Source organism: Pseudophryne corroboree, chromosome 1 (genome assembly GCF_028390025.1).
Source record: "Pseudophryne corroboree isolate aPseCor3 chromosome 1, aPseCor3.hap2, whole genome shotgun sequence".
Lineage (NCBI taxonomy): Eukaryota > Metazoa > Chordata > Amphibia > Anura > Myobatrachidae > Pseudophryne > Pseudophryne corroboree.
Genome location: NC_086444.1, coordinates 362,721,264 through 363,009,621, shown reverse-complemented (window position 1 = coordinate 363,009,621; position 288,358 = coordinate 362,721,264). Strand labels below are relative to the sequence as shown.

Genomic DNA, 288,358 nt, shown 5'->3' with positions numbered 1-288,358 from the left:
CTAGATAAATAAGTAGAATATTGCTATTTAGTGTGCAGTAAGTAGCACATCTAGCTGCAGTATATACCAACACTGGACACATCGTCAATATATGCATCAAAGGTTTACAGTTTAAGTGTGGATGTCAAATGTAAGCTAGCCATACTGGATTCCACCAGAAGCAGACAGAGCAATTTAACAGGATATGCTTCAGTTATGTTTCAGTTGATAAGACTGTGTCGGTTTGGTCATATGGTAGATATTAGTTACCTGCTACCCACTGACAGCTACATCTGAACATGAACAGGTTGCATTTATTGCAGTCATAATAGAATACAATAAACTAACTCTACAGTATAAAATACTGAAAAGGTATTTGTAGAGATACGTGCATAATAAAACTAAACTAAACAGTTTTCTGCTAAATACTAGGGTGTTTTTTTCAGTTTTTTGTTTGGTTTTTTTTTTACAATATAGTCCCAATTTGCACAGCTACATCCCTTCAAAAATAAGAATTTACTTACCGATAATTCTATTTCTCGGAGTCCGTAGTGGATGCTGGGGTTCCTGAAAGGACCATGGGGAATAGCGGCTCCGCAGGAGACAGGGCACAAAAAGTAAAGCTTTAGGATCAGGTGGTGTGCACTGGCTCCTCCCCCTATGACCCTCCTCCAAGCCTCAGTTAGGTACTGTGCCCGGACGAGCGTACACAATAAGGAAGGATTTATGAATCCCGGGTAAGACTCATACCAGCCACACCAATCACACTGTACAACCTGTGATCTGAACCCAGTTAACAGTATGATAACAGCGGAGCCTCTGAAAAGATGGCTCACAACAATAATAACCCGATTTTTGTAACTATGTACAAGTAATGCAGATAATCCGCACTTGGGATGGGCGCCCAGCATCCACTACGGACTCCGAGAAATAGAATTATCGGTAAGTAAATTCTTATTTTCTCTATCGTCCTAGTGGATGCTGGGGTTCCTGAAAGGACCATGGGGATTATACCAAAGCTCCCAAACGGGCGGGAGAGTGCGGATGACTCTGCAGCACCGAATGAGAGAACTCCAGGTCCTCCTTAGCCAGGATATCAAATTTGTAGGATTTTACAAACGTGTTTGCCCCTGACTAAATAGCCGCTCGGCAAAGTTGTAAAGCCGAGACCCCTCGGGCAGCCGCCCAAGATGAGCCCACCTTCCTTGTGGAATGGGCATTTACATATTTTGGCTGTGGCAGGCCTGCCACAGAATGTGCAAGCTGAATTGTATTACACATCCAACTAGCAAAAGTCTGCTTAAAAGCAAGAGCACCCAGTTTGTTGGGTGCATACAGGATAACAGCAAGTCAGTTTTCCTGACTCCAGCCGTCCTGGAACCTATATTTTCAGGGCCCTGACCACATCTAGCAACTTGGAGTCCTCCAAGTCCCTAGTAGGCGCAAGACACCACAATAAGCTGGTTCAGGTGAAACACTGACACCACCTTAGGGAGAGAACTGGGGACGAGTCCGCAGCTCTGCCCTGTCCGAATGGACAAACAGATATGGGCTTTTTTGAGAAAAAAACCACCAATTTGACACTCGCCTGGTCCAGGCCAGGTCCAAGAGCATGTTCACTTTTCATGTGAGATGCTTCAAATCCACAGATTTGACTGGTTTTAAACCAATGTGTTTTGAGGAATCCCAGAACTACGTTGAGATCCCACAGTGCCACTGGAGGCACAAAAGGGGGTTGTATATGCAATACTCCCTTGACAAACTTCTGGACTTCAGGAACTGAAGCCACTTCTTTCTGGAAGAAAAATCGACAGGGCCGAAATTTGAACCTTAATGGACCCCAATTTGAGGCCCATAGACACTCCTGTTTGCAAGAAATGCAGGAATCGACCGAGTTGAAATTTCTTCGTGGGGCCTTCCTGGCCTCACACCACGCAACATATTTTCGCCACATGTGGTGATAATGTTGTGCGGTCACCTCCTTTCTGGCTTTGACCAGGGTAGGAATGACCTCTTCCTGAATGCCTTTTCCCTTAGGATCCGGCGTTCCACCGCCATGCCGTCAAACGCAGCTGCGGTAAGTCTTGGAACAGACATGGTACTTGCTGAAACAAGTCCCTTCTTAGCGGCAGAGGCCATAAGTCCTCTGTGAGCATCTCTTGAAGTTCCGGGTACCAAGTCCTTCTTGGCCAATCCGGAGCCATGAGTATAGTTCTTACTCCTCTACGTCTTATAATTCTCAGTACCTTAGGTATGAAAAGCAGAGGATGGAACACATACACCGACTGGTACACCCACGGTGTTACCAGAACGTCCACAGCTATTGCCTGAGGGTCTCTTAACCTGGCGCAATACCTGTCCCGTTTTTTGTTCAGACGGGACGCCATCATGTCCACCTTTGGTAATTCCCAACGGTTTACAATTATGTGGAAAACTTCCCCATGAAGTTCCCACTCTGCCGGGTGGAGGTCGTGCCTACTGAGGAAGTCTGCTTCCCAGTTTCCATTCCCGGAATGAAACACTGCTGACAGTGCTATCACATGATTTTCCGCCCAGCGAAAAGTCCTTGCAGTTTTTGCCACTGCCCTCCTGCTTCTTGTGCCGCCCTGTCTATTTACGTGGGCGACTGCCGTGATGTTTTATCCCACTGGATCAATACCGGCTGACCTTGAAGCAGAGGTCTTGCTAAGCTTAGAGCATTATAAATTTACCCTTAGCTATATTTATGTGGAGAAAAATCTCCAGACTTGATCACACTCCCTGGAAATTTTTTCCTTGTATGACTGCTCCCCAGCCTCTCGGGCTGGCCTCCGTGGTCACCAACATCCAAAACTGAATGCCGAATCTGCGGCCCTCTAGAAGATGAGCACTCTGTAACCACCACAGGAGAGACACCTTGTCCTTGGATATAGGGTTATCCGCTGATGCATCTGAAGATGCGATCCGGACCATTTGTCCAGCAGATCCCACTGAAAAGTTCTTGCATGAAATCTGCCGACTGGAATTGCTTCGAAGGAAGTCACCATTTTTTTTTACCATGGCCCTTGTGCAATGATGCACTGATTTTAGGAGGTTCCTGACTAGCTCGGATAACTCCCTGACTTTCTCTTCCGGGAGAAACACCTTTTTCTGGACTGTGTCCAGAATCATCCCTAAGCACAGGAGACTTGTTGTCGGGATCAGCTGCGATTTTGGAATCTTTAGAATCCACCCCTGCTGTTGTAACAGTATCCGAGATAGTGCTACTCCGACCTCCAACTGTTCCCTGGACTTTGCCCTTATCAGGAGATCGTCCAAGTAAGGGATAATTAAGACGCCTTTTCTTCGAAGAAGAACCATCATTTCGGCCATTACCTTGGTAAAGACCCGGGGTGCCGTAGACAATCCAAACGGCAGCGTCTGAAACTGATAGTGACAGTTCTGTACCACGAACCTGAGGTACCTTTAGTGATAAGGGCAAATTTGGGACATGGAGGTAAGCATCCCTGATGTCTCGGGACACCAGATAGTCCCCTTCTTCCCGGTTCGTTATCACTGCTCTGAGTGACTCCATCTTGATTTGAACCTTTGTAAGTGTTCAAATTTTTTTAGATTTAGAATAGGTCTCACCTAGCCTTCTGGCTTCAGTACCACAATATAGTGTGGAATAATACCCCTTTTTTGTAGGAGGGGTAATTTAATTATCACCTGCTGGGAATACAGCTCGTGAATTTTTCCCATACTGCCTCCTTGTCGGAGGGAGACCTTGGTAAAGCAGCCTTCAGGAGCCTGCGCAGGGGAAACGTCTCGACATTCCAAACTGTACCCCTGGGATACTACTTGTAGGATCCAGGGGTCCTGTACGGTCTCAGCGTCATGCTGAGAGCTTGTCAGAAGGGTTGGAACGCTTCTGTTCCTGGGAATGGGCTGCCTGCTGCAGTCTTCTTCCCTTTCCTCTATCCCTGGGCAGATATGACTCTTATAGGGACGAAAGGACTGAAGCTGAAAAGACAGTGTCTTTTTCTGCAGAGATGTGACTTAGGGTAAAAACGGTGGATTTTCCAGCAGTTGCCGTGGCCACCAGGTCCGATGGACCGACCCCAAATAACTCCTCTTCCTTTATACGGCAATACACCTTTGTGCCGTTTGGAATCTGCATCACCTGACCACTGTCGTGTCCATAAACATCTTCTGGCAGATATGGACATCGCACTTACTCTTGATGCCAGAGTGCAAATATCCCTCTGTGCATCTCGCATATATAGAAATACATCCTTTAAATGCTCTATAGTCAATAAAATACTGTCCCTGTCAAGGGTATCAATATTTTTAGTCAGGGAATCCGACCAAGCCACCCCAGCTCTGCACATCCAGGCTGAGGCGATCGCTGGTCGCAGTATAACACCAGTATGTGTGTATATACTTTTTATGATATTTTTCCAGCCTCCTGTCAGCTGGCTCCTTGAGGACGGCCCTATCTATAGACGGTACCGCCACTTGTTCTGATAAGCGTGTGAGCGCCTTATCCACCCTAAGGGGTGTTTCCCAACGCGCCCTAACTTCTGGCGGGAAAGGGTATACCGCCCATATTTTCTATCGGGGGGAACCCACGCATCATCACACACTTCATTTAATTTATCTGATTCAGGAAAAACTACGGTAGTTTTTTCACATCCCACATAATACCCTCTTTTGTGGTACTTGTAGTATCAGAAATATGTAACACCTCCTTCATTGCCCTTAACGTGTGGCCCTAATAAGGAATACGTTTGTTTATTCACCGTCGACACTGGATTCAGTGTCCCTGTCTGTGTCTGTGTCGACCGACTAAAGTAAACGGGCGTTTTAAAACCCCTGACGGTGTTTTTGAGACGTCTGGACCGGTACTAATTGTTTGTCGGCCGTCTCATGTCGTCAACCGACCTTGGCGCGTGTTGACAATATCACGTAATTCCCTAAATAAGCCATCCATTCCGGTGTCGACTCCCTAGAGAGTGACATCACCATTACAGGCAATTGCTCCGCCTCCTCACCAACATCGTCCTCATACATGTCGACACACACGTACCGACACACAGCACACACACAGGGAATGCTCTGATAGAGGACAGGACCTACTAGCCCTTTGGAGAGACAGAGGGAGAGTTTGCCAGCACACACCAAAAACGCTATAATTATATAGGGACAACCTTATATAAGTGTTTTCCCTTATAGCATCTTTTTTATATATTTCTAACGCCAAATTAGTGCCCCCCCTCTCTGTTTTAACCCTGTTTCTGTAGTGCAGTGCAGGGGAGAGCCTGGGAGCCTTCCCTCCAGCCTTTCTGTGAGGGAAAATGGCGCTGTGTGCTGAGGAGATAGGCCCCGCCCCTTTTTCGGCGGCCTCGTCTCCCGCTCTTAACGGATTCTGGCAGGGGTTAAATATCTCCATATAGCCCCCGGAGGCTATATGTGAGGTATTTTTAGCCAAAAAAAGGTTTTCATTTGCCTCCCAGGGCGCCCCCCTCCCAGCGCCCTGCACCCTCAGTGACTGCCGTGTGAAGTGTGCTGAGAGGAAAATGGCGCACAGCTGCAGTGCTGTGCGCTACCTTAAGAAGACTGAGGAGTCTTCTGCCGCCGATTCTGGACCTCTTCTCGTTTCAGCATCTGCAAGGGGGCCGGCGGCGAGGCTCCGGTGACCATCCAGGCTGTACCTGTGATCGTCCCTCTGGATCTAATGTCCAGTAGCCAAGAAGCCAATCCATCCTGCACGCAGGTGAGTTCACTTCTTCTCCCCTAAGTCCCTCGTTGCAGTGATCCTGTTGCCAGCAGGACTCACTGTAAAATAAAAAACCTAAGCTAAACTTTTCTAAGCAGCTCTTTAGGAGAGCCACCTAGATTGCACCCTTCTCGGCCGGGCACAAAAATCTAACTGAGGCTTGGAGGAGGGTCATAGGGGGAGGAGCCAGTGCACACCACCTGATCCTAAAGCTTTACTTTTTTGTGCCCTGTCTCCTGCGGAGCCGCTATTCCCCATGGTCCTTTCAGGAACCCCAGCATCCACTAGGACGATAGAGAAATTAGATAAACCAATGGTGATATACAAACTGTACAAGGTTTTTTTTTTGTATAATCAATATTTATTTCCAGCCACAAATATACCAAAACAGTAATCAACATTTAAAAGACACACGGATAAATAAGTAGTGGTGGGGGAAAGGGGAGATTAAATTAGGTGTATGAAGGTGGTGTGTCGAATTGAGTAATTGAGTATATAAAAGGTGTCTATTCATATAGATTGTTCAATTCGGAGAGGTAATTAACACATGGGACGATATTAAATTGTTATACCACGCCCGATCTCCTGTCTTAAGTGACGAGAGAACGTGCCCATAGAGTTCAGGTTTAGCCTTGTAAAGCAGCTAAACTCAACAAAAGAGCTGGGCGCGACTGTGAAAAGTGCTATTTGGGCGCCCAAACGGGTCACATTTCAGCTCTCCGCCTCTGGAGGGTGCGAGCTGGAATGCAGACGCCAGCAGCCATCGCGCCCAAATGGAGCTACAATTGAATAGCTTCGTTTGGGCATCATCTACTGGTTGCTAGTAGAAAAACATTTGAATTCCGCCTAAGGATTCATGTTGAAAAATTCTAAAGTTATGCAAGCATGTTGACCTCTCCTGGCATACTAATGAAAAATCCCTGTCCTCTGCGAAGTGGAGATCCCAACAAGATGTGCCGTGAGTAAATTATAGTGACATCTCAATCACCCCAGCCTCAAAGATTCATCTGGTGTACACTACCAAGAGATGATCTCCAGCCTCCGGAGAGGGGGCTAACCTGATTCACCTTATATATTCCAGAGTGCTAATGCCCCATTGAGCAGGTGGCTGATGAATTACGCTGCCAGAGTCCTACAGACATTGGAGTCTGTCTGCAAATCATCATCAGAGACCAGGCCTGTGCATTTGAAGCAGGCGACCTTGCACCTTCCGAACAGCCGAGGGACCCAGGTGAGGAGGCTGTTGCGCAGCTGGCATACTGCGAATCCGGACAACATGCTATCAATGAGGCATTTAAAGTCCCCTCTTGCAGCATACTGCCTACTCCTCCTTGCCTGGGCAGCACAGAAAGTCACGGAAGGCGCATCACATAGATCTCTTACAGATAATAAGATTTGGAGGAAGGGGGAACCTTGGCTGTAGCTCTCCCACCTTCACTACAGGGGTACCTCTTATACCACTTTCAGACAGCAATGCTGGGTCCCACTCGGGAACTGGAAACGGGTCTTTCCCGGGTGGGACCCGGCCTTGGACCATACACACCGCCGCCGGCATAGGGGAAGGGGGGGGTCCGGAGGCGGAGCTGGGAGATGACATGATCTCTGCGCTGCCTCTCCCAGTGAACGGGTACACACTGCGCCTGAATAACCCTTCTTATAACTCGGGTTGAATTACCTGGTCAGGCGACCCGGGAATTCATCTGTGGCCTATATCACTGCGCACAGCGACTGATGTCGACCTGGCAATATACCGGGTTATTTATGCGGTGTGAAAGGGGGTATGACTGGCCGGAATCAGTGAAGGGAGAGGAAAGAACAGTATTCACTGTTCTTCTAACCCACAAACCTCCTTATGCCATCCTATGAATCGTTCTCCTCATACTACTGTATGGGGAAGCGATATCTACACTAACCCGAGACAAAGCAGCAAAAAGCCCCGCTATCACCGATATAGGACTTTTCACTGCTACATAAATAGACCCTAAAGATAGCAACAGGTCTTCACTAATCTATTCCACCTCTACAGACAAAACTGATATTCAACAGATTCCTTCAGAAACAAACCATGTAGCAGTAAACACCAAGGGGTAGTGTGGCCGGAGAAACCCCACCTAGGCCACAGTTAATGGCAGCTGCTGCATGGAAGGGGTTAACTCTCTGTGTACGGGGCCATCTTGCTGAGTACAATGGGTGCTTGGAGCTGTTTTCACAAAGGCACTGGCGCTAGGCACCATTTTCAGATGTATACTCTGCGCTAGTCGCCGAGAGGGTTATAAATGTTCAAAATGTAATTCTGCTGCGGGGTACACTGGGCTCCACAGGGAATGACATTGGGGTGTAGAGTAGGATCTTGATCCGAGGCACCAACAGGCTAAAAGCTTTGACTGTTCCCAGATTGCATAGCGCCGCCTCCTCTATAACTCCACCTCCGTGCACAGGGGCTCAGTTTTGTAGTTGGTGCCATGCAGTGCAGGCATACAACAGGGGGGCTGATCCTGCAGCCCTGAGAAGAGCTTTTAAAGTGAAAAATGAAGACTTCAAAGGCTGCAGCAGAGGCACTGTAAATGTTAGATATCAGTCAGACATCTCCTGCTGTAGCTCCATCACCTCCTCCAGCGGCACTGTACACTCCCGCGCCCTGGTTGCTGGGTACCTACAGCGGAGGCTCCAGTCTCTCTCAAGTTAGTCACACACACCACTGCTGCTTTCCAGGATCGCGTGGCCGCACTCAGGGAAGAGATAAGTGGGTCCCCAAGACGGGACCCGCTGGAAATTGCGATCCCACGTGGCCGATGGGATGCGGGCCGTGGACACTGTGGTCGTACAGGCACACCACTAGACCACCAGGGCAAGGGCACAGGTCAGTTTTGACAAAAAAACAAACAAAAAATAAACATTTATTATATAGCCCACAGTACCCGGTGGTGAAGTCCAGCAGGGGGATAAGGCTTTGACCTGTAGCCCCTCCCCCAGCCCCAGGGCGCCATTTAGAGTAAATGTTCCCAACCTGGAGCTGCATATCTCTCTCCCTCACTCCCTGTCAGCGTTTGGGCGCCATTAGGACAAGCTGAGCTGATCCTGGGACTGTTTGGGCAAATCTTCCTCTGTAAAGCCGAATGCATGTCAGTGCTGTGCATTTCACAGGACACGTAAGTATTCTACATGTCTGCTGACAATGGGGGTAATTCCAAGTTGATCGCAGCAGGAATTTTGTTAAGAGTTGGGCAAAACAATGTGCACTGCATATAACACGTGCAGAGAGAGTTAGATTTGGGTGGGTTATTTTGTTTCTGTGCAGGATAAATACTGGCTGCTTTATTTTTACACTGCAAATTAGATTGCAGATTGAACTCACCACACCCAAATCTAACTCTCTCTGCACATGTTATATCTGTCTCCCCTGCAGTGCACATAGTTTTGCCCAACTGCTAACAAAATTCCTGCTGTGATCAACTTGGAATTACCCCCAATGTTAGATAAGAAAGAGTTCATTTAGTCAGGGTTATATAGTACAAGTACCCTGTGATATAAATCCAGTCTTTACTGTGCATTGTTATATCTATTGAGTGTATAGCTATACTTCGTACTACTCTGTATTGCTAGTCCATTGCAGTGTTACTGCATGTCATAATTTCTGCACTGTACAATGTGACTATGTGTGTGTGCATATAGCTGCTGTGTGACCTCCATTTCATGTATCTCACTCAGATTGCTATCCCTATATTCTATAACATGAGGTGGCTAGGTGCGTCAGGTTTATCATTTAATATAGGTATTTCACAGGATATACTCAGTGTGTATTTTTCTCTGTGATTTTTAGTCACCATATACCTCTTGAATTCCCTGTTTGTGCCGTTACATTGCACAGGGGGTTCTTGTCAGGTATTGTGCTGCTGTTATTGTAATGGGTTGCCTTGCATTGAGCTTTCGAATATGTCAGCTACAAAGGGCAATGGTGCTGGGGCTGATCCCACATTGCGTGGTGGTGACGCTGCAGACACATTTGAGACAAATATAGCAGCTGAGAGTTCAGGTTCTGGGGGTTCCTTGCCACCCAGTGGGATCGTAGCAACGGGGGTTCAAAATGACCCCCCTTGGGCTTCCTTCTCCACGCTACTGAATACGCTGGTATCTAGACTAAACGCCCCCAATGGAACCTCCTGTGCCGGTACAGTCGCTTATGGTTCCTGTGGTTAACCAGCCATGGGCAGATCAATTGTCTGCTCAGTTACAGCAATTGAACCAATCACTGACTACTCAGAAGTCTAACCCTCACCCGCCTAAGACCAAGGGGTCCTCTAAGCGGGCCATTACTTCCTCACAATCCACCAATGGGGGTCATTCCGAGTTGTTCGCTCGTTCTTTTTCATCACATCGCAGCGATTTTCCGCAAACTGCGCATGCGCAATGTTCGCACTGCGACTGCGCCAAGTAAATTTGCTAAGAAGTTTGGTATTTTACTCACGGCATTACAAGGTTTTTTCTTCGTTCTGCTGATCGTAGTGTGATTGACAGGAAGTGGGTGTTTCTGGGCGGAAACTGGCCGTTTTATGGGAGTGTGTGAACAAACGCTGCCGTTTCTGGGAAAAACGCGGGAGTGGCTGAAGAAACGGGGGAGTGTCTGGGCGAACGCTGGGTGCGTTTGTGACGTCAAACCAGGAACGACAAGCACTGAACTGATCGCACTGGAAGAGTAAGTCTCGAGCTACTCAGAAACTGCACATAAAAATCTTTTCGCAATATTGCGAATACTTCGTTCGCAATTTTGCTAAGCTAAGATTCACTCCCAGTAGGCGGCGGCTTAGCGTGTACAATGCTGCTAAAAGCAGCTTGCGAGCGAACAACTCGGAATGAGGGCCAATGTCCCAGACACCTCGTCTGATGAGGATGGTGTTTATACGGACCCCACAGATTCTGATCCTGATGCTTCTGATGGGGAATCTGTTTCACAGGTGGATGTTCCTGACCTGTGGAGGCTATCAGGCTTATTCTTCAAATTACTGATGACCCGGAGCCTGATGCTGCCCCTAAGAAACCGGACAGATTTAAACGTCAGGTGGTGGTTAAACAAGTTTTACCTCAGTCTGACCATTTAGTTGACATACGTCAGGAGTCCTGGGAAAATCCAGGAAAGAAATTCACACCTCATAAGAAGATGCTGACTCGCTATCCCCTCGCTGCAGAGCTAAGTAAAAATTGGGAGACACCCCCGCCAGTGGATTCGCAGGTGGCGCGGCTGGTGGTATCCTCAGCTCTGCCAGTAACTACCGTCACATCTCTGAAAGAACCTACGGATAAGCGTGTGGAGGGTTGTTTAAAGGCGATTTACACCATAGCGGGTGCTGCGCTTCGGCCCTCCATCGCAGCGACATGGGCTGCAGAGGCAATTGAAGCGTGGGCTCAGGAGTTGGAAGCTGAAATATCTTCCAACGCTTCTGATCATGCCAGACAATGCTTATCGTATATTGGGGGTAATTCTGAGTTGATCGCAGCAGCAAGTTTGTTAGCAGTTGGGCAAAACCATGTGCACTGCAGGTGTGGCAGATATAACATGTGCAGAGAGAGTTAGATTTGGGTGGGTTATTTTGTTTCTGTGCAGGGTAAATACTGGCTGCTTTATTTTTACACTGCAATTTAGATTTCAGTTTGAATACACCCCACCCAAATCTAACTCTCTATGCACATGTTATATCTGCCCCCCTGCAGTGCACATGGTTTTGCCCAACTGCTAACAAATTTGCTGCTGCGATCAACTCAGAATTAGGCCCATTGTCACAGCTTCTCATTACATTAAAGAGGCAGCTTCCGATGCCGGTATTATGGCGGCCAAGGCTTCTACTACATCCATACTGGCTCGCCGGATTCTATGGTTGCGGTCCTGGTCTGTGGATATGGAGTCTAAGAAAACCCTGGAGGTACTCCTTTTTAAAAGGGAGACATCCTTTTCGGAGAAGACCTCAACAAGATTGTGGCTGACTTAGCTTCTGCTAAAACAGCTTGTCTAGCTAGTACTGCTGCTTCGGTACCGAAGGCTAGGAGTGCTTCTTTTCGCTCCTTTCCTCCTTCAGGGAAAGCAAAGGGTCAGGCATATCCAAAACAGGCTCGCAATTCCAAACCCAATAAGCCCAAACGGGCCTGCCGCATGACGGGGCGCGCCTTCCTCTGGGGGATCCCAGGGTGGGGGGCCGACTTTTAGGGTATATCCAGGATTGTTTGAAGGCCACTTCCGATGCCTGGGTACGGGAAGTAGTCACTCGAGGTTACGCAGTATCCTTCAAAAATCGTACCCCTCATCGATTTTGCCCGACAGACGTCACTTCGGATCAGGTGAAGGCAAAAACTCTTCATTCGGTGGTACAGTCCCTCCTGGACACAGGAGTGTTAGTACAGGTGCTTCTGGCTCAAAGAGGCAAGGGGTACTATTCACCGCTGTTCCTAGTCCCAAAACCAAATGGGCCCTCCTGGCCCATTCTCAACCTCAAGTCCTTGAACAAATTTGTGAGGGTCTCCAAGTTTCATATGGAAACTCTTCGCTCTATTGTTCTGGCCTTATAACCTGGGGATTATATGGTCTCCCTGGACATACAGGATGCTTACCTGCATATTCCCATTGCAATGTCGCATTAGCAATACCTGAGGTTTGCGGTTGGCAAACTCCATTACCAATTTCGGACGTTACCTTTTGGTTTGACCACGGCTCCGTGAGTCTTCACCAAGGTCGCCATGACCTTGGTGAATACTCGCGGACCCGTGGTCAAACCAAAAGGTAACGTCCAAAATGAAGGCTGTACTCCACCGTCAAGGGATCAGGATCCAACAGTACCTGGACGACTTTTTGGTCTTGGCAAATTCCCCAGAATTCTCCTACGTCATCTGGATCTGACTATCCAGTTTCTGCAAGCCCACGGGTGGCTCATCAACTGGAAGAAGTCTTCACTGGTCCCTGCTCAGGGCATGGTGCACCTGAGGGTGTTGTTGGACACTCACAACCAGCGGTTGTTCTTGTCTCAGGAGAAAGTCCTGAAACTTCAGGACAGGATTCGATGCTTCCTATCTCGTCAGCAAGTGTAAATACATTCGGCAATGCAAATGCTAGGTCTCATGGTGTCGGCTATCGACATGGTGAGTACGCTCAATTCCATTCCCGCCCTCTGCAGAAGCTGATTATTATCAAGTGGGACTCACCGGATCAGGTCTCTTATGATCTCCTTGTCTCCGGAGGTCCGTCTGTCACTGTGCTGGTGGCTTCAGCACCGATTGAGCAGGGGTCGTCCCTTCTGGATCTCCTACTGGGTTCTTCTGGCGACGGATGCCAGTCTGAGATGTTGGGGCGCGGTGTTTGAGCAACACTCCTTTCAGGGTCGGTGAACCAAGGAGGAATCTCTTCTCCCGATAAACATTCTGGAATTGCGGGCAGTGTTCAACTCATTGAACTTGGCCCAGCATTTAATACAGAAAAGACCTGTTCATATCGGCAGTATTCATTCCGGGGGGTCCTAAACTTGGAAGCGGACTTTCTCGTCAGGACGTACACACAGGTGAGTGGAGCCTCCATCCAAAAGTGTTTCAACTCCTCATGGACAGGTGGGGCCTTCCAGATGTGGACCTGATGGCGTCTCGACACAATCACAAGGTTCCGGTCTTCGGAGCAAGGACAAGGGACCCTCAAGCAGCGTTTGTGGACGCACTGGCAATTCCATGGAACTTTGAGCTGCCGTACGTGTTCCCTCCGGTGTCACTCCTACCCAGAGTAATACGGAAGTTCAAGCAAGAAGGAGGAATCCTGCTTCTGATCACTCCCGTGTGGCCCAGACGGCAATGGTTCTCAGACCTTCAAGGTCTCTCGATAAAGCGTCCACTTCTACTTCCACAGCGCCCAGATCTCCTCATTCAGGGCACCTGTGTATATCAGGATTTAGCCCGGTTGGCTTTGACGGCGTGGCTCTTGAAGCTTCAGTCTTGAGGGCCAAAGGATTTTCTGAGGCGGTCATTCAAACCATGTTGAAGTCCCGGAAACCCGCTTCTGCTCGGATTTACCATAGGGTCTGGATTTATTACTTTTCTTGGTGCGCATCTAACAATCATGACGCTTACAAGTTAAGTACGGCCAAACTTTTGGCCTTTCTACAACAGGGCCTGTACTTGGGCCTTCGTCTGGCCTCCATCAAGGTTCAGCCTTGTCAGTTTGGTTCCAGAGAAAAATTGCGACTTTACCTGATGTGCATACGTTCACTCAGGGTGTGTTGCGAATTCAACCTCCCTATGTTCCGCCTGTGGCCCATTGAGATTTGTCGGTGGTTTTGGAGGCGTTGCAAGGATCTCCGTTTGAGCCTCTTGAACCTTAGGTGGCTCTCTCTTAAGGCGTGGTTTCTGCTGGCCATTGCCTCTGCTAGACGGGTGCCTAATTTGGGTACCTTGTCTTGTAGGTCACCATATCTGATTTTTCACCGTGATCGGGCGGTTCTTAGAACATGTCCCGGTTATTTGCCTAAGGTAGTGTCTTCTTTCCACCTTAAACAGATTGTGGTTCCGGCCTTTGCCTCTCCTGAATGGTCTTCCAAAGAGCGGTCTTTGGATGTGGTACGGGCTCTCCGTATCTACGTGAAGAGAACTGCCTCCATCAGGGAGTCTAATTCTCTCTTTGTTCTGTTTGGTTTTCACAAACGTGGCTGACCTGCTCACAAGCAGACCCTAGCCAGATGGATTAGAATAGTGTTTGCACATGCTTATGTACAGGCTGGCCTTCCAGCTCCTGCTACCATAAATGCCCATTTAACTCGGTCGTTTGGACCTTCTTGGGCGGACCGCCGTGGTGCAACCCTTGAACAATTGTACAATGTGGCTACGCGGTCCTCAGTGAACACGTTCATAAGGTTCTATGCCTTCGGTTCTTGTGCCCGCTACAGTGCATCCCCTCCCATAGGGAACTGCTTTAGGACATCCCCAATGTCATTCCCTGTGGAGTCCAGTGTACCCCGCAGCTGAAAATAAGCTTTATGGTAAGAACTTACCTTTGTTAAATCTCTTTCTGCGAGGTACACTGGGCTCCACAGGACGCCCACCCTGACGCACTTAGCTTCTTTGGGTTGGTCTGGCATTAGCTGCTGACACTTTCTCCTGTCGTGAGAGTGTGGTGTATGTGGCTACGAACAGTTGTCGTCTCTTTTGCCTGCTACTGCATTGGACTGGTTAACAAAAACTGAGCTACTGTGCACGGAGGCGGGGTTAGAGAGGAGGTGGCGCTATGGATTCTGGGAACAGTCAAAGCTTTTAGCCTGTTGGTGCCTCGGATCAAAATCCTACTCTACACCCCAATGTCATTCCCTGTGGAGCACAGTGTACCTTGCAGAAAGATTTAACAACAGTAAGTTCTTACCATAAATCTCGTTTTTTTGTGTGGTGCGCCGCAGCTCACCTTCGGACCTCTCCGGTGGCCGCGAAGGTGAAGGTAAACCCCTGGTGCGCTGCACCTGGGGAGAAGGGATGGCAGAAGTCGCTACAACGCTCCGTGTCAACCGCTGGGGTCCGGGAGCTCGACTCCCTGTGCGACTGGGGGTTGTTGTGGCTGAACGTTGGTGGGGATAGGGGGAAGCCAGCTACCCGTACCTCCAGCACTGGAGTCCCCCCAGTCCTCTCCCACAAAAACGGAATGCCTTCCCAAATAGCCCCCAAGCTGGGAGCTGCTGAAAGAATCAGCTTTCCAAACAGCTGAATGTTTTCCTGAGGCTCCATAGAGCTCCCCCTCAGTGGGCAGGGAATCTTGCCAGGGGATCTGGGATGCCCATCTCTGGAGTTCGGTTTCAGGCTAGAGAAGGTGAGTTGGGTCTCCTGGAAGAAGTTTTCGGAGGGAAACTTTTTTTTCCCCCTCAGACTGAAAGGCACAGGGGAGTGGCTAACTACGCAGGAAGGCAGCAGCCCAAAGGAATAACCACTCCCCACCGCCCATAGGGGAAAATAGTAACTGTGCAGGTGACCAAGGCATGCACAACACAGGCACGTGCAGTGATTGGTTGGAGAGAACAGAATATATACCATCTCACATTATTCTGCTGTGAACATCTTACTGTATGCCGTCCCCCCTGGCAACAGGGAAGTGTCTTTTTAAGACTACTGAGCAATAAACATCCTTGCCTCAAGATGACGATTGCCTTCCATCTTGCGATGCAGAGGAATGCCCAATAGCAGACCCATTCTCCAGCTGTCCAGGGTTCGAGCCTAGCGTCTCCAAGTTCTGCTTTTCGACACACTACCGTGCAGATGCCTTGTCAATGACCAGTGGGGTCAGCCAACACCAAGCACGTGTGGCAAAAGCATGACAACGTATACATAGCAGTAAGCGGTTATTCAGGTGCCGGCAGTATGAGCCTGAGCATAAACATGGCTCCAGGTGCCATGGGAATAAGGAGCCTGTTGGTGGCAGCATTGTACCCACCCACTGCGCAGTGGGTGGAGTCAGTAACAGGTGGTTACTGATGGTAAGCAGGATTCCCCTAAATGGCCAGGTCTCGTGTGACCCAAACCCATTCTGCGATCGCAGGACACAGAATGAGAGCAGGAAGGCGTCCAGTCACAGGCATATTTACTAAATGTCAATTTTAAACAAAATCAAATCAGTTAAAAAATCTATCTAAATCGATCTAAATCATATTAGTAAATGTGCGTTTCAGCCCCTGAAGCCTAACACTGAAAATTGATCTCAATCATCAATTTGAAATAGATAAAGATCAATTAAAATTGATCTTTACTGAGTAAACACCCTGGAGTCCATCATAACTATACAGTGATACATTCTCCATCTTCATGTAAATATCTATTCTGTGAAAACTAACTATATAATCAGAGGGGGAGGGGGGATACTAAATATTTTAAAGGTACATTTGAAATTGGTCTGATTTGTGTTCAAACTTTAAACGATTGTTCATCTGGTATGTACTCCTTTTGAAGTTGGCATATATACAACAGCCAGCAGAAAAACGACTGAATGTTCACAGCAGCAGCTATATTGTAAGAGATAGGGTGAAAAAACAATTACATTCGTGTTATTAAGTGACTACAGGGCAGCATCTGATTATGAAGAAACTAGAAGCACACTGCAAAACTCAGAGGTAGTCAAAGGTGCATGCTTCTTAAAGTTCCTAATACCCCTTTCAGACCGCTGACGTCTGTGCTGCTGTGTACCCACTGGCATTAAAATGACGCATTAAACAGGTGTGTATTGCATGACCGCCAGTCAGCATACAGACGCCAGCATCCCGCGAGCGCAACAAGCCCCTTGCGGGCTCAGTGGCGACCACAGTTCTAGTCCCACTCTATGGGTGTCGTGGACACCCACGTGTGGGAATAGTCCCTGTTGGTCAGCATACTGAGGGTGCGGGATGTAGGGGTAGGTAATGTAACCGGCGGTCTCCTGTCCGCCGGTCACATAACTACATCCCCATTAACCACTTAACTGGCATGGTCAGATCACATGCGACCGCAAAGCCCCACTGTGAACCCCAGTTTTTCACAAGGAGATCCGTTCTGGAGTTGTGCATACTAGAATATTTTAATATTTTTTAAAAATACAAAAAAACAGTGTTATGAATGGGTCTGAAGGGAAAAATCGTCAGTCAAGAGGTTAAACAAGTGTTACTAACACAAGTGAAAATAAAAGTTGCACCAAAGGAGACCATACATAATTGTTTTTAACTAGGATTGTATTATTTTGTGTGCATAATTATTAAATTCCAGTGTTTCTGATGCACATTAACAAAGTTGAAGAACTAGATTTATTTCAGCTTTAGGGGTATATGCAATTGCGGTCGAATTCCCGAAATTGTCGAATTTCGGGAATTTTTCGCCAAAAAAAAAAATCGTCAATGCAATTCAGTGCTTTCCGTCCAAAAAACGGACTTTCAAAATTCGACTTTTTGAAATTCGACTTTTGTCAAATTCGACTTTTCTGCAATGATTCAAGTGCTGCAATTCGACCAAAGTGTATTCAATTGAAGTTTGGAAATTCGACAACAGTGCTTTTAGACAGTAAATTCGACATTTTCAATCCGCCACACTTTGGTGGGTGAAACTAATAAAAAAAAATTAAAACATGTTTTTTTTGTGTTTTTTTTATTGATAATAGCATATCTATTTATATTAGAAGGGATTAGGTACTTGGGTTTGTCTTTTTGGGAGGCACAAGTATTATTTATATATTTTTTTAAATTATATATATATATATATATATATATATATATATATATATATATATTTACTTATTTTTTTATTTTTAGATGGAATGGTAAAATTCAGAAAAAAAATGGCGTGGGATACCCCCTCCAAAGCATAACCAGCCTCGGGCTCTTCGAGCTGGTCCTGGTTCTAAAAATGCGCGGGGGGGGGGGGGGATTGACAGGGGATCTCCCGTATTTTTAAAACCAGCACCGGGCTCTGCGCCTGGTGCAAAAAAAATAAGAATTTACTTACCGATAATTCTATTTCTCATAGTCCGTAGTGGATGCTGGGGACTCCGTAAGGACCATGGGGAATAGCGGCTCCGCAGGAGACTGGGCACAAAAGTAAAGCTTTAGGACTACCTGGTGTGCACTGGCTCCTCCCCCTATGACCCTCCTCCAAGCCTCAGTTAGGATACTGTGCCCGGACGAGCGTACACAATAAGGAAGGATTTTGAATCCCGGGTAAGACTCATACCAGCCACACCAATCACACCGTATAACTTGTGATCTAACCCCAGTTAACAGCATGATAACAGAGGAGCCTCTAGAAAAGATGGCTCACTACAGCAATAACCCGATTTTTTGGTAACAATAACTATGTACCAGTATTGCAGACAATCCGCACTTGGGATGGGCGCCCAGCATCCACTACGGACTACGAGAAATAGAATTATCGGTAAGTAAATTCTTATTTTCTCTGACGTCCTAGTGGATGCTGGGAACTCCGTAAGGACCATGGGGATTATACCAAAGCTCCCAAACGGGCGGGAGAGTGCGGATGACTCTGCAGCACCAAATGAGAGAACTCCAGGTCCTCCTCAGCCAGGGTATCAAATTTCCAGAATTTTACAAACGTATTTGCTCCTGACCAAGTAGCTGCTCGGCAAAGTTGTAAAGCCGAGACCCCTCGGGCAGCCGCCCAAGATGAGCCCACCTTCCTTGTGGAGTGGGCATTTACAGATTTTTGGCTGTGGCAGGCCTGCCACAGAATGTGCAAGCTGAATTGTACTACAAATCCAGCGAGCAATAGTCTGCTTAGAAGTAGGAGCACCCAGCTTGTTGGGTGCATACAGGATAAACAGCGAGTCAGATTTTCTGACTCCAGCCGTCCTGGAAACATATTTTCAGGGCCCTGACAACGTCTAGCAACTTGGAGTCCTCCAAGTCCCTAGTAGCCGCAGGCACCACAATAGGTTGGTTCAGGTGAAACCACCTTAGGGAGAAACTGAGGACGAGTCCTCAATTCCGCCCTATCCGAATGGAAAATCAGATAAGGGCTTTTACAGGATAAAGCCGCCAATTCTGACACGCGCCTGGCCTAGGCCAGGGCCAACAGCATGACCACTTTCCATGTGAGATATTTTAACTCCACAGATTTAAGTGGTTCAAACCAATGTGACTTTTGGAACCCAAAAACTACATTGAGATCCCAAGGTGCCACTGGAGGCACAAAAGGAGGCTGTATATACAGTACCCCTTTTACAAACGTCTGAACTTCAGGGACTGAAGCTAGTTCTTTTTGGAAGAAAATTGACAGGGCCGAAATTTGAACCTTAATGGACCCCAATTTCAGGCCCATAGACACTCCTGTTTGCAGGAAATGTAGGAATCGACCCAGTTGAAATTTCTCCGTCGGGCCTTACTGGCCTCGCCCCACGCAACATATTTTCGCCAAATGCGGTGATAATGTTTTGCGGTTACATCCTTCCTGGCTTTGATCAGGATAGGGATGACTTCATCCGGAATGCCTTTTTCCTTCAGGATCCGGCGTTCAACCGCCATGCCGTCAAACGCAGCTGCGGTAAGTCTTGGAACAGACAGGGTCCTTGCTGGAGCAGGTCCCTTCTTAAAGGTAGAGGCCACGGATCCTCCGTGAGCATCTCTTGAAGTTCCGGTTACCAAGTCCTTCTTGGCCAATCCGGAGCCACGAATATAGTGCTTACTCCTCTCCATCTTATAATTCTCAGTACCTTGGGTATGAGAGGCAGAGGATGGAACACATACACTGACCGGTACACCCACGGTGTTACCAGAGCGTCTACAGCTATTGCCTGAGGGTCCCTTGACCTGGCGCAATACCTGTCGAGTTTTTCCCAACGGTTTATAATCATGTGGAAGACTTCTGGGTGAAGTCCCCACTCTCCCGGGTGGAGGTCGTGTCTGCTGAGGAAGTCTGCTTCCCAGTTGTCCACTCCCGGAATGAATACTGCCGACAGTGCGATCACATGATTTTCCGCCCAGCGAAGAATCCTTGCAGCTTCTGCCATTGCCCTCCTGCTTCTTGTGCCACCCTGTCTGTTTACGTGGGTGATTGCCGTGATGTTGTCCGACTGGATCAACACCGGCTGACCTTGAAGCAGAGGTCTTGCTAAGCTTAGAGCATTGTAAATGGCCCTTAGCTTCAGGATATTTATGTGAAGTGATGTCTCCAGGCTTGACCATAAGCCCTGGAAATTCCTTCCCTGTGTGACTGCTCCCCAGCCTCGCAGGCTGGCATCCGTGGTCACCAGGACCCAGTCCTGAATGCCGAATCTGCGGCCCTCTAGAAGATGAGCACTCTACAACCACCACAGGAGGGACACCCTTGTCCTTGGTGACAGGGTTAACCGCTGATGCATCTGAAGATGCGACCCGGACCATTTGTCCAGCAGGTCCCACTGGAAAGTTCTTGCGTGGAATCTGCCGAATGGGATTGCTTCGTAGGAAGCCACCATTTTTCCCAGAACCCTTGTGCATTGATGCACTGAGACTTGGCTCGGTTTTAGGAGGTTCCTGACTAGCTCGGATAACTCCCTGGCTTTCTCCTCCGGGAGAAACACCTTTTTCTGGACTGTGTCCAGGATCATCCCTATGAACAGAAGACGAGTCGTCGGAACCAGCTGCGATTTTGGAATATTGAGAATCCAACCGTGCTGCCGCAACACTACCTGAGATAGTGCTACACCGACCTCCAACTGTTCTCTGGATCTTAACCTTATCAGGAGATCGTCCAAGTAAGGGATAACTAAAACTCCCTTCCTTCGAAGGAGTATCATCATTTCGGCCATTACCTTGGTAAAGACCCGGGGTGCCGTGGACCATCCAAACGGCAGCGTCTGAAACTGATAGTGACAGTTCTGTACCACAAACCTGAGGTACCCTTGGTGAGAAGGGTAAATTGGGACATGAAGGTAAGCATCCTTGATGTCCAGAGACACCATGTAGTCCCCTTCTTCCAGGTTCGCAATCACTGCTCTGAGTGACTCCATCTTGAATTTGAACTTCTGTATGCAAGTGTTCAAAGATTTTAGATTTAAAATCGGTCTCACCGAGCCGTCCGGCTTCGGTACCACAACAGTGTGGAATAATACCCCTTTCCCTGTTGCAGGAGGGGTACCATGATTATCATCTGCTGGGAATACAGCTTGTGAATGGCTTCCAAAACTGCCTCCCTGTCGGAGGGAGACGTCGGTAAAGCCGACTTTAGGAAACGGCGAGGGGGAGACGTCTCGAATTCCAATTTGTACCCCTGAGATACCACCTGAAGGATCCAGGGGTCTACTTGCGAGTGAGCCCACTGCGCGCTGAAATTCTTGAGACGGGCCCCCACCGTGCCTGAGTCCGCTTGTAAAGCCCCAGCGTCATGCTGAGGGCTTGGCAGAGGCGGGAGAGGGCTTCTGTTCCTGGGAACTGGCTGATTTCTGCAGCCTTTTTCCTCTTCCTCTGTCACGGGGCAGAAATGAGGAACCTTTTGCCCGCCTGCCCTTATGGGGCCGAAAGGACTGCGCCTGATAATACGGCGTCTTATTATGTTGAGAGGCGACCTGGGGTAAAAACGTGGATTTCCCAGCTGTTGCCGTGGCCACCAGGTCTGAAAGACCGACCCCAAATAACTCCTCCCCTTTATAAGGCAATACTTCCATATGCCGTTTGGAATCCGCATCACCTGACCACTGTCGTGTCCATAACCCTCTTCTGGCAGAAATGGACAACGCACTTACTCTTGATGCCAGTCGGCAAATATTCCGCTGTGCATCACGCATATATAGAAATGCATCTTTTAAATGCTCTATAGGCAATAATATACTGTCCCTATCTAGGGTATCAATATTCTCAGTCAGGGAATCCGACCACGCCAACCCAGCACTGCACATCCAGGCTGAGGCGATTGCTGGTCGCAGTATAACACCAGTATGTGTGTAAATACATTTTAGGATACCCTCCTGCTTTCTATCAGCAGGACCCTTAAGGGCGGCCATCTCAGGAGAGGGTAGAGCCCTTGTTTTTACAAGCGTGTGAGCGCTTTATCCACCCTAGGGTGTGTTTCCCAACGCACCCTAACCTCTGGCGGGAAAGGATATAATGCCAAAAACTTTTTAGAAATTATCAGTTTTTATCGGGGGAAACCCACGCTTCATCACACACCTCATTTAATTTCTCAGATTCAGGAAAACTACAGGCAGTTTTTCCTCACCGAACATAATACCCCTTTTGGTGGTACTCGTATTATCAGAAATGTGTAAAACATTTTTCATTGCCTCAATCATGTAACGTGTGGCCCTACTGGAAGTCACATTTGTCTCTTCACCGTCGACACTGGAGTCAGTATCCGTGTCGGCGTCTGTATCTGCCATCTGAGGTAACGGGCGCTTTAGAGTAGCCGGCTGTCTCATGTCAACCACTATCTTTTGTAAAGAGCTGACACTGTTAATTCCTTCCAACAGTTCATCCACTCAGGTGTCGACCCCCTAGGGGGTGACATCCCTATTACAGGCAATTTGCGCCGCCTCCACATCATTTTCCTCCTCATACATGTCGACACAAACGTACCGACACACAGCACACACACAGGGAATGCTCTGATAGAGGACAGGACCCCACTAGCCCTTTGGGGAGACAGAGGGAGAGTTTGCCAGCACACACCAGAGCGCTATATATATACAGGGATAACCTTATATAAGTGTTTTTCCCCTTATAGCTGCTGTATTGTTTATACTGCGCCTAATTAGTGCCCCCCTCTCTTTTTTTTAACCCTTTCTGTAGTGTAGTGACTGCAGGGGAGAGCCAGGGAGCTTCCCTCCAACGGAGCTGTGAGGGAAAATGGCGCCAGTGTGCTGAGGAGATAGGCTCCGCCCCTTTTTCGCTGACTTTTCTCCTGCTTTTTTATGGATTCTGGCAGGGGTTAAAATTCATCCATATAGCCCTGGGGGCTATATGTGATGTATTTTCGCCAGCCAAGGTGTTTTTATTGCTGCTCAGGGCGCCCCCCCCTAGCGCCCTGCACCCATCAGTGACCGAAGTGTGCTGAGGAGCAATGGCGCACAGCTGCAGTGCTGTGCGCTACCTTGGTGAAGACAGGATGTCTTCTGCCGACGATTTTCCGGACCTCTTCTTGCTTCTGGCTCTGTAAGGGGGCCGGCGGCGCGGCTCTGGGACCTATCCATGGCTGGGCCTGTGATCGGTCCCTCTGGAGCTAATGGTGTCCAGTAGCCTAAGAAGCCCAATCCACTCTGCACGCAGGTGAGTTCGCTTCTTCTCCCCTTAGTCCCTCGATGCAGTGAGCCTGTTGCCAGCAGGTCTCACTGAAAATAAAAAACCTAAAACTAAACTTTTCACTAAGCAGCTCAGGAGAGCCACCTAGTGTGCACCCTTCTCGTTCGGGCACAAAAATCTAACTGAGGCTTGGAGGAGGGTCATAGGGGGAGGAGCCAGTGCACACCAGGTAGTCCTAAAGCTTTACTTTTGTGCCCAGTCTCCTGCGGAGCCGCTATTCCCCATGGTCCTTACGGAGTCCCCAGCATCCACTAGGACGTCAGAGAAATACGGGGGACAAAAAGAGTAGGGGTCCCCCGTATTTTATACACCAGCATCGGGCTCCACTAGCTGGACAGATAATGCCACAGCCGGGGGTCACTTTTATACAGTGCCTTGCGGCCGTGGCATTAAATATCCAACTAGTCACCCCTGGCCGGGGTACCCTGGGGGAGTGGGGACCCCTTCAATCAAGGGGTCCCCCCCCCCAGCCACCCAAGGGCCAGGGGTGAAGCCAGAGGCTGTCCCCCCATCCAAGGGCTGCGGATGGGAGGCTGATAGCCTTGAGTAAAAATAAGAATTTACTTACCGATAATTCTATTTCTCATAGTCCGTAGTGGATGCTGGGGACTCCGTAAGGACCATGGGGAATAGCGGCTCCGCAGGAGATTGGGCACAAAGTAAAAAACTTTAGGACTACCTGGTGTGCACTGGCTCCTCCCCCTATGACCCTCCTCCAAGCCTCAGTTAGGATACTGTGCCCGGACGAGCGTACACAATAAGGAAGGATTTTGAATCCCGGGTAAGACTCATACCAGCCACACCAATCACACCGTACAACTTGTGATCTGAACCCAGTTAACAGCATGATAACAAAGGAGCCTCTGAAAAGATGGCTCACAACAATAATAACCCGATTTTTGTAACAATAACTATGTACAAGTATTGCAGACAATCCGCACTTGGGATGGGCGCCCAGCATCCACTACGGACTATGAGAAATAGAATTATCGGTAAGTAAATTCTTATTTTCTCTAACGTCCTAAGTGGATGCTGGGGACTCCGTAAGGACCATGGGGATTATACCAAAGCTCCCAAACGGGCGGGAGAGTGCGGATGACTCTGCAGCACCGAATGAGAGAACTCCAGGTCCTCCTCAGCCAGGGTATCAAATTTGTAGAATTTAGCAAACGTGTTTGCCCCTGACCAAGTAGCTGCTCGGCAAAGTTGTAAAGCCGAGACCCCTCGGGCAGCCGCCCAAGATGAGCCCACTTTCCGTGTGGAATGGGCTTTTACAGATTTTGGCTGTGGCAGGCCTGCCACAGAATGTGCAAGCTGAATTGTACTACAAATCCAACGAGCAATCGTCTGCTTAGAAGCAGGAGCACCCAGCTTGTTGGGTGCATACAGGATAAACAGCGAGTCAGATTTTCTGACTCCAGCCGTCCTGGAAACATATATTTTCAGGGCCCTGACTACGTCTAGCAACTTGGAGTCCTCCAAGTCCCTAGTAGCCGCAGGCACCACAATAGGCTGGTTTAAGTGAAATGCTGAAACCACCTTAGGAAGAAATTGAGGCCGAGTCCTCAATTCTGCCCTATCCGTATGAAAAATTAGGTAAGGGCTTTTATAGGATAAAGCCGCCAATTCTGATACACGCCTGGCTGAAGCCAGGGCTAACATCATTACCACTTTCCATGTGAGATATTTTAAGTCCACAGTGGTGAGTGGTTCAAACCAATGTGATTTTAGGAATCCCAAAACTACATTGAGATCCCAAGGTGCCACTGGAGGCACAAAAGGAGGCTGTATATGCAGTACCCCCTTGACAAACGTCTGAACTTCAGGAACTGAAGCTAGTTCTTTTTGGAAGAATATTGACAGGGCCGAAATTTGAACCTTAATGGACCCTAATTTTAGGCCCATAGACAGTCCTGCCTGCAGGAAATGCAGGAAACGACCCAGTTGAAATTCCTCTGTAGGGGCCTTCCTGGCCTCACACCACGCAACATATTTACGCCAAATACGGTGATAATGTTGCACAGTTACATCCTTCCTGGCTTTGATCAGGGTAGGGATGACTTCATCCGGAATGCCTTTTTCCTTCAGGATCCGGCGTTCAACCGCCATGCCGTCAAACGCAGCCGCGGTAAGTCTTGAAACAGACATGGTCCCTGCTGGAGCAGGTCCTTTCTTAGAGGTAGAGGCCACGGGTCTTCCGTGAGCATCTCTTGAAGTTCCGGGTACCAAGTCCTTCTTGGCCAATCCGGAGCCACGAGTATAGTCTTTACTCCTCTCCTTCTTATGATTCTCAATACCTTGGGTATGAGAGGCAGAGGAGGGAACACATACACTGATCGGTACACCCACGGTGTTACCAGAGCGTCCACAGCTATTGCCTGAGGGTCCCTTGACCTGGCGCAATATCTGTCCAGTTTTTTGTTGAGGCGGGACGCCATCATGTCCACCTTTGGTTTTTCCCCAACGGTTCACAATCATGTGGAAGACTTCTGGGTGAAGTCCCCACTCCCCCGGGTGGAGATCGTGTCTGCTGAGGAAGTCTGCTTCCCAGTTGTCCACTCCCGGAATGAACACTGCTGACAGTGCTATCACATGATTTTCCCCCCAGCGAAGAATCCTTGCAACTTCCGTCATTGCCCTCCTGCTTCTTGTGCCGCCCTGTCTGTTTACGTGGGCGACTGCCGTGATGTTGTCCGACTGGATCAACACCGACTGACCCTGAAGCAGAGGCCTTGCCTGACTTAGGGCATTGTAAATGGCCCTTAGTTCCAGGATATTTATGTGAAGTGACGTTTCCATGCTTGACCACAAGCCCTGGAAATTTCTTCCCTGTGTGACTGCTCCCCAGCCTCTCAGGCTGGCATCCGTGGTCACCAGGACCCAATCCTGAATGCCGAATCTGCGGCCCTCTAGGAGATGAGCACTCTGTAACCACCACAGGAGAGACACCCTTGTCCTTGGAGACAGGGTTATCCGCTGATGCAATTGAAGATGCGATCCAGACCATTTGTCCAGCAGATCCCACTGAAAAGTTCTTGCGTGGAATCTGCCGAATGGAATCGCTTCGTAAGAAGCCACCATCTTTCCCAGGACCTTTGTGCATTGATGCACTGACACCTGGCCTGGTCTTAGGAGGTTCCTGACTAGGTCGGATAACTCCCTGGCTTTCTCCTCCAGGAGAAACACCTTTTTCTGTACTGTGTCCAGAATCATCCCTAGGAACAGCAGACGTGTCGTCGGAATCAGCTGCGATTTTGGAATATTTAGAATCCAACCGTGCTGTCGTAGTACTATTTGAGATAGTGCTACTCCGACCTCTAACTGTTCTCTGGACCTTGCCCTTATCAGGAGATCGTCCAAGTAAGGGATAATTAAGACGCCTTTTCTTCGAAGAAGAATCATCATTTCGGCCATTACCTTGGTAAAGACCCGGGGTGCCTTGGACAATCCAAACGGCAGCGTCTGAAACTGATAATGACAGTTCTGTACCACAAACCTGAGGTACCCTTGGTGAGAAGGGCAAATTGGGACATGGAGGTAAGCATCCTTGATGTCCAGAGACACCATATAGTCCCCTTCTTCCAGGTTCGCTATCACTGCTCTGAGTGACTCCATCTTGAACTTGAACCTTCTTATGTAAGTGTTCAAGGATTTCAGATTTAAAATGGGTCTCACCGAGCCGTCCGGCTTCGGTACCACAAACAGCGTGGAATAATACCCCTTTCCCTGTTGTAGGAGGGGTACCTTGATTATCACCTGCTGGGAATACAGCTTGTGAATGGCTTCCAATATCGCCTCCCTGTCGGGGGGAGACGTTGGTAAAGCAGACTTCAGGAACCGGCGAGGGGGAGACGTCTCGAATTCCAATTTGTACCCCTGAGATACTACCTGCAGGATCCAGGGGTCCACTTGCGAGTGAGCCCACTGCGCGCTGAAAATCTTGAGACGGGCCCCCACCGTGCCTGAGTCCGCTTTTAAGGCCCCAGCGTCATGCTGAGGACTTGGCAGAAGCGGGGGAGGGCTTCTGTTCGTGGGAAGAGGCTGTCTGCTGCAGTCTTTTTCCCCTTCCTCTGCCCCGGGGCAGATATGAGTGGCCTTTTGCCCGCTTGCCCTTATGGGGACGAAAGGACTGAGCCTGAAAAGACGGTATCTTTTTCTGCTGCGAGGTGACTTGGGGTAGAAAGGTGGATTTCCCGGCCGTTGCCGTGGTCACCAAGTCCGACAGACCGACCCCAAATAACTCCTCCCCTTTATACGGCAATACTTCCATATGCCGTTTGGAATCCGCATCCCCTGACCACTGTCGCGTCCATAATCCTCTTCTGGCAGAAATGGACATCGCACTTACTCTTGATGCCAGAGTGCAAATATCCCTCTGTGCATCTTGCATATATAGAAACGCATCTTTTAAACGCTCTATAGTCAATAATATATTGTCCCTGTCCAAGGTATCAATATTTTCAGTCAGGGAATCCGACCAAGCCACCCCAGCACTGCACATCCAGGCTGAGGCGATTGCTGGTCGCAGTATAATACCAGTATGTGTGTATATACTTTTTAGGACATTTTCCAGCTTCCTATCAGCTGGTTCCTTGAGGGCGGCCGTATCAGGAGACGGTAACGCCACTTGTTTTGATAAGCGTGTGAGCGCCTTATCCACCCTAGGGGGTGTTTCCCAGCGCGCCCTAGCCTCTGGCGGGAAAGGGTATAATGCCAATAATTTTTTAGAAATTAGCAGTTTTTTATCGGGGGAAACCCACGCTTCATCACACACCTCATTTAATTCATCTGATTCAGGAAAAACTATTGGTAGTTTTTTCACACCCCACATAATACCCTTTTTTGTGGTACTTGTAGTATCAGAAATGTTCAAAACCTCCTTCATTGCCGTGATCATGTAACGTGTAGCCCTACTGGAAAATACATTTGTTTCTTCACCGTCGACACTGGAGTCAGTGTCCGTGTCTGTGTCTGTATCGACCTGATGTAACGGGCGCTTTAGAGCCCCTGACGGTGTTTGAGACGCCTGTATTAACTGATTATCCGGCTGTCTCATGTCGTCAACAGACTTTTGTAAAGTGCTGACACTATCACGTAATTCTTTCCATAAGATCATCCAGTCAGGTGTCGACTCCCTAGAGGGTGACATCACTAACACAGGCAATTGCTCCGCCTCCACACCATTTTCCTCCTCATACGTGTCGACACAACGTACCGACACACCGCACACACACAGGGAATGCTCTGATAGAGGACAGGACCCCACTAGCCCTTTGGGGAGACAGAGGGAGAGTTTGCCAGCACACACCAGAGCGCTATATATATATATATATATATATACAGGGATAACCTTATATAAGTGTTTTTCCCTAATATAGCTGCTGTATATCTTTATATGCCAATTTTATGCCCCCCCCCTCTCTTGTTTTACCCTGTTTCTGTAGTGCAGGACTGCAGGGGAGAGTCAGGGAGCCTTCCTCCAACGGAGCTGTGAGGAAAAAATGGCGCCAGTGTGCTGAGGAGATAGGCTCCGCCCCCTTTTCGGCGGCCTTTCTCCCGCTTTTTTATTGTAATTTAGGCAGGGGTTAAATACATCCATATAGCGCAGGAGCTATATGTGATGTATTTTTAGCCAAAAAAAGGTATTTCTATTGCGTCTCAGGGCGCCCCCCCCAGCGCCCTGCACCCTCAGTGACCGGAGTGTGAAGTGTGCTGAGAGCAATGGCGCATAACTGCGGTGCTGTGCGCTACCTTAATGAAGACAGGACGTCTTCTGCCGCCGATTTTCCGGACTCTTCAGTCTTCTGGCTCTGTAAGGGGGACGGCGGCGCGGCTCCGGGACCCATCCATGGCTGGGCCTGTGATCGTCCCTCTGGAGCTAATGTCCAGTAGCCTAAGAAGCCCAATCCACTCTGCACGCAGGTGAGTTCGCTTCTTCTCCCCTTAGTCCCTCGATGCAGTGAGCCTGTTGCCAGCAGGTCTCACTGAAAGTAAAAAACCTACTTTAAACTTTTTCTCTAAGCAGCTCAGGAGAGCCACCTAGATTGCACCCTTCTCGTTCGGGCACAAAATCTTAACTGAGGCTTGGAGGAGGGTCATAGGGGGAGGAGCCAGTGCACACCAGGTAGTCCTAAAGCTTTTTACTTTGTGCCCAGTCTCCTGCGGAGCCGCTATTCCCCATGGTCCTTACGGAGTCCCCAGCATCCACTTAGGACGTTAAAGAAATGACAGAATATTGTTTTTTCCAGTAGTACTACAAGTCCCAGCAAGCCTCCCCCGCAAGCTGGTACTTGGAGAACCACAAGTACCAGCATGCGGTAGAAAAACGGGCCCGCTGGTACCTGTAGTACTACTGGAAAAAAAATACCCAAATAAAAACAGGAGACACACACCGTGACAAGTACAACTTCATTACACACTGCCGACACACATACTTACCTATGTTGACACGAAGCAGTCGGTCCTCTTCTCCAAGTAGAATCCACGGGTACCTGAAAATAAAAGATAATTATACTCACCTCAATCCAGTGTCCAGATATAAATCCTCGTACTTGGCAAAACAAATAAACGAACACCCGTACCATGCCGGACTGAAAGGGGTCACATGTTGACACATGAGACCCCTTTCCACGAATGCAGACACCCCCGTGACAGCTGACACAGAAGTGTCTCTTCAGCCAATCAGCGAGTGCAACGTCCTTGCACTCTGCTGATTGGCTCTGTGTGCGTCTGACCTCAGACAGCGCATCGCAAAGCCTCTCCATTATATTCAATGGTGGGAACTTTGCGTCAGCGGTGAGGTGAGGTCACCCGCGGTCAGCCGCTGACCGCGGGTTAACCCCACCGCTACCCGCAAAGTTCCCACCATTGAAAGTAATGGAGAGGCTTTGCGATGCGCTGTCTGAGGTCACACGCGCACAGCCAATCAGGTGAGCGCCACGGAAGTAGCGCTTCCTGATTGGCTGAAGGGACCTCAGTGACAGGAGTCACGTGGTGTCCCGGCATTCGGGGAAAGGGGTCTGATGTGTAAACATGGGACCCCTTTCAGTCCGGCATGGTACGGGTGTTCGTTTTTGTTTTTTAACAAGTAAGTGGATTATCTCCCGGACACTGGATTGAGGTGAGTCTAATTTTTTTCACAGGTACCTCGGATCGTCGGAGACTGTGGCAGTCGGCGTGTCAACATAGGTAAGTATGTATGTGTGTCGGCAGTGTGTAATAAAGTTGTACTTGTCACGGTGTGTGTCTCCTGTTTTTATTTGGTATTTTTTTTCCAGTAGTACTACAAGTACCAGCGGGCCCGTTTTTCTCCTGCATGCTAGTACTTGTGGTTCTCCAAGTACCAGCTTGCGGGGGAGGCTTGCTGGGACTTGCAGTACTATTGGAAAAAACAATATTCTGTCATTTTACTCAAGGCTATCAGCCTCCCATCCGCAGCCCTTGGATGGGGGGGGGGGGGGACAGCCTCGGGCTTCACCCCTGGCCCTTGGGTGGCTGGGGGGGGGGACCCCTTGATTGAAGGGGTCCCCACTCCCCCAGGGTACCCCGGCCAGGGGTGACTAGTTGGATATTTAATGCCACGGCCGCAAGGCACTGTATAAAAGTGACCCCCGGCTGTGGCATTATCTGTCCAGCTGGTGGAGCCCAATGCTGGTGTAAAAAATACGGGGGACCCCTACTCTTTTTGTCCCCCGTATTTTTTGCACCAGCACCAGGCGCAGAGCCCGGTGCTGGTTTTAAAAATACGGGGGATCCCCTGTCAATATTTTCCCCGCATTTTTAGAACCAGGACCAGCTCGAAGAGCCCGAGGCTGGTTATGCTTTGGAGGGGGGACCCCACGCCATTTTTTTCCGGGTTTTTCCCGTTTTTTCCCGTTTTTTAAAATCGCGGCAAAATCCGGCAAATCGGCCGTTTTTCGCCCGCGGGACTGTCGAATCCGTTTTTCATTGAAGATGGTGAATTCCGGAAGCCACCTGCCGGAATTCACCTGTCGAATTGTGTCGAATTCAAAAACGGCGATAATTTGCCACGATTCGCCGCTAATTGCATATACTCCTTAGTGTAGTATGGGGTCAATTCAATTAGCCATGAGGATCGCGCACCCCCCCCCCCCCCTTTCCTGCTTCCCGACCTCACCCCGGACTGTGGATTATTGTATGCAGCTCTAAAGATGCACTTTTGCCGCAACAAGATTAGCGGCTAATTGCAATGACCCGTCTAAAGTCCTGTTTGACACCCAAACTGCTGACTTACACATTTCTTCTCGCAGTTCAGGAGGCTGTCAGAAGAAACGTCAGGGCGCATCTACAAAGCGTCTGAACAGAGCAACAATTGAATTGCTCCGTTTTGTGCCCCCTAGTGGTAGCCGCGGTGGAAAACTACTGAATTGGCCCCAGAGAGGGTTTGTTTGTTTTTTAAATTGTTAACCCATGTATATTCATATATTCGATTGGCGTAAACAAGATAACTTCAGGTTATTTATATAAAAAAAAAAAAAAAAAAACATTCTAAATGCTGGGGTGTAAATGTAGTTTGAAAGGCATTTCTGACCACTTATACACCCATAGTTACAGCCCTGGCTGTGTACAGAGGGACTGGGATTGAAATGTCGGCGGTCAGAATACCGGCCTGCAGCATCCTGATAATGAGAATCCTGACAGCAGATGGAAAGTATACTTACCTTCCCCCACTGGCCCCCTAACCCCAACCTTCTCTTCTAGCAGCCTAAACTTAACCTTTCCACCCCCACATCCTAAACCCCCACCCCCTGCAGCCTAAACCTAGCCCTCCAACCCCCCCGGCTTACCTCTCTGGTGGCCCGGCTGGTGACCCTATTCGGCTGGGATGCGCGACGCCGGGCTGGTGACCCTATTCGGTATGCCGGATTTGGCATTCAGAATAGTGGCAGTGTTCTGACTGCCAGAATCCCGACCGTTGGGATGCCCTGATATTTACATCAGGCAAGTATTGGGGCAATTCCACGTTTTGCCAATTTTTACTTCAACATGATCGGAATTGTCGACTTTTGATATGTCGGTTTTTGCTAATTCCCCCAAAAATTGGAAATTAGGGAATCACCGCTTAGATGTATGGTCTGACCACAAACTCAATAAACTATACCATTTGTCATGGTTGAGGTGGATTTATCTAATAAGGTATTTTTTTTATGATAACCTCTTTAATCAATTCAGTATAACTGCACAACCACTAATTTGTTGAGTTAAAAAATAAGAATTTACTCACCGGTAATTCTATTTCTCGTAGTCCGTAGTGGATGCTGGGTACTCCGTAAGGACCATGGGGAATAGACGGGCTCCGCAGGAGACAGGGCACTCTTAAAAGAAAGATTAGGTACTATATCTGGTGTGCACTGGCTCCTCCCTCTATGCCCCTCCTCCAGACCTCAGTTAAGGAAACTTGTACCCCGGAAGAGCTGACATTACTAGGAAAGGATTTGGAATCCAGGGTAAGACTCATACCAGCCACACCAATCACACTGTACAACTTGTGATAACCATATCCAGTTAACAGTATGAACAACAACTGAGCCTCAGTCAACAGATGGCTCAAAACAATAACCCATTAGGTAAGCAATAACTATATACATGTATTGCAGAGAGTCCGCACTTTGGGACGGGCTCCCAGCATCCACTACGGACTACGAGAAAAAGAATTCCGGTGAGTAAATTCTTATTTTCTCCGACGTCCTAGTGGATGCTGGGTACTCCGTAAGGACCATGGGGATTATACCAAAGCTCCCAAACGGGCGGGAGAGTGCGGACGACTCTGCAGCACCGAATGAGCAAAGGCAAGGTCCTCCTCAGCCAGGGTATCAAACTTGTAGAATTTAGCAAATGTGTTTGAACCCGACCAAGTAGCAGCTCGGCAAAGTTGTAAAGCCGAGACACCTCGGGCAGCCGCCAAAGAAGAGCCCACCTTCCTCGTGGAATGGGCTTTTACTGATTTAGGATGCGGCAATCCTGCCGCAGAATGAGCTTGCTGAATCGTGTTACAGATCCAGCGCGCAATAGTTTGCTTTGAAGCAGGAGCACCCAGCTTGTTGGGCGCATGCAGGATAAACAGCGAGTCAGTCTTCCTGACTCCAGCCGTCCTGGCTACATAGATTTTCAAAGCCCTGACTACATCTAGTAACTTGGAGTCCTCCAAGTCCCGAGTAGCCGCAGGCACCACAATAGGTTGGTTCAAATGAAACGCTGATACCACCTTAGGGAGAAATTGGGGACGAGTCCTCAATTCTGCCCTGTCCATATGGAAGATCAGATAAGGGCTTTTACACGACAAAGCCGCCAATTCTGACACACGCCTAGCCGAAGCTAAGGCCAATAGCATGACCACTTTCCACGTGAGATATTTTAGTTCCACGGTCTTAAGTGGCTCAAACCAGTGGGATTTCAGGAAATCCAACACAACGTTAAGATCCCAAGGTGCCACTGGAGGCACAAAAGGGGTCTGAATATGCAGCACTCCCTTAACAAACGTCTGAACTTCAGGTAGTGAAGCCAGTTCTTTTTGAAAGAAAATAGATAGGGCCGAAATCTGGACCTTTATGGATCCTAATTTTAGGCCCATAGTCACTCCTGACTGTAGGAAGTGCAGGAATCGACCCAGCTGGAATTCCTCTGTAGGGGCCGTCCTGGCCTCACACCAAGCAACATATTTTCGCCATATACGGTGATAATGTTGTGCTGTCACATCTTTCCTAGCCTTTATCAGCGTAGGAATCACTTCATCTGGAATACCCTTTTCCATTAGGATCCGGCGTTCAACCGCCATGCCGTCAAACGCAGCCGCGGTAAGTCTTGGAATAGACAGGGCCCCTGCTGTAACAGGTCCTGTCTGAGAGGCAGAGGCCATGGTTCCTCTGAGATCATTTCTTGTAGTTCTGGGTACCAAGTTCTTCTTTGCCAATCCGGAACGATGAGTATAGTTCTTACTCCTCTCTTTCTTACTATCCTCAGTACCTTGGGTATGAGAGGAAGAGGAGGGAACACAAACAGACTGGTACACCCACGGTGTCACTAGTGCGTCCACAGCTATCGCCTGAGGGTCTCTTGACCTGGCGCAATATTTTTTTAGCTTTTTGTTGAGGCGGGACGCCATCATGTCCACCTGTGGCCGTTCCCAACGGTTTACAATCTGCGTGAAGACTTCTGGATGAAGTCCCCACTCTCCCAGGTGGAGGTCGTGCCTGCTGAGGAAGTCTGCTTACCAGTTGTCCACTCCCAGAATGAACACTGCTGACAAAGCTAGCACGTGATTTTCCGCCCATCGGAGAATCCTTGTGGCTTCTGCCATCGCCATCCTGCTTCCTGTGCCGCCCTGGCGGTTAACATGGGCGACCGCCGTGATGTTGTCTGATTGAATCAGCACTGGTTGGTTTTGAAGCAGAGGCTCTGCTTGACAGGGCGTTGTAAATGGCCCTTAGTTCCAGTATATTTATGTGTAGTGAAGTCTCCTGACTTGACCACTGTCCTTGGAAGTTCCTTCCCTGAGTGACTGCCCCCCATCCTCGGAGGCTTGCGTCCGTGGTCACCAGGATCCAGTCCTGTATGCCGAATCTGCGGCCCTCGAGAAGATGAGCACTCTGCAGCCACCACAGCAGAGACACCCTGGCCCTTGGGGACAGGGTGATCAACCGATGCATCTGAAGATGCGATCCGGACCATTTGTCTAACAGATCCCACTGAAAGATCCTTGCATGGAACCTGCCGAAGGGAACTGCTTCGTAAGAAGCCACCATCTTTCCCAGGACTCGCGTGCAGTGATGCACCGACACCTGTTGTGGTTTCAGGAGGTCCCTGACCAGCGATGACAATTCCTGGGCCTTCTCCACCGGGAGAAACACCTTCTTCTGTTCTGTGTCCAGAATCATGCCCAGGAAGAGCAGACGCGTCGCAGGAATCAGCTGCGACTTTGGGATATTCAGAATCCAGCCGTGCTGTTGCAACACTTCCCGGGAAAGTGCTACGCTGACTAACAACTGCTCTCTGGACCTCGCCTTTATAAGGAGATCGTCCAAGTACGGGATAATTATAACTACCATCTTCCGAAGGAGTATCATCATTTCGGCCATTACCTTGGTAAATACCCTCGGTGCCGTGGACAGACCAAACGGCAACGTCTGGAATTGGTAATGACAGTCCTGTACCACAAACCTGAGGTACTCCTGGTGAGGTGGGTAAATGGGGACATGCAGATAAGCGTCCTTGATGTCCAGCGACACCATAAAATCCCCCTCTTCCAGGCTTGCAATAACCGCCCTGAGCGATTCCATTTTGAACTTGAACTTCCTTACATAAGTGTTCAAGGATTTTAAATTTAGAATGGGTCTCACCGAACCGTCCGGTTTCGGTACCACAAAGATTGTGGAATAGTAACCCCGTCCCTGTTGAAGGAGGGGAACCTTGATAATCACCTGCTGAAGGTACAGCTTGTGAATAGCCGCCAGCACTACCTCCCTTTCCCTGGGAGCCGCTGGCAATGCTGATTTGAGGTAACGGCGAGGGGGAGTCGCCTCGAACTCCAGCTTGTATCCCTGAGATACCACTTGTAGAACCCAGAGATCCACCTGTGAGCGAACCCACTGGTCGCTGAAGTTCCGGAGACGCGCCCCCACCGCACCCGGCTCCACCTGTGGAGCCCCAGCGTCATGCGGTGGACTTAGTGGAAGCAGGGGAGGATTTTTGTTCCTGGGAACTGGCTGTCTGGTGCAGCTTCTTTCCTCTACCCCTGCCTCTGGGCAGAAAGGATGCGCCTCTGACTCGCTTGCCTTTCTGAGGCCGAAAGGACTGTACTTGATAATACGGTGCTTTCTTAGGCTGTGAGGGAACCTGAGGTAAAAAAAAGTCGACTTCCCAGCTGTTGCTGTGGATACGAGGTCCGAGAGACCGTCCCCAAACAATTCCTCACCCTTATAAGGCAAAACCTCCATGTGCCTTTTAGAATCAGCATCACCTGTCCACTGCCGAGTCCATAATACTCTCCTGGCAGAAATGGACATTGCATTAATTCTAGATGCCAGCCGGCAAATGTCCCTCTGTGCATCCCTCATATACAAGACGACGTCCTTTATATGCTCTATGGTTAGCAAAATAGCATCCCTGTCGAGGGTATCAATGTTGTCTGACAAAGTATCAGACCATGCTGCTGCAGCACTACACATCCATGCTGAGGCAATAGCAGGTCTTAGTATAGTACCTGAGTGTGTATAAACAGACTTCAGGATAGCCTCCTGCTTCCTATCTGCAGGCTCCTTTAGGGCGGCCGTATCCTGAGACGGCAGTGCCACCCTTTTAGATAAGCGTGTGAGCGCCTTGTCCACCCTAGGGGATGTCTCCCAGCGTAACCTATCCGTTGGCGGGAAAGGGTACGCCATCAGTAACCTCTTAGAAACCACTAGTTACTGATCAGGGGAACACCACGCTTCCTCACACAATTCATTTAATTCATCAGATGGGGGAAAAGTCACTGGCTGCTTTTTCTCCCCAAACATAATACCCTTTTTAGTGGTAACTGGGTTAATGTCAGAAATGTGCAACACATTTTTCATTGCCGTAATCATGCATCGGATGGCCCTTGTGGACTGTACATTTGTCTCATCCTCGTCTACACTGGAGTCAGACTCCGTGTCGACATCTGTGTCTGCCATCTGAGCTAGCGGGCGTTTTTAAGCCCCTGATGGTCTCTGAGACGCCTGGGCAGGCGCGGGCTGAGATGCCGGCTGTCCGCCTCCACGTAGCCCTCCTCCTCAAACATGTCGACACAGCCGTACCGACACACCGCACACACACAGGGAATGCTCTGACTGAGGACAGGACCCCACAAAGTCCTTTGGGGAGACAGAGAGAGAGTATGCCAGCACACACCACAGCGCTATATAACACAGGGATATCCACTATACTGAGTGATTTTTCCCAATAGCTGCTAATACACAAATTGCGCCTAAATTTATGTGCCCCCCCTCTCTTTTTTACCCTAGTCGTACTGGATACTGCAGGGGAGAGCCTGGGGAGCGTCCTTCCAGCGGAGCTGTGAAGAGAAAATGGCGCTGGCTGTGCTGAGGAAGATAGCACCGCCCCCTCAGCGGCGGGCTTCTCCCGCTTTTTATAATGTTAATGGTGGGGGGTTTTGCACATATACAGTGTTATACACTGTATTATGTGCTAATTTATGCCAAAAGGTAAACTAATTGCTGCCCAGGGCGCCCCCCCCCCCAGCGCCCTGCACCCAACAGTGACCGGAGTGTGTGGTGTGCTATGGGAGCAATGGCGCACAGCTGCAGTGGTGTGCGCTACCTTAATGAAGACAGGAGTCTTCAGCCGCCGTTTTTCATCTTTATCTTCCGTCTTCTGGCTCTGCAAGGGGGACGGCGGCGCGGCTCCGGGAACGGACGATCGAAGTCGGGCCCTGTGTTCGATCCCTCTGGAGCTAATGGTGTCCAGTAGCCTTAGAAGCACAAGCTAGCTGCAAGCAGGTAGGTTTGCTTCTCTCCCCTCAGTCCCTCGTAGCAGTGAGTCTGTTGCCAGCAGATCTCACTGAAAATAAATAACCTAACAAATACTTTCTTTTCTAGTGAACTCAGGAGAGCCCACTAGGTGCATCCAGCTCTGGCCGGGCACAGATGCTAACTGAGGTCTGGAGGAGGGGCATAGAGGGAGGAGCCAGTGCACACCCGATATAGTACCTAATCTTTCTTTTAAGAGTGCCCAGTCTCCTGCGGAGCCCGTCTATTCCCCATGGTCCTTACGGAGTACCCAGCATCCACTAGGACGTCAGAGAAAAACAGATTAAGATTTTTTCTAGGGGTTAAAGAAAACATATAAACCACCATCTAATGCAGAATTACTTATATTTAATAACCACTTATATTTCAAAATGTTTTCACAATATTTCATTCAAATACAGTTGAGTATCCCATATCCAAATATTCCGAAATACAGACTTTTTTGAGTGAGATAGTGAAACCTTTGTTTTCTGATGGCTCAATGTACACAAAGATATTAAAAAATATTGTATTAAATGACCTTCAGGCTGTGTGTATAAGGTGTATATGAAACATAAATGAATTGTGTGAATGTAGACACACTTTGTTTAATGCACAAAGTTATTAAAAATATTGGCTAAAATGACCTTCAGGCTGTGTGTATAAGGTGTATATGTAACATAAATGCATTCTGTGCTTAGACTTAGGTCCCATCACCTTGATATCTCATTATGGTATGCGATTATTCCAAAATACGGAAAAATCCCATATCCAGGATGGGATCCGGTCTGAAGATCGACAGTGTCTAGGTCGACAAGGTTTAGGTCGACCACTATAGGTCGACAGTCACTAGGTCGACATGGATGGAAGGTCGACAGGGTTTCTAGGTCGACATGTGATAGGTCGACAGGTCTAAAGGTCGACATGAGTTTTTCACATTTTTTTTTTTTCATACTTAACGATCCACGTGGACTACGATTGGAACGGTAAAGTGTGCCGAGCGAAGCGGTAGCGGAGCGAAGGCACCATGCCCGAAGCATGGCGAGCGAAGCAAGCAATGCGAGGAGACACGGTGCACTAATTTGGGATCCCGGTCACTTTACGAAGAAAACGACACCAAAAAAAAAAAAAAATCCTCATGTTGACCTTTAGACCTGTCGACCTAGCACATGTCGACCTAGAAACACTGTCGACCTTCCATCCATGTCGACCTAGTGACTGTCGACCTACAGTGGTCGACCTAAACATTGTCGACCTAGACACTGTCGATAAAACGAACCACACCCATCCAAAATACCTCTGGTCCCAAGCATTTTGGATAAGGGATACTCAACTTGTATATGCCAGGTATACATGGACAACAAAGTATATCTACTATCAATCTACTCACTACCAAAACTATAAACATGCTCACCTGATTGCAGTCTTGCCAGAGCTACTTGAGGACCTGAAATTTAAAATTTAAAAACACTTACCAAGCTAGATATAATCTAATTGAGCACATTGAAGAAAAGAAACTGTATGAGGAGGAGGTACGTTAACATAATGTATTGTCAAGAGGGGTCCTTTCCAAAACGTACCATACACACGAGAACAAAAATATAACAGATTTAAAAAGTACTATAAAAAGGTTTCGAAAATATTTAATTCTCTAATTAATAAAGGTACCTTGAGGATAGATGTTAAAAATTGGACAATGTAATTATACTGTATGTCCCAGAAATTGCTACCAGATACTAGAGTCCATGGGTTATTCACTATATATCTATGAAACACTAATTATTTTGTGATAAGTTGTGTAACACTGATCTCTGCTGTTCATATTCTAACAAGGTTATGCGTTTATAATCACTAATGACCTGATTTAGAGTTAGGAGCACATAAAAAGGGACCATGGCAAAACCATGCTGCAGGTGGGGCAGGTTCTTACTGTGCAGAGAAATGTCCTAGGTTCATTTTAAATTTCAGTGTAAAAGGTGTCTGATACTTGTTACGTGAATGCAAAAACAGTCAGTATTTTCACCAGAACACATCATGTTATGTTCCATGAGCAAACGGCTCCTTCTTTTTGCTCTTCACTGCGAATAACAGTGTTAGGGGCGAGATCCCGACAGGTCTGGCCAGTGTTTTGAAGTGACAATCATTTAAAAAACAAAACCAGCCTGGTTTTCGTTTTAAATGGTTGCCACTTCAAAACACTGGACAGACTTGCCACAATCTCGCTAATGACTGCACGTTGCAGGCTATTACATTTGCGCAAGCGTATGAGGGCCAGACACCATTTACAGTTATCTAACAGTCTATTTAACTTTCTGAGAAGCGGGCAACTAGATGGACAGCCCTGATTTAATTTATACAATATTTCAGTAGGCTCTTTGACAAGTTCCCACGGCTACCACTAGGAGGGCGCAAAACGGAGCAAATCAATTGTTGCTCCATTTAGATGTCCAGCAGCTGCAGGGATGACATTTCTTCTTGCAGCCTCCTCAGGTGCGAGAAGAAATGTGCACCAAGTCAGCACTTTGGGCGTCCGAACAGTAGTCTATTTACTAAGCCTTGGGAGGGTAGGAATCAATTACCTTCTGCAATTGTGTTGCCAGGGCCCTAATAAGCCGGCTATTCAATTAGCCCTAATAAGCTGGTATTCAAGTTAGACAGTTTTTAGGTCAACAGTCAAAAGTCCAATAGGATCAAAAGTCAGACCAAAAAAAAAAAAAATTATTTTGTGTTTTTAAACATTTTTTTACCAAAATTTGTTAAGGTTTGTTCACTCGCCACGCACCATGAATATGTAATAGTTTGTGACATGGATAGTAAATGAAAAAAAAAAAAGTTGTAAAAGCACAAAAAAAAATACCCACATGTCCAGCCTTTTCTGCCTTTTGACCGTCGACCATATGTGTCGACCTAATGACTATCTTTTAGCTGTCTATCACCAGCCTCCCGTTTCAGGGAACCTGTGTGTTTTCAGAAGAAGTTTATTTCTTTTTTCGGGCAACTTAAGTGGATAGCCCGAAAAAAAATATCAGAAACATCTAGAAGAAGAAAAAAAAAAATCACCAAAAAAAGAGTCAGTTTTTCACTCCCACTGCTTCTTCGCACCTAACTGAACATCCCCCTTGGAGAGAGAAAGTTACAACCCACCAGCTCCTGTCATTTTTAAAACACACAGCCTGTAACATGGCAGTTAGTACCAGCCAGTCAGCTCCTTTCTCAGTCCACTTTCTCTCCCTCCAAGGCTTAGTACAGTGATGGCTAACCTTGACACTCCAGCTGTTTTTGAACTACCCATCCCAGCATGCCCTGCATCTGTTTTAGCATTGCCAAATAACAAAACTGTAGCAGGGCATGCTGGGATATGTAGTTCAACAACAGTTGGAGTGTCAAGGTTAGCCATCACTGGCTGAGTAGATAGACCCCATCATTACTTGAGGTTGACAACATTACAACTGCTATTCATTGGGCAAGATTACATTTTTTGCTCGCCAGCAGCCAGTATATGGCGCAAAATTGTTGCTCTGTTCGTATGTGATCAGCTGCCAGTGCCTGCATTTCAACTTGCACACCCGGGGGTGGCGAGCTGAAATGTGCCCGACCTCTCTGGACATGATATGCACAATAAAAAAGCACAATGGAATATCACACCCCTGATCTCCGCCCACTGCATTTTACATATGGATTATTGAATTATTTTTTTTATGTACCTTAATCCACTCCTGACTACCGATTCAAATTGATGCGAATGTGTCTATTCTTGCACAAGTAATATCTCCAATACCCGTTTTCCATTGCGACTATTCGGAAGCAGGATCAGGGACCTGGGACTTAGTACCGGGGTAGTTAGCATTTACACTGACCAAAATCCGAGGTTTTGCGCATTCACATGCAAAAACTTAGTATTTTGGGGTCAGTGAAAAAAATAGGATTTTACTTACCTACCGGTAAATCCTTTTCTCGTAGTCCGTAGAGGATGCTGGGGTCCACATTAGTACTATGGGGTATAGACGGGTCCCTTGGGAGCCATGGGCACTTTAAGAGTTTAATAGTTTGGGCTGGCCCCTCCTACCTGACTCAGTCTAGAAACTGTGCCCGAGGAGACGGACAACTCCGAGAGAAGGAATTCTCACAGATAGTGGTGGGATTCACACCAGCTCACATATACAAGGCAAACCAAACTAACGAGCTTGAATACTCAGCAACGGCTGAACAACATTACTTATCCAAGTAACAACACAGTATTAAACCAAGAACAAAACAGTACTGAAGTAACCACAGCAGGATAACGAAGCGTTGGGCGTGCGCTCAGCATCCTCTACGGACTACGAGAAAAGGATTTACCAGTAGGTAATTAAAATCCTATTTTCTCTAACATCCTAGATGATGCTGGGCTCCACATTAGTACCATGGGGATGTACCAAAGCTTCCAGAACGGGAGGGAGAGCGCGGAGGCTCCTGCAGAACTGATTGGCCTCTGAAGACCTAAAGTTTGCTCAAAGTATCAAACTTATAGAACTTAGCAAATGTGTTCGACCATGACCAAGTAGCCGCTCGGCAAAGGTGTAAAGCCGAGACACCCCGGGCAGCCGCCCAGGAGAACCCACCTTACGAGTAGAGTGGGCTTTAAATCGATTTTGGACACAGCAATCCTGCTGTAGAATACGCATGCTGGATAGTGAACCTGATCCAGCGAGAAATAGTCTGCTTAGAAGCAGAAGACCCAAGTTTCTTGGGATCATATAGGACAAACAGAGTCCGACTTTCTGTGACGAGCAGTTCTTGCCACATAGACCTTCAGAGCCCTTACAACATCCAAGGACTTTGATGTAATTGAGGAGTCAGTAGCCACTGGCACCACAATAGGTTGGTTGATATGAAAAGCAGACACAACCTTTGGAAGGAACTGAGGACGCGTCTGGAGCTCAGCTCTATCCACATGCAAGATTAGGTAGGGGCTTTTACAAGACAAAGCCCCCAATTCCGACACACGCCTAGCAGAAGCTAAGGCCAACAACGTGACAGCCTTCCACGTGAGAAACTTGACTTCAACCTCCTGTAAAGGCTCGAACCAATCCGATTGCAGGAACTGTAACACCATGTTAAGATCCCAGGGTGGCTGGATGTGCAGAACCCCTTTCAAGAAAGTCTGAACCTCAGGGAGGGAGGCCAGTTGTTTCTGGTAGAAAATGGATAAGGCCGAAATCTGGATCTTCAGGAATCCCAAACGCAGGCCCATATCCACACCTGCTTGCAGGAAGAGGAGAAACCCTCCAAGTTGAAACTCCACCGTAGGAAACGTCTTGGATTTTCCAAATGCGATGGTAATGTTTAGACGTTACCCCTTCTGAGCCTGTATCAGAGTAGGAATAACAGAGTTCGGAAAGCCTTTCCGAGCTAAGATCTGGCGTTCAACCACCATGCCGTCAAACGTAGCCGTGGCAAGCCTTGATAAGCAAAGGGCCCCTGTTGCAGAAGGTCCTCTCGAAGAGGAAGAGGCCTCAGATATTCCAGCAGTAATTCCAGAAGATCCGCGTACCAAGCCCTTCTTGGCCAGTCCGGAGCAATGAGGATAGCCTGAACTCTTGTTCTCTTTATGAGCTTTAGAACCCTTGAAATGAACGGAAGTAGGGGGCGTGGCCTGAGGCTGACTAGAGTGGCAGCACGAACAGGGAGCTCCGCAATCCCTGAGGAGAATTTTCCAGTTTTCCTCACCCTGTTCCCTAAAAGCCCCATAACCTCAGCCACTGCACTAACGAGGCCCCCTTACAGTGGTGGACTTGTGCTGCGGAGTCGGGAAGCCGGTATACCGGCTTCTGCGGATTGCGGCCTGCCCACCCACCTGAAGCCGGGGCCTCGATTTTGGACCGGCGCTGCTTACCGCGAGGGGCGTCTGCCCCTGGAGATCCTGAGGAGACTGCTGAGGGCCCCTGTCCTGGACCCCCGCGGCCAGACCCCCTCGCCTGGCTGCTGAGGTCGGCGGCACTGCAGGAGGAAGGAGAGCCCGGCTAGACGCGGGTGCGGGCGGCCCGGAGTCCCGGCGGTGGCCATCTTGGATCTCGGGATCCGGAGGGGGACGCGGAGGACGTGCGGCCCGGGGATCCCCCCTTCGATGAGGTGAGCCGCTCCCTTAGCCTAGTCTCCCAGCGGTGGTCCCCTCCTCTGAGGCCCAGCGCTTACTGCCCGCGGACGGCCGCCGCCAGCAGCCCTGATCTGGACGAAGGGCTGGACGCAGCTCCATCCCCCCCCCCCCTGTGAGCTCACCCTGGGACTGGCTCTATATCCTCCCTGTGACTGTGTGGATCTGCTCCACCTCAGTCACTTCTCTGGATCCCCTGCACATTCTTGTCTTCTGAAGCAGGGTAATATCGTACTGGCTCCCGGTCCCGTGTTCCCTGGCCCCACCAGACGCCGGAGACCCTCCTGAGGAGCACCAGCACAGTTCTCTCTCATCCCCCGGCTCCCTGCAGCCTGCGCCAGCAGCGGCCATTTTGTGGGCCTCCAAGACCGCAACCTCCTCTGCCTGCAATTACTTAAAGCTCACTGGGGCATACACTGGGGCCCACCCGAGGGCCGTCTTCATAGCTGTCCGCGGACCTCTCCCCCCGCCGAGGCCCGGCCGCGGTGCTACCCCGGTCACTGGCTGGTCCGTGCCCGGGCGCGTCCCCGTGGTCCCTGAACGGCGGAGATCATATACAGGGTCCCCCCCTCCTGCGACCTCTGATTACCTGCTTCCACTCCGGGGCCGGGTGGCCCCCCCCCTGCTCTCTTGAGCCTCCCTGGGCCGGCTCCGTCTGCCGGGCTCGGCTAATAACCACACCATGATGCCTCCTTAAAGCCCTCGATTTACCTTCCCTGGTCCTGAGCCTCACTGCGGGGGCGCCACCTCCATTTCCCACCCTGCTTCCCACCCACTCCCCCATGCCCTCAAGATGACCAGGTGCAACAAAAAATCTCAGGGGTCCGACCTCACACCATTCCTAACCAAAAAAAGCACCCCAGCCACGAACAGGCCTGATAATCCCGGGCCCTCCCAGGGTCCCTCCGAATTGGAGGCCGAAGATGACAATCTCACACGCCTCACCCGCAAGGACTTTCTCTCCCTCCTCAAGGAGATGCGGGACATCAAGTCCTCAGTCCAGGCTCTACACTCCCTGAAATCCGATATTGCCGACATCGGCTCCAGAACCGACCAACTTGAACGAAGGGTAGAGGAGGTGGTGTCGTTCCAACAAACGGTCGAGACCGATTTTCATCAACTCTGCCAAGATGTTGCCCACCTCCGGGAGGAGCATGAGGACCAGGACAATAGGGCAAGGAGAAATAACCTGAGGATCCGGGGTATCCCCGAGGAGGTCGAGCAGACTCATCTTGATCTCTACCTCAAACGCCTCTTCGCACACCTGTCGCCTGACACCCCTGAGGAACATCTCCTCCTGGACCGAGCGCATCGAGCCCTGCGGCCTCGCTCTCAGGACTCCTCCCAGCCCAGAGATGTCATTCTCCGACTACATTATTTCACTGCGAAGGAGGCCGTCATGAGGGAGGCCCGACGGCTGGGGTCTGTGACTTTCCAAAATACCCCGCTTCAGATTTTTCAGGACTTATCTCCGCTCACTCTAGCTAAACGCAGGGACTTCAAACCCATCACTTCCCTGCTCTCCCGTCACAACGTTAAGTACCGCTGGGGTTACCCTTTCCGTATCCTGGTGTGGCATCAAGGGAAGCTCCTCACGGCCAGAGATCAACCTGAGACCCAAACGCTCCTCTCCAGGTTGGGCATCCCCGCCGCCGACCAAGATGCTCATACTCAACGCCACCCACCACGGACACAGCGGGACTCAATCCAATCTCCTCGCTCTGAGTGGTTCACGGTGCCGTCTTCTGCGGCCCTCCAGGCTCCACCTCCAGTTCCCTGATGAACTTTCAGCTCTCTACGTTAATGCTTCCTACACAGAATTGGGGCGATCATTCCTGGTCGCATTCCCCCATCAGGGGAGCTGCGTTACCTTAGGTTCCCTGTAACCTGAACTCGTGACCCCTTAGTTGCTTTACAACTGCTTTGTTGTTGCCCCCTGTTTAAAAATGTTTAAAAGTTTAAATGCTTAAATGTCTGAATATCCAAATGTTACCCTGCTGCTATGCTACCATGCTGAAACCTGATCTATTCCTTTCCAACCCCCCCCCCCCCCCCTCCTCTCTCTTTTGCCCCTTGGGGCTGGTGCTCCTGCTATTTTCTCTTCCTGTCTTCTATCCAGCTTTCCCCCTCAGGTACCTCCAGGGGAGGCTTGCCTCCTGCCCTTTCCAGAGCGGCTCGTGATCCGCGTTCTGGGCCCCATGCCGCGCCCCCACAGGGCTTCGTGCCCTACCGCTGACCTAGGTGCTCCCCCGACACCTAGTACTCCTTCCCCTTGTCAGCTCCACCGGTCCTGGCCTCTACTGCCAGACGACCAACCACCCTCCCACCCCTCCCGGTCTTCTTCCCCTCCCCCCCCCCCTCTGACCACACTCTCTCTTGCCTCATATAACTCCGTTCGGTCTCCCTCTCCCCCCTCTCCACCTTCAATCACCTCCGCTCTTTCTAACCTGCCTACCTCGCTGTTACTTGCCCATGGGTCTCCGGGTACTCTCTCATAACGTGAAGGGCCTGAATAGCCCTCAAAAGAGAGGTAAGCTCTTTGCTTCCCTTAAACACCATATGGGCGATCTGATCTTCCTACAGGAGACTCACTTCGTGCATGACTCCCACCCTACCCTACAATGTAAGCCATACCCCGTTTCCTTTCATGCCTGCGACCACTTAGCCAAAAAGCGGGGAGTAGCGATTTTATTTGCCCGCCACCTCACCTTTGAACTCCTAGACTCTTATACCGACAAAGACTGCCGATTCCTTGTCCTGGTGGGGAAACTCAATAACAACCTGTGTAACCTGGTTAACGTTTACGCCCCTAACCAACGACAGGAACGGTTCTTTACAAGGTTAGATAATCTCCTTACTCGAGTCCGGCAGGGAGACCTCATACTTGCAGGGGACTTTAATTCCGTCCTGAACCCACAGATAGATCGCTCTACCTCCTCCCTTACTCCCTCCCCATCGGACTCCCTCCGCTCTAGATCCCTTCTCCGTCTCATGCGATCTCAACTCCTCTACGACTCCTGGAGGATAAAAGATTTCTCTGCCCCTCATAACTCCTACTCCCGCATTGATATGGTCTTGCTCAGTCATGACCTTGCCTTGAATCTCCGCGATGCCCATATTCACCCACTAATTCGGTCCGACCACGCCCCCATCTCCTGCGACCTAGCAGGTTTGGTTTCCCGCCCTCGCCCCATGACATGGCGCCTCAACGACTCCCTCCTTCACAACCCCGAGATAAGGTCCCATCTTCAGGACAAGATCTCAGATTACTTCACCCTAAATGATTCCCCCGATATCTCCAGGTCCACCCTCTGGCTGGCACACAAGGCTGTCCTTCGAGGACACCTCATCAGCCTAGCTTCAAAAGCTAAAAAGCAATCCCTCTCCCAATACAATAAGCTCTCCATTAAACTCCACGCACTTGAGACCCAACATAAGGCGTCCTCCGACCAGACGGTCTTGTCCGAACTTCGTACTATCAAGGCGGAATTTGATCTCCTTCTCACTACACGGGTGGCCAAGCGTCTTAAGTGGCTTCGCCAGTCCTTTTACGAGAGGGGTGACAAGGCGGACAAGATCCTGGCGGCACGACTCCGCTCCACGAGAGCCAAAACCAACATTGTTACTATCAGAAATTCTCTCAATCAACTTGTTCAGGACCCCATTGCCATTAGAGCCGCCTTCCAATCCTACTACGCGGACCTATACAATCTCCCCCACCCCCCCACCCCCACCGGGCTCTCCCCCCCATCCCGACCTGATCTCCGATTTTCTCTCTGCTTCTAAATTACCCAGACTCCCCCAGGACGCCATGGACGTTCTTAACAGTGAGATTACGGTGGAAGAAATCACCCAGACTATACTCATGCAAAAAATTGGCAAATCTCCGGGCCCGGACGGGTTCACGGCTCTCTACTACAAAAAATGTTCTGCCCTCCTCTCCCCCCACCTTCACTCCCTGTTCAATAGGATTGTCCAAGGCGACCCTTTTCCCCCTGAGATGCTAGAGGCTAGAATTGTGGTGATCCCCAAAGAAGGTAAGGATCCCCTTAACTGCGCTAGCTATCGCCCCATATCTCTCCTGAACTTAGACCTGAAAATCTTTGCTAAGATCCTGGCCAACCGCCTTAACCCATACCTCCCTTCCCTTGTTCACTACGACCAAGTGGGATTTATCCCGGGCCGCCAGGCGAGAGACAACACCAGACGTGCTATTGACCTTATACATATCTCGAACTCCAGGAGATCCCCCACTATCATGCTCTCCTTAGATGCCGAAAAAGCATTTGACCGGATCTCCTGGGGATTTCTGAGATCCGCCTTGGAGGCCTATGGCCTGTCCGGTGGCTTTCTCACTAGCATCCTAGCATTATACTCCACTCCCACTGCCACCGTCCTAATTAATGGTATCCCATCTGCCCCACTTAGTATTTCCAATGGCACACGTCAGGGCTGCCCCCTCTCCCCCTTAATATTTGCCCTCATCATAGAACCCCTTGCCTCTCAAATTAGAGCACATCCAGATATACACGGAATACAGGTAGGCCCCACAGATCCTAAAATCTCCCTCTTCGCAGATGACATTCTACTTTCCATTACCCAGCCGCTCATCTCACTCCCAAACCTATTCTCAGTTCTACAAGCCTATAGCCTTATATCAGGATACAAGATCAACTACTCCAAATCTGAGGCCATGATACTCCATATCCCCCAACATGAGGCTGAGTCCCTTCGCGCCAACTTTAATTTTAAATGGCAGCCCACGAAGATTAAATACTTAGGGATATACTTAACCCCTCGTTACGACTCCCTCTTTCGGGAAAACTTCCCACCCCTCCTTGCCAACACACTTGCCGACCTGACCTCTTGGAACAGTCTCTTCATCTCGTGGCTGTGCAGGATCATAGCAGTTAAAATGACCATAATCCCCAAATGGCTCTATCTTTTTCAGACCCTCCCAGTGGCGGTCCCGGCCTCCTTTCTCCGCACTATCCAACGAGCCCTTGTACGCTTTATTTGGAACCACAGACCTCCCCGCATTGCTGCCAACACTCTGAAAAGACCAACCTCCGCGGGAGGCAGAGGTCTTCCCGATGTCAAACTCTACTACCTAGCCTCCCATCTATCCCACATTGTCACTTCATATGCTCCTCCAGGATCGGTATCCTGGTTAGACATCGAGGCAGCCTTCATTGGCATCCCAGACCTGACCCCCTTACGGGGCCTCTCCTCCGCCTCCCGACCCCCAACCTCTAAACTTCTCCCCACCATTAAATTCAACCTTAAAACCTGGGACACCCTCTCTCTGAAGAGGGGTCTCACTACTACACCCTCACCCTTGACCCCCATCTGGCAAAATCCCATGTTTCCCTCGGGACTCTCGATTACGAGGTCCCGGATGTGGATAACACTGGGCCTCAAATTCCCAATCAACTTTGCCGATCAGGGCCAATGGTTGTCCCTACCTGTTCTCCAACAGAAAACCCCCTCACAACCACTTAATCCCTTTCAATTCCTACAAATACGCCATTTTCTAAGCTCTCTCCCCCCCACCGCCTTACTTCGTGTGCCCTCACTCCCTTTGAAAGCCTATGTATCAACTCCCATTCCTCCAAAGGCATAATCTCCCAACTTTACTCTCTCCTATTAGAATCCTCCCTTCCCCTTTCCCGGCCCCATGAACTCGCATGGGAACGGGACCTCGGGCCCCCACCAGAAACTGAAGACTGGGAGGACATGAGACTAGGGATTGCTAAATGTTCCACTGCCACAGCTTTTAAGGAAACGGCCTACAAAGTTTACTACCGCTGGTACTACACCCCCGACCGCCTTAACAAATTTTTCCCGTCTTCCTCTCCGGCTTGCTGGAGGAACTGTGGGGCTAGAGGCACTACGCTCCACACATGGTGGACCTGCCCGGTCATCGTGCCCTTCTGGGACCTAGTGCACTCCCTCCTCAACTCGCTCCTAGAATCCCCTGTGCTGAAAGATCCTTGGATCTCCTTACTGTGTTATCCCCCCCCCCCCTCCTCAATAAATTCTCCCAAAAGCTGACCTCACACATTCTAACGGCAGCAAAATCACTGATCGCCCTTAACTGGAAGAGCCCCTCCCCCACCTTCCCTACTGTCCCTTAAAACTAAAATTTGGCACATCGCCTCAATGGAAAAGATCACATACTACCTCCACGACCGGGGCCACATCTTCGAGCAGGTCTGGGCCCCCTGGCTCGCCGCCGAATGTAGTTAGCCATACCCCTCCTCCTGCTCCTGGCCCTCTCCGTAGACCCATGGGCAGCTCCTACCATCCCTCTCTCCGGCATACCTCTTTCTCCTACCTCCTCTCTTTCTCTATCTTCTCTTCTTCCTTTGTCTTGTCTGTTCTCGCCTCCTTCCCGATTCCCCTCCCTCCCCTTATTCTGATCTTGTTGTTCTCACGATATATATTATGTACAGACGCTACTGTGGTTCCCCCCCTCCCCTGTTCCTCTCCTCCTCCCCCCTCCCTCCTCCCCCTCGAACCCCATGTTCGAACTCTATTGTTCTTTCTACACCGATTACCCTGTTGTTTATTTGAAAATTTGTGGTCTATTCTGGACGCTGGCTATGTTGGCCGTCTGTCCCATGTACTCCTGTACTGTCTTCTCTATGTGCCTGACCACGTACAAATAAAGAATTTCCAAAAAAAGAAATGAACGGAAGTAGAGGGAACACGTACACTGACTTGAACACCCACGGAGTTACCAGAGCGTCCACTGCCAATGCTTGTGGGTCTCTCGACCTGGAACAGTACCTACCGCCGAAGCTTCTTGTTGAGACGGGAGGCCATCATGTCTATGTAAGGTACACCCCAAAGACTTGTCACCTCTGTGAACACCTCCGGATGGAAGTCCCATTCTCCTGGATGGAGATCGTGCCTGCTGAGGAAGTCCGCTTCCCAGTTGTCCACTCACAGAATGAAGATTGCCGACAGCGCCACTGCGTGCTTTTCTGCCCAGAGGAGGATTCTTGTCACTTCTGGCATTGCAGCTCTGCTCTTCGTTCCGCCCTGTCGGTTTATGTAGGCTACCGTCGTTACATTGTCCGACTGAACCTGAATGGCCTGATCTTTCAGAAGATGTGCCGCTTGTAGAAGACGGTTGTACACAGCTCTTAGTTCCAGAATGTTCATTGGAAGGATGGATTCCAGACAACCACCTTCCCTGGAAGTTTTCCCCTTGAGTGACTGCTCCCCAAACTCTGAGACTTGCATCCGTGGTTAGGAGGATCCAATTCTGAATCCCGAACCTGCGGCCCTCTAGAAGGTGAGGCAGTTGCAGCCACCATAGGAGTGAGATCCTACCATTCGGCGACAGACGAATCCTTTTGTGCATGTGTAGGCGAGAATCTCACCACTTGTCTAGGAGATCCAGTTGGAATGACCGTGCATGAAATCTTCTGTACTGTAGCGCCTCGTAGGAGGCAACCACCTTCCCCAGAAGGCGAATGCACTGATGAACCGATACCCGGGCAGGCTTCAAGATATCCCGGACCATCGATTGCATCACCAACGCTTTCTCCACCGGTAGAAAATACCCTCTGCACCTGCATGTCGAGGAACATCCCTAGGAAAGACAATCTCCTTGTTGGCTCCAAATGTGACTTTGAAAGGTTCAGGATCCATCCGTGATCCCTGAGCAGTCGTGTCGTGAGAGCAATGCTCTGTAACAACCTTTCCCTGGATGACGCTTTTATCAGCAGATCGTCCAGGTATGGAATTATATTCACTCCCTGCCTGCGGAGGAGAACCATCATCTCTGCCATTACCTTGGTGAACACTCTCAGTGCCGTGGATAGACCAAATGGCAGTGCCTAAAATTGAGAGAGACAGTCCAACAGCGCAAATCTGAGATAAGCCTGGTGTGGCAGCCAAATCGGAATGTGGAGGTACGCATCCTTGATATCCAGGGATACCAGGAACTTGCCCTCCTCCAGACCCGAGATCACTGCTCTCAGATTCCATTTTGAACTTGAATTCCTTCAGATAAGGGTTTAACGACTTCAGGTTCAAAATCGGTCTGACCGAACCATCCGGTTTCGGAACAACAAATAGGTTTGAATAGTAACCCTTGTTTTCCACTTTGATGGAACTGGAACAATGACATCCGACCTTTCCAATTTTTTAATAGCTTCCTGTAGGATAGCCCTTTCAGTCAGTAAAGCCGGCAAGCCTGACTTGAAGAATCTGTGAGGTGGGAGCTCTTGAAACTCCAGCCTGTACCCCTGGAAACTATATCCTGCACCCAGGGATTCAGGCCGGATGACACTCAGATGTGACTGAAACGTCTGAGTCTCACTCCCACCTGCTCGTTCTCCAGGCCGTGAGGATCACCGTCATGCTGAGGATTTGGAGGAAACCGATGCAGGATTCTGTTCCTGGGAACCTGCGGGTGCAAGTTTTTTGGATTGTGCCTGACCACCTCTGAAGAAAGTGGTAGGCGGCTTGGATTTCTTAGCTTTTGCGGCCCGAAAGGACTCCATTGAGGACGTAGAAAAGTGTTTCTTCGGTGTCTGAACAGCTGAGGGAAGAAAGGTTGACTTACCAACGGTTGCCGTGGAGATCCACTCATCCAATGCTACCCCAAATAGAGCCTGATATGTGAAGGGTAGGTTCTCCACACTTCTCCTGGATTCCGCGTCTGCCGTGCGAGTCCCCTGCATGCCGAGTCCCCTGCATGGAAGACGTCCTAGCATTCAGATGACCCAGGTCATTCATGGCCTCCACCATGAAACCCGCAGAATCCTGTATGTTACGTAAAAACAATTCAATGTCACTTCGATCCATAGAATCTAAGTCCTCTAGTAATGTGCCTGACCACTTTACTATGGCTTTAGAAATCCATGCACAGGCAATAGTGGGCCTTAACGCCACGCCTGATGCAGTGTATATGGATTTGAGCGTATTTTCAATCTTGCGGTCAGCCGGTTCTTTCAAAGCTGTAGACCCAGCGACAGGTAAAAACACCTTTTTAGACAGTCTAGATACAGAAGCGCCTACTATAGATGGGTTTTCCCACTTTTTCCTATCATCCTCAGGGAAAGGAAAAGCAAGAACCACCCTCTTTGGGATCTGTAATTTTTTCTCTGGGTATTCCCAGGATTTTTCAAATAATGCGTTTAATTCTTTAGATGCAGGGAAGGTCAAGGAGGCTTTCTTATTGTCTGTAAAGTAAGCCTCCTCTACCTGCTCAGGTGGTTTGTCAGTAATGTGTAATACATCCCTAATGGCCTCTATCATGAGCTGCACCCTTCTTGCCAGGGAAGCCTCACCCATCCCCCATCCCCCCCCCTGCATATCCGCATCACCGTCTGCCGTGTCAGAGTCGGGGACCGTGTCGACTTGCATAATCTGAGCAAGTGCACGTTTCTTTGGGTATATACACAAGGGGATTTTGAGCTAGTGGGAACAGAACCAGACAAAGCCTCCACAGATTGTTTTAAAACTTGTGATTCAGTCTCGTAGTGTGCAATCTTAGTAGAAATCTGGGAAATCATTCCCTTAATAGAAGCCACCCACTGGGGTTCGGATTCGGAAGGCTGAGACATAATATTAAATTCCTGAGTACATGGAATGGATTCCTCTGGTGAAGATACATAATCTGCAGCACAAGATAAAGAGTCCTTGGACATAGTAATGTGAGATTGTATACACACACACAGGAAAATGTCAGACACAGTTTTCCCCAAGTACCTTCAGAGAGACACAGAGATAATGGAGCCAGCACACACAGCGCCCCAGAAGACAGTTATAAAATAAGTGTCTGGCGCTGAATGTGCACCCTTAATAGACTACACAGTTGTAATGCACTCCCCCCTTCTATAACCCCCTGGCACCGCACAGGACGACTGGAGTTATGTGGAGGGTCAGCGTCCCCTGTCAGCGTTTGTGTGATTTCTGCAGGGAGAAAATAGCACTGGAGAGCTGCTGGATCTGCTCTGAGAAGCTCCGCCCCCAAAAATGGTGCGTCTTCCCGCAAGTTGCAATTTTTTATACTGTCCTGAGGAGTTATAACTAGCAGTAGTTCAGAGACCCTGATAGGATTAGTGACCAGTGTAAGGGTTTGTGCTGGCTCAGGGCGCCCCTCACAGCGCCGCACCGTAGCACCGCTGAGCCTCCAGAGAGCAGTTTCAGTACTGCGCTCCCACCCTGTTGCCGTCATACACACCAGCTCTCCGCTTGTCGGGTCACCGGTGACCTACTCACCACCGCAATCTTCTGGCTCTGTTAGGGGGTGGCGGCATGCTTCGGGAGTGAGCGGTCACCTCGGGGGTTAACGCTCATCATCCTCAGGAGCTTAATGTCCTGTCTGCGGAGATAGTGGCCATCAACCTCAGAGGGTTGGACACTACTTCCCCCTAAGTGCCACAAAGCAGGGAGGCTGTTGCCAGCAACCTCCCTGTGCCTAAACTCTATAAAAAAAAAAAAACACACTAGAAAAGCCACTAGGCGCTCCCCTAGCTGTGAACGGCTCCACCGGGCACATTTTCTAAACTTAGTCAGGTAGGAGGGGCATAGAGGGACAGTGATCGCAAAAACGCGCTATGGCACGTTTTTTTAAGACCTGGGACTCAAGTTTCTAAAGTGGGAGGGTCCCCGGGGACGCGCTCCTCATTAGCCTTGTATGATTGACTGATGCTGGTCCCGGGCTGAATGATATAAAGAGGAAGTGGAGCCAGTTTCCCTTCCTCTTTGGCGCCTGGCTGCTTGCGGCGGGTGAGTGAAGGCTAGTGCGGGTGGTGGATGGGTTAAGACAGGGGGGTTGCCACAGCGACTCGGGGGGGGGGATGCTGGTGATGTGCAGGGATCGGCGTCCTCCGTGATCTAGTGGGTAAAGCTGGGCTTAGTTACTGGGGCTTCCTGCGGTGCCGTCTGAGGGGGTGGCCGCGCTGCCGCTCTTGCTTTGAGGTGTTCAACTAAGCCCAGCTTTACCCACTAGGTCACGGAGGACGCCGATCCCTGCACGTGTGGTGGGTTCCCTGTCTGTGTCTGCTACGGCCCGGTGAAATATGCAGTGGCGGTATAGCTGCGGCCGCGATGCGCGTTAGTCACGGCCGTGTGACTGGGCTTGCTGAGGGGGCCGGGGTTCCCATGGTGCAGCCGTATGGTGGCGCGGGAGTGAGAAGCGGTGTATGTTTATTGCTGTGAGGGGTTCCCTGGCTGGCGTCTTCGGGTGGAGGGGGGCTGGGGTCGGCTGTGCCTCAGTGCTCTGCCTGGCGCAAGGTGTATAATAACGTGCTCTGCCTGGCGCAAGGTGTATAATAACGTGCTCCGCCTGGCGCAAGGTGTATAATAACGTGCTCCGCCTGGCGCAAGGTGTATAATAACGTGCTCCGCCTGGCGCAAGGTGTATAATAACGTGCTCCGCCTGGCGCAAGGTGTATAATAACGTGCTCCGCCTGGCGCAAGGTGTATAATAACGTGCTCTGCCTGGTGCAAGGTGTATAATAACGTGCTCTGCCTGGCGCAATGTGTATAATAACGTGCTCTGCCTGGCGCAATGTGTATAACGTGCTCTACCTGGCGAAGTGCATAGGAGGTTTTACCTGGTGCAATGTGTATAAGCGGCACTACTGTGTGGTGTGATGTGAATTGACACTATTATGTGGGCACGCCCCTTCCCCATTAAGCCACACCCATAAAATTTTGCAGCACGCCTTCGACGCACATTGCCTATACTTTGCGGTCTGGGATGTGGAACACCAATTCACTTTCTGCCTAAGGGCACCAAAATGTCTAGTTACAGCTCTGATGCAGGGTGTCCTGCATGCTACACAGCCCAGCAGCATTGTCACCCCAACCCCCCACCTTGCAACACTTTTGTAGTGTCCAAACAAGATTAAGATTTGAAAGAACCTTCATTCCGATGGAACCCAGAAAAAGACCGGTAGGACCCCGATTTTTTTAAAAAGTGAGGGGTCCTTGGGACCCACTTTTTTTTTGGCTCAGCGCGATCACTGGAGGGAGGAGCCAGCCCACACTATTAAACTCTTAAAAGTGCCCATGGCTCCCAAGGGTCCCGTCTATACCCAATGGTACTAAGGTGGACCCCTGCATCCTCTAGGACGTAAGAGAAAGGAGTATTATTAATAAAAGAAATAAGAAATCAGAGGTGTACCACACTGCTTAACAAACCTCTGAGCTTGTACTCTTTACTACACCAGTAGAAGGGTGGTCTTCAGTATGCCGACTGTCGGGATCCCGGCGCACAGTATACCGATTGAATAGCAGGGAAACATTTGAATATTGCCCAGGGTTGACACAACAGGAGGGGTAAAATAAGAATTTACTTACCGATAATTCTATTTCTCGTAGTCCGTAGTGGATGCTGGGGACTCCGTAAGGACCATGGGGAATAGCGGCTCCGCAGGAGACTGGGCACATCTAAAGAAAGCTTTAGGACTATCTGGTGTGCACTGGCTCCTCCCCCTATGACCCTCCTCCAAGCCTCAGTTAGGATACTGTGCCCGGACGAGCGTACACAATAAGGAAGGATTTTGAATCCCGGGTAAGACTCATACCAGCCACACCAATCACACTGTACAACTTGTGATCTGAACCCAGTTAACAGCATGATAACAGAGGAGCCTCTAGAAAAGATGGCTCACTACAGCAATAACCCGATTTTTTGGTAACAATAACTATGTACCAGTATTGCAGACAATCCGCACTTGGGATGGGCGCCCAGCATCCACTACGGACTACGAGAAATAGAATTATCGGTAAGTAAATTCTTATTTTCTCTAACGTCCTAAGTGGATGCTGGGGACTCCGTAAGGACCATGGGGATTATACCAAAAGCTCCCAAACGGGCGGGAGAGTGCGGATGACTCTGCAGCACCAATTGAGAGAACTCCAGGTCCTCCTCAGCCAGGGTATCAATTTTGTAGAATTTTTCAAACGTATTTGCTCCTGACCAAGTAGCTGCTCGGCAAAGTTGTAAAGCCGAGACCCCTCGGGCAGCCGCCCAAGATGAGCCCACCTTCCTTGTGGAGTGGGCATTTACAGATTTTTGGCAGTGGCAGGCCTGCCACAGAATGTGCAAGCTGAATTGTACTACAAATCCAGCGAGCAATAGTCTGCTTAGAAGCAGGAGCACCCAGCTTGTTGGGAGCATACAGGATAAACAGCGAGTCAGATTTTCTGACTCCAGCCGTCCTGGAAAACATATATTTTCAGGGCCCTGACAACGTTTAGCAACTTGGAGTCCTCCAAGTCCCTAGTAGCCGCAGGCACCACAATAGGTTGGTTCAGGTGAAACGCTGAAACCACCTTAGGGAGAAACTGAGGACGAGTCCTCAATTCCGCCCTGTCCGAATGGAAAATCAGATAAGGGCTTTTACAGGATAAAGCCGCCAATTCTGACACGCGCCTGGCCCAGGCCAGGGCCAACAGCATGACCACTTTCCATGTGAGATATTTTAACTCCACAGATTTAAGTGGTTCAAACCAATGTGACTTTTGGAACCCAAAAAACTACATTGAGATCCCAAAGTGCCACTGGAGGCACAAAAGGAGGCTGTATATGCAGTACCCCTTTTACAAACGTCTGAACTTCAGGGACTGAAGCTAGTTCTTTTTGGAAGAAAATTGACAGGGCCGAAATTTGAACCTTAATGGACCCCAATTTTAGGCCCATAGACACTCCTGTTTGCAGGAAATGTAGGAATCGACCCAGTTGAATTTCCTCCGTCGGGCCTTACTGGCCTCGCACCACGCAACATATTTTCGCCAAATGCGGTGATAATGTTTTGCGGTTACATCCTTCCTGGCTTTGATCAGGATAGGGATGACTTCATCCGGAATGCCTTTTTTCCTTCAGGATCCGGCGTTCAACCGCCATGCCGTCAAACGCAGCCGCGGTAAGTCTTGGAACAGACAGGGTCCTTGTTGGAGCAGGTCCCTTCTTAGAGGTAGAGGCCAAGGATCCTCCGTGAGCATCTCTTGAAGTTCCGGTTACCAAGTCCTTCTTGGCCAATCCGGAGCCACGAATATAGTGCTTACTCCTCTCCATCTTATCAATCTCAGTACCTTGGATATGAGAGGCCGAGGAGGGAACACATACACTGACTGGTACACCCACGGTGTTACCAGAGCGTCTACAGCTATTGCCTGAGGGTCCCTTGACCTGGCGCAATACCTGTCGAGTTTTTCCCAACGGTTTATAATCATGTGGAAGACTTCTGGGTGAAGTCCCCACTCTCCCGGGTGGAGGTCGTGCTGAGGAAGTCTGCTTCCCAGTTGTCCACTCCCGGAATGAATACTGCTGACAGTGCTATCACATGATTTTCCGCCCAGCGAAGAATCCTTGCAGCTTCTGCCATTGCCCTCCTGCTTCTTGTGCCACCCTGTCTGTTTACGTGGGTGACTGCCGTGATGTTGTCCGACTGGATCAACACCGGCTGACCTTGAAGCAGAGGTCTTGCTAAGCTTAGAGCATTGTAAATGGCCCTTAGCTTCAGGATATTTATGTGAAGTGATGTCTCCAGGCTTGACCATAAGCCCTGGATATTCCTTCCCTGTGTGACTGCTCCCCAGCCTCGCAGGCTGGCATCCGTGGTCACCAGGACCCAGTCCTGAATGCCGAATCTGCGGCCCTCTAGAAGATGAGCACTCTGCAACCACCACAGGAGGGACACCCTTGTCCTTGGTGACAGGGTTATCCGCTGATGCATCTGAAGATGCGACCCGGACCATTTGTCCAGCAGGTCCCACTGGAAAGTTCTTGCGTGGAATCTGCCGAATGGGATTGCTTCGTAGGAAGCCACCATTTTACCCAGAACCCTTGTGCATTGATGCACTGAGACTTGGCTCGGTTTTAGGAGGTTCCTGACTAGCTCGGATAACTCCCTGTCTTTCCCCTCCGGGAGAAACACCTTTTTCTGGACTGTGTCCAGGATCATCCCTAGGAACAGAAGACAAGTCGTCGGAACCAGCTGCGATTTTGGAATATTGAGAATCCAATCGTGCTGCCGCAACACTACCTGAGATAGTGCTACACCGACCTCCAACTGTTCCCTGGATCTTACCCTTATCAGGGAATCATCCAAGTAAGGGATAACTAAAATTCCGTTCCTTCGAAGGAATATCATCATTTCGGCCATTACCTTGGTAAAGACCCGGGGTGCCGTGGACCATCCATACGGCAGCGTCTGAACTGATAGTGACAGTTCTGTACCATAAACCTGAGGTACCCTTGGTGAGAAGGGTACATTTTGACATGAAGGTAAGCATCCTTGATGTCCCGAGACATCATGTAGTCCCCTTCTTCCAGGTTCGCAATCACTGCTCTGAGTGACTCAATCTTGAATTTGAACCTCTGTATGTAAGTGTTCAAAGATTTTAGATTTAGAATCGGTCTCACCGAGCCGTCCGGCTTCGGTACCACAACAGTGTGGAATAATACCCCGTTCCCTGTTGCAGGAGGGGTACCTTGATTATCACCTGCTGGGAATACAGCTTGTGAATGGCTTCCAAAACTGTCTCCCTGTCAGAAGAAGACATCGGTAAAGCCGACTTTAGGAAAACGGCGAGGGGGAGACGTCTCGAATTCTAATTTGTACCCCTGAGATATCACCTGAAGGATCCAGGGGTCTACTTGCGAGTGAGCCCACTGCGCGCTGAAATTCATTGAGACGGGCCCCCCACCGTGCCTGATTCTGCTTGTAAAGCCCCAGCGTCATACTGAGGGCTTGGCAGAGGCGGGAGAGGGTTTCTGTTCCTGGGAACTGGCTGATCTCTGCAGCCTTTTTTCTCTCCCTCTGTCACGGGGCAGAAATGAGGAACATTTTGCCCGCTTGTCCACGAAAAGACTGCGCCTGATAATACGGCGTCTTCTCATGTTGAGAGGCGACTTGGGGTACAAACGTGGATTTCCCAGCTGTTGCCGTGGCCACCAGGTCTGAAAGACCGACCCCAAATAACTCCTCCCCTTATTAAGGCAATACTTCCAAATGCCGTTTGGAATACGCATCACCTGACCACTGACGTGTCCATAACCCTCTACTGGTAGAAATGGACAACGCACTTAGACTTGATGCCAGTCGGCAAATATTCCGCTGTGCATCACGCATATATAGAAATGCATCTTTTAAATGCTCTATAGGCAAAAATATACTGTCCCTATCTAGGGTATCAATATTTTCAGTCAGGGAATCCGACCACGCCAACCCAGCACTGCACATCCAGGCTGAGGCGATTGCTGGTCGCAGTATAACACCAGTATGTGTGTAAATACATTTTAGGATACCCTCCTGCTTTCTATCAGCAGGATCCTTAAGGGCGGCCATCTCAGGAGAGGATAGAGCCCTTACAAGCGTGTGAGCGCTTTATCCACCCTAGGGGGTGTTTCCCAACGCACCCTAACCTCTGGCGGGAAAGGATATAATGCCAATAACATTTTAGAAATTATCAGTTGTTATCGGGGGAAAACCACGCATCATCACACACCTCATTTAATTTCTCAGATTCAGGAAAACTACAGGTAGTTTTTCCTCACCGAACATAATACCCCTTTTTGGTGGTACTCGTATTATCAGAAATGTGTAAAACATTTTTCATTGCCTCAATCATGTAACGTGTGGCCCTACTGGAAGTCACATTTGTCTCTTCACCGTCGACACTGGAGTCAGTATCCGTGTCGGCGTCTATATCTGCCATCTGAGGTAACGGGCGCTTTAGAGCCCCTGACGGCCTATGAGACGTCTGGACAGGCACAAGCTGAGTAGCCGGCTGTCTCATGTCAACCACTGTCTTTTATACAGAGCTGACACTGTCACGTAATTCCTTCCAACAGTTCATCCACTCAGGTGTCGACCCCCTAGGGGGTGACATCACTATTACAGGCAATCTGCTCCGTCTCCACATCATTTTTCTCCTCATACATGTCGACACAAACGTACCGACATACAGCACACACACAGGGAATGCTCTGATAGAGGACAGGACCCCACTAGCCCTTTGGGGAGACAGAGGGAGAGTTTGCCAGCACACACCAAAGCGCTATATATATACAGGGATAACCTTATATAAGTGTTTTTCCCCTTATAGCTGCTGTATTGTTAATACTGCGCCTAATTAGTGCCCCCCTCTCTTTTTTAACCCTTTCTGTAGTGTAGTGACTGCAGGGGAGAGCCAGGGGAGCTTCCCTTCAACTGAGCTGTGAGGGAAAATGGCGCCAGTGTGCTGAGGAGATAGGCTCCGCCCCTTTTTCGCTGACTTTTCTCCTGCTTTTTTATGGATTCTGGCAGGGGTTTAAATTCATCCATATAGCCCTGGGGGCTATATGTGATGTATTTTCGCCAGCCAAGGTGTTTTTATTGCTGCTCAGGGCGCCCCCCCCTAGCGCCCTGCACCCTCAGTGACCGAAGTGTGCTGAGGAGCAATGGCGCACAGCTGCAGTGCTGTGCGCTACCTTGGTGAAGACAGGATGTCTTCTGCCGCCGATTTTCCGGACCTCTTCTGTCTTCTGGCTCTGTAAGGGGGCCGGCGGCGCGGCTCTGGGACCCATCCATGGCTGGGCCTGTGATCGTCCCACTGGAGCTAATGTCCAGTAGCCTAAGAAGCCCAATCCACTCTGCACGCAGGTGAGTTCGCTTCTTCTCCCCTTAGTCCCTCGATGCAGTGAGCCTGTTGCCAGCAGGTCTCACTGAAAATACAAAACCTAAACTAAAACTTTCACTAAGAAGCTCAGGAGAGCCCCTAGTGTGCACCCTTCTCGTTCGGGCACAGAGATCTAACTGAGGCTTGGAGGAGGGTCATAGGGGAAGGAGCCAGTGCACACCAGATAGTCCTAAAGCTTTCTTTAGATGTGCCCAGTCTCCTGCGGAGCCGCTATTCCCCATGGTCCTTACGGAGTCCCCAGCATCCACTTAGGACGTTAGAGAAAACAAATGATTGATGATCTAGGTAGACTTTAGCAATGGTAAAGAACGTGGCAACTACAGATTAATCCTAAAAATACAAAATCATGCACTTGGATCTCAAAAACACAAAGGCTAAATATAGTATAAGGTTGTACTATAATGGAAATTCAAAGGAGGAAAGGGAATTACGAGTCACTATTTCAAGTGACTTAAAGGCAGGGAAGCAATACAAAAAAACAATGAGAAAGGCAAGTCAGATGTTTGGTTGCATACGGAGATGAATTAGTAGCAGGAAGAAAGAAATAATAATGCCACTGTATAGGTCATTGGTATGGCCTCATCTGGAATACTGTGACGGATATAAATATATTAGACTAGAGAGCACCCACAAAAAGGGCAAACAAAATGGTGCACGGCCTGCATCACAAAACTTACAAAAGATCATAACATATATAGTTTGGAGCAGAGAAGGGAAAGGGGAGGGGGGGGGGGGGGGGGGGGGGACATAATAAAACCCTTCATATAGTTGAAAGTTTCTAACTAAGTACAGGAGGAAAATATTCTTCAAAGGAAGACAAGTATTAGAACTTGAGGACATGCACTGACACTGGAGGGAGGTTCAGGAGACATTTAAGGAAAAATTACTTCACGGAAAGGGTAGTGGTAAGTGGAATAACCTCCCGTCAGAGGTGGTAGAGGTTAAGACAGTTTAGCAATTTAAACAAGCTTGGGATAGGTATGTGAATATCCTTACAAAGAACTAAGGGTGTGTACACACGGTGAGATCCTTGCTATGCCCGATTTTCACTTGCGATTTCCCTTGAACTCCCCAGAGCTCAGCACCACCGATTTTGACTAACTTTTCTTGAGATATGGACTATGTGTGCTTACGATTTTGGCTTATGTGAGATTTTGGCTTATGTGAGATGTCATTGACATGTGAGATGAACTAGATAGTACACCGATCTAGCAAGGATTGAATTGCCTGCACAGTCTATCTTTTCCTGCGATGCCGACCTGGCAGGACTGCGCATCGGGATTGAATCGGGATCGCAAGGTGACTTTCACCTTGCGATCTGCACTAACTTTTCTTGCGATTTTGACTATCTAGTCGAAATCGAAAGAAAATATCTCACCGTGTGTACACACCCTAAGGGGGAGATGTACGATTCCGGAACATATCGTACCGGTATGGCTCTTTCACTCTTTACCGAGGCGAAGCAGAAAACACTAGCACCGAGATGCAAGAACATCTTGGCTGCCGGAGAGGAGAAGTGAAAACTCTCCCCTCAGCACATCAGCCTAGTGCTGATGTGCTGTATCTTTCCCCTGGCCGGCTCCACTGGACATGTGTGAGATCTCGCTACTCTCACATGCAGACCGGGGCCAGCAAGTGCCACAGCCAGGGACAGAGCTGTCCCTGCTGTGGTAAATGGGAAATTACACCTGCAGCTGTCGGAATGGTCGATGCCACGGTTCATAAATTGCCCTACATATCGATCTTATAGACAGCACCGCCAGACACTGCCAGAGTCATACATGGGGAAGAAGTGGTATCCGTGCACATGACATGCTTTGATTGGGGCCCATGAATTAAAAATGGTTGAGGTTACCTAAAGGATAAAGAAATTTAAAAAAAGGGGGGCGGGGGAAGAAACTAGCTGGGCCAAGTGGGTTTTATCTGCTGTCAAATTCTATGTTACATACAGCTGATATGGAATATCAGAGTAAGAAAAATGTCAGACAGATTAAATTGCCAGGCAGTAAAAGTGGAGATGGATATTTGCATCAGCCACATTCTAGATGGAACTGTAGTTCTCAACTCCAGTCCTCAGGTACCCCCAAAAAGTCATGTTTTATGGATTTCTTTAATCATGTGCCGGTGAGATCATCTAATTTGCTGTGTCAGTAGTTATCCAACCTGTTTCCACAGATAAAAGTCCAGATAATAGGATGTGATGGGGGATCTTAAGCACTGGAGTTGAGAGCCACTGAGACTGAAAGTCACATGAGCAAAGCACACAATCTTATAGCGACTTGCAATTATTCTGCTGATTATGTACACAGATGAGCGGCTTGCTCCAGTTGCATTCCGGCTGGGACGCAGTGTGAGCAAATTCCAACTAAAGGCTCTGAATGAGCTCTGATTATTGCATTGTTCAGCCATGATTACTACATGAACATTTTACTATTTACTTTACATATTAAATAGAACACTGTCAGCAAGTCTAACAAAGAAGTCAACACTTTTCTTGAAATTAAACAAGAACTATATTTAGACAAGAAACCAAAATACATGTGCTTGTGCTCAGACAAGGCACCAAACAGTAATATACAAAGCGTTAATTTCTTAAGGACGGCTAAAGTGGGTTGCCCGCCTCCAGTCCTGCCTTGACATAATTGGCTTTTCCTGTCTCCATTGTAAAGTGGGTCAATTTGTACACTAAATCCTTGACAGCAGTAATTCTAGTTATTGTCGGATGGAAAATATTTCTACATGAATTTATTCAGTCAAGTGCCAGGTACAATTTACAAACTTCCCAATAGGTGACAATTGCTAGTGTTCTTTGTAATAAATCAGCATATTTTAACTAAATTTGGGATTCAGCATCCTGAAAAAATAAACAGTTCCCTTAGAGTTCATAAAATGTTGTGGAAAATATCTATATGGAATATTTACATTGTATGATAAATTAATTCACATAATTAGTGAAACGTAAAACGGCATAAATTATAGCTGTAGAAATCAACACTTAAAAATTGTAAAATGTCAAAGAACTTTGACCAAAAAAAAGTACACTTACAAAGGACATAGATACGTTTGACAACTTTACAGCAAATATACACTGACCAAACATATCCTAAAAAGATATTCAACACAAACATGGATGCAGTGTGTTTTTAAAACAATCGAAAACATTGGGGTCGATTCAATTCAGCAACAGTTGAATAGCGCCGGGAGTTAGCTCCCAGCGCTATTCAATACAGCAACAAGTGACACCAACTGTCGGGAATTCTTCTCTCACCCCCGGGGGATGAGAGAGGAAATCCGACAAAAGTGCTGCCTCGCTGCCGGCGCAAGGCTGATTCTGTCAGGAATCAGCATTGCGGCGGGGAGTTAAGTCGGGGAATGCCCGTTCTCCCGACAATTCAACCTGTTAAGTCCGCGAGAACGGGCCTTCGCCGACTTAACTTGAGCTCAGTTGAATAGCGACAGAAGCCAACTCCTGGCGCTATTCAACTGTCGCTGAATTTAATCGACTACTGGAGAGAGAAGAACTGACAAAACTCTATTATAAAAAAAACACAACTACTTCCACAAAAAAAAAAAAAAAAAAACAATGAACTGTAAATACCAACTGCCTTTCACCTATAACTGAGGGCTAATCTGCCATCCAAAGAAAAATGACTAGAGTGAAAAGACACAGCGAGGCAGAGCGCAAAGTGAACTGGGCATAAATGACTTAACAGTAGTGCACATGAAAATATGCATCACCATATAGGTCAGACACATATGTGCCTAATGGGATAGAAGTTGTAATGGTCAGCAGGTACTAGCATCTGCCCTATAATAGGTAGAGATTGCCTCGTAGCATGTGTGTACTGGAACGCATTTTCACACCTCTACGGAGATAAGGTTATGCCCCTTCCTGCCGCTCTAGACAGAATGCGGTTATTGTGTGCAAAATGCAAGGTTTGCACCACCACGTCTGCGCGCGCTCATTTTCTGAGAATGCATTGTGACAAAATACATAATAAAATCTAAATCAATGTCCATACACTCAAGTCTGCATTTACCTCTTTGGTCTCACTGGGGCAGATGTATTAACTTGGAGAAGGCATAAGGAAGTGATAAACCAGTGATATGTGCAAGGTGATAAAGGCACCAGCCAATCAGCTCCAATATGTAAATTAACAGTTAGGATCTGATTGGCTGGTGCCTTTATCACCATGCACATATCACTGGTTTATCACTTCCTTATCCCTTTTTCAGGTTAATACATCAGCCCCATTGTTCCCTAAATCACGTCTCCTGCATGAGTGAACAGCTGATATACACAGCAAATACAATATTTCTTAAAAAGGTAGTGAAAGCAATAACAATTTCAAATAACAGAACAAAAATAGAACACACTCTACAAAACCTTAGCTATAAGCAGAATTACTGTACAGTACCTAGAGATGAACCTATAAGTTTGGTTAGAAAAAAAAAAAAGTTCCTATCATCAAACTTGTCATAAATGGGGAAAGGTTTTAGGGTGTGTGCAGCAGCCAGGGCAATCGCAGTGTGTGCAGCAGGCAGGGCAGTTACAATGACCCTCATTCCGAGTTGACTGCTAGCTGCCGTTGTTCACTGCATAGCAATCAGTTAAAAAGACTGCAAAACTACGCATGCGTATGGGCCGCAATGCGCACGCACGGCGTACAGGTACAAAGTGCATCGTTGTTTTGCATTGCTTCTAGCGACGATTCCATTCACACAGCCAATCACAAGGAGATTGACAGGAAGAAGGCATTTATGGGTGTCAACTGACCGTTTTCTGGGAGTGTTTGGAAAAACGCAGGCGTTTGCAGGGCGGGTATCTGACGTCAATTACGGGACCTTCGTCGCAGCAATCATTGTACAGAATAAGTAACTACAGGGCTGGTCTTGTTTAGCACAAAATGTTTTTGTACCGCTCGGCTGCACAGGCGTTCACACTCTTGCAAAGCGAAAATACACTACCCCGTGGGCGGCGACTATGCGTTTGCACGGCTGCTAAAAGTAGCTAGCGAGCGATCAACTCGGAATAAGGGCCAATGTGCACAGCAGCCAGGGAACAGCCAGGGCAGTCGCAGTGGGTGCAGCAGCCAGGGCAGTCGCAGTGGGTGCAGCAGCCAGGGCTGGTACAATGTGTGCAGGTGGGGGAAGTTACAATGTGTGCAGCAGTCAGGGAACAGCCAGGGCAGTTACTGTGTGTGCAGCAACCAGGGCAGTTACAGCGCCCCGGATCTACGCGACAGTATGATGTATAGAGCGCTGATAGGGCCCCATAGTAATGTATGCTGGCATTTCCTTGGCATGTGACAGAGGCAGCATTTCCTACTGTCTGGCATGTAAGCACAGCCACCGGCACCGCCCCCCTGCCCGAGTCGTGCTGCTGGGACTGTGGGTACCGGGGGAGGCAGAGCAGGGACAGGAGCGGCAGGCAGGCCGGCGGCGTGATGCCGGCTCAGGGCTGCAGGCTGTGACCTTCTGCTGACAGTGAGCACCACGCAGACATCTGACTGACTGCACTGGGTGTATACTTCTCCCCTCCGCATCACTGCCTGAGAACCTCAGCCGGGACACCCGGGTCTTACCCCCCGCACGCCATTTTAAATGCCTATCAGCAGGCCTCGCCCTCCGGTGCACTCACCTGGCCGCAGCGGCTCGGTCAAAGTCAACACAAGCAGGAAGAGGAGGAGGAAGGTGCCGCTGTCCGGTTTGAGCACCATTTATCCTCCGTTCATCCTCCTGCCAGAGCAACGAAAACCGGACACTTGCCGGAGGGGTGGAGAGCGTAGGGAGCGCCGGTACCGGTGGCTAAAGATTTCCCGCCGTAACAACAGACAGGAATGCTAGGCTTCCTTTGTAGACCCACGTTCCCCCGTCTTGTTCGGTAACGGACACCGCACCGATGCACCTAGCTCCGATAACAAGATGGCGGCCTCCGTCACCTCACAACAAACAGAGCGCAGCCCAGCCAATCACAGTAGCACAGGGGCGTGCATTACGGTGTGTCACGTGACGCCGAGCCCGGACGCATCGCGCACCAATCACCGGAGACCGGGGGCGGGCATTACTTCCTTCTCCTGCGCGAGGGGGGTAGAGTCCCGCGGCGACGGGTTGCTTGCTATTGCCCTCTGGTGTAATCATAATCAGTGATTAGGTTGTTGCGGGCTCTGACTATACGCAGTGCCAGATTAAGGTCCTCATGGGCCTGGAGCTGTAATTTATGAAGGGCCTATTGCATACCCTCCAACATTTTACACTGAAAAATAGAGATGAGCGGGTTCGGTTTCTCTGAAACCGAACCCGCACGAACTTCATGTTTTTTTCACGGGTCCGAGCAGACTCGGATCCTCCCGCCTTGCTCGGTTAACCCGAGCGCGCCCGAACGTCATCATGACGCTGTCGGATTCTCGCGAGACTCGGATTCTATATAAGGAGCCGCGCGTCGCCGCCATTTTCACACGTGCATTGAGATTGATAGGGAGAGGACGTGGCTGGCGTCCTCTCCATTAGAAATTAGATTAGAAGAGAGAGAGAGATTGTGCAGAGTCAGACAGAGTTTACCACAGTGACCAGTGCAGTTGTTGTTAGTTAACTTTTATTTATTTTAATATATCCGTTCTCTGCTATATCCGTTCTCTGCCTGAAAAAAAACGATACACAGCAGCAGCCAGTCACACAGTGTGACTCAGTCTGTGTGCACTCAGCTCAGCCCAGTGTGCTGCACATCAATGTATAAAAGGCAAAGCTTATAATAATTGTGGGGGAGACTGGGGAGCACTGCAGGTTGTTATAGCAGGAGCCCCCAGGAGTACATAATATTATATTAATTTAAAATTAAACAGTGCACACTTTTGCTGCAGGAGTGCCACTGCCAGTGTGACTAGTGGTGACCAGTGCCTGACCACCAGTATAGTAGTATATTGTTGTATGTATTGTATACTATCTCTTTATCAACCAGTCTATATTAGCAGCAGACACAGTACAGTGCGGTAGTTCACGGCTGTGGCTACCTCTGTGTCGGCAGTCGGAACTCGGCAGGCAGTCCGTCCATCCATAATTGTATTACAATATATACCACCTAACCGTGGTATTTTTTTTTCTTTCTTTATACCGTCGTCATAGTGTCATACTAGTTGTTACGAGTATACTACTATCTCTTTATCAACCAGTGTACAGTGCGGTAGTTCACGGCTGTGGCTACCTCTGTGTCGGCAGTCGGCAGGCAGTCCGTCCATCCATAATTGTATTATTATTATAATATATACCACCTAACCGTGGTTTTTTTTTCATTCTTTATACCGTCATAGTGTCATACTAGTTGTTACGAGTATACTACTATCTCTTTATCAACCAGTGTACAGTGCGGTAGTTCACGGCTGTGGCTACCTCTGTGTCGGCAGTCGGCAGGCAGTCCGTCCATCCATAATTGTATTATTATTATAATATATACCACCTAACTGTGGTATTTTTTTTTCTTTCTTTATACCATCGTCATAGTGTCATACTAGTTGTTACGAGTATACTACTATCTCTTTATCAACCAGTGTACAGTGCGGTAGTTCACGGCTGTGGCTACCTCTGTGTCGGCAGTCGGCAGGCAGTCCGTCCATCCATAATTGTATTATTATTATAATATATACCACCTAACCGTGGTTTTTTTTTCATTCTTTATACCGTCGTCATAGTGTCATACTAGTTGTTACGAGTATACTACTATCTCTTTATCAACCAGTGTACAGTGCGGTAGTTCACGGCTGTGGCTACCTCTGTGTCGGAACTCGGCAGGCAGTCCGTCCATCCATAATTGTATTATTATTATAATATATACCACCTAACCGTGGTTTTTTTTTCATTCTTTATACCGTCGTCATAGTGTCATACTAGTTGTTACGAGTATACTACTATCTCTTTATCAACCAGTGTACAGTGCGGTAGTTCACGGCTGTGGCTACCTCTGTGTCGGCAGTCGGCAGGCAGTCCGTCCATCCATAATTGTATTATTATTATAATATATACCACCTAACCGTGGTTTTTTTTTCATTCTTTATACCGTCGTCATAGTGTCATACTAGTTGTTACGAGTATACTACTATCTCTTTATCAACCAGTGTACAGTGCGGTAGTTCACGGCTGTGGCTACCTCTGTGTCGGCAGTCGGCAGGCAGTCCGTCCATCCATAATTGTATTATTATTATAATATATACCACCTAACCATGGTTTTTTTTTCATTCTTTATACCGTCGTCATAGTGTCATACTAGTTGTTACGAGTATACTACTATCTCTTTATCAACCAGTGTACAGTGCGGTAGTTCACGGCTGTGGCTACCTCTGTGTCGGCAGTCGGCAGGCAGTCCGTCCATCCATAATTGTATTATTATTATAATATATACCACCTAACTGTGGTATTTTTTTTTCTTTCTTTATACCGTCGTCATAGTGTCATACTAGTTGTTACGAGTATACTACTATCTCTTTATCAACCAGTGTACAGTGCGGTAGTTCACGGCTGTGGCTACCTCTGTGTCGGCAGTCGGCAGGCAGTCCGTCCATCCATAATTGTATTATTATTATAATATATACCACCTAACCGTGGTTTTTTTTTCATTCTTTATACCGTCGTCATAGTGTCATACTAGTTGTTACGAGTATACTACTATCTCTTTATCAACCAGTGTACAGTGCGGTAGTTCACGGCTGTGGCTACCTCTGTGTCGGAACTCGGCAGGCAGTCCGTCCATCCATAATTGTATTATATACCACCTAACCGTGGTTTTTTTATACCACCTAACCGTGGCAGTCCGTCCATAATTGTATACTAGTATCCAATCCATCCATCTCCATTGTTTACCTGAGGTGCCTTTTAGTTCTGCCTATAAAATATGGAGAACAAAAAAGTTGAGGTTCCAAAATTAGGGAAAGATCAAGATCCACTTCCACCTCGTGCTGAAGCTGCTGCCACTAGTCATGGCCGAGACGATGAAATGCCAGCAACGTCGTCTGCCAAGGCCGATGCCCAATGTCATAGTACAGAGCATGTCAAATCCAAAACACCAAATATCAGAAAAAAAAGGACTCCAAAACCTAAAATAAAATTGTCGGAGGAGAAGCGTAAACTTGCCAATATGCCATTTACCACACGGAGTGGCAAGGAACGGCTGAGGCCCTGGCCTATGTTCATGGCTAGTGGTTCAGCTTCACATGAGGATGGAAGCACTCAGCCTCTCGCTAGAAAAATGAAAAGACTCAAGCTGGCAAAAGCAGCACAGCAAAGAACTGTGCATTCTTCGAAATCCCAAATCCGAATTCCGAGCCCACCCGCTGGCGGTGATGCAGGGCAGTCTGGAGCGACTGCTGATGCTGACATCTGGTCCGGACTGAAGGACCTGACAACCATTACGGACATGTCGTCTACTGTCACTGCATATGATTCTCTCACCATTGATAGAATGGTGGAGGATTATATGAGTGACCGCATCCAAGTAGGCACGTCACACAGTCCGTACTTATACTGGCAGGAAAAAGAGGCAATTTGGAGGCCCTTGCACAAACTGGCTTTATTCTACCTAAGTTGCCCTCCCACAAGTGTGTACTCCGAAAGAGTGTTTAGTGCCGCCGCTCACCTTGTCAGCAATCGGCGTACGAGGTTACATCCAGAAAATGTGGAGAAGATGATGTTCATTAAAATGAATTATAATCAATTCCTCCGCGGAGACATTGACCAGCAGCAATTGCCTCCACAAAGTACACAGGGAGCTGACATGGTGGATTCCAGTGGGGACGAATTGATAATCTGTGAGGAGGGGGATGTACACGGTGATATATCGGAGGATGATGATGAGGTGGACATCTTGCCTCTGTAGAGCCAGTTTGTGCAAGGAGAGATTAATTGCTTCTTTTTTGGTGGGGGTCCAAACCAACCCGTCATTTCAGTCACAGTCGTGTGGCAGACCCTGTCACTGAAATGATGGGTTGGTTAAAGTGTGCATGTCCTGTTTTGTTTATACAACATAAGGGTGGGTGGGAAGGGCCCAAGGACAATTCCATCTTGCACCTCTTTTTTCTTTTATTTTTCTTTGCGTCATGTGCTGTTTGGGGAGGGTTTTTTGGAAGGGACATCCTGCGTGACACTGCAGTGCCACTCCTAGATGGGCCCGGTGTTTGTGTCGGCCACTAGGGTCGCTTATCTTTCTCACACAGTCAGCTACCTCATTGCGCCTCTTTTTTTCTTTGCGTCATGTGCTGTTTGGGGAGGGTTTTTTGGAAGGGACATCCTGCGTGACACTGCAGTGCCACTCCTAGATGGGCCCGGTGTTTGTGTCGGCCACTAGGGTCGCTTATCTTTCTCACACAGTCAGCTACCTCATTGCGCCTCTTTTTTTCTTTGCGTCATGTGCTGTTTGGGGAGGGTTTTTTGGAAGGGACATCCTGCGTGACACTGCAGTGCCACTCCTAGATGGGCCCGGTGTTTGTGTCGGCCACTAGGGTCGCTTATCTTTCTCACACAGTCAGCTACCTCATTGCGCCTCTTTTTTTCTTTGCGTCATGTGCTGTTTGGGGAGGGTTTTTTGGAAGGGACATCCTGCGTGACACTGCAGTGCCACTCCTAGATGGGCCCGGTGTTTGTGTCGGCCACTAGGGTCGCTTATCTTTCTCACACAGTCAGCTACCTCATTGCGCCTCTTTTTTTCTTTGCGTCATGTGCTGTTTGGGGAGGGTTTTTTGGAAGGGACATCCTGCGTGACACTGCAGTGCCACTCCTAGATGGGCCAGGTGTTTGTGTCGGCCACTAGGGTCGCTAATCTTACTCACACAGCTACCTCATTGCGCCTCTTTTTTTCTTTGCGTCATGTGCTGTTTGGGGAGGGTTTTTTGGAAGGGACATCCTGCGTGACACTGCAGTGCCACTCCTAGATGGGCCCGGTGTTTGTGTCGGCCACTAGGGTCGCTTATCTTTCTCACACAGTCAGCTACCTCATTGCGCCTCTTTTTTTCTTTGCGTCATGTGCTGTTTGGGGAGGGTTTTTTGGAAGGGACATCCTGCGTGACACTGCAGTGCCACTCCTAGATGGGCCCGGTGTTTGTGTCGGCCACTAGGGTCGCTAATCTTACTCACACAGCTACCTCATTGCGCCTCTTTTTTTCTTTGCGTCATGTGCTGTTTGGGGAGGGTTTTTTGGAAGGGACATCCTGCGTGACACTGCAGTGCCACTCCTAGATGGGCCCGGTGTTTGTGTCGGCCACTAGGGTCGCTGAGCTTAGTCATCCAGCGACCTCGGTGCAAATTTTAGGACTAAAAATAATATTGTGAGGTGTAAGGTGTTCAGAATAGACTGAAAATGAGTGTTAATTATGGTTATTGAGGTTAATAATACTATGGGATCAAAATGACCCCCAAATTCAATGTTTTAAGATGTTTTTTAGGGTTTTTTGAAAAAACCACCCGAATCCAAAACACACCCGAATCCGACAAAAAAAATTCGGTGAGGTTTTGCCAAAACGCGGTCGAACCCAAAACACGGCCGCGGAACCGAACCCAAAACCAAAACACAAAACCCGAAAAATTTCAGGCGCTCATCTCTACTGAAAAATCGGTACAAACCCGAAAAAGGGGCGTGGCCGCGGGTAAAGGGGGCGTGGTCACGCCCCTTTTCCTATACTTTCAATGGAAGTTTGAAGAGCCAAAAATCGGTACAGACCATGAAAAAAAGGTACTGTACCTATTAAAAAGGTACAGTTGGAGGGTATGCTATTGTGCGCCGCTGCAGGGGGTGTGACTAGCGTGGTGGGGGTGTGACTACCGATATGGGTGTGTGTTGTGGCTAGCACCATGGAGGGCATTGCTACCCACCTACCTAACTATGGTTTATTTTTGTGCTGCGAGCTAACGTACCGGTATATACGGTATTTGGATTGTGGGAGGAAACCCACGCCAGTATGGGGAGAATATACAAACTCCACGCAGTTAGGGACATGGGTGGTCATTCCGAGTTGTTTGCTCGTTATTTTTTTCTCGCAACGGAGCGATTAGTCGCTAATGCGCATGCGCAATGTCCGCAGTGCGACTGCGCCAAGTAAATTTGCTATGCAGTTAGGTATTTTACTCACGGCATTACGAGGTTTTTTCTTCGTTCTGGTGATCGTAATGTGATTGACAGGAAGTGGGTGTTTCTGGGCGGAAACAGGCCGTTTTATGGGAGTGTGTGAAAAAACGCTGCCGTTTCTGGGAAAAACGCGGGAGTGGCTGGAGAAACGGAGGAGTGTCTGGGCGAACGCTGGGTGTGTTTGTGACTTCAAACCAGGAACGACAAGCACTGAACTGATCGCACTGGCAGAGTAAGTCTCAAGCTACTCAGAAACTGCACAGAGAAGTCTTTTCGCAATATTGCGAATCTTTCGTTCGCTATTTTGATAAGCTAAGATTCACTCCCAGTAGGCGGCGGCTTAGCGTGTGCAAAGCTGCTAAAAGCAGCTTGCGAGCGAACAACTCGGAATGAGGGCCATGGTGGGAATCAAACCCATGACCTTTGTGCTGTAAGGCAGTAAAGCTAACCATCACACCATCCGTAGACCTGTTAGTGGTGGCAGTCCAATCCACATGGAAATTTTTTTCCCCAGAACATTTACAAAAAGGTATCCGATGACTAAACTCATTAATGAGCATCATGTACTACTATGGTTTTTTTCTAATATGCATTTTCAGTTTCTTTTAACATGCCATGTAAAAAAAAAAAAAAAATATGCATTAAAGAATATGGTAAAAACCAGGATACAAAAAACAAAACAAAAACAGACAGAATATAATTTGAAGTTTCCAATTAGCTTAATTAGTCACACCCGCTCCCCACACACACTACATTACCCCTAACCCTGCACCCACTCCCCGTACACACTATACTACCCCTAACCCTGCACCCACTCCCCGTACACTACACTACCCCTAATCCTGCACCCGCTCGCCGTACACACTACACTACCCCTAATCCCGCACCAGCTCCCCATACACACTATACTACCCCTAACCCTGCACCCGCTCCCCGTACACACTACACTACCCCTAATCCTGCACCCGCTCCCCGTATACACTACACTAACCATACACCCTTTCCCCGCACACACTATACTACCGCTAACCCTGCACCCGCTCCCCGTTCACACTATACTACCCCTAACCCTGCACCCGCTCCCCGTACACACTATACTACCCCTAACCCTGCACCCGCTCCCCTTACACACTACACTACCCTTAATCCCGCACCCTCTCCCCATACACACTATACTACCCCTAACCCTGCACCCGCTCCCCGTACACACTACACTACCCCTAATCCTGCACCCGCTCCCCGTACACACTACACTAACCCTACACCCTTTCCCCGCACACACTATACTACCGCTAACCCTGCACCCGCTCCCCGTACACACTATACTACCCCTAACCCTGCACCCGCTCCCCTTACACACTACACTACCCCTAATCCCGCACCCTCTCCCCATACACACTATACTACCCCTAACCCTGCACCCGCTCCCCGTACACACTACACTACCCCTTATCCTGCACCCGCTCCCCGTTCACACTATACTACCCCTAACCCTGCACCCGCTCCCCGTACACACTATACTAACCCTGCACCCGCTCCCCTTACACACTACACTGCCCCTAATCCCGCACCCTCTCCCCATACACACTATACTACCCCTAACCCTGCACCCGCTCCCCGTACACACTACACTACCCCTAATCCTGCACCCGCTCCCCGTACACACTACACTACCCCTAACCCTACACCTTTTCCCCGCACACACTATACTACCGCTAACCCTGCACCCGCTCCCCGCACACACTACACTACCCTTAACCCTGCACCCGCTCCTCGTACACTATACTACCCCTAACCCTGCACCCGCTCCCCGTACACACTATACTAACCCTGCACCCGCTCCCCTTACACACTACACTACTGCCATATTTCAGCAGCAACGCCCAATCTCATCCGACCTTGGAAGCTAAGCGCTGATAAGCCTGATCAGTACCTAGTAGGGTGACCCCTTGGGAATATCAGGTGCAGTAAGATTGTGACCTCTGATCACAAACAGCAGAAGTGTTAGAGCAACTTCTGAACTTACCTATTCCTTATCCAACTTTCCCGCAAACCCTCTATTTATCTACATTTGGCTTTGCCCTTAGGCTTATTTATCAATGCTTTTGTGTATCTTTAATAATCATACTTTTCTCTTAAATGCTTTGTTATCTATAAGGATCTAGCCTTTTAGCAAACAGAATCTCTACCAGGTGATTACCCTTAGTCATTTGACATTTCAATTATGAACCTTTGGTGCCTCTCATCTATTCCCATGAGGTTTTTAGATTAGGTGCTTACCTACAATTATCACTGCGGTGATTATATGTACATATCATTTACCTCTACCCTAATTTTGAATTTTGATTAACTCAGGCACCTTAATAATATTAATCAATTTTTTTGTAATTTTTTATGTTTTTCAGTATATTTTTCACCACAGGTGCCCATAATTTTGTATCAGGCTTATCCTGATTTCTGTCAATACATATGTTTACTTTGTGTTCTTGAACAATTTTTTTGTATCAAACTCCTCATTACTTTTATTCATTACCAATTAAATGTTAAGTTTTAATAAACTTATTTCAAATTTCTAAGCGTGCCCCAACACAGAGTCTTTCTTTTTTCTTCTCTTTGCTTAAACACTACACTACCCCTAACCCTGCACCCACTCCCCGTACACACTATACTACCCTAACCCTGCACCCGCTCCCCTTACACACTACACTACCCCTAATCTCGCACCCGCTGCCCATACACACTATACTAACCCTGCACCCGCTCCCCGTACACACTACACTACCCCGAATCCTGCACCCGCTCCCCGTACCCACTACACTACCCCTAACCCTACACCCTTTCCCCGCACACACTATACTACCGCTAACCCTGCACCCGCTCCCCGTACACACTATACTACCCCTAACCCTGTACCCGTTCCCCGCACACAATACACTACCCCTAATCCGCTCCCCGCACACACTACACTACCCCTAATATCCTGCACCCGCTCCCCGCACATACTATACTAGCGCTAACCCTACACCCGCTCCCCGTACACACTACACTACCCCTAACCCCACACCTGCTCCCCGTACACACTATACTACCGCTAACCCTACACCCGCTCCCCACACACACTATACTACTGCTAACCCTGCACCCGCTCCCCGTACACATTACACTACCCCTAACCCTGCATCCGCTCCCCATACACACACTACCCATAATCCTGCTCCCGCTCCCCGTACACACTACACTACTCCTAACCCTGCACCCACTCCCTCCCTGTACACACTACACTACCCCTAATCCTGCACCCGCTCCCCGTACACACTACACTACCCCTAACCCTGCACCAGCTCCCCGTACACACTACCCCTAACTCTGCACCCGCTCCCCGTACACACTGCACTACACCTAACCCTGCACCAGCTCCCCGTACACACTACCCCTAACTCTGCACCCGCTTCCCACACACACTATACTACTGCTAACCCTGCACCCGCTCCCCGTACACACTATACTACCGCTAACTCTGCACCCGCTCCCCACACACACTATACTACTGCTAACCCTGCACCCGCTCCTCGTACACATTACACTACCCAAAATCCTACTCCCGCTCCCCGTACACACTACACTACCCCTAACCCTACACCTGCTCCCCGTACACACTATACTACCGCTAACCCTACACCCGCTCCCCACACACGCTATACTACTGCTAACCCTGCACCCGCTCCCCGTACACATTACACTACCCCTAACCCTGCATCCGCTCCCCATACACACTACACTACCCATAATCCTGCTCCCGCTCCCCGTACACACTACACTACCCCTAACCCTGCACCCACTCCCTGTACACACTACACTGCCCCTAATCCTGCACCCGCTCCCCGTACACACTACACTAGCCCTAACCCTGCACCACAGCTCCCCGTACACACTACCCCTAACTCTGCACCCGCTTCCCACACACACTATACTACTGCTAACCGTGCCCCCGCTTCCCGTACACACTATACTACCGCTAACTCTGCACCCGCTCCCCACACACACTATACTACTGCTAACCCTGCACCCGCTCCCCGTACACATTACACTACCCCTAACCCTGCATCCGCTCCCCGTACACACTACACTACCCATAATCCTACTCCCGCTCCCCGTACACTACACTACCGCTAACCCTGCACCCGCTCCCCGTACACACAACTCTACCCTTAATCCTGTACCAGCTCCCCGTACACACTACCCCTAACCCTGCACCCGCTCCCCGTACACACTACACCACTCCCTACCCTGCACCTGCTCCCCACACACACTACCCCTAACCCTGCTGGGGGCGTATTAATGAGCAATGGGGGCTTGGTCACCTATGTAATCTGTGAAGGCTGGGTCAGGGTGACAAGGCCGCTAGCAGGACGGTGGCTGTGTCACTAATATACTGTGCACAGTCAGAACCTCACTCCTGCTGCCACCGCCCCCCGCCACTTGCTGTTCAGTACACAGAGCCATAGCAAACAGTCCCCTTGTGTGATATGGCCGCCTATGCGCAGCAGCGCAAAGCCGTATCACAGATTGCGTATCTTTTAATTGTGTCCTACAGGGCTTCCGTAGCCCTGTAGGACACACAGTAAGAGAGCCCACATGGCTGCCGCCGCGCACACTGGACCACCTGTGCCCTTTTGCAATGGAGTAGGCTGCGTCCCGTGGCGATTGCACAGCCCAGGGGGCACCTGGCACTCTGCCCCTCTGGCCAGCCCGCCACTGGACTGGACTGAGGGTTCTAGGTGGGAGAGCATGGAGATGGGTGCAGTGGGCTGTTTGGGGAGGGAAGGCAGGGAGACACTGGGAAGGGGATCAGTAATGGTGGGGACACTGAGCTGGAGAAGGGGCTGAGACTGGATGGGTACACTGACCTGCTGCACCTGCGCATTCACGTTCACAACAGCCTCTTGAGCAGCTCTTCCTGCATCATCTGCCATCCTCGATTACCTCTGGGATCTGTTTCCTGGCAGTGGGTTCGGCTCACCGCACTGCCCACTCCATCTTTTTGTGACTGTGCCAGGACCCATCTTCATAAATGGGTTGACAGCATGGACATTTTGCTGTGAGAGGGTCCAACAACTTGCCCTCTTGTATACAAACAGGGGCTTCTTTACAGTGTGATGCGATGGGTGGGGGGACACCCCTCTTGTATATACAAAGGGGCAATTTGTAGAGGAGCCCTGGATTTACAGGGATTTTCCCCTTTAATCTGCTAGTGCTCTCATGGCAATGCCACGCACCTCCTCCCCCGCACTCTCACTTCCAGACCAAGTGTACCTCGGGACATTCCTCCTCCCGTCCCAGCTACAGAAATAAAACATCCTTACCCTTGGACGCCTGGTACCTGAATAGGTCCCGACATCATGGGCTGCAGCCGCGGATAGCATGTGCCGCTAGGCCACGCCCCCTTGTCATACTCCGCTGCCCTCCCGGTGACTGACAGATGACATCACCGGGAGGCGGAGCTTAAACGCACATCACTAGTACAGTGCAGGAGGGATACAGTGCGGGTGGGATACAATGTGGGATTGATACAGTGTGGGATGGATACAGTGCGGGTAGGACACAGTGTGGGTGGGAAAGAGTGCGGGTGGGATACAGTGTGGGATGGATACAGTGCAGGTAGGACACAGTGTGGGTGGGATACAGTGCAGATGGGATACAGTGAGGGATGGATACAGTGCGGGTGGGATACAGTGCGGGTATGACACAGTATGGGTGGGATACAGTGTGGGGTGGATACAGTGCGGGTCAGATACAGATGCTGTGTGGGACAAAGGGAAGCAATATGTGCTCAGGTCACACCAACTCCCCCGACGCACACATATTCACACCTGATTTAAATTGTAGAGCGTTATGCTATGCGTTGGTGGGCAGAGAGGGGAGGACGTTGGTCTCAGGCAGCGATTGGATAAGATTGCTGCCAGCGGTGAGAGACTGACTGCACTGCACGTCCTGCACTCCTTTTTAAAAACTGGGTCAAAAACTGCCTATCTCTGAATCTCTGATATCACATGCTTGTCTTCTTTTCTAATCTCTCAGAGTATCTTTCTTTACTTTTCTAACATACCTTAATCACCTACCTGTCTGTCTCAGGTGCATTACTGTTCCTCAACTGCACTCCTTCCTTACATTCCACCTTTCACTTTCCCTCCCATGTTACTTCTCTCTCTCTCTCTCTCTCTCTCTCTCTCTCTCTCTCTCTCTCTCTCTCTCTCTCTCTCTCTCTCTCTCTTACCTTTTCCTGCCTCTGCTCAGTAAAGTAGTGTGTTACATGGATGGATGGCAGCAGTGTCGAGTCCTGACCCCGCCCCCTGCACGATGTCATGCAGTGGGTGGGGCTTGCAGTATCAGGAAGTGCTGCACAGCCCACTGAGACCAGGGTTGATGCTAGATCCAAGTGGCCTAAGGGACCTTTTACCCTTGAAACGTCAGAAGGTCCCTTCTCCCACTCCGAAATAGAATCAACCCTGAGACCAGCCATAGCCACCGAGCACCAGCACAGGCTGCAGCATCAGGGATACTGGCTGCACGGGGTGCTGTTACCATACGCTGCCTGATCGGGGTTGAGCTCCGATCACGGCAGCCGGACCAGTGGAGGGGTAAGTGCAGGCCTCTGTGGGGACAACGCTATGCAGCCAGAGTTTTTTTTACTGTTAACACTGGCTGCATTGCATGAGATCCTGTAGGCCTATTTTCAATGGGGGGCCTGGAGCTGCAGCTCCATCCGCCCCATTGTTAATCCGGCCCTGACTATACCCGTGTAATGTAGAAGCATCTGTGTCCGCGCGTTACGTTCACGTTGTCCCCGATACCCATCCTCTCCAGTGACGTGCGGTGAGGTCAATGGCTGGGGAGGCACCAAGTGAAGCCTCATCCTCAGGTCCAGAATATAGGATGGGGGTGAATGGAGTGGGCTCCGGGCCTAATTCTGAGCTGATCGCAGCATCAAATTTGTTAGCAGTTGGGTAAAACCATAGCCCTCATTCCGAGTTGTTCGCTAAGCCGCCGCCTACTGGGAGTGAATCTTAGTATAGTAAAATTGCGAACGAAAGATTAGCAGAATTGCGGATAAACAGTTCTTAGCAGTTTCTGAGTAGCTCCACACTTACTCGGCATCTGCGATCAGTTCAGTCAGTTTCGTTCCTGGTTTGACGTCACAAACACACCCAGCGTTCGCCCAGACACTCCCCCGTTTCTCCAGCCACTCCCGCGTTTTTCCCAGAAACGGTAGCGTTTTTTCACACACACACATAAAACGGCCAGTTTCCGCCCAGAAACACCCACTTCCTGTCAATCACATTACGATCACCAGAACGAAGAAAAAACCTCGTAATGCCGTGAGTAAAATTCCTAACTGCATAGCAAATTTACTTGGCGCAGTCGCAGTGCGAACATTGCGCATGCGCAATCAGCGGAAAATCGCTGCGATGCGAAGAAAATTACCCAGCGAACAACTCGGAATGACCACCCATGTGCACTGCAGGTGGAGCAGATGTAACATGTGCACTGCATGTGGCCAGATGTAACATGTGCAGAGAGAGTTAGATTTGGGTGTGGCGTGTTCAAACTGAAATCTAAATTGCAGTGTAAAAATAAAGCAGTCAGTATTTACCCTGCACAGAAACAATATAACCCACCCAAATCTAACTCTCTCTGCAAATGTTATATCTGCCCCCCCTGCAGTGCACATGGTTTTGCCCAATTGCTAACAAACTTGCTGCTGCGATCAACTCAGAATTACCCCCTCCCAGAGGCCCTCACACATTGGAGTCCGGCTTGCAATCTAAATGGGAAAAAATGCTGCATCGTCTGAGTGGATGCAGTTAATTTCCCGAACGATGGGATCCCGTCGGTCGAAATACCGACACTGGAATCCCAACAGCAGGGGAAATGCTGTTGAAATCCCGACCAAAGGCCTGTATTCTTACGTGGGTGGTGGTCCACGCCACCACCTGAGGGGGAATATAATAGTGTGGCGAGCAAAGCAAAGCTCGCCACCGGGCCCAAAGCACAGCGAACCCGCAAGGGGATCACCACGCGCAGCTGCACTTGGCTCTGCCCCCAGTGGGAGGACGGGGGACCAGGGGCAAATGCAGGATTTTAAAAGGGGGGTTTCCATACTACCGGCACTGAAACCTCCTTCATGATCGCCCCGGTGCCTTCTCGTGCTGGATGCAAATGTAAAAGTTGGTAGAAAGGCGGCACTCAATAGGGACAGGAACAGCAGCGGAAAATTAAGAGACTAAGCCCTTAGATCAAGTTAACGTTTCAGTTGTATTTAACTTTCGGGGTTCTGACTAAAGTTAAACACAACTGAAACGTTAACTTGATCTAAGGGCTTAGTCTCTTCATTTTCCGCTGCTGTTCCTGTCCCTATTGAGTGCAGCCTTTCTACCAACTTGTATATATATATATATATATATATATGAGCAACAGAGAGAGAGCACACAGAACCAGAGCAGGGGGCAAAGAGAGAGAGAGAGAGAGAGAGAGAGAGAGAGAGAGATGGGAAGGGAGAAAGATAGCTGTGGGGAGGGAGAGAGAGAGACATGGAAAGGGAGAAAGAGAAAAAGAGACATCGGGGGAGGGAGACACATGGGAAGGGAGGAAGAGAAAGAAAGACATAGGGAGGGAGAGAGATACATGGTGAGAGAGTGAGATAGAAACACATGACAAGAGAGAGGAATTACGAGAGGGAGAGACAGTGAAAGAGAGAGACATGGCGAGAGTGAGAGAGACATGGCGAGAGAGAGAGACATGGCGAGAGTGAGAGAAACATGGCGAGAGAGAGACATGGCGAGAGTGAGAGAGACATGGCGAGAGTGAGAGAGACATGGCAAGAGTGAGAGAGACATGGTGAGAGCGAGAGTAGACATAGCGAGAGAGACATAGCAAGAGAGAGAGAGACATGGCGAGAGCGACATGGTAAGAGAGAGAGACATGGTGAGAGAGACAGGTTTATCAGCAGCAGAAAGACTGAGCACTCAGAGCTGTGAGATGCAGGGGAGAGCAGATACCTGGTGGTCTCTGTGTGGAGGGCGAGACGTTTCTCCTGCTAGACGCCCAGGCATGTGCCACAGCTTGGATGGGGTCCCGGCCGAGTCACCCATGTGCAGACAGCAATCCATCGGGGATGGTGGGCAAAGACCGGGTGGTCGAGTCACCTAACTGTAGGAGGCACAGTCCGTGGAGGAAGGGGGGGCAGTCCGGGGGGGGGGAGATCCTGTGCAGGATGGTGTGGGTGGAGCCTGCACGCATGTTGGTGCTAGTATTATAATAATTAACATATGCATCTGGGTGCTGGTGGGGTTTTGGGACTAGAACCCAGATGCATAAAGAGAGGCGTCTGTTATTTTATTTTACAGCAGACGCCTGTCCTCCTCATTTGCTTCGTACAGGGGGAATAAAAATGAAGAGAGGCGTCTGTTATAAAATAAAATACTAACTGGTGGCTAACACAACCTCACCCCCACCCATAAAGAAGCATCATATTTAGCAAGGGCACCATCAAACCAGTGACGTGCGGTGAGGTCACTGGTTGGGGAGGCACTGGCAGCTAAGAAGCCCTCCCCCTCCCCCACCTGAAAAAAAAAAAGTGTGGTCCCCCAACACACCAGTAAAACCAGCACTAGGCAGAACCAGCTAGGGGGAGTAATGCCATAGCAGGGGAGACACTCAGTGTGGGGTCCCCCTGCCATTACATTAATCTGCCCCCCAGCCAGTCAGCCCAGGGTTGGAATTACTCGGAAAGTGGGAACCCCAAAAAATAAAAATGGGGTCCCCCCTCCCGAGCAGTAACCAGCACTGGGCTGATAGCCCAGTGCTATGCCCCGCACCCCTGGTGGCGGTGGGTGCGGGGTTCATTGTGTGTTAATATTGTTCTTTACAGGTGGCCTACAGGTCCCAGCAAGCCTGCCCCAGCATGCTGGCACTTGGAGAACCACAAGTGCCAGCATGCCCGGACACAAAGGGCCTGCTGGCACCTGTAGTCCACCTGCAAAGAATAGTAATATTGTTCTTTACAGGTAGCCTACAGGTCCCAGCAAGCCTGCCCCAGCATGCTGGCACTTGGAGAACCACAAGTGCCAGCATGCCCGGACATAAAGTGCCCGCTGGCACCTGTAGTCCACCTGTAAAGAAAATATTAAAATAAAAACACCACACTATCTTGAAAATAAACTTTATTAAACTGGGTCTTCACCTGGGGGCGGCGGCCTTTAAGCTCTTTTGCGTGGCCGCCGCCTTCCCAGGGCTTCCGGCGTCTTCACCTGGGGGGGCGCCACCCCCCCAGGGCTTCCAGCGTCTTCACCTGGTGGGCGGCGGCTGCTAAGCTCTTTTGCATAGCCGCCGCCCAGCCAGGACTTCCGGCGTCTTCATTCTTCAGGAGCTCTTCACTGCTCCTCCTCCGCCGTCGGACTGACTCTCCTCCGCCTCGCGCTGACTTATATAAGTCAGCCGGCGGGGGCGAGGCGATGACGCGGCGAGCCGTGATTGGCTCGCAGCGGCCATCTTGAATTTCAAAAATGACGCTGAGGCGCCATTTTTGAAACTGGAACCGCTCCGCTGCCAAACTCTGCAGAATAAAGGTAATTTCCGCCGCCGCACCACCGCCGCAACACGCACCGCCGACGCTCGCTCCACCACCGCATCCCGCCGCCCGCACCATCGCCGCATCCCGCCGCCCGCACCTCCTCCCCCGCGTCGCCCACACAGTGATTGACAGCGGATCCAGGGACGGATCCGCTGGCCAATCACTGTGGCCTCACTGACAGGGACGTGCTTTCATAGGTTGAAAGCACGTCCCTGTATGAAAGCGGCACCACTAATGGTGCCGCTTTCCCAAATATTTTCAATGGGCTTTTACAGCCCAAGGCTAGTCCCCGCCCGTGCCCGCCCCCCGCTCCCCATACTTTCCGCAGTGACAACGGGAGGCACCACGATCGGTGCCTCCCAAATACATAGAGAGGGGAGAAATGTAAAGAATAATATAAAGAAGATACATATGACACAGAATATGTGTCATATGCATCTTCTTAGTATTATCTTAATCATTATGACAGGGGAGGCACTGCCTCCCCTGCCTCCCCTGACTGCACGTCCCTGCATCAAACCCCCCCCCCCCCCACCCCCTGCACTCACGCAGGTCAAGGAGCACAATATTATTATAACTGAACACCTGAATACCGCCACCCGCTCGCCCCTGGGGATATACTGCTGCAGGGCTGTGGGGAGTGAAGACAGTGCCGGCGCAGCTACCATCCACATTTCACCCCTCACGCCGCGGCCGCACCATGAGAGCCAACTGAGAGGAGCTGCTCCCCCTACATGGCAGCAGCAAGCCTCTCGCTTTCAGTGCTGTGTAACGGAGGCGGCTGCTGCGGCGAACGTACTAAATTACACTGGCTGCAGCTACTGTCGGGCTTCCCGGCCACCAGCAGCAGCGAGGGGAGGTAGAAGAAGTGCCGTAATTATTTTCATCCGTCTTGTCCCTCCGCTGCCTATGGGTGATTGGACCAGCGGATCCAGCACTGGATCCGCTGTCCAATCACATCTGCCTCGCTGACAGGGCATGGTGCCCCTGTCATCGAGGCACTTATACTAGTGCCGCTTTCCCTGCTATTTTCAATGGGCTTTTTCAGCCCAGAGTTTAGCCCCGCCCCCCGCTCTATCCCCGTTCCCAGTATCTACGGGAGGCACTGCTATCGGTGCCTCCCAATCTAATTAAATTTATTAAAATAATTAGAATAATTTAAAGAAGATACTTAGGACACAGAATATGTGTCATAAGTATCTTCTTTATATTATTCTAATCATTTATGCATGCTTGCCTACTTTTGAAAAAGCATTTCAGGGAGATTGTGAAAGTAACAACTAAAAGCGCCGACGCGTACTGCTACATCGGAGAGGCGTGTTATGAAAATGACTTACATCCAAATGTGAATGAGGCCCAAACTTAGTAATATATATTTGTTGAAGAAAAGACACTGATACTTTGCAGGATTTGTTTGTGTATTGTGTTTTACAAGAGGTTCCATATACTGAAAGACCCCTTTCACATCGCACAAATAACCCGGTACCGACACGGCATATTGCCGTGTCGAACCGGGTCAGTGTGCGATGTGAAAGCACACTGGGTGATTTAGCGGGTCGCCTGACCCGGTAAATCAACCCAGTAAAAAAGAAGGGTTTTACCCGGGTTGATTACCGGGTCAGGTGCGGTGTGAATGAGAGCCGTGTCGATGCGACACGGTTCCCATTCACAAGATAGGGAGAGGCGGCGCTGGAGATGAGCTCATCTCCCGACGCCGCCTCCACCCCCGCCCCTGCTGCTGCTGCGGCCTCCGTTGTCATGGCAACCGACCCGGTATATTGCCGGGTCGGGAAGCCTGCAACGGAGCGCAAATGCCGGATCCCACCCGGTAAGTACACATTTGCGGTGTGAATGCAGCATAAGTGGCCACAAGAAACCTTATTTAAAATGCATGTAGCCATAGGGATCTGTGCCTTATAACCAATGCAGGGAAACGGCACTGATGAATCCATTTGAATGTATTTATCTCTGATTTCTTTTTCCCCCCCAAGAATGTAACAGCTACATAATGTGGATAAGGTATAATCAGGGAGATTGCTGGACTATTCAGGGAGTCAGGGAGATTGCTGCTGTTTCAGGGAGTCTCCTGCAGAATGAGGGAGGGTAGGCAACTGTGCATTTATGGCAGGGGAGGCACTACCTCCCCTGACTGCACGTCCCTGATCCTCTCTCATATTAGCCTCAGGGCTTGCTGCGTCATTCCTGAATAGCTATTGCCATTTGGTTTTGCTTTGCAGCAATGATGTTTTAATTCCTGTCATTGTAGGCTGTTATCACTGAGATCACTGGCGTATCTATATTAGGTGCAGTGGGTCAGTGCAGGGCCGGATTAACAATGGGGCGGATGGAGCTGCAGCTCCAGGCCCCCTCTTCAAAATAGGCCCACAGGATCCCCTGCAGATGGAAACAGGAAAAAAATGTTTTCCTGTTCAGTAGCCGTCTGATGTCCCGCCCCCTTGAGATAAGGCACAAGCGCCGGCCAGCGTGCAAGACAGCAGCAGCTAGCAGCGGACTTGCCTGCCTGGAAGTCGGGTGACTTTCTCTGCCGAGGCCGGCTCCTGCTGCTTGCTGAATGTTAGGATTTTTCCTCTCAAAGGGGCGTGGTCACGGACCCGTGATTAGGCCACGCCCCCGACTGTGCCTGGTCTGTCTTTATGCACCCCTGCTTTCTTCTTCTGTGTCCCGCTTGCTCAGTAACGGGGTGGGTTGGGGGCGAGCAGTGTGTGTGTGTGCATACGTAGTATGGTGCCTGGAGGGGGTAGGCTGGCTTTGTGTGTATGGGGAGGGGGGAACAGGCTGTGTGTGTGTAGGGACGGGGGGGGGGGGGGGCAAGCTGTGTATGTGTGTGTGTGTAGGGACTGGGGAGGGGGACAGGCTGTGTATGTGTAGGGACTGGGGGGGGGGGTGAACAGAGTGTGTGTAGGGACTGGGGGGAACAGACTGTGTGTGTGTGTGTGTGTGTGTGTGTGTGTGTGTGTGTGTGTGTGTGTGTGTAGGGACTGGGGGAACAGGCTGTGTGTGTGTGTGTAGGGACTGGGGGAACAGGGTGTGTGTGTGTGTGTGTGTGTGTGTGTGTGTGTGTGTGTGTGTGTGTGTGTGTGTGTGTGTGTGTGTGTGTGTGTAGGGACTGGGGGGGAGGAACAGGCAGTGTATGTGTGTGTGTGTGTAGGGACTGGGGGGGACTGTGTGTGTATAGGGACTGGGGGAACATGTGTGTGTGTGTGTGTGTGTGTGTGTGTGTGTGTGTGTGTGTGTGTGTGTGTGTGTGTGTGTGTGTGTGTGTAGGGACTGGGGGGGAGGAACAGGCAGTGTATGTGTGTGTGTAGGGACTGGGGGGGACTGTGTGTGTATAGGGACTGGGGGGAACAGGCTGTGTATGTGTGTGTAGGGACGACAGGCTGTGTATGTGTGTGTGTGTGTGTGTGTGTGTGTGTGTGTGTGTGTGTGTGTGTGTGTATAGGGACTGGGGGGGGCAGGCTGTGTGTGTGTGTGTGTGTGTGTGTGTGTGTGTGTGTGTGTGTGTGTGTGTGTGTGTGTGTGTGTAGGGACTGGGGGGGAACAGGCTGTGTGTGTGTGTGTGTGTGTGTGTGTGTGTGTGTGTGTGTGTGTGTGTGTGTGTAGGGACTGGGGGGGAACAGGCTGTGTGTGTGTGTGTGTGTGTGTGTGTGTGTGTGTGTGTGTGTGTGTGTGTGTGTGTGTGTGTAGGGACTGGGGGGGAGGCAGGCTGCGTGTGTGTGTGTGTGTGTGTGTAGGGACTGGGGGGGGGGACAGGCTGTGTGTGTGTGTGTGTGTGTGTGTGTGTGTGTGTGTGTGTGTGTGTGTGTGTGTGTGTGTGTGTGTGTGTGTGTGTAGGGCATAGGTGCCGATTCCGTGGATGCTCGGGCCCGGTAGCACCCACGGAAAATGATGAGCATCCAGTGCCGGCGCTCAGGGCAGCAGGCCCAGGGCACCGTACCGCACGGACAGCACAGCGGCAGCAGCACACTACAGCCCTGGGAGCTGCCTGTATTCCCGGATGTGGCTCCCAATCCCCACTGCCCTGGAGCAAAGGTGACAGAGAATAGGCACGGACCAGTTAACATCCTAGGTGCGGATTGGCCAAGGCTCCTCACTGGGAAGATTTTGGCATTTGGCCCCGTCCCCCTGTTTGATCACTCTCGTTAGATGGACATTTACTACCTGCCGTCGGCTCTGCACCTCCTGCTATGGGATGGGAAACTGGAGGAAAATCCTGTAAATCTTCTGGGGGTATGTCTCAGCCGTTTACTAGGTACTGTGTAAGCAGTTGTGGGGTGCCATGTTGACTATGTTTATACAAATATGGGTTTTGTTATTAATGTGTACAGTCTTTTGTTGCAAGGCATATGTGAGACCCATAGTTGTTCTTGTTTAATTTTTCATTTCAATTTACCCTCCCTCTAAGCGTCCCTCCCTCTTAGCGTCCCTGCCCTCACCCTCCCTCCAACTCCCCCTCAGCGTCCCTGCCCTCACCCTTCCTATAACTCTCCCTCAGCGTCCCTGCCCTCACCTTCCTTGTAAGTCCCCCTTCAGAGCCCCTGCCCTCAGCCTCCCTCTAACTCCCCCTCAGCGTCCCTGCCCTCACCCTCCCTCCAACTCCCCCTCAGCGTCCCTGCACTCACCCTCCCTCCAACTCCCCCTCAGCGTCCCTGCACTCACCCTCCCTCCAACTCATCCTCAGCGTCCCTGCCCTCACCCTCCTTGTAACTCTCTCTCAGCGTTCCTGCCTTCACCCTCCCTGTAAGTCCCCATTCAGAGCCCCTGCCCTCAGCCTCCCTCTAACTCCCCCTCATCGTCACTGCCCTCACACTCAGCCGAAGAGGGGGGGGGGGGTTGATTTTGCCGGGTGTTGGATGTTGGATGCCACGCTTCAAGGTGCTGGCGCCGCTGTTTGTCATAGTGTGATAGGCGCAGCGGCAGCCGACAGAAACAGAGCAAGGAGAGCGCCTCTCCCATCCGGCGCCTCCCTGCTTTTGCAGACCCTGCTGAGCGGCTTGCACCAGGCCTGACAGCGTGTATATATAGGGGGTCATTCCGAGTTGTTCGCTCGCAAGCGGATTTTAGCAGATTTGCTCATGCTAAGCCGCCGCCTACTGGGAGTGAATCTTAGCATCTTAAAATTGCGAACGATGTATTCGCAATATTGCAATTACACACCTCGTAACAGTTTCTGAGTAGCTCCAGACTTACTCGGCATCTGCGATCATTTCACTGCTTGTCGTTCCTGGTTTGACGTCACAAACACACCCAGCGTTCGCCCAGACACTCCCCCGTTTCTCCGGCCACTCCTGCGTTTTTTCCGGAAATGGTAGCGTTTTTTCCCACACGCCCATAAAACGGCCTGTTTCCGCCCGGTAACACCCATTTCCTGTCAATCACATTACGATCGCCAGAACGATGAAAATGCCGTGAGTAAAAATCCTAACTGCATAGCAAATTTACTTGGCGCAGTCGCAGTGCGGACATTGCGCATGCGCATTAAGTGGAAAATCGCTGCGATGCGAAGATTTTTACCGAGCGAACAACTCGGAATGACCCCCATAGATAGATATAGATAGATATAGAGTGAGAGAGAGAGAAGAAAGAATGGAAGTGTACTACCACCAGAAAAATGTATAACCTGCATCACATGCTGTAGTAAAGGCTAGGGCATGGGTTTTCAACCTGCGGCCCTCCGGGTGCTGTGAAACTACACATCCCAGCATGCCCTGCCACAGTTTTGCTATTAAGGCATGCTAAAACTGAGGCAGGGCATGCTGGGATGTATAGTTCCACAGCAGCTGGAGGGCCGCAGGTTGAAGACCCATGGGCTAGGGTGTGGATCATAGGGTCGACCACACTTATATTGACCACTATTAGTAGACAGCGACTAGGTCGACACCCGAAATAGGTAGACGCGGTCATTAGGTCGACATGGAAAAAGGTCGACATGAGTTTTAATTAAAAAATTGCTATCGTTTTCTTCGTAAAGTGACCGGGAACCCCAGTTAGTGCACCGTGTCCCCTCGCATGGCTGACAAGGTGCCTCGCTCAGCTACCGCACGGGTTACTATTCCCAGTCGTAGTCCACGTGGATCGTAACATATGAAAAAGTTTAAAAAATAATTTAAAAAAACCCTCATGTCGACCTTTATCCATGTCGACCTAGTGACCATGTCGACCGAATGCACGTCGACCTAATTACTGTCAACCTAAGTGTGGCTGACGTACAGACCGGATACCGAAGGCTATGAATTATATATTCACCTAAAGTGTCAATGCTTTGATGCCGTTCTGGAACAATTTCAAGACCACCAACAATCACACAAGCCGCTCACAAAGCAGAAAGTACCGGCATTTACTTGTCGGCTTGAGATCGGCTGCACTAATTATCGGCAGTCTTGAAAATGGTCCGGAAGGGGACTGAAACATTGATGCCGACATTGTGAACATGTCAATATTCTGCAGAAGCTGACATAGTCCATGCTGACATTTCAAAAATGTTGACATCATAACTTCTGACATTGGAATTGTTGACATGCTGACTGCATCCCATAAATACAATACCACACTTTAGTGCACAAATCATTATACACAACACAGCTGCAGTGATGCGTCGCAACCAAAATGTTGCCTTTAAAATTAAAACGTGCCATACTCTGTAATCAGCAAATGTTATTCCGCGCCTCTGCTTACCTGCTACAGCACGCAGACACTAGGGGCATTTACTAAAGGTTCTAACAATGAAAAGTGGTGATGTTGCCCATAGCAACCAATCAGATTCTGACTATCATTTATCTGGGATGCATTAGAGAAACGATAGACAGAATTTGAATGGTTACTATGGGCAACATCACCAATTTTCATTTTTAGAACCTTTAGTAAATGAACCACTAGGACCCAGGATGGCTTTGACTCAGGCAAAGAACAATGGTGGTCATTCCAAGTTGTTTGCTAGCTGTTTTCGGTCGCAGCGCAGCGTTTAGTCAAAAAAGCGGCACTTCTGCTCATGTGTAAGTGCCGCAATGCGCATGTGCGACGTACTTTCACAACAGCCGATGTAGTTTCACACAAGGTCTAGCGACGCTTTTCAGTCGCACTACTGACCGCAGAGTGATTGACAGGAAGTGGGTGTTTCTGGGTGGTAACTGGGTGGTGTCTGACTGTTTTCGGGGAGTGTGTGGAAAAACGCAGGCGTGTCAGATACAAACGTAGGCGTGCCTGGGGTAACGCAGGCGTGGCTGGGCATACGCAGGGCGTGTTCGTGACGTCAAAACAGGAACTAAATAGTCTGAAGTGATCGCAAGCGCTGAGTAGGTCTGGAGCTGCTCAGAAACTGCACAATCTTTTTTTGTTGCTGCTCTGCGATCCTTTCGTTCGCACTTCTGCTAAGCTAATATACACTCCCAGAGGGCGGCGGCTTAGCATTTGCACGGCTGCTAAAAACTGCTAGCGAGCTAACAACTCGGAATGAGGGCCAATGTGTGGCGGGCCCTGCATGAGTCACAAACCCACTGTTGCTGGTCACAACCCCTGCGGCGGTACACAATAGGCCCTTCATAAATTTCAGCTCCAGGCCCATGTGGTCCTTAATCTGGCACTGGGTCAGTGCACACGGGCACCTGAGTCCAGAGGGGGCCAACACCACTATAAACACTTTTTTAATACTTACCCATACCCTCCAACTGTACCTTTTTGGCAAGTGCAGTACCTTTTTTATGGTCTGTACCGATTTTTGGCTCTTCAAACTTCCACACTATCAAATTCTTAAAGTGCCCATGGCTCCTAGTGGACACGTCTATAGCCCATGGTACTAAATGGACCCCAGTATCCTCTAGGACGTAAGAGAAATAATTAGCTCCACCTGTGGATCTTTTAAAATGGGCCAGTGAGTAATGAATACACCTGTGCTCCTGCTGGGTGACCTGGAAAACATGAACCGAGTTTGGAATCCACTGGTTTATCCACTCGCTACAAAATTTGTTACAGCAGAAACAATGAACAATTGTAATTACAATACAGAAGATTATCTATAAGGAACATTATTCTGAGGTTATTTCTATTAAGGTTTATGGTGTTTTGTTTTTTCTCATACGTCCTAGAGGATGCTGGGGATGCTTCAAGAACCATGGGGTATAGACGGGATCCGCAGGATACATGGGCACTTTAAGACTTTAAAAGGGGTGTGAACTGGCTCCTCCCTCTATGCCCCTCCTCCAGACTCCAGTTTGATTCTGTGCCCAGTGAGACTGGATGCACACTGAGGAGCTCTCCAGAGTTTCTCAGAAAAAAAGACTTTTTGTTAGGTTTATTATTTTCAGGGAGACCTGCTGGCAACAGGCTCCCTGCATCGTGGGACTGAGGGGAGAGAAGCAGACCTACTTCTGTGAGTTTAAGGGCTCTGCTTCTTAGGCTACTGGACACCATTAGCTCCAGAGGGTCTGATCGCTAGGTACGCCTAGATGCTCGTTCCCGAAGCCGCGCCGTCACCCCCCTTGCAGAGCCAGAAGTCAGAAGCCGGGTGAGTAGAAGAAGATCAGAAGACTTCAGTGACGGCAGAAGATTTCAGTGACGGCTTTTGAGGTACCCATACAAAACGGCACTGCAGGGTGCAGGGCGCAGGAAGGGCGCCCTGGGCAGCATAAAACCTCAGTAGCAACTGGCATAACAGCATACAATGCCTGGGCACTAAATACAGACCCCTGCCAGTATAAATATATAAAAATAAGCGGGACGGAAGCGCCCCATTAAGGCGGCGTGGCTTAGCCCTCACAGCTCTGACCAGCGCCATTTTCTCTTCACAGCTGCAGAGACGCTGAACCACCCTCACAACCCCCCTCAGGTGAGATGTATTGCCCAAAACTCCCTCTTGACCAAGTAACCCCGGCATGTCCAAAGTGCATCCCTCTGGCATTTGCAAAACTGCACATCCAATCATGCCCTGACAGCAATGCTTACGCTGCATCAGGGAATGTTTGGATGTGTAGTTTCTCAAGTGCCGGAGGGTTGCATTTGGGACAAAGGCTGATGTAACCTGCTTGTACCTTGTCTTTGGATGACACAAATACCCGGAACCTCATACTATTCTCTTCCACAGGTCTTGCGGAGTATCCTTCCCAAGTTGCGTGGATGTGAAGGGACACGACAGTTCCCCTGATGTACCATGGGCGACCTACTTGTGATGTGGACCTGAACCTCCGCCATGTAGCAGACAACCCCCCTCAGGTGAGATGTATTGCCCAAAACTCCCTCTTGACCAAGTAACCCCGGCATGTCCAAAGTGCATCCCTCCGGCATTTGCAAAACTGCACATCCAATCATGCCCTGACAGCAATGCTTACGCTGTGTCAGGGAATGTTTGGATGTGTAGTTTCTCAAGTGCCGGAGGGCTGCATTTGGGACAAAGGCCGCTGTAACCTGCTTGTGTCAAAGTGTTGCTTGTACCTTGTCTTTTCCATAGAAGGGTGACACTATTACCAATAGCTGGAACCTCATACTATTCTCTTCCACAGATCTTGCGGCGTATCCTTCCCAAATGGTGTGGATGTGAAGAGACATGACAGTTCCCCTGATGTACCAAGGCATGGGCGACCTACTTGTGATGTGGACCAGAACCTCCGACATTTAGCAGACAAACCCCCTCAGGTGAGATGTATTGCCCAAAACTCCCTCTTGACCAAGTAACCCCGGCATGTCCAAAGTGCATCCCTCCGGCATTTGCAAAACTGCACATCCAATCATGCCCTGACACCGATGCTTACGCTGCGTCAGGGAATGTTTGGATGTGTAGTTTCTCAAGTGTCGGAGGGCTGCATTTGGGACAAAGGCCGCTGTAACCTGCTTGTGTCAAAGTGTTGCTTGTACCTTGTCTTTTCCATAGAAGGGTGACACTATTACCAATAGCTGGAACCTCATACTATTCTCTTCCACAGGTCTTGCGGAGTATCCTTCCCAAGTTGCTTGAATCATCATGGATGAAAAGGGACACGACAGTTCTCCTGCTGTACCATGGGCGACCTAACACAATACCACTGCATCTCATATATTACATTTTATTTACTAATAATTTAAAGAAAAACCACACAAAACTTCTCATTTTAAAAATTTATTGAAGAAATATAATTGTATTTTATTTTGGAATAAAAAATGAAATGTAATAAAACAAAAAAAGTAGTGTTTGTTCTTCTTTACATTCTTTTCTTGTGTAGATATCTGTGGGGGAAAAAATCCATATTAAGTAAAGACACTAATGATGTCATGTTCATTCCTTTCCCAAGAACATTTGTGGAACCACACAATCCAGCATGACCCATTGATGGGCTGTGTGGTTCCACAAGGGCAGGCGGTCCAAAGTGGAATAGTGGTGTCAGTGGTCAGCACTTTGACACGCCTGCACTTGTGGAACCACACAGCCCAGCATGACCCATTGCTGGGCTGTGTGGTTCCACAAGGGCAGGCGGTCCAAAGTGGAATAGTGGTGTCAGTGGTCAGCACTTTGACACGCCTGCACTTGTGGAACCACACAGCCCAGCATGACCCATTGCTGGGCTGTGTGGTTCCACAAGGGAAGGCGGTCCAAAGTGGAATAGTGGTGTCAGTGGTCAGCACTTTGACACGCCTGCACTTGTGGAACCACACAGCCCAGCATGACCCATTGCTGGGCTTTGTGGTTCCACAAGGGCATGCGGTACAAAGTGGAATAGTGGTGTCAGTGGTCAGCACTTTGACACGCCTGCACTTGTGGAACCACACAGCCCAGCATGACCCATTGCTGGGCTGTGTGGTTCCACAAGGGCAGGCGGCCCAAAGTGGAATAGTGGTGTCAGTGGTCAGCACTTTGACATGCCTGCACTTGTGGAACCACACAGCCCAGCATGACCCATTGCTGGGCTGTGTGGTTCCACAAGGGCAGGCGGTCCAAAGTGGAATAGTGGTGTCAGTGGTCAGCACTTTGACACGCCTGCACTTGTGGAACCACACAGCCCAGCATGACCCATTGCTGGGCTGTGTGGTTCCACAAGGGCAGGCGGTCCAAAGTGGAATAGTGGTGTCAGTGGTCAGCACTTTGACACGCCTGCACTTGTGGAACCACACAGACCAGCATGACCCATTGCTGGGCTGTGTGGTTCCACGAGGGCAGGCGGTCCAAAGTTTCTTGAATATATACATTGAAACATGGCTTTACTCACCTTGGTACGCACAACACGAACTACGCCGTCCACTTCAATTTTCCACCCAATCCTATGAATAAGCCAAAAATAAACACTAGTGAATAGTAAATTCACACAACAGTGAAAGCCTATTGTACACCAATACAAAAAGGAGTTTTTTTGTAAAAAAAAAAAAAAGTGGTATCAGAATAGTTATTTGGCCCATCATACATGTAGCCACAAGGAGCTTTCATCCGTTACCACACGCGCCCGCATACATGCCCGCGCATGTATGCCTAGACATAAAGCTCCTTGGTAGTATCCGGTCGAGAGTGGGGGAGCCCAACACAAACATAACATTATTAAGAAAAAAAAAACTAATGGGAGGGGGGAGAAAGGGATACATGAAAAACATAAGAGTAAATAATAAAACAATACGACCGGGCTTATGGTGGTTGTCCGTCCGGATCCTCTTCTTCCTCCTGATGGGGTGTCGATGCCCTGGGCGGCTGGGGAGTGTGTTGACTTGGCCTCGATGGCTGTGCGGGTGTAGATGATGCGGTGGTGGAGGCATCTGGTGGGTGGGGTACATCCCTGTATATCCTTGGTACAGCTGTGACCGTCTATACCAGGATGGTGGTGGAGAAAGGGAAGGAGACGTCCGTGTGGCTTGTGATGGCGGAAGTGGTGGTTCACCAGCGTGTTGATGAGCTGGCTCTGGGAGCTTATCGTACATCATCTGCAGTGTGGTTGCGATGATCTGTTGGCTGGATGCCGAATGTCGTTGGCTCTCCGACATGTTGTCAACGCTGTGTGCCAGGCATGATGTGTTATCCACCAGCCGGTTGATGGATGTGGCCAGAACGTGAAGGATGTCCATAGTCTCCCTGTGATCTTCTCGTCTGGTCTTTTGCATTTCTGCCGTGCTGTCGGCATGAGCCTTTTGCATTTCAACCAGACCGTTTGCCATCTTCTCCATTATCTTCTCAATGGCGTCCAGTCTGGTTTCAACGACATTTGTGTAGGTATCCTGGCGGGCAGTCATCTCTGCTGCCAGGGTGTGTACCCTCTGAACATTTGAGGGATCCTGCCCTTCCTGTACGTCTGCCACCAATTGCATTTGTGCAGCTGAAAAGAAAATTAGAAATTGGTATACACATTCATACATTTGTTTGAAGGCTCACAATTCAATATTTACTCACACAGGGATGTAGAAACAGCGGGCTGCTGCACTTCCACCTCGTCGTCCGACGAATCCTGTATGAGATCCGGTCTGAAGAAGGAACAAATCCCCGACGCAAGCACCTCTGTTTGCAAAAGAAAAAAAAAATTAAAGTTAATAAACTATACAAAAATGGCGCCCCCCCCCAAAAAAAAAACAAAAAACAACAAACCTTCTCCATCCGGTGGTGCCGCTGCTCCAGGAGCTTCACTTGTCCTCAATTCTGGAGACTTTTCAAGGGTCTGGCTGGATACTTCTGCACGGCTGTCTTCAAACCCAAGAAAAGTCTCGTCCGTTAACCCTGTAGACTCAAACAGTTCGGGTGATGGGTCCACAAGGGTAGTGTCTTGTTGAGGCTCTTCGGTCACAGTCCCAGAGCACCTGGAGAGATGACGAGCTGGTGATGGCCTGCGCGCAGGAGATGTACTTTGGCGCCCAGCTGGTGGTGTGGTCGCCGACGGTGTCTGGCGCACAGGTGACATTCTGTGCGCTGATGTCTGGCGCACAGGTGATGGTCTGCGCGCTGACGATGTCTGGCGCGCTGACTATGTGTGGCGCGCAAGTGATGATCTGCGCGCTGCTGATGCTTGCTGCGCAGGTGATGGTCCGCGCGGCGCTGCCGATGTCCTGCGCGCAGGTGATGTCCTCTGGGCAGGCGTGTCTGGTGAAAAAGAACAAACACATTAGCAAATAAAAAAAATTAAAAAAACAAGATTAGTGCAGCTCATCTGAATGTATTCTTACCATCAGGCCTCCTTTTGGACTGCTTGTCTCCCGCCGTCTTCCGTCTTCTGGGCGGTTCTTCCTCCTCGGGAAAGCCAGCAGGACGGCTTGAGTCCACACCTCCGCGAACTCCTTGGACCATGGCAGGGTTCATGCGCCTTTTAATAACTTCCTCCCAGGGTAGCCACTTCAGATTGAGAGCCGGACCACCTCCCGTAGCTGTCTCATGTCGGCGCTGAATCCCCATCTTCTTCTTGGTCTGTCTGCGGCAATCACTGTACCGCTTCATGCAGTTTCTGGTGCTCTGGCGGTTTCCAGATACTGTCTGACTTGTCTCGCAATGGCATCCCAGATGTTTCGCTTGGTCTTAGCTGCTGTGGTCTGTGCCCTTGGTCCATACAGAACGTCGTAGGACCTGTCGACGCCATCCTCTAGGGCACAGTTTTCCGCCTCAGTGTATCTGGGTCCACGCGGCTTCTTCTGTCCTGCGTCTTCACCAGAGGCTTCCTCCTACGACTGATCCTCTGGCTGGCTTCTTGCCTTTAGGGATTAAAAAAAAACCAAGCATTTAATAAGATCGGTATGTACCTGTGAGTGTCAGTATCCCTGGCAGTGCGCAAAGATAACTGTAGGTGTGCATGGCAGTGCGCAAACTAGGGTGTTTCAAGTTGGATGCTATTGTGTCTGCAGGTGTTGTCAGTATTTACCTTTCTAGGCTTTTTCTTTTGCTTCTCCCTTTGGTCCCTTGACGACCACGGCTGTTCACTGGATGCCTGTTCGGTCGTATCCTCCTCCTGGGTCGGCTCCCACTCCTCATTGCTGTGCAGGGAAAGTTCTTCTGAGGGGTGGGGGGAAGGGGGGGATCGGGCCGCTTGTCCCTGGACATCTCTGTTGTAAAAAGAAAAAAAAATAATTTTACAAATTTAACATACATTACAAAATTACATGCAACCACACGTCATGCTGCTGGGACCCCAGTGCTCAAGCAGGACCAAACAACAACAAAAATTTAAAATTAGAAAAAAAACACAGCCAAACAAGCCAAAACCCCCGTACAAGCATCCCTGCACATGCTGGTGGTCAACCAGTGCTACAAAAGGAGCAAAAAACATGTTTTGGAAACAAACTACACCACATGTCGGCCACATGGCAGATACCGACACGGTCAAAGTCAGCCCAAACAAGCCAAAAAGTACCTCCAGCATGTGCAGGCATGCACCAGTGCTAAAATATGAGCGAAAAAACATGTTTTGGGAACAAACAACATCACATGTTGACCACATGTTGGATACCGACACACTCTAAAATCACCCCAAACAAGCCAAAAAGCATCCCTGCACATGCTGGAGGTCAACCAGTGCTAAACTAGGAGCAAAAAACATGTTTTGGAAACAAACTACACAACATGTCGGCCACATGGCAGAAACCGATACGGTCAAAGTCAGCCCAAACAAGCCAAAAAGTACCTCCAGCATGTGCAGGCATGCACCAGTGCTAAAATATGAGCAAAAAAACATGTTTTGGGAACAAACGACATCACATGTCGACCACATGTTGGATACCGACACACTCTAAAATCACCCCAAACAAGCCAAAAAGCATTCCTGCACATGCTGGAGGTACACCAATGCAAAAGCATGACCCAAAAAACACTTATGGAAAAAAAAAACGTGAAAAACTACCCCCAAACAAACAACTCCCAAAAAAATATTCAGCAATACAAGCAGGAGCTATATACACATACCTGCACACATATACATACCCCAAACACCCCAAAGCAACGCCACATGTACACCTCATGGCACCCCCCCCCTACTACACAAACACATACATGCAACACCAGACCACATGTGTACTTACCTACAAATGTAGAAATCGCTCCAAAAACGACTCTCCTCCGGGGTAACAGGTATCCTCCTGTCCGTCCTGGATTAAAGCCTGCTGGGTGTCCAAACGATACCACAGCAAACAACACCAATTTGCTAGCTCTGCAGCTCCTCCACTCCACTCTGCAGGTTCACAAAATGGCTGCTGAGCACGCAGCAAACAAGCCCTATAAAGGGATCAAAACGGAGGGAAGTCGAATCCAGGACGCCCACTACTCGACGATTGGTCCGTTATTCGACAAGGGGAGTGTCGAATGCGTTTTGTATTGCATATGTCGAATTCATGGCCCCGGGCGGAGGGTTTCGGCTGTCAAGTACAGTCGAATCCTAAAACGGACGAAAAAAAGACGCAATTCGGACAGAATTGCATATACCCCTAGATAAATCTGATCCTAAGAACCAGACATGGAGAAAATCCATGGAGGATGCATTGTCGCAAGCTCAGACGCCTTCGGGGTCACAGAAACGTGCATTTACCCAGATAGCAGATACAGATACCGACGCGGACTCTGATTCCAGTGTCGACTATAGTGATGCCAGATTGAATCCTAAACTGGCTAAGAGCATTCAGTACATGATTGTGGCTATAAAAGACGTATTACATATCACGTTGGACCCTGCTGTTCCTGATACAAGGGTCTGTATGTTTAAAGGAAAGAAACCTGAGGTAACATTTCCTCCCTCTCATGAACTGAACACTCTTTTTGAAAAGGCTTGGGAAAATCCTGACAAGAAGGTACAGGTACCCAAAAGAATTCCGGTGGCATATCCGTTCCCCTTTGGGGACAGGGAAAAGTGGGAGTCAACCCCCACGGTGGACAAAGCTCTATCGCGTCTGTCCAAAAAGGTAGTGCTTCCGTCTCCTGACACAGCAGCCCTAAAGGATCCTGCGGATCGTAAGCAGGAAAATACACTAAAATCCATTTATGTCACTACAGGTTCGCTGTTCAGGCCTGCCGTTGCATCGGCATGGGTGAGTAGCGCTATTAAAAAGTGGGCAGATAACTTGTCATCTGAGATAGATACCCTGGACAGGGATAGCAGGCTTTTGACTCTGGGTCATATCAGGGACGCTGCAGCCTATTTAAAAGAAGCTGCAAGGGCTATTGGCCTTTTGGGATCAAGGGCCAATGCCATGGCAGTCTCGGCTAGGAGGGCATTGTGGATTCATCAATGGAATGCTGATGCTGACTCTAAGAAGACTACGGCGTCTCTACCGTTTAACGGTAGTGTCTTGTTTGGTGATGGCCTCACTGACCTGGTATCTACGGCTACTGCGGGTAAGTCATCATTTTTAACTTATGTTCCTGCACAACAAAAGAAAATGCCCCACTATCAGATGCAGTCCTTTCGGCCCAATAAATATAAAAAAGGACGAGGGTCCTCCTTCCTTGCTACAAGAGGAAGGGGAAAAAGGTCACAGGCTGTGGCAAGTTCCCAAGAACAGAAGTCCTCTCCGGCTTCTACCAAATCCACCACATGACGCTGGGGCTCCTCTGTGGAAGTCTGCACCAGTGGGGGCACATCTCCAACTCTTCAGTCAAGTCTGGGTTCACTCGGCCCTGGATCCTTGGATATTAGAAATAGTAACCCAAGGGTACAAATTGGAGTTTCAAGACGTGCCCCCTCCCCGATTTTTCAAATCGGCCTTGCCAGCTTCTCTTCCAGAAAAGGAGGTAGTATGCGCTGCAATACTAAAGCTGTGTCAAAATCAAGTCATTGTCACAGTACCCCCGTCACAACAGGGGGAAGGCTTTTATTCGAGCCTGTTCGTGGTCCCGAAGCCGGATGGCTCAGTCAGACCGATTCTGAACCTAAAATCCCTCAATTTCTATCTAAACAAATTCAAATTCAAGATGGAATCTCTCCGAGCGGTGATCTCCAGTCTGGAGGAGGGGGATTTTATGGCGTTGGTTGACATAAAGGATGCCTACTTACACGTCCCCATATATCCTCCACATCAGGCTTACCTGAGGTTTGCTGTTCAGGATTCTCATTACCAATTTCAGACGTTGCCGTTTGGTCTGTCCACGGCTCCGAGGATTTTCACCAAGGTTATGGCGGAAATGATGGTTCTCCTGCGCAAGCAGGGTATCACAATTATCCTGTATTTGGACGATCTCCTCATAAAGGCGAGATCCAAGGAGCAATTGCTGAAAAACGTTGCTCTCTCACTGACGATTCTGCAACAACATGGTTGGCTCCTGAACTTGCCAAAATCACAGTTGGTTCCGACAACACGGCTGTCGTTCCTGGGTATGATTCTGGATACAGAATTACAGAGAGTTTTTCTTCCAGAGGAAAAAGCTCTGGAAATACAGAACATGGTGAAATGGATTCTGAAACCGGCAAGAGTGTCGATTCTTCAATGCACTCGGTTGCTGGGGCAGATGGTGGCGACCTACGAGGCCATTCAGTTTGGCAGGTTCCATGCCAGGGTGTTTCAGTGGGACCTATTGGACAAGTGGTCCGGGTCTCACCTCCACATGCACTGGAAAATAATCCTATCTTCCAGAACCTCCCTTCTGTGGTGGCTGCACAGTTCTCACCTTCTGGAGGGACGCAGGTTCGGGATTCAGGATTGAATCCTGGTGACCACAGATGCAAGCCTCCGAGGCTGGGGAGCAGTCACACAGGGGAAACATTTTCAGGGAAAATGGTCAAGCCAGGAAGCTTGTCTGCACATAAACATTCTGGAATTAAGGGCCATCTACAACGGCATTCTGCAAGCGGAACATCTTCTTCGTGGTCTGCCCGTCTTGATTCAGTCAGACAACATAACAGCAGTGGCGTACATAAACCGCTAGAGCGGAACAAAGAGCAGAGCGGCGATGACAGAGGCCACGAAAATTCTTCGCTGGGCGGAGAGACATGCAAGCGCTCTGTCAGCAATCTTCATTCCAGGAGTGGACGACTGAGAAGCAGACTTCCTCAGCAAACACGATCTCCATCCAGGAGAGTGGGGTCTTCGTCAAGAGGTCTTTGCAGAAGTGACAAGTCGTTGGGGAATTCCTCAAACAGACATGATGGCGTCTCACCTCAACAAGAAACTTCCGAGATATTGACCCTCAAGCAATAGCGGTGGACACCCTAGTGACACCGTGGATGTTTCTGTCAGTCTATGTGTTCCCTCCACTTCCACTCATTCCAAAGGTGATAAAGATTATATGAAGAACAAGGGTTCAGGCGATACTCATTGTTCTGGATTGGCCAAAGAGGGCCTGGTATCTAGATCTTCAGGAGTTGCTCATAGAAGATCCCTGCCCTCTTCCTCTACGGGAGGACCTGTTACAACAAGGACCGTGCGTGTATCAAGACTTACCGCGGCTGCGTTTGACGGCATGGCGGTTGAACGCCAAATCCTAGCCCGAAAGGGTATTCCCAGTGAAGTCATTCCCACACTTCTTCAGGCTAGAAAAGAAGTAACGGCAAAGCATTACCACCGTATTTGGAGGAAATATGTGTCTTGGTGTGAATCCAAGAAGGCTCCTATGGAGGATTTTCAGCTGGGGCGTTTGCTCCATTTTTTGCAAGCAGGTGTGGATGCGGGACTAAAGTTGGGCTCCATTAAAGTACAAATTTCGGCCTTATCAATCTTCTTTCAGAAAGAATTGGTCTCCCTTCCAGAAGTTCAGACCTTTGTGAAAGGCGTGCTGCACATCCAACCTCCATATGTGCCCCCTGTGGCACCGTGAGATATTAATGTGGTTTTGCAGTTCCTGCAATCTCATTGGTTTGAACCTTTACGTAAGGTTGAGTTAAAATTCCTTACTTGGAAAGTAGTCATGTTGTTGGCCTTGGCATCCGCAAGGCGGGTATCTGAATTGGCGGCTTTATCTCACAAAAGCCCCTATTTAATCTTCCATGCTGATAGAGCGGAGTTGAGAACTCGTCAGCAATTTCTGCCAAAAGTGGTTTCATCATTTCACTTAAACCAGCCTATTGTGGTGCCAGTGGCTACTGACACATTGGCGGATTCGAAGTCTCTCGATGTGGTCAGAGCTTTGAAAATCTATGTCGCCAGAATGGCTCAGCTTAGGAAAACAGAGGCTCTGTTTGTCCTGTGGGCTCCCAACAAGATTGGGGCTCCTGCTTCCAAGCAGACTACTGCACGCTGGATCTGTAATACGATTCAGCAGGCTCATTCTACGGCAGGATTGCCGTTACCGAAATCGGTGAAAGTCCATTCTACCAAAAAGGTGGGCTCATCCTGGGCGGCTGCCCGAGGGGTCTCGGCATTACAGCTTTGCCGAGCTGCTACTTGGTCCGGATCAAACACCTTTGCGAAGTTTTACAAGTTTGATACCCTGGCTGAGGAGGACCTCTTGTTTGGTCAATCGGTGCTGCAGAGTCATCCGCACTCTCCCGCCTGTTCTCGAGCTTTGGTATAAACCCCATGGTTCTTGAAGCATCCCCAGCATCCTCTAGGACGTATGAGAAAATAGGATTTTAATACCTACCGGTAAATCCTTTTCTCTTAGTCCGTAGAGGATGCTGGGCGCCCGTCCCAGTGCGGTCTGTATCTGCAGTTTGGTTATGGTTACACTCATGTTGAGTTAAGCTCAGTCAGTCTGTGGCTGATGTTGGTCATGCCGTTGCATACATTGTTGTTGAATGCCATGTTGTACGGCGTATTTGATGTGTGAGCTGGTACGTATCTCACCTTAGTTTTAAAAATAAGATTTTAAACCTACCGGTAAATCTATTTCTCCTAGTCCGTAGACGATGCTGGGGACTCCGTAAGGACCATGGGGTATAGACGGGCTCTGCAGGAGACATGGGCACCTAAAAAGAACTTTTCCTATGGGTGTGCACTGGCTCCTCCCTCTATACCCCTCCTCCAGACCTCAGTTAGAGAACTGTGCCCAGAGGAGATGGACAATACAAGGCAGGATTTAAAAATCCAAGGGCAAGATTCATACCAGCCCACACCAATCACACCATGTAACCTGGAACATACATAACCAGTTAACCGTATGAACAACAACAGTGACGGTCCAAGACCGACTCTAACTGTAACATAACCCTCATGTAAGCAACAACTATATACAAGTCTTGCAGAGTTTCCGCACTGGGACGGGCGCCCAGCATCCTCTACGGACTAGGAGAAATAGATTTATTGGTAGGTTTAAAATCTTATTTTCTCTTACGTCCTAGAGGATGCTGGGGACTCGGTAAGGACCATGGGGTTTATACCAAAGCTCCCAATCGGGCGGGAGAGTGCGAAAGACTCTGCAGCACCGACTGAGCAAAAGCTAGGTCCTCATCAGCCAGGGTATCAAACTTGTAGAATTTAGCAAAGGTGTTTGACCCCGACCAAGTCGCCGCACGGCAAAGCTGTAATGCCGAGACGCCTCGGGAAGCCGCCCAAGAAGAGCCCACCTTCCTAGTGGAATGGGCCTTAACCGAATGAGCCTGCTGAATCGTATTACAGATCCAGCGAGCAATAGTCTGCTTCGAAGCAGGTGCGCCAATCTTATTAGCAGCATACAGGACAAACAGTGCTTCTGTTTTCCTAAGTCTAGCCGTTCTGGCTACATAAATCTTCAAAGCCCTGACTACGTCCAGGGACCTGGAATCCTCCAAATCACTCGGAGCCACAGGCACCACGATAGGTTGGTTCAGATGGAATGAAGAAACCACCTTAGGCAAAAATTGAGGGCGTGTCCTCAATTCCGCTCTATCCACATGAAAAATCAAGTAGGGGCACTTGTGAGACAAGGCCGCCAATTCTGACACTCGCCTTGCCGATGCCAAGGCAACAACATGACCACCTTCCAGGTAAGAAATTTCAACTCAACCTTGTTAAGTGGTTCAAACCAGTGTGATTTTAGGAACTGCAACACCACGTTCAGGTCCCACCGTGCCACTGGAGGCACATAAGGAGGCTGGATGTGCAGCACTCCCTTTACAAACGTCTGGACTTCAGGAAGAGAAGCCATTTCCTTCTGAAAGAAACTCTAAAGGGCCGAAATTTGTACCTTAACAGAACCTCATTTCAGTCCCATATCTACTCCTGTCTGCAGGAAGTGGAGAAAACGCCCCAGATGAAAATCTTCCGTAGGCGCGTTCTTGGTTTCACACCAAGACACATACTTTCGCCAGATACGGTGATAATGTTTCACCGTCACCTCCTTCCTAGCCTTTATTAAAGTAGGGATGACCTCCTCCGGAATCCCCTTCTCCGCTAGGATTCGGCGTTCAACCGCCATGCCGTCAAACGTAACCGCGGTAAGTCTTGGAATATACAGGGCCCCTGTTGCAACAGGTCCTCCCTCAGAGGGAGAGGCCAGGGATTTCCTGTGAGCATCTCTTGAAGATCTGAGTACCAGGCCCTCCGAGGCCAGTCTGGAACAACGAGTATCGTCTGTACTCTTCTTCGCCTTATGATCCTCAACACTTTTGTGATGAGAGGAAGAGGAGGAAACACGTAGACCGAGTGGAACACCCACAGCGTTACCAGGGCGTCTACTGCTGCTGCCTGAGGGTCCAGAGACCTGGCACAATACCTCCGAAGCTTTTTGTTGAGGCGTAACGCCATCATGTCTATTTGAGGAATTCCCCAAAGACGTGTTATGTCTGCAAAGACTTCTTGATGAAGTCCCCACTCTCCTGGATGGAGATCGTGTCTGCTTCCCAGTTGTCCACTCCCGGAATGAAGACAGCCGACAGAGCACTTACGTGAGTTTCCGCCCAGCGAAGAATCCTTGTGGCTTCCGCCATCGCGACTCTGCTTCTTGTCCCGCCTTGGCGGTTCACATGAGCCACTGCTGTGACATTGTATAACAAACAAATTAGCAGCGCTAAACAATCAATAATTTAAATGTAAATTAAACAGAGCAATTCAATTGGTTGGAACATATGGAGATGAATGGACTGAAAATGGAAAGGTACCAAAAAATTTAATGGTATAAATAAAATAAAAATACACAACATGTACTAATACAATGAATTAAAAATAGATTTAAAATCAATAACCAGAATCACCAAGGGGCTACTGAGGTGAATGTCCGTTCCTTAATTAGTGTGGACTTCAGATGAATGAGATGAGAATAAACAATAGAACTGGTGGCACAGTCCTGATGGTGATAATTACCACAATGATTACCGCTGGAGGGAAGGAGTCCTCTGGATAGCGTCCCTTTATATGGGTAGAATCTCTGGGATCCTAAGTCCTCACCAGGTTGCGGAATCCTCAATGCTGAGTGGAAAAGTGATGTCACCAGTGGGCATAAGCTGTTTGCCCAGTCATCTGTAAATTATTGTCAAAGTCCACTAAAGGTCCGGATGTAGCCCATGCAGCTTCCAATAGACAAGGTGATCTGGAATAAAACCTGACGCGTTTCGCTGCAGAACCTGCAGCTTTTTCAAAGGTGATCTGGTCAGTCTAAAGGTTACTGTATTTATACCCTAAAATGGCTGCTAATTGGTCCGCACCTGTTCAGTCCATTCATCTCCAATTAATCGTTCCACTTCACAAAACATAGGTATATTATACTCTTAAGGCATTAAAATTTAAACTCTTTAATAATGAACAGTTAATTGCACATTATTATATATAAAGAGAAAAAGAAATTCATAATAATTTTCATATATACAAATCACATCCGGGTTACTATAAACCTTACAGTCACATGTCTGCCTTGACTTCAATATAGTGGTTTAGTTCCGGGTCAGTTAACAATGTTGCCTAGCAACCATAATAAACACCTTATCTTCTTTATCAATCTGTGATCTTTAATAAACATCCCCTCTGGATTGTATCTTACTTTAATTATTCACATTACTTGATTCTTATTTGTATTCTGTATTTAGGCAATTTGTACAATGTAATTATATCCGTGTGGATCATCTAATCAGTCCACACAGGAACATGTCACTTCCGGTCACGGAGAAAATCCCCGGTAAGAGTTCCGGTATCTATGGCAACAACTAGTTATTCGGCCCCCAAATCATGATCCCACCCCTGTCTCCCAGCACACATGAGCCAGTAGTACGGGGCACTACACGCGACGTCTGTTCGCGAGAAGTGACCGTGTCTGTGCCGCAGATACAGGCACAGAACACGTCACTTCCGGTCGCAGCAAAAATCCCCGGTCCGTGTCCAGGCAACCATAAACAAATAGCTGTCTGGCTCACGGACCGCACTGAGGGAATCCCCATCTCACAGCATGTATAATGCTGGAGAGGACACGAGGCACGTCACTTCCGGTTACGGAAGAAAGTCCCGGTCCGTGTCCAGGCAACCGTAAACACTTGGCTGTCTGGCTCACAGGCCGCACTGGAAACTCCTATCTCTTAGCGCATGTACCACTAGAGAGGGGGGAGAGGGAAGGAAGGGTTTTCTAGCACTTGATTTTATTGGTGTAATTGAGGATAGATTCTTTTAATGAAAAATACATCACACCTATTCTTAATAGTGCTACTTAATCCATATCTAGGCTACAGCATGGACATCCAATCTTTTTAGCTTTCAGACTGCGCTTGGCTTCACTCCCTCTCATAGAAAGGAAGAAGTCCATTCTAAAACATATAATCCATAATATATAACGGTATTCATGTTGAAACATATGATGCTGGTTCCTAATCTTATCTTCTATGTTTGTAATCCCTTTAGATATATCCCAGTATGACATACTAATAATCTTATTCTGGTTATTCTAACATAATAAACTTATATAATTTTTTAATGTTTTTATAATTTTAGTTTTAATAATTTTCCCAAAGATGTAGTTTGGAAAAAATACAGTTATTCTATATGTATCAATTCATCACAGTATATTACTATAAGGATATAATCCACATGTATATACTATGAGAATGCATAAATATCATATGGAAATAAATGATTCTATCAAAAAGGAATTGATGTTCTAAATTATCGTGTTCAATTCTACAGACTCATTAAGTCCATCTGGAAATATAGTGTTCATTTTGAACATCCATAGGGCCTCTTCTTTGCACAGCTTTTTATATCTATCACCTCCTCGTAAAGTTTTTGGAATATGTTCTATACCAAAAAGTTTTAGACCCGCTGGGTTCCCCTGATGGTATATGCTAAAGTGTTTTGATACACTATGTGTCTGTACTTTTTTAATGATATTTCTACGATGTTCCAAAAATCGCGTTTTTAGAGTACGTGTAGTGCGACCTATGTGTTTTTTATTACAGCTGCACCTAAGTAGGTAAATCACATAAGAGGTCTCACAGTTAATGAAGTGTTTAATTTCATAAAACTTTCCCGGATCATCTAGCTGGATCTTATGGATTTTATTTTGAATGAACTCACAAGTAATACATCTGTTTTTTCCACATTTATAGCATCCCTTCAGTTTATTTAACCAGTTGGCATTTTCAACACCTTTGTTGACACAAGGCATAGTTGGTTTTAAGTAACTTGGTGCTAACAAGTTTTTCAGGGATTGGTTCTTCTTAAAGATAAACCGTGGATTTTGTGGCAGAAAAGAGGAAAGATGGGTATCTTGTTTAAGTATATTGAAATTTTTGGAAACAATGTTCTTAATTTCAGAGTGACAATTATTATAGGTGGAAATAAAAGCCACTTCTTCTTGATTGAAATCAGCTTTTTTATCTTTTTTGGTAGAACATAACAATTGGCTCCTCTCATTTTCTAACTTCATCTAATGCATTTTTAAGGATTGGCTCTGGATAGCCTCTCAATGTAAAGGAGTCATACATCTGTTTTGCCTGTAATTCGAAGGAACTGTCTTCAGAGCAGTTCCTGCGAATACGCAAAAATTGGCTTTTGGGGATGCTCCTCTTCCAGGGCATATGGTGAGCACTTTTAAAGTGTAGGTAGGCATCAGTGCCGACCTCCTTAGAAAAATTCATGGTATGGATTTCTGATTCTTTTATCTCCAGGGAGATGTCTAAAAATGAAATAGACTGTGTCTGAAAGGAGTGAGTGAATACCAAATTATAATGATTAGAATTTAAGTGATCAACAAAATTTTGTGCTGAAATGGGGTCCCCATCCCAAATAATAAAAAGATCATCAATATAACGGCCATAGAAAACCAGGTTCGCGCCAAAGTCGCCCCCCCACACGAGTCGGTCTTCCACCTCACCCATGTAGAGGTTGGCATAACTCAATGCAAACCTGGTTCCCATGGCCGTCCCCATCACCTGTAAATAAAAAGTGTCTAGAAATAAAAAATAATTGTGTTGTAAAATGTAGGAAATTGAATATGTTATAAATGTTTGGTGTTTTTCAGTAAGATCCCCATCTATACATAGTCTATTTGATACAGTGCGGACACCCAATTCGTGTGGAATATTTTAATACAAGCTTTGGACATCGAGTGTGAGAAACGCATATGTCTCCCTCCACTCTATGTCCTTAATTAAGTTGAGAAAATGTGTCGTATCTTTAATATGTGACCTGAGTGTCAACACCCGTGGTTGTAAAAAAGAATCAACATAAAATGAAAGGTTGGACGTGAGAGAATCTATACCGGAAATAATGGGGCACCCAGGAGGTGACTTGAGGGATTTGTGTATTTTGAGAAGGTGATAGTAAATAGGAACTGTCGGGTGTGAACAAAATAAAAAATTGAATTCCCCCTGGAGATAATGTCTTCATTCATTGCCCTGGCGAGAAGGTCCCCAAGTTCTACAAGGGGCCGAATAACTAGTTGTTGCCATAGATACCGGAACTCTTACCGGAGATTTTCTCAGTGACCGGAAGTGACATGTTCCTGTGTGGACTGATTAGATGATCCACACGGATATAATTACATTGTACAAATTGCCTAAATACAGAATACAAATAAGAATCAAGTAATGTGAATAATTAAAGTAAGATACAATCCAGAGGGGATGTTTATTAAAGATCACAGATTGATAAAGAAGATAAGGTGTTTATTATGGTTGCTAGGCAACATTGTTAACTGACCCGGAACTAAACCACTATATTGAAGTCAAGGCAGACATGTGACTGCAAGGGTTATAGTAACCCGGATGTGATTTGTATATATGAAAATTATTATGAATTTCTTTTTCTCTTTATATATAATAATGTGCAATTAACTGTTCATTATTAAAGAGTTTACATTTTAATGCCTTAAGAGTATAATATACCTATGTTTTGTGAAGTGGAACGATTAATTGGAGATGAATGGACTGAACAGGTGCGGACCAATTAGCAGCCATTTTAGGGTATAAATACAGTAACCTTTAGACTGACCAGATCACCTTTGAAAAAGCTGCAGGTTCTGCAGCGAAATGCATCAGGTTTTATTCCAGATCACCTTGTCTATTGGAAGCTGCATGGGCTACATCCGGACCTTTAGTGGACTTTGACAATAATTTACAGATGACTGGGCAAACAGCTTATGCCCACTGGTGACATTACTTTTCTACTCAGCATTGAGGATTCCGCAATCTGGTGAGGACTTAGGATCCCAGAGATTCTACCCATATAAAGGGACGCTATCCAGAGGACTCCTTCCCTCCAGCGGTAATCATTGTGGTAATTATCACCATCAGGACTGTGCCACCAGTTCTATTGTTTATTCTCATCTCATTCATCTGAGGTCCACACTAATTAAGGAACGGACACTCACCTCAGTAGCCCCTTGGTGATTCTGGTTATTGATTTTAAATCTATTTTTAATTCATTGTATTGTGTTGTGTATTTTTATTTTATTTATACCATTACATTTTTTGGTACCTTTCCATTTTCAGTCCATTCATCTCCATATGTTCCAACCAATTGAATTGCTCTGTTTAATTTACATTTAAATTATTGATTGTTTAGCGCTGCTAATTTGTTTGTTATACAATGTTTCTATGTATACAGGACTGACTAGACCTGTTTGTTTAGCAGCTGCTTAAAATTAGCACAGCAGCCCTTCTTGCGCCCTGATTTAACCTTGGTTAAACCCCCCTTTTTTGCTTCCACACATAGTCTGCATTCGGGCAGCATGGGCTGTTTTTCTAAATTTTCTGATAGACACAATAGAAGGCAGTCATACTTTTCAAAATGGGAGAACCCTTTGGAAAATAAGTCGAATAATTGTGAAAGCCAATTGAGAGAGGACTTCTTAAAATTAGAAGACCTCTTGAAATCTGAGGCAAGGCACTGGTTGGATACTGTGAACATGCAAAAATACATTGACAAAAAGATTAACCCCAGAGGCCTCAGACTTTCAAAACCCTCCATCTTTCTTGATAACAGAGAATATCAAGATAAGTGGAATTCTCTACTAGATAAATGTTCCTTAAACCTTATGGAATTAGTAATAGATTTTAGAACTAATAAATAAGATTTTACTCACCGGTTAATCTATTTCTCGTAGTCCGTAGTGGATGCTGGGTACTCCGTAAGGACCATGGGGAATAGACGGGCTCCGCAGGAGACTGGGCACTCTAAAGAAAAGATTAGGTACTACATCTGGTGTGCACTGGCTCCTCCCTCTATGCTCCTCCTCCAGACCTCAGTTAGGGAAACTGTGCCCGGAAGAGCTGACATTACTAGGAAAGGATTTGGAATCCAGGGTAAGACTCATACCAGCCACACCAATCACACCGTACAACTTGTGATAATTATACCCAGTTAACAGTATGAACAACAACTGAGCCTCCTTAAACTGATGGCTCAGAACAAAAAACCCTATAGTTAAGCAATAACTATATACAAGTATTGCAGAATTCCGCACTTGGGACGGGCTCCCAGCATCCACTACGGACTACGAGAAATAGATTTACCAGTGAGTAAATTCTTATTTTCTCTGACGTCCTAGTGGATGCTGGGTACTTCGTAAGGACCATGGGGATTATACCAAAGCTCCCAAACGGGCGGGAGAGTGCGGATGACTCTGCAGCACCGAATGAGCAAACTCAAGGTCCTCCTCAGCCTGGGTATCAAACTTGTAGAATTTTGCAAACGTGCTTGATCCCGACCAGGTAGCAGCTCGGCAAAGTTGTAAAGCCGAGACCCCTCGGGCAGCCGCCCAAGAAGAGCCCACCTTCCTCGTGGAATGGGCTTTGACTGATTTAGGATGCGGCAGTCCAGCCACAGAATGTGCAAGTTGAATCGTGCAACAGATCCAGCGAGCAATAGTCTGCTTTGAAGCAGGAGCACCCAGCTTGTTGGGTGCATGCAGGATAAACAGCGAGTCAGTTTTTCTGACTCTAGCCGTCCTGGAAACATAGATTTTCAGGGCCCGGACTACATCCAGCAACTTGGACGCCTCCAAGTCCCGAGTAGCCGCAGGCACCACAATAGGTTGGTTCAAATGGAACGCTGATACCACCTTAGGGAGAAATTGGGGACGAGTCCTCAATTCTGCCCTGTCCATATGGAAGATCAGATAGGGGCTTTTGCATGACAAAGCCGCCAATTCTGACACACGCCTAGCCGAAGCCAAGGCCAAAAGCATGACCACTTTCCACGTGAGATATTTCAACTCCACGGTCTGAAGTGGCTCAAACCAATGTGATTTTAGGAAATCCAACACAACGTTGAGATCCCAAGGTGCCACTGGGGGCACAAAAGGGGGCTGAATATGCAGCACTCCCTTAACAAATGTCTGAACTTCAGGCAGTGAAGCCAGTTCTTTTTGGAAGAAAATAGACAGGGCCGAAATCTGGACTTTAATGGATCCCAATTTTAGGCCCATAGTCACTCCTGACTGTAGGAAGTGCAGAAATCGACCCAGCTGAAATTCTTCTGTTGGGGCCTTCATAGCCTCACACCAAGCAACATATTTTCGCCATATGCGGTGATAATGTTTTGCTGTCACATCCTTCCTAGCTTTTATCAGCGTAGGAATGACTTCAACCGGAATTCCCTTTTCCATCAGGATCCGGCGTTCAACCGCCATGCCGTCAAACGCAGCCGCGGTAAGTCTTGGAACAGACAGGGCCCCTGCTGTAGCAGGTCCTGTCTGAGAGGCAGAGGCCAAGGGTCCTCTGAGAGCATTTCTTGTAGTTCCGGGTACCAAGTCCTTCTTGGCCAATCCGGAACGATGAGTATAGTTCTTACTCCTCTCTTTCTTATTATCCTCAGTACCTTTGGTATGAGAGGAAGAGGAGGGAACACATAAACCGACTGGTACACCCACGGTGTCACTAGAGCGTCCACAGCTATCGCCTGAGGGTCCCTTGACCTGGCGCAATATCTTTTTAGCTTTTTGTTGAGGCGGGACGCCATCATGTCCACCTGTGGCCTTTCCCAACGATTTACAATCAGCTGGAAGACTTCTGGATGAAGTCCCCACTCTCCCGGGTGGAGGTTGTGCCTGCTGAGGAGGTCTGCTTCCCAGTTGTCCACTCCCGGAATGAACACTGCTGACAGTGCTATCACGTGATTTTCCGCCCATCGGAGAATCCTTGTGGCTTCTGCCATCGCCATCCTGCTTCTTGTGCCGCCCTGTCGGTTTACATGGGCGACCGCCGTGATGTTGTCTGACTGAATCAGCACAGGCTGGTTTTGAAGCAGGGGTCTTGCCTGACTTAGGGCATTGTAAATGGCCCTTAGTTCCAGAATATTTATGTGTAGGGAAGCTTCCTGACTCGACCATTGTCCTTGGAAGTTTCTTCCCTGAGTGACTGCCCCCCAACCTCGGAGGCTTGCATCCGTGGACACCAGGATCCAATCCTGTATGCCGAATCTGCGGCTCCCTCGAGAAGATGAGCACTCTGCAGCCACCACAGCAGAGACACCCTGGCCCTCGGGGACAGGGTGATCAGCCGATGCATCTGAAGATGCGATCCGGACCACTTGTCTAACAGATCCCACTGAAAGTTCCGTGCATGGAACCTGCCGAATGGAATTGCCTCGTAAGAAGCTACCATCTTTCCCAGGACTCGCGTGCAGTGATGCACCGACACCTGTTTTGGTTTTAGGAGGTCTCTGACCAGAGATGACAACTCCTTGGCCTTCTCCTCCGGCAGAAACACCTTCTTCCGTTCTGTGTCCAGAATCATACCCAGGAACAGCAGACGCGTCGTAGGAACCAGCTGCGACTTCGGGATATTCAGAATCCAGCCGTGCTGTTGTAGCACTTCCTGAGATAGTGCTACTCCGACCAACAACTGCTCCTTGGACCTCGCCTTTATAAGGAGATCGTCCAAGTACGGGATAATTATAACTCCCTTCTTTCGAAGGAATATCATCATTTCGGCCATTACTTTGGTAAATACCCTCGGTGCCGTGGACAGACCAAACGGCAACGTCTGGAATTGGTAATGGCAGTACTGTACCACAAAACGGAGGTACACCTGGTGAGGTGGGTAAATGGGGACATGTAGGTAAGCATCCTTGATGTCCAGTGATACCATGTAATCCCCCTCTTCCAGGCTTGCAATAACCGCCCTGAGCGATTCCATTTTGAACTTGAACTTCCTTATATGAGTGTTCAAGGATTTCAAATTTAGAATGGGTATCACCGAACCGTCTGGTTTCGGTGCCACAAACATTGTGGAATAGTAACCCCGTCCCTGTTGAAGGAGGGGAACTTTGATTATCACCTGCTGGAGGTACAGCTTGTGAATTGCCGCCAGTACTACCTCCCTGTCCTGGGGAGTAGCTGGCAAGGCTGATTTGAGGTAACGGCGAGGGGGAGACGTCTCGAATTCCAGCTTGTATCCCTGAGATACCACTTGTAGAACCCAGAGATCCACCTGTGAGCGAACCCACTGGTCGCTGAAGTTCCGGAGACGGGCCCCCACCGCACCTGGCTCCACATGTGGAGCCCCAGCGTCATGCGGTGGACTTAGTGGAAGCAGGGGATGATTTTTGTTCTTGGGAACTGGCTGTATGGTGCAGCTTTTTCCCTCTACCCCTGCCTCTGGGCAGAAAGGACGCGCCTTTAACCCGCTTGCCTTTCTGAGGCCGAAAGGACTGTACTTGATAATACGGTGCTTTCTTAGGCTGTGAGGGAACCTGAGGTAAAAAAGTCGACTTCCCAGCTGTTGCTGTGGATACGAGGTCTGAAAGACCGTCCCCAAACAATTCCTCACCCTTATAAGGCAAAATTTCCATGTGCCTTTTAGAATCAGCATCACCTGTCCACTGCCGAGTCCATAATACTCTCCTGGCAGAAATGGACATTGCATTAATTCTAGATGTCAGCCGGCAAATGTCCCTCTGTGCATCTCTCATATATAAGACTACGTCTTTAATATGCTCTATGGTTAGCAATATAGTGTCCCTGTCCAGGGAATCAATGTTATCAGACAGGGAATCAGACTACGCTGCTGCAGCACTACACATCCATGCTGAAGCAATAGCAGGTCTCAGTATAGTACCTGAGTGTGTATACACAGACTTCAGGATAGCCTCCTGCTTTCTATCTGCAGGCTCCTTTAAGGCGGCCGTATCCTGAGAAGGCAGTGCCACCTTTTTTGATAAGCGTGTGAGCGCCTTGTCCACCTTAGGGGATGTCTCCCAGCGTAACCTATCCGTTGGCGGGAAAGGGTACGCCATTAGTAACCGCTTAGAAATTACTCGTTTCTTATCTGGGGAACACCACGCTTCTTCACACAATTAATTTAACTCATCAGATGGGGGAAAAGTCACTGGCTGCTTTTTCTCCCCAAACATAATACCCTTTTTTGTGGTAACCGGGTTAATGTCAGAAATGTGCAACACATTTTTCATTGCCGTAATCATGCAACGGATGGCCCTAGTGGATTGTATATTTGTCTCATCCTCGTCGACACTGGAGTCAGACTCCGTGTCGACATCTGTGTCTGCCATCTGAGGTAGCGGGCGTTTTTGAGCCCCTGACGGCCTCTGAGATGCTTGGGCAGGCGCGGGCTGAGATGCCGGCTGTCCCAAAGCTGCGTCATCGTACCTTTTATGCAAGGAGTTGACACTGTCGGTTAATACCTTCCACATATCCATCCACTCAGGTGTCGGCCCCGCAGGGGGCGACATCACACTTATCGGCACCTGCTCCGCCTCCACGTAAGCGTCCTCATCAAACATGTCGACACAGCCGTACCGACACACCGCACACACACACAGGGAATGCTCTGACTGAGGACAGGACCCCACAAAGTCCTTTGGGGAGACAGAGAGAGAGTATGCCAGCACACACCAGAGCGCTATATAACAGAGGGATAGACACTATACACAAAGTGAATTTTCCCCCTATAGCTGCTTATATCACAATTTGCGCCTAAATTTATGTGCCCCCCCCCCCCCTCACTTTTTTACCCTTTCTGTAGTGTATACTGCAGGGGAGAGCCTGGGGAGCGTCCTTCCAGCGGAGCGGTGAAGAGAAAATGGCGCTGGCTGTGCTGAGGGAGATAGCCCCGCCCCTTCAACGGCGGGCTTCTCCCGCTTTTTATATCGTTAATGGCGGGGGTTTCTGCACATATACAGTGTTAAACACTGTATTATGTGCTTTTTATTGCCAAAAGGTATATTAATTGCAGCCCAGGGCGCCCCCCCCCCAGCGCCCTGCACCCACCAGTGACCGGAGCGCGTGGTGTGCTGTGGGAGCAATGGCGCACAGCTGCAGTGCTGTGCGCTACCTTATTGAAGACCGAAGTCTTCAGCCGCCGATTTCCTCCGGTTTCTTCCGTCTTCTGGCTCTGCAAGGGGGACGGCGGCGCGGCTCCGGGAACGGACGATCGAGGTCGGGCCCTGTGTTCGATCCCTCTGGAGCTAGTGGTGTCCAGTAGCCTAGAAGCACAAGCTAGCTGCAAGCATGTAGGTTTGCTTCTCTCCCCTAAGTCCCACGTAGCAGTGAGTCTGTTGCCAGCAGATCTCACTGAAAATAAAAAACCTAACAAATACTTTTCTTTCTAGGAAGCTCAGGAGAGCCGCTAGAGTGCATCCAGCTCTGGCCGGGCACAGATTCTAACTGAGGTCTGGAGGAGGGGCATAGAGGGAGGAGCCAGTGCACACCAGATGTAGTACCTAATCTTTTCTTTAGAGTGCCCAGTCTCCTGCGGAGCCCGTCTATTCCCCATGGTCCTTACGGAGTACCCAGCATCCACTAGGACGTCAGAGAAAATTAAGGATCATCGGAACAGAGATAGAAACTCTTAAACAAAAATTAGAACCTTACAGCCATACAGCTGAATTTAAAGAAAGAGATTTACCTACTACAGAAAGAGTGAATAAATTGGAACAGAAACTAAATGTAGAAAATTCCAAAGAGATATAGAAGACTACAATTCCAATAATGTGAGGAATTTTAGACAAAAAAACAGATAGAAGACCCCCTAAGAGGTTCGATACAGACAAATCTCAATACCATTTGAGGGCCCCCCAGAGGTTCCATCAACAGAATACTCCTAGAGACCGATCCCGCTATAGAAATAGACAGACTCTCCAATTTAGAGACACCACTGGTAATTCCCCAATAAGAAGAAATCCAGCTGAAAAAGAGGAATCTAGAACTACCGATAGAGATCCAGGTGCTAGACCTAAAACACATCTAGGAAATACATCACAACACGACACCCCCCTTTTTTTTAGAACAGCGCAAAAGGAGATTTCAGGACAGAGGCAGAGATCGACAGGGAGAACCATCAAAAAGGAGAAATATCAGCATAGAGGAATTAGAGGAAGAAGGAAGGAGGTATCAAAGAGATTGAAAAAAACTAGAAATAGTTCATCCCAAAATGCAGTTTTTAACTTATCTTCTAAAAAATTAACAGATAATGAAATGCGAGTACTTAACAAGGGTCTAAAATTTTCCCCTTCTGCACCACCAAACATTTTCAACCTTTTTGTCGAACTAAACCGGTTCGTGAGGACCATATGTCGAAAAAAATATTTCGCAAAACAAGCCCTTCAGAAAAATAAGGATGAATCTTGTCCCATAATTCTAGATACAGAGGATAAAGTGGCTCTGGAAGCCCTAACAGATCTTTTGGAGGAAGGTGACACTGGTTCGCCTCCACAAAAGATAATGTTATATGACATAAAACAAGAGAGGAATAGATTTAAAAAGAGGTCGGAGTTTTACCCCATAAAATCTAAAGGATCCAGTATAGATTCTTTCTATAAAACAATTTTGGGAGACTTTAAAAGCCTGTGTGCAAATTCCTGTAAGCTTGCAAAAAAAAAAAAAAAAACCTGAATAAATGGGAAAATCAAGCAATAAAGAAACTAATGAAGGATAGCTCCATAATTATCAAGCAAGCAGATAAGGGGGGGGGGGGGGGGGGGGGCTGGTAATACAGGATAAGACGGAATATATTAAGGAAGCTTCCAGGCAGCTAAGTAATGGGGAATTTTACAAAATTTTGACCCATGACCCTTCTCAGGCCTTTCTTGTAGAACTTGGGGACCTTCTCGCCAGGGCAATGAATGATGACATTATCTCCAGGGAGGAATACAATTTTTTATTTTGTTCACACCCGACAGTTCCTATTTACTATCACCTTCCCAAAATACACAAATCCCTCACGTCACCTCCTGGGCGCCCCATTATTTCCGGTATAGATTCTCTCACGTCCAACCTTTCATTTTATGCTGATTCTTTTTTACAACCACGGGTGTCGACACTCAGGTCACATATTAAAGATACAACACATTTTCTCAACTTAATTAAGGACATAGAGTGGAGGGAGACATATGCGTTTCTCACACTCGATGTCCAAAGCTTGTATTCAAATATTCCACACGAATTGGGTGTCCGCACTATATCAAACAGACTATGTATAGATGGGGATCTTACTGAAAAACACCAAACATTTATAACAGATTCAATTTCCTTCATTTTACAACACAATTATTTTTTATTTCTAGACACTTTTTATTTACAGGTGATGGGGACGGCCATGGGAACCAGGTTTGCGCCGAGTTACGCCAACCTCTACATGGGTGAGGTGGAAGACCGACTCGTGTGGGGAGGCGACTTCGGCGCGAACCTGGTTTTCTATGGCCGTTATATTGATGATCTTTTTATTATTTGGGATGGGGACCCCATTTCAGCACAAAATTTTGTTGATCACTTAAATTCTAATCATTATAATTTGGTATTCACTCACTCCTTTCAGACACAGTCTATTTCATTTTTAGACATCTCCCTGGAGATAAAAGAATCAAAAATCCATACCATGAATTTTTCTAAGGAGGTCGGCACTGATGCCTACCTACACTTTAAAAGTGCTCACCATATGCCCTGGAAGAGGAGCATCCCCAAAAGCCAATTTTTGCGTATTCGCAGGAACTGCTCTGAAGACAGTTCCTTCGAATTACAGGCAAAACAGATGTATGACTCCTTTACAATGAGAGGCTATCCAGAGCCAATCCTTAAAAATGCATTAGATGAAGTTAGAAAATTAGAGAGGAGCCAATTGTTATGTTCTACCAAAAAAGATAAAAAAGCCGACTTCAATCAAGAAGAAGTGGCTTTTATTTCCACCTATAATAATTGTCACTCTGAAATTAAGAACATTGTTTCCAAAAATTTCAATATACTTAAACAAGATACCCATCTTTCCTCTTTTCTGCCACAAAATCCACGGTTTATCTTTAAGAAGAACCAATCCCTGAAAACTTGTTAGCACCAAGTCACTTAAAACCAACTATGCCTTGTGTCAACAAAGGTGTTGAAAATGCCAACTGGTTAAATAAACTGAAGGGATGCTATAAATGTGGAAAAAACAGATGTATTACTTGTGAGTTCATTCAAAATAAAATCCATAAGATCCAGCTAGATGATCCGGGAAAGTTTTATGAAATTAAACACTTCATTAACTGTGAGACCTCTTATGTGATTTACCTACTTAGGTGCAGCTGTAATAAAAAACACATAGGTCGCACTACACATACTCTAAAAACGCGATTTTTAGAACATCGTAGAAATATCATAAAAAAAGTACAGACACATAGTGTATCAAACACTTTAGCATATACCATCAGGGGAACCCAGCGGGTCTAAAACTTTTTGGTATAGAACATATTCCAAAAACTTTACGAGGAGGTGATAGATATAAAAAGCTGTGCAAAGAAGAGGCCCTATGGATGTTCAAAATGAACACTATATTTCCAGATGGACTTAATGAGTCGGTAGAATTGAACACGATAATTTAGAACATCAATTCCTTTTTGATAGAATCATTTATTTCCATATGACATTTATGCATTCTCATAGTATATACATGTGGATTATATCCTTATGGTAATATACTGTGATGAATTGATTCATATAGAATAACTGTATTTTTCCAAACTACATCTTTGGGAAAATTATTAAAACTAAAATTGTAAAAAAATTATATAAATTTATTATGTTAGAATAACCAGAATAAGATTATTAGTATGTCATACTGGGATTTATCTAAAGGGATTACAAACATAGAATATAAAAATTAGGAACCAGCATCATATGTTTCAACATGAATACCGTTATATATTATGGATTATATGTTTTAGAATGGGCTTCTTCCTTTCTATGAGAGGGAGTGAAGCCAAGCGCAGTCTGAAAGCTAAAAAGATTGGATGTCCATGCTGTAGCCTAGATATGGATTAAGTAGCACTATTAGGAATAGGTGTGATGTATTTTTCATTAAAAGAATCTATCCTCAGTTACACCAATAAAATCAAGTGCTAGAAAACCCTTCCTTCCCTCTCCCCCCTCTCTAGTGGTACATGCGCTAAGAGATATTGGGTTTCCAGTGCGGCCCGTGAGCCAGACAGCCAAGTGTTTATGGTTGCCTGGACACGGACCGGGACTTTCTTCCGTAACTGGACTTTCTTCCGCCTCGTGTCCTCTCCAGCATTATACATGCTGTGAGATGGGGATTCCCTCAGTGCGGTCCGTGAGCCAGACAGCTATTTGTTTATGGCTGCCTGGACACGGACCGGGGATTTTTGCAGCGACCGGAAGTGACGTGTTCTGTGCCTGTATCTGCGGCACAGACATGGTCACTTCTCGCGAACAGACGTCGCGTGTTGTGCCCCGTACTCCCGGCTCGTGCGCTGGGAGACAGGGGTGGGATCATGATTTGGGGGCCGAATTACTAGTTGTTGCCATAGATACCGGAACGCTTACCGGGGATTTTCTCCGTGACCGGAAGTGACATGTTCCTGTGTGGACTAATTAGATGATCCACACAGATATAATTACATTGTACAAATTGCCTAAATACAGAATACAATTAAGAATCAAGTAATGTGAATAATTAAAGTAAGATACAATCCAGAGGGGATGTTTATTAAAGATCACAGATTGATAAAGAAGATAAGGTGTTTATTATGGTTGCTAGGCAACATTGTTAACTGACCCGGAACTAAACCACTATATTGAAGTCAAGGCAGACATAGTAACCCGGATGTGATTTGTATATATGAAAATTATTATGAATTTCTTTTTTTTAAATTCTTTATTTTTCATTTTGCAATATAGAAAATTTTCCAAATATGTCAACATACATATCAACAATAGAACGTAGACAGCATTCTCATATCTTATCAACTGTAGTTACAAAACATCAGTAAGTGGTTGCAAAAGGAGAGATTAACAGATCCATATATGTTATCTTAAACTGTGTAACGTTCGGCAGAAGTTACAGAATCTGAAATAAAAAGCAACCCCGTAACAATATCGCTTAGTGACACCGAATTTAAACAAGGTGTGGGGTAGTAGATATTTGGAAACAAACAAAGATAGGAGGACAAGGGGAAGAAGGGAAAAGGGAAGAGAAGAATGGGGGGGGGGGGGGGGGAGGAGTAAATAGGCCATAGACGTAAAACATTTACAGGGCAATGTGGGGGTCTTAACAACCTCCATCGTCAGTGTGTATTCAGGGTGCATAGTCAGCATAGGTCTTAGTTGTTTTAAAGTCAATCCAAAGAAACCAGGTTGCTAAATAGTCTGAGTATTTGTCTAAGGCGGCCGAATAAACATCCTCCATCTGCATGTAAAAGTCAATGCGTTGGAACCATTCCCATATTGTCGGTGGGTTAGTGGATCTCCAATGCACCGGGAGTACAGCTCTTGCCGCATTATTTAAGTGCTTAAGGAGGGATTTCTTGTAGCGGGAAAGGGGTATATCTGAATGTGATAATAGCCAAAAGTCCGGACCCGGTGGAACTGGGCCTCCCAAGATCTTTGTTGATAGATCCATAATTGTATTCCAAAATGGGGCAATTGACGGGCAGTCCCACCATATGTGGATCAGAGTACCAGTATCCCTACTACATCGCCAGCATAGGGGGGAAACTGAGGGATAAAATTTATGTAGAAGAAACGGGCATCTATACCATCTCGTCAGTAATTTGTATTGTGTTTCCACAACGTCCAGGCTAGTGGAACATTGTGCCATAACCCTGCAGTGTGTCCCCCAGTGGATCTTGATTCCCCGATGTATTAAGTCTTTATCCCAGGCGTCACAAAAAGAAGGGACAGTAGGAAAGGAACCCTGTTGAAGAATCTTGTAGACACCTGACACTACATGTGAGGGGGCTATCTCTTGGCTGCACATGGATTCAAAGGGAGTGAGAGCCTTATAAAGGTCTATCGCCTCTCTCTGTGAGGTAATAAAGTGGTGTACCTGGAGGTAGAACCAATAGTCTTTGGCGGGTATGTTGCCCGTTTTCTGTATTTCAGAGAACGTTTTGAGTTTGCCATGTGCAAGCAAGTGAATTACCCTAGTCACGCCCGCCCTCCCCCATCTATAAGCAATCTTATTAGACCTTCCCGGGGGGAATAGCGGATTATCGAAAATAGGCATAAGGGATTTTCGTTTAGACGAGAATCCCATCTTGTAGCGAAGCGTCCGCCATAAAGCTAAGGTGGGCCCCACAGTGGGATGTGTTGAACGACGAAATCTAGGATACCAGGGCACTGCCTGTAGGTTAAGATTGGTGGAAGAAGACTCCAGGTCAACCCACTGCTTCCTATGGGAAGTGGGGCGGGACCAGTCTACAACTCTATGTAGTAGTGTGGCATGGTAGTATGTAGTAATCATAGGTAGTTGTTGTCCGCCTTGAGATTTCAGCCTAGATAAATGGCTATGCTTGAACCTGGGTTTCCGGCCGCCCCAAATGAAATGGCTTATCGCCTTGTGTGCTTCAGCTAAGAATTGAGGGGGAAGTTTCAAAGGGACGGTTTGGAAAAGGTATAGCAACCTGGGGAGAATGTTCATCTTTACTATATTTATACGGCCCAGCCATGAGAACCTTTGCGTGAGCCAGTGCCTCATCTCCTGTCTCAGTTTGCGAAGTAGGGGGGTATGATTAATATTAGCTATAGTAGTGAGTGCCGATGGGATTTGAATTCCTAAATATGTAATATGGGATTTTTGCCATGTGAATTGGAATGATTGCGACAAGAGGGATGCCGTGGCAGGTGGGAGCGTGACATTCATTGCCATGGATTTCGAATAATTAATTTTAAAGTTTGACATGTCTCCGAACCGCGCAAATTCTTTCATAAGGTTGGGTAGTGAAATCAAAGGATTCGTTATGACCGCCAATAAGTCATCTGCAAAGAGTGCCAGACGATGGTCAGTTTTGCTCACCTGCAGGCCTGCAATGTTAGGGTTGCATCTGATCGTACGGGCCAGGGCCTCCATGCATAGAACAAAGATTAAGGGTGACAGCGGGCATCCCTGGCGTGTGCCGTTGGAGATTAATATGGGTTCAGAAGGACGCCGTTCACCCTAACCCGAGCCGACGGGGCCCTATATAATGAGAGAATCCTCTGCAGGAAAACATCTCCCAGACCCAAGCGCCGAAGCACTGCCTCCATAAAGTCCCAATCCACCCGATCAAAGGCCTTTTCTGCGTCTGTGGAAAGGAGCATGAGGGGAGTATCAGTTATCTGCGCGTGTGCTATCAGATCAATGACTCTAATAGTATTATCCCTTGCCTCTCTGCCCATAACAAAGCCGACCTGATCAGGGTGTATTATATCTGGCAGTAATGGTTTAAGGCGATTAGCCATGAGTTTTGCAAATAATTTAACATCTACATTTAATAGCGATATTGGCCTATAGCTAGAAGGGAGCGTCGGGTCCTTAGAATCTTTTGGGATGACAGTAATATGGGCGTTCACGGACTGGCTCGATAGAGGAGCCGCTGATGATATGGCATTGCAGGCCTGCAGGAGAAGGGGGCCGAGTTTATCCTGAAAGGCCTTACAGTATGTGACTGGAAAACCATCCGGTCCTGGGCTTTTACCGTTAGGAGACGACATTAGGGCGGCCTGCAGTTCTTCCCCAGTAAAAGGATCATCTAGGGCCCGGGCAATGTCCGTTGGGAGAGTCGGGAAAGTGATTTCATCCAAAAATTTCTGTATGTTATGTATGTGATCGTTGCGTGCAGTTAATGTCCGCGTAGAGGTCAGGTTGTACAAGGCTGAGTAATAATTATGGAAAATCTCCGCTATCTCTGTGTCAGAGGCCCGGGATATCCCGTCCGCACCCGTGAGTTTAGCTATGTACGTTAAGGATCTCTGAGCTCTAAGAGCACGTGCCAGAAGTTTACCGGGTTTGTTTCCCCATCTATGATATTTATGTCGGCATGTACGGAACGCCCTACGGGTACCGTCGCTGAGTAAAGTATTAAGAGCTTGCCTCGCTGTTTGGAGTTCAACAAAGGTGTCCGACGCCAGCGTGGACTTATGAGTCATTTCCAGTTTTTTTTATTTTCTCAAATAAGGCGTTTCTACACTCAACCTTCTGTTTTTTCAGGCGCGAGCCTAGTTGAATGCACTGGCCTCTAATCACACATTTATGTGCCTCCCACAGTGTAACCGGGGATACATCACCAGTCGCATTCAAAGAGATGTAGTCGTCTATTGCCTTCTCAATTTGGGCTCGGCAAACAGGGTCCCGCAGGAGTTGTTCATTGAACCGCCAGCGCCAGTGCCTGGGGGGGGGGATGTCGGAGAGAAAGTGTGAGCGTGATTGGGGCATGGTCTGACATTGTTATTTGGCCGATAGTTGCATCAATCAATAGATCCAGATGGGCATGGCTCACGCAGAGGCAATCAATCCGGGAATATTAGTTATGTGGGGGTGAGTAGAAAGTAAAATCTCTATCTGAAGGGTGCAGAAGACGCCAAGCGTCAACCAGTTGAAAATCATGTAGAACAGCTCTAAATCGTCTGGACTCTCTAAGAGTATTCCGTGGAGATCCAGAGGAGGAGTCCAAGCGGGGTTCAAGGACCCAATTAAGATCTCCTCCGACTACCGAAGTACCCATCAGGTTTTGCTCTATTAGTTCTAATGATTCCCTAAGAAACCGAGTTTGGCCTCGGTTAGGAAGGTAGAGATTTACAAAGGTGAATGTCTGATGGGCTATGGAGGCTCTAACTAGAATCCCCCTCCCATCACCTATCAACATTTCGGAGACATCCAGCAGTCTCAGATGCTTGGCAAAAAGAATGGCAACACCCCTAGCCTTCGCTCCAGAATAATCGTTAAAGTAACCATTAGGAAAATGACGAGAGCGAAGACCCGGGGATGCCCCCTGCTTGAAATGTGTTTCCTGTAAGAAAACAACCTCTGCTCCATCAGTATGTAAGGTGTGCATTAGGCCTGATCTCTTTTCAGGGATATTTAAACCCTTCACATTGTATGAAACTATTTTTAAGCTAGCCATATAGAAAAGAAAGCATGGGTCAAGTGACTGAACGATATACCTTGACTCCGACTCTGACACAGTGCCGCATCATAAATAGCCTGTGATCGGTAGTGGCACGGGAGGGGGGGGTCAGGTGGGTAAACACATGACGAAAGAGAGGAAGACATAGGTATTTCAACATTGAAAAAGAGAAGGAGAAACCAAAAAAGAAACATAGACAACAACATATAATAGCAGTCTCTGCATTGATAGCCATGGGTATAGGTTAAAGATCCCATGGTCTAAGAAATGTACAGCAGAGAGGGGGGTCCAAAGGGTGATACCGGGCTCAACAAATTTAGATAGTTAAGTAAAAGGGTATTTTAAAGGGATACATCATGGTCAGGGAGGAAATGGGCGGAGGAAAATCAAGCAACCACCTCCTCCCACCTCGCCACCTAATCCCACACAGCCCACAGGAAACCTCCCAGGTTAGTTACGTAAATAACTTCTAACACTAAGAGAGTAGTAGGTAATCTCTGGGCAATTGAAGCTCATACATTAAATAACCAGTAAAAAGAACAATGTGAGCATTCAGTGAGGTAACATAAAAAAAAGGATATTCCAATTTAGGATGGCACACGCAGTCATGAAATTTCAGATGTTCCTTCTGATCTGCCAGTCCGATTGCGTCGTCTGGGGGCGCCCACTTTTTTCCAAGGTTCCCTGCGGGGTAGTGCCGTAGTGGGAAGCTGCAGAGGGTCTGTCCAATTTGGCAGTGAGATTAACGGTAGACCCAGTGCAGTGCAGAATGATGGGACACCATCATAGTCCTCGAGAACGTATCGGTTCCCATCGCGGGGGACTTGGACGCTTAAAGGAAAGCCCCAGCGGAATCTGATATCTTTCTTCCGAAGAGCTTCCGTGAGGGGATGAAGAAGGCGTCTCTGCTGTAAGGTCACCCAGGAAAGGTCCTGGAAAATCTGTATGTGGTGGCAATTAAAATCTATGGTCGAGGCCTGTCTGGATTTCTGTAGGATAGTCTCTTTCACCTGAAAGTAATGTAGTCGGCAGATGACATCTCTAGGCCGCTCCGTGGGCGCTCCCCTCGGCCGTAGTGCCCGATGTGCTCTGTCAAACACTATTTGAGAACTGGGGTCGGCACCCAGAAGGCCATTGAATATTGTAGTCAATGCCGCAACCAAGCCCTGGGGCTGCACATCTTCGGGTAGGCCTTTGACCCTTAAATTATTCCGCCTGCCTCTGTTATCTATATCATCTAGTCTACGTCTCATATCGGAGGTGGTACGTGAGTATCGAGATACAAGATCGTGGAGGTCGGCGAGCTTGGAGTCCGTTTCATCTCTGTGATCTTCCAGGTCGACCACTCTGTTTGCTACTTGCGTGAGATCAGATTGGATGGTGGAGAGGCTCGCTTGTAGAGAATCATGAATTCTTTTTTCCATATTGGATAAATCTTGTTGAATGTCTTGGCGAGTCGGAAGAGAGCGTAGCTGTATGAGGACTGCCGCCATATCGGCAGAGTCTTTACTGGCAGGCCCTGCTTGGCGGTGTTTTGGAGAGGGCGGGGCCACTACATCCTCCATGATGGTTGACGGCAGGGAGTCAGTGAGAGGGGTGGAGGTGGTGGGGTCAGGGACGGGGGTGCCAAATAGAGTATGAAAGGCTGCAACTCGTGTGGTTGCGGATTTAGCTTTTGATGCGTTACCAGAGCGGCGCCGTCTTGTCATCTGTCTGAGTGAAGAGAACAGAGTCCAGAACAGGGCCCCGAGAAAGAAAACATTAGGACATATCCCAATTAGAAGTATAGCCCGCTATCCCCTCTGCGTGGTTTGGTCTTATTATAGCATAATATACGTCAGGCGAACACCTGTAAACACTGGAGTCAGCAGTGTGGCAGCATATAGAACCCTGTTGTTCATGTTCCGCTCCTGGGGTTCACATATCCCCAGTGGGGAGGCCGCGTTGGCACCGGCGGCCGTCAGGAATTAGTTGGAGGACGAGGGTCACAGAATCCACGACTCGGCCGGATCTTGCGTGACCTGGTTAAAGGTCGTGAGCGTCTGTGAGGTCGTCTCCCGATCCCGAGACTGTGGGGGCCAGCGGGTAGACTTCAGGTCAGGGGTTTAGGAGGGTGTCCCAGACCTCAAAGGATGCACCGACGTGGGGCGTCAGGTCCTCTACTGTCTGGGGAGCACCAGGGATGGCCGCCTCCTTGGAGTACCTCCGTCCGGAGGCCTCAAATGTTCCGCCCTCGCAAGCTGCGACCGCACATGAGGGGCCCAGGTGGTCAAGGGGTACAGAGAGGGGGGCACAGGTGCGTATGTCAGCAAAAAGGGGGGGCAAGCCCCGTCACCTATGCGCAGTTTCCCTTCCCGTCTGGAAGTATAACCAAAATTTAATCCCCAGCTCCTGCAGAGCGAGAGGGCCGCAACCCACAGAGCAGGCCTAAGCCTCCTCCCGATTCCGCAGCTCCCTCTCACCAATGCCCGAGCGTGGGGACAGGAGGATTGGGGCGTGTATGCTGGGGGGGGCGGAGAGCCCCGGAGGGAGCGAGAAAGGGGCACCTGCAGGGGCACAGGCCGAACCTTCGGGAGGACAGGGAGGGCACCTCTTACCTCCCGGCCGCCGGCTCCCGCCCCGGTTCACCAGGGACCCGCCGCGGGCGTCCTGACCGCCAGATGCTGTGGCGTTGTTGGAGAGAGCGCCGGGTGAAGTGCCGTGCGCCGCCGTCAGCCGCTCCGTGTCTCCCGAGTCCCTGCAAGATGGCGGCCGCCTTCGTTGCAGACACCGTCGTCCGGAGCTCCAGAGGCCGACCACGCCGGGTGTCCACGGGGGTATTCAGAGCAAGGTGGGTGTTCAGCAAGCCTCATACAGGGCTCCAGGATCGCCGGGGAGGGTGTCTGTATTTCAACGCGGCTCCAGGGGCACAGGGCAGGATCCGTGTGTACTCCAGGCCCCGGCTTCAGTCTGGGGGGAGGGCCGCAACCCGCAGGAGCGCTAAAAAGCACTCCCCGATTCCGCGGTGTCCCCCCAGGGCAATCCAAGCCGGTCTGAGGGCGGTAGAAGAGATAAATAGAAGTGGGTGGGTGAGCCCAAGAGGTATAAAACGGGCTCTAAGCAGGGTAATATGCAGGAGCTCACAGGCTGCACGTCCTTCTCCCTCAGCAGCCAGACCACGCCCCCTTATTATGAATTTCTTTTTCTCTTTATATATAATAATGTGCAATTAACTGTTCATTATTAAAGAGTTTACATTTTAATGCCTTAAGAGCATAATATACCTATGTTTTGTGAAGTGGAACGATTAATTGGAGATGAATGGACTGAACAGGTGCGGACCAATTAGCAGCCATTTTAGGGTATAAATACAGTAACCTTTAGACTGACCAGATCACCTTTGAAAAAGCTGCAGGTTCTGCAGCGAAACGCGTCATGTTTTATTACAGATCACCTTGTCTATTGGAAGCTGCATGGGCTACATCCGGACCTTTAGTGGACTTTGACAATAATTTACAGATGACTGGGCAAACAGCTTATGCCCACTGGTGACATCACTTTTCCACTCAGCATTGAGGATTCCGCAATCTTGTGAGGACTTAGGATCCCAGAGATTCTACCCATATAAAGGGACGCTATCCAGAGGACTCCTTCCCTCCAGCGGTAATCATTGTGGTAATTATCACCATCAGGACTGTGCCACCAGTTCTATTGTTTATTCTCATCTCATTCATCTGAAGTCCACACTAATTAAGGAACGGACACTCACCTCAGTAGCCCCTTGGTGATTCTGGTTATTGATTTTTAAATCTATTTTTAATTCATTGTGTTAGTACATGTTGTGTATTTTTATTTTATTTATACCATTACATTTTTTGGTACCTTTCCATTTTCAGTCTATTCATCTCCATATGTTCCAACCAATTGAATTGCTCTGTTTAATTAACATTTAAATTATTGATTGTTTAGCGCTGCTAATTTGTTTGTTATACGTTGTTTCTATGTATACAGGACTGACTAGACCTGTTTGTTTAGCAGCTGCTTAAAATTAGCACAGCAGCCCTTCTTGCGCCTAATTTTACCTTGGTTAAACCCCCCTTTACGGCTGTGACATTGTCTGATTGAATCAGAACTGGTAGGTTTCGAAGAAGACTCACCGCTTGTCGAAGGCCGTTGTATATGGCCCTGAGTTCCAACACATTGATGTGTAGACAGGACTCCTGGTCTGACCACAGTCCCTGAAAATTTCTTCCTTGGGTGACTGCTCTCCACCCTCGGAGGCTCGCGTGCGTGGTTACCAGGATCCAGTCCTGAATTCCGAACCTGCGACCCTCCAGCAGGTGAGCACTTTGCAGCCACCATAGGAGAGACACCCTGGCCCCTGGGGACAGAGTTATTTTCCGATCTAAGTGCAGATGCGACCCGGACCATTTGTCCAGAAGGTCCCATTGAAACGTCCTCGCATGGAACCTGCCGAAGGGGATGGCCTCGTAGGCCGCCACCATTTTTCCCAGAACTCGAGCGCATTGATGAACTGACACCCTTTTCGGTTTTAGCAGGTCTCTGACCATGTTCTGGATGTCCTGGGCTTTTTCCAACAGGAGAAAAACCTTCATTTGTTCCGTATCCAGTATCATACCTAGGAACGTTAGTCGAGTTGTCGGAATCAACTGTGACTTTGGTAGATTCAAAGTCCAACAGTGTTGCTGGAGCACTCTCAGAGAGAGCGTTACACTGCTCAGCAATTTCTCTCTTGATCTCGCCTTTATCAGGAGATCGTCCAAGTATGGGATAATTGTGACTCCATGCTTGCGCAGGACCACCATCATTTCCGCCATTATCTTGGTGAAAATGGGGAGCCCTAGCGTCATGCCGAGGAATTTGTAGTAGCCGGGGAGGACTTTTGTTCCTGGGCACCGGCCGAAGCGGGTGCTCTTTTCCCTCTTGCAAGGAAGGAGGACCCCCGACCTCTTCTGGACTTTTGCGACCGAAAGGACTGCATCTGATACGGTGGTATTTTCTTTTGCTGCTGGGGAATAAATGGTAAAAAATTTCATTTACCTGCGGTAGCTGTGGAAACCAGGTCCGTCAGCCCATCCCCAAACAATATGTCTCCCTTATAGGGTAGGACTTCCATATGCTTTTTTGAATCCGCATCACCCATCCATTGGCGAGTCCATAAGGATTGTCTCGCTGAGATAGACATGGCATTGACTCTGGAAGCCAGCAATCCAATATCCCTTTGAGCATCTCTCATAAATAAGACTGCATCTTTAATATGGGCTAGAATTAACAATACAGTATCTCTATCCATGGTACCAAATTCAGCCGTTAGATCTGTCCATGCTGAAATTGCGCTACATACCCATGCGGATGCAATTGTCGGTCTTAGCACAGCTCCAGTATGCGAATAAATAGACTTTAAAGTAGTCTCCTGCCTGTGATCCGCAGGATCCTTGAGGGTCGCTGTGTCTGGAGACGGTAGCGCCACTTTCTTGGACAGGTGCGTTAAGGCCTTGTCCACAGTGGGAGGTGATTCCAAACGCACCCTGTCCTGTTTAGGGAAGGGGTATGCCATATAAATTCTTTTGGGGATCTGCGGTCTCTTTTCCGGAGTCTCCCAAGCCTTTTCAAAGAACTCATGAGATGTGGGAAAATTTATAATCTGTTTCTTTCCCTTAAACATGTGTACCCTCGTGTCTGGAACAGAGGGTTCATCAGCAATATGCAACACATCCCTTATTGCCACAATCATACACTGAATGCTTTTTGTCACCTTAGGGTGCAATTTTACTTCATCATAGTCGACACTGGAATCAGAGTCCGTGTCGGTAGTAGTGTCCACAATTTGTGCCAAGGGACGTTTTTGAGACCCCGACGGGCCCTGTGAGTCGGTCCAATCCGAGGATTGACCCCCTGATGCCTCCCGATTCAGCCTTATCAAGCCTCTTATGTAAAGAAGCCACACCTGCATTCAACATATGCCACATGTCCATCCATTCCTGAGTCGGCACAACCGACGGGGACACACCACTCATTTGCTCCATCTCCTCCTTGGAGAAGCCTTCCGCCTCAGACATGTCAACATGCACGTACCGACACCCCACACACACAGGGATATACCTATAAGGGGACAAATCCCCAACCAGGCCCTTTGGAGAGACAGAGAGAGAGAGTATGCCAGCACACACCCAGCGCTCAAATAACACTGGAAAAACAAAATGACCAGATAGCGCTTTTTTATATACTATCCAAATTCCCACTCACTGCGTTACCAATGTGCCCCCCCCCTCCTCTTTTTCCAGCCTGTGAAGTGTTCAGCAGGGGCGAGACCGGGGAGCCAGCGTTCTCATGCAGCTTCTGTGGAGAAAATGGCACTGGTTAGTGCTGAGGATCAAGCTCCGCCCCCCCAACGGCGGGCTTCGGTCTCAGTGTAATTGTAATAAAATGGCGGGGGATCTGTGATTTACTGCCTCCGCAGCCTAATCATACTCTATTGTGCCCAAAATTGAGGACTATTGCTGCCCAGGGCGCCCACCCCTGCGCCCATCAGTGCTGCCTCTGTGTGTTGTGTCTGGGAGCAATGGCGCGCAGCCCTTACCTCACGAATATCTGAAGTCTTCTGCCGCCTGAGATGTCTTCTATCTTCTCATACTCACCCGGCTTCTATCTTCCGGCATCTGTGAGGACGGCGGCGCGGCTCCGGGACGAACCCCAGGGTGAGACCTGTGTTCAGACTCCCTCTGGAGCTAATGGTGTCCAGTAGCCTAAGAAGCAGAGCCTATCAGTTAAGTAGGTCTGCTTCTCTCCCCTCAGTCCCACGATGCAGGGAGCCTGTTACCAACAGGACTCCCTGAAAATAAAAAACCTAACAAAATTATTTTTCTACAGAAAACTCAGGAGAGCTCTCTGCAGTGTACTCTTTCTCCTCTGGGCACAGAATCTAACTGAGGTCTGGAGGAGGGGCATAGAGGGAGGAGCCAGTGTACACCCATAGGAAAAGTTATTTTTAGGTGCCCATGTCTCCTGCGGAGCCCGTCTATACCCCATGGTCCTTACGGAGTCCCCAGCATCCTCTAGGACGTAAGAGAAAATTAAATAAATCCTTTTCCTCGAAATGTCTGTCTCCCTGGGCACAGTTCCTATAACTGGAGTCTGGAGGAGGGGCATAGAGGGAGGAGCAAGTTCACACCCCTTTTAAAGTCTTAAAGTGCCCATGTCTCCTGCGGATCCCGTCTATACCCCATGGTTCTTGATGCATCCCCAGCATCCTCTACGGACTAAGAGAAAAGGATTTACCGGTAGGTATTAAAATCCTGTTTTTAAACCTCCCATAATGGAGGTAAGCTCCAGAGGGAAAGTAGAAATGTTTCGACAAATATAGTTCATTCATTTGGAATTGTTTCACATGTGGAATGCTCTTATAAACTTATATAGGTGGTTAGCTCTGCTTTTGGGGTCCAGTAATCCAGTTGAGAAAAGCATTTGATTTTAATTTTGTCTTTCTTATGGGGTTGATCAAAATAAAATAAAAAAATAAAAATTAAATCTGTTCATGAAAGTTACATCATATTCATAAAGGACCTTTAAACTTAGATATCCATATACACATACAGTATTATAACATTCTTGTTATTGAAACAAAACCTAATTATTTAATTTTGCATATATTTTCCTATGCTTACAAGGAGAACCTCAGACAAAGGATGACAATTTATTCAGCATTATGATATAATATGTATAGTGACATCATCACATTCTAGAAGGTACAGACCAGGCACAAGTGGTAGTAAGATCTTCACACCACAGTGATGTAGGCGATAGCATTTCATTCAAAACACTTCTAACCAAATCAAATCATGGATGATTCAGCCATACTTAAAAAAAAGGGATACACAATGGGAGTACATTTAGGTGAAGGAACATATGCAAAAGTGAAGTCTGCGTACTCAGACCACCTACGATGCAATGTTGCTGTGAAGATAATCAATCGGAAAAATGCTCCACATGATTTTTTAGAGAAGTTCCTTCCTCGTGAACTTGCGATCCTGCCAGTGATGAACCATCATTCAGTTGTTAAGACATTTGAGATCTTTGAGACTACAGCAGAGAAAGTGTACATTGTAATGGAGCTGGGTGTCCAAGGGGATTTGTTAAACTTCATCAGGAGCAGAGGAGCAATGCCAGAAGTAGTGGCACGCAAATTGTTTCGTCAACTCTGCTTAGCTGTAAAATACTGCCACGACCAAGATATTGTCCACAGAGATATCAAGTGTGAGAACATTCTCCTAGACAAAGATTTCAACATTAAGCTGTCAGACTTTGGCTTTGGGAGAAGATTATGCTATGATGGGGCTGGCAACACAGTTCTCAGTAAAACATTTTGTGGCTCAGCAGCTTATGCAGCTCCGGAGATCTTGCAGGGAATACCTTATCATCCCAAGTTCTTTGATATCTGGAGTATGGGAATAATACTTTATATAATGGTTTCTGGGGCAATGCCTTATGATGATTCCAACATCAAGAAAATGCTACGCACACAGAAGGCGCACCGGATTGATTTCCCATATTCCAAACATATTTCAAGTGACTGCAAGGACTTAATTTACCGTATGCTGCAGCCAGATGTTACTCGCCGTCTTACAATCTGTGAGATTCTGAACCATAGCTGGCTTCAACTTGCCTCAAAACCCCAAATAAAAGACAATGTCAAAACGCAGAAGGAAGGCGTGAGCTCTGCAGTCCCGGTTTCTGTTGTACAGAAGGAAGCAGCAAAAGTAGATAATGCTACCTCTAACGCAGAAAAGCAACCTGCCACTGGAGCAACAAACCTCCAAGGAAAAGCCCTGCAGCAAGAACAAGCCAGCACCAATATAAGCAACGCAATTACACCAAGTAATGCAGAAGCAACAGGCGGCAGTCAGACCCCACCAGCGTAATTTACTAAAAACCATGTAATGTAAGATTCGGTAAAGGCAAGCAAAACATTATTTATTCTGGTTTGTTATCCTTTCTAAAGTAATTACAATTCAACTAGTTATGGAGAAAAAACAAAAACACTTTGGAAGAAACGAGTGGGCAATTGTGCGAAACAGATATTGTGTGTGTGTGTGTGTGTGTGTGTGTATATATATATATATATATATTAGAGAGAGGATAGAGGGAGCAGACATCACACACACGCACATGTTGAGAGAGAGGAGATACATACACGTGTAGTTACAAAAATGTGTATTTTGTGTGTGTATGTATATATATGTATATATATATATATAAAAAACGTGGCAGGTAATGGAACATTGGTGAGAAGCCACCCACCCACTATAAGACATTATAAGACACTATAAGACATTTCATACTTGGCAATATACTTTAATATGGAGGGGAAAACAAGTTGGCTTTGGACACTCACTCATGAAACTAAGTGCCACTTGGACTGTAATGTGTTAGAGCAGGGCTGGCCAAACCGGTCCTCGAGATCTACCAACAGTTCACGTTTTCCAGGCCTCTTGAAGATCTGTAGAATTGTCAGCTAGGAATGAATGCAGCACATCTTAATTAGCAATGACTACACCTGTGCACTAGCTAGGTGGTCTGGAAAATGTGAACTGTTGGTAGATCTCGAGGACTGGTTTGGCCAGCCGTGTGTGTGTGTGTGTGTGTGTGTGTGTGTGTGTGTGTGGTGGTTTCTTCCTTATTATTAAGATATTGGTGCCAACTGATTAGTGACCTTTCTGCATTTCCAGTTGCTGCCATCTTTTGTTAGTCTGATCAGTGTTTACTGCAGTGTAATAAACATGCCAAGTACACATCAGGGTGGGTGCTCCACACCCCCTTCTACTGCGCCTGAGGTCACCTCTTCCAGAGATGCATGAACTGTATAATAGCTTTAGTGCAGAAACCACTATCAAAGATGCTATTTTTATTCAAAATCTGAGTGTATTTGGAGACGTTAAGGGAGAAATGTATCAAACCTCTTAAAGACGGAGAAATTGCCCATAGCAACCAGATTCTACCTATCATTTTATAGAATGTATTAGATAAATCATAGAGAGAACCTAATTGGTTGCTATGGCCAATTTCGCCAATTGTCCTCTTTAGAAGATTTGATACTCTTAAGGAAAATGTATGTATTTTTGGAAAGATATAAAAGGCACCAAGTAAGAGTAAGTGAATATACTTACATTTTTTTTTATTTTGTTCAGTGTGGCTTTCAAGTTCAATTCTATTTCACATTTAAGATTTATTTATTTTTTAAATAAACTAAACTATAAATAAGGTGGGAGGCACTTCACCTGAGACCACATCTGTCGCTTTATACATGACGTGGCACTGCACTGCAAACTGGGCAGAAAGCTTTCATCGCTGGAGGAACAGAACTATTTTTTTCTTTGGTTCAAACTGCTCAGATGGAAAGCATATAAAGAAAACACCTGATTGGGTAGGAGACAGTCATCCAATTAGATATCACACTAAGGGCCCGATTCAGAGGTTGGCGCAGGTCCTGTGCCACACGCAGATTCCAGATTATACTCAATACAGGCCTTGCGTTGTCGTCCGCAGTTCCTCTCTGCCACCGCCTGAGTGACAGGCAGCAGCATTGAGGGAGTGGGGAGGAGGCGGAGAGAGGGCTATATTCCTAGAAAGCGGGGCGTCGTAACAGGGGTCTGTAAGCTATCATGCAGACTTCCTTACCTCGCAGCCCCCGCTTCCGTTGGTCAGCTGTGCAAGCTGAGGCTTACTCAGCTGGCCAACTGCATGAAACACTGGATCCCAGCCTGTGACATCGGTCGCAGTGCAAGGATCGCAGTTATACGCAAGAGGCGTCTCTTCAAAGGATACGTCCTCTTCCAGGAGATCGGACGGGTATTTTCACCCATCTCTGAATCAGGCCCTAAATTCACCATTCCCGTCAAATCAGAACTGAACTAATTGCTCTGCCCTCTTCTCCTGCATAGCCACGTCTCTGCTCTCCTTGTTCTAAAACAATGTGGTCTAATTTCAGGAAAGTGTGGGTCCCTGGGGAAGAACACCAACTGAAGTGCTACATAACATAGATGGTGGGTTGTTTCCTAAGCTTTTACAGATACTCTTAACTTTGCCAACGCTTATCAACAGAAAGCGTTAAAATAATATTCCACATGTAGGGTTGTCCAAGCACCTGGTGAATGTGTAAAGTCATTACCTGTAATCAAACTGTTATTAACGGTCATCTCTACCCTTTCATTCAAAAGATTCAGTTAATTAACTTAATTTTATATACATTAAAATACAGGAAATTTGCCCCATCTATTGAATGTGAAGCAGCTCAGCAAAGAGTAAAGAAAGGCCAAATAAAACCTATTTTGTACTCTTGACATAATACAATTTATGCCACAAGCAGTTAAACAGAAAAAACCTACTGATCCAACTGATAAAATGGTTTATCATTTTCTTAACATTACAAAATGCAAAAAAGGTGTACCACAGAAACATTTAGATTAGTTTTAGTGACATTTGTTTAAATTATAAAAAAAAGCTGCTAGTAAATTAGCATTTCCACTTTCAATCTCCAAAAAGAGATGTAATTTTGAATGCCTGGTCCATCAATCTTCACCTAACAATCCAAATTTGGCCCAGACTCTCGGGTAGATATAGTCTTGTCAGCAACCATACCCCTCCCTCCTCAGAAGAAGTCTGATGCTTTTCTTCGTTTAGGCAAATGTAACAAGTTATCAGTGATGGAGGTGGGATCAGGAACAGTGGGAGTCTGAGAAGCAGCCCCTGGAGTGGGGGTAACAGTAGGTGTTAAACGTGAGCCTCCAGGCGTTTTACAGGCATGCAAGCCCGTGTGTGCAGGTGATGGGGTGTAGCTGGCCCTCAGAGCCTTATCTGTGTATTTACTTGAAGTCCTATTCACTAAACGCTGAAGAGCAGGAGACATCGATGGGCTGACTGCTTTGGGGGTCAGACTGTGGAAGAAAACAAAGTAGTAATGAATGGATGCACAGGGACATTTAAAACAAATGGTCAGGTAGAATCTCCCAGATCCAAAAATCCGTTATCCAAATTTTTTTTTTTTTTAGCGCGACTAACCTAGTGACCCCTTTGCTTTCTGATGGTTCACAGTACACAAACTTTGTTTCATGCAAAAAAAAAAATAATAATTATAAAAAAAAAATAATGTATAAAATTACCTTCGGGTTATCGGCCTAATTCACGTTTGTAAGGAATTGCACAGCTATAAGGAAGCGGATGTGCAATTCCAAGTAATTAAAATTCAAATGCAGTAGACGGAAGCTGTAGGAGGTAAATGCCTCCAGCATGCATTTGGGAGATCCGAATGCTGCGTCCCAGGACGCAGCCTCGTATCACCATCACAAGCATCGGTAGCGAATCGCAATATTTTTAGGCACTGGCCGGCCTGTGCAAGCTGAAGCTTACTCAGGCTGGCCATCGGATCCGCACACCCGGATACAGTAAGTTTGCATCTGAAAACGCAGACCATGGGCCAGTCACGCCTACAATATGGGGGTGACGCGCCCCTGTTTTGAGGAATGGTACCAGTTGCCACTCCTGCTTCGCCCCCCCCCCCCCCAAACACCACAGCATGCTGCGTCTGACAGAGGGCAGAGGCCCATTCTGCACATGCGCAGTCCCACAACCATCAGCTTTGAACGCAAACCATCGGTTTTATGTACAAATCCGAATTAGGCACTATATAGGTATATATGAAACATAAATGCATTTTATATTTAGACTTGGATACCATCCCCAAGATATCTCATTATGGTATACTCCAAAACACAGAACAATCTGAAATCCAAAATACTTTTGGTCCCAAGCATTTTAAATATGGGAGACTCAACCTGTAGTATATCCTCACAATGTGTCACTTATGCTTTGTATTCACCTGGCAAGGTTCTCGGTCACCTTCCTTAAAGCTTCTTGCTTATTTGCCCTGTTCTTTGCTGCTGCTTCATTGGCCATTTTTAAACCCAGACGTTCTCTGCGACCAGGCTCCAGAATCTATAATACACAGTCAGAACAAATACTATCACCCAATTGTTTTAAATATGTTTTCCAGACAGCAATCAATGGCATGTGTTCTATAGCGTTATACAACAAAGGTGAAAAGTGATTCCAGACAAACACAGGCATTCCACTGCTTCCTCTTTACAGCACTAGCTGAAAGCACGGGACAAAACTTCCACTATAGCAAGACTGGTATTAAAGAATGTGAACTATAAATTGGCTTAAAAACATAAAAAAGAAAAAGATACCTGTTCAGAAAAGGGGGATTTTGGCACTTACCGATAAATCCCTCTTTCGGAAGCCATTGGGGACACTGGCACAACTTCAAGACCGTGGGGTGAGGATGGTGGCACTTTAAATAATCCAAGAAGTGAAACAGGCTCCTCCCCCTCTATACCCCATCATCCCTCAGTTATGAATTAGCCGAGAGGAGACGGGAACAAGAGAACAGAACTATACGAGGGAAGAGAGCATGTAACAATCAAACAGAACAGAACAACAATGAAGGAAAGAGAACAGCGACGTGCGGGCGGCCAGTATCCCCTATGGCTTCCGAAAAAGGGATATATCGGTAAGTACAAAAATCCTCCTTTTTCTGTCAGCCACTAGGGGACACTGGCACAACTTCAAGACCGTGGGGACGTCCCAAAGTTTCCCCCCTGGGCGCGAGATCGCCGAGGAACTTGCAAAACAAGATGGCCAAACTATGAAGTTGAAGCTGCAAAAGTATCAAACTTGTAGAACTTGGCAAATGTATGAACAATGGACCAACTGGCTGCTCTACAGATTTGATGGTAGCCCCCCTACTAGCGACCCAGGAAAACCGAACTGAGTGTGTAGAGTGGGCCGCAATGGATAATGGAGGTCGCCTAGATTGGTGTAGATAGGCTTGACAAATAGTCAACCGAATCCAGTGGGCCAAGGTCTGCTTAATAGCAGGCCACCCTCGCCGTGGAAGATCATAAATCACGAATAAAGCATCAGTCTTTCGTAACGGTGCTGTCCGTTCCACATAGATTTTCAACGTTCTCACTACATCCAGAGAAGGTGGTGTCCTAGAGTCCTCCTCTAAGGATGGTACCACAATCGGCTGATTGATATGAAAATCCGACACGACCTTGGGAAGAAATGAAGCATGTGTTCTCATCTTAGCCCTATCAGGATGAAAAAAGCAAGTAGGGAGGCGTACAAGACAAGGCACTTAATTCAGATACCCTCCGGCCTGAAGCTATGGCTAATAGAAAATCAGTCTACCAAGTAAGATAGTTAATATCTGCGTCTTCCAAGAGTTCAAAACAGGGTGACTGCAGATAATCCAGCACCAGATTCAAGTCCCAAGGAGCTGTAGGGGGAACAAACGGGGGTTGTACCCGAAGGACCCCTTGTAGGAAAGTTTGCACATCCGGTAGGAGCGCCAGGCGTCTCTGAAAGAAAATCGATAAGGCAGATACCTGAACTTTCAGGGATCCTAGCCGAAGTCCGGAATCTAAACCTGCCTGAAGACAGAGCAAGAACAGTGAGAGACGAAAAAAATCTGATTGAAACCCTTTATAAAGAACGCCAGATGCAATGGTAATGGGATGCCGTAACAGGTTTTCGTGCACGCAACATCGTGGGAATCACACATTCCGGAATCCCTTTGCGTTTTAGGATGTCTGCCTCAAGAGCCATCACGTTAAACGCAGTTGTGGTAAATCCGGGCCCTTGTTGGGAGTAGATCCGTTCGCAGAGGTAGAGGCCAAGGATCGCCCGCTAGCAGAAGGCGCAGGTCTGAAAACCAAGCTCTCCGAGGCAAATCTGGTGCTACCAAGATCACTGTGATTGACTCCCGTTTGATTCTCTTGAGAATTTGAGACAATAGAGGAAACAGAGGATGTATCGAGGAAGCTGATAATTGAGACAGGACGCCATGAGATCCACCTCTGGACACCCCCAGCGCTGTGCCAGACCATCAAACACCTCTGTGTGAAGTGCCCATTCTCCCGGATGTATTTCCTGACAACTGAGGTAGTCTGCTTCTCAATTGTCTACTCCTGGAATGAATACTGCTGAGAGGACTACAGCGTTGCGTCCGGCCCACTGGAGAATGCGTGTCACCTCTCGCATCACTTGGCGGCTGCGAGTTCCTCCCTGCTTGTTTACGTACGCTACAGCAGTCGCGTTGTCCGATTGAACCTTTACCGCCTTGTATTGAAGAACTTGGGCAGCTTTTACCAGCGCATTGTAGATCGCTCTCAGCTCCAACACATTTATTGGCAACACTGATTCCTGTGGAGACCAATGGCCCTGAAGATTGAAGTCCAACACAACCGCACCCCATCCCCTGAGGCTGGCATCAGTTGTTAGAAGCGTCCAGTCCCATACACCGAACCGCCTGCCTGCAGTAAGATTGTGCAGTTGGAGCCACCAAAGAAGCGAAAGTCACGTCTCTGGAGTCAGTCAAACTAACTGTTGAAGGTGTAGATGCGACCCCGACTATTGATGTAACAGATCCAGCTGGAAAGGTTGTGAATGAAAACGGCCGAATTCCAGAGTTTCGAAAGCTGCTACCATACCCCCAAGCAAACGAATGCATAAATGGACTGATACCAGCCTTGGCTTGAGGACAGCTTGGACCAGTTTCTGTATAACCAGAGCTTTGTCCTGACGCAGAAAAACCTTTCTATATGTTGGTGTCCAGGAACACACCGAGAAACTGGATACGCTGTGACGGCTGAAGGTTGGATTTCCGAAAATTGATTATCCATCCGTGTTCCACTAACACATTGTATGTTAATAGAGCATGCTCCTGGAGAATGAGATCTGATGGAGCTTTGAGGAAGAGGAGGTCGTCTAGGTATGGTATTATTGTGACTCCCAATGATCTGAGGTGAGCACTCATCACCGACATGACCTTTTGGGGCTGTGGACAGACCGAATGGTAAGGCTCTGAACTGAAAATGATCCTGTTGAATCACGAACCTGAGAAAACGCTTAGTGTCCCATATCAGAATGTGGAGATATGCATCCTTGATGTTCAGAGATAACAAATTCCTTGGGTTCCTGGCTCGAGATCACGGAGTTGAACGACTCCATCTTGAACTGGTTAGACAGAAACCGATTTAACGATTTCAGATTCAGAATTGGTCGTACAGTACCATCTGGTTTTGGTACTACGAAAAGATTGGACTAGTAACCCTTCTTTCGTTGAAGCAGTGGTACTGGCATTAACACAGCCGATTCTACCAACGACTGTATTGCATCTTGAAGGGCCAAATGTTTGTCCAGTGGAAGACTTGCAAAATATTTCTTTGGCGGCAAAAATTTGAAATCTAATTTGTACCCTTGGGAGATGATATTGCGAATCCACGCATTGTCTGTGAAAGTTTTGAAGCCGCGCTCCCACTGTACTTGGACCCGGTAAGATGGGAGACCGTCATGGCACGGTCCTTTCTGCAGGCTTTGGGTCTTGACGACGAGCAGCGACTGATTGCTTGCCGCGACTTCTACCTCGCAAGGGTGTAGCTCTTCCGGGTCCTCTAAAAGGCTGAGTGGAACGAAAGGAAATTCCAGTATAAGAGCGCTTAGGTGGTGGCGGAAGGGTTGGTAAAAAAGTAGATTTACCACCCGTAGCCTGAGCCGTAACCTAGTTCTTTTCCAAAAAGAATGTCACCTGTAAACGCAAGTGCTTCCGCCGCTCTTTTTGACTCATCGTCAACTTGCCATGACCGAAGCCAAAAAAACTCTTCTGGCTGCAATAGTTGCTGTCAGATATCTCTAGCCGCTCTTCCTAGGTATATAGCGGATACTTAATATGTTCCGCTAAGATCAATACTTCTTCTAACGGAACTCACTCTTGTAAGTCCTTTATCAATTTAGTGGCCTCATTATGTAATTGTGAGACGGTTCCTATGAGCGCTACCGCCCAGGGGGGAAAATCAGCGTCTTGGGACAGATTAACTAACGTAACCTCTGAGGCACATGCTTCACACAGGGAGGAATCGTCTGTGTGAGCTTTTTTTTTTCTTTTTTCTTTAACACTTAGCACAGAGAAATAGTTTTTGTGATGCCTTATTAGCTGGTCCCCTGTCTGCCATTGTGACGGACAGAGTGGAGACACATACAATTGCCAAAAGGACTCTCAATGAGAGAGAGAGAGAGAGAGAGAGAGAGAGAGAGAGTGAGAGTGTGTGTGAGTGAGAGTGTGTGTGTGTGTGTGTGGGGGGGAGGTATAATATTTGAGCTACTTCCCTATTCTAACTCCCTCTGCCACCAGCCTGTATTTTATGTGCAGGCTTTCAGGTTTCTGGCAGTCTGAAGGAATGTGCACCTGTCTCTGCTAACAACACTGTTGCTATTCATGAGCTGCAGCTGAGGAAGGCGCCTTTTTCTGTGATTGACAGTTTGAAAACCTGCCAACTCCGTCCCCTATGCACAGGCACCCATCTCAACCAGGTCCCTAAGCGCCATTTTGAGTGGGTGCCTTACACAATTAAAATCAGCCTTTGGCTGCGCCCAACTCACAAGGTGCTCCAGATGCTGTCTGCCTTCTAGTTAAATGCCCTGCGCCTTAGCCCCCAGATTCGCTGCATACCGCGGATCTGCTCCACTAACCTCCGTTTTAAACTCCCCCTGTCCTGCACTGAGTGAGCTATGCTGTCACGCTGTGTATTGTCAGCGCGGCAGTGCAGTGGGGACCACGCCGCGGCCACTCGCGCACAGTGCCCCAACACAAGGAGGCTCACTCACCCACACTGCCACGCTGTGTACTGTCAGCACGGCAATGTAGTGGAGACCGTGCCGCTACTGCGGCCAGTCACAGCCAGCAGGGATAGGAAGGGAAGGAATGTGAGGAACACCGCTGCACTGGACGCGGGCTCCGCACAGTGCCTCACACAAGGAGGCTCACTCACCCAACCGGAGCCTCAGGATGCGTGTGTCTCGGGAGGAACAGTGCCTCTCAGGTTAAGCGCTGTTCTCCTTGCTGTCTCGGGAGGAACAGTGCCTCTCAGGTTAAGCGCTGTTCTCCTTGCTGTCTCGGGAGGAACAGTGCCTCTCAGGTTAAGCGCTGTTCTCCTTGCTGTCTCGGGAGGAACAGTGCCTCTCAGGTTAAGCGCTGTTCTCCTTGCTGTCTCGGGAGGAACAGTGCCTCTCAGGTTAAGCGCTGTTCTCCTTGCTGTCTCGGGAGGAACAGTGCCTCTCAGGTTAAGCGCTGTTCTCCTTGTGCAGCTTGACGCTGCTAATGTGTAACCCGGACCCCACTTCTCTCATATAAGTGGCGAAATGTTCCTGAGGCTAAGGGAACTAAGTCCCATGAATAAAAAATAAGAATTTACTCACCGGTAATTCTATTTCTCGTAGTCCGTAGTGGATGCTGGGAACTCCGTAAGGACCATGGGGAATAGACGGGCTCCGCAGGAGACTGGGCACTCTAAAAGAAAGATTAGGTACTATCTGGTGTGCACTGGCTCCTCCCTCTATGCCCCTCCTCCAGACCTCAGTTAAGGAAATTGTGCCCGGAAGAGCTGACACAACAAGGAAAGGATTTGGAATCCAGGGTAAGACTCATACCAGCCACACCAATCACACCGTACAACTTGTGATAACCATACCCAGTTAACAGTATGAACAACAACCGAGCCTCAGTAACAGATGGCTCATAACAATAACCCTTTAGTTAAGCAATAACTATATACATGTATTGCAGAGAGTCCGCACTTGGGACGGGCGCCCAGCATCCACTACGGACTACGAGAAATAGAATTACCGGTGAGTAAATTCTTATTTTCTCTGACGTCCTAGTGGATGCTGGGAACTCCGTAAGGACCATGGGGATTATACCAAAGCTCCCAAACGGGCGGGAGAGTGCGGACGACTCTGCAGCACCGAATGAGCAAAGGCAAGGTCCTCCTCAGCCAGGGTATCAAACTTGTAGAACTTAGCAAATGTGTTTGAACCCGACCAAGTAGCAGCTCGGCAAAGCTGTAAAGCCGAGACCCCTCGGGCAGCCGCCCAAGAAGAGCCCACCTTCCTTGTGGAATGGGCTTTTACCGATTTAGGATGCGGCAATCCTGCCGCAGAATGAGCTTGCTGAATCGTGTTACAGATCCAGCGCGCAATAGTTTGCTTTGAAGCAGGAGCACCCAGCTTGTTGGGTGCATGCAGGATAAACAGCGAGTCAGTTTTCCTGACTCCAGCTGTCCTGGCTACATAGATTTTCAAAGCCCTGACTACATCTAGTAACTTGGAGTCCTCCAAGTCCCGAGTAGCCGCAGGCACCACAATAGGTTGGTTCAAATGAAACGCTGATACCACCTTAGGGAGAAATTGGGGACGAGTCCTCAATTCTGCCCTGTCCATATGGAAGATCAGATAAGGGCTTTTACATGACAAAGCCGCCAATTCTGACACACGCCTAGCCGAAGCTAAGGCCAATAGCATGACCACTTTCCACGCGAGATATTTTAGCTCCACGGTCTTAAGTGGCTCAAACCAGTGGGATTTCAGGAAATCCAACACAACGTTAAGATCCCAAGGTGCCACTGGAGGCACAAAAGGGGGCTGAATATGCAGCACTCCCTTAACAAACGTCTGAACTTCAGGCAGTGAAGCCAGTTCTTTTTGAAAGAAAATAGACAGGGCCGAAATCTGGACCTTTATGGATCCTAATTTTAGGCCCATAGTCACTCCTGACTGTAGGAAGTGCAGGAATCGACCCAGCTGGAATTCCTCTGTAGGGGCCTTCCTGGCCTCACGCCAAGCAACATATTTTCGCCATATACGGTGATAATGTTGTGCGGTCACGTCTTTCCTAGCCTTTATCAGCGTAGGAATCACTTCATCTGGAATGCCCTTTTCTGTTAGGATCCGGCGTTCAACCGCCATGCCGTCAAACGCAGCCGTGGTAAGTCTTGGACCAGACAGGGCCCCTGCTGTAACAAGTCCCGTCTGAGAGGCAGAGGCCATGGGTCCTCTGAGATCATTTCTTGTAGTTCTGGGTACCAAGTTCTTCTTGGCCAATCCGGAACGATGAGTATAGTTCTTACTCCTCTCTTTCTTACTATCCTCACTACCTTGGGTATGAGAGGAAGAGGAGGGAACACATAAACCGACTGGTACACCCACAGTGTCACTAGTGCGTCCACAGCTATCGCCTGAGGGTCCCTTGACCTGGCGCAATATTTTTTTAGCTTTTTGTTGAGGCGGGACGCCATCATGTCCACCTGTGGCCTTTCCCAACGGTTTGCAATCTACGTGAAGACTTCTGGATGAAGTCCCCACTCTCCCGGGTGGAGGTCGTGCCTGCTGAGGAAGTCTGCTTCCCAGTTGTCCACTCCCGGAATGAACACTGCTGACAGTGCTAGCACGTGATTTTCCGCCCATCGAAGAATCCTTGTGGCTTCTGCCATCGCCATCCTGCTTCTTGTGCCGCCCTAGCGGTTTACATGGGCGACCGCTGTGATGTTGTCTGATTGAATCAGCACTGGTTGGTTTCGAAGCAGGGGCTCTGCTTGACTCAGGGCGTTGTAAATGGCCCTTAGTTCCAGTATATTTATGTGTAGTGAAGTCTCCTGACTTGACCACTGTCCTTGGAAGTTCCTTCCCTGAGTGACTGCCCCACATCCTCGGAGGCTTGCGTCCGTGGTCACCAGGACCCAGTCCTGTATGCCGAATCTGCGGCCCTCGAGAAGATGAGCACTCTGCAGCCACCACAGCAGAGACACCCTGGCCCTTGGGGACAGGGTGATCAACCGATGCATCTGAAGATGCGATCCGGACCATTTGTCTAACAGATCCCACTGAAAGATCCTTGCATGGAACCTGCCGAAGGGAATTGCTTCGTAAGAAGCCACCATCTTTCCCAGGACTTGCGTGCAGTGATGCCCTGACACCTGTTTTGGTTTCAGGAGGTCCCTGACCAGAGATGACAATTCCTGGGCCTTCTCCACCGGGAGAAACACCTTCTTCTGTTATGTGTCCAGAATCACTGTCAATCACATATGCAAATGAGTAACCATATTGGTAAGGGTATAAAAACCCTGGTTAGCAGCACTATCAATACCTTGAAAAAGTTGCGTGAACGCAACGAAACGCGTTGGTGATTGCTGCTGTGCGTGCCCACTGTTTACCTTCTAGTTTCCTGAGGAACGTCTACCTGGACCAGGTCCCCACCATTGCCTCCATTTGCGGACCCCGTTAGAAGGACATCTTTCCATCGTGGAACTTTTACACAGTCATACAAGGGACAAGCTCTTGCGGATGCCAACCGCTTAAACACCTTGGACAACTGCTGGTGGTAAATATATACACGATGGATTACGAACGGGACACCCAGAGTTTATCAATAGGGGACTGTCTTTTGGAACAGGTTTGAACTTCACTCACTAATCTCTCATTGAGATTGAGAGGGGCACAGCTGTTTTTGAGATCCAACACCCATTTGTGTTCTCCAATTTTTTTCACATTGTGTATTTTTAAACAATTTTACTCTCTTTTAATATTCCAATAAATGTGTGATTTTTCATGTGACCTTCTTCTCTCATATATGACCAATCAGCGCTTTAATTTTCCTTTTGTATATTGCATGTGTCCAGAATCATGCCCAGGAAGAGCAGACGCGTCGCAGGAATCAGCTGCGACTTTGGGATATTCAGAATCCAGCCGTGCTGTTGCAACACTTCCTGAGAGAGTGCTACGCTGATCAGCAACTGCTCTCTGGACCTCGCCTTTATAAGGAGATCGTCCAAGTACGGGATAATTATAACTCCCTTTTTCCGAAGGAGTATCATCATTTCGGCCATTACCTTGGTAAATACTCTCGGTGCCGTGGACAGACCAAACGGCAACGTCTGGAATTGGTAATGACAATCCTGTACCACAAACCTGAGGTACTCCTGGTGAGGTGGGTACACGGGGACATGCAGGTACGCTTCCTTGATGTCAAGTAACACCATAAAATCCCCCTCTTCCAGGCTTGCAATAACCGCCCTGAGCGATTCCATTTTGAACTTGAACTTCCTTATATAAGTGTTCAAGGATTTTAAATTCAGAATGGGTCTCACTGAACCGTCTGGTTTCGGTACCACAAACATTGTGGAATAGTAACCCCGTCCCTGTTGAAGGAGGGGAACCTTGATTATCACCTGCTGGAGGTACAGCTTGTGAATTGCCGCCAGTACTACCTCCCTTTCCCTGGGAGCAGCTGGCAAGGCTGATTTGAGGTAACGGCGAGGGGGAGTCGCCTCGAACTCCAGCTTGTATCCCTGAGATACAATTTGTACAGCCCAGAGATCCACTTGTGAGCGAACCCACTGGTTGCTGAAGTTTCGGAGACGCGCCCCCACCGCACCCGGCTCCGCCTGTGGAGCCCCAGCGTCATGCGGTGGACTTAGAGGAAGCGGGGGAGGATTTTTGTTCCTGGGAACTGGCTGCCTGGTGCAGCTTCTTTCCTCTACCCCTGCCTCTGGGAAGAAAGGATGCGCCTCTGATCCGGTTGCCTTTCTAAGGCCGAAAGGACTGTACATGATAATACGGTGCTTTCTTAGGCTGTGAGGGAACCTGAGGTAAAAAAGTTGACTTCCCGGCTGTTGCCGTGGATACGAGGTCCGAGAGACCGTCCCCAAACAATTCCTCACCCTTATAAGGCAAAACCTCCATGTGTCTTTTAGAATCAGCATCACCTGTCCACTGCCGAGTCCATAATACTCTCCTGGCAGAAATGGACATTGCATTAATTCTAGATCCCAGCAGGCAAATATCCCTCTGTGCATCACGCATATATAAGACGACGTCTTTTATATGTTCTATGGTTAGCAAAATAGTATCCCTGTCGAGGGAATCAATGTTGTCTGACAGGGAATCAGACCATGCGGCTGCAGCACTACACATCCATGCTGAAGCAATAGCAGGTCTCAGTATAGTACCGGAGTGTGTATACACAGACTTCAGGATAGCTTCCTGCTTTCTATCCGCAGGCTCCTTTAAGGCGGCCGTATCCTGAGACGGCAGTGCCACCTTTTATGATAAGCGTGTGAGCGCCTTGTCCACCCTAGGGGATGTTTCCCAACGTAACCTGTCCGTTGGCGGGAAAGGGTACGCCATCAGTAACCTCTTAGAAATCACTAGTTTCTTATCGGGGGAACTCCACGCTTCCTCACACAATTCATTTAATTCATCAGATGGGGGAAAAGTCACTGGCTGCTTTTTCTCCCCAAACATAATACCCTTCTTGGTGGTAACCGGGTTAATATCAGAAATGTGCAATACATTTTTCATTGCAGTAATCATGCATCGGATGGCTTTTGTAGACTGTGCATTTGTCTCATCCTCATCTACACTGGAGTCAGACTCCGTGTCGACATCTGTGTCTACCATCTGTGCTAGCGGGCGTTTATGAGCCCCTGATGGCCTCTGAGACGCCTGGGCAGGCGCGGGCTGAGATCCCGGCTGTCCCAAGGCTGCTGCGTCATCGAACCTTTTATGTAAGGAATTGACACTGTCTGTTAAGACCTTCCACATATCCATCCAATCCGGTGTCGGCCCCGTCGGTGCTTATTATCTTATTTGCACCTAAATTTATGTGCCCCCCCTCTCTTTTTTACCCTTCATGTACAGGATACTGCAGGGGAGAGCCTGGGGAGCGTCCTTCCAGCGGAGCTGTAAAGAGAAAATGGCGCTGGTGTGCTGAGGAAGAAGGCCCCACCCCCTCAGCGGCGGGCTTCTCCCGCGTTTTGTATATCTTAATGGCGGGGTTTTTTGCACATACACAGTTTTCCAGACTGTATTATGTGCATAATGTGCCAAAAGGTATTCTTATTGCTGCCCAGGGCGCCCCCCCCCAGCGCCCTGCACCCTACAGTGACCGGAGTGTGTGGTGTGCAGTGGGAGCAATGGCGCACAGCTGCAGTGCTGTGCGCTACCTTAATGAAGACCGGAGTCTTCTGCCGCCGATTTCATCTCCTTTCTTCTGTCTTCTGGCTCTGCAAGGGGGACGGCGGCGCGCCTCCGGGAACGGACGATCGAGGTCAGGCCCTGTGTTCGAACCCTCTGGAGCTAATGGTGTCCAGTAGCCTAAGAAGCACAAGCTAGCTGCACGCAGGTAGGTTTGCTTCTCTCCCCTCAGTCCCACGAAGCAGTGAGTCTGTTGCCAGCAGATCTCACTAAAATAAAAAAACCTAACAAATACTTTCTTTCTAGCAAACTCAGGACAGCCCACTAGGAGCACTCAGCTCTGGCCGGGCACAGATTCTAACTGAGGTCTGGAGGAGGGGCATAGAGGGAGGAGCCAGTGCACACCAGATAGTACCTAATCTTTCTTTTAGAGTGCCCAGTCTCCTGCGGAGCCCGTCTATTCCCCATGGTCCTTACGGAGTTCCCAGCATCCACTAGGACGTCAGAGAAAAGCTAAATAAATTAAATGAAAGTAAACATAGACTGAGCTGGAGCTCAGTCAGCAGTGACCAGCTCCCTCGGCACAAATTCAAAACTGGGGGATGATGGGGAGGGAAGGGGGGGTAGAAGGGGAGGAGCCTGTTCCACTTCTTGGATTATTTAAAGTGCCAGCTCCCTGTAAGCCATCATCATCACTCCATGGTCTTGAAGTTGTGCCAGTGTCCCCTAGAGGCTGGCAGAAAAATGCATGATGAGGTAAGAGTGGCGTTATATGATATAAGGTCATTATAAAAGTAGAAGCACTAGATGTGCACAGCTATAAAGAAATAAGAAGCCACTTTAGGTAGCTGTGAAAGAGGTACACTCATTGAATTGTTAAAAAAAGAACCCCCAATCTGTCCAGTCCTACGAGAGAGGGCAGATGAACCAATGCTGGTGGACGTTTACAAATCAAGTGAATTAATTAGCTGGTATGTAACACTCACTATTTACATAGTACATATGCATAGAATTTTGATTTGCTGGGGGGGGGGGGGGGCGGTTTGGGAGCAGTTTACTTAGTGCTGCATATTTTTTCATTTGAAATAGGTGCAGCTTACACATATAGATGTGATCTGTCATTGTAGGACAGTATTAGTGACAACCCTTACTCTTTCCTTATATGGTTTCTACATGAATATGTACTACAATATCGGAGTACTAAATATGAAGCGAGTGTAATTTCATTTAATCTGTAAAATATATATATTTGAGAGCACTTTAAAAAGAGATGAGCTGTAAATACCTTAAATGACGGTCCAGGTGCCTTCTCCAGATATGGAGTCTCTGAGCCATCCAAACGAAAAGGAGTGCTCTCAACTTCACCCCACGTCATTAGTGGGGAGTCATCTACACCTGTGATATTTTAACAAAGGTAAGTAATTGTTACTATGTTATGGCACACGATATTGTGACTGTGTGTATTATAACACTTCAACAAATGTGCAACAACCAGATAATTGCACAACCTCTGTGTATATACCTGGGGCGGGTGATGGAGTGGCCACAAATCCAAATCCATTGACTTTTGGAGATTCCTGTGGTATGAGTTCCTTCCCATCAGGACCAACCTTTCCTTGTTTGTACTGTACACAGAAGAGAACATCATAACAATTTAGGTATTGCAATCTACATTATTCTCTAGCAAAGTGATTAGAAGGGGTGGGGCAGAAAGGAGGAGCTGCCTACCTGTGCATTTAAGGCCGCTGCCTGTTGGAGCTGAGTTTTACTAAGAGCTTGACTGAAAGGGTCTTTCTGCAAACGTGTGTTTTTATGCACCACCTCCCTGGGTTTCTTGAATATAGCATCATTATCTGGTACACCTAGAAAGAGATGTTGCAGAGTAAGGGGTGTGATGTGGTCTTCTCATGCCGCAAATTTAATGTCAACTTCTTTTTACATGTAGATTGCATCAAGTGTAGGGAGAATCTGACAGCTCTCCCCACATAGTTGCATGATCAGATCTGTACTGCACAGTAGTGACACCGTAAGTAATCATTTTAGTGGCAGTAGAGATCCAATATGGATATTCCTAGTAACAGAACCTCACCACCACTGAATGGGGCGGAAGTTCTACCTCAGCTACATTTAGCCTTATTTTACTTGTCCACTAATTCTATGTAAAAAAAAAAAGGAATATAAAAATTTAAGATATTATTTTAAACACATATGCACCAGCTAGCTGTGTAGGGATTCACTAAGAAACCCTCCTGGAAGTCAAAGCTTCTCCTCACTAGCCCCTTAGTTGACAGGCTTCGTGACAATTGTCAACTTCCTGCTTCTATACAAGACGGGAGGGAGTGGGCTGAGAGGATGGCTTAGGTCCTAGGAAGTCATGGCTGATGTAGTACAGCATGAGTATTATCCTTCATTTATAAAGCACAGAAATATTACCTTATATTGGGGAATGCATCAGTAGCCAAACACTCTCCTAACTCTCACTAAGGGGGATATCCAATTAGCCCAGGTAATTTACCGGGATTAATTGTCCTGCCGGGGGCTAACCTATCACCCCCAGATAAGCCAGCACGAGCGGTGGCTTATCGGGGGTTACCTGACACAGCACCAGGTGCTAGCTGCTGACAGCTCCCGATGCAGCGCTGCTTCTCCGGCTCCCCCTGGTCACATGGGCGCTCCCCCGTCATGTGACCGCTGCCATGGGCGGAGGAGATGGGGGGGGGGGGGGGGATGCGGTCGCGGCGCTGCCCTGGGTTCTCCGCTGGGTGTCACCGTGCCGAGTGGCAGCTTCCGGGCCGCGGCCCCATACCTGCAGTCCCAGCCTGGATTTTTTTTAATTTTTTTTTACAGGCGATCAATCTGGATAGCCTATAAAAAAATTTTTACAAAAAATATAATAATAATAATTTACTCACCGGTAATTCTATTTCTCGTAGTCCGTAGTGGATGCTGGGACTCCGTAAGGACCATGGGGAATAGCGGCTCCGCAGGAGACTGGGCACAACTAAAAGAAAGCTTTAGACTACTGGTGTGCACTGGCTCCTTCCACCATGACCCTCCTCCAGACCTCAGTTAGGACACTGTGCCCGAAAGAGCTGACACAATAAGGAAGGATTTTGAATCCCGGGTAAGACTCATACCAGCCACACCAATCACACCGTATAACTCGTGATACAATACCCAGTTAACAATATGACAACAACTGAGCCTCTCAACAGATGGCTCAACAATAACCCTTTAGTTAGGCAATAACTATATACAAGTATTGCAGACAATCCGCACTTGGGATGGGCGCCCAGCATCCACTACGGACTACGAGAAATAGAATTACCGGTGAGTAAATTCTTATTTTCTCTAACGTCCTAAGTGGATGCTGGGACTCCGTAAGGACCATGGGGATTATACCAAAGCTCCCAAACGGGCGGGAGAGTGCGGATGACTCTGCAGCACCGAATGGGCAAACTCTAGGTCCTCCTCAGCCAGGGTGTCAAACTTGTAGAATTTAGCAAACGTGTTTGACCCCGACCAAGTAGCTGCTCTGCAAAGTTGTAGAGCCGAGACCCCTCGGGCAGCCGCCCAAGAAGAGCCCACCTTCCTCGTGGAATGGGCTTTTACTGATTTAGGATGCGGCAGTCCAGCCGCAGAATGTGCAAGCTGAATCGTACTACAGATCCAACGACCAATAGTCTGCTTTGAAGCAGGTGCACCCAACTTGTTGGGCGCATACAGGATAAATAGCGAGTCAGTCTTTCTGACTCCAGCCGTCCTGGAAACATATACTTTTCAGGGCCCTGACTACGTCCAGTAACTTGGAATCCTCCAAGTCCCAAGTAGCCGCAGGCACCACAATAGGTTGGTTCACATGAAAAACTGATACCACCTTAGGAAGGAATTGGGAACGAGTCCTCAATTCCGCCTTATCCATATAAAATACAGATAAGGGCTTTTGCATGACAAAGCCGCCAATTCTGATACACGCCTGGCCGACGCCAAGGCCCACAGCATGACCACTTTCCACATGAGGTATTGTAGCTCCACGGATTTAAGTGGCTCAACCCAATGCGACTTCAGGAAATCCAACACCACGTTGAGATCCCATGGTGCCACTGGAGGCACAAACGGGGGCTGACTATGCAGCACTCCCTTAACAAAAGTCCGAACTTCAGGCAGTGAAGCCAGTTCTATTTTGGAAGAAAATCGATAGAGCCGAAATCTGGACCTTAATGGAACCCAATTTTAGGCCTATAGTCACATCTGACTGTAGGAAGTGCAGAAATCGACCTAGCTGAAATTCCTCCTTTGGGGCCTTCCTGGCCTCACAGCACGCAACATATTTCCGCCATATGCGGTGATAATGGTTTGCGTTCACTTCTTTCCTAGCTTTAATTAGCGTAGGGATAACTTCCTCCGGAATGCCCTTTTCCTTCAGGATCCGGCGTTCAACCGCCATGCCGTCAAACGCAGCCGCGGTACGTCTTGGAACAGACAGGGCCCCTGCTGCAGCAGGTCCTGTCTGAACGGCAGAGGCCATGGGTCCTCTGAGATCATCTCTTGGAGTTCTGGGTACCAAGCTCTTCTTGGCCAATCCGGAACAATGAGTATAGTTCTTACTCCTCTCCTCCTTATTATTCTCAGTACCCTGGGTATGAGAGGCAGAGAAGGGAACACATACACCGACTGGTACACCCACGGTGTTACCAGAGCGTCCACAGCTATCGCCTGAGGGTCCCTTGACCTGGCGCAATATCTTTATAGCTTTTTGTTGAGGCGGGACGCCATCATGTCCACCTGTGGCCTTTCCCAACGGTGTACAATCATTTGGAAGACTTCTGGATGAAGTCCCCACTCTCCCGGGTGGAGGTCGTGTCTGCTGAGAAAGTCTGCTTCTCAGTTGTCCACTCCGGGAATGAACACTGCTGACAGTGCTAACACATGATTTTCCGCCCATCGGAGAATCCTTGTGGCTTCTGCCATCGCCATCCTGCTTCTTGTGCCACCCTGTCGGTTTACATGAGCGACCGCCGTGATGTTGTCTGACTGGATCAGCACCGGCCGGTGTTGAAGCAGGGGTCTAGCCTGACTTAGGGCATTGTAAATGGCCCTTAGTTCCAGAACATTTATGTGTAGGGAGGTCTCCTGACTTTTCCATAGGCCTTGGAAGATTCTTCCCTGTGTGACTGCCCCCCAGCCTCGAAGGCTGGCATCCGTGGTCACCAGGACCCAGTCCTGTATGCCGAATCTGCGGCCCCCTAGAAGATGAGCACTCTGCAGCCACCACCACAGCGACACCCTGGCCCTTGGAGACAGGGTTATCCGCCAATGCATCTGAAGATGCGACCCGGACCACTTGTCCAACAGATCCCACTAAAAGATCCTTGCATGGGACCTGGCGAATGGAATTTCTTCGTAAGAAGCTACCATCTTTTCCAGGGCTCGCGTGCATTGATGCACCGACACCTGTATTTGTATTAGGAGGTCTCTGTCTAGAGACGCCAACTCCTTGGTCTTCTCCTCCGGGAGAAACCCTTTTTATCCTGTTCTGTGTCCAGAACCATACCCAGGAACAGTAGACGCGTCGTAGGAACCAGCTGCGACTTTGGAATATTCAGAATCCAGCCGTGCTGTTGTAGCACTTCCCGAGATAGTGCTACTCCGACGAACAACTGCTCCCTGGACCTCGCCTTTATAAGGAGATCGTCCAAGTACGGGATAAGTACTTCGGCCATTACCTTGGTAAATACCCTCGGTGCCGGGGACAGACCAACGGCAACGTCTGGAATTGGTAATGACAATCCTGTACCACAATTTTGAGGTACTCCTGGTGAAGAGGGTAAATAGGGACATGCAGGTAAGCATCCTTGATGTCCAGTGATACCCTGAAATTCTCCAGGCTTGCAATAATCGCCCTGAGCGATTCCATTTTGAACTTGAACTTTCGTATATAAGTGTTTAAGAATTTCAATTTTAGAATGGGTCTCACCGAACCGTCTGGTTTCGGTACCACAACATTTTGGAATAGTAACCCCGGCCTTGTTGAAGGAGGGGTACCTTGATTTCACCTGCTGGAAGTACAGCTTGTGAATTGCCGCCAGTACTACCTTTCTCCGAGGGCAGCAGGCAAGGCTGATGTGAGTTAACGGCGAGGGGGAGTCGCCTCGAACTCCAGCCTGTATCCCTGTGATACTACTTGCAGAACCTAGGGATCCACCTGTGGGCAAGCCCACTGGTCCCTGAAGTTCCCGAGACGCGCCCCCACCGCACCTGTCTCCACCTGTGGAGCCCCAGCGTCATGCGGTGGACTCAGAGGAAGCGGGGGAAGATTTTTGATCCTGGGAACTGGCTGTCTGGTGCAGCTTTTTCCTTCTTCCCTTGTCTCTGTGCAGAAAGTAAGCGCCTTTGACCCGCTTGCTTTTCTGAAGCCGAAAGGACTGTACCTGAAAATACGGTGCTTTCTTAGGCTGTGAGGAAACCTGAGGTAAAAAAAATTTCTTCCCAGCTGTTGCTGTGGATACGAGGTCCCAGAGACCATCCCCAAACAATTCCTCACCCTTATAAGGCAGAATCTCCATGTGCCTATTAAAGGCAGCATCACCTGTCCACTGCCGGGTCTCTAATACCCTCCTGGCAGAATGGACATTGCATTAATTCTGGATGCCAGCCGGCAAATATCCCTCTGTGCATCCTTCATATAAGACGACGTCTTTAATATGCTCTATGTTAGCAAAATATTATCCCTGTCTAGGGGTTTAATATTATCCGACAGGGTATCAGACCACGCTGCAGCAGCACTATTTATGCTGAGGCAATTGCAGGTCTCAGTATAGTACCTGAGTGTGTATATACAGACTTCAGGATAGCCTCCTGCTTTTTATCAGCAGGCTCCTTCAAAGTGGCCGTATCCTAAGACGGCAGTGCCACCTTTTTTGACAAACGTGTGAGCGCCTTATCCACCCTAGGGGATATCTCCCAACGTGACCTATCCTCTGGCGGGAAAGGGTACGCCATCAGTAACTTTTTAGAAATTACCAGTTTCTTATCGGGGGAACCCACGCTTCTTTACACACTTCATTCACTCATCTGATGGGGGAACAAAACACTGGCTGCTTTTTCTCACCAAAAATAAAACCCCTTTTATGTGGTATTTGGGTTCATGTCAGAAATGTGTAACACATTTTTTATTGCCGAGATCATGCAACGGATGTTCCTAGTGGATTGTGTGTATATATATATCTCAACCTCGTCGACACTGGAGTCAGACTCCGTGTCGACATCTGTGTCTGCCATCTGAGGTAACGGGCGTTTTTTGAGCCCCTGATGGCATTTGAGACGCCTGGGCAGGCGCGGGCTGAGAAGCCGGCTGTCCCACAGCTGTTACGTCATCCAGCCTTTTATGTAAGGAGTTGACATTGTCGGTTAATACCTTCCACCTATCCATCCACTCCGGTGTCGGCCCCACAGGGGGCGACATCCCATTTATCGGCCTCTGCTCCGCCTCCACGTAACCTTCCTCATCCAACATGTCGACACAGCCGTACCGACACACCGCACACACACAGGGAATGCTCTGAATGAGGACAGGACCCCACAAAGTCTATATAATGCAGGGATTAACACTATAACTGAGTGATTTTTCCCCCAATAGCTGCTTGTATACATATATTGCACCTAAATTTAGTGCCCCCCCTCTCTTTTTAACCCTTTGAGCCTGAAAACTACAGGGGAGAGCCTGGGGAGCTATCTTCCAGCTGCACTGTGAAGATAAAATGGCGCCAGTGTGCTGAGGGAGATAGCCCCGCCCCTTTTTCATGGATTCTGGCAGGGGTAATTTATCACATATATAGCCCTGGGACTATATATTGTGATGATTTGCCAGCCAAGATGTCTTATATTGCCCTCAGGGCGCCGCCCCCCCCCCCCCCCCCAGCGCCCTGCACCCATCAGTGACCGGAGTGTGAGGTGTGCATGAGGAGCAATGGCGCACAGCTGCAGTGCTGTGCGCTACCTTGTTGAAGACTGAAGTCTTCTGCCGCTGATTTTCCGGAACACTTCTTGCTTCTGGCTCTGTAAGGGGGCCGGCGGCGCGGCTCCGGGAACGAACACCAAGGTCGGGTCCTGCGGTCGATCCCTCTGGAGCTAATGGTGTCCAGTAGCCTAAGAAGCCCAAACTACCACCTGTTAGGTAGGTTCGCTTCTTCTCCTCTTAGTCCCTCGCTGCAGTGAGTCTGTTGCCAGCAGATCTCACTGTAAAATAAAAAAACTAAATATACTTTCTTTCTAGGAGCTCAGGAGAGCCCCTAGTGTGCATCCAGCTCAGCCGGGCACAAGAATCTAACTGAGGTCTGGAGGAGGGTCATGGTGGGAGGAGCCAGTGCACACCAGTAGTCTAAAGCTTTCTTTTAGTTGTGCCCAGTCTCCTGCGGAGCCGCTATTCCCCATGGTCCTTACGGAGTCCCAGCATCCACTTGGGACGTTAGAGAAAATAATAATATAGATTTAAAAAAAAAAAAATTGTTGAAACATCTGGAAAAATCGCAAGACATATGTTTTTCGCACATGATGTTTTGCCGGGGCTAATAGGATATCCCCCTAAAACGGAAATTGCTAATTATACATATGTATGTTTCTTCCATGATTTCAGGTTAGAAAAAATAAAACAAATGTAAATAATGCAGCCTAGGCGGGTTGCTTTCGAAATAAACAATACATAGGCTAGTTTACAGGTGTAAGTTATAGATATAACTAGCACTAGGAAACCACAGTGAATAGAGTAGCCTCTTCTTTCAGAATCAACTCTATTTTATTTTCTATTATTTAGATTTATCGCATTATGTGTCTTGTATATTATGTAAACGTTATACACTGCTCAAAAAAATAAAGGGAACACTAAAATAACACATCCTAGATCTGAATGAATTAAATATTCTTATTAAATACTTTATTCTTTACATAGTTGAATGTGCTGACAACAAAATCACACAAAAATGATCAATGGAAATCAAATTTATTAACCCGTGGAGGTCTGGATTTGGAGTCACCCTCAAAATCAAAGTGGAAAAAAGAGGATTTTGGTACTTACCGATAAATCCATTTCTCTGAATCATCTAGGGGACACTGGAGTTCCATTATACATTAGGGGTGTGAAGCCTTGAACCGGAGGTGTGGCACAATCTAAAATTAGCATTGTCTGCACAGCCGGCTCCTCCCCCTTCACAGCCCTCCTCCCTCAGTTTGTAAAATTTGACTGAGAGAATAGGACATGACACTTGAGCACATGGCGAGGAACCGAACCGTACAACCTATCAAACAGCATCCAAGAACTCTTAACTGGAAAATCAACGCTGTTTGGATAAACTTTGTAAAATCCATATTAGGCACAGAGCCACAATGTGATTTGATCCTATGACCTTGTTTGTCAAAGTCCAGGGACTAACTACGTGAGTCACAAGAGTCCTTTGAACAGGAAGTGTGAACCCAGCAGACTGACAGCACTGAGGCGGGCGTCCAGTGTCCCCTAGAGGATTCAGGGAAATTGATTTATAGGTAAGTACCAAAATCCTCTTTTCTCTTTCATCCACTAGGGGACACTGGAGTTCCATTATACATTAGGGGACGTCCCAAAGTTATCCCCCAGGGAGGGAGTGCTGTCTCTTGCTTGTACAACCAAACGTCCGAACTTAAAATCCTCGGACGCAAAATGTATCAAACTTGTAAAATTTCGCGAACGTGTGGGCTGAGGACCACAATGCCGCCCTGCAAAGTTGAGCCTCGGAAACCCCTCTGGCCGCCGCCCATGAGTCACCCACTGGTCGGATGGTAGGAGCACCCGTCTGAAACGGAACCTGTTTGCCACATGGAATGTAAGTTTGCCGAAAGGCAAGGCTAGACCAAGACTGCTGAGATGCTGGCTAACGCTTTTGAGGCTCATCACAAAGAACCAAGACATGGTCAGACTTTCTGAAGGATGATGTAACCTGTAGGAAACCCGGTAAACTCAGACAACAGCCCAGGACACGTCTCTATCTGTGAGACCCGGAAAATATGATACTACAATTGGTTGAGTTACTCGAAGTTCCGAAACAACCATAGGAAGGAAAACTGCTTTTGTACTGAGTACTGCCCTAAAGCTCCCAACCTAGAAACCCACCTGGCTGGAGCCAAGGCCAGCAGTAACGTGACCATCAAAGATAGCTATCTCAGGTCTGTTTAAACACCAAATCTAAGTGCCAAGACGCAGTAGGAGAAAGAAGAAGGGGGTTGGATACCCCGAACCCTTTGTAAAAAGGTTTGAACCTCTGGCAAGGATGTCAACCGCTGTCGAAATAGGACGGATGGACCCGAAACTTGACCGCTCAGAGAACCCAGCCTCTGTCCTACTTCCTGACCTGCCGAAATGAGAAGTAGAAGTCAGGAGAAGTGGAAGAACGCCGAATTTCACCCAACTCATGACACTAGTCCTAGTAGAACCTCTACCAATTCTTGTAGTAATGTATGTCTGCTACCGGCTTCCTAGCGGCAATCATCGTAAGAATAATTGATCCCGGTATCCCTCTGTTTCAGAGGATCCGGGTTTAAATAACCGCGCCGTTAAAAGCAGCCCGTTTCTGGATGTTGGCAACGGTCCCTGAGATAGCAGGGCCCCTCACTGAGGTGACTTTCAAGGATCTTCCGTTAGTAACCCACGCAGCGGGCCAATCTGGTGCGTATAGAATCACCGACACTCGCTCTCGTTTCAACCCACTTCAGAACCCTGAGAATGAGTTGTAAAGGTGGAAAATGTAAACCTTCCTATAACACCAAGAAAGTGCTAATGTGTCCACTCCTTTAGCTGCTGGATCTCTTGTCCTGGACACATCCTTTGTGGCTTCCTCTAACGCCATTCCGTTCCTCTTTCCGTCTTGACGGTTTACGTATGCCGTCGTCGTGACGTTGTTCGACTGCATCCTTATGTGTTGACCCATGACTTGGCCCTTTGGCCAAGAAAGAGGTATTCTCCAGGAGCGTCCAACTGTTCTGAAACTAATGCTATTCTAAGACGGCACCCCAACCTTTGAGGCTGACGTCTGTTGGCAGGAACCACCAATTCCAACTGCCGAATCTCTAGCCTGCTGCGAGATTCCTGTGCAATGACAAATAAAGTAAGGAAGCGCGTATGCGTGGTGGAAGACGGAGTCTGATCTTGCTCCCTGAGCAATGAGGTTCATCTGTAATGGACGGGAATGAAGCCTGCCACCCACTGCCCGAAAATTTCCACACAGAGGTGTAGAAAATCGTCTGTGACCTCAGTACCTGAGCCACTAATCTCTGTAGGTCCTGGACCTTGTTCTTTGGTAGGAATCCTCTCAGTTGTACCCTGTCCAAGAGGAGACTGAGGAATTGAATCCGTTGAGTTGGCCAGAGGTTGGATCTCTGGAAATTCATAATCTCCCCATGTTGAACGAGAAGTGGATGGGATGTCTGTACATCTCTGATCAACTGGTCTCGAGGATGCATTGATTAGCAGGTCACCTAGATAAGGACCTATCGTGACTTCAACAGTCCCGAGTCTGCAACCATGAATGCCATGATCTTCTGTAAAGATTCTTGGGGCCAGTGAGAGACTGAACGGCAAGGCCCTGAATTGGTAGCGATCCATCAGCAGTGCAAACCTTAAGAAAGCCTGGTGAGGGGCCCAGATTGGGATATACAGATATGCATGTTCTAAACCAGCAATGATCAACTGGATTGATTCCAGCTTGAATTTGTAGACACTTAGCGACCGGTTTAAAACTTTTAAATTGAGTATCGGCCGGACTGTCCTGTCTGACTTGGTATGACAAAAGGATTGGGGTAGAGAGCCATTCCTCACTGAAAGGCGGCAACCGGGAGAATGACCTCTGAACGTAGCATTCTTTCCATTGTCGGCAGTAGCTCTTATACTTCCTGATGGCACCGAGGCAACTCCAGACCTTCGACCACCAAGGGGAATCCCAGGTGAGCCGTGAGACCGTCCTGCCACGGTCTTGTCAGCAGATTTATCCCGCTTTCTGGCTGCCTGTGAGCGGCCTCTACCTCTGCCCCCAAGTACTTGTGTACCTAAAAAAAAAAAAAAAACCTCTTCCTCGGGCTCGCAAGGACTGAGCTCTAAAGGAATTACACGCTGGTCCCGATAACCTTTCCTAACCTGTGTAATGGTTCTTGTATAAGGAGTAGGCAGACCACTTGTCCAACACTGGACCGAAAAACATCTCATTCTCAAAGGGTGGTATTCTACGCACCATGGTGTCAGAGTCTCCACGCCATTCTCTGTCCGTCTAGCCGATCTGGCTGATATAGAGATGTGCGATGCTATTCTGTGAATATCCCCAGAGGCTTGACACAAGTGTGAAGCTGAATCTCGAATGTGTTACGCCAGTTGGGTAACTTCTTCCAAGCCATTTTCCCCCTAAATAGCCTGTACTATGCGTCCAGACCATACTCCCATGGCCTTGTCAACCCACGGCAGACGACCGTAGGCCTCTGTGCTGCACCTGCCACAAAATTTTGACGTTAAAGCTGCGTCAACCTCTTAAGGTCGTTATATGAGGTAACGGTAAGATTGTCTTCTTCGACAACCTTCCTAGGAAAACACCCACAAGCAGCGGAAACTCCCACTTATGCTTATACTCTTAGGAAGTGGATAAGTTACTGGAAACCCCTTTTGGAAATTGAAAACGTTAGTCAGGTTGGTTCCAAAACCTCCTCCATTTGAGACTGGAGGGATTTAGGAATTGGAAAACGCTTCTGGAATTCGAACAATTCGAATCTACGGGCTCCTTTACTTATTGGACCTTAAAGTCTAGGATCACAGATTGTTGTGATTGCAGTGTCCTCTTCTGGAAAATCGGCGTCTAGGTTAGATTCAATGAACTCACCCATTGTATCAATAAAAAGACCCGCTTCCTTCTTGTTTCCGGTACGAGAGGAAGAGGCCCGTCTTTTAACCGCCTTGCACATTGTTACCGCTTGTGTGAGAGGCGTTAACCTGATGAGAAATTCATCCATCGTCTTTGAGAATCCCGCAGCACTGATTGTTGCGTGCGGGATTCCGGTATCCCATTGGAGATCCTATCTGCAAGGTTATCCTTGTCCTAGCTGGAGCACTGCTCCCGGGTGGAGCGTCTAAGTAGGAATCGCACACCCCGGGACTGCCTTCCTTGGGCTTGAACCCGTGTGCTCTTCTTGATACATTATGTACAAACATACCAGGTCTCTTCCCGTTGGAGGCCTTTGCATGAAATCTGTCATGGAAACCCCCTACGAGATATTTTGTGGCGCTTTCACCCTTTAACTAGGAAGAGAAAGGCTGTGAGAGATGACGGAAGCAAAGTTATCGGATCCGGCTGGAATTACTATTCCTTTCTATATATAGAAACAAGAACAGGACAAAAATATATTTATATAAATAAATAAATAAATAAATAAATAAAGTGAAACACCAGCCGACATGCGCCCTCCATGCTCCGATGGTAGGGTTTGTATCCGCTTGCTTCTTAGTATTTTCGTTAGGATCTTTATAACAGAAGTCCGTTGAAAAATCATGAGATGTGGGAAAAATAAGAATTTACTCACCGGTAATTCTATTTCTCGTAGTCCGTAGTGGATGCTGGGACTCCGTAAGGACCATGGGGAATAGCGGCTCCGCAGGAGACTGGGCACAACTAAAAGAAAGCTTTAGACTACTGGTGTGCGCTGGCTCCTCCCACTATGACCCTCCTCCAGACTTCAGTTAGGATACTGTGCCCGGAAGAGCTGACACAATAAGGAAGGATTTTGAATCCCGGATAAGACTCATACCAGCCACACCAATCACACCGTATAACTCGTGATACAATACCCAGTTAACAGTATGATAACAACTGAGCCTCTCAACAGATGGCTCAACAATAACCCTTTAGTTAGGCAATAACTATATACAAGTATTGCAGACAATCCGCACTTGGGATGGGCGCCCAGCATCCACTACGGACTACGAGAAATAGAATTACCGGTGAGTAAATTCTTATTTTCTCTAACGTCCTAAGTGGATGCTGGGACTCCGTTAGGACCATGGGGATTATACCAAAGCTCCCAAACGGGCGGGAGAGTGCGGATGACTCTGCAGCACCGAATGGGCAAACTCTAGGTCCTCCTCAGCCAGGGTGTCAAACTTGTAGAATTTAGCAAACGTGTTTGACCCCGACCAAGTAGCTGCTCGGCAAAGTTGTAGAGCCGAGACCCCTCGGGCAGCCGCCCAAGAAGAGCCCACCTTCCTCGTGGAATGGGCTTTTACTGATTTAGGATGCGGCAGTCCAGCCGCAGAATGTGCAAGCTGAATCGTACTACAGATCCAGCGAGCAATAGTCTGCTTTGAAGCAGGTGCACCCAACTTGTTGGGCGCATACAGGATAAATAGCGAGTCAGTCTTTCTGACTCCAGCTGTCCTGGAAACATAGATTTTCAGGGCCCTGACTACGTCCAACAACTTGGAAGCCTCCAAGTCTGTAGTAGCCGCAGGCACCACGATAGGTTGGTTCAGATGAAAAGCCGATACCACTTTAGGAAGAAACTGGGGACTAGTCCTCAATTCTGCCCTATCCATATGGAAAATCAGATAAGGGCTTTTACATGACAAAGCCGCCAATTCTGATACACGCCTGGCCGAAGCCAAGGCCAACAACATGACCACTTTCCACGTGAGATACTTCAATTCCACGGTTTTAAGTGGCTCAAACCAATGTGACTTTAGGAAATCCAACACCACGTTGAGATCCCAAGGTGCCACTGGAGGCACAAAAGGGGGCTGAATATGCAGCACTCCCTTAACAAAAGTCTGAACTTCAGGCAGTGAAGCCAGTTCTCTCTGGAAGAAAATCGATAAGAGCCGAAATCTGGACCTTAATGGAACCCAATTTTAGGCCCATAGTCACCCCTGACTGTAGGAAGTGCAGGAAACGGCCCAGCTGAAATTCCTCCGTTGGGGCCTTCCTGGCCTCACACCACGCAACATATTTTCGCCATATGCGGTGATAATGATTTGCGGTTACTTCTTTCCTAGCTTTAATCAGCGTAGGAACGACTTCCTCCGGAATGCCCTTTTCCTTCAGGATCCGGTGTTCAACCGCCATGCCGTCAAACGCAGCCGCGGTAAGTCTTGGAACAGACAGGGCCCCTGCTGCAGCAGGTCCTTTCTGAGCGGCAGAGGCCATGGGTCCTCTGACATCATTTCTTGAAGTTCCGGGTACCAAGCTCTTCCTGGCCAATCCGGAACAATGAGTATTGTTCTTACTCCTCTTCTCCTTATTATCCTCAGTACCTTTGGTATGAGAGGAAGAGGAGGGAACACATAAACCGACCGGTACACCCACGGTGTCACTAGAGCGTCCACAGCTATCGCCTGCGGGTCTCTTGACCTGGCGCAATATCTTTCTAGCTTTTTGTTTAGGCGGGACGCCATCATGTCCACCTGTGGCCTTTCCCAACGGTTTACAATCAGTTGGAAGACTTCTGGATGAAGTCCCCACTCTCCCGGGTGGAGGTCGTGCCTGCTGAGGAAGTCTGCTTCCCAGTTGTCCACTCCCAGAATGAACACTGCTGACAGTGCTATCACGTGATTTTCCGCCCATCGGAGAATCCTTGTGGCTTCTGCCATCGCCGTCCTGCTTCTCGTGCCGCCCTGTCGGTTTACATGGGCGACCGCTGTGATGTTGTCTGACTGGATCAGTACCGGCTGATTTTGAAGCAGGGGTTTTGCCTGACTTAGGGCATTGTAAATGGCCCTCAGCTCCAGAATATTTATGTGCAGGGAAGTCTCCTGACTTGACCATAGTCCTTGGAAGTTTCTTCCCTGTATGACTGCCCCCCAGCCTCGAAGGCTGGCATCCGTTGTCACCAGGACCCAGTCCTGTATGCCGAATCTGCGGCCCTCTTGAAGATGAGCACTCTGCAGCCACCACAGCAGAGACACCCTGGTCCTTGGAGACAGGGTTATCAGCCGATGCATCTGAAGATGCGATCCGGACCACTTGTCCAACAGGTCCCACTGAAAGGTTCTTGCATGGAACCTGCCGAATGGAATTGCTTCGTAGGAAGCTACCATTTTTCCCAGGATCCGTGTGCAGTGATGCACCGACACCTGTTTTGGTTTTAGTAGGCCTCTGACTAGAGATGACAGCTCCTTGGCCTTCTCCTCCGGGAGAAACACTTTTTTCTGTTCTGTGTCCAGAACCATCCCCAGGAACAGTAGACGTGTCGTAGGGACCAGCTGTGACTTTGGAATATTTAGAATCCAGCCGTGCTGTTGTAGCACCTCCCGAGATAGTGTTACCCCGACCAACAACTGCTCCCTGGACCTCGCCTTTATCAGGAGATCGTCCAAGTACGGGATAATTAAAACTCCCTTCTTTCGAAGGAGTATCATTTCGGCCATTACCTTGGTAAAGACCCTCGGAGCCGTGGATAGACCGAACGGCAACGTCTGGAATTGGTAATGACAATCCTGTACCACAAATCTGAGGTACTCCTGGTGAGGATGGTAAATGGGGACATGCAGGTAAGCATCCTTGATGTCCAGTGATACCATGTAATCCCCCTCGTCCAGGCTTGCAATAACCGCCCTGAGCGATTCCATCTTGAACTTGAATTTTTTTATATATGTGTTAAAGGATTTCAAATTTAAAATGGGTCTCACCGAACCGTCCGGTTTCGGTACCACAAACATTGTGGAATAGTAACCCCGTCCTTGTTGAAGTAGGGGCACCTTTACTATCACCTGTTGTGAATACAGCTTGTGAATTGCCTGTAACACTGCCTCCCTGCCTGAGGGAGTGGTTGGTAAGGCAGATTTGAGGAAACGGCGGGGGGGAGACGTCTCGAATTCCAGCATGTACCCCTGAGATACCACTTGAAGGATCCAGGGATCCACCCGTGAGCAAGCCCACTGATTGCTGAAATATTTGAGACGGGCCCCCACCGTACCTGGCTCCGCCTGTGGAGCCCCAGCGTCATGCTGTGGACTTAGAGGAAGCGGGGGAGGACTTTTGCTCCTGGGAACTGGCTGTATGCTGCAGCTTTTTCCCTCTACCTCTGCCTCTGGGCAGAAAGGACGAGCCCCTAACCCGCTTGCCCCTATTGGGCCGAAAGGACTGTACCTGATAATACGGTGTTTTCTTTGGCTGTGAGGGAACATGGGGTAAAAATGTAGACTTCCCAGCTGTTGCTGTGGATACGAGGTCCGAGAGACCATCCCCGAACAACTCCTCACCCTTATAAGGCAGAACTTCCATGTGCCTTTTAGAATCTGCATCTCCTGTCCACTGCCGAGTCCATAACCCTCTCCTGGCAGAAAATAAGATTTTACTTACCGATAAATCTATTTCTCGGAGTCCGTAGTGGATGCTGGGGTTCCTGAAAGGACCATGGGGAACAGCGGCTCCGCAGGAGACAGGGCACAAAAAGTAAAGCTTTTCCAGATCAGGTGGTGTGCACTGGCTCCTCCCCCCATGACCCTCCTCCAGACTCCAGCTAGGTACTGTGCCCGGACGAGCGTACACAATAAGGGAGGATTTTGAATCCCGGGTAAGACTCATACCAGCCACACCAATCACACCGTACAACTTGTGATCTAAACCCAGTTAACAGTATGATAACAGCGGAGCCTCTGAAAGATGGCTTCCTTCAACAATAACCCGAATTAGTTAACAATAACTATGTACAATTATTGCAGATAATCCGCACTTGGGATGGGCGCCCAGCATCCACTACGGACTCCGAGAAATAGATTTATCGGTAAGTAAAATCTTATTTTCTCTATCGTCCTAGTGGATGCTGGGGTTCCTGAAAGGACCATGGGGATTATACCAAAGCTCCCAAACGGGCGGGAGAGTGCGGATGACTCTGCAGCACCGAATGAGAGAACTCCAGGTCCTCCTTAGCCAGAGTATCAAATTTGTAAAATTTTACAAACGTGTTCTCCCCTGACCACGTAGCTGCTCGGCAAAGTTGTAATGCCGAGACCCCTCGGGCAGCCGCCCAAGATGAGCCCACCTTCCTTGTGGAGTGGGCCTTTACAGATTTAGGCTGTGGCAGGCCTGCCACAGAATGTGCAAGTTGGATTGTGCTACAGATCCAACGAGCAATCGTCTGCTTAGACGCAGGAGCACCCATCTTGTTGGGTGCATACAATATAAACAACGAGTCAGATTTTCTGACTCCAGCTGTCCTTGCAATATATATTTTTAATGCTCTGACAACGTCCAGTAACTTGGAGTCCTCCAAGTCACTTGTAGCCGCAGGCACTACAATAGGCTGGTTCAGATGAAATGCTGACACCACCTTAGGGAGAAAATGCGGACGAGTCCGCAGTTCTGCCCTATCCGAATGGAAAATCAGATAAGGGCTTTTGTAAGATAAAGCTGCCAGTTCTGACACTCTCCTGGCCGAAGCCAGGGCTAGAAGCATGGTCACTTTCCATGTGAGATATTTCAAATCCACCTTCTTTAGTGGTTCAAACCAATGAGATTTTAGAAAGTCCAAAACCACATTGAGATCCCACGGTGCCACTGGAGGCACCACAGGAGGCTGTATATGTAGCACTCCCTTAACAAAGGTCTGGACTTCAGGGACTGAAGCCAATTCTTTTTGAAAGAAAATCGACAGGGCCGAAATTTGAACCTTAATAGATCCCAATTTGAGACCCATAGACAATCCTGATTGCAGGAAATGTAGGAATCGACCCAGTTGAAATTCCTCCGTCGGAGCACTCCGATCTTCGCACCACGCAACATATTTTCGCCAAATTCGGTGATAATGTTGCACGTTTACTTCCTTCCTTGCTTTAATCAAAGTAGGAATGACTTCTTCCGGCATGCCTTTTTCCTTTAGGATCCGGCGTTCAACCGCCATGCCGTCAAACGCAGCCGCGGTAAGTCTTGAAACAGACAGGGACCCTGCTGAAGCAAGTCCCTCCTTAGAGGTAGAGGCCACGGATCTTCCGTGATCATCTCTTGAAGTTCCGGGTACCAAGTCCTTCTTGGCCAATCCGGAACCACTAGTATCGTCCTTACGCCTCTTTGCCGTATAATTCTCAATACTTTTGGTATGAGAGGCAGAGGAGGAAACACATACACCGACTGGTACACCCAAGGCGTTACCAGCGCGTCCACAGCTATTGCCTGCGGATCTCTTGACCTGGCGCAATACCTGTCCAGTTTTTTGTTGAGGCGAGACGCCATCATGTCCACCATTGGTCTTTCCCAACGGGTTACCAGCAAGTGGAAGACTTCTGGATGAAGTCCCCACTCTCCCGGGTGAAGATCGTGTCTGCTGAGGAAGTCTGCTTCCCAGTTGTCCACTCCCGGGATGAACACTGCTGACAGTGCTATCACATGATTCTCTGCCCAGCGAAGAATCCTTGCAGCTTCTGCCATTGCACTCCTGCTTCTTGTGCCGCCCTGTCTGTTCACATGGGCGACTGCCGTGATGTTGTCCGACTGGATCAACACCGGTTTTCCCTGAAGCAGAGGTTCTGCCTGGCTTAGAGCATTGTATATTGCTCTTAGTTCCAGAATGTTTATGTGAAGAGACGTTTCCAGGCTCGTCCATACTCCCTGGAAGTTTCTTCCTTGTGTGACTGCTCCCCAGCCTCTCAGGCTGGCGTCCGTGGTCACCAGGATCCAATCCTGTATGCCGAATCTGCGGCCCTCCAATAGATGAGCACTCTGCAACCACCACAGAAGAGACACCCTTGTCCTTGGAGACAGGGTTATCCGCAGGTGCATCTGAAGATGCGACCCTGACCATTTGTCCAACAGATCCCTTTGGAAAATTCTTGCGTGGAATCTGCCGAATGGAATTGCTTCGTAAGAAGCCACCATTTTTCCCAGGACTCTTGTGCATTGATGTACAGACACCTTTCCTGGTTTTAGGAGGTTCCTGACAAGCTCGGATAACTCCTTGGCTTTTTCCTCCGGGAGAAAAACCTTTTTCTGAACCGTGTCCAGAATCATCCCTAGGAACAGCAGACGAGTTGTCGGCATTAACTGGGATTTTGGAATATTCAGAATCCACCCGTGCTGTTTTAGCACTTCTTGAGACAGTGCTAATCCCATCTCTAGCTGTTCTCTGGACCTTGCCCTTATTAGGAGATCGTCCAAGTATGGGATAATTAATATGCCTTTTCTTCGAAGAAGAATCATCATCTCGGCCATTACCTTTGTAAAGACCCGAGGTGCCGTGGACAATCCGAACGGCAGCGTCTGAAACTGATAGTGACAGTTTTGTACAACGAACCTGAGGTACCCCTGGTGTGAGGGGTAAATTGGAACGTGGAGATACGCATCCTTGATGTCCAAGGATACCATAAAGTCCCCCTCTTCCAGGTTCGCTATCACTGCTCTGAGTGACTCCATCTTGAACTTGAACTTCTTTATGTACAGGTTCAAGGACTTCAGATTTAGAATAGGCCTTATCGAGCCATCCGGCTTCGGTACCACAAAAAATAAGAATTTACTTACCGATAATTCTATTTCTCGGAGTCCGTAGTGGATGCTGGGGTTCCTGAAAGGACCATGGGGAATAGCGGCTCCGCAGGAGACAGGGCACAAAAGTAAAGCTTTTACAGGTCAGGTGGTGTGTACTGGCTCCTCCCCCTATGACCCTCCTCCAGACTCCAGTTAGGTACTGTGCCCGGACGAGCGTACACAATAAGGGAGGATTTTGAATCCCGGGTAAGACTCATACCAGCCACACCAATCACACCGTACAACTTGTGATCTAAACCCAGTTAACAGTATGATAACAGAGGAGCCTCTGAAAGATGGCTTCCTAAACAATAACCCGAATTAGTTAACAATAACTATGTACAAGTATTGCAGATAATCCGCACTTGGGATGGGCGCCCAGCATCCACTACGGACTCCGAGAAATAGAATTATCGGTAAGTAAATTCTTATTTTCTCTATCGTCCTAAGTGGATGCTGGGGTTCCTGAAAGGACCATGGGGATTATACCAAAGCTCCCAAACGGGCGGGAGAGTGCGGATGACTCTGCAGCACCGAATGAGAGAACTCCAGGTCCTCCTTTGCCAGGGTATCAAATTTGTAAAAATTTACAAACGTGTTCTCCCCTGACCACGTAGCTGCTCGGCAGAGTTGTAATGCCGAGACCCCTCGGGCAGCCGCCCAAGATGAGCCCACCTTCCTTGCGGAATGGGCCTTAACAGATTTAGGCTGTGGCAGGCCTGCCACAGAATGTACAAGTTGAATTTTGTTACAAAACCAACGAGCAATCGACTGCTTAGAAGCAGGTGCACCCAACTTGTTGGGTGCATACAGTATAAACAGCGAGTCAGATTTTCTGACTCCAGCCGTCCTTTAAATGTATATTTTTAAGGCTCTGACAACGTCCAACAACTTGGAGTCCTTCAAGTCGTCTGTAGCCGCAGGCACTACAATAGGCTGGTTCAGGTGAAACGCTGATACCACCTTAGGGAGAAAATGCGGACGCGTCCGCAGCTCTGCCCTATGTCGAATGGAAAATTATATAAGGGCTTTTATAAGACAAAGCCGCCAGTTCAGATACTCTCCCGGCCGAAGCCAGGGCCAGTAACATAGTCACTTTCCATGTGAGATATTTCAAATCCACATTCTTTAGTGGTTCAAACCAATTGGATTTGAGGAAATCTAAAACTACATTTAGATCCCACGGTGCCACCTTAGGCACCACAGGAGGCTGTATATGCAGTACTCCTTTGATAAAAATCTGGACCTCAGGGACTGAGGCCAATTCTTTGTGGAAGAATATTGATAGGGCCGAAATTTGAACCTTAATAGATCCCAATTTGAGACCCATAGACAATCCTGATTGCAGGAAATGTAGGAAAACGACCCAGTTGAAATTCCTCCATCGGAGCACTCCGCTGCTCGCACCACGCAACATATTTTCGCCAAATACGGCGATAATGCTTCGCGGTGACTTCCTTCCTTGCCTTTATCAAGGTAGGAATGACTTCTTCCGGAATGCCTTTTCCTTTTAGGATCTGGCATTCAACGCCATGCCGTCAAACGCAGCCGCGGTAAGTCTTGAAAAAGACAAGGACCCTGCTGAAGCAGGTCCCTTCTCAGAAGTAGAGGCCACGGATCGTCCGTGACCATCTCTTGAAGTTCCGGGTACCAAGTCCTTCTTGGCCAAGCCGGAGCCACTAGTCTTACTCCTCTTTGCCGTATAATCCTCAATACCTTTGGTATGAGAGGCAGAGGAGGAAACACATATACCGACTGGTACACCCAAGGTGTTACCAGCGCGTCCACAGCTATTGCCTGCGGATCTCTTGACCTGGCGCAATACCTGTCCAGTGTTTTGTTGAGGCGAGACGCCATCATGTCCACCATTGGTTTTACCCAACGGTTTAATAGCATGTGGAAAACTTCTGGATGAAGTCCCCACTCTCCCGGGTGAAGGTCGTGTCTGCTGAGGAAGTCTGCTTCCCAGTTGTCCACGCCCGGGATGAATACTGCTGACAGTGCTATCACGTGATTCTCCGCCCAGCGAAGGATCCTGGCAGCTTCTGCCATTGCCCTCCTGCTTCTTGTGCCGCCCTGTCTGTTTACATGGGCGACTGCCGTGATGTTGTCCGACTGGATCAACACCGGTCTTCCTTGAAGCAGAGGTTCCGCCTGGCTTAGAGCATTGTAGATTGCTCTTAGTTCCAGAATGCTTATGTGAAGAGACTTTTTCAGGCTCGACCACACTCCCTGGAAATTTCTTCCCTGTGTGACTGCTCCCCAGCCTCTCAGGCTGGCATCCGTGGTCACCAGGATCCAATCCTGCATGCCGAATCTGCGGCCCTCCAATAGATGAGCCTCCTGCAACCACCACAGAAGGGATACCCTTGTCCTCGGCGACAGGGTTATCCGCAGGTGCATCTGAAGATGCGACCCTGACCATTTGTCCAACAGATCCCTTTGTATGGAATCTGCCGAAAGGGATTGCTTCGTAAGAAGCTACCATTTTTTCCCAGGACTCTTGTGCATTGATGTACAGACACCTTTCCTGGTTTTAGGAGGTTCCTGACCAGGTCAGATAACTCCTTGGCTTTTTCTTCGGGAAGAAAAACCTTTTTCTGAACTGTGTCCAGAATCATCCCCAGGAACAGCAGACGAGTTGTCGGCATTAATTGGGATTTTGGAATATTCAGAATCCATCCGTGCTGCTTTAGCACCTCTTGAGATAGTGCTAAACCCATCTCTAGCTGTTCTCTGGACCTTGCCCTTATTAGGAGATCGTCCAAGTATGGGATAATTAATACGCCTTTTCTTCGAAGAAGAAATATTATCTCGGCCATTACCTTTGTAAAGACCCGAGGTGCCGTGGACAAACCAAACGGCAGCGTCTGAAACTGATAGTGACAGTTTTGTACAACGAACCTGAGGTACCCCTGGTGTGAGGGGTAATTGGAACGTGGAGATACGCATCCTTGATGTCCAAGGATACCATAAAGTCCCCTTCTTCCAGGTTCGCTATCACTGCTCTGAGTGACTCCATCTTGAACTTGAACTTCTTTATGTATAGGTTCAAGGACTTCAGATTTAGAATAGGCCTTACCGAGCCATCCGGCTTCGGTACCACAAATAGAGTGGAATAATACCCCTTCCCTTGTTGTAGAAGAGGTACCTTGACTATCACCTGCTGAGAATACAGCTTGTGAATGGCTTCCAAAACCGTCTCCCTTTCTGAGGGGGACGTTGGTAAAGCAGACTTCAGGAAACGGCGAGGTGGCTCTGTCTCTAATTTCAACCTGTACCCCTGAGATATTATCTGCAGGATCCAGGGATTTACCTGCGAGTGAGCCCACTGCGCGCTGTAATTTTTGAGACGACCGCCTACCGCCCCCGAGTCCGCTTGCGAAGCCCCAGCGTCATGCTGAGGCTTTTGTAGAAGCCGGGGAGGGCTTCTGTTCCTGGGAAGGAGCTGCCTGTTGCTGTCTCTTCCCTCGTCCTCTGCCTCGTGGCAGATATGAATAGCCCTTTGCTCTCTTATTTTTAAAGGAACGAAAGGGCTGCGGTTGAAAGGTCGGTGCCTTTTTCTGTTGGGGAGTGACTTGAGGTAGAAAGGTGGATTTCCCGGCCGTAGCCGTGGCCACCAAATCCGATAGACCGACCTCAAATAACTCCTCTACGCATCGCCTGTCCACTGTCGTGTCCATAAAGCTCTTCTGGCCGAAATGGACATAGCACTTACCCGTGATGCCAGTGTGCAGATATCTCTCTGTGCATCACGCATATAAAGAAATGCATCCTTTATTTGTTCTAACGACAGTAAAATATTGTCCCTGTCCAGGGTATCAATATTTTCGATCAGGGACTCTGACCAAACTACCCCAGCACTGCACATCCAGGCAGTCGCAATAGCTGGTCGTAGTATAACACCTGCATGTGTGTATATACCTTTTTGGATATTTTCCATCCTCCTATCTGATGGATCTTTAAGTGCGTCCGTCTCAGGAGAGGGTAACGCCACTTGTTTTGATAAGCGTGTTAGCGCTTTGTCCACCCTAGGAGGTGTTTCCCAGCGCTCCCTAACCTCTGGCGGGAAAGGGTATAAAGCCAATAACTTCTTTGAAATTAGCAGTTTTTTATCGGGGCACCCCACGCTTCATCACACACGTCATTTAATTCTTCTGATTCGGTAAAAACTACTGGTAGTTTTTTCACACCCCACATAATACCCTGTTTAGTGGTACCTGTAGTATCAGCTAAATGTAACGCCTCCTTCATTGCCAAAATCATATAACGTGTGGCCCTACTGGAAAATACGGTTGATTCGTCACCTTCACCACCGGAATCAGTGCCTGTGTCTGGGTCTGTGTCGACCGACTGAGGCAAGGGACGTTTTACAGCCCCTGACGGTGTTTGAGGCGCCTGGACAGACACTAATTGAGTGTCCGGCCGCCTCATGTCGGCAAACGACTGCTTAAGCGAGTTGACGCTATCCCGTAATTCCACAAATAAAGGCATCCATTCTGGTGTCGACCCCCTAGGAGGTGACATCCTCATATTTGGCAATTGCTCCGCCTCCACACCAATAACGTCCTCATACATGTCGACACACACGTACCGACACACAGCAGACACACAGGGAATGCTCTATACGAAGACAGGACCCACTAGCCCTTTGGGGAGACAGAGGGAGAGTCTGCCAGCACACACCAAAAAGCGCTATATATGACAGGGATAGCCTTATGATTAAGTGCTCCCTTATAGCTGCTTTTATATTAATATATTGCCATTTATTCTGCCCCCCCTCTCTGTTATACCCTGTTTCTGTAGTGCAGTGCAGGGGAGAGACCTGGGAGCCTTCCTGACCAGCGGAGCTGTGACAGAAAATGGCGCCGTGTGCTGAGGAGATAGGCCCCGCCCCTTTTTCGGCGGGCTCGTCTCCCGCTATTTAGTACATTTAGGCAGGGGTAAATATCTCCATATAGCCTCTGGGGCTATATGTGAGGTATTTTTAGCCTTTTTAAAGGTTTTCATTTGCCTCCCAGGGCGCCCCCCCCCAGCGCCCTGCACCCTCAGTGACTGCCGTGTGAAGTGTGCTGAGAGGAAAATGGCGCACAGCTGCAGTGCTGTGCGCTACCTTAAGAAGACTGCAGGAGTCTTCAGCCGCCGATTCTGGACCTCTTCTTGCTTCAGCATCTGTGAGGGGGCCGGCGGCGTGGCTCCGGTGACCATCCAGGCTGTACCTGTGATCGTCCCTCTGGAGCTTCATGTCCAGTAGCCAAGAAGCCAATCCATCCTGCACGCAGGTGAGTTCACTTCTTCTCCCCTCTGTCCCTCGTTGCAGTGATCCTGTTGCCAGCAGGAATCACTGTAAAATAAAAAACCTAAGCTAAACTCTCTAAGCAGCTCTTTATGAGAGCCACCTAGAATTGCACCCTTCTCGGCCGGGCACAAAAATCTAACTGGAGTCTGGAGGAGGGTCATAGGGGGAGGAGCCAGTACACACCACCTGACCTGTAAAAGCTTTACTTTTGTGCCCTGTCTCCTGCGGAGCCGCTATTCCCCATGGTCCTTTCAGGAACCCCAGCATCCACTTAGGACGATAGAGAAAGAGTGGAATAATACCCCTTCCCTTGTTGTAGAAGAGGTACCTTGACTATCACCTGCTGAGAGTACAGCTTGTGAATGGCTTCCAAAACCGTCTCCCTTTCGGAGGGGGACGTTGGTAAAGCAGACTTCAGGAAACGGCGAGGTGGATCTGTCTCTAATTCCAACCTGTACCCCTGAGATATTATCTGCAGGATCCAGGGATCTACCTGCGAGTGAGCCCACTGCGCGCTGTAATTTTTGAGACGACCACCCACCGTCCCCGAGTCCGCTTGAGAAGCCCCAGCGTCATGCTGAGGCTTTTGTAGAAGCCGGGGAAGGCTTCTGTTCCTGGGAAGGAGCTGCCTGTTGCTGTCTCTTCCCTCGACCTCTGCCTCGTGGCAGATATGAATAGCCCTTTGCTCTCTTATTTTTAAAGGAACGAAAGGGCTGCGGTTGAAAAGTCGGTGCCTTTTTCTGTTGGGGAGTGACTTGAGGTAGAAAGGTGGATTTCCCGGCTGTAGCCGTGGCCACCAAATCTGATAGACCGACTCCAAATAACTCCTCCCCTTTATACGGCAAAACTTCCATATGTCGTTTTGAATCCGCATCGCCTGTCCACTGTCGCGTCCATAAAGCTCTTCTGGCCGAAATGGACATAGCACTTTCCCCCGTGATGCCAGTGTGCAGATATCCCTCTGTGCATCACGCATATAAAGAAATGCATCCTTTATTTGTTCTAACGACAGTAAAATATTGTCCCTGTCCAGGGTATCAATATTTTCAATCAGGGACTCTGACCAAACTACCCCAGCACTGCACATCCAGGCAGTCGCTATAGCTGGTCGTAGTATAACACCTGCATGTGTGTATATACTTTTTTGGATATTTTCCATCCTCCTATCTGATGGATCTTTAAGCGCGGCCGTCTCAGGAGAGGGTAACGCCACTTGTTTAGATAAGCGTGTTAGCGCCTTGTCCACCCTAGGAGGTGTTTCCCAGCGCTCCCTAACCTCTGGCGGGAAAGGGTATAATGCCAATAATTTCTTTGAAATTATCAGCTTTTTATCAGGGGCAACCCACGCTTCATTACACACGTCATTTAATTCTTCTGATTCAGGAAAAACTATAGGTAGTTTTTTCACACCCCACATAATACCCTGTTTAGTGGTACCTGTAGTATCAGCTAAATGTAACGCCTCCTTCATTGCCAAAATCATATAACGTGTGGCCCTACTGGAAAATACGGTTGATTCGTCACCGTCACCACTGGAGTCAGTGCCTGTGTCTGGGTCTGTGTCGACCGACTGAGGCAAAGGGCGTTTCACAGCCCCTGACGGTGTTTGAGTCGCCTGGACAGGCACTAATTGATTGTCCGGCCGTCTCATGTCGTCAAACGACTGCTTTAGCGTGTTGACACTATCCCGTAGTTCCATAAATAAAGGCATCCATTCTGGTGTCGACTCCCTAGGGGGTGACATCCTCATATTTGGCAATTGCTCCGCCTCCACACCAATATCGTCCTCATACATGTCGACACACACGTACCGACACACAGCAGACACACAGGGAATGCTCCTAACGAAGACAGGACCCACTAGCCCTTTGGGGAGACAGAGGGAGAGTTTGCCAGCACACACCAAAAGCGCTATATATAACAGGGATAGCCTTATAATAAGTGCTCCCTTATAGCTGCTTTATATATATCAAAATATCGCCATAAATTTGCCCCCCCTCTCTGTTTTACCCTGTTTCTGTAGTGCAGTGCAGGGGAGAGACCTGGGAGCCGTCCTGACCAGCGGAGCTGTGAGAGGAAATGGCGCCGTGTGCTGAGGAGATAGGCCCCGCCCCTTTTCCGGCGGGCTCGTCTCCCGCTATTTAGTGAATCCAGGCAGGGGTTAAATATCTCCATATAGCCTCTGGGGGCTATATGTGAGGTATTTTTAGCCTTTATATAGGTTACATTTGCCTCCCAGGGCGCCCCCCCCCAGCGCCCTGCACCCTCAGTGACTGCGTGTGAAGTGTGCTGAGAGGAAAATGGCGCACAGCTGCAGTGCTGTGCGCTACCTTTAGAAGACTGCAGGAGTCTTCAGCCGCCGATTCTGGACCTCTTCTGACTTCAGCATCTGCAAGGGGGCCGGCGGCGCGGCTCCGGTGACCATCCAGGCTGTACCTGTGATCGTCCCTCTGGAGCTGATGTCCAGTAGCCAAGAAGCCAATCCATCCTGCACGCAGGTGAGTTCACTTCTTCTCCCCTCAGTCCCTCGTTGCAGTGATCCTGTTGCCAGCAGGACTCACTGTAAAATAAAAAACCTAAGCTAAACTTTTTCTAAGCAGCTCTTTAGGAGAGCCACCTAGATTGCACCCTTCTCGGCCGGGCACAAAAATCTAACTGGAGTCTGGAGGAGGGTCATGGGGGGAGGAGCCAGTGCACACCACCTGATCTGGAAAAGCTTTACTTTTTGTGCCCTGTCTCCTGCGGAGCCGCTGTTCCCCATGGTCCTTTCAGGAACCCCAGCATCCACTAGGACGATAGAGAAATGGACAATGCAATTATTTTAGATGCCAGCCGGCAAATATCCCTCTGTGCATCCCTCATGTATAAAAGTGCGTCTTTAATATGCTCTACGGTTAGCAATATAGTGTCCCTGTCTAGGGTATCAATATTTTCCGACAAGGAATCTGACCACGCAGCTGCAGCACTGCACATCCATGCTGAAGCAATAGCTGGTCTCAGTATAACACCTGTGTGTGTATATATAGACTTCAGGATAGCCTCCTGCTTTCTATCAGCAGATTCCTTCAGGGCGGCCGTATCCGGAGACGGTAGTGCCACCTTCTTTGACAAGCGTGTGAGCGCTTTATCCACCCTAGGGGATGTTTCCCAACGTGACCTATCCTCTGGCGGGAAAGGGTACGCCATTAGTAACCTCTTAGAAATTACCAGTTTCTTATCAGGGGAAGCCCACGCTTCTTCACACACTTCATTTAACTCTTCAGATGGAGGAAAAGCTACTGGTAGTTTTTTCTCTCCAAACATAATACCCTTTTTTGTGGTACCGGGGGTAACATCAGAAATGTGCAACACATTTTTCATTGCCTCAATCATGTAACGTGTGGCCCTACTGGACGTTACATTAGTCTCATCGTTGTCGACACTGGAGTCAGTATCCGTGTCGACATCTGTGTCTGCCATCTGAGGTAGCGGGCGTTTTAGAGCCCCTGATGGCTTTTGAGACGCCTGGGCAGGCACAGGCTGAGAAGCCGGCTGTCCCACATTTGGTATGTCGTCAAACCTTATATGCAAGGAGTCGACACTGTCGCGTAATTCCTTCCACAGCACCATCCACTCAGGTGTCGACCCCGCAGGGGGTGAAATCACATTTATCGGCTTCTGCTCCGCCTCCACATAAGCCTCCTCATCAAACATGTCGACACAGTCGTACCGACACACCACATACACACAGGGAATGCTCTGACAGAGGACAGGACCCCACAAAGCCCTTTGGGGAGACAGAGAGAGAGTATGCCAGCACACACCAGAGCGCTATATAACACAGGGATCCCACTATAAATGAGTGTTTTTCCCTTATAGCTGCTTATATAATATATACTGCGCCTAAATTTAGTGCCCCCCCTCTCTTTTTTACCCTTCTGTAGCTTGTACACTGCAGGGGAGAGCCAGGGAGCGTCCTTCCAGCGGAGCTGTGAGGGAAAAATGGCGCCAGTGTGCTGAGGGAGATGGCCCCGCCCCTTTTCCGGCGGACTTCTCCCGCTTTTTCTGGAATTCTGGCAGGGGTATTTTTACACCTATATAGCCTTCCTGACTATATATGGTGTAGATTTGCCAGCCAAGGTGTCTTATATTGCCCTCAGGGCGCCCCCCCCCCCAGCGCCCTGCACCCATCAGTGACCGGAGTGTGAGGTGTGCATGAGGAACAATGGCGCACAGCTGCAGTGCTGTGCGCTACCTTGTTGAAGACTGAAGTCTTCTGCCGCCGATTTTCCGGAACACTTCTTGCTTCTGGCTCTGTAAGGGGGCCGGCGGCGCGGCTCCGGGACCGAACGATCGAGGTCGGGTCCTGTGTTCGATCCCTCTGGAGCTAATGGTGTCCAGTAGCCTAAGAAGCCCAAGCTACCACCAGTTAGGTAGGTTCGCTTCTTCTCCCCTTAGTCCCTCGCTGCAGTGAGTCTGTTGCCAGCAGATCTCACTGTAAAATAAAAAACCTAAAATATACTTTCTTTCTAGGAGCTCAGGAGAGCCCCTAGTGTGCATCCAGCTCAGCCGGGCACAAGATTCTAACTGAAGTCTGGAGGAGGGTCATAGTGGGAGGAGCCAGTGCACACCAGTAGTCTAAAGCTTTCTTTTAGTTGTGCCCAGTCTCCTGCGGAGCCGCTATTCCCCATGGTCCTTACGGAGTCCCAGCATCCACTTAGGACGTTAGAGAAATATAATTAGTATAGTAAAATTATATGTTCAGGAGATCTCACATTCTGAGTATATGTTGGCACCAGTAGAGGGAGCTAGTGCTACACATGCAACATCCCTCATGATAGTTATACTAGTGGGAGGGCTTACCCTTCCATGTAGCTGGCGCCAGATAGGGATTAATAAAATGTCCGACATTGAAATTTTCATGACACTTCATTATGTACTGGCCACTAGTTTCAGGGATATGATTTAAACATATCGGGAGGCACGCCTATGTACTGAGTGCCCTCCATTTTTCTTTTATCACAGGGTCATCTAAGTTTAAACAGTTCACACGGGCTGAATGATCTCTTCAGCCGTTCTGAAAACTTCAGTGTCTATGGCGCGCGCTACGGGACCGTTCATACCAAGTCCCGTAGCGGCGCTGGATCCTGTCCTGTACGCGGCTCTCTGCACTCTACGGACCGCTTCTCCTTAAGACCCGCAGTGGCGCAGGGTCCTTGACTGTTCTATGCGGCTCTCTGCACGCTACGGGACCGCTTACCAAGTCCCGTAGTGGCGCTTCCGTCTCCTCCTGGTGACGCACGCTACAGGACCGTTTCACTCAGTCCCGCAGCGGCGCCACTGTCTGATGTACGCTACGGGACCGTTGCACTCAGTCCCGCAGCGGCGCCACTGTCAGCCTGTTGATGGACGCCACGGGACCATTTTACTCAGTCCCGCAGCGGCGCCCCTGTCTGCCTGTGATGGACGCTACGGGACCATTCTCACTCAGTCCCGTAGCGGCGCCTCCTTTGCCTTGCCGCTGAATAGATCCAGCACTGTGACCGCTGCCCAGTGGGGAGCTAATTACCAAAATTTTTTTTTTTTTTGCAAATAGATTTTTATTGAAATTTCAAATGAACGAAAACAGGAAGTTGCAGAAACATTACAATAGCTTCTAGCACCGTCAGAGGTACATCATCTGGAGAAACTCAACACTGTGTATAATAAAAAGACCCGTAGAGGGGGATGTCCCCTTTCCACAAACGTATCATAGCTCCAGAGAAAGAAAAATATATAGAGCATAAAGGAGTAAGAACCATAAACGTTTCATGAATTACAACTTCTTGAAGCAAAAGGGAGGGAATAGAAGTAGGAGAGGAAAGAGGAGTAACGAGAAACAAAGAAAAAGATAGAGGGATAAGGAGTAGTGTTACTCTCAGTGTAGAGGAGGAGAAAGAAAGATAGCGTAGAGAGATAAGGTTTAGGAAGGGGGGGGGGAGGTTTTCTCTTCCTATCCTAAGGGGCTTAAAGCATGATTTATTACATATGGCTACTGGAGGTAAAAAGGAGGGGTTTCTCTTAAAGAGAAGATTTGTAATGGGTTGACGCTTTGTATTCCAGCCATGGGCTCCAAGTAGCAATGAAGGAGGTGTTTTTCATTTCTAAAGACAAAATGAGATCTTCCATTGCCATATAGTGGTCTAATCGGGCGGTCCATTCTTTCATAGTGGGGGACACTGTTGATTTCCAGTGAACTGGGATCACTGCCTTAGAGGCACTCAAAATATGGCGAAGTAGTGATTTCTTGAGATGATATCTAGGTGTACGCGTGAGATTTAATAACCAAAAACTAGGGCAAAAGGGTAAGTCCTCACCGAGGATAATGCTAGCTGTCTCCACCACCTTGCGCCAATACGGTTGCAAGAGAGAGCATTCCCACCATATATGTAGTGGGGTGCCTACTGCTGTCCCGCATCTCCAGCACGTGTTGGGTACTCCAGGATAGATTTTCGCAAGGATATTTGGACATCTATACCATCTTGTAAGTACTTTGTAGTGAGTCTCCAAGACTAGCACATTGGTAGTTAATGAGAAGGTATTTTTATAGATACCTTCCCAATCGTCTGTGGCCACCGAACCCCCTAGGTCTAATTCCCAATCCCTGACAAATTTCGGTTGGGAAGAAAATCTATGGTTCAAGATCCACTTGTAAAACGTGGAAAGAGTGTGCCTAGGGTATGTGTGGGAGAGGCACATCTGTTCAAATAGAGTCAGTGCTCGTATACCCTTTCCAGAAGAGCAAAAAGTCTGTAGGTAATGTTTAATTTGGAGATATCTCCAGATTTCTTTATTGGGTAGATTCCATTTAGTTTGCAGTTCGGGAAAAGGTATTATACCAGATGAGTCCAGCATTTGATTAGTTCTCAGGATGCCCCTTTCCTGCCATGAATAGAACGACATGGAGTGGCATCCTGGGGGAAACTCAGGATTCCCAAACAGCGGTGAGAGTGGGGAAGGAAGTGCTGAAATATGTGGGAGGGAGCGTAGGAGACGCCAACACGAAAAGATGGGACCAGCTAGTGGGTGCAATACCTGGGGGACTTTAGAAAGCCAGGGGGAGTTCAAGCTAAGAGAGGGAAGAGAGGCCAGTTCAATGTCTACCCATTGTTTCCTGTGGAGTTCACTACTCCATTCCATGACCCTCGTAAGGAGTACTGCATGGTAATAGGATAAAAAGTGGGGAAGTTGGAGACCTCCTTGATGTTTCCGTCTAAAGAGGATCTCATGCTTAAATCGGGGTTTTCGTCCCGCCCAAATGTAGTCTCTGATCTTTCGTTGTAGTAAGAGGAACCATGATCGAGGAATAGTAACAGGCAGAGTTTGTAATAGGTAGAGAATTCTGGGTAAAATATTCATTTTGATTACTGCTATTCTCCCTATCCATGAAATTTTTTTCCCGCCCCATTTGGAGAGATCAGATTGGAGTTTTGATAGGAGTGGGGGGAAATTTAATTGGTAAATTTGGGAAAGATCCCTGTGTAGGATTACTCCTAAATATTTTAATTGTGATGGATGCCATGCAAAGGGCGAGATAGATTGTAGTACTTGGAGGCTGGTCTGGTCTAGTGTTAAATTCATTGCTGTAGATTTTGATAAATTAATTTTAAAATTGGAGAGAGTTCCAAAACGCTTGAACTCTTTAAGAAGGTTGGGTATAGAGGTCAAAGGATTAGAAATCACTGCAAGGAGGTCATCTGCAAACAGGGCAAGCTTGTACTCCGTCCTCCCCACCTGCAGCCCTGTGATGTTAACATTCTGGCGAATGGCCCTCGCCAGGGCCTCCATGCATAGCACAAAAATAAGTGGTGACAGAGGACACCCCTGACGAGTGCCATTCCGTATCTGGAACGGGTCCGATAGTGCACCATTGATACGTACGCGAGCAGCGGGGTCAGAGTACAGGGCCCTAATTCTCTGGAGGCCCACCATGCCCATGCCCATGTGTTCCAACACCCCCAATAGGAAATCCCAGTCCACTCTGTCAAACGCTTTTTCTGCGTCTGTTGAGAGGAGGATGGAGGGGGATTTACAAGTTGATGCATAATGAATCAAATCGAGAACCTTCGTGGTGTTGTCCCTGGCCTCGCGACCCGGAACGAAACCCACCTGGTCCGAGTGTATCAGTTTTGGAAGGAAGAGTTTTAAGCGATTCGCCATTAATTTGGCGAAGAGCTTTAAGTCTACATTTAGCAGGGAAATGGGTCTATAACTGGAACAGTGTGACGGGTCTTTGCCCTCCTTATGGATCACTGTGATATGTGCGAGCATAGACTGGGGAGAGAAGGGGGACTGGTCTGGAACCTGATTAAAAGCTCTAAGCATCATAGGTAGCAAAACATCTCCAAATGTCTTATAGTAGGCTAAAGAGAAGCCGTCAGGACCCGGACTCCTGCCATTTGGGGTGGTTTTAACAGCTTCTTCGAGCTCTGCCAGAGTGTAGGGGTTCTCAAGTGACTCGACTTCTTCAGGTGTAAGAGTGGGGAAATTAATTTCCCGTAAAAACTCTGCAATGGAGGCCTTTCGGGAAAGATCAGATTCTGCCTCCGTGGAGCCTCTTAGGTTGTATAACTGGGTATAATAATGTCGGAAAGCTGCTGCTATCTCTGTCGTGGTGTGTTGTGTTGTTCCCGTATGCGATTTTACTTTAGATATAAAAGATGCCGCGCGTTGAGCCTGGAGAGCCCGCGCCAGCAGCTTCCCAGGCTTGTTCCCCCATAGGAAATAACGACTACGACATTTTCTAGCCTCTAACTTCAATCTGTGGGACATAAGCGAGTCTAATTCCTTCCGAGCCATTAGTAATGATTGAAGGTTTTCATCTGACATGGTGGATTTATGGAGAAGTTCTAAGGCTTGAATTTTTTGTAACAAGGCCTCCCGTGCCGCCATATGTTGTCTTTTCCTATGGGCGCCCAGTTGAATGAGTTTTCCTCTTATTACACATTTGTGTGCCTCCCAGACTACCACTTTAGAGATCTCCTCTGTGTCGTTAACCTCAATATAATCGGCTATCGCCTCTCTGATCTGCTGCTGGCAACCGGGATCCTGGATGACCATCTCGTTTAGTCTCCACGTGTAGGAGTTCGGGCGAGCAGGGGACAGGCGAACCCCCAAAGAGACAGGAGCATGATCTGTCCAGGACATGTTGCCCACAGCAGATACCTCAGCCAGGTGCAAAAATCTATGTGGGATAAATAAGTAGTCAATCCTAGTGTAAGTGTTGTGAGGGTGTGAATAAAAGCTAAAATCCAGAGTGGAGGGGTGTTGTATCCTCCAGACATCGATAAGTTGGAAGTTATGTAGAATCTTCCGGACCCTACGGTGTAATTTATCCGAATACCTTGGGGAGGGGTTGGAGGAGTCTAATCGGGGCTCCAAAGACTAGTTTAAATCCCCGCCAAAGAGCAAAATCCCATTAATATGAGGTTGGGCTAGCGTGAGGACTCTTTCCAAAAAGCCTGGCTGTGCCTTGTTGGGGGCATAGACATTAAGAAATGTAAGAGCTCTATTAGCGATAGTGCAATTTATAAGTAGAGCCCTGCCGGGGACAAGTTGATGACAAACAACATCAGCAAGGGTAACATGCTTGGCGATCAGAATCGCTACCCCCAATGTCTTACCATCAACGTTATTGGAGAAATACCCTGTAGGGAAGTCTCGATTCCTGAGAGAGGGGGCCACTCCCTCTTTAAAGTGGGTTTCTTGCACAAAGGCAACGTCTGCTTTTTCGGCTTTCAATTCTCGTAAGGCCCTTGACCGCCTCTCAGGAATGTTGAGTCCCCGGGCATTAATAGAAACCACTTTTAGTAGCGCCATTTACCCGTTCCAAAAAGAAATAGTAAATCTGGTCTTACAGAGATCCCAGCAGCATAGAGTAGGGTTTGGGCATTGGTGAGTCTAGGTAGTTTTGGAAGGGAAGAGAGAACCTGAAGAAGAGGAGGGGAGAAAGAAGGGGATAGAGGAAGAACAACAAAACAGAAAAGCATAGCAATATAGAACAGTTGAACATGTGAAGACATAGCACCGCTCCTGGTGGTACGAACAACGGGGACAGTGTCCCCATCGATCGTTCCAGGACCAAACATTGCGGTGCAAATGGGGTAACAAGGGGGGGGGACGGATCCGCCCTACCACACGAACTATATCAATGGAACATAATTAGTAACCACAATAATGTGAACATTGCATGCCACCACAATAGGAACAGTACATTACCCGAACTACGGTAATGCAGTAGGTACCGTGGCAGAGTTGCTTAAATCTCACTCTATTCGGGAAATTAAAATGTCTAGGTCCCTCGGGCATGACTGGACTATCAAATATAGAGGCGGAGGTCCGAGAGGCAACGTGCCCCTCAACTGCATGGTGCCTCAAGGGAGGAAGTCTTCATATAGGAGCCATGGCCCCTCCTATAGTGACTTGACATAATGAAGCAGTCCTCTCCGTGCCCGTCAATCCTGCGTAGCGAGAAAAGGTTGCCATTCTAAAGGTGGGGCGATCAGGTCTTCGCAGCCGAGGTAGAAGATGAAGAAGGAGGGGACGGAAGGGAGCGATTCCTTTTCTGTGCTGCTGAAGGAGATCCCACTGTTTGGAAAGGTATGTCAGCCCGGGGAGGTTGGGGGGGGCGTATCCTCAAGCCTACGGATTGCCACTCAGGGACCTGTACTGGGTCAATAGATAGGGCGGAGCAGAAGGGGGCGACATCCTCGGGGGTCCGAATCGTTGCAGACCGGCCGTCATTGGTCGCTGTAATGCTGAAAGGAAAACCCCACCTGTATTTGATGTTATTTTTACGGAGGGCATCTGTTAGGGGTTTTAATTGACGTCTAGACTGTAGGGTATGGCGAGAAAGATCCTGGAAGACCTGGATAGGTGAGCCGTTGAAGTCTAGGTCTCCGGCGTTCCGGAGTTTCCTGATTATCTCTTCTTTTTGGCTGTAGTAGTGAAGGCGGCAAATAATGTCTCTTGGTCGGTCGGACTGCAATCCTCTGGGACGCAGTGCTCTGTGTGCCCTGTCAAAAACAATGGGGTCGTTCGGGTCGGTTTCCAGGACTGCACCAAAGATCTTGTTGAGGACATCTGGGATGCTTTGCTGTGGTATGTCTTCAGGAATGCCCCTCACTCGCAGGTTGTTCCTACGTCCCCTGTTGTCTATATCATCGAGATGGTCGTGCAGGTTCTGAATCTCTTCTGCTTGAAGTCTGATAGTATACACTAATGCGTGTTGGAAAGCGTTGGATTCATCTCCCCTGGTCTCCAATGTTTCGATACGAGAACCCAGCTGAGTCAGTTCAGACCGAAGTGAGGACACCTCAGAGTGGACCACATCTCGAAGTTTACTCTCCAAAGATGTGAAGTCCGCCTTAGTGGGCAAGGTCTGTAGGAGGGTGAGGACTTTCTGCATGTCTTGCTGTCCAGCGGAGTTCCTATCTGGTGTAATCACCCTGGTTTCGCCTTGCTTCTCCGCCCTTTCGGAATGTGCCGGAGAGGAAGGCGTCGGTGGAGTCGATATATCTGTATCTTTCCGGAGATTGAGAAACCGCCTTAGGTCTGAGCGGGGGGTGACTTCAGACTGACGAATAGAGGTTTTCACTCCCCTACGTTTCCTGCGACTCATGGGTAATAAGAAGGGGATATGAGCGTCGAAACCTGTGCGACAGGCGTTGGGGCAGGTGTAATGGGCGACTCAGTACCACAGGTCACACTTTGAACACTCCCTCGGTCCCATATCCCAGAGCTTGGGGCTGATATTCACAGATCCCTATGTCGCCACCATACAGAAGAGAGTGTCAGGTGCAGTGGTGGGTGCGTTCGGTAAATCGCGTAGTTACAGGCATGTCTGGGTGGATGCGTTATCGTGTCGGGTCTAACAAGATATTGCAGAATCAGCAAAACAGATCTGTGGTCATTTTGGTAGTAGAACGTGTCAGAAGGCGTCAGCCATCATCCCTCGAGACGGCCCTACATGGCTGCAGGAGGAGGCGTCTATTTCCTTTTGGGTGGGGACATGATGGTCACACAGCGGTGGCTATTTGTAGGCAAGTTGTTTTGTTATAATACAAGCAAGTGTAACAGTAGGGGAGGTGAGATGTAGCAGGGGTCCACAAGGGGGAGCTTCAATTCCCTATGTCAGGCAAAGAATGTTCAGTCAGGTTTAGCTCGTCCCCTATAACTAGTGAGGTGGTTGGGATCCTGTGTCAACAGCCCCTGTCACCTACACCCTAGTTGGCAGCAGGGCTATAAATCACCCCAGAGCAGCTTCTCTTAGTGTGGGCGCCTTTCCAGATATAAAAATGGCGTCGGCAGGCTCCTATTCCCAATTGCCAGTGGTGTCTGCCAGGATCTAAGATGGCGCCGCCAGGCTACTATCTTCAGGTGCCTGTAATGGGCCTCATGTATCCCCTGCCTGCGGGAGATTTTCAGTGGTGGCAGTGGCTGGCGTCCCCGGAGCCCAGGTGGGGCCTCAGGGGGCACGCGGTGAGCGCTAGTTGTATCAGCGGCCGGCCCCGGGAGCGGCACCACGTGACCGGCGCCGCACTCCCTCTCGCTACGGAGCTAGCCGCCGGGCACACGGGGGACCGCCGCACAGAGCGGATCGTCCGGGTAGAGACTCACCAGGACGAGGTGATGAGTGGTGAGTGGTGTGGGGGCTCCAGGGGTGATGGGGACAGCTCCGGCCCGTCTCTCCGCTGCAGGGCGCCGCACTTCCGGTCCGGGGCAGCTCCAAACGCGAGGTCCCGGCTCCAGCTAACAGGGTAGGCCGCAACCCGCACGGGTCCAGGAGGCACCCGCCGGCTCCGCAACCGCCCTGTTCAGTACTGGGGGGGCCCGAGTAGGGTATATGGAGGGTTATAGTTATATTAGTGAGGCAATTGAGCAGTTAAAACTGCTACTGTGGCAGGAGCTCGAGTGCTGCACAACCTCCTGCATCCACAGCCAGGCCACCAATTACCAAAATTTATATCCTTGGGTAGGATTCAAAACCAGGTCTCAGTGCTTAGTAGCACTGGCTATTAGTGTACTGAAAAAAGAAAAGTGACTGATTGCGCTATTTCTCCAGGTGCGTATATGAATAAAAACACGTGTTTTTCACTTCTCTGGTGTTTATTTTAGTACAAACGTTATATCTCATACAACAATATAATAAAAAATTAAGTATGCATACTCATTAGGGGCACATTCTAAAAAATTATTTTATAATAATAAAAATGATGATATTTCTCTGTTTTAGACATCCAGTGCTCAAGTCTATCAGAGACAATTAATAGTTACACTCCTGGATTAAAATGCAACATAATTTATGTATCCACAACGTTTAAACTGTGATTTTCCAAGGTGAAAACTCAGTTCTCTGTTTAAAGACACAGTTTCCACAACATTGAATATTGCTTATCTTCGTTGTATTAGAACTCAGTCTTTAGCATAGGACCACAGTTCTCATTCATATAATTGCAAAGTCCATAGACTGACAGTTTCTAAATAGAGCCGCTTACCACCGTGTCCGTGGATGCAGACGTGATGGGGAGATCCTCGCCGTGCACAGCGATGCTGGTTTGCTTTCCTTCTCCCCGTCCGTCCTCCGTGGTGGTAGCGGTGCTGGATGGTTTCTAACCCTCAACGTGAGTGGGGCCGCTTGTATGTGGACAATTTTCAGAATAGACTCTCCACCTTGCTAGCCGCGTCTCCTTTGATTGCAGTTCAGCTGGAGCGGCAGGTGTGTAGGAGGTCTCGTTGGTTGTCCTTAGCTCCCAATCCGGCATACAAAATATAGAATAAAGAAAAATCTACATTAAATATAGGGGACGCTGTAGCCGAGTGGGTAAGGTCGAAATCCTTATATAATTATATGTGGAGTTCGAATCCAGAGTATGTCAGATATACCTACCTATCAAAATATATAAACGGGTTTGCTATTTGTAATTAAAATCCTTTAGCTGAACATTTTTTTGTGTTTATTATGTTTATTATGATATATAAAATTAATAAATCATAGTCTTTATGGATGATGAGCTCGATGAGAATAGATTAAAAGCTGCACTAAGACAAAAAAGTCTGATAGCTAATCGGGCTAAAAATGATTATAGAACAAAGTTAAACATATGATTAAATGTGGGGTTGGTCTGTATTCCTATACGGGATGCTGATTACAGAATGTTTACTCTACGAATGAGAAATGTCTGTTTATCAAACGTAAGGATACTCCGCTATATAGAGATTGTTGAATAATGGAGTTAAGATACATCATATAAGAAATAACCCAGAGGGATATTGTGAACACCTAATAGCTCAATGAGTAAGGTGTTGGTTTACCATTAGTGAGGTTATGAGTTCGATACTGGGGTGGGTTAGAAATATGAGATAAGAAGTGGTGGATGTTTAATTATAATTTTGTCTTATTTATTTATTTATCCATTTGTTTAATTTATCTGTTAATTCGGAATGTGGTATATGAGTAATTAAGAATATCTCTCCTTGATGGACACATATATATATTCTCTATATCAAACGTATGCATTTTTTAATAGAATTGATAATAACGATCAGTACTCCAGTTGTAGCAATTAGAGCAAAGTGCACATAGCAGATAATTAGAAATAGAATGCACCTGTGATTCAATCTGGACCAATGGGAGGAACATCAATCAGGGTGGTCAGGTATATAAAGCCTTGGAAATTGAAAGTACATTACTCTTTGAGGAAGCACCTGTGTGCGAAACGCGTTAGAGAATTGCCTTTCACCCTGCCAAGTGATCAGCGACATTGTTTGGGATCAACCCTGCCGGATTGGGAGCTAAGGACAACCAACGAGACCTCCTACACACCTGCCGCTCCAGCTGAACTGCAATCAAAGGAGACGCGGCTAGCAAGGTGGAGAGTCTATTCTGAAAATTGTCCACATACAAGCGGCCCCACTCACGTTGAGGGTTAGAAACCATCCAGCACCGCTACCACCACGGAGGACGGACGGGGAGAAGGAAAGCAAACCAGCATCGCTGTGCACGGCGAGGATCTCCCCATCACGTCTGCATCCACGGACACGGTGGTAAGCGGCTCTATTTAGAAACTGTCAGTCTATGGACTTTGCAATTATATGAATGAGAACTGTGGTCCTATGCTAAAGACTGAGTTCTAATACAACGAAGATAAGCAATATTCAATGTTGTGGAAACTGTGTCTTTAAACAGAGAACTGAGTTTTCACCTTGGAAAATCACAGTTTAAACGTTGTGGATACATAAATTATGTTGCATTTTAATCCAGGAGTGTAACTATTAATTGTCTCTGATAGACTTGAGCACTGGATGTCTAAAACAGAGAAATATCATCATTTTTATTATTATAAAATAATTTTTTAGAATGTGCCCCTAATGAGTATGCATACTTAATTTTTTATTATATTGTTGTATGAGATATAACGTTTGTACTAAAATAAACACCAGAGAAGTGAAAAACACGTGTTTTTATTCATATACGCACCTGGAGAAATAGCGCAATCAGTCACTTTTCTTTTTTCTTGTGTAGCTTCTTGATCAGTGTTTTGATCAAGTTTTAGCTGTACGTACACAGGTACAGCTGGACAAAGATTGCAGCTCTAAATTTATAAATCTCAAATTAAGAGTAAATAATACAATTAACAAATTAGCGCCTGCATCAGGGTTGTTTTTTATTAGTGTACTGAGCCACAGTGGCTACATATCGCTGTAATAGCGGTTATAAGGAAAATAAAATAAATATACTACCTAACCTGCTGCGGGGGCTATTTTAAAAACAATCTGTACTTACAGTTGGCGCCTGTATAGAGATGCAGACTCCTTTATCCGGAATCATTGTCTCCACTCCTGAACTTTGTCCCCCTTTTATTAGGGGGACGCAGTCTTTTTATCTGGTAAAGTCTGCACCCCCCTTTCATTTAGGTGGGATCGGGCATTTACCATCATTTATTTTAAAAACCTGCACCCTCCCTTTAGTTAGAAGGGATTGGGTCAGTATAAAAAAGAAAAAAAGAATGAAAATAAATTAATAATCAAATAAATCTTCAAGGAGCAGGAGCTCCCTTCTGTACTTGCACCTCCTCGGCACAATTTTCCAAACTGAGGGAGGAGGGCTGTGAAGGGGGAGGAACCGGCTGTGCAGACAATGCTAATTTTAGATTGTGCCACACCTCCGGTTCAAGGCTTCACACCCCTAATGTATAATGGAACTCCAGTGTCCCCTAGTGGATGAAAGAGAAACATACTACAGGCTGATCCAACTTTGATGTAATGTCCTTAAAACAAGTCAAAATGAGGCTCAGTAGTGTGTGTGGCCTCCACGTGCCTGTATGACCTCCCTACAATGCCTGGGCATGCTCCTGATGAGGTGGCGGATGGTCTCCTGAGGGATCTCCTCCCAGACCTGGACTAAAGCATCCGCCAACTCCTGGACAGTCTGTGGTGCAACGTGGCATTGGTGGATGGAGTGAGACATGATGTCCCAGATGTGCTCAATTGGATTCAGGTCTGGGGAACGGGCGGGCCAGATCATAGCATCAATGCCTTCATCTTGCAGGAACTGCTGACACACTCCAGCCACATGAGGTCTAGCATTGTCTTGCATTAGGAGGAACCCAGGGCCAACCGCACCAGCATATGGTCTCACAAGGGGACTGAGGATCTCACCTCGGTACCTAATGGCAGTCAGGCTACCTCTGGCGAGCACATGGAGGGCTGTGCGGCCCACCAAAGAAATGCCACCCCACACCATTACTGACCCACTGCCAAACCGGTCATGCTGGAGGATGTTGCAGGCAGCAGAACGTTCTCCTTGGCGTCTCCAGACTCTGTCACGTCTGTCACATGTGCTCAGTGAGAACCTGCTTTCATCTGTGAAGAGCACAGGGCGCCATTGGCGAATTTGCCAATCTTGGTCTTCTCTGGCAAATGCCAAACGTCCTGCACGGTGTTGGGCTATAAGCACAACCCCCACCTGTGGACGTCGGGCCCTCATACCACCCTCATGGAGTCTGTTTCTGATCGTTTGAGTAGACACATGCACATTTGTGGCTTGCTTGAGGTCATTTTGCAGGGCTCTGGCAGTGCTCCTCCTGTTCCTCCTTGCACAAAGGCGGAGGTAGCGGTCCTGCTGCTGGGTTGTTGCCCTCCTACGGCCTCCTCCATGTCTCCTGATGTACTGGCCTGTCTCCTAGTAGCGCATCCATGCTCTGGACACTACGCTGACAGACACAGCAAACCTTGCCACAGCTCGCATTGATGTGCCATCCTGGATGAGCTGCACTACCTGAGCCACTTGTGTGGGTTGTAGGGAGGTCATACAGGGACGTGGAGGCCACACACACTCAGCCTCATTTTGACTTGTTTCAATGACATTACATCAAAGTTGGATCAGCCTGTAGTGTGTTTTTCCACTTTAATTTTGAGGGTGACTCCAAATCCAGACCTCCATGGGTTATTAAATTTGATTCCCATTGATAATTTTTGTGTGATTTTGTTGTCAGCACATTCAACTATGTAAAAGAACAAAGTATTTAATAAGAATATTTCATTAATTCAGATCTAGGATGTGTTATTTTAGTGTTCCCTTTATTTTTTTGAGCAGTGTATATGTTCTGCATTTGTGTTTCCGAATACTTGTAAATCATCGGTGGCACATCACAAACGTTACTGTTCAATGACTACACAGCCAGATCTGCATGTGTGTAGCCAGCATAATACTTTAACAACTATTTTTGGCACAGCTGAAAGGTGAATGTAAGCTGAAAGATGAGCGAGTCACATGTGGGATGTACTGTGGGATGTACTGCTTGTACAAGGTAAGGAGAGGGACAGGGTGCACATTATACAGGATTTATCACATCGGGGTTTAAATGCCTAATAACAGGACATGACTATATTTATAGCCGGTGTTGCCCTATGCCCGTGATGGCTAACCTTGACACTCCAGCTGGGATGTGTAGTTCAACAGCAGCTGGAGTGTCAAGGTTAGTCATCACTGCCTATGCGTTAGGTTGCCATTTCTCAGTGTTTACTGGCCTGCCTAGTATAAAAAATAGGATTTTAATACCTACCGGTAAATCCTTTTCTCCTAGTCCGTAGAGGATGCTGGGGACTCCAAAAGGACCATGGGGTGTAGACGGGATCCGCAGGAGACATGGGCACACTATAAGAATTTGAATGGGTGTGAACCGGCTCCTCCCTCTATGCCCCTCCTCCAGACCTCAGTTATAGGAACTGTACCCAGGGAGACAGACATTTCGAGATACATACCAGCTCACACCACAACACACCGTACAATTGGATTACCAGGAATACCAGATAACAGTATGAACGAAAGACAGCAACAAGCCGAATATAACAGATACACAACCTTCGTGTAATCGAAAACAACAATTAACAATACAACTGCAAGTAACAGTCCGCACTGGGATGGGCACCCAGCATCCTCTACGGACTAGGAGAAAAGGATTTACTGGTAGGTATTAAAATCTTATTTTCTCTTACATCCTAGAGGATGCTGGGGACTCCAAAAGGACCATGGGGTCTATACCAAAGCTCCAGACCGGGCGGGAGAGTGCGGACGACTCTGCAGCACCGATTGAGCAAACATCAGGTCCTCATCAGCCAGGGTATTAAACTTGTAGAACTTAGCAAAAGTGTTTGCCGAGCAGCTACGTGGTCGGGTTCAAAGTTGAAGTGCCGAGACCCCTCGGGCAGCCACCCAAGATGAGCCCACCTTCCTGGTAGAATGGGCCTTCACTGACTTCGGCAACGGCAATCCAGCCGTAGAATTAGCGTGCTGAATCGTAAACAAATCCAGCGTGCAATAGTCTGCTTGGAAGCAGGATTTCCAATCTTGTTGGAAGCATACAGGACAAACAGAGCCTCCATTTTTCTAACAAGAGCCGTTCTGGCGACATAAATTTTCAAAGCTCTTACTACATCGAGAGATTTGGGCACCATCACGGCATCCGTAGCCAATTTCAGGCCTGCGTCCACGCCTGCCTGCAAAAAATGGAGGAAACGACCCAGCTGAAACTCCTCCGCAGGAGCTTTCTTGGCTTCACACCACAACACATATTTTCGCCAAATACGGTGATAAGGCTAGAAAGGAGGTCACGGCGAAGCATTAAGGAGAGTGGGGATGACTTCCCCGGGAATACCCTTTCGAGCTAGGATTTGGCGTTCAACCTCCACGCCGTCAAACGTAGCCGCGGTAAGTCTTGAAATACGCACGGCCCCTGCAGCAACAGGTCCTCTCTGAGAGGAAGCGGCCAAGGATCTTCTATGAGCAATTCCTGAAGATCCAGATACCAGGCCCTCCATGGCCAATCTGGAACGACGAGTACTGCCAGAACCCTTGTTCGCCTTATGATCCTCAACACTTTTGGAATGAGAGGAAGTGGAGGGAACACCTATACCGACTGAAACACCCACGGAGTTACCATGGCGTCCACTGCACTGGCTTGGGGGTCCCTTGACCTGGAACAATACCTTGGAAGCTTCTTGTTGAGGCGAGATGCCATCATGTCTATTTGAGGAATTCCCCAACGCCTTGTCACTTCTGCAAATACCTCTTGATGAAGAGCCCACTCTCCTGTATGGAGATCGTGTCTGCTGAGGAAGTCTGCTTCCCAGTTGTCCACGCCCGGAAGACTGCTGACAGAGCGCTCATGTGCTTTTCCGCCCAGCGAAGAACTCTTGTGGCCTCCGCCATCGCCTTCTCTGCTCTTTGTTCCGCCCTGGCGGTTTACGTACGCCACCGCTGTTACGTTGTCCGACTGAATAAGGACAGGTAGACCTCGAAGAAGGTGTTCCGCTTGCAGAAGGCCGTTGTAAATGGCTCTTAACTCCAGAACGTTTATGTGGAGACAAGTTTCCTGGCTTGACCATTTTCCCTGGAAACTTCTTCCTTGTGTGACTGCTCCCCAGCCTCGGAGACTTGCATCCGTGGTCAGCAGGACCCAATCCTGGGTCCCTCTAGAAGGTGAGAACTTTGCAGCCACCACAGGAGAGATATTCTGGTCCTGGAAGATAGACTTATTTTCCGGTGCATGTGCAGGTGAGACCCGGACCATTTGTCCAGCAGGTCCCACTGAAACACCCGGGCATGAAACCTGCCAAACGGAATGGCTTTGTAAGCCGCAACCATCTTCTCTAGCACTCGAGTGCATTGATGAATCAACACTCTTGTCGGTTTCAGAATCTCCTTGACCATGCATTGGATTTCCAGAGCTTTTTCCGCTGGAAGAAACACTCTCTACAGTTCCGTGTCCAGGAAACGTCACCTCAGGCTTCTTTCCCTTATACAAACAAACCCTTATATCAGGAACAGCAGGTACTTCAGAAATATGTAAAACATCTTTAATAGCCACAATCATGTACTGAATACTCTTTACCAATTTTGGATGTAAACTGGCCTCACTATAGTCGACACTGGAGTCAGAGTCCGTGTCGGTATCCGTATCAGCTATTTGGGTAAATGAACGCTTTTGAGACCCTGAGGGGACCTGTACCTGGGACAAGGCGTCCTCCATGGATTTTCTCCACGTTTGTGTCTGAGAATCAGATTTATCCAGCCTTTTAGACAATAACGCCACATTTGCATTCAATGTACTCAACATATTAACCCAATCAGCAGTCGGCGGTGCCGACAGAGTCACTCCCAAATCCTTCTCTGCGCCCCCAGTAACTTCCTCTGGGGAGGCACTCCGCCTCAGACATGTCAACACACCGTACCGACACGCACACACTGGCTATAGGGGACAGACCCACAGGGAAGCCTGTTAGAGAAGCACAGAGGGAGTTTACCAGCTCACACCCCAGCGACCATATAATACTGAGAAAGAATATATGATGTCTGCACTGTTATAATAGCACCAACTTACTGTGTCTTTTCAGAGAAACTCAGGAGAGCTCCCCTAGTGTGTCTCCAGTCTCTCTGGGCACAGAATCTAACTGAGGTCTGGAGGAGGGGCATAGAGGGATGAGCCAGTTCACACCCATTCAAAGTCTTATAGTGTGCCCATGTCTCCTGCGGATCCCGTCTATACCCCATGGTCCTTTTGGAGTCCCCAGCATCCTCTAGGACGTAAGAGAAAATAGGGGTGGTTATTAAAAGAGCAAAAATCGAACAAACAGGAAGCATTTACCAGAAAAGCTACACTACGACTTGTCAGTCAATATGAACCCCACGCGCCCTATCCTTCATCATTTTTAAAGTTTTAATGAAAATAATACATATTGAGGAACTACAAGAGGCAAATAAGAGCAAGTGCCAATGTATTAGAAAATTAGTTACAGCCCTGAACATGGTCAGTACATGTGTTAATGTGTTACATTTATTACTGATCCAATCCTGTCTGAATCAATATAAGCAATGGGAATGTACATATCAATAAGCACAAATCTCTGGACTATCAGTCAGTCAGGGTGTATTGGGACAGACAACCATGTCTGTTGCATAAATAGTGTAAAGCTGAATGTGGAACCTTGGGGATTATTCCGAGTTGATCGCTCGCCAGCTATTTTTTTGCAGCGAAGCGATCAAATAGTCGCCACCTATGGGGGAGTGTATTTTTGCTTTGCAAGTGTAGAAACGCTTTTGCAGCAGAGCGGTACAAAAAAAGTTTTTTGCAGTTTCTGAGTAGCTATGGATTACTCAGCCGCTGCGATCACTTCAATCTTTCTGGTCCCGGAATTTACGTCAGACACCTGCCCTGCAAACGCTTGGACAAGCCTGTGTTTTTCCAAACACTCCCAGAAATGACGTACGACGTGCCTGCGCATTGCGGTGCATACGCATGCGCAGTTTTGACCTGATCGCAGCAATGCAAAAAAATAGCTAGCAATCGATCAACTCGGAATAACCCACCTTGTGCAGAGTGACTAGTACCACCATGTAGAGACTGCATACCTTCAGGATAGTACATGAGGGAGTTATGGGTTTTGTAGTCCCAGGTGTCAAGACCTGCTCTTCCACACTCGATAGCTTGCATTTCAATGGAAGGGAGGGCCAGACTTTGTTGATATCGCTGGGAAGGGAAATACATTTTTTATTTTTTTTTTAAGGACAAGGTGATCAATAACAGGCATTATTTGCTTGGCTTTCTGGTCTGTTAAATAAAATCACTCAAAATTAATTTCCAATATACGGTCATCATAAATTCCTGGTATAAAGTACCTTAAAGAGAACCTATGGATTACACAATGAAGGCAGCTATTTTTGTCGTATGGTTATTAGTAAAAAGACTATTCTCATGAAGACGAACGGTAAGTCAATAATATTACTACTATCTGCACAGACCTTCTTTACACTTTCTCAGCATAATTTTTTTTAATAGCTGAAATATTCCTCCTTTAACTTGTCAGTGTAAGATTACACACATATTTGGGATACTGCGCTCACCTGCTTGTACTCTTCCTCTGCTTCGTACAGCCAGAAATTCCGACTCCGCTCCTTCTCTTTTGCAACCTCCATTATCTGCTCAAAGGAAGCGTTGTCCTCACTTGTATGTTTTGCTAAAAAATTATCAAGGCCAGGAAGTGCCTTGCCATCCTCATCCGTTTTCTCGCAGTCCCCTACAATATTAATTTTAGTAATGCAAAAAGATTGAAGTCATTATTTGCTGTTACTCACAAACATAAACAGCTAACTAAACAAGTACAGACGTGCTTTCATATATCTAGCCTCAAAACGCCTTACAATGCGAGATGCCTGCGTGAGTGAGCTGCAACTCTGGGCATTTTTTCTGCTGACACTGCATCTTAGTCACAATGCAATGCGACTAGGATGCACAAGGAGACTTAGGGGGACATTTTCTAAGCAGTGGTAAGAGCAGAGAAGTGAGCCAGTGGAGAAGTTGCCCCATCATAGTAACATAGTATCTGAGGTTGAAAAAAGACAATTGTCCATCGAGTTCAACCTATTTGTGGTCTCCTATGCATGATGATTTGACTAAAATTTCTGACTGATGCTGCTGTCAGCCGTTGCATTTTATCCCTATTTATAGTAACTATAATGCATGACTATGCACCATACCCCTGGATATCCTTATCCATTAGGAATTTATCTAACCCATACTTAAAGGTGTTGACAGATTCCGCCATTACAACTCCCTCAGGCAGGGAATTCCAAACACGTATTGTCCTTACCGTGAAAAATAAGATTTTACTTACCGATAAATCTATTTCTCGTAGTCCGTAGTGGATGCTGGGGACTCCGTCAGGACCATGGGGAATAGCGGCTCCGCAGGAGACAGGGCACAAAAAGTAAGCTTTTAGGATCACATGGTGTGTACTGGCTCCTCCCCCTATGACCCTCCTCCAAGCCTCAGTTAGGTACTGTGCCCGGACGAGCGTACACAATAAGGAAGGATCTTGAATCCCGGGTAAGACTCATACCAGCCACACCAATCACACCGTACAACCTGTGATTTGAACCCAGTTAACAGTATGATAACAACGAAGGAGCCTCTGAAAAGATGGCCCACAACAATAACAACCCGATTTTTGTAACAATAATTATGTACAAGTAATGCAGACAATCCGCACTTGGGATGGGCGCCCAGCATCCACTACGGACTACGAGAAATAGATTTATCGGTAAGTAAAATCTTATTTTCTCTAACGTCCTAGTGGATGCTGGGGACTCCGTCAGGACCATGGGGATTATACCAAAGCTCCCAAACGGGCGGGAGAGTGCGGATGACTCTGCAGCACCGAATGAGAGAAACTCCAGGTCCTCCTCAGCCAGGGTATCAAATTTGTAGAATTTTACAAACGTGTTCCCCCCTGACCACGTAGCTGCTCGGCAAAGTTGTAAAGCCGAGACCCCTCGGGCAGCCGCCCAAGATGAGCCCACCTTCCTTGTGGAATGGGCATTTACAGATTTTGGCTGTGGCAGGCCTGCCACAGAATGTGCAAGCTGAATTGTACTACAAATCCAACGAGCAATAGTCTGCTTAGAAGCAGGAGCACCCAGCTTTTTGGGTGCATACAATATAAACAGCAAGTCAGACTTTCTGACTCCAGCCGTCCTGGAATTATATATATATATATATATATATATATATTTTCAGGGCCCTGACAACGTCTAGCAACTTGGAGTCCTCCAAGTCCCTAGTAGCCGCAGGCACCACAATAGGTTGTTTCAGGTGAAACGCTGACACCACCTTAGGAAGAAACTGGGGACAAGTCCGCAGTTCTGCCCTGTCCGAATGGAAAATTAAATATGGGCTTTTGTAAGACAAAGCCGCCAATTCTGACAATCGCCTGGCCGAGGCCAGGGCCAACAGCATGGTCACTTTCCATGTGAGATATTTCAAATCCACAGATTTGAGCGGTTCAAACCAATATGATTTGAGGAATCCCAACACTACGTTGAGATCCCACGGTGCCACTGGAGGCACAAAAGGGCTGTATATGCAATACTCCCTTGACAAACGTCTGGACTTCAGGAACCGAAGCCAATTCTTTCTGGAAGAAAATCTACAGAGCCGAAACTTGAACCTTAATGGACCCCAATTTGAGGCTCATAGACACTCCTGTTTGCAGGAAGTGCAGAAATCGACCTAGTTGAAATTTCTTCGTGGGGCCTTCCTGGCCTCACCCACGCAACATATTTTCACCACATGTGGTGATAACGTTGTGCGGTCACCTCCTTCCTGGCTTTGACCAGGGTAGGTATGACCTCTTCCGAAATGCCTTTTCCCTTAGGATCCGGCGTTCAACCGCCCTGCCGTCAAACGCAGCCGCGGTAAGTCTTGGAACAGACATGGTACTTGCTGAAGCAAGTCCCTTCTTAGCTCCCGAGGCCATTAGTCCTCTGTGAGCATCTCTTGAAGTTCCGGGTACCAAGTCCCTCTTGGCCAATCCGGAGCCACGAGTATAGTTCTTACTCCTCTACGTCTTATAATTCTCAATACCTTGGTTATGAGAAGCAGAGGAGGGAACACATACACCGACTGTTACACCCACGGTGTTACCAGGACGTCCACAGCTATCGCCTGAAGGTCTCGTGACCTGGCGCAATACCTGTCCCGTTTTTTTGTTCGGGCGGGACGCCATCATGTCCACCTTTGGTCTTTCCCAACGGTTCACAATCATGCGGAAAACTTCCCGATGAAGTTCCCACTCTCCCGGGTGGAGGTCGTGCCTGCTGAGGAAGTCTGCTTCCCAGTCGTCCACTCCCGGAATGAACACTGCTGACAGTGCTATCACATGATTTTCCGCCTAGCGAAAAATCCTTGCAGTTTTGCCACTGCCCTCCTGCTTCTTGTGCCGCCCTTTCTGTTTACGTGGGCGACTGCCGTGATGTTATCCCACTGGATCAATACCGGCTGACCTTGAAGCAGAGGTCTTGCTAAGCTTAGAGCATTATAAATTTGCTCTTAGCTCCAGTATATTTATGTGGAGAGAATTCTCCAGACTTGATCACACTCCCTGGAAACTTTTTCCCTGTGTGACTGCTCCCCAGCCTCTCAGGCTGGCCTCCGTGGTCACCAGCATCCAATCCTGAATGCCGAATCTGCGGCCCTCTAGAAGATGAGCACTCTGTAATCACCACAGGAGAGACACCCTTGTCCTTGGATATAGGGTTATCCGCTGATGCATCTGAAGATGCGATCCGGACCATTTGTCCAGCAGATCCCACTGAAGAGTTCTTGCGTGAAATCTGCCGAATGGAATCGCTTCGTAATAAGCCACCATTTTTACCAGGACTCTTGTGCAATGATGTACTGACACTTTTCCTGGTTTTAGGAGGATCCCGATTAGCTCGGATAACTCCCTGGCTTTCTCCTCTGGGAGAAACACCTTTTTCTGGACTGTGTCCAGAATCATCCCTAGGACCAGCAGACGTGTCGTCGGAACAACTGCGGTTTTGGAATATTTAGAATCCACCCGTGCTGTCGTAGAACTACTTGAGATAGTGCTACTCCGACCTCCAACTGTTCTCTGGACCTTGTTCTTATCAGGAGGTCGTCCATTTTCTTTGAAGACGAATCCTCATTTCGGTCATTACCTTGGTAAGGACCCGGAGTGCCTTGGACAATCCAACGGCATCGTCTGAAACGGATAGTGACAGTTCTGTACCACGAACCTGAGGTACCCTTGGTGAGAAAGGCAAATTTTGGGACATGGAGGTAAGCATCCCTGATGTCCCGGGACACCATATAGTCCCCTTCTTCCCGGTTCGCTATCACTGCTCTGAGTGACTGCATCTGGATTTGAACCTTTGTAAGTGTTCAAATATTTCAGATTTAGAATAGGTCTCACCTAGCCTTCTGGCTTCAGTACCACCATATAGTGTGGAATAATACCCCTTTCCTTGTTGTAGGAGGGGTAATTTTATTATCACCTGCTGGGAATACAGCTTGTGAATTGTTTTCAATACTGCCTCCCTGTCGGAGGGAGACATTGGTACAGCAGACTACAGGAACCTGCGAGGGGGAAACGTCTCGACATTCCAATCTGTACCCCTTGGATACTACTTGTAGGATCCAGGGGTCCTGTACGGTCCCAGCGTCATGCTGAGAACTTGGTAGAAGCGGTGGAGGGCTTCTGTTCCTGGGAATGGGCTGCCTGCTGCAGTCTTCTTCCCTTTCCTCTATCCCTGGGCAGATATGACTCTTATAGGGACGAAAGGACTGAGGCTGAAAAGACGGTGTCTTTTTCTGCAGAGATGTGACTTAGGGTAAAAAACGGTGGATTTTCCAGCAGTTGCCGTGGCCACCAGGTCCCATGGACCGACCCCAAATAATTCCTCCCCTTTATACGGCAATACATCTTTGTGCCGTTTGGAATCTGCATCACCTGACCACTGTCGTGTCCATAAACATCTTCTTGCAGATATGGACATCGCATTTACTCTTGATGCCAGAGTGCAAATATCCCTCTGCGCATCTCGCATATATAGAAATGCATCCTTTAAATGCTCTATAGTCAATAAAATACTGTCCCTGTCAAGGGTATCAATATTTTTAGTCAGGGAATCCGACCAAGCCACCTCAGCTCTGCACATCCAGGCTGAGGCGATCGCAGTATAACACCAGCATGTGTGTGTATACTTTTTAGGATATTTTCCAGCCTCCTATCAGCTGGCTCCTTAAGTACGGCCCTATCTGTAGATGGTACCGCCACTTGTTCTGATAAGCATGTGAGCGCCTTATCCACCCTAAGGGGTGTTTCCCAACGCGCCCTAACTTCTGGCGGGAAAGGGTATACCGCCAATAATTTTCTATCGGGGGAAACCCACGCATCATCACACACTTCATTTAATTTATCTGATTCAGGAAAAACTACAGGTAGTTTTTTCACCTCCCACATAATACCCTTTTTTGTGGTACTTGTAGTATCAGAAATATGTAACACCTCCTTCATTGCCCTTAACGTGTGGCCCTAAAGGAAAATACGTTTGTTTCTTCACCGTCGACACTGAAATCAGTGTCCGTGTCTGGGTCTGTGTCGACCGACTGAGGTAAATGGGCGTTTTACAGCCCCTGACGGTGTTTGAGACGCCTGGACAGGTACTAATTTGTTCGCCGGCCGTCTCATGTCGTCAACCGGCTTGCAGCGTGTTGACATTATCACGTAATTCCATAAATAAGCCATCCATTCCGGTGTCGACTCCCTAGAGAGTGACATCACCATTACAGGCAATTTGCTCCGCCTCCTCACCAACATTTTCCTCATACATGTCGACACACACGTACCGACATACAGCACACACATAGGGAATGCTCTGATAGAGGACAGGACCCCACTAGCCCTTTGGGGAGACAGAGGGAGAGTTTGCCAGCACACACCAAAACGCTATAATTATACAGGGACAACCTTTATATAAGTGTTCCTCCCTTATAGCATTTTAATATATATTCATATCGCCAAATCAGTGCCCCCCCTCTCTGTTTTAACCCTGTTTCTGTAGTGCAGTGCAGGGGAGAGCATGGGAGCCTTCCCACCAGCATTTCTGTGAGGGAAAATGGCGCTGTGTGCTGAGGAGAATAGGCCCCGCCCCCTTTTCGGCGGGCTTCTTCTCCGGAGTCTGTGATATCTGGCAGGGGTTAAATACATCCATATAGCCTCAAGGGCTATATGTGATGTATTTTTCGCCATACAGGTATTATACATTGCTGCCCAGGGCGCCCCCCCCCCCGCGCCCTGCACCCTCCGTGACCGCTGTGTGAAGTGTGCTGACAACAATGGCGCACAGCTGCAGTGCTGTGCGCTACCTGATGAAGACTGAAAGTCTTCTGCCGCCTGGTTCCGGACCTCTTCAATCTTCAGCATCTGCAAGGGGGGTCGGCGGCGCGGCTCCGGGACGAACCCCAGGGCGAGACCTGTGTTCCGACTACCTCTGGAGCTAATGGTGTCCAGTAGCCTAAGAAGCCAATCCATCCTGCACGCAGGTGAGTTCACTTCTCTCCCCTAAGTCCCTCGATGCAGTGAGCCTGTTGCCAGCAGGACTCACTGAAAATAAAGAACCTAAAAAACTTTTTCTAAGCAACTCTTTAAGAGAGCCACCTAGATTGCACCCTGCTCGGACGGGCACAAAAACCTAACTGAGGCTTGGAGGAGGGTCATAGGGGGAGGAGCCAGTACACACCATGTGATCCTAAAAGCTTACTTTTTGTGCCCTGTCTCCTGCGGAGCCGCTATTCCCCATGGTCCTGACGGAGTCCCCAGCATCCACTAGGACGTTAGAGAAAAGCCTTTACGCCGTATTGTGCGGAATCTCCTATCCTCTAACCTGAGCGAGTGTCCACGAGTCCTCTGTGTTGATTTAACCAAAAACAGGTCCCGCGCAAGCTCTGTGTATTGTCCCCTTATATATTTGTAGATGTTGAGCATATCCCCTCTTAGTCTCCGCTTTTCCAATGTAAACATGCCTAGTCTTTCAAGCCTTTCCTTGTATTCCATCGTCTCCATGCCCTTAATTAGTTTGGTCGCCCTCCTCTGAACCTTTTCTAGCTCCAGGATATCCTTTTTGTAGTACGGTGCCCAGAATTGTACACAGTATTCAAGGTGTGGCATCACTAGTGATTTATATAACGGGAGTATAATACTCTCATCCCTAGCATCAATACCCCGTTTTATGCATGCTAATATCTTATTAGCCTTCTTTGCTGCAGTCCTACTTTGGGTACTACTGCTTAGTTTGCTATCTATGAGGACACCTAAGTCCTTTTCCAATACAGAATCCCCTAATTTTACCCCATTTAATAGGTAGATGTAATTTTTGTTCTTGTTACCACAGTGCATTACCTTACACTTGTCTGTGTTGAAGCGCATTCTCCATTTGGCTGCCCATGCTTCTAATTTAACTAAGTCGTTCTGAAGAGACTCTGCATCCTCCTCTGTATTTATAGCCTTACACAATTTGGTATCATCTGCAAAAATTGACACCATGCTCTCTAGACCTTCTGTTAGGTCGTTAATGAAAATATTGAACAATAGCGGTCCTAATACTGAGCCTTGCGGCACACCACTTAGCACTTCAGTCCAAGTTGAAAAAGATCCATTAACCACAACGCTCTACTCCCTATTATCTAACCAGTTTTTGACCCAAGTGCATATTGTGCTTCCTAGCCCTGATTCTTGTAGCTTGTAGATAAGTCTCATGTGTGGTACAGTATCGAACGCTTTGGCAAAGTCTAAAAAGATTACATCCACGTCTTTACCCTGATCTAGGTTTGCGCTTACTGTTTCATAAAAGCCAAGTAAGTTGGTTTGACAGGATCTGTCCTTCATAAACCCATGTTGATTCCTTTTAATGACCTTATTGACTTCAAGGAACTTCTGAATACTATCTCTTAGAATACCTTCCAATACTTTCCCCACTATAGATGTAAGACTAACTGGTCTATAATTACCTGGTTCAGCTTTACTTCCCTTTTTGAATATAGGCACTACTTCCGCTATACGCCAGTCTTTGGGAACCATAAGTGATATAACTGAATCCTTAAAGATCAAAGATAGCGGTTTTGCCAGTTCAGAGTGAAGCTCCATTAGAACCCTTGGGTGAATACCATCGGGCCCTGGTGATTTATTAATCTTTAAATGTTTTAATCGGTCACAGACTACTTCCTCGCTTAAATAAGTACCTATCAGTGGGATATTCTCATTATTGAGATTGTGTGTCAGTCCCTGAATTGGGTCCTCTCTAGTAAATACTGTTGAAAAAAGCTCATTTAGTGTGTCCGCTATGTCATTATCATTTTTGCTTAAGACTCCCAACTTGTCTTTTAAAGGGCCTATACTCTCCTTCTTTAATCTCTTGCTATTAATGTATTTAAATAATTTTTTGGGATTCGCTTTGCTTTCCTTTGCTACTAGTTTTTCAGTTTCTACTTTAGCCGCTCTTATTTCCTTTTTGCAAATTTTGTTACATTCCTTATAGTGCTGAAATGACTCTGCTTCCCCGTCAGATTTGTATTTTTTAAATGCTCGCCTTTTCTTGCCCATAAATTCCTTAATCTTTTTGTTAAGCCACATCGGTTTATGATTTTTATTCCTTTTTTTGCTGCTCATAGGAATAAATTTGAGTGTATTTTTAGCTAGCAGGAATTTTAGTACCTCCCATTTCTCCGTAGTATTTTTTCCTAAAAACAAACCTTCCCATTCAATATCCCTGAAAAATACCCTCATCTTTTCAAAATTTGCTTTGCTAAAGTTTAGAGTCCTAGTTGAGCCAGTATAGGGCTGCTTATGGAAACTGATATTGAATGTGACCATATTGTGGTCGCTGTTTCCTATGGGTTCCCCTACTATAATACCTGATACCAAATCCCCATTGTTTGTTAATACATACCTGATACCAAATCCCCATTGTTTGTTAATTAGCAGCTATCATTTTATAGTATGCAAATTATAGATGTTACTTCAGAGCTGATTGGTTGCCATGGGCAACTTCTCCACTGTCTCACTTCTCCGCTCTTAACACTGCTTAGTAAATGTCCCCCTTAATTTGATATACGACACTTGTATATTGTGCGTGACTGAGGCTGTATACATAGCAGAACTGGGCTAATTTGGATAAAAGCTGCTTGTGCTACATTGTAGCACTTTATGTACAGATTCAGGCTCAGTCGCACAGAGATATACAAACGTCATATCAAATTAATCAGCACATTAATCAGTCTCCTCGTGTGTCTTAGTCACAATGCGTTGTGACTAAAAGAAGCAAAAAAGATGGCCGACGCTAGAAGCTTCTCATATAAGCTGACGTGCCAAGAGGGGCTGTTTGGCGTGACTGCAGCAAAGATGAATGAGGACACATTTGTAGTTATTAAATACAGGAGGTTCGTAAAAACCACGCAGGAAAGGGTAAATGATGGCCATGCAAGTTATTTCACATATTTTAAAACAAGCACAGTGTTTAATTTACAGTTTAACGGTTTAATCTACATGAGGCCTGGCCAACCTGTGACTCTCCAGCTGTTGTGAAACTACAAGTCCCAGCATGCTCTGCCACAGTTTTGCTATTAGGGAATGCTAAAACTGTGGCAGAGCATGCTGGGACATGTAGATTCACAACAGCCGGAGAGCCACAGGTTGGCCAGGCCTGATCTACATGAACTGCCAAATAAACAATAGATCTATTCCAAATTATATAGCTGATGATAATGTAATGGCAATACAAGGCATTTTCCAATTTCTATGAGCACTCAACCACTTAACTGGCATGGTCGTATGGGATACAACGGCTTTTGCCGACATGGTCGCATTCCCAAGCAAACAGCGCTGTCCCACTGCGTCCCCTGGCTGTGACTGAGGAAATCCATTCTACATATGTGCAGAATGGATTTCCTCCTATTGCTCTGGTCCACTAGCAGTGAAGTCGCAGTCTGTGACTGCCAACATCACCAACAAAAACACACCACAGAATGGCATGGAAATGGCTCTCTGGGGTGCATCCGCCAGTGCCAGTAACTAACGCTGGTTACACACTGGAGCAATGAGTACCAGGAAGATATAGCAGCTGCTATAGCGTTACCACAGCAGTACACATTAGAACAATGTAATGAAGGACAGAATAATTCCTCATTCCATCCTTTATTACCTTGCATGGCTTCGCATGCATTATCGTCCGGTTGGCCATTATCACATGCGACCTTGGAAGTGCGTAGATAGGCCGTACACACTGTACGAGCCGGACAATGTATCATTCCGATTCAGCCGAAAACAATATATAGGGCCAAGATTGTTCCAGTGTGTATCCGGATGAAAAGTGCGAGGAGGGAACTTTGCATGCACCCCACCCCCCATAAGGAATTAGTGGCCCTGGGTGGGTAGTGCCACAGTAGGGGTTTTAGGAAACTTGTGGCTGGGTACATAATGTCAATGGAAAACTCTGACACGTAGGGGTGGGGGTGAATGCCCCACATAATTAATAAATTAGTTGAACTGAGGGGAAGGGGGGGCGTGCTATAGAGGGGGTCTATGGACACTGATGGCTGATTGTATAATGCCACAGGGGATATATTACACCTAGAGGTGAGGGTGGGGGAATAATGCCATTGGGAATATATTACACCTAGTGAGGGTGGGGGGATAATACCACTGGGAATATGGTGCATCTAGGGGTTCTATTGCCACTCAGGGTTGGGAGGTACTATTACAATGGGAGCTTATGGAGACCCCCTGGACATATTTTTTTCTAGAAATACATTTAAAAAAAAATACAGCCTACACTTAATTACAACTATAATATTTGATGGGGGATAAAATAAGACAGTTAAGTGGTTAAAAAGGAAAGTTGGATAGTAGAACAGATAAGCTCAGGTATGTGCACTGAATAAACTTGTACCTGTGGAGTGTGATAAAATTCAATAACTTTCATATGATGACTAGGAAATATAGGTAACAGTCAAGGGACTTGCCTTCATCTCCTGCTCTTTGCTTAGCAATCAGTGAAGGTGTACCTGGAATACCAGCAGGTGTTTCAAAAGTGGCAGGTGTCGCATCTGAAGTATAAATAGTGAAAGAGTAGTAAGATAAATGAACAGGATATTACACCAAAACTTCCCCGAGTTAATATAAACTTCATGCACAGCCTTCAGATGTGCATTTAAAACTTCTTTCTTCAATGAAGCCTACCACTAAAGCAAAACAGACACGCAACTTAAATCCTTTCCACCTTCGGATAGCATTACTTACATAATTCCATAGCGCATTTGGAGACAAACAGTGATAAAGCTAGACTGGGTATTAACACACAGAGAAGAGCGCCCTGCTTGCAAACTTATGATTTATTGTTTACCAGTTCCCACCGTGTCAAAATGGCAGAACAACATAACAGTAATGTCAGCGCCGGCGGTTTTGCGCATTCGAACGGAGCAACACTTGAACTGCTCCGTTGGGCACCATCTAGTGTCCAATGGTGTGCAAAACACATGAATTCCCCCTACAGAAGTTAGGAGCAGCGTTATTAGATAGGATTTGTATTGTGTTGCCAAATTGAACAGCGCTTTCCAGAGAATATTGAATCATTCTAATTAAGCAAACAATCTAAATTGCCTACCAGACACACCAAGGTCCATTTTACCACAAGCCAATTAACCTACCAGTATGTTTTTGAACTGTGGGAGGAAGCCAGAACACCAATAGAAATCCCCTGCAAATGAAGGGAGAACTTACATATTGTATACAAATGGAGCCCTGGTCAAATCGAACCGAGCACTATGGGGTAAATTTACTACGTTTGGAGTTCTATTTAAGATGGGATGTTGCCCATAGCAGGTATTTTCTTCTAGAACAGGAATGGGGAACCTTTGGCCCTACAGCTGTTGTTGACCTACACATACCAGCATGCTTTGCTACCGTATTTGGCTATGCTATAGCTGTTGACGGTATGCTGGGATGTGTAGTTTAACAACAGCTGGAGGGCTGCAGGTTCCCCACCCCTGTTCTAGCAGGTGCTAGGTAAATGAGAAGTAGAGTCTGATTGGTTGCTACGGGTAACATCGCATCTTAAATAGAACTCCGAACTAAGTAAATTTACCCCTATGAGTCTGGTATTTATATTATTAGGCAGACTTGTAATTTCATATGAATTGGCACACCACATGTAACTACTTTAGATTTGAGTACACACCTTCCGATGGTGCAATGTAATGATACATCGCATCCACCAAACACACTAAACAATGCTGCATGTAACACCATGTCAGCCATGGAATTGTCCTATTGGAAGTGCAGCATATCCAATGGTATGAGTCATTGAACAATGGCTGTGAATGACACATAGGAGCTATACATTGCACAATTGTCATAATATATAGTTCCGAACAATACATTGGTTTATAGATCGTATAGTGCAGGGGTGGGCAATTAAGTTCTATAGGGGGCCACATGAAAAACCTGAACTGTGTTGGAGGGCCGAACCAATGATGCTGATGTTACTAGCGGTGGTTTATACCGCCACTGTTAGTACATGATTCTATACTTAATTGTATGTGGTTGTCCTAATACATTTGTGGTTTTATGCACTGTGGTGCACACCCCTTCTTTTTAATTGAGCTGCACACATTACCTGACGGTGGATACGGGAATAAGGGGAAGACGCCAACCTAATTAAGAAGGTCTTAAGTGCACCAGATCCAGTGCTGGGTATTTATAGGAGAAAATTAAGAGACAATCGAACCTGGGACTTGTAGTTCCACAAGCAGTACTTGTGGTGCTGACTGAGCGGCGCGCTGTCAGGCAAGGAAGGATGACGGACGTATCAGGAGGCGCCTTGGGAACATGCTGGCGGTGACTGACAGGGGAGGCGGTCAATGGGGAACGATTGTGTCCTGCAGGATGCTCTGTGAGTCACTCGTCCTGTGTGCGCCTCTGCCAATACCATTTCAGTATTGGCTGAGGCACACACAGGACTGTGATTCACAGCGCGTCCTGCAGGACCAGAGCATCCATGGTGCAGGGAGCCTGTGGACGGAGCGGGGCCGGACAGGGATTGTCAAAGGGCCGTATGTGGACCGCGGGCCGTACTTTGCCCAGGTCTGGTATAGTGTGTACCCAGCTTAATGCAGAGAGAATACAGCAGACATTTTCATATTCCACCACAATGTAAATAAACAAATCTGCCCCATTGTACTTATACATGTCTAAACCACACAAAGGGAAGCCAGAAAGATAACTGCTGTAATGGATATTTATATCTGCAGCGCCTTTGATCTAGTGCCTATTCTTATTACTTTAATTGATCCTCCCCGAGACTATTCAATTAGCCCCACAGGTTGCAGGGATTTATTTTCAGGTCTGAGCAGACCGGAATAGAAATCCCAAAATAAATAGCCTGTTATCAGGTTCCCAAACACATAGGTCCGGGAACTTATCTCAGACTCTATTGGGTATATTTACTAAGGTGTGAGATTTTTAGAAGTGGAGATGTTGCCCATAGCAACGATCAGATTCCACTTAACATTTATCTAGCTGCGTCAAGAAGATAATAGCTAGACTCTGCTATGGGCAACATCTCCACTTTTCAAAAACTCACACCTTAGTAAATATACGTGTTAACACCTGATAACAGTGTAATTCACCAGGCTAGAAAAAAAGGGCTCTAATAAAAGCCAGAAGATTCCACCTTTTTCACACCTGGACTAATTGAATTCTGCACGTCCCCTTCATTCACTTACACTACACAGATTACACTGCAAGTAGGGCCCCTCCTCTCCTGATTCCCCCCATGGTACATGCTAGAACCAAGGGGGTCTTTCCGAGTTGTTCGCTCATTATATTTTTCTCGCAACAAAGCGATTAGTCGCTAATGCGCATGCGCAATGTCCGCAGTGCGACTGCGCCAAGTAAATTTGCTATGCAGTTAGGTATTTTACTCACGGCATTACAAGGTTTTTTCTTCGTTCTGGTGATCGTATTGTGATTGACAGGAAGTGGGTGTTTCTGGGCGGAAACTGGCCGTTTTATGGGTGTGTGCGAAAAAACGCTACCGTTTCTGGGAAAAACGCGGGAGTGGCTGGAGAAACGGAGGAGTGTCTGTCCGAACGCTGGGAGTGTTTGTGACGTCAAACCAGGAACGAAACTGACTGAACTGATCGCAGCTGCCGAGTAAGTGTGGAGCTACTCAGAAACTGCTAAGAAGTGTCTATTCGCAATTTTGCTAATCTTTCGTTCGCAATTTTGATAAGCTAAGATTCACTCCGAGTAGGCGGCGGCTTAGCGTGTGCAAAGCTGCTAAAAGCAGCTTGCGAGCGAACAACTCGGAATGAGGGCCCAAGTGGGCTAAAGGACCTCTGACATCAGGGGGAGGAGCTTGGCAGGTGGGATAGTTCTATCACTATCCACGCCACCAACTACTCCCTTAAGTAACCCGAAGTGTGGTGAGCGTAGTTTGGGTACCATGCTCCTCCCCCTGGTGACATCAGAGGTCCTTTCCCCAACTTGGTTTTAGCCATAACCTTCCCCCCATGTTTGTCCCATCTTTTCTTTGCGTCTGTCACTATGTCTGTAGTAGTCCATCTTTCTCCAAGCTGTATGTGTACCTGTCACTCCATATGTGCCTCTCCGTACCTCCTTTTTGTGCATGCTATCGCCCCATCCGTTTCCTCTCTATTTTCTCCCATCTGCTCCCACAACTCACTGTCCACTTGCACGACACCTTCTCCCACTTCTACCCTCTTCGTGGGTTTCCTTACTGTTCTGCTGCCAACTAAAAGCTATTTGCACAAACAGGAGAACATCAGAATCCAATTTTATTATTTTAATAATTTTTACACGAGTTTCTCAATAGGAACCTTTTGGCTTAGGAACGCCGCCATAAAACAACAACAAAAAAAATAAGATTTTACTCACCGGTAAATCTATTTCTTGTAGTCCGTAGTGGATGCTGGGTACTCCGTAAGGACCATGGGGAATAGACGGGCTCCGCAGGAGACTGGGCACTTCTTTAAAGAAAAGATTAGGTACTACATCTGGTGTGCACTGGCTCCTCCCTCTATGCCCCTCCTCCAGACCTCAGTTAGGATACTGTGCCCGGAAGAGCTGACATTACAAGGAAAGGATTTGGAATCCAGGGTAAGACTCATACCAGCCACACCAATCACACCGTACAACTCGTGATAACTATACCCAGTTAACAGTATGAACAACAACTGAGCCTCATGAAACTGATGGCTCAGAACAAAAAACCCTATAGTTAAGCAATAACTATATACAAGTATTGCAGAATTCCGCACTTGGGACGGGCTCCCAGCATCCACTACGGACTACGAGAAATAGATTTACCGGTGAGTAAAATCTTATTTTCTCTGACGTCCTAGTGGATGCTGGGTACTCCGTAAGGACCATGGGGATTATACCAAAGCTCCCAAACGGGCGGGAGAGTGCGGATGACTCTGCAGCACCGAATGAGGAAACTCAAGGTCCTCCTCAGCCAGGGTATCAAACTTGTAGAATTTTGCAAACGTGTTTGATCCTGACCAGGTAGCAGCTCGGCAAAGTTGTAAAGCAGAGACCCCTCGGGCAGCCGCCCAAGAAGAGCCCACCTTCCTCGTGGAATGGGCTTTGACTGATTTAGGATGCGGCAGTCCAGCCGCTGAATGTGCAAGTTGAATCGTGCTACAGATCCAGCGAGCAATAGTCTGCTTAGAAGCAGGAGCACCCAGCTTGTTGGGTGCATGCAGGATAAACAGCGAGTCAGTTTTTCTGACTCTAGCTGTCCTGGAAACATAGATTTTCAGGGCCCGGACTATATCCAGCAACTTGGAAGCCTCCAAGTCCCGAGTAGCCGCAGGCACCACAATAGGTTGGTTCAAATGAAACGCTGATACCACCTTAGGGAGAAATTGGGGACGAGTCCTCAATTCTGCCCTGTCCATATGGAAGATCAGATAGGGGCTTTTACATGACAAAGCCGCCAATTCTGACACAAGCCTAGCCGAAGCCAAGGCCAAAAGCATGACCACTTTCCACGTGAGATATTTCAACTCCACGGTCTGAAGTGGCTCAAACCAATGTGATTTTAGGAAATCCAACACAACGTTGAGATCCCAAGGTGCCACTGGAGGCACAAAAGGAGGCTGAATATGCAGCACTCCCTTAACAAACATCTGAACTTCAGGCAGTGAAGCCAGTTCTTTTTGAAAGAAAATAGACAGGGCCGAAATCTGGACTTTAATGGATCCCAATTTTAGGCCCATAGTCACTCCTGACTGTAGGAAGTGCAGAAATCGACCCAGCTGAAATTCTTCTGTTGGGGCCTTCATAGCCTCACACCAAGCAACATATTTTCGCCATATGCGGTGATAATGTTTTGCTGTCACATCCTTCCTAGCTTTTATCAGCGTAGGAATGACTTCAACCGGAATGCCCTTTTCCATCAGGATCCGGCGTTCAACCGCCATGGCGTCAAACGCAGCCGCGGTAAGTCTTGGAACAGACAGGGCCCCTGCTGTAGCAGGTCCTGTCTGAGAGGCAGAGGCCAAGGGTCCTCTGAGATCATTTCTTGTAGTTCCGGGTACCAAGTCCTTCTTGGCCAATCCGGAACGATGAGTATAGTTCTTACTCCTCTCTTTCTTATTATCCTCAGTACCTTTGGTATGAGAGGAAGAGGAGGGAACACATAAACCGACTGGTACACCCACGGTGTCACTAGAGCGTCCACAGCTATCGCCTGTGGGTCCCTTGACCTGGCGCAATATCTTTTTAGCTTTTTGTTGAGGCGGGACGCCATCATGTCCACCTGTGGCCTTTCCCAACGATTTACAATCAGCTGGAAGACTTCTGGATGAAGTCCCCACTCTCCCGGGTGGAGGTCGTGCCTGCTGAGGAAGTCTGCTTCCCAGTTGTCCACTCCCGGAATGAACACTGCTGACAGTGCTATCACGTGATTTTCCGCCCATCGGAGAATCCTTGTGGCTTCTGCCATCGCCATCCTGCTTCTTGTGCCGCCCTGTCGGTTTACATGGGCGACCGCCGTGATGTTGTCTGACTGAATCAGCACCGGCTGGTTTTGAAGCAGGGGTTTTGCCTGACTTAGGGCATTGTAAATGGCCCTTAGTTCCAGAATATTTATGTGTAGGGAAGCCTCCTGACTCGACCATTGTCCTTGGAAGTTTCTTCCCTGAGTGACTGCCCCCCAACCTCGGAGGCTTGCATCCGTGGTCACCAGGACCCAGTCCTGTATGCCGAATCTGCGGCCTTCGAGAAGATGAGCACTCTGCAGCCACCACAGCAGAGACACCCTGGCCCTCGGGGACAGGGTGATCAGCCGATGCATCTGAAGATGCGATCCGGACCACTTGTCTAACAGATCCCACTGAAAGATCCTTGCATGGAACCTGCCGAATGGAATTGCCTCGTAAGAAGCTACCATCTTTCCCAGGACTCGCGTGCAGTGATGCACCGACACCTGTTTTGGTTTTAGGAGGTCTCTGACCAGAGATGACAACTCCTTGGCCTTCTCCTCCGGGAGAAACACCTTCTTCTGTTCTGTGTCCAGAATCATACCCAGGAACAGCAGACGCGTCGTAGGAACCAGCTGCGACTTTGGAATATTCAGAATCCAGCCGTGCTGTTGTAGCACTTCCTGAGATAGTGCTACTCCGACCAACAACTGCTCCCTGGACCTCGCCTTTATAAGGAGATCGTCCAAGTACGGGATAATTATAACTCCATTCTTCCGAAGGAGTATCATCATTTCGGCCATTACTTTGGTAAATACCCTCGGTGCCGTGGACAGACCAAACGGCAACGTTTGGAATTGGTAATGGCAGTCCTGTACCACAAAACGGAGGTACACCTGGTGAGGTGGGTAAATGGGGACATGTAGGTAAGCATCCTTGATGTCCAGTGATACCATGTGATCCCCCTCTTCCAGGCTTGCAATAACCGCCCTGAGCGATTCCATTTTGAACTTGAACTTCCTTATAGAAGTGTTCAAGGATTTCAAATTTAGAATGGGTCTCACCGAACCGTCTGGTTTCGGTACCACAAACATTGTGGAATAGTAACCCCGTCCCTGTTGAAGGAGGGGAACTTTGATTATCACCTGCTGGAGGTACAGCTTGTGAATTGCCGCCAGTACTACCTCCCTGTCCAGGGGAGTAGCTGGCAAGGCTGATTTGAGGTAACGGCGAGGGGGAGACGTCTCGAACTCCAGCTTGTATTCCTGAGATACCACTTGTAGAACCCAGAGATCCACCTGTGAGCGAACCCACTGGTCGCTGAAGTTCCGGAGACGGGCCCCCACCGCACCTGGCTCCACATGTGGAGCCCCAGCGTCATGCGGTGGACTTAGTGGAAGCAGGGGAGGATTTTTGTTCTTGGGAACTGGCTGTATGGTGCAGCTTTTTCCCTCTACCCCTGCCTCTGGGCAGAAAGGACGCGCCTCTAACCCGCTTGCCTTTCTGAGGCCGAAAGGACTGTACTTGATAATACGGTGCTTTCTTAGGTTGTGAGGGAACCTGAGGTAAAAAAGTCGACTTCCCAGCTGTTGCTGTGGATACGAGGTCCGAAAGACCGTCCCCAAACAATTCCTCACCCTTATAAGGCAAAATTTCCATGTGCCTTTTAGAATCAGCATCACCTGTCCACTGCCGAGTCCATAATACTCTCCTGGCAGAAATGGACATTGCATTAATTCTAGATGCCAGCTGGCAAATGTCCCTCTGTGCATCTCTCATATATAAGACTATGTCTTTAATATGCTCTATGGTTAGCAAAATAGTGTCCCTGTCAAGGGAATCAATGTTATCAGACAGGGAATCAGACCACGCTGCTGCTGCACTACACATCCATGCTGAAGCAATAGCAGGTCTCAGTATAGTATCTGAGTGTGTATACACAGACTTCAGGATAGCCTCCTGCTTTCTATCTGCAGGCTCCTTTAAGGCGGCCGTATCCTGAGAAGGCAGTGCCACCTTTTTTGATAAGCGTGCGAGCGCCTTGTCCACCTTAGGGGATGTCTCCCAGCGTAACCTATCCGTTGGCGGGAAAGGGTACGCCATTAGTAACCGCTTAGAAATTACTAGTTTCTTATCTGGGGAACCCCACGCTTCTTCACACAATTCATTTAACTCATCAGATGGGGGAAAAGTCACTGGCTGCTTTTTCTCCCCAAACATAATACCCTTTTTTGTGGTAACCGGGTTAATGTCAGAAATGTGCAACACATTTTTCATTGCCGTAATCATGCATCGGATGGCCCTAGTGGATTGTATATTTGTCTCATCCTCGTCGACACTGGAGTCAGACTCCGTGTCGACATCTGTGTCTGCCATCTGAGGTAGCGGGCGTTTTTGAGCCCCTGACGGCCTCTGAGATGCCTGGGCAGGCGCGGGCTGAGATGCCGGCTGTCCCAAAGCTGCGTCATCGAACCTTTTATGCAAGGAGTTGACACTGTCGGTTAATACCTTCCACATATCCATCCACTCAGGTGTCGGCCCCGCGGGGGGCGACATCACACTTATCGGCACCTGCTCCGCCTCCACGTAAGCGTCCTCATCAAACATGTCGACATAGCCGTACCGACACACCGCACACACACACAGGGAATGCTCTGACTGAGGACAGGACCCCACAAAGTCCTTTGGGGAGACAGAGAGAGAGTATGCCAGCACACACCAGAGCGCTATATAACAGAGGGATATACACTATACACAAAGTGAATTTTCCCCCTATAGCTGCTTATATCACAATTTGCGCCTAAATTTATGTGCCCCCCCCCTCTCTTTTTTACCCTTTCTGTAGTGTATACTGCAGGGGAGAGCCTGGGGAGCGTCCTTCCAGCGGAGCTGTGAAGAGAAAATGGCGCTGGCTGTGCTGAAGGAGATAGCCCCGCCCCTTCAACGGCAGGCTTCTCCCGCTTTTTATAACGTTGATGGCGAAGGTTTCTGCACATATACAGTGTTAAACACTGTATTATGTGCTTTTTATTGCCAAAAGGTATATTAATTGCAGCCCAGGGCGCCCCCCCCCCAGCGCCCTGCACCCACCAGTGACCGGAGCGTGTGGTGTGCTGTGGGAGCAATGGCGCACAGCTGCAGTGCTGTGCGCTACCTTATTGAAGACCGAAATCTTCAGCCGCCGATTTCCTCCGGTTTCTTCCGTCTTCTGGCTCTGCAAGGGGGATGGCGGTGCGGCTCCGGGAACGGACGATCGAGGTCGGGCCCTGTGTTCGATCCCTCTGGAGCTAATGGTGTCCAGTAGCCTAGAAGCACAAGCTAGCTGCAAGCAGGTAGGTTTGCTTCTCTCCCCTAAGTCCCACGTAGCAGTGAGTCTGTTGCCAGCAGATCTCACTGAAAATAAAAAACCTAACAAATACTTTTCTTTTTAGTGAACTCAGGAGAGCCCACTAAGTGCATCCAGCTCAGGCCGGGCACAGATTCTAACTGAGGTCTGGAGGAGGGGCATAGAGGGAGGAGCCAGTGCACACCAGATGTAGTACCTAATCTTTTCTTTAAAGAAGTGCCCAGTCTCCTGCGGAGCCCGTCTATTCCCCATGGTCCTTACGGAGTACCCAGCATCCACTAGGACGTCAGAGAAAAATGTTGAGGCTCTCAAGCACCATTATTTAAGAGAGTTTGGGAACCACTGGTGAACTTATTTCATTACTTACAAGGTAAAGGAGATTCCCGAGAACATTTCCCAGAAGACCCGAACTTGATAGCTATTTGCCTCATCTTCTCAAGGTCCCCAGACTCTTCAGCCTCTAAATATTCTTTCTGAGCTTGCAGCTTCTCCACATCTGGGAAGAAATCTCTCTGGATGATTTTCTGCAGGTTCTGTACAGGACATTTTAGAGAGTCAGTCTGACGAGCTCTGGACACTAAACATTCGCATGGCCACTTACAGTATGAGGAACTTCTTGTAAAACGCAATGCACAAACAAATCCTGAAAAAATAAGATTTTACTTACCGGTAAATCTATTTCTCGTAGTCCGTAGTGGATGCTGGGGACTCCGTAAGGACCATGGGGGGAATAGACGGGCTCCGCAGGAGACAGGGCACTTTAAGAAAGCTTTGGATTCTGGGTGTGCACTGGCTCCTCCCTCTATGTCCCTCCTCCAGACCTCAGTTAGAGAAACTGTGCCCGGAAGAGCTGACAGTGCAAGGAAAGGATTTTGGAATCCAGGGCAAGACTCATACCAGTCACACCAATCACACCGTATAACTTGTGATAAACTTACCCAGTTAACAGTATGAACAACAACAACGGAGCATCAGATCAACCCTGATGCAACCCAACATAACCCTTATTTAAGCAATAACTATATACAAGTATTGCAGAAGAAGTCCGCACTTGGGACGGGCGCCCAGCATCCACTACGGACTACGAGAAATAGATTTACCGGTAAGTAAAATATTATTTTCTCTAACGTCCTAGTGGATGCTGGGGACTCCGTAAGGACCATGGGGATTATACCAAAGCTCCCAAACGGGCGGGAGAGTGCGGATGACTCTGCAGCACCGAATGAGCAAACACAAGGTCCTCCTCAGCCAGGGTATCAAACTTGTAGAACTTTGCAAAAGTGTTCGAACCTGACCAAGTAGCTGCTCGGCAAAGCTGTAATGCCGAGACCCCTCGGGTAGCCGCCCAAGAAGAGCCCACCTTCCTTGTGGAGTGGGCTTTTACTGATTTTGGAAGCTGCAATCCAGCCGCAGAATGAGCCTGCTGAATCGTGTTACAGATCCAGTGAGCAATAGTTTGCTTTGAAGCAGGAGCACCCAGCTTGTTGGATGCATACAGGATAAACAGCAACTCAGTTTTCCTGACTCTAGCCGTTCTGGCTACATAAACCTTCAAAGCCCTGACCACATCCAGCAACTCGGAATCCTCCAAGTCACGAGTAGCCACAGGCACCACAATAGGTTGGTTCATATGAAAAGATGACACCACTTTTGGCAGAAATTGTGGACGGGTCCGCAATTCTGCCCTGTCCATATGGAAAACCAGATAGGGGCTTTTATGTGACAAAGCCGCTAATTCTGACACACGCCTAGCTGAAGCCCAGGCTAATAGCATGACCACCTTCCACGTGAGAAATTTTAACTCTACGGTTTTGAGTGGCTCAAACCAGTGTGACTTCAGGAAACTCAACACCACGTTAAGATCCCAAGGTGCCCCTGGAGGGACAAAAGGGGGCTGAATATGCAGCACTCCCTTTACAACGTCTGAACTTCAGGAAGAGAAGCCAGTTCTTTTTGAAAGAAAATGGATAGGACTGAAATCTGGACCTTAATGGAACCCAATTTCAAGCCCAAAGTCACTCCCGACTGTAGGAAGTGAAAGAAACGGCCCAGCTGGAATTCCTCCGTAGGGGCATTCCTGGCCTCACACCAAGCAACATATTTTCGCCATATACGGTGATAATGTTGAGCAGTCACATCCTTCCTAGCCTCTATCAGCGTAGGAATGACCTCATCCGGAATGCCTTTTTCTGCTAGGATCCGGCGTTCAACCGCCATGCCGTCAAACGCAGCCGCGGTAAGTCTTGGAACAGACAGGGCCCCTGTTGCACAAGTCCTGTCTTAGATGGCAGAGGCCACGGGTCCTCTGTGAGCATTTCTTGCAGATCTGGATACCAAGTGCTTTTTGGCCAATCAAGAACAAAGAGTATTGTTCTCACTCCTCTTTTCCTTATGATTCTCAGCACCTTTGGTATGAGAGGAAGAGGAGGAAATACATAAATCGACTGAAACACCCACGGTGTCACTAGTGCGTCTACAGCTATCGCCTGAGGGTCTCTTGACCTGGCGCAATATCTCTGCAGCTTTTTGTTGAGGCGGGATGCCATCATGTCCACCTGTGGCAGTTCCCACCGCCTTGCAATCTGCGTGAAGACTTCTTGATGAAGTCCCCACTCTCCCGGGTGGAGGTCGTGCCTGCTGAGGAAGTCTGCTTCCCAGTTGTCCACTCCCGGAATGAACACTGCTGACAGTGCTCTTACGTGATTCTCCGCCCAGCGAAGAATTCTGGTGGCTTCTACCATCGCCACCCTGCTCCTTGTGCCGCCTTGGCGGTTTACATGAGCCACTGCGGTGATATGGTCTGACTGAATCAGAACCGGTTGGTCGCGAAGCAGGGTCTCCGCTTGACGTAGGGCGTTGTACATGGCCCTTAGTTCCAGGATATTGATGTGAAGGCAAGTCTCCTGCCTTGACCACAGCCCTTGGAAATTTCTTCCCTGTGTGACTGCCCCTCACCCTCGGAGGCTTGCATCCGTGGTCACCAGGACCCAGTCCTGAATGCCGAATCTGCGACCTTCGAGAAGGTGAGCACTCTGCAGCCACCACAGGAGAGACACCCTGGCCCTGGGGGAAAGGGTGATTAACCGATGCATCTAAAGATGTTATCCGGACCACTTGTCCAGTAAGTCCCATTGGAAGGTCCTCGCATGGAACCTGCCGAAGGGAATGGCCTCGTATGATGCCATCCTCCTTCCCAGAACTTGAGTGCCGTGATGCACTGACACCTGTTTTGGTTTTAATAGATTCCTGACCAGCGTCACGAGCTCCTGAGCTCTCTCTATCGGGAGATAAACCCTTTTCTGGTCTGTGTCTAGGATCATGCCTAGGAGAGGCAGATGAGCTGTAGGAACCAGCTGCGACTTTGGAATATATAGAATCCAGCCATGTTGCCGTTACACTTCCAGAGAAAGTGATACGCTGTTCAGCAACTGCTCTCTTGATCTCGCTTTTATGAGGAGATCGTCCAAGTACGTGATAATAGTGACACCTTGCTTCCGCAGGAGCACCATCATTTCCGCCATTACCTTGGTGAATATTCTCAAGGCCGTGGAGAGACCAAACGGCAACGTCTGAAATTGGTAATGACAATCCCGTACCGCAATTCTGAGGTACGCCTGATGAGGTGGATAAATGGGGACATGAAGGTATGCATCCTTTATGTCCCGAGTCACCATAACATCTCCCCCTTTCAGGCTTGCAATGACCGCTCTTAGCGATTCCATCTTGAACTTGAACCTTTTCAGGTATATGTTCAGGGATTTTAAATTCAATATGGGTCTGACCGAACCGTCTGGTTTCGGGACTACAACATGGTTGAATAATAACCCCCTCCTTGTTAAAGGAGGGGAACCTTGACCACCACCTGTTGAAGATACAATTTGTGAATTGCAGTTAACACTGTTTCCCTCTCGTGGGGGGAAGCCGGCAGGGACGTCGGTGAGGGGGCATCTTCTCAAAGTCCAGCTTGTATCCCTGAGACACAATATCTATTGCCCAGGGATCTAACAGGGAGTGAACCCACTTGTGGCTGAACTTACGAAGGCGTGCTCGCACCGGGCCTAGCTCCGCCTGTGGAGCCCCAGCGACATGCGGTGGATTTTTGTAGAGGCCGGGGAGGACTTCTGTTCCTGGGAACTAGCTGTGTTGTGCAGCTTCTTTCCTCTGCCCCCGCCTCTGGCAAGAAAGGACGCACCTCGGACTTTCTTGTTTCTTTATTCGAAAGGCTGCATTTGATAATGTCGTGCTTTCCTAGGCTGTGCAGGAATATAAGGCAAAATATCAGAATTACCAGCTATAGCTGTGGAGACCAGGTCCCAGAACACTTCTCCACACAATCCTCAGCCTTCCATATGCCTCTTAAGTCGGCATCATCTGTCCATTGCATATTCTACAGGACACGTCAAGCAGAAATCGACATAGCTTTGACTCTAGGACCCAGTATACTAATGTCTCTTTGGGCATGATATATATATATATATATATATATATATATATATATATATATATATATATATATATATATACACATACATACATACATACATACTAGGGTCTCAATCTCTGCTGATATGGTACCTGTCCACGCTGCCACAGCGCTATAAACCCATGCCGACACAATCGCCGGTCTGAGTAGTGTACCGGAATGTGCACGCTATCTGCAGGATCCCTGAGAATATCAGGGCTACCTTTTGGGCAAACGTGACACCCTAGGGGAAGATTCCCATCATATCCTGGCCCTAGTGGGGAAAGGATACTGCCTGAGAATTCTTTGTGGGAAACGGCAGTCTCCTGTCTGGAGATTCCCGCTCTTTTTCATCATGAGAGGAGGGAAATTTACCTCAGCTTTCTTCCCCTTAAACATGTGTACCCTTGTGTCAGGGACAGATGAGTCATCAGTGATATGCAAATCATCTTTTATTACAATAATCATATATTGAATACTTCTCTGCCATTTTGGCTGTAACTTTGCATTATCGTAGTCGACACTGGAGTCAAACTCCGTGTCGATATCAGTGTCTATTATTTTGGATAGTGAGCATTGAGACACTCTGAAGGTCTCTGCGACATAGGGACAGACAAGGGTAGATTTCCTGTCTGTTCTCTATCTTTTGTGCAATAAATTCACCTTAGCACTTAATTACACATATCCAAACAGGTGTCGGCGTTGTCGACGTAGACACCCTCTCACACACATATTTGCTCCATCTCCTCCTTAGGGGAGCCTTTTACCTCAGACATGTCGACACACACGTACCGACACACCACACACTCAGGGAATGCTCATCTGAAGACAATTCCCCCATTAGGCCCTTTGGAGAGACAGAGAGAGAGTATGCCAGCACACACCCCAGCGCTATTAACCCAGGAATAATAAGATTTTACTTACCGATAAATCTATTTCTCGTACTCCGTAGTGGATGCTGGGGACTCCGTCAGGACCATGGGGAATAGCGGCTCCGCAGGAGACAGGGCACAAAAAGTAAGCTTTTAGGATCACATGGTGTGTACTGGCTCCTCCCCCTATGACCCTCCTCCAAGCCTCAGTTAGGTACCGTGCCCGGACGAGCGTACACAATAAGGAAGGATCTTGAATCCCGGGTAAGACTCATACCAGCCACACCAATCACACCGTACAACCTGTGATTTGAACCCAGTTAACAGTATGATAATAGAGGAGCCTCTGAAAAGATGGCTCACAACAATAATAACCCGATTTTTGTAACAATAATTATGTACAAGTAATGCAGACAATCCGCACTTGGGATGGGCGCCCAGCATCCACTACGGACTACGAGAAATAGATTTATCGGTAAGTAAAATCTTATTTTCTCTAACGTCCTAGTGGATGCTGGGGACTCCGTCAGGACCATGGGGATTATACCAAAGCTCCCAAACGGGCGGGAGAGTGCGGATGACTCTGCAGCACCGAATGAGAGAAACTCCAGGTCCTCCTCAGCCAGGGTATCAAATTTGTAGAATTTTACAAACGTGTTCCCCCCTGACCACGTAGCTGCTCAGCAAAGTTGTAAAGCCGAGACCCCTCGGGCAGCCGCCCAAGATGAGCCCACCTTCCTTGTGGAATGGGCATTTACAGATTTTGGCTGTGGCAGGCCTGCCACAGAATGTGCAAGCTGAATTGTACTACAAATCCAACGAGCAATAGTCTGCTTAGAAGCAGGAGCACCCAGCTTTTTGGGTGCATACAATATAAACAGCAAGTCAGACTTTCTGACTCCAGCCGTCCTGGAATTATATATATATATATATATATATTTTCAGGGCCCTGACAACGTCTAGCAACTTGGAGTCCTCCAAGTCCCTAGTAGCCGCAGGCACCACAATAGGTTGTTTCAGGTGAAACGCTGACACCACCTTAGGAAGAAACTGGGGACAAGTCCGCAGTTCTGCCCTGTCCGAATGGAAAATTAAATATGGGCTTTTGTAAGACAAAGCCGCCAATTCTGACAATCGCCTGGCCGAGGCCAGGGCCAACAGCATGGTCACTTTCCATGTGAGATATTTCAAATCCACAGATTTGAGCGGTTCAAACCAATATGATTTGAGGAATCCCAACACTACGTTGAGATCCCACGGTGCCACTGGAGGCACAAAAGGGGCTGTATATGCAATACTCCCTTGACAAACGTCTGGACTTCAGGAACCGAAGCCAATTCTTTCTGGAAGAAAATCTACAGGGCCGAAACTTGAACCTTAATGGACCCCAATTTGAGGCTCATAGACACTCCTGTTCGCAGGAAGTGCAGAAATCGACCTAGTTGAAATTTCTTCGTGGGGCCTTCCTGGCCTCACCCACGCAACATATTTTTACCACATGTGGTGATAACGTTGTGCGGTCACCTCCTTCCTGGCTTTGACCAGGGTAGGTATGACCTCTTCCGAAATGCCTTTTCCCTTAGGATCCGGCGTTCAACCGCCATGCCGTCAAACGCAGCCGCGGTAAGTCTTGGAACAGACATGGTACTTGCTGAAGCAAGTCCCTTCTTAGCTCCCGAGGCCATTAGTCCTCTGTGAGCATCTCTTGAAGTTCCGGGTACCAAGTCCCTCTTGGCCAATCCGGAGCCACGAGTATAGTTCTTACTCCTCTACGTCTTATAATTCTCAATACCTTGGTTATGAGAAGCAGAGGAGGGAACACATACACCGACTGTTACACCCACGGTGTTACCAGGACGTCCACAGCTATCGCCTGAAGGTCTCGTGACCTGGCGCAATACCTGTCCCGTTTTTTGTTCGGGCGGGACGCCATCATGTCCACCTTTGGTCTTTCCCAACGGTTCACAATCATGCGGAAAACTTCCCGATGAAGTTCCCACTCTCCCGGGTGGAGGTCGTGCCTGCTGAGGAAGTCTGCTTCCCAGTCGTCCACTCCCGGAATGAACACTGCTGACAGTGCTATCACATGATTTTCCGCCTAGCGAAAAATCCTTGCAGTTTTGCCACTGCCCTCCTGCTTCTTGTGCCGCCCTTTCTGTTTACGTGGGCGACTGCCGTGATGTTATCCCACTGGATCAATACCGGCTGACCTTGAAGCAGAGGTCTTGCTAAGCTTAGAGCATTATAAATTTGCTCTTAGCTCCAGTATATTTATGTGGAGAGAATTCTCCAGACTTGATCACACTCCCTGGAAATTTTTTCCCTGTGTGACTGCTCCCCAGCCTCTCAGGCTGGCCTCCGTGGTCACCAGCATCCAATCCTGAATGCCGAATCTGCGGCCCTCTAGAAGATGAGCACTCTGTAATCACCACAGGAGAGACACCCTTGTCCTTGGATATAGGGTTATCCGCTGATGCATCTGAAGATGCGATCCGGACCATTTGTCCAGCAGATCCCACTGAAGAGTTCTTGCGTGAAATCTGCCGAATGGAATCGCTTCGTAATAAGCCACCATTTTTACCAGGACTCTTGTGCAATGATGCACTGACACTTTTCCTGGTTTTAGGAGGATCCCGATTAGCTCGGATAACTCCCTGGCTTTCTCCTCTGGGAGAAACACCTTTTTCTGGACTGTGTCCAGAATCATCCCTAGGACCAGCAGACGTGTCGTCGGAACAACTGCGGTTTTCGAATATTTAGAATCCACCCGTGCTGTCGTAGAACTACTTGAGATAGTGCTACTCCGACCTCCAACTGTTCTCTGGACCTTGTTCTTATTAGGAGGTCGTCCATTTTCTTTGAAGACGAATCCTCATTTCGGTCATTACCTTGGTAAGGACCCGGGGTGCCTTGGACAATCCAACGGCATCGTCTGAAACTGATAGTGACAGTTCTGTACCACGAACCTGAGGTACCCTTGGTGAGAAAGGCAAATTTTGGGACATGGAGGTAAGCATCCCTGATGTCCCGGGACACCATATAGTCCCCTTCTTCCCGGTTCGCTATCACTGCTCTGAGTGACTGCATCTGGATTTGAACCTTTGTAAGTGTTCAAATATTTCAGATTTAGAATAGGTCTCACCTAGCCTTCTGGCTTCAGTACCACCATATAGTGTGGAATAATACCCCTTTCCTTGTTGTAGGAGGGGTAATTTTATTATCACCTGCTGGGAATACAGCTTGTGAATTGTTTTCAATACTGCCTCCCTGTCGGAGGGAGACATTGGTACAGCAGACTACAGGAACCTGCGAGGGGGAAACGTCTCGACATTCCAATCTGTACCCCTTGGATACTACTTGTAGGATCCAGGGGTCCTGTACGGTCCCAGCGTCATGCTGAGAACTTGGTAGAAGCGGTGGAGGGCTTCTGTTCCTGGGAATGGGCTGCCTGCTGCAGTCTTCTTCCCTTTCCTCTATCCCTGGGCAGATATGACTCTTATAGGGACGAAAGGACTGAGGCTGAAAAGACGGTGTCTTTTTCTGCAGAGATGTGACTTAGGGTAAAAAACGGTGGATTTTCCAGCAGTTGCCGTGGCCACCAGGTCCCATGGACCGACCCCAAATAATTCCTCCCCTTTATACGGCAATACATCTTTGTGCCGTTTGGAATCTGCATCACCTGACCACTGTCGTGTCCATAAACATCTTCTTGCAGATATGGACATCGCATTTACTCTTGATGCCAGAGTGCAAATATCCCTCTGCGCATCTCGCATATATAGAAATGCATCCTTTAAATGCTCTATAGTCAATAAAATACTGTCCCTGTCAAGGGTATCAATATTTTTAGTCAGGGAATCCGACCAAGCCACCTCAGCTCTGCACATCCAGGCTGAGGCGATCGCTGGTCGCAGTATAACACCAGCATGTGTGTGTATACTTTTTAGGATATTTTCCAGCCTCCTATCAGCTGGCTCCTTAAGTACGGCCCTATCTGTAGATGGTACCGCCACTTGTTCTGATAAGCATGTGAGCGCCTTATCCACCCTAAGGGGTGTTTCCCAACGCGCCCTAACTTCTGGCGGGAAAGGGTATACCGCCAATAATTTTCTATCGGGGGAAACCCACGCATCATCACACACTTCATTTAATTTATCTGATTCAGGAAAAACTACAGGTAGTTTTTTCACCTCCCACATAATACCCTTTTTTGTGGTACTTGTAGTATCAGAAATATGTAACACCTCCTTCATTGCCCTTAACGTGTGGCCCTAAAGGAAAATACGTTTGTTTCTTCACCGTCGACACTGAAATCAGTGTCCGTGTCTGGGTCTGTGTCGACCGACTGAGGTAAATGGGCGTTTTACAGCCCCTGACGGTGTTTGAGACGCCTGGACAGGTACTAATTTGTTCGCCGGCCGTCTCATGTCGTCAACCGGCTTGCAGCGTGTTGACATTATCACGTAATTCCATAAATAAGCCATCCATTCCGGTGTCGACTCCCTAGAGAGTGACATCACCATTACAGGCAATTTGCTCCGCCTCCTCACCAACATTTTCCTCATACATGTCGACACACACGTACCGACATACAGCACACACATAGGGAATGCTCTGATAGAGGACAGGACCCCACTAGCCCTTTGGGGAGACAGAGGGAGAGTTTGCCAGCACACACCAAAACGCTATAATTATACAGGGACAACCTTTATATAAGTGTTCCTCCCTTATAGCATTTTAATATATATTCATATCGCCAAATCAGTGCCCCCCCTCTCTGTTTTAACCCTGTTTCTGTAGTGCAGTGCAGGGGAGAGCATGGGAGCCTTCCCACCAGCATTTCTGTGAGGGAAAATGGCGCTGTGTGCTGAGGAGAATAGGCCCCGCCCCCTTTTCGGCGGGCTTCTTCTCCGGAGTCTGTGATATCTGGCAGGGGTTAAATACATCCATATAGCCTCAAGGGCTATATGTGATGTATTTTTCGCCATACAGGTATTATACATTGCTGCCCAGGGCGCCCCCCCCCCGCGCCCTGCACCCTCCGTGACCGCTGTGTGAAGTGTGCTGACAACAATGGCGCACAGCTGCAGTGCTGTGCGCTACCTGATGAAGACTGAAAGTCTTCTGCCGCCTGGTTCCGGACCTCTTCAATCTTCAGCATCTGCAAGGGGGGTCGGCGGCGCGGCTCCGGGACGAACCCCAGGGCGAGACCTGTGTTCCGACTCCCTCTGGAGCTAATGGTGTCCAGTAGCCTAAGAAGCCAATCCATCCTGCACGCAGGTGAGTTCACTTCTCTCCCCTAAGTCCCTCGATGCAGTGAGCCTGTTGCCAGCAGGACTCACTGAAAATAAAGAACCTAAAAACTTTTTCTAAGCAACTCTTTAAGAGAGCCACCTAGATTGCACCCTGCTCGGACGGGCACAAAAACCTAACTGAGGCTTGGAGGAGGGTCATAGGGGGAGGAGCCAGTACACACCATGTGATCCTAAAAGCTTACATTTTGTGCCCTGTCTCCTGCGGAGCCGCTATTCCCCATGGTCCTGACGGAGTCCCCAGCATCCACTAGGACGTTAGAGAAAACACAGTAACTTAATGTTAACCCAGTAGCTGCTGTTTATATTGATTTTTGCGCCTAATTATGTGCCCCCCCCCCCTTCCTCTCTTTTTACCCTCTTCTACCACTTAACTGCAGGGGAGAGACTGGGGAGCTTCCTCTCAGCGGTGCTGTGGAGAAAAAACATGGCGCTGGTGAGTGCTGAGGAAGAAGCCCTGCCCCCTCGACGGCGGGCTTCTGTCCCGCTTTCATGTACAATTTTGGCGGGGGCTCATACATATATACAGTGCCCAACTGTATATTATGCAAACTTTTGCCAAGAGGTCTCTCTTACAGTGACCGGAGTATGTGGGTTTAGTGTGGGAGTAATGGCGCACAGCTGCAGTGCTGTGCGCTACCTCATATGAAGACTGGAGTCTTCTGCCGCCGATTTCGAAGTCTTCTTGCTTCTGTCACCGGCTTCTGTCTTCCGGCTCTGCGAGGGGGACGGCGGCGCGGCTCCGGGATCGGACGACCAAGGGTGCGATCCTGTGTACGATCCCTCTGGAGCTAATGGTGTCCAGTAGCCTAAGAAGCAGGACCTATCTTCAGTGAGTAGGGCTGCTTCTCTCCCCTCAGTCCCACGTAGCAGAGAGCCTGTTGCCAGCAGATCTCTCTGAAAATAAAAAAACCTAACAAAGTACTTTCTTTTTAGCAAGCTCAGGAGAGCTCACTAAGTAGCACCCAGCTCGTCCGGGCACAGATTCAAACTGAGGTCTGGAGGAGGGACATAGAGGGAGGAGCCAGTGCACACCCAGAATCCAAAGCTTTCTTAAAGTGCCCTGTCTCCTGCGGAGCCCGTCTATTCCCCCCATGGTCCTTACGGAGTCCTCAGCATCCACTAGGACGTTAGAGAAAATAAGAATTTACTTACCGATAATTCTATTTCTCGGAGTCCGTAGTGGATGCTGGGGTTCCTGAAAGGACCATGGGGAATAGCGGCTCCGCAGGAGACAGGGCACAAAAGTAAAGCTTTTACAGGTCAGGTGGTGTGTACTGGCTCCTCCCCCTATGACCCTCCTCCAGACTCCAGTTAGGTACTGTGCCCGGACGAGCGTACACAATAAGGGAGGATTTTGAATCCCGGGTAAGACTCATACCAGCCACACCAATCACACCGTACAACTTGTGATCTAAACCCAGTTAACAGTATGATAACAGAGGAGCCTCTGAAAGATGGCTTCCTAAACAATAACCCGAATTAGTTAACAATAACTATGTACAAGTATTGCAGATAATCCGCACTTGGGATGGGCGCCCAGCATCCACTACGGACTCCGAGAAATAGAATTATCGGTAAGTAAATTCTTATTTTCTCTATCGTCCTAAGTGGATGCTGGGGTTCCTGAAAGGACCATGGGGATTATACCAAAGCTCCCAAACGGGCGGGAGAGTGCGGATGACTCTGCAGCACCGAATGAGAGAACTCCAGGTCCTCCTTTGCCAGGGTATCAAATTTGTAAAAATTTACAAACGTGTTCTCCCCTGACCACGTAGCTGCTCGGCAGAGTTGTAATGCCGAGACCCCTCGGGCAGCCGCCCAAGATGAGCCCACCTTCCTTGCGGAATGGGCCTTAACAGATTTAGGCTGTGGCAGGCCTGCCACAGAATGTACAAGTTGAATTTTGTTACAAAACCAACGAGCAATCGACTGCTTAGAAGCAGGTGCACCCAACTTGTTGGGTGCATACAGTATAAACAGCGAGTCAGATTTTCTGACTCCAGCCGTCCTTTAAATGTATATTTTTAAGGCTCTGACAACGTCCAACAACTTGGAGTCCTTCAAGTCGTCTGTAGCCGCAGGCACTACAATAGGCTGGTTCAGGTGAAACGCTGATACCACCTTAGGGAGAAAATGCGGACGCGTCCGCAGCTCTGCCCTATGTCGAATGGAAAATTATATAAGGGCTTTTATAAGACAAAGCCGCCAGTTCAGATACTCTCCCGGCCGAAGCCAGGGCCAGTAACATAGTCACTTTCCATGTGAGATATTTCAAATCCACATTCTTTAGTGGTTCAAACCAATTGGATTTGAGGAAATCTAAAACTACATTTAGATCCCACGGTGCCACCTTAGGCACCACAGGAGGCTGTATATGCAGTACTCCTTTGATAAAAATCTGGACCTCAGGGACTGAGGCCAATTCTTTGTGGAAGAATATTGATAGGGCCGAAATTTGAACCTTAATAGATCCCAATTTGAGACCCATAGACAATCCTGATTGCAGGAAATGTAGGAAAACGACCCAGTTGAAATTCCTCCATCGGAGCACTCCGCTGCTCGCACCACGCAACATATTTTCGCCAAATACGGCGATAATGCTTCGCGGTGACTTCCTTCCTTGCCTTTATCAAGGTAGGAATGACTTCTTCTGGAATGCCTTTTCCTTTTAGGATCTGGCATTCAACGCCATGCCGTCAAACGCAGCCGCGGTAAGTCTTGAAAAAGACAAGGACCCTGCTGAAGCAGGTCCCTTCTCAGAAGTAGAGGCCACGGATCGTCCGTGACCATCTCTTGAAGTTCCGGGTACCAAGTCCTTCTTGGCCAATCCGGAGCCACTAGTCTTACTCCTCTTTGCCGTATAATCCTCAATACCTTTGGTATGAGAGGCAGAGGAGGAAACACATATACCGACTGGTACACCCAAGGTGTTACCAGCGCGTCCACAGCTATTGCCTGCGGATCTCTTGACCTGGCGCAATACCTGTCCAGTGTTTTGTTGAGGCGAGACGCCATCATGTCCACCATTGGTTTTACCCAACGGTTTAATAGCATGTGGAAAACTTCTGGATGAAGTCCCCACTCTCCCGGGTGAAGGTCGTGTCTGCTGAGGAAGTCTGCTTCCCAGTTGTCCACGCCCGGGATGAATACTGCTGACAGTGCTATCACGTGATTCTCCGCCCAGCGAAGGATCCTGGCAGCTTCTGCCATTGCCCTCCTGCTTCTTGTGCCGCCCTGTCTGTTTACATGGGCGACTGCCGTGATGTTGTCCGACTGGATCAACACCGGTCTTCCTTGAAGCAGAGGTTCCGCCTGGCTTAGAGCATTGTAGATTGCTCTTAGTTCCAGAATGCTTATGTGAAGAGACTTTTTCAGGCTCGACCACACTCCCTGGAAATTTCTTCCCTGTGTGACTGCTCCCCAGCCTCTCAGGCTGGCATCCGTGGTCACCAGGATCCAATCCTGCATGCCGAATCTGCGGCCCTCCAATAGATGAGCCTCCTGCAACCACCACAGAAGGGATACCCTTGTCCTCGGCGACAGGGTTATCCGCAGGTGCATCTGAAGATGCGACCCTGACCATTTGTCCAACAGATCCCTTTGCATGGAATCTGCCGAAAGGGATTGCTTCGTAAGAAGCTACCATTTTTTCCCAGGACTCTTGTGCATTGATGTACAGACACCTTTCCTGGTTTTAGGAGGTTCCTGACCAGGTCAGATAACTCCTTGGCTTTTTCTTCGGGAAGAAAAACCTTTTTCTGAACTGTGTCCAGAATCATCCCCAGGAACAGCAGACGAGTTGTCGGCATTAATTGGGATTTTGGAATATTCAGAATCCATCCGTGCTGCTTTAGCACCTCTTGAGATAGTGCTAAACCCATCTCTAGCTGTTCTCTGGACCTTGCCCTTATTAGGAGATCGTCCAAGTATGGGATAATTAATACGCCTTTTCTTCGAAGAAGAAATATTATCTCGGCCATTACCTTTGTAAAGACCCGAGGTGCCGTGGACAAACCAAACGGCAGCGTCTGAAACTGATAGTGACAGTTTTGTACAACGAACCTGAGGTACCCCTGGTGTGAGGGGTAATTGGAACGTGGAGATACGCATCCTTGATGTCCAAGGATACCATAAAGTCCCCTTCTTCCAGGTTCGCTATCACTGCTCTGAGTGACTCCATCTTGAACTTGAACTTCTTTATGTATAGGTTCAAGGACTTCAGATTTAGAATAGGCCTTACCGAGCCCTCCGGCTTCGGTACCACAAATAGAGTGGAATAATACCCCTTCCCTTGTTGTAGAAGAGGTACCTTGACTATCACCTGCTGAGAATACAGCTTGTGAATGGCTTCCAAAACCGTCTCCCTTTCTGAGGGGGACGTTGGTAAAGCAGACTTCAGGAAACGGCGAGGTGGCTCTGTCTCTAATTTCAACCTGTACCCCTGAGATATTATCTGCAGGATCCAGGGATTTACCTGCGAGTGAGCCCACTGCGCGCTGTAATTTTTGAGACGACCGCCTACCGCCCCCGAGTCCGCTTGCGAAGCCCCAGCGTCATGCTGAGGCTTTTGTAGAAGCCGGGGAGGGCTTCTGTTCCTGGGAAGGAGCTGCCTGTTGCTGTCTCTTCCCTCGTCCTCTGCCTCGTGGCAGATATGAATAGCCCTTTGCTCTCTTATTTTTAAAGGAACGAAAGGGCTGCGGTTGAAAGGTCGGTGCCTTTTTCTGTTGGGGAGTGACTTGAGGTAGAAAGGTGGATTTCCCGGCCGTAGCCGTGGCCACCAAATCCGATAGACCGACCTCAAATAACTCCTCTACGCATCGCCTGTCCACTGTCGTGACCATAAAGCTCTTCTGGCCGAAATGGACATAGCACTTACCCGTGATGCCAGTGTGCAGATATCTCTCTGTGCATCACGCATATAAAGAAATGCATCCTTTATTTGTTCTAACGACAGTAAAATATTGTCCCTGTCCAGGGTATCAATATTTTCGATCAGGGACTCTGACCAAACTACCCCAGCACTGCACATCCAGGCAGTCGCAATAGCTGGTCGTAGTATAACACCTGCATGTGTGTATATACCTTTTTGGATATTTTCCATCCTCCTATCTGATGGATCTTTAAGTGCGTCCGTCTCAGGAGAGGGTAACGCCACTTGTTTTGATAAGCGTGTTAGCGCTTTGTCCACCCTAGGAGGTGTTTCCCAGCGCTCCCTAACCTCTGGCGGGAAAGGGTATAAAGCCAATAACTTCTTTGAAATTAGCAGTTTTTTATCGGGGCACCCCACGCTTCATCACACACGTCATTTAATTCTTCTGATTCGGTAAAAACTACTGGTAGTTTTTTCACACCCCACATAATACCCTGTTTAGTGGTACCTGTAGTATCAGCTAAATGTAACATCTCCTTTATTGCCAAAATCATATAACGTGTGGCCCTACTGGAAAATACGGTTGATTCGTCACCTTCACCACCGGAATCAGTGCCTGTGTCTGGGTCTGTGTCGACCGACTGAGGCAAGGGACGTTTTACAGCCCCTGACAGTGTTTGAGGCGCCTGGACAGACACTAATTGAGTGTCCGGCCGCCTCATGTCGGCAAACGACTGCTTAAGCGAGTTGACGCTATCCCGTAATTCCACAAATAAAAGCATCCATTCTGGTGTCGACCCCCTAGGAGGTGACATCCTCATATTTGGCAATTGCTCCGCCTCCACACCAATAACGTCCTCATACATGTCGACACACACGTACCGACACACAGCAGACACACAGGGAATGCTCTATACGAAGACAGGACCCACTAGCCCTTTGGGGAGACAGAGGGAGAGTCTGCCAGCACACACCAAAAAGCGCTATATATGACAGGGATAGCCTTATGATTAAGTGCTCCCTTATAGCTGCTTTTATATTAATATATTGCCATTTATTCTGCCCCCCCTCTCTGTTATACCCTGTTTCTGTAGTGCAGTGCAGGGGAGAGACCTGGGAGCCTTCCTGACCAGCGGAGCTGTGACAGAAAATGGCGCCGTGTGCTGAGGAGATAGGCCCCGCCCCTTTTTCGGCGGGCTCGTCTCCCGCTATTTAGTACATTTAGGCAGGGGTAAATATCTCCATATAGCCTCTGGGGCTATATGTGAGGTATTTTTAGCCTTTTTAAAGGTTTTCATTTGCCTCCCAGGGCGCCCCCCCCCAGCGCCCTGCACCCTCAGTGACTGCCGTGTGAAGTGTGCTGAGAGGAAAATGGCGCACAGCTGCAGTGCTGTGCGCTACCTTAAGAAGACTGCAGGAGTCTTCAGCCGCCGATTCTGGACCTCTTCTTGCTTCAGCATCTGTGAGGGGGCCGGCGGCGTGGCTCCGGTGACCATCCAGGCTGTACCTGTGATCGTCCCTCTGGAGCTTCATGTCCAGTAGCCAAGAAGCCAATCCATCCTGCACGCAGGTGAGTTCACTTCTTCTCCCCTCTGTCCCTCGTTGCAGTGATCCTGTTGCCAGCAGGAATCACTGTAAAATAAAAAACCTAAGCTAAACTCTCTAAGCAGCTCTTTATGAGAGCCACCTAGAATTGCACCCTTCTCGGCCGGGCACAAAAATCTAACTGGAGTCTGGAGGAGGGTCATAGGGGGAGGAGCCAGTACACACCACCTGACCTGTAAAAGCTTTACTTTTGTGCCCTGTCTCCTGCGGAGCCGCTATTCCCCATGGTCCTTTCAGGAACCCCAGCATCCACTTAGGACGATAGAGAAATATAAGTGTCTTTTCTTCAACAAGTAGATCTTACTAACTTTGGGGCTCATTTACGTTTTGATGTAAGTCATTTTTAGGACACACCTCTCAGATGTAGCAGTACACGTCCGCTCTGATAGGTGTTATAGGCCCTACACACTGGCCGATTTTCTGAAAGATATGAACGATCTCGTTCATAAATGAACGAGAACTCGTTCATATCTTTCAGTGTGGAGACTCCAGCGATGAATGATGCGCGTCCCTGCGCTCGTTCATCGCTGGTCTCCCGTCGGCTGTGCATGCAGGCCAATATGGACGATCTCGACCATATTTGCCTGCACTTCAATGCAGCCGCGTGACGGGGGTAGTGAAGAAACTTCACAACCCCCCCCGTCACTGCCCCCCCGCCGCCGGGTCGCTCGTCGGCCGTATCGGACGTCGGGCACCTCGGCGGCGCATCGGGAAATGTGTAGGGCCCTTTACTTTCACATCTCCCTGAAATGCTTTTTCAAAAGTAGGCAAGTATTATATTACTGTAAAAGGCCTCAATTCTGCTGTGAAACCACAAGTGCCAGCATACCATCAACCATTTGTTGGTAGGGTGTGCTAGAATTTTTGGTTCCACACCAACTTGAGGGTGCAAGGTTGCATTCATATTTTACATTGATAAGAGGGCTGTATGGGGTCTGCACATGAGATCTGTGTTGCTGTGCCAGTGTCTTGCAGTACTCAGCTGGTCAGATCATTCTATTACACTGTACATCTACATACCAAAGAGCAAATGAGCAGCCAGGGATAGGGACATACATCAGAGCTAGCTGTGCCCCAGCTGCAGGATCCCCCTCACTCACCTGTATGTACGTCTCCTCGCACAACACCTTTTTTTTGGGCTTCGTGCTCTCACCCTTATCCACCCTCTCACAGGGCACGGCCAGGGCAGCGGATCCCGGCTTGTGAACTGTCAGAGCCCTAGAAGGTGAGCTCTCTGGGCCGGGGGTGGCCATTTCAGGCTGCGGAAGCTCAACGACGCAGCACCGTAATCGCAGATTAACAAAATAACACATACACACACTAACCAGAGCGGAAGTGTCAGTGGTATGAGCCTCAAGAGCCACCGGCTGTGCGCAAAGCCTGCCGGGAATTGTAGTTCTGTTGCTGCTGGTATATAGATTACACGTTCATGCTAGTTTAATACTGAGTTGTTTCTTTATTGTCGTTCTGTGTAGGTCATTATATAGCTCAGTTTGTAGACAGCGAATGAACGGATTCTGGTGAGCCATGTGCCCGGTCGGTGAGTAGCTGACAGCCTGACATTACTGCAAGGCAAGGTCAGGTGCTTTTCCATACAGAGTTAGAGTAATCACAATCTGACTGGTTGTGAACTGTAATCTCTAACTAAGGTTCCTGTGAAATGTCAAGGCACAGAACCGTATAAAGGGCCTAATTCAGCATGAGTTGTAGTTTTGCAAAAATTTGCTAAACTACAACACATTTCGTTAGCATACGGGGGGCTGCCCAGCACAGCGCAGAGCCGCGTTGCATGCCGGGTCCTTCTTCCCCCCCCCCCTTCCCGCTCAAATGCGAGATCTGTAGGGTAGCCTGTAGTCGCTCGGCTGGTCATATTTTGGGTCGCAGTGGCTGCCTCCGTTGTCTGGACCCCCCCCCCCCCCCCCCCACACACACACACACACTTCACGTTGATGCCCAAAAAATGCAGCAACGCCGCCCCTAACAAACTATGGGGGTCATTCCGAGTTGTTCGCTCGTTATTTTTTAGTCGCAACGGAGCGATTAGTCGCTAATGCGCATGCGCAATGTCCGCACTGCGACTGCGCCAAGTAAATTTGCTATGCAGTTAGGTATTTTACTCACGGCATTACAAGGTTTTTTCTTCGTTCTGGTGATCGTAATGTGATTGACAGGAAGTGGGTGTTTCTGGGCGGAAACTGGCTGTTTTATGGGTGTGTGCGAAAAAACGCTGCCGTTTCTGGGAAAAATGCGGGAGTGGCTGGAGAAACAGAGGAGTGTCTGGGCGAACGCTGGGTGTGTTTGTGACGTCAAACCAGGAACGAAACTGACTGAACTGATCGCAGATGCCGAGTAAGTCTGGAGCTACTCAGAAACTGCTAAGAAGTGTCTATTCGCAATTCTGCTAATCTTTCGTTCGCAATTTTGATAAGCTAAGATTCACCCCCAGTAGGCGGCGGCTTAGCGTGTGCAAAGCTGCTAAAAGCAGCTTGCGAGCGAACAACTCGGAATGACCCCCTATATCTGGACTTTAAGCAGCAATGTAAGCAGAAGAAGTCAGCTTGTTCTCATCTTTCACAAACTCGTTATGGAGCTCTACAGAGGCCACCGGAGAGCAATGATCTTCTACGAATAGAGTAGGGTCTGCAATAGCAGGAGGTTTTCTTGACCAACTGCAAGATGCTTTTGGGGAGGAAGCACCGCCCCAAACCACTGTTTGAGTGGTTTGCAGAATTTCCGCGCTGGAGATGGTCCCTGAAAGACAAGGAGTGCTGCAGCCAACCTGTGTCCGCCATCACAGAGAACAATGGGGGTAATTCCAAGTTGATCGCAGCAGGAATTCTGTTAGCAATTGGGCAAAACCATGTGCACTGCAGGGAAGGCAGATATAACATGTGCAGAGAGAGTTAGATTTGGGTGGGGTGTGTTCAATCTGCAATCTAATTTGCAGTGTAAAAATAAGCAGCCAGTATTTACCCTGCACAGAAATAAAATAACCCACCCAAATCTAACTCTCTCTGCATATGTTATATCTGCGCCCCCCCCCCCCCCCCTGCAGTGCACATGGTTTTGCCCAACTGCTAACAATTTCCTGCTGCGATCAACTTGGAATTACCCCCAATGTTGCTGCTGAGCTTGCCGTCTTAAGGTGAATGCCAGGGTGGTCATGGCCCAGTTAGAAAAGGAGATAGGCATCTCAACGGGATCCATTTGCTGGATCCTCTATGAAAGCTTGGTCTGAGCAAGGTTTCTGCACACTGGGTGCATCATTAGCAAAAAAGGCTCGGGTGATTCCGCAACATATTGGCCAGGTTTGATGGTGGCTGCTCAAACTCTGTCTGGGAGATCAGCAGTGTCAATCAATCCTGGATATATAAAGTTTCGACCCTGAGACCATGCAACAGTCGCCCAGTGGACCTCAGTTGGAAGTGTGCCACCACAGAAGTTCCGACCTGAGCGAAGTGTGGCCAAGTAGATGGTGGCTGTTTTTGTGGCTAAGACTGGTCATGTAGCTAGAGTACCACTCATGCAGCAGCGCACTGTCACTGGGAACTGGTACGCCAACCGATGTTTACGGCAAGCGCTGGAACCCATTTCCAGGCACCGTCCAATAACACCACTTTCAGACTAGCAAAAATTTCCCGGGTTATTGTACGTGAACACTCATCAACCCGGGATTTTGCTTAGTCTGAAAGGGTCCTAAAGTAATATCCCCGGGTCAAGCGTCCCGGCATTTCATCCCAGGTCGCGACCTGGGTTGAAGCCGGAATCGACCCGGGATGCATGCAGTGTGACTGAGTCAGCCAGGTCAGGGTGACCTGGCACCCGTTCTCTGCATAGGAGGAGGCGGCGCTTGGAGATTATCATCTCCACGCGTTGCCTCCTGTAGCGTCAGTAGTGACGTCACCAACCTGGTAATATGCCGGGTCGAGCCACAAGTCTGAAAGGGGTCTCAAGCCGGGTCGCACCTGGAAGCACGTGTACACAGCGACCTGGCTGTGTAACTCTGAAAGGGGTATTACTTGTGCTCTTAGTACCCTTCTCCATCACGACAATGCACCTGCCCACAAGTCCAGAAAAGTGGTGGATTTTCTGGCCCATGAACGCATCCAGGAGCTTGGTCATCTGCTGTACAGTCTATACCTGGCCCCCTGCAACATTTTTTTGTTCCTACAAATCAAGATGCTTGGGGTCCGTTTTGAGTCTCTGGAAGCTGCAGTGGAGACCTTCATCCAGCATGTAGAAGACATACCTGGTTTAGACTGTTCCAGCTGCTGAAGTGGTTTGAGTGCATGCAACTATGCATATACTCCTCTGACGAAAACTTTTAGAAATGTAATGTTCACTAAATATAAATACACTGCTCAAAAAAATAAAGGGAACACTTAAACAACACATCCTAGATCTGAATGAAAGAAATATTCTTATTAAATACTTTGTTCTTTACATAGTTGAATGTGCTGACAACAAAATCACACAAAAATTATCAATGGAAATCAAATTTATTAACCCATGGAGGTCTGGATTTGGAGTCACACTCAAAATTAAAGTGGAAAAACACACTTCAGGCTGATCCAACTTTGATGTAATGTCCTTAAAACAAGTCAAAATGAGGCTCAGTAGTGTGTGTAGCCTCCACGTGCCTGTATTATTATTATTATTATTATTATTATTATTATTATCCTTTATTTATATGGCGCCACAAGGGTTCCGCAGCGCCCAATTACAGAGTACATGAATAATCAAACAGGAAAACAGCAACTTACAGTTGATGACAGTATAGGACAAGTACAGGGTAAATAAACATAGTTACATCAGCAGATGACACTGGAATAAGTATCAGGTGGCAGAAGACTGCTGGAGTTGATGCAGTGTATGACCTCCCTACAACGCCTTGGCATGCTCCTGATGAGGTGGCGGATGGTCTTCTGAGGGATCTCCTCCCAGACCTGGACTAAAGCATCCGCCAACTCCTGGACAGTCTGTGGTGCAACGTGGCATTGGTGGATGGAGTGAGACATGATGTCCCAGATGTGCTCAATTGGATTCAGGTCTGGGGAACGGGCGGGCCAGTCCATAGCATCAATGCCTTCGTCTTGCAGGAACTGCTGACACACTCCAGCCACATGAGGTCTAGCATTGTCTTGCATTAGGAGGAACCCAGGGCCAACCGCACCAGCATATGGTCTCACAAGGGGTCTGAGGATCTCAACTCGGTACCTAATGGCAGTCAGGCTACCTCTGACGAGCACATGGAGGGCTGTGTGGCCCCCCAAATAAATGCCACCCCACACCATTACTGACCCACTGCCAAACCGGTCATGCCGGAGGATGTTGCAGGCAGCAGAACGTTCTCCTTGGCGTCTCCAGACTCTGTCACGTCTGTCACATGTGCTCAGTGAGAACCTGCTTTCATCTGTGAAGAGCACAGGGCGCCAGTTGCGAATTTGCCAATCTTGGTGTTCTCTGACAAATGCCAAACGTCCTGCACGGTGTTGGGCTGTTAGCACAACCCCCACCTGTGGACGTCGGGCCCTCATACCACCCTCATGGAGTCTGTTTCTGATCGTTTGAGTAGACACATGCACATTTGTGGCTTGCTGGAGGTCATTTTGCAGGGCTCTGGCAGTGCTCCTCCTGTTCCTCCTTGCACAAAGGCGGAGGTAGCGGTCCTGCTGCTGGGTTGTTGCCCTCCTACGGCCTCCTCCACGTCTCCTGATGTGCTGGCCTGTCTCCTGGTAGCGCCTCCATGCTCTGGACACTACGCTGACAGACACAGCAAACCTTCTTGCCACAGCTCGCATTGATGTGCCATCCTGGATGAGCTGCACTACCTGAGCCACTTGTGTGGGTTGTAGACTCCTTCTCATGCGACCACTAGAGTGAAAGCACCGCCAACTTTCAAAAGTGACCAAAACATCAGCCAGAAAGCATAGGAGCTGAGAAGTGGTCTGTGGTCACCACCTGCAGAACAACTCCTTTATTGGGGGTGTCTTGCTAATTGCCTATAATTTCCACCTGTTTTCTATTCCATTTGCACAACAGCAAGTGAACTTCATTGTCAATCAATCAGTGTTGCTTCCTAAGTGGACAGTTTGATTTCACAGAAGTGTGGTTGACTTGGAGTTACATTGTGTTGTTTAAGTGTTCCCTTTATTTTTTTGAGCAGTGTATATTAATTTTTGTGAATCTGGAAACTTATTGCACACTCCTCGTATTTCCCAGCTTTTTTCCCTGTTGCAACCTTGTAGACTCTCAGATTTCACAGCTCTCCCTACATATCCACACAGCCAGCAGCTTGTCATCCCAGGCTACCTCCTGCAGCAGTACACACAGGCTGCCTCACAATGCGTCTGCAATTAGATTGTGAACACATCAAACTTAGGTTGACTACTGGCAGCGCGGTCAGGCGGTCAACTGCATTTTTTTAATTGGAGCGACTGCATGATGTCATTCGTCCATTGCTGTCAATCATCTTGTGAGGAGAAGGGTCGCGGAGATGGACGCTCACTGTGTATGGACGTGCGGCTGCGTTCATCTCTGAATCAGCCTGAGAGTACTGACAGCCATTCACTGTGTTGAAGCATGTAGAGAGACAGCACGGGACTGTAGGAGAGGTAATCTATACTTTTTTTATTTATTCCTAAGAATGTGTGGGTAGGTACTGGTAGGTTTGCATTGCTTTGCCCAGGACCTACACTGCTGTTAGGATGGCCCAGATCACCTGCATCTCTTCCTGTGTGCTGCTCACATTACTACTTCTGCCTTCTATGAATGAAGAAGTGGGTTCCTTGCATTTGTGGCATAGGGGCTGATTCAGAGCTGGATGCAGCCATGCGTTGGTATGCAGTGGCCCAGTCCATCTGGTCTGCGCACTGCCCGCAGTGCGCAACCCTTCTCCATGCGACCTCATCTAGAAAGGATGCGGCCACAAGATGAATGACAGCAGCGGGCGTTGCTGGGGGCGTGATAAGCTGAACAGGGGCAGTCCGGGAGCGTTTTCGGTATGGCTGCATGCCTTGTGCTGGGTGGCCTCCAGGATGTGAGGAGATGGATGCAGATCTGGCTGCCTATGCAGAGCTCTGTGTCCATCTCTGAATCAGGTCCATACAGGTCCATCAAGTCCATATCCCAATTACACTGATGATTTTCCGGTGATGATCGTTGGCATCGATACATATTATTAATGGAGACCCTTAAATTGGGTACACACTAGCCAATACACTCTATGTGCGATATCGCCTAGTGTTTTCCCTACCCTCCCGGGTGGCCGATATAGGGGGTCATTCCGAGTTGATCGTAGCTGTGCTAAATTTAGCACAGCTACGATCAGGCATGCGGGGGAACGCCCAGCACAGGACTAGTCCGCCCCCTTCCCCCTGCAGAAATGCAAAAGCATTGCACAGCGGCGATGCTTTTGCATTTAGGGAGTAACTCCCGGCCAGCGCATCTCCTGCGGCTGGCCGGGAGAAACTCTGTGCTGCCCCTGGTGACGTCACGCAGCCTGCCGCGGCCTGCCCCCGCCTGCGTTGGCCGGACCGCGCCGCCGTCCAGCCCCCTTTTGCTCATCGACCGCCTCTGCCTGTCAATCAGGCAGAGGCAATTGCTAGGCCACGACGGCCTTCAGCCGCCTGGCATGCGCAGTTCCAACCCGATAGCTACGCTGCGATAAACTGCAGTGAGCGATCGGGTCGGAATGACCCCCATAGTGCATACACACTGAACAATATCGCTAACAATATCGTTCAGTGACGTCACCACGCTGGTGGCCCTAACATGCAGTTTTGGCCGACATAACCAAAATTGATCTGCATGAACAGACAACAATATCGTTAACGACCTGCGGGAGTGCGCCTCGTTAACGATATAGGGGTCAATTCAGCGTTGATCGTAGATGTGCAAAATCAATTACTCTGACATGCGGGGGGGGGGGGGGGGGGGCAGCTTATCGGGGTTTGTGTTACCTGTTGCAGCTCCAAGCTCCAACTCCTGACAGCTCCAACTCCACCATCACAAGACCCCTGCTGGGGATGGGGGAAGAGGGGTGGCTGTGGGTCACGGAGCTGAGTGCCGGCTACCGGGCGCCTTCGGTACATACTTTTCCTTTTAGTGTATTGTACTATTGTGAAACACTCTTAATTAAGTACCAATGCCTCGACTCTCATGGTGCTGGATCCCCACTTCCTCTTCCGGGTAACAGTGCTGATGTCAAGAGTCGAGCAAAACCTTCTGTCATAGAGATGGGATGTGTGCAAGCTCATGTAAAGAGACATCAAATTGATGTTTTCTTGTAGTGAACATAGTATCAATTATTTAGATGTTTCTATCAGCATAATGGATGGTAAAATTGTAACAACTATGGCCCTCATTCCGAGTTGTTCGCTCGTTCTTTTTCATCGCATCGCAGCGATTTTCCGCAAACTGCACATGCGCAATGTTCGCACTGCGGCTGCGCCAAGTAAATTTGCTAAGAAGTTTGGTATTTTACTCACGGCATTACAAGGTTTTTTCTTCGTTCTGGTGATCGTTGTGTGATTGACAGGAAGTAGGTGTTTCTGGGCGGAAACTGGCCGTTTTATGGGAGTGTGTGAAAAAAACGCTGCCGTTTCTGGGAAAAACGCGGGAGTGGCTGGAAAAACGGGGGAGTGTCTGGGCGAACGCTGGGTGTGTTTGTGACATCAAACCAGGAACGAAACTGACTGAACTGATCGCAGTGGTAGAGTAAGTGTCGAGCTACTCAGAAACTGCTTAGAAATTTCTATTCGCAATTTTGAGAATCTTTCGTTCGCAATTTTGCTAAGCTAAGATTCACTCCCAGTAGGCGGCGGCTTAGCGTGTGCAATGCTGCTAAAAGCAGCTTGCGAGCGAACAACTCGGAATGAGGGCCTATGTACTCAAAGATACCGGTCATAACAATCTCTTCTTAGCAAGAAGCCATCACCCCGAGCTGTGGGCCTAATTCAGAGTTGATCGCAGCAGCAGATTTGTTAGCAGTTGGGCAAAACCATGTGCACTGTAGGGAGGGAGGGGGTCAGATATAACATGTGCACTGCAGGGGGGCAGATATAACATGTGCAGAAAGAGTTCGATTTGGGTGGGGTGTGTTCAAACTGAAATCTAAATTGCAGGGTAATAATAAAGCAGCCAGTATTTACCCTGCACAGAAACAATATACTCCACCCAAATCTAACTCTCTCTGCAAATGTTATATCTGCTACACCTGCAGTGCACATGGGGGGGTCATTCCGACCCGTTCGCACACTGCTGTTTTTCTCAGTGGTGCGAACAGGTTGGTTCTGCGCATGCGTGGCGGCCGCAATGCAAAGGGGCGTCGCTGCCCAGTGACGGCTGTCGCTGGGCAACGACAAGAAAAACAAAGAAAGATTGACAGAAGGAAGGCATTCCGGGGCGTCAACTTACGTTTTCTGGGAGTGGTGAGTCCAACGCAGGCGTGTACAGGCGTTTGCAGGGCGGGTGTCTGATGTCAATTCCGGGACCGAACAGGCTGAAGACATTGCAGTGGGTGAGTACGTTGAAAGCTACTCAGAAACTGCGCAACATGTTTTTGCATAGCACGGCTGCACCAGCGTTTGCAGCCTTGGTATGCAAAAAAAACCTCCCCCATAGGCGGCGTCTAGTTGATAGCACGGGCAGCAAAAAGTTGCTACGTGCGATCAACTCGGAATGACCCCCATGGTTTTTCCCAACTGCTAACAAATTTGCTGCTGCGATCAACTCTGAATTACCCCCTATGTTCATAGTCTTCCCTACTGTGCATTCGTAAATATCCGAGAAAATTCCATCACGCACACTGGGGGTAATTCAGAGTTGATCGCAGCAGCAAATTTGTTAGCAGTTAGGCAAAACCATGGTGGTCATTCCGAGTTGTTCGCTCGCTAGCTGCTTTTAGCAGCATTGCACACGCTAGGCCGCCGCCCTCTGGGAGTGTATCTTAGCTTAGCAGAATAGCAAACGAGAGATTAGCAGAACTGCTACTAAATAATTCCCTGCAGTTTCTGAGTAGCTCCAGACCTACTCCTAGATTGCGATCACCTCAGTCCGTTTAGTTCCTGGTTTGACGTCACAAACACGCCCTGCGTTCGGCCAGCCACTCCCCCGTTTCTCCAGCCACTCCTGCGTTTTTACCTGGCACGCCTGCGTTTTTTTAGCACACTCCCTGAAAACGGCCAGTTACCTCCCAGAAACACCCACTTCCTGTCAATCACACTACGATCACTCAAGCGATGAAAAAACGTAGCTCGAGCTTGTGCAAATCACCAAAGTTTTGTGTTAAATTACTGAACGCATGTGCGCTGTGTACCATGCGCATGCGCATTTTCCTCCTAATCGCTCCGTTGCGAAAAACGGCAACGAGCGAACAACTCGGAATGACCACCCATGTGCACTGCAGGTGTGGCAGATATAACATGTGCAGGGAGAGTTAGATTTGGGTGGGTTATTTTGTTTCTGTGCAGGGTAAATACCGGCTGCTTTATTTTTACACTGCAATTTAGATTTCAGTTTGAACACACCACACCCAAATCTAACTCTCTGCACATGTTATCTCTGCCCCAACTGCAGTGCACATGGTTTTGCCCAACTGTTAACAAATTTGCTGCTGCGATCAGGTCTAAATTACCCCCACAATCTGGCAGGCGGATAAGTAGTTACCTAGCCAGTAGAAGCTGGTTTGCACTGGAGACTGGGGGGCAACGTCGCTGCTACTGCTGACCATCGCTGGTCTCCGGTGGCTATACGCTGACTCCCGGTCGGCGGTGTTGCCACTGTTTGAGTTGTGCATTTGGTGTGGCTCCCCTCTTTAGTTTCGGGCTTTGCAGCCTCACCTTCACAGCTGCCACTGGTCAGTGACGACATGTTGAATGTCAACATGCTGCATGTCGCTATTATGATCATGTTGATATAACGAATGTTGACAAAAGATACCCAAACTATCTGTATATCTATATTTGTGTTATTTCAGCAATAAGCTACACATTATTATGCATTGGCATACAAATTCTGATCTGTTTAGTTTTTACACTAGCTTGCTTGCGAGACCCCTCACATCATGACTGCCAGCTGAAAGGGAAAGCAGGCATCCTGCACCATTATCTCCCTGATGTCTGAATGGACAGTCAGTTTATTAAATTTTGCTGTTTTCCGAGTCTACATTTTATTGACTAATAAACATGTGATGTAACATATACGTCTTTAACCTTCCATCAATATGTCATTGATTTTCTTGATTACGAAAAGTGGGAATTTGGAAACTGTGTCACATGACAAACATGGTTAGGCCTTACATGATCTATTTATTGAGTACAATTATGTGACAAACAATAAGGAAGTGTAAAAACATGTTTCTTACATCCTTTTCCCACTAAAGCTCCTGCTCAAACCCAGGTTACTTAACACGGGTTGGAGCTGAGGCTTCAGCTATACTTACCATTTTCACATCACTGCTGTGACCTGGGTCGTTTCTGCTCACACAGGACGCTTGGAAATTATGTCATCTCCAAGTGCTGCTGGGCCAACCAATCAGCAGCTTTTTAGGCATGACCCAGGTCATCAATGACCCGGGTCTGCTTTTCACATTGCAGCTGACCCAGGTCGGACCCGGGAATAACCCAGGTCATGACAAGGATAGCAGACCCTGTTTGACCATTTCACGCCGAGCCTGGACCCAAGTCGCGCAGGCTTGCCCCGGTAATAACCCGGGTTCTAGCTCTGTCTGATAGGGGTGTTACCTTTGGCAAAGCACACTTATAATTCTTATCATGGAAATAAAGTATTTAGTGAGATGATTCCCGAGTGCCAACTGCTAGTTAATCCAGACTTTGGAAGAACAGTTGAAGTTTCCACTGCCTATAAAACGGTTTGGATGAGGGATCTAGTGTAACCTGGGTTAATCTTGGACCTGGAGTATAATGCCTAAGATTTATAATTTTGAGAGCTATGTTGTATACCCTTAATGTATTTGTATTGTATGCATCATATTATTTCTTGATAAAGAACATTATTGAATGTCTAGATTATTTGCTAAACCTTGCATTTCTTATAATGCAGTTCACTGCTATTAGAACAGTGGAGTGTAGGATAGGATAGCACAGGCTGGATACAAATCAGTTTCTGCTTCATTCACTTTCTATACTAAATCTGTTCTCCAAAATGTATATCAAATAAAAGCTTGTGATGCCCAGAACTGAATCCATAGCTACAGTACACCTATTTATTACACAGTGCCTCAAATAGTTCATATACTAAACAGCTGAAATGTATTACATTTGGTACAATTCCACAGCAGTGCAGGTCTCTCTTGGTTTTACTGTTTGTTCCAACATCTGATCATGGCGACTAACAAGAATCATCCATATTTGTAGATCCCTGGAGGATGATGACAGATGATGTGACTCTCTTTTGTCTCCTCCACTTGGCTCTGCGATTCTTAAACCATACCTAAGGCCACAAAAGGAAATGGTGTTACAACATAATATAACAAAACTTTTTACTCCTCTGGGATACATTTGTTTAAAAAAAAAAAATATATCTTGCTACATTTCATCTTCTAGATCAGTGGTTCCCAAACTATGTGCCGTGGAACCTCGTGTTGCCTTGGGGCGCTTGCAGGGGTGCCCAGCGTTGGCGGTCCAGGACCAATTAAAATTATTTATGGTCCATGTAATAGGCAAAACTAGTGCTTGTGGCTTAAAATCATAAATTATGTAGACACACAAAATATAACTGAACCTAAGGATGACATATAAACAATTTACTTAATTTTATATTTATTACTAAATTTCTCAATAAAGAACTTTTGGCCTAGGGGTGTAGACAAAAAAATCTGACACTGCAGTGCGTTGTGATTGAACAAAGTCTGGGAACCACTGTCCTAGATACACAAATATCGCTTAGTGGGGATAATTCCAAGTTGATCGCAGCAGGAAATTTTTTAGCAGTTGGGCAAAACCATGGCCCTCATTCCGAGTTGATCGGTCGCAAGGCGAATTTAGCAGAGTTACACACGCTAAGCCGCCGCCTACTGGGAGTGAATCTTAGCTTCTTAAAATTGCGACCGATGTATTCGCAATATTGCGATTACTAACTACTTAGCAGTTTCAGAGTAGCTCCAGACTTACTCTGCCTGTGCGATCAGTTCAGTGCTTGTCGTTCCTGGTTGACGTCACAAACACACCCAGCGTTCGCCCAGGCACTCCCACCGTTTCTCCGGCCACTCCTGCGTTTTTTCCGGAAACGGTAGCGTTTTCAGCCACACGCCCCTGAAACGCCGTGTTTCCGCCCAGTAACACCCATTTCCTGTCAATCACATTACGATCGCCGGAGCGAAGAAAAAGCCGTGAGTAAAAATACTTTCTTCATAGTAAAGTTACTTGGCGCAGTCGCAGTGCGAACTTTGCGCATGCGTACTAAGCGGATTTTCACTGCGATGCGATGAAAAAGAACGAGCGAACAACTCGGAATGAGGGCCCATGTGCACTGCAGGGGGGGCAGATATAACATTTGCAGAGAGAGTTAGATTTGGGTGGGTTATTTTGTTTCTGTGCAGGGTAAATACTGGCTGCTTTATTTTTACACTGCAATTTAGATTGCAGATTGAACACACCACACCCAAATCTATCTCTCTCTGCACATGTTATATCTGCCTCCCCTGCAGTGCACATGGTTTTGCCCAATTGCTAACTAACTTGAAGCTGCGATCAACTCAGAATTACCCCCAGTAATACTTCTGTTGCATATTTTTTTTCCTTTCAAAGGATAACTCCTGTTAGAATTGAATTTTTTCCCAAGATCACCTCAACTAGCAGAAATGCTGAGCTCCCACGCTAGGGATCCACAAATCTGAGAGATGAGCCCTACAGATCTTCTTCTGCTGGGACTGACAACAGTGAGCAGAATAAACAGTGCTGTATCAGTTTTCAACACAGTGGGTGATCAGGTCTGAACTGCACATGCGTATACACTGCAATGCGCAGGCGCGACGGTCCGCAGCGACGGGGAGCACTGGTCAGCAACGGCATGGTGCGAAAAATCTGATCGCTCCGACGAACACACGGAGATTGACAGGAAGGGGGCGTTTGTGGGCAGCAACTGACCGTTTCTAGGGAGTGTGCCGAAAAACGCAGGAGGGACCCAGCGTTTTGTGGGAGGATTCCTGACATCAGCTCCAGCCCCGATCATTGCAGCGGATGAGTAAGTCCTGGGCTGTGCAGAGACTACACAAACTGCTGTTTGTGCAGCTCTCCAGCACAAGCGTTCGCACACCTACACATATCTAATACCCTCCCCCTGTAGGCGGTGACTACCTGATTGCAGGGAAGCAAGATATGCACCCTAGCGATCAGGTCTGAATTCCCCCCAGTATTTGGCTGGACAGAACCTTAGCTCTATCCAGTCAGTAAGTTTATTAGAAACTTTACTCTGTGCCATTTGAAGATGTTCTGCTAGTTGGGTGATGGAGGTTATGGTCAATTACAGTTTAGATGAATTTAGTCATTGTAATATTTTACTAATACACTTCAAACTCATTTACTATTTAAAAATATACAACTATTACAATACAATTATTTTTTTACTAGTCACAATACAAAACAGTGTTTACAGATTACCACTATTACATTCCTCTAAACTTCTTTACTCTGTGAATGGGACAGCCTGCACATGAGGCGGGGGCTCGGTCACATTACACAAGGCTTGCCGATTTCATGTTTGAAAGAGACTGTGGCCTTTTCCTGGTAAACCATGACTCTTATGCCTAATTGCCTACCAAATATTGTGGACATTTTTTCTTGATCTGTAAATAAACTTGGGGTGGGGGGGGGGGGGGGGATTATTATATATACGTTTTTATAAATGGAAAAGGTTAATGACTATTTATCAGCCAATGATATATCTTACATTTTCTAATTTTTGCTAGAAAGATAACTGTTAAAATGACATATTTTAGATACAGTTGAGCACATAAATGTTTCATTAGATCATGTATTTCATAATAACCAAAGTACCTCTGTTGGGTATAACAGTACTAAATGTATCAGATGATGTACTGGAGTTTATATTTGTAATAAACTAACCTTTATTCACTATCTGATGTACAGCTAACCTTTATTCACACTCATGTACAGCAAACCTTTATTCACACTCATGTACAGCAAACCTTTATTCACACTCATGTACAGCAAACCTTTACTTGCTATCTGATGTACAGCTAACCTTTACTCGCACTGTCATGTACAGCAAACCTTTACTCACACTGTCATGTACAGATAGCCTTTAATCACACTCTGATGTACAACAAATCTTTACTCGCTATCTGATGTACAGCTAACCTTTACTCACACTCTGATGTACAACAAATCTTTACTCACACTCTGATGTTCAGCAAACCTTTACTCACACTCTGATGTTCAGCTAACCTTTTACCCACACTCTCATGTACAGCTAACCTTTACTCACTAACTGATGTACAGCTAACCTTTACTCACACTCTCATGTACAGCAAACCTTTACTCACACTGTCATGTACAGATAGCCTTTACTCACAATCTCAAGTACAGCAAACCTTTACTCGCTATCTGATGTACAGCAAATCTTTACTCACACTCTGATGTACAGCTAACCTTTACTCACTGATACACAGCTAACCTCTTACACTCTCATGTACTGCTAATATTTACTCACACTCTCATGCACAGCTAACCTTTACTTGCTATCTGCTGTACAGCTAACTTTTACTCACTATCTCATGTACAGCTAACCTTTACTCACAATCTCATGCACAGCTAACCTTTTCTTGCTATCTGATGCACAGCTAACATTTAATTACATTCTGATGCACAGCTAACCCTTAACTCACTATTCAGTGCACAGCTAACCTTTACTCACAGTCTGATGTATAGCAAACCTTTACTCACACTCTAATGTACAGCTAACCTTTACTCACACTCTGATGTACAGCTAACCTTTACTCACAATCTCATGCACAGCTAACCTTTTCTTGCTATCTGATGCACAGCTAACATTTCATTACATTCTGATGCACAGCTAACCCTTTACTCACTATTCAGTGCACAGCTAACCTTTACTCACAGTCTGATGTATAGCAAACCTTTACTCACACTCTAATGTACAGCTAACCTTTACTCACACTCTGATGTACAGCTAACCTTTAATTACACTCTGATGTACAACTAACCTTTACTCACACTATGCACAGCTAACATTTTACTCACACTCATGTACAGCTCATCTTTGCTCACACTCTCATGTACAGCTAATATTTACTCACAATCTCATGTACAGCTAACCTTTTACTCACACTCTCATGTACAGCTAATCTTTTACCCACACTCTCATGTACAGCTAATATTTTACTCACACTCTCATGTACAGCTAATCTTTTACCCACACTCTCATGTACAGCTAATATTTTACTCACACTCTCATGTACAGCTAATCTTTTACCCACACTCTCATGTACAGCTAATCTTTTACCCACACTCTCATGTACAGCTAATCTTTTACTCACACTCTCATGTACAGCTAATCTTTTACTTACACTCTCATGTACAGCTAATCTTTTACCCACACTCTCATGTACAGCTAATGTTTTACTCACACTCTCATGTACAGCTAATCTTTTACTCACACTCTCATGAACAGCTAATCTTTTACTCACACTCTCATGTACAGCTAATCTTTTACTCACACTCTCATGTACAGCTAATCTTTTACTTACACTCTCATGTACAGCTAATCTTTTACCCACACTCTCATGTACAGCTAATCTTTACTCACACATTCATGTACAGCAAACCTTCCAAATGTCGGTGGGACAGTCCCACTTTTCTTAGTGGTAAAATGTCATCATTAATGTCGATACTTGCAAAATGTGGACACTGCCAGATTGTTGACATCAGAAATGCTGACATTATCATAATGTCGACATTTCCACTAGGGTTACTGTAAAGGACAGACTTATAGTAAAAATGCATTTCAACAATGTTGACATTACATCAGTGTCAACTTGATGAATGTCAACATTATGAACATATCACTTGATCCATGTTGACGGGTCAATTGAATTAGGAGCGAGTTGGTCCTGTGAGCCATTTTCAAAGCAATGTATTTTGCAATTAAATTCCAAACTTGCATTTAATTTTCCCAATCAATTCCCTTTTTTTGTGCACACCTCCCTGAGCAGGTGAAAAGGTTGGGAAAATCTTTATGTTAAGAAAAAGATGTCAGAATGAAGTGAAGAATCTCGAGCAAACCCCCCATTGTTAATCATGGTCACAATAACTCCCCCTGCATCCCGAATCCTCAAAATACCAACAGTTGGCATGCCGGATAGAAGTTACTATGACTTTCTGCGACCAGGATTACGCACGCCAGTAACGCAGCCTCAACCCATAAAGACATGTCAGTTTTCAGGTGAATATACCTAGAAACCCAATAATGGGTTTAATGATGTGGGACATGACGTGAAGGTGTTGTATTGATAGGAGAGGAATTGTAAAACTTGCAGATGGAAGCTAAACGTTTTTTTCCAACTTTTTAAAACTTGTATAAAACCAGTGATAAAATCACATTAAACACTTTTTTTTCTGTACCCCACACTTACATTTGCTAAAAGACACTTGCTGGCTTTCATTTTTCCGCCATTAATAAAAAAAAGCAAAAATCTGTCATTTTACACCATTTAAGAACCTGCACTTTCCGTAAGGTCAGCTGCAAATTTTATGGGTCAGAGATGATTTCCCCACTTTTTCATGCAATTTTGCCAAGTTGCCTTTTGTAGAAAAGTCACACATCCTCGCCACGAGTCCAGCAAATCTCACATTTTGCGGGGGCACACATTGCTGTGATGTATGCAAGTTCTATGATGCAAGTTTGCTTGTGCAAACTCACAGCTAATTGAATTGACCCCTATGAATGCTAAAAAAAATTGCGATTGTTGTCATAATATATCACACTCATCAGCAAAACAATGGATTTTAACTAACCTCTGTTTGTCTACTTCACCAATCATTTATTGTTAGTTATTACGTAGTTAGTATATATGTCGTAGTCTGTCGTATGCTGAATTTAGGCAATTCATGCAATGCCTAATGCTGAAATGTGTTGCCATTTCATGAAATTCCTATTTTCAGCATGAAGCTGTGATATATAAGTTACTTTATGTTACACCTTCTTGAAATGCATTCTGCCTATTTTAGGAAATCATTTATGTTTTTCTTAAGAGCTTACAGTACCTCTACTCGTTCCTCTCTAAGATGGATCCGGCTGGCTAACTGCTCTCTAGCAATCACATCTGGATACTGGTTGTGGTGGAACGTTTCTTCCAGAGCCTGTAACTGCTCTTCTGTGAATATGGTACGGTGTCGGCGTGTCCGGCGCTGAGTGAGTGGTAAAGCAGGAAGTGCTGGTGCTCTATTATGGATGAGTTTTGCTCCATCTTCAGGGATGGTATGGGTCGGCTGAAGAGGCCAGTGTAACTGTGTTGCTGCATAAAAGCGAATGCAGAGAAAAAAGGAAGGATTTGTAAAAAAAAAGAGAAGAGAATGTAAGAGAGAGTAAATAAGGAATAGGGACTCTGCAGAAGTCACGGTTGCAGCAAAACAAAATGGTTGTAAAAAGTAAAATGGAACAAAGATAGATATACTGAGTGGTAAATGTAATAGGGTCCGGGAAGTCGGGATCCGGATTGAAAGTCGACAGTAACTAGGTCGACAATGTCTAGGTCGACCACTATTGGTCGACAGTAACTAGGTCGACAGGGTGTCTAGGTCGACAGGGTCTTTAGGTCGACATGCACCGTGTCCCCTAGCATGCCCGAAGCATGGCGAGCCATGCGAGGGGACGCGGTGCACTAATTGGGGTTCCCGGTCACTCTACGAAGAAAACGACACCAAAATAACATTAAAAACTCATGTCGACCTTTTGACCTGTCGACCTAGAACATGTCAACCTAAAGACCCTGTCGACCTAGACAACCTGTCGACCTAGTTACTGTCGACCAATAGTGGTCGACCTAGACATTGTCGACCTAGTTACTGTCGACTTTCAATACCACACCCCGGGAAGTCATCCGAGAATGGCCGTATTCTCGGATGACATCCTGGACCTCCGGCAACTCAGACCCTATTATATTTACCCCTAAAGCCTCTAAAACTGAAAAGTGGTTATGTTGTTTCATACTGATCCCGTTTCCGTAGCAACCAGATTCTGTTTATCATTTTCTAGGATACAATAGAGAAGTGATAGCTAGAATCAGATTGGTTGCTATGGGCAATGCCACCATTTTGAAATTTTTAGAAGCTTTAGTAAATCTGCCCGTTGTACACAAATGACTGTATCCACTACCTGAATGTGTAAAACTATATTTATTTTAAACACTTGTCTGTCCTGTGATTTAACTCATAGAATGACAATATCTATTGTTAAATTGCAGGTTAAAATCTGCAGCCGCAAGAAATGTGACACCATTTTGCAACACACACTAGTATCGTCTCAGAAGCTATGCAAACAGACAAGGAGGTCATTTAGGCACTGACAAATCCTTGGGTTTGTGGAGATAGATAGCAGCATCTGCGCCTATTTTTGCAAAGTAGTGACTACAACAAGAATTTATCTCCTGGAACGATATTATAGAGATGGCAGAAGAGGGCACATTTCCACAGGCGCACAGTAATGTTACTTAACAAAAGCAGTTGACTTTTGCATTAGTATGACCTGGTGGAGATCGTGTCCCATCCTTTGCTTTCCTGGGGATGCTTTTTTAAAAAGCGCATTAGAAAGGCACACTGTGCCCATTGTGACTTCCAGATTAACATTCACAAAGCAAGCCGCTATTACATTGTGCACAATATACAACTGTAATCGAAGTACTCACCAAGCCATGAAGGGTACTGTCCAGAGCAGTGGCTGGAATGGGCACAGCAGCAACAGCTACATCCTGGCACAGCTGGGTCTTTTGGAGATGTAGCCACTTGCCTGTTATGTGCCCAAGATGACCCTTGCTGACAGGTTTTAGGTTTTTGTCTTATTTTAGAAGATGGAAGAGACAAAATGCTTTCAATAGAGAAGGGACGCTGTGTCTTCTTTTTAACAATTTCCTTGCTAGGTGACATAACGAGAGTGTCCCTCTTCCCTGCTATCTCTACACCGTTCCTCTGTGATATGATTCCAGGCCTTATAAAACACCTCATCTTGTACACTAACCAAGAGACCCCTATTACCTTTAATACTTTTAGCTTCCCCTTTATACTTTGACTTTTCAGTCTTTTAAATACCTTTATTTCATCCCTCTAATGCTGCCACTTTATAACTCAAACTATTTTATGAAAAAGAAAAAAAGCTTCCATAATCCTCGGACAGAAATGCTAAACCTCAGTGAATACAATAACTGGCCCTCTAATCTCAGGGGTTTTTGTTCACTCTGAGTTGTGCATCTGAGATCTCGCTAATCCAAGCAGAGCTTGAGAAAAAAAATAAAAATCAGCTTTTTACATCTGGGGTGCCAGGCAGATTGTGTGATGGGCATTGTGTGTGGGGAAAAGGTCTGATATTAAAACTGCTTCTACACACAAAGAGGGATTACACAGAACAATTATCCCATCTCAGCTCCGCACCAAAATACCTGTACAATCCGATAGACCTGTCATATTAAATTCAATAGCAGAGAGCTAGTCTGTGTGTAGCTCATGTAGGCAACAGCCCCATAGAACCATTAGTTTTACGTGAGGTAAAAAAAACACACCATAACTTTGTTCTCTTATTTTCCCTTTGCACGTTTAAACAACTATATGAATGCTTTAATATTGCAGATATATGTGAGAGGTATGCAGCACGTGTCGCACATACCCTAACTATATATATATATATCAGACGTAAAACTAGAACTCTCGGCACAGCTACTGATAGCCATTAAGGCCATTGGTACAGCAAGAGTGCACTCTAGTTAGTTAGGGTATGTGCGACACGTGCTGCATACCTCTCACATAAATAAGAACAAAGAGCGCCTCCTAGTGCAGTAATTGGACAACACCACTTTTGTGCTGAATAAAGATGAGAGGTATGGGTCATTAGTTCGACCACACTTAGGTCGACCACTATTGGTCGACCTGCATTAGGTCGACATGGTCACTAGGGCGACATGGAAAAAGGTAGACCATGTTTTTTTTTACTTTTTTTGGTGTCGTCTTCTTCGTAAAGTGATGGGGAACCCCAATAAGTGCACCGTGTCCCCTAGCATGGCTCGCTTCGCTCGCCATGCTCCGAGCAAGTTGCCTCGCTCCTCTACCACTGTGCTCGGCACAGTTTATTATTCCCAATCGTAGTCCACGTGGATCGTAAAGTATGAAAATGTTTAAAAAAATGAAAAAATGTGGAAAACTCATGTTGACCTTTTTCCATGTAGACCTGGTACATGTCGACCTAGTGACCATGTCGCCCTAGTGACCATGCCGACCTAATGCATGTAGACCAATAGTGGTTGACCTAATGACTGTTGACCTAAGTGTTGTCGACCTAATGACCGTATCCCCTTATGAGTGAACCCGTACCATAGAGTAAACTTTTCAAAAGCTTATCTCCTGTCTTTATCTGGTCCACACAGGATCACCAACAGCATGGAGATTTTGTGCACAAGTTTTAATGGGAATCCAGTATACACATACAATATAAAACAGAATAAAAACACATAGTGTAATCCAGTTTAAAAACAATGGTATAAACAACCAAGTGAATGCCCATACATCAGAATAAAAAGAATGAACAGTTTATCTGAATGTCAGCATACGGCAAACCCAACGCGTTTCCTCCAGGAGGGAGCTGTGTGCCATCCTTCTTACTTCCTCAGGAGTAATGCATTACCTCTGAGGAAGTCTGAAGGATGGTACACAGCTCCCTCCTGGACAAAACGCGTAGCCCATGATGTACGCCATATGTCATGCACGGGCTTGGTGGGTATATAAGGTGTGTGATAGGCCATCTGCACACATATGACTCATTGCTGTTATGGGTAAAAGGGGCAATTTATCCAAGTTGCAAAAAGGGATCATTATCAGCTTTTGGGCCATAGGTGGCAGTATTTCTGAAACAGCGCAGTTTGTGAACTGTTCACGTGCTGCTGTGGTGAAGGCGTATTGTGACTGGACAAATGGCACCACTGCGTATAACCTGCGGAGCACCACGTGCCACTGGGGTAAGAGGTTAATGTCGGCTACGTAGGCGCGTGAGGGCCAACCGACATACTACAATGGAGCAGCTCACCATTAAAATGATCCTGGGGCTACCAGATGTGTGTCTAAAATTACACTTCAGCCTGTTTAGCTGCTGTCCGGGCTGCACAGGTAATATCTGAAGACTTTTTGGTCCTAAAATTCAGGACCTCTTTCAAGTATTTCAACCAATATGAGGTGCGGCACTCCAGGTCCCGCACTGGATTACTGAGATTGCACTGGGTGTACACTATATAGGTAAACCATTGTATGTATCTGTCCTGATGAAAATGCCTTAGTACAGTGGTTTCCAAACTTTTTTGAATCCCGGCGCCCTAGATTATCAGAATTTGTTTCATGGCACCCCATGGCCAAAAATTTCTTATTGAGAAATTTAGAAAGAAATATTACATTAAGTAGATCGCGCTTATATGTCATCCTTAGGGTCAGTTGTGTGGTGAGGGACAAGATTTGCTTCTGTTTGGCCACATATTTTATGACTGGCAGCCACCCGCACTGGTTTTGCCTATTATATTGACCATGAATAATTTGAATTGGTCCTGGACCACCAACCCAGGGCACCCCTGCAAGTGTCCCGAGGCACCCCAGGGAGCCACGGCACACAGTTTGGGAACCTCTGCCTTAGTAAATGGAACTGAAACCTGATATTACCTGCTGCTTCTGACTTTGTTCCTTTATGCTTGGAGTGTCGCACCTCACGACCTATACGTTATATCTGTGAAGGCAACCAGTTAAGTATCTATGCCACCCTTGGGAGTGCCGCTTCTTGAATTTCTATATAAATATATCAATCAACGCTGCAACATAGAAAGCTGTCCCCGGGTGGAGCCATTATGCGCCATTACAGAGACAAGCCAGCAACAAAACGGGGTGTTTGTGGTTGCACACACACAGCTGAGACCAGGAGGCGCTGAGGTGCGGTTTGAGAGTCAGAGAAAGTGGGGGTAATTCAATTGTCTCTCCACGTGGACGCCACTAGATGGCGCCCAATGGAGCAATTCAATTGTTGTTCCGTTCAGGCACACTGAGCTGTGGGGAGACACATTTCAGATCGCAGTCTGCTGTGTTGGCAAGCTGAAATGTGAGAAAAGTGACTAATTTGAGCGCCCAATTTACATTTTTCGCAATTGCGCCCATTAGTTTAGTCGGGTTTAGATACTTTATGTGGCTAAACTAGACACTAATGGACGTGATCGGCGTGACATCTGGCATTGACTGAATATCTCCCTTACGATCTCCTGACACTTTAGACAGGAGATCGGGCGGCGATATCAATTGAATTCCCCCCAGTGTGTTAGCACTGGCAGCCGCAGCTGAGGTCCGCGGAGGCTGTGAATGAGTAAAAGAGCTGTACAAGGGAGATGTCCCTGCCGTGCTACTGAGAATTGTTTAGAACCTATTTAGAACTGTTTGAAAGCCACTGATAACTGTTAAATAACTACTGAGAGTGTATATAAGAGATACTGTGTATTACTGAAAGATGCTGGAAATTACAGAGATCTACTATATTTCAAGTATTGTGTAATCCTGCCTTGTGCAAGAGACTGAGTTTGTGCGAAATTGAGGTATGTGCAGAGCAGGCCCTAACCAATATGATGCCCTAGGCAAGATTTTGCCTGGTGCCCCCTAGCACCACCACTGGTTCCGCCTCTGACCTTGCACCTCTTTCCCAGCACCCTCACCCCTCACCCATAGCAGTCCTTATTTTGGTGTTTGTACCCCCTATATTTTAAATAGGAACAGTTCGCACATTTGGCGCTCAGCCCCAAAAGGGGTGTATTTTTGCTGTCAAGGGGCATGGCCACACAATAGTAACCCCAATTCCAATTATGCCACACAGTACTGCAACTTTATTCACATTTGATCATGCGATAGTGTCCATAATTCATATTACATCCCACAGTAGAAATACTTTACCTTCTAAAAGTTACACCTCACAGTAGAGCCCCTTATTCACATTACATCACACTGAATTGCTCCTTATTCACATTACACCACATCCTATTGCTCTTTATTCACATTAGACGACACAGTAGTGCCCTTTCTATATGCAACGCCACACAGTAGAGCACCTTATACACATAATGCCACAGAGTAACGCCCCTTACACATATGAGACATTATTAATGTCCTTATAAACATAATGCGCCTTACACATTATGACAACCTTTATAAATGCCCTTTTACACATAATGACACACATAGTGCCCCCTACACATTTGATGCACATTACTAGTGCCCCTATACATATAAAAACACACATACAGTAGTACCCTGTTACACATATGCTGCACATTATTAATGCCCTTATACACATAATAACACACATAGTGCCCCTTACACATATGTTGCACATTATTAATGCATGTTTACATGACACACATAATGGTGGTCATTCCGAGTTGTTCGCTCGCAAGCTGCTTTTAGCAGCATTGCACACGCTAAGCCGCCGCCTACTGGGAGTGAATCTTAGCTTAGCAAAATTGCGAACGAAAGATTCTCAAAATTGCGAATAGAAATTTCTTAGCAGTTTCTGAGTAGCTCGGGACTTACTCGGCACCTGCGATCAGTTCAGTCAGTTTCGTTCCTGGTTTGACGTCACAAACACACCCAGCGTTCGCCCAGACACTCCCCCGTTTCTTCAGACACTCCCGCGTTTTTCCCAGAAACGGCAGCGTTTTTTTAAACACACCCATAAAACGGCCAGTTTCCGCCCAGAAACACCCACTTCCTGTCAATCACACTACGATCACCAGAACGAAGAAAAAACCTCGTAATGCCGTGAGTAAAATACCAAACTTCTTAGCAAATTTACTTGGCGCAGTCGCAGTGCGAACATTGCGCATGCGCAATTAGCGGAAAATCGCTGCGATGCGAAGAAAATTACCGAGCGAACAACTCGGAATGAGGGCCATAATGCTCCTTACACATATTCCGGACACTACTGCACAACCAACCCACCCACACACAGCACTCACACTGCCACTAACACTGTGACCTCTGCCTCTGCTTGGATACAGATGTGTCCTCATAAATCTTGCCTCAATGCTAACATCGGGCACCTTTTTTATGAAAATGCATCTTATTTGCATTGCTATGTGGCTAGGATGCACAAGCAGCTTCTGCTGATTAAAATGATATGCGGCATGCCTATATACTGTGTGAGACTGTGGCTGTATCTGCATATGAAATGCTACACGCAGAATATAGGCATGCCGCATATCATTTTAAACAGCAGAAGCTGCTGATGCCCCATGGCATATCAAATGCCCTAGGCAATTGCCTAGTTTGCCTATGCCTATGGCCGGCTCTGGGTATGTGCCTTGTTTGAGCTACTAGTGCAACAGTGCCTGAGTTTACTAGTATAAAGTACGGCAGCCATTTTTGGTAAATACTAAGGTGTCTATTCATGAAGCAGTGAAGAGAGTGGAGAAGTGAGCCTGTGGAGACGTTGCCCATGGCAACCAATCAGCTGCTCCGTACAATTGTATAGTATGCAAATTATACGTTACTTCAATTCTGATTGGTTCTCGTGGTCAACTTCTTCACTGATTCACTTCTACATGCTTTTCACTGCTTTATAAATAGACCCTAAGTACTTTGGGACAGAGTATTACAGTCAGGATGCCCCAGGTCAGAATACCGACACCGACATCCCAAATGCCTAAAATCCCAACAGGCGCACTTAACTAATCTAACCCTCAACCTCCACAGCCTAACCCTAGCCTTCCCCTCCCCAGCACACTTACATTCAGGATTCCGCCGTAGGCGTTCTGACAGGTGTCCGGATTCCGACACCGGTATTCTGAAAGCTGGGATTCAAACTACATCCCGTCTTTTCATGTACCAGTGAAAAGCCTTTTATCATTTATTACAGAGCTTTTCACAGCTTCCTCCTATTCAAAGAAGGGCTTTCAGTGGAGAAATCTCAGATTTCTCCAGCAGTGCTCCAATCAATGTAGAATTAGTTTCCAGTGAGTCATAGAACCACGGAGAGCTTTGATTTTCATTTTCCTTCTAAAACAAATTTGCCATCTCAGGATGGCAGAAAGAGGCTCCTGTCTGGAGTAGAGCAAAGAAGACTGCAGTCTCTCTGCCTTTCCCCTGTTCTCTCCACCCCCTTCTCCGTCACTTGCAAATCAGAGGTGCCCCAGTGCAAAAAAAAATTGTGTTCCACCACCACCACTTTAAACTTTATGTGGCGGCCGGTCACCTATAAAATTATGCAGACTGCCCACTACCAGCTCGCTCTGCTCCCAACCCTGCCACCGCTATATACAGAATTAGTGAGGTGTTCCGACATATATGCTGGGTCACCTCTGTTTGCTGACTGCCCACTCCCCTCATGGCTAATTCACTCCTCAAAAGCCCCCTCCACCCTACCCCCGCGACCTGTGAGGTGAACTGGCACATTTGTAGAAATTACCTGGGTTACACAGATGACCACAGGAGAAGACAGGATCACTTAAGTCCTCGCTGTTGGATTGATTTGCCGGAAAGACAAGTAGCATGATTGGCTACTCAATAATGCTATATATATCTCAACTAACTGATGCGCTATATAGTGAAAAAGTAACAATTCTCTTTTCACATTCTTTATGAATAGAGCCCTTATAGTGTGTACGGGAGTGGTAATCGGATGGAAGCCAGGTTGCGGAAGAATTGCCCACTTTTCCGGTACCCCTGGAGACTCTCCCCCTAATTCTGGAGTCTCCCAGAGGTGTGTTTAAAGTATGTTCTTTTATATATGTGGTGTGGGCCTCTGTCTGTTCAACTGTATCCATGAAGATGACACCTGTAATGGCGGGTGTGCATTTCTACTAAGCTAGGTACATGGTTCAAGCACTGGAGAACCATCTTGTGTAGATCATTTGAGAACATTTTATGTGAGCCCTATCCTTCACAAGTTTAAGTAATACAACAATTATATAGCAAATAGACATGCATACCGACAGTCGGGATCCCGGCGGTCACAATACAGATGCTGGGATCCAGATGGGGGCACCATACCGCCGCCGGTATACCGGTGAGGTAGGTGGTTCACCCTCTATGGGTGTCCTGTCAAAGTCAGAAAAATATCACGCTGCACATTGCCATATATGCACCTCATGCGTGTGCCCGCTGCACGGGCATGAGCTCTCCCGTGCGTGCGTATACTCACAGTCGCGTGCACTCGCAGGCGCACGGTATGCGCATTTACGGTAGAGTTTGTGCGCGTCTAGCGGGCGACTCAATCGTTACATATTTTAGTCATATAATGTATTTTGTAGATTATGGTCCTGTTGATAGAATCTGAAAGTTTAGTTAATGTAGCATGTTCAGAGACAAAGAGATCCCTCTTTGTTTGATACGAAGGGTCAGACAGGGGTTACACAGTGGTGTTTAGTATCCATCGGAAAGGTATATAATTAGCAATATTCCGGTGTTGGTTAGAAACGGATTAATCGCTCGTGCGTATAGTTATGACTATAAGAAGTTTATGGACATTTACTATATTTGCAGTTTATTACCCATGCGGCGGGAAACCTGAGTTTCCCTCCCACTTGAGCAGTTTGAAATAGTCACAGCCCACCTGTATGAACCAACCTATGACCTTTTGTTATAATGCGGAGACGGATTCCTGTGTCCAATGAACAATAAGAATATAGGGACCATTGTACTGTACTGTGTGTAAGTGTATATAAAGACAAGCCGACCTGGGCCAGCTCCCATTCTACTCTTCTCAACAGTTCTCATCACTGATAATCGGGAGCTGGATATCCAGGAAGGCGCATGCGATTGTTTCCCCTTGTGCGTAAGTTCTCTGCAGCCATTTTACCTCCTATTTGTTGCAAGCCATTCTCTCTCTCCTTCCCCTTTAAATGTAATTGTGTTGCTATTGTATTTTAACGTGTAGTAATTCTGTTAGATATTTATGTTAGCCTGGTGTCACGATCCGGGTATCTGGACGCCATTACTTACCCTTCAGATGCCTCCTAAGGCTGGCTCAGCGTTCCAGGACCGGATCCCGCTGTTCCTGAGTTTCCACATGCAGAATGTCAGAGTGGTGATTTCATCAGCCGCGGCCTCCGCTGTGCCCGCGTGGTTAAATGTGCGCTTGTCAGTCTGGCGTCTCCTGTCTCCTGTGGCCGGCGTCGCCATTACTGTTTCAATTCTCACATGGATTACAAACCAAACTTCCCTCCAAGTGTCTGCATGGGCGCAGCCATCTTGGATTTTGTCATCTGATTATTTCCACCAATCTGCTGTCTGTATTGTTGATTTGCATAATTGCCTAGCCAACCCCTTCCTTGCTGCAGGTATAAGTATGCTGTGCCTGAGCAAGGAAGGCGTCAGTGCTTTGGTTGTCTAACCTAGTTCCAGTTTGTCTCTCTCCTGTGGTTGTCTTCCAGGTTCCAGCTCCTGTCTCCAGACTTCTGCTATAGAGACCCGCACCAGCATTCCATCTGCGGTGTAGCCTGACTCTCCGATCCATTCTGGACTCACCTGTTTCCAGCTACAACAATCACCTGCTTCCAGCCCAGCTTCCAGCAGTGTACAGCTTCTCTTAAAGGGCCGGTGTCCTTTTCTGCAGTTTACCACTCTCCACCGGTATTATTATTTCACCGCTCTCAAACTCCAAACTTCATTATTATTTCACCGCTCTCAAACAATCACCTGCTTCCAGCCCAGCTTCCAGCAGTGTATAGCTTCTCTTAAAGGGCCGGTGTCCTTTTCTGCAGTTTACCACTCTCCACCGGTATTATTATTTCACCGCTCTCAAACTCCAAACTTCATTATTATTTCATCGCTCTCAAGTTCGTTTATTATTTAACTGGTTCCAGCCAGTATCCACTCCGTACCAACAACAGTCTGGTTCCAGCCAGTATCCACAGCAGCCGTTTTACCTTCAGCAGCCCAGCCTTTCCTGGAACATCAGCTGGTACGATCCTGGGTTCTCTCCATTGCTACAGTCAGGCCTGGTAAGGACTTTCCAACTAGAAGATTATAAGAACTGTCTCACTCTACCAGTGCCTGTGGCCCTTGCCACCCTGTAGTACCCAGGAATTGTATTTATCCTCTGTTGACTTTTATGTTTCCTTTTACTGCTGCTGTGTTACGGAGTTTGTCATAATAAACATCATTGACTTTTATCCTGGTTGTCGTGGTCACGCCTTCGGGCAGTTATTCTACATGTTACTTACATGTCTAGGGGTCTGATACAACCTCCCAGGTTCCGTTACATCTCAGCCCCTACAACTGAGGCTGCCTCCCGTCAGCTCAGGCCCTCAGTTGTGACAGTAAGCACTGACCTAATGAATCCAGCCGGAGACCAGGATCAAGCGGCCAGACCGATCCAAGAACTGGCAGCCCGACTTGAACATCAGGAGGCTGCACAGGGCCACATCATCCGCTGTCTCCAGGATCTCTCTACACGGCTGGATGGGATTCAAACGACCCTCCGTGGACCTGGCACGTCCGGTGCGTCCACTACAGTAACACCAGCTGTAACCCCACCCACCTTACCCATTTCCAGTCCACATCTTCATCTTCCAACGCCAGCAAAATTTGATGGATCTCCAAGGTTCTGCAGGGGATTTCTCAATCAATGTGAAATCCACTTTGAGCTTCTACCTGCCAATTTCTTCAGTGACCGTACCAAAATTGCCTATATCATCTCCCTTCTCAGTGGCTCAGCCCTTGACTGGGCATCACCTTTATGGGAGAAGTCTGATCCCCTGCTATCCTCCTATACTGACTTTGTAGCTACATTCAGGCGCATCTTCGACGAGCCAGGCCGGATAACATCTGCTTCATCTGAGATTCTCCGTTTACGCCAGGGAACACGTACTGTGGGACAGTATCTTATACAGTTTAAAATCCTGGCATCCGAACTGGCATGGAACGACGAGGCCCTGTATGCTGCATTCTGGCATGGCTTATCAGAACGCATCAAGGATGAGTTAGCTACCAGAGACTTGCCCTCTAAGTTGGATGAGCTAATTTCTCTTTGCACGAAGGTTGATCTACGTTTCAGAGAGAGAGCAACCGAGCGAGGAAGATCATCTACTCCTAAATCTTCTGCTCCTCCTCCTCGTCAACCATCTCCATCCAAGGATGAGCCTATGCAAATTAGTTGTTCCCGTCTATCTCCCGCTGAGCGCCGAAGATGTCTCTCTGAGTCTCTCTGTCTCTACTGTGCAGCTCCGTCGCACACTATCAATGCCTGTCCCAAACGTCCGGGAAACTCCAGATCCTAGCTCGCCAAGGAGAGGGCCGGCTAGGAGTAATGATCTCCTCTCCATCTCCTCATGACTGTAACCTCCCAGTGTCGCTCCAAATTGCTCAACGTTACAGGAACGTCATTGCCCTCCTTGATTCCGGAGCAGCTGGGAATTTCATAACCGAAGCTTATGTTAAACGGTGGTCCCTACCCACCGAGAGACTGTCCTCGTCCATCTCTTTGACTGCCGTGGATGGCAGCAAGATTTTTGATGCAGTCATTTCCTTAAGGACTCTTCCAGTTCGTCTGAGAGTGGGAGTTCTTCATTCTGAGTATATTTATTTTTTAGTGATTCCAAGAGCCACACATCCAGTGGTTTTAGGCCTTCCATGGCTCCGTCTCCACAACCCATCAATTGACTGGACGACTACGCAAATACTGGCATGGGGTCCCTCCTGTGCTGAGACTTGTTTGGCCAAAGTTCTTCCTGTTTGTTCTTCCTTCCCCAGGTCATCTGATGTTCCGCCTCCTCCATATCAAGACTTCACGGACGTGTTCAGTAAAGCCTCTGCTGATATCCTTCCTCCTCATAGAGAATGGGACTGCCCAATCGACCTCATTCCAGGGAAGGTTCCACCGCGAGGCCGAACTTATCCGTTGTCTCTGCCTGAGACACACTCCATGGAAGAGTACATCAAAGAGAACCTGGCGAAGGGTTTCATCCGACCATCTTCTTCTCCAGCCGGCGCAGGCTTCTTCTTCGTTAAGAAGAAAGACGGTGGTCTGCGTCCGTGCATCGACTACAGAGGTCTGAATGACATTACCGTCAAGAACCGATACCCTTTACCCCTGATTACCGAGCTCTTTGATAGAGTTAGTGGTGCAACTATTTTCACAAAGCTGGACTTGAGGGGTGCCTACAATCTCATCCGAATCCGTGAGGGTGACGAGTGGAAGACCGCCTTTAACACCCGTGACGGACATTATGAGTACCTCGTCATGCCCTTCGGATTGAGCAACGCTCCAGCAGTCTTCCAGCACTTCGTGAATGAGATTTTCAGGGACATCTTGTACCGCCATGTCGTGGTTTATCTAGACGACATCCTCATCTTTGCTAATAATCTCGAAGATCATCGTTTCTGGGTAAAAGAGGTTCTTTCCCGTCTCCGTGTCAATCACCTCTATTGTAAATTGGAGAAGTGTGTGTTTGAAGTTAAAACCATTCCGTTTCTAGGTTACATTGTGTCCGGTTCCGGACTAGAGATGGATCCTGAGAAACTCCAAGCAATCCAGAATTGGCCTATACCCTTAAGCCTCAAAGGGGTCCAGAGGTTCTTAGGGTTCGCCAATTATTATAGAAAATTTATACGAGACTTTTCCACCATCGTGGCGCCTATCACTGCATTAACCAAGAAAGGTGCTAATCCGTCCAAGTGGTCCGAGGAAGCTACACAGGCCTTTCACCTTCTGAAGCAACGGTTCATCTCTGCACCAGTTCTGAAACAGCCCGACACCGACTCTCCTTTTATCTTAGAGGTAGATGCCTCCTCCGTTGGAGTAGGAGCAGTGTTATCCCAGAGGGCCAAAGATGGACATCTACATCCTTGCAGTTTCTTCTCCCGGAAGTTCTCCCCAGCTGAGCGCAACTATGCCATTGGCGATCAGGAGTTGCTAGCCATCAAGCTCTCTCTGGAGGAGTGGAGATACCTGTTGGAGGGAGCTTCCCACTCAATCACCATACTTACCGACCACAAAAATCTTTTATATCTCAAAGGCGCACAATGTCTGAATCCTCGTCAGGCCAGATGGGCACTTTTCTTCTCTAAGTTTGACTTTAAACTCCAGTTCTGTCCGGGTTCTCAGAATCGTAAGGCCGATGCCCTTTCCCGCTCATGGGAGCAAGAAAATGAGTCCGAGTCTGCAGACAAGCATCCTATTATTAATCCGTTGGCATTCTCCACGGTAGGGATGGACTCTACGCCTCCACCAGGAAAAAGTTTTGTTAAGCCAGTTCTAAGGAAGAAGCTCATGCATTGGGCCCATGCTTCCCGTTTTGCTGGACATACAGGCATTCAGAAAACCCTTGAATTTATTTCTAGGTCCTACTGGTGGCCAACTCTGAAGAAGGACGTTATGGAATTTATTGCCTCCTGCCCAAAGTGTGCCCAACACAAAGTCTCCCGCCAGTCGCCTGCGGGGCAACTGGTTCCATTATCTGTTCCCCGTCGACCTTGGACCCATTTGTCGATGGACTTTGTTTCCGATCTACCTATCTGCAACAAGTTTAATACCATCTGGGTGGTAGTTGACTGGTTCACCAAGATGGCACATTTCATCCCTCTCACCGGTCTTCCGTCAGCTTCCAAGTTGGCTCAAGTGTTTATACAAGAGATCTTCCGACTTCACGGTCTTCCTGAAGAGATCATCTCGGATCGTGGAGTACAATTTGTAGCCAAATTTTGGCGAAGTTTGTGTCAAGCCCTCCAAGTCAAGTTAAAGTTTTCCACGGCTTACCATCCTCAGACCAATGGTCAAACCGAGAGGGTGAATCAGGACTTGGAGGCCTTCCTCCGTATATATGTGTCTTCCTCTCAAGATGACTGGGTTCAACTCCTTCCTTGGGCCGAGTTCAGCCACAACAATCAATACCATTCCTCATCTTCTTCTACACCATTCTTCATTAATTATGGATTCCACCCTAAAGTCCCAGAATTCCAACCGCTTCCCGCAACTTCTGTTCCAGCAGTGGATGTCACCTTGCGTCAGTTTTCAAATAACTGGAGGAACGTCCGCGCAGCCCTGCTTAAAGCCTCATTCAGGTATAAGAAGTTTGCCGATAGGAAGCGTAGAGCGGTTCCTGCTCTCAAGGTGGGTGATCGTGTGTGGCTGTCCACGAAGAATTTGAGGTTGAGAGTTCCCAGCATGAAATTTGCACCTCGCTACATCGGACCCTTCAAGATTGAACAAGTCATCAATCCTGTTGCCTACAGGTTACAGTTACCATCCTTCTTGAAAATACCCAGGACATTTCATGTTTCTTTGTTGAAACCGCTGATCCTGAATCGGTTTCATTCCGCACTTCCTCCAGCTCCCAAAGTTCAGACTCAACGGGGAGTCGAGTACGAGGTGGCCAAGATTTTGGACTCACGTTTCCGTTACAGTCAGTTACAATACCTCATTGACTGGAAGGGCTATGGTCCTGAAGAACGCTCTTGGACCAATGCCTCAGACGTCCATGCTCCTGCCTTGGTCCGAAATTTCCACGCAAAGTTTCCTTTAAAGCCTAAGAAGTGTCCTGGGGCCACTCCTAAAGGGGGGGGTGCTGTCACGATCCGGGTATCTGGACGCCATTACTTACCCTTCAGATGCCTCCTAAGGCTGGCTCAGCGTTCCAGGACCGGATCCCGCTGTTCCTGAGTTTCCACATGCAGAATGTCAGAGTGGTGATTTCATCAGCCGCGGCCTCCGCTGTGCCCGCGTGGTTAAATGTGCGCTTGTCAGTCTGGCGTCTCCTGTCTCCTGTGGCCGGCGTCGCCATTACTGTTTCAATTCTCACATGGATTACAAACCAAACTTCCCTCCAAGTGTCTGCATGGGCGCAGCCATCTTGGATTTTGTCATCTGATTATTTCCACCAATCTGCTGTCTGTATTGTTGATTTGCATAATTGCCTAGCCAACCCCTTCCTTGCTGCAGGTATAAGTATGCTGTGCCTGAGCAAGGAAGGCGTCAGTGCTTTGGTTGTCTAACCTAGTTCCAGTTTGTCTCTCTCCTGTGGTTGTCTTCCAGGTTCCAGCTCCTGTCTCCAGACTTCTGCTATAGAGACCCGCACCAGCATTCCATCTGCGGTGTAGCCTGACTCTCCGATCCATTCTGGACTCACCTGTTTCCAGCTACAACAATCACCTGCTTCCAGCCCAGCTTCCAGCAGTGTACAGCTTCTCTTAAAGGGCCGGTGTCCTTTTCTGCAGTTTACCACTCTCCACCGGTATTATTATTTCACCGCTCTCAAACTCCAAACTTCATTATTATTTCACCGCTCTCAAACAATCACCTGCTTCCAGCCCAGCTTCCAGCAGTGTATAGCTTCTCTTAAAGGGCCGGTGTCCTTTTCTGCAGTTTACCACTCTCCACCGGTATTATTATTTCACCGCTCTCAAACTCCAAACTTCATTATTATTTCATCGCTCTCAAGTTCGTTTATTATTTAACTGGTTCCAGCCAGTATCCACTCCGTACCAACAACAGTCTGGTTCCAGCCAGTATCCACAGCAGCCGTTTTACCTTCAGCAGCCCAGCCTTTCCTGGAACATCAGCTGGTACGATCCTGGGTTCTCTATTGCTACAGTCAGGCCTGGTAAGGACTTTCCAACTAGAAGATTATAAGAACTGTCTCACTCTACCAGTGCCTGTGGCCCTTGCCACCCTGTAGTACCCAGGAATTGTATTTATCCTCTGTTGACTTTTATGTTTCCTTTTACTGCTGCTGTGTTACGGAGTTTGTCATAATAAACATCATTGACTTTTATCCTGGTTGTCGTGGTCACGCCTTCGGGCAGTTATTCTACATGTTACTTACATGTCTAGGGGTCTGATACAACCTCCCAGGTTCCGTTACATCTCAGCCCCTACAACTGAGGCTGCCACCCGTCAGCTCAGGCCCTCAGTTGTGACACCTGGTAGTGTATAAACTGTACTGTATATTCTTTTGCAATTGAACGTTCATTCTCTCTCTTAAAGGTGTTAGAACCTTAGACCGGTATTTGAGCGTTTATTATATTTCTAAGGGTTCTCTGAGCGTCACAGTCGCTCATATACATTGCGTTGCATCTACACATTATCACTGCATAAAGGTTTACAGTATAAGTACATTCTTTAAGGTATAGTTATTAAGGTTTAATTCTGTGAGCGTCAGCGCCGCTTGTGATCTCCTCGTGGTCTCGAGCGTCCGCTACGCTGGTAGCGTATCATTACGGTAATCGGCAGCCTATGGTGTGCTTGATACCAACAGCGTATTCTCGCGAACGTTTGTGTCGCTCGAGCGGCTCGCTCCCGATACAGCGTCCGCTACGCTAAGGGCGTACCCTTACGGTACCTCGTGCGCCAATTGCGTACTGTGTCTCTTAACCTTTTATAGTGTTTAACATAGGGTAAATCTGTAGGCTTTATCAGTCCACAACACCCATAGAGGGAGAATAGAACCTGTGGCGAGCACAGCAAGTCAGCAAGTGGCTTAGTTGCCATCACCTCCCTGCCGGCATCCCAACGCTCGGGATGCCGATGTCGGGATAGTGACATTCGGCATCCCAGGTGGTGGTTTTTCATACCGATCCCTTATTAAAGGACAGGAAGGCATGGCTGAGATAGTAGTAGTAGTAATAATAATAATAATAAATATTTCTTCATTGTACAGGTTACATCTCAGGCAACATGTTTCAAAGTTAATCACTTGGTAAAGAGATGCGTAAATCCACACATTCCACAGTTTACCAGGAGATATCCGCTAGCCCATGAGCTGTAGGCAGACCATGCATGCTCAGGAACTGTTTCCTGCCCCTGCATATGGTTCCTGTAACAGTCAGGCAATACTTAGGACCAGATTTGTCAAGCCTAGCACGGTGATAAAGTACCAACCAATCAGCTCCTTACTATCACTTTTCAAACACAGCTGTAATATGGCAGTTAGGATCCGATTGGTTGGTACTTTATCACCCTGTCATTTATCACTCTCCAAGGCTTGATAAATGGGGGCCTTCATTTCTTATGGTAGCAATAAGAGGCTATAAGAAATTCTAGTTAACAGGAATAATTGCTGGCTCATTGTAAATATGTCCCTAAATCATTGACTGAACCAGGTCACTTGGAAAAATGCACTACGAGAGTTAAGTGAAACGTATGTCCTGGTCCTCTGATTAATTATTGTAAGTTAGTCCTACATGATCTCTGTCTAAGCTAAATAGACACACTTATCACCATAATATGAGTGATTAGGTCATTTCTATACTTCAATATGCCCTTTCTGAGGCACCCTATTATCTATTTAGGAAGGATTCACTCATACAAGAAACAACTAATGTTCCTTTTAGTGTACCAGACTCATGTTAGATGTATAGTTTGTTATTATTGTGCCATTTGAAGTTTGTAAACCATTTCTTCCAGCAGTAAAAAAAGAATATTCCTGAGGAGTTAATCACAAGCAGCAAATCGTAGGTGAGCAGAGATCACACCCACTTAGAGATTTCAGTGCTGGAAAATAGAACAAATGTCTCTGCCTTTGTATAAGGAATTACCGGATTTAGAAGCAGATCTATCAAAGGGATTTCGGTTATCTCAGGGTGATAAAAGCTAGAAGGAGGGAGCAGGATTAAGCTAGGAGCTGTTTACTTTGATAAGATAATTGTAATATTTCAACAAAACAAGAATGATGTGACGCCATTTAATGTGTCAGGAACATATGTGTAAACCTTGCCAAATACTAATGTGTTCTATTATTTCACCAAACAATTTAGGGTTTAGGGGATTATTCAGGTTGCATCGATGCGAACGCAATAACCCCATCGGCAACGGCAGTGCGCATGCACGGGTACTGTCCTGCGTGTATGTGGCCACCAAATGCGTTTGGCTCGCAGTGGGTGTGAACGCCAATGCCTGATTGTCAGGCAGAGGCGTTCGCGGGGCGGGCGGCGGCGAGAGACCGCTGCGGGGGGGTGCTGCATGTGGAAAACGGGGGAGGGGCGGCGGCATTTTTTGGGTAGCTGCGTGACATCACATGCATCCACTCCGTTCTAAAATATGCCGGCGGATCTCCTGCATACGGGGTCGTCCACAGTTGCTGCGACTGCAATTATATTGTGGCTGCAACCGCTGGGCAGGCCATTCTGCATGCTGGGTGGCCTTGCCCTGCGATGGGCGGCCCACAGCATGCAAAAAAAAAAAAGGATTGAAGATTCTGCTTTTTAGCAGCATCTGTAATCCGTACTGAATAGCCCCCTTAGTCCCTTTTCATCTGTTTATAAATATTGTCTAATACAAAGGTTTTGTGGTATAGTCTTCCAAACAGCTCCTGATGGTGTAGAATAGGGAAAAGGAAACGGACTGCACATTTATACTGCTTTAACATCGCAAAACCGGGTCCGACTCGGGATTTTGAACCCGGGTCAGACCCTTTCACACTGCACTTTCTACCCGGGTTATTCTAAGGGTTGGCCCCTTTCACACTTAACTCGGGTCACCCATGTAAACACTATGGATGTCATTAAAATTGACTTTTCTGGCTCACAAAGATGAGGTGTCAAAAGGAAACAAAAGAAGACAAAGGAACAATCAATCAGAGCCTTTTGAGTCCCGGGTTGAATTACCTGGGTCAGGCGCTTTCACACAGCACATCCAACGCATCAGAACAACACTACGGACCTGATTCAGGTTGTATTGCAGATTCTGCCTTTTAGCAGACTCTGCAATCGTTTGTATCTCATGCTGACTGTTCCACCCAGTGGCTGCGACCGCAATTAAATTGCAGTCGCAGCAACTGTGGACGACCTCCTGCTTTCGCAGCCTGGCTGCGAAGGCAGGCACGCCACCGCCATTAATTTCTTCGGAGTGGCTGCATGTGACGTCACATAGCTGCCCATGAAAACTGTGCCGCCCCGCCCCTTTTTGTTACGTCCCACACCCACAGTGCTTCATCGCCGTCTCGCAAACGCCTCTGCCTGTCAATCAGGCAGAGGCATTCACAGCCAATTTGTCCCAAGCGCTGGGCGCGCACGCGCAGGACGCAACCTGCACGTGCACATTGGCGCTGGCAAAAGATAATTGCAGTCGCATCGCGACCTGAATGACCTCATATGTCGCTGACAATGCGTGCCTCCCCGCATCATCAGTAACACTGCCTGTTGGACATGCATGCAGCTCCATCTAGCTAGTGAGGGCAATGCTGCCAAATGCAGCGCGGCCCTGCTAATGTGAACCCAGCTTTAGACTCATTTGCTTTAGGGTCATAATAAACACATATGGATGTAATATTTATGTATTTGCTGGCCTGCAGGACAACCCTTACACTTGCATATTTTAACTGGAATGTAAAAAAAAAACATCAGTAGCAAAAAATAAGAAAGTGCAAGAAAGGGAAATAGAATAACAAATACAAGGAACAGGTGTAAGATCAAATATATGAAAATGATGTAACATTATAACAATCTGATGAGCATTACATGCATCCAATCTAATATGAATCTGATCTATTATTCACCTTTGTAGTAGTTATAAATAACAGCCCGGTAACTAGGCGGCAGCATGTCCTGTGCAGGATCTTTCATGCTCCCAGTGCTGCAACGTTGTCTGCACACTACCTGTATATCCTTGACACTGCCGGACTCAGTTACAGTCCCCAGCACTCCACACAGCGGGTACTCAGTGGCCGTCTTTCGGAACCACAACGTTGCTTGCCCAGCCTCTTCTCTCAGACCTGTAGCACCTCACCCCTGCTCTCGAGCTACAGTAATCTGCGTTTCTTAGCTCACACTGCGCATGTCCACCAGTCAACAAGTCTTTCACTTGCCTAAATGCCACTCCTGTGCTCCACAACACCATCAATTTCACAAACCAGATCTTCACCAACAACAGCCGTCTTTCTCTAATAGCTATTTCTGGTTACCAGTACTTGGGGATCCGATCAATTTGTGGGCTGTCAGGATACCGGCAGTCTGGATACCGGCAGTCAGGAAATCTTGCCAGCCAACAATGCCGCCAGCCAGAATCCTGGCAAAACAGGCCGATTCCCACTCGTGGGTGTCCACAACACCCACAGAGTGGGAATAGATCCTGCCCGCAAGGGGACTCTTTGTGCTCGCCCCGCTGACGACATTCTGGTGGGCAGGATGCCGCTGTCGGGATATATACAGCCGGCATCCCACCCGCTGGTAAATCATACTGATTCCCTTGGATGTGCCAGGATTTCAGTGTTGGATAGCAAGGATTTAGCAAAGATTTATCAAACAATATTTGCGGCTATGTCCCCGAAAACACCCATTTTCGGGGGTTGGCTGCAAATATTAAGTATCCCTGGAATGTATAAAGGAGGGACTGCAGCAGGTATTTCTGATATCTGCTGTGATCCCTCCATTGCCGCCGCAGCTGCATCCCTCATAGGTTTCTATGGGGGAAGTGATACTGACATATGTCAATATTGTTCCCCGAAGCTACTGCAAACTTTTGATTGTGGTAGCCCATCGTAGCCTATGGGCTACACTTCAGATCCGGCAGGGTTCCCCAGGAATCCTTTGCCGGAAATTACCCCAATGCATGTTGGACATGTGACCGTGCATGCGCAGAGGCCCGGCCACCACACTTGCGCATCGCAGGGACGGGCTCGCTGTCCCTGCATGTTCCGGGTGATAAATCCACCCGATAGGATCGCATATTGCAACGTGATCCTGAGTGGTAAGATCCCACCCAGATCACATTCAGTATGCGATCCATGATAAATGGGCACCTTAGTATTATTGGCGGAGTGACCAGGTCTAATAATTACACCCTAAATATATTTGGCAATATAACACAATATGGGGGCTATTCAGAGGTGGCCAACGGGCGATTTTCGGATGTATGCGCACACGAGCTATCATGATGTGATCGCATCCAGGAAGGATGCGATCGCATCATGATTGACAGGTGGCGGGCGTCCTGGGGAGGCAAAACGGTATTTGGGGGGGAATGGACCAGGAAATGGCATGGCCATTTTCAGGACCGGCCGGTGACGTCGCTGGCATTTCCTGCGATCGGAAACAAGGCGGCGGTGTGCCTATCTACGCCTACAGCACATTAACCAAGACAGTGACTGCCATTTTGTACATTGTACGGTGACCACCATAAAATATATTGTGCATTCCAGTCAATGACAAATAGTGCATTGAGCATTCCACTGACCACCAAACAATACATTGAGCATTGCAGTGACCCAGGGGCATTTTAGGTGAGGTGAAGGCACATATGCAGCCTTCGTCTGGGCCCCCTCCTCTCTAGCAGGCAACGCAGTGTAGAGTCTGAGTACTAGGAGTTCAGACTATAATGCGCATGTGCAGATCTCCAGACAGATTGCATGGTGGCCATTTTCCCAGCGATTTCTGTACTGTGCATGTGCAAAACTCTGGGAAAATGGCCACCGCATCATTTTCCCGGTGGTTTGTGCTCTGCTGCTGAGAGGTAATAAAAAACTGGGTGCAGCATGTGTGGTGTGGCCCCCCTTCCCCCGGGACTCAGAGGCTCATGTGCAGTGCAGACACCACCCATTATAGATATGCCAGTGCAGTGACAACCATACAGTACACTGAGTATCCCAGGGACTGCTATATAACATACTGAGCATCCAAGTGACATCTTTATGTATACCAAGCATCATAGTATTTAGACCACAAATGAATAGACATGTAGCCTTTTAATCATGAGATCCCCAGTCTGCCCACCTGATCACCAGACTATCAGGGGCTGGAGTTTCTGATGCTTTGGACAACTGGTTATCATTGGTCACCTTCTAAATGCTGTAGCTAATAAGGAGGGGGAAGAGGAGAATGATGGACGGGCAGAATGAGACTGAATAATAAATGTCAGGTAAAGAAAACGGTTGTAAACATACAGAGCATATACATCAAGAACAGCTTGCCTACACAGAGAGATATAACAAACATGGTGATAAAGATCTGTGGATACTAATAGCTGCATGTTTGGTTTGTCCAGGTGGCAGTGAAAAACCAAGTGCAGAGCTGGATTTAGACCTCATGGGACCCTGGGCAAGATACCAGTTTAGACACACACACACACACACACACACACACACACACACACACACACACACACACACACACACACACACACACACACACACACACACACACACACACACACACACACACACACACACACACACACACACACACACCCCCCCTTTATAATAGCACTCTGGGATTTTTTGTGGTATGTGGGGAGTGGAGAAAACTGCCTTAAATTATTGATAACAATAAAACACATTGGCCTCAATAGGAAAAAAATAAAACAAAATGGCCTCTGATAGGAGAAAAGAAAAACCATTTTGGCCCATGACAGGAAAAAAGCAAACCACTGGACCTCAGCAGGAGAAAAACAAACACACGATGGGCAGGATGTGAGGGATCCTCTCAGAGGGAATTGCAAAGAGAAGCCCATAGACTTATATTGGTATCACATTCCTGAGCTTGATACATATGGGAAATGTGGTCAAATAACGAAAATGCCAGTTGATTGGAATTTTAGACGCATTTTACCTTTAGTACATCCCACCCTGTATATATATATAAACCAGCTGCTTTGATGACCTACATATAATACCAGTAATGGCGCCCATCACATTACACTGCCAGGGGAGCACATCATATTATATTGACTGTGTATCCCTTCACTTTACACCAGTAGTGGTGCCACTTGCAATATAGCAGCAAAGATTCCCATTATTTTACACCAACCTGGGTCCTAATAAAAATGAATCATAGCAGGATACTTATCATGTTATATATCATATAGATTTGGATGACATTATACCAACAGAGATGACCAACACATTACATTGCACTAGTATAGATCCCAATAACATGATTGGTTCATTTTGACAGCATCTGGGGTAATGTGGGACAGCAGACACAAAGGGAAAAGTTTGTAAAAGCTCCTTATGCTCATTCTGGGGGAGCCAGAGTCTGCGCTCGCAGGCAAAGCGAGATAATAGGTCAGCGGCTGTATATAAGTTACACCTGTCCCAGAAACTCGCCAAATGGCAGTTGTGAGGGGAGTGTCACTGTCCTGCTTAGGTCTGTATGTGGATTCGGGTTTGAGTCTCTGGCTGGAATGAATACTGGAGTCTATGTCTGAAAGCTGGCTGCTCATGAGATATGGTGAGGATACTGGCTAGTACCAGGGAGTTGGCGGTAACGGGAAGAGGCGCAGGTGGTTTTCACCAGGGACTTCCACAAGGGAGTTTGGGCTTAGCTGCGACGAGCTGCCGGTTGCGACCCTCTGACTGGGTTTCTCAGTACTGGTGCCAGAATATCACGGATGAATGGAATAGCAGGAACCAGGGTGGTACTGGATATCGGATTGGATCTGATGGTACAGTATATTGGGCAGAACCGGTGGTAAAGGTGTTATGATTCCAGCACTCTGGTCAGAGGAGATCTTATAGCAAGGACCGGAGCACTGGAACGGAATGCTGGGGAAGGGAGCAGGACAGGAAAATAGCCCCTGGCGCCCTAACTCCGTTGTCTCACCCGTGTTGTCAGAAATCCCCTGCGAGACTATGGTTTCTTGAGCCCTTGGCAGCCGCGTTTGAAGGGCGGATTATGTCTGCCCAACTTCGATGCCCCCCGGTCTTAATGAGAGACAAAGGGAAACCCGAAACAGGGTGATAACAAGAGGCCCTCTAACTAAACAACCAGGCCAGGGGCTAATCAAACTCAAAACTATAATATGTGCGGAGAAACCGCCAGGGAAAAGGACAACCAAAATATCCACTTGTCCAATTCTCCTACCCGGCACCGCCGAGTACCAGAGAGGACTTGTGGAAGCGGAACCCTCCGCAAATGCTCCAAACACAAAATATAAAAGGTAAAGCGGCTGAGCCGCAACACACGGCAGAGCCGCAACTCACGAACACCACTGGATATAAAACGGTGATCAGTCAGGACTCCAGGGAACCAAACGACCTCTTGGGATGAGATGACAACTCCCGAATACCGGACTTCTGAGGACTGGAATGACCGGATACAGCAGGACTGGAAACAGACTCTCAGCAAACAAAGGCAGCATGCAGGAAGCTATTACCGGCGTCTGTGAGAAGCCCTGGGAGTGTATTTAACAAGGAGTCCTCCAATCAGCTGCTAAAGGCTGATTAGAATAAATGCCGTGCAGCTGCCTTGCTGCACGGCCAGAGAGCAGGTGAATATCTTAATTTCCTAAAGCCTAGCAATGGGGAACGCGGTCCGCCAGTGGCGTCCCCATTGCTAGGGTCCGTGCGGCTCAGCGCGCCCGGCGTCTAGCGTTGCTAGGGTGCCGGCGGGCTGTACGCGCACGGCGTCTCTAGTTGCTAGGCGCCGGGCCGCGCAGACAAGCGGACCCCGGCGCCTAACAGTACCCCCCCCTTGAGGAGGGGTCAAGGAACCCCTAAAGCCAGGTTTCTGAGGAAATTCCTGAAAAAATGCCCTCTTGAGCCTCGGGGCATGAAGATCCTTATCCAGGACCCAAGACCTTTCCTCCGGACCATAGCCTTTCCAGTGAACTAGAAAATACAGCCGACCCCGGGACAATTTGGAATCGAGAACCTTCTCTACCAAGAACTCCTGTTGTCCCTGTACATCAACTGGAGATCTACCCTGAGAGATCTTCCGAGGAAATCTACTGGAAGAAACGTATTGTTTCAACAGGGAACAATGAAACGTATTTCCAATCCTGAGAGATCTTGGTAAACGTAACCGAAAGGCAACTGGGTTGACTCTTTTAATAATAAGAAATGGCCCAATAAATTTGGGTCCCAGTCTAGCCGAGGATTGTCGAAGCCTGATGTTGCGAGTCGACAACCACACCCTATCTCCCACCTTAAAAGTGCAAGGACGTCGGAGCCTGTCAGAAAATTTCTTCTCTCGAAAGGCCGCTTTTCTGAGAGCAAGGTGCACCTTTTTCCAAATGGCTCTGAGATGGGAGGTTAAGGTTAGCGAGGAGACTGAGGAATGATGAAAAAAAGAATTAGCTCTGGGGTGAAAACCAAAAACTGAAAAGAATGGAGACTCTTTAGTGGAGGAATGACAAGAATTATTGTAAGCAAATTCAGCCAACGGAAGAAACTCGGACCAATCATTCTGGAGTTTGGCTGAATACAAGCGCAAATATTGTTTTAATGATTGGTTAACTCGTTCGGTTTGCCCGTTGGATTGTGGGTGGTAACCGGATGTTAACGACAAGTTCATCTTCAATGAGGCACAAAAACATTTCCAGAATTGTGCGATGAATTGTGGACCCCGATCAGAAACAATATCAGTAGGCAACCCATGAAGCCTGAATACATGGCGGAGAAACAAAACTGCCAACCCTTGGGCAGAAGGCAATCGGGGAAGAGCAATAAAATGAGCCATTTTACTAAAACGGTCCACTACCACCCATATGACTCGGAATCCGGCTGAAAGGGGAAGGTCAACCACAAAATCCATGGAAATATGAGACCACGGCCTGAGAGGAACATTTAAGGGCATAAGTTGCCCGATGGGCAAGGAACGGGGAACCTTATGCTGTGCACAAACCTGACATGAATAAACAAATTCCTTGACGTCTTTAGAAAGACCAGGCCACCATACTGAGCGAGAGACTAACTCCAATGTCTTAGAGACTCCTGGATGCCCTGAAACTTTGTTATCATGGAATTCCGTTAAAACAGTAGCTCTCATAAACTCAGGGACGTAAAGACGACCAGCAGGAGTAATTCTAGGAGCTTGGTGTTGAAGCTGTTTTAACTGGGTAAATAAATCTTGTGTGAGGCCCGCCCAGGTGACCGAAGATGGAAGTATGGGGGTAACAGGATTGTTATTGTGAACGGAAGAAAGCTACGTGACAGGGCATCAGCCTTAGTATTCTTGGAACCAGGCCTGAAAGTGATTATAAATTTGAAACGCGTAAAAAATAATGCCCAACGTGCCTGCCGGGCATTAAGCCGCTTAGCCGATTCAATGTATTGCAGGTTCTTATGGTCAGTCAATACCGAAATAGTATGTTTTGCTCCCTCCAGCCAATGCCTCCACTCCTCGAAAGCCCACTTTACCGCCAGTAACTCCCGATTACCAACGTCATAGTTGGATTCAGCGGAGGAGAATTTCCTGGACATAAAGGCACAAGGATGTAACTCCAGAGACTCCGGATCCTTTTGAGAAAGGATAGCCCCCACTCCAACCTCCGAGGCATCAACCTCCACCACAAAGGGCAATTCCGGATTAGGATGTCTGAGGACTGGAGCCGAGACAAAGGCTTGTTTCAAGGCCCGGAAGGACAACTCAGCTTCACGCGACCAGTTGGTAGGATCCGCTCCTTTCTTTGTTAGAGCTACAATGGGAGCAACCAGGTCAGAAAAAGAATGAATGAACCTCCTATAATAATTCGCAAACCCTAAAAGGCGCTGAATTGCTTTTAAATTGGTGGGTTGCGCCCAACTAAGGATGGGCTGGAGTTTCTTTGGTTCCATGGAAAATCCCTGAGGGGAAATAATGTACCCTAAAAAAGATACTTCCGTGACATGAAACTCACACTTCTCCAGCTTGTCATATAAATGATTCTCGCGTAACTTTTGAAGAACCAGACGCACCTGGGTAACATGTTGTTCCATTGATTCAGAAAAAATCAGGATGTCGTCTAAGTAAACGACCACGAATTTCCCTAGGAAGTCACGGAGCACATCGTTAATGAGGTCTTGAAAAACTGCCGGAGCATTGGACAGGCCGAACGGCATCACCAGGTATTCGTAGTGACCCGACTGAGTACTGAAGGCCGTTTTCCACTCATCTCCAGATTTAATTCGGATGAGGTTGTACGCTCCTCTAAGGTCAATTTTAGAAAAAATCACAGCAGAACGTAACTGATCAAAGAGTACAGAAATCAACGGCAAAGGATAGGTGTTTTTAACTGAGATCTTATTCAGGGCTCTAAAATCAATGCAAGGTCTAAGCGAGCCATCCTTTTTCTCCACAAAGAAGAAGCCTGCACTTAAAGGAGATTTTGATGGTCTAATAAATCCTTTCTCAAGGCTCTCCTTTACATAATCATTCATAGCCGCAGTTTCTGGCCCGGATAATGCATAAAATCTTCCCTTTGGCAATGCGGCACCAGGAATTAACTCAATAGCACAATCATAAGGCCGATGGGGAGGCAGAATGTCCGCATTGCCTTTGGAGAAAACATCAGCAAACTCCTGGTATTCCACCGGAATGAGTTCTGGAATGATAGCTGCTACTCTGACTGGAAACGTGATACATTCCTTATCACAAAAAGTACCCCATTGTGAAATCTCCCCCGACCGCCAATCAATGGTGGGATTATGAAAGGCCAGCCAAGGGTGACCCAGAACAACTGGAACTGCTGGGCAATGTGTAAGAAAGAACTCGATTTTCTCGGAATGTAGAGCTCCTACTGTAAGTAGTACAGGGGGTGTATGGAGAGAAATAATCCCATTAGACAGCGGACTCCCATCCAAGCCATGCATGGTGACACACCTACCCAAAGGTAACTGAGGAATGCCTAAGGCCTTAGCCCAAGTTAAATCCATAAAGTTTCCTGCAGCTCCACTGTCAACAAAAGCCGACACCGAAGAACTGAGGCTGCCAAAGGAAACTTTAACTGGGACTAAAAGGGAGTTATTCGAGGAGATAAGCTGCAGACCTAGGTGAACCCCCTCACAATTCACCTGGTCAAAGCGTTTCCCGACTTGTTCGGACAATTACGAGCAAAATGTCCCTTACCCCCACAGTACAGACAAAGACCAGAATTTTGCCTTCTGGCTCTTTCTTCAGGAGACAGCCGGGAGAGACCCATCTGCATGGGCTCCTCTACGTCTTCAGGAATGGAATATACACACGGACTTGACCTTACAGGTGCTCCTTTTTCAGCCCTCCGCTCTCTGAGACGACGATCAATCTTAATAGAAAGCTCCATGAGTTTATCGAGAGTCTCAGGAGCGGGGTACTGAAGGAGACTGTCTTTTATAGACTCTGATAAGCCGAGGCGAAACTGACTGCGCAGGGCTGGGTCATTCCAGCCACAGTCGTTCGACCAACGGCGAAACTCCGTACAATAAACCTCCGCAGGATTTCTACCCTGTCTGAGAGCGCGCAACTGACTTTCAGCGGACGCCTCTCTATCAGGGTCATCATACAAGAGCCCTAAAGACTCAAAAAAAGCGTTAACTGACAACAATGCCGGATCCTCTGCTCTTAAACCAAATGCCCAGGTCTGAGGATCCCCCAGGAGCAAAGAAATAATAATCCCGACCCGCTGAGATTCAGTACCCGAGGAAGTCGGTCTTAAACGAAAATAAAGCTTACAGGATTCTTTAAAATTAAAAAACTCTTTTCTATCACCTGAAAAACGGTCAGGCAAATGCATCTTTGGTTCAGGGACTACCCTTGGGGAAGCTCGCAAAAGATCTTCCTGCGACTTCACCCGAAGAGAAAGATCCTGAACCATCTGAGTAAGTTCTTGAATCTGGCTGACTAAGAGCTGACCAGGATTTGGCCCTAAACCTGTTGGATTCATGAGGCCGATAAACTCTCACAAAACTGAATGAGAAAAAATTAAACCCAGTTTAATTTTAAGTTTTGGTATGGCCGGTAATAATGTTATGATTCCAGCACTCTGGTCAGAGGAGATCTTATAGCAAGGACCGGAGCACTGGAACGGAATGCTGGGGAAGGGAGCAGGACAGGAAAATAGCCCCTGGCGCCCTAACTCCGTTGTCTCACCCGTGTTGTCAGAAATCCCCTGCGAGACTATGGTTTCTTGAGCCCTTGGCAGCCGCGTTTGAAGGGCGGATTATGTCTGCCCAACTTCGATGCCCCCCGGTCTTAATGAGAGACAAAGGGAAACCCGAGACAGGGTGATAACAAGAGGCCCTCTAACTAAACAACCAGGCCTGGGGCTAAGCAAACTCAAAACTATAATATGTGCGGAGAAACCGCCAGGGAAAAGGACAACCAAAATATCCACTTGTCCAATTCTCCTACCCGGCACCGCCGAGTACCAGAGAGGACTTGTGGAAGCGGAACCCTCCGCAAATGCTCCAAACACAAAATATAAAAGGTAAAGCGGCTGAGCCGCAACACACGGCAGAGCCGCAACTCACGAACACCACTGGATATAAAACGGTGATCAGTCAGGACTCCAGGGAACCAAACGACCTCTTGGGATGAGATGACAACTCCCGAATACCGGACTTCTGAGGACTGGAATGACCGGATACAGCAGGACTGGAAACAGACTCTCAGCAAACAAAGGCAGCATGCAGGAAGCTATTACCGGCGTCTGTGAGAAGCCCTGGGAGTGTATTTAACAAGGAGTCCTCCAATCAGCTGCTAAAGGCTGATTAGAATAAATGCCGTGCAGCTGCCTTGCTGCACGGCCAGAGAGCAGGTGAATATCTTAATTTCCTAAAGCCTAGCAACGGGGAACGCGGTCCGCCAGTGGCATCCCCGTTGCTAGGGTCCGTGCGGCTCAGCGCGCCCGGCGTCTAGCGTTGCTAGGGAGCCGGCGGCTGTACGCGCACGGCGTCTCTAGTTGCTAGGCGCCGGGCCGCGCAGACAAGCGGACCCCGGCGCCTAACAAAAGGATATCGGATTGGAACTGATGTGACAGGGTATCAGACTGGAACCGATAGAACAGGATATCGGACTGGAACCGATGTAACAGGATATCAGACTATCATCCTATCACAAGCCCTAAACACTGTGGGGCTCTAGGCAACCCCCACTGTGCCGGCCATTCACTTGGTACTCTGCGGCATAATATGAATTGTGGGCACTGCAGCAATGTAATGCAAAGTTGATTTGGACTATAAAGTTGACGTTCATGGAAAAAAGAAAAAAAAAATAAGATTTTAAACCTACCGGTAAATCTTTTTCTCCTAGTCCGTAGAGGATGCTGGGGACTCGTAAGGACCATGGGGTATAGAAGGGCTCCGCAGGAGACATGGGCACTACAAAGAACTTTAGAATGGGTGTGCACTGGCTCCTCCCCCTATGCCCCTCCTCCAGACCTCAGTTAGAGAAACTGTGCCCAGAGGAGACGGACAGTACGAGGAAAGGATTTTGTTAATCCAAGGGCAAGATTCATACCAGCCCACACCATCCACACCGTATAACCTGGAATATACGAACCAGTCAACAGTATAAAACAAACAGCATCAGTCAAAGACCGATCAAAACTGTAACATAACCCTTATGCAAGCAATAACTATATACAAGTCTTGCAGAATGTTGTCCGCACTGGGACGGGCGCCCAGCATCCTCTACGGACTAGGAGAAAAAGATTTACCGGTAGGTTTGAAATCTTATTTTCTCTTACGCCCTAGAGGATGCTGGGGACTCCGTAAGGACCATGGGGATTATACCAAAGCTCCAAAACGGGCGGGAGAGTGCGGATGACTCTGCAGCACCGATTGAGCAAACATGAGGTCCTCATCAGCCAGGGTATCAAACTTGTAGAATTTTGCAAAGGTGTTTGAACCCGACCGAGTCGCCGCTTGGCAAAGCTGTAATGCCGAGACGCCTCGGGCAGCCGCCCAAGAAGAGCCCACCTTCCTAGTGGAATGGGCCTTTACCGAATTTGGTAACGGCAATCCAGCCGTAGAATGAGCCTGCTGAATCGTGTTACAGATCCAGCGAGCAATAGTCTGCTTAGAAGCAGGAGCGCCAACCTTGTTGGGTGCATACAGGACAAACAGTGCCTCTGTTTTCCTAACCCGAGCCGTTCTTGCTACATAAATTTTCGATGCCCTGACCACATCAAGGGACTCGGAATCCTCCAAGTCCCGCGTAGCCACAGGCACCACAATAGGTTGGTTCATATGAAAATAGGAAACCACCTTAGGCAAAAATTGAGGACGAGTCCGCAATTCAGCTCTATCCACATGGAAAATCAGATAGGGGCTTTTGTGAGACAAAGCCGCCAATTCAGACACTCGCCTTGCCGATGCCAAGGCCAACAACATGACCACCTTCCAAGTGAGATACTTTAATTCCACGGATTGAAGAGGCTCAAACCAGGGAGACTTAAGGAATTGTAACACAACGTTAAGGTCCCATGGTGCCACTGGAGGCACAAAAGGAGGCTGGATATGCAGCACTCCCTTCACAAAAGTCTGGACTTCTGGGAGAGAAGCCAATTCCTTCTGAAAGAAAATGAATAGGGCCGAAATCTGAACCTTAATGGAGCCTAATTTTAGGCCTATATTCACTCCAGTCTGTAGGAAGTGGAGAAAACGGGCCAGATGGAAATCTTCCGGAGGAGTATTCTTGGTTTCACACCAAGAGACATACTTCCTCCAGATACGGTGATAATGTTTCGCTGTCACCTCCTTCCTAGCCTTTATCAGAGTAGGGATGACCTCGTCCGGAATGCCCTTCCCAGCTAGGATCTGGCGTTCAACCGCCATGCCGTCAAACGCAGCCGCGGTAAGTCTAGGAACAGACAGGGCCCCTGTTGCAACAGGTCCTCTCTGAGAGGAAGAGGCCACGGATCTTCTGTGAGCATTTCCTGCCGATCCGGATACCAGGCCCTTCGAGGCCAATCTGGAACAATGAGAATTGTCTGTACTCCTTTTCGTCTTATGATTCTCAATATCTTTGAGATGAGAGGAAGAGGAGGGAACACATAGACTGACTGAAACACCCACGGTGTCACCAGGGCGTCCACTGCTACTGCCTGAGGGTCCCTTGACCTGGCACAATACCTCGGAAGCTTCTTGTTGAGGCGTGACGCCATCATGTCTATTTGAGGAAGTCCCCACTGACTTGCAATCTGTGTAAAGACTTCTTGATGAAGCCCCCACTCCCCTGGATGGAGATCGTGTCTGCTGAGGAAGTCTGCTTCCCAGTTGTCCACTCCCGGAATGAAGACTGCTGTCAAAGCACACTTACATGATTTTCCGCCCAGCTAACAATCCTGGTGGCTTCCGCCATTGCCACTCTGGTCCTTGTTCTGCCTTGCCGGTTTACATGAGCCACGGCTGTGACATTGTCTGACTGAATCAGAACAGGCAGGCCGCGAAGAAGAGTCTCCGCCCGACGTAGGCCGTTGTAAATGGCCCTCAATTCCAGTACGTTTATGTGCAGACAAGCCTCCTGGCTTGACCACAGTCCCTGGAAGTTTCTTCCCTGTGTGACTGCTCCCCATCCTCGGAGGCTCGCGTCCGTGGTCACCAGAACCCAGTCTTGAATGCCGAACCTGCGACCCTCTAGAAGGTGAGCACTCTGCAGCCACCACAAGAGAGATACCCTGGCCCTGGGGGACAGGCTGATCTGATGAATATGTAGATGGGACCCGAACCACTTGTCCAGAAGGTTCCACTGAAAAGTCCTTGCATGGAACCTGCCGAAGGGAATGGCCTCGTAAGACGCCACCATTTTTCCCAGAACTCGAGTGCATTGATGGACCGACACCCTTTTCGGCTTCAACAGGTCCCTGACCAAGTTCTGGAGTTCCTGGGCTTTTTCCATCGGGAGAAAATCCCTTTTTTGTTCCGTGTCCAGAATCATGCCTAAGAAAGTCAATCGGGTCGTTGGAACCAACTGTGACTTAGGAAGATTGAGAACCCAGCCGTGCTGCTGCAACACCCTCAGGGAGAGTGACACGCTTTTCAGCAACTGTTTTCTCGATCTCGCTTCTATCAGGAGATCGTCCAAGTACGGGATAATTGTGACTCCCTGCTTGCGCAGGAGCACCATCATTTCCGCCATTACCTTGGTGAAAATCCTCGGGCCCGTGGAAAGCCCAAACGGCAACGTCTGAAATTGGTAATGACAATCCTGTACAGCAAATCTCAGGAACGCCTGATGAGGAGGATATATGGGGACATGAAGGTATGCATCCTTTATGTCCAGTGACATCATAAAATCCCCCCCTCCAGGCTGGCGATGACCGCTCTGAGCGATTCCATCTTGAATTTGAACCCTTTCAAGTATAGGTTTAGGGATTTTAAATTCAGAATGGGTCTGACCGAACCGTCCGGTTTCGGGACCACAAACAGGGTTGAGTAGTACCCCGTCCCCTGTTGAAGCAGGGGAACTTTGACCACCACTTGTTGAAGACACAGTTTTTGAATTGCATCTAAAACTACCTCCCTTTCTGGGGAAGAAGCTGGTAGGGCCGATTTGAAAAACCGGCAAGGAGGCACATCTTTGAATTCCAGCTTGTAACCCTGGGATACAATTCCTATTGCCCAGGGATCCACCTGTGATTGAACCCAGTCGTGGCTGAAAAGTCGAAGACGTGCCCCCACTGGGGCGGACTCCCTCAGCGGAGCCCCAGCGTCATGCGGTGGATTTAGTAGAAGCCGGGGAGGACTTCTGCTCCTGGGAACTAGCCGTAGCTGGCAGCTTTTTCCCTCTGCCCTTACCTCTGGCAAGAAAGGAAGATCCCCGTACTCTTTTGGACTTATGCGACCGAAAGGACTGCATTTGATAATGTGGCGTTTTCTTTGGCTGTGAGGAAACAGAAGGTAAAAAAGTAGATTTACCTGCAGTAGCTGTGTAAACCAGGTCCGTGAGACCTTCCCCAAGTCCTCACCCTTGTAAGGCAAAACCTCCATATGCCTCTTTGAGTTGGCATCACCCGTCCATTGGCGGGTCCACAGGGCTCGCCTAGTAGAAATCGCCATGGCGTTGGCTCTTGAACCCAACGTCTCTCTGAGCATCTCTCATATATAGGACAGCGTCTTTAATATGACCCAAGGTCAATAAAATGGTATCCTTATCCAGGGTATCAATTTTAGCAGACAAGGTATCTGTCCAAGCTGCTACAGCGCTACAAACCCAAGCCGCCGCTATCACCGGTCTGAGCAAGGTACCAGTATGTGTATAAATCGACTTCAAGGTAGTCTCCTGCCTGCGATCAGCAGGATCCTTGAGGGCTGCGGTATCTTGAGACAGCAGTGCCACCTTTTTGGATAAGCGCGTTAACGCCTTGTCCACCCTGGGGGAGGATTCCCACCGTATCCTGTCCTTAGCCGGGAAAGGATACGCCATGAGAATCCTTTTGGGAATCTGCAGTTTCTTGTCTGGAGTTTCCCAAGCCCTTTAAAACAACTCATTTAGCTCATGAGA

The 288,358-nt window shown here is 48.0% G+C and overlaps 3 protein-coding genes, 1 long non-coding RNA gene and 1 pseudogene across 6 annotated transcripts in view; 3 read left to right on the top strand and 2 right to left on the bottom strand.

Moving 5' to 3' along the window:
* DGCR2 (DiGeorge syndrome critical region gene 2) overlaps positions 1 to 67,722 on the bottom strand; it is a 235,362-nt gene extending 167,640 nt beyond the window's left edge. Inside the window, exons 1-2 of one of the 3 annotated variants that reach the window (XM_063964807.1) lie at positions 67,397 to 67,722; positions 39,379 to 39,411 (exon numbers count right to left, since the gene is read on the bottom strand). In XM_063964807.1, the coding sequence (XP_063820877.1) occupies positions 39,379 to 39,411; positions 67,397 to 67,475 (112 nt within the window). In that variant the 5' untranslated portion in view covers positions 67,476 to 67,722. Of the gene's footprint in view, positions 1 to 39,378; positions 39,412 to 67,230; positions 67,277 to 67,396 lie in introns of those variants that run through there. The other 2 variants (XM_063912969.1, XM_063964808.1) reach the window with 2 other exon arrangements.
* Positions 67,723 to 75,713: 7,991 nt separating this feature from the next.
* Positions 75,714 to 75,832, top strand: LOC134936020 (5S ribosomal RNA; annotated as a pseudogene).
* A 17,634-nt stretch (positions 75,833 to 93,466) lies between these two features.
* LOC135070796 (uncharacterized) lies at positions 93,467 to 94,559 on the top strand. The gene is made up of 3 exons (XR_010256999.1): positions 93,467 to 93,710; positions 93,998 to 94,130; positions 94,418 to 94,559. It is a non-coding gene; the product is annotated as an uncharacterized LOC135070796 (long non-coding RNA).
* A 39,172-nt stretch (positions 94,560 to 133,731) lies between these two features.
* LOC135071023 (testis-specific serine/threonine-protein kinase 1-like) lies at positions 133,732 to 134,983 on the top strand. The gene has a single exon (XM_063964806.1). The coding sequence runs from the start codon at positions 133,853 to 133,855 to the stop codon at positions 134,930 to 134,932; it is 1,080 nt and encodes a 359-aa protein (XP_063820876.1). The 5' UTR covers positions 133,732 to 133,852; the 3' UTR covers positions 134,933 to 134,983.
* A 2,415-nt stretch (positions 134,984 to 137,398) lies between these two features.
* Positions 137,399 to 236,417, bottom strand: ESS2 (ess-2 splicing factor homolog). Its single transcript, XM_063964805.1, has 10 exons — positions 236,135 to 236,417; positions 218,278 to 218,443; positions 208,580 to 208,663; positions 198,106 to 198,278; positions 197,614 to 197,731; positions 151,605 to 151,738; positions 151,399 to 151,501; positions 151,162 to 151,271; positions 138,886 to 139,001; positions 137,399 to 137,944 (listed from the first exon to the last, which is right to left on the bottom strand). The coding sequence occupies exons 1-10, from the start codon at positions 236,345 to 236,347 to the stop codon at positions 137,659 to 137,661; spliced, it is 1,503 nt and encodes a 500-aa protein (XP_063820875.1). The 5' UTR covers positions 236,348 to 236,417; the 3' UTR covers positions 137,399 to 137,658.
* Between the last annotated feature and the right edge of the window lie 51,941 nt (positions 236,418 to 288,358).

Coding starts and splice junctions, on each gene's coding strand:
- ESS2 (XM_063964805.1), bottom strand. CDS start 236,347: ATGTGTTATTTTGTTAATCTGCGATTACGGTGCTGCGTCGTTGAGCTT. Junction 198,279..208,579: donor GCAAAGAGCAGGAGATGAAG/GCAAGTCCCTTG, acceptor TTAATATTGTAG/GGGACTGCGAGAAAACGGAT. Junction 151,739..197,613: donor CCTCATGTACTATCCTGAAG/GTATGCAGTCTC, acceptor ATCTCTTTCTAG/GTGTACCAGATAATGATGCT.
- LOC135071023 (XM_063964806.1), top strand. CDS start 133,853: ATGGATGATTCAGCCATACTTAAAAAAAAGGGATACACAATGGGAGTA.